We start from the raw sequence: 288,358 nt of genomic DNA, 5'->3' as shown, positions 1-288,358 counted from the left end.
TCTATCTACTTCAAGACGATTGATCAAGAGTTGATTGAATCCCGGTGGGTAGATTTCAGCTTTCAAGTGTTCTGCAGCTGCTAGCACTGTTGCGGAAGAAGATCCTTCAGGACTTCGCATGTACTTCTCGTAGAGGCCATTCATGTGCGTGGCTGCGAAGTCAAAAATCAGATTCATAACTTTCATCCATCATAAAAAGTATTAATCTAGCATTAATCATTTATTATGGTGTCAAGGTCTAGGTCCGATTCTCCGAGGTTTTATCCTCTTTTGGGGCTCCTCACGGAGATATCTCCAGAATCCATTCGATGGATATTCGGAGATTAATTGGAATAGAGTTCTTAAGTTTCAGATCTGATAGTTAATCATGCATAAAAGTTTTAGCATAATTGTTTAAACGATTCCGGCATAATCCTATGTGTTCTTAATGTGCTGATTTCTAGGTTTGATCTTGTAAGCATGCATGAATTAAATTGTTTGATTCATATTTCCGCTGTATTTTTGAAACTTTAAAAGAACTACGTGTGGCTTGATTTTCCTTGTGAAGGGGTACGTAGGCAACCCGATCAGGTTCAGCCATGGTTTTCAAAAAAAAAAAAAATTCAGCATGCTAAACACCGAAGAACCTAGGAATAACTTTCAGTCTCGATGCTGCACAGTAATCCTGAATAATCTGACAAATGACCCGGGCCGCCTGCTGCAACGACCTGGCCAGGAGCAAACAGTCATCAGCAAAAAGCAAGTGGGAGATCGGAGGGGCCCTCACCGCCAATCTATAAACCTCCAACTCCTGAGTGGCTACAGCCCGCCATAGGGATCTAGACAATGCATCTGCACACATGATGAATAATAGGGGAGAAAGGGGGCATCCCTTGCGCGTTCCCTCTGACGACATAAAGAAGTAAGACGGCATACCGTTCACCAAGATAGTAAAGGAGGGAGCACGAATACAACCCATCACCCATCTGATCCAAGTCTCATGAAATCCGAACCCCTACAAGGACTGCTGCAAGAAATCCTATCTCACCCTATTATAGGCCCTCTCCATGTCAAGCTTGATTCCCATCAAGCTCCTCCTCACCGAAGCCCTACCGAGATCTAACATGAACTCCTGGTCAATAAGCACATTGTCAAATATACTCCGCCCCTCCAAAAAAGCCCCCTGCTCCGGCCTCATAAGCCTAGGAAGAACATGATGAGTTACGCCCTGTTTGATGCGACGTTCGCAGTGGAATTCGAATGGGACGTCGTTCATCATATGAACGCGCCTCGGATCGTAGAATTCAAATATTTTTCTGGATCCAAATCCAGAAGATCTTTGAACTCATTAGGAAGGGAAGATTAGGATATGAGGAGGGTTGATTAAGATTTATAAAACTGAAACAAAAATCAGAAGTTATAAATTTGAAGATCTCATCTTCAAAAATTCTGCAGGTGTAGAACACCGCAGTCCGATGATCTTTTTAGGTTCCTGGTTAAGCCGCACATGTGTCCGGCCTCTACAGGTATCCACATGAGGATCTAATCATCTGAGATAGAGTCTTACCGGAGTGCTATCTCCTTGCAAAGACCTCTCATGACTATCAAATAGATTGGAAGAAATCTGCAACATACCTCCTTGAAGAAGAACCCTTTCTTCTTTGATCTTACTTGCAACGGAGGAAGAGGAAGCAGGAACCTTTGCACGTGGATCTTTCTTGCCTTGATGCTGTGGAAGAAGAGAATGCAGAGGACCCCCTTGCTACCTTGGAGAAGGAGGAAGAATGGGCTTGGGCGTGGAGGAAAGAACTCCTTCTTTCCTTGGGCGAATTGATCTCTTCCTAGGTTCATCTTCTTTCTTTCTTTCCAACACTTGGAAGAAGATGAACTTGACCTCCTTTGCTACCGTGGGAAGAAGAGAGGAAGCCTCTTGCTACCGTGGGAAGAAGAGGGGAAGCCTCTTGCTGCCGTGGGAAGGGAGAAGAAAAGAGAAAGGGAGGCATGGAGAGGAAGAGGAGAGAATTAATTCATAATGTCTCCCTTGCTACCCTTTTATAGATTGGGTTTAGGGCTTCTCCTAATCTTATTAGGAGTATGGGACTATAACCCACCCTTGGATTAATGCCAAGTGTCCAATCCTTGTGCTCATAGATGCATGACATGTGTCCACTTAATCAATTTATTAATTTTCTAATCATATTGGGATTCCTACTCTCATTAGGAGAATTAATTGATTTGGGAGCATGCATCCTACGACGCCATGTGGACTTTAAAGTTCGCATAGTGTGAACACGACTTAAGTCATATTCATCCTACGACGACATGTGGTCTTTAAAATCCGCACAATTCTTGGTTTAATCAAATTGACCCAATCATGAACCCAAATCAATTTGGATCGAACCCAATTTGATTTGGCTCATTAAATCAGCCCAATTGTAATCCAATTGCAATTAATTCCACTTAATTTTTCTTCCATTAACTCACTAATACTTAGTGGGTTAATTTAATCACCAATCATATTGATGATTGATTTCTATTGTGATTTCAAATCATAATTATGATAGTCTGACTAATTAAATTCTCTATGTGTGTGACCCCGTAGGTTCTATTCTGACTGGTAGTGAGACATATTGAGATCTCCATCTCAATATCACTGAAACTCCTTTCAGTGGACTGAAATGATTTCAGTTCTACTCTCAGGGTTCACTGATTACCAAGTGAACGCCTTGGAGTCTCACAATCCACTAATGACACCTAGTAGTATATGGTGGCAACCCAGCAGAATGGAATGTCTGAACCTTTAGGTGCAGTTAGCGTATGATACAGTTCCTCCATCATGGATCCCGACATGACGGAGGTTATGGATATCTCGTCAAATTCCATCATCCGTCATATGTCAAATTTATACGACTTCCAGTTCGAGATATGGAAAACTATTTTTCCAAAATATCTTGATGACCCAAAGATTGATTTAAAAATTGATTTTGATGATCACAAAACTTTGAAGTATAATTACTAATATTTGTGTTGCAAGAAGAAAGATAATTTGTTTTGTAAGGAACATAGCAAGTTGGAAAAATACAAGAAGGCCTCAAAAGCTCTCAAAAAGTTGAAAGAAAGTTATACTTCATTGGCCCAAGTTTCAAGTTTAAAGGATTCAAGTTGGAGGAGCAAATTCAAAGAAAGATTCAAAAGAATAGTCCTCGAGTCGACTCCTGAAAATTTTTATATAGCAATAACTTGAATGTAAACTAAATACAATCCTTATGCGTCAGTCAATCTCCGAATGCCCGTTGAATAAGCTCTGGAGATTACTCTGTGAGGAGCTCCAATAGAGGTATGATAACCTTGGAGGATTGCACCCTATCAATTACTAGCAAAAATAATAAATTTTTTTTAAATTTTTTTGATTTAATTAATTAATTTTTTAAACTTTTTTTAAATTTAAATTTCAAATTTTGAATCTCAGAATTCAACTTTTGAATTTAAATTTTTGAATTTTTGAATTTTGGAAATTTTTTCAATTTTTTTTTAATTTTTTTTTGAATTTTATTTTTTTTATTTTTTAAAAAAAAACTTTAAATTTTGAATTTCAAATTTTAGAATTTAATAACTACGAAATTATTAACAAAAAATAATCAAAATAAGAAAAAATAAAAACTTACTACCGGAGTGCATTCACTCCGGGTATCCAAAATTCGATTTGATCTTCGTGATCATTCTTGCTTCTCGATTTGCCTCCCCGGCAATGGCGCCAAAATTCTATTGTCCAATTTCTGTTTGCTTAAAAATACGCTAAACAGATCGTTGTTAGAACCGACAAACAAAGTTTAATTAAATTTTACTCTTACCTTTTCTACTCGAAGAATAGTGGTCGTAAAAGGTCGATCCACAGGGAGGCGATTGGAGTTGCTTAAAAATTAAAACGTTCACTCGTATTAAAAATCGATTTTTGAATGATAGAAGAAAAATATTATTTTGAGGATGTTGAATATTTTCTAATTGAAACTAACTAAAAGACAGGTACTTAGATTCGAAAAGTATTTATTTAATTAATCAAAGAAGAGCTTTGGCATAAATTAAAATAGGCGACACTAAGAAGATTGAAGCCTGGAACATAAATTTCATAAAAGAAAATTAAATATATTGCATCAAAGTAAAATTAAAAGATTGCATAATTTGAAGAATGAAAATTAATTACAATAGGAATTACAACTTTAGCATAAATAAAACTCTCTATTAAAATAAAACTAAAAACCCCAAAATATATGCTCTCAAAATAAAACTCTTAATAAAACAAAACAAAAAAAAATAAAAAAAACAAACAAACAACGTGCTCTGTTTGAAAACAGAGCACGAACTCCTCTTCCTTTTCCCCAAAACAGAGCTCCACCTCCCTTCTTTTCCCAAAAATCGAGCCGAGAACCCCCCTCTTCTCCCCTGTTCTCTAGCCTCCACCCCCAACCGAGGACTCCCTTCTCTGGTTTCTTTGAATCAGCCGAGGCTCTCCCTTTCCTTTTATAGATCAACCCCCTGGGGAGGGAGAGGATGCTTGTGCAGCCGAGGCCCTCCCTTTCCTTTGAATCAGCCGAGGCCCTCCCTTTACACTGGCTCCTAAATTTAATAGAGCTCTCTGGATGATCGTCTCTCCTATTTTTATTTCAATGGTTGGGCAACCAGGATCTTTGAATTTTGGGGCAATCTGTTGTTGAATGAGAGATGAGGCTTGTGCAGCCATAACAGCTTGCCTAGGAATGCTGGTTTTTCTTTTGACTGTGGTGAGGTCTTTCAAGAATTTTGTATAGGAGGAAATTTATCGTATGGCATCGAGGAAAGGTATATTTATTTGAACAGTTTTAAAGACTTCCATTATTTCATCAAAGTTAGATTGTTTCTTGGAGTCCCGAAGTCTACTGGAAAAGGAAACCTTAGGTTTGTATGTTTCTATGGGTTCTTTCTTTTTTTCTAATTTATCCTGTTCTTGACCTCTCTTCTGAATAGGGTTCTTATCGGATTCATTTTTATTTTCTTTTTCATGTTCAGAAAGTTGGACTTTATTGTCCATTTGCTTGCCAGACCTTAAAGTGGTAATTGCCTGGACTTCATAGGTCGGATTTCCATTAGAATTGATTTGATATTGACCTCTCTGACCTTGATTTTGTTGTCTACTAGGGTTAAGCACAGGTTGACTAGGTAGTTCACCTTTCTTTCTATACCCTAGAGAGTTTGCTATTTGGCTTAGACTAACCTCAAGTTTTGCAATCGCTTGCGCATGGAATTGGTTAGTCTGGGCTTGGGCTGTATTGGTCTGTTGTTGTTGCTTGATAAAATCTTGTTGTTGTTTCATCATATTAGCCACATGGTTTCTAATTGTGAAGGTTGCTGTGGGATAGGGGCATTATAAGGAGGTACAGATGGAACCAATGGTTGGTTCATTTGTGATGGACATATCTTGGGAAAGTTGTTCTGAAAACCTGGTGGACCACCTTGATGCTGAATAGTTCATTTTGCTTGAATCAGAAGTTCGGGTGAAACCTATTATCGGGGTGATAAACTGGGTTGAATGAATTGGGAGTGGGTTTCTTAAAGGCATTATATGAATTTAGGGCATTTGCCTGCTCAGCCTTAATGTTGGGTAAACTAGGACAACACTCCACTAGATGCTCAGAACTGTTACACAAGATGCATAAGCCTTGTGGCTCATGTTCCACTTTCATGATGGAATTTGACTCTTTTTGTGAGTTTGAGTTAGTGGAAACTGTAAAAGCATCCAACTTTTGACTTAGATTATTCACCCCATTCACCAGATTGGACATGACATTTTTGAGTTCTGGGTCTGTTTTTATTCCGTATGTACTTGGTTCTCTAGACCCATAATCATCTCTATCTACCTGCTGACTGTAGCTACTCCAATTTTGAGCATTTTCAGCTAAGTCCACAAGAAACTCATAGGCTTGATCAGGGGTTTGGTTCTTGAACCTACCCTTATGCATGGATTCAATCATGTTCCTATGTGCTGGAGGTAATCCTTTGTAAAAGAAATGTACTAGATCAGCCTTATCAAGCCCATGGTGCGGGCACTTGACCAAAAGATCATGAAATCTTTTCCAGAGTTGGAAAAATTCCTCCTCAGATTTTTCTCTAAAAGTTCTGATGGCATCCTTAATTTTTTCAGTTTTTACCATGGGATAGAACTTAGCCATGAACTTCCTAGATAGTTGTTCCCATGATGTGATGGAATTTGAAGCAAGGGAATACAGCCATGCAGCAGCACGATCCTCTAAAGTCATGGGAAACAACCTTAATTTAATACCCTCTCATCTAAGTTTTGATTTCTAAACGTTTGACAGATTGTCAAAAATTTGTTTAGATGAATGTAGGTTGTTCACTTTCGAACCCATGAAACTTGGGTAACATGTTTATTGTTGCAGCCCGAATCTCGAATTGGGCTGCATTATTAATTGGTAATACTATGCAAGTAGGAGGACTAGCGGATGCGGGTGTGAATAACTTATTCAAAGTTCTAATATGTTCACCCATTGTAGAGATTGACGGTTGGTTTATGGTTCGCAGGTTGTGATGAAAAGTTCTGTCAATTTTAGGATCAAATGGGGTTAACTATCCCTTAATGACCTTCTACCATGCATACATTATCAACAATTCATTAGATTTGACTCCTAAAATAAACGAAATCCTAAGAGAAGAGAAGGGCTAGACATAGATGACCACAACCAAAACCACATAACAATTTGACCCTATTAGTCTTAGAATTAAGTGAGGTTTAGTAGCTTCTTAAATCTAGTTGCACAGAGATTTATCGGTTAAAAAGTTCCTGAAATTCTCTCTAGATTAGACAGTTCCTAATCTCCCTTTCAGATTAAGCTTGAGCTTACCAGTTAAGCGATCCAGTAACCAGTGACCAGGAAAGTTCCGGGGTGTGTGGTGGTGCCAGAAGGAATACACCGATACCACAATATCCGTAACAGTTCTCACTGTTGTAAAACTTTCCTAGACATCACCAATTACTAAATCTTCACTCGAGTGGCTTTCAGCTGCTTCTTTCCAAGAGCCTAATTGAGCTCGAAAACCCTAAGGCCAACGTCTAATTTGATTTTAATTTAATTTGGCTTAAGATATGTATGCAAGGTGGTAATTTTTGGGCTAAGGACAGGTAATGACTTCCCGACCTTATCTTTTTAATGGGTTTTGTCCTTAAATTATTTTATGCAAATGCTTAATACTAAATGCAGCGAATAATTAATGATTTTTTTAAAGTTTATGCAATGTCATTAGGTTGTACTGATTAAATGAGCAAGCAATTTTTTTTATTTTACTATTTTTTTATTTATTTTTTTTATTTTTTTTAAAGATTTTTATATAGCAATAACTTGAATGTAAACTAAACACAATCCTTATGCGTCAGTCAATCTCCGAATGCCCGTTGAATAAGCTCTGAAGATTACTCCGTGAGGAGCTCCAATAGAGGTATGATAACCTTGGGGGATTGCACCCTATCAATTACTAGCAAAAATAATAATTTTTTTTAATTTTTTTTGATTTAATTAATTATTTTTTTAAACTTTTTTTAAATTTAAATTTCAAATTTCAAATCTCAGAATTCAACTTTTGAATTTAAATTTTTAAATTTTTGAATTTTGGAAATTTTTTCAATTTTTTTAATTTTTTTTTGAATTTTAATTTTTTACTTTTTTTAAAAAAAAATTAAATTTCGAATTTCAAATTTTAAAATTTAATAACTACGAAATTATTAACTAAAAATAATCAAAATAAGAAAAAATAAAAACTTACTACCGGAGTGCGTTCACTTTGGGCATCCAAAATCCGATTTGATCTTCGTGATCGTTCTTGCTTCTCGATTTGCCTCCCCGGCAACGGCGCCAAAATTCTATTGTCCAATTTCTGTTTGCTTAAAAATATGCTAAACAGATCGTTGTTAGAATCAACAAACAAAGTTTAATTAAATTTTACTCTTACCTTTTCTACTCGAAGAATAGTGGTCGTAAGAGGTCGATCCACAGGGAGGCGATTGGAGTTGCTTAAAAATTAAAACGTTTACTCGAATTAAAAACCGATTTTTGAATGATAGAAGAAAAATATTATTTTGAGAATGTTGAATGTTTTCTAATTGAAACTAACTAAAAGACATGTACTTAGATTCGAAAAGCATTTATTTAATTAATCAAAGAAGAGCTTTGGCATAAATTAAAATAGATGACACTAAGAAGATTGAAGCCTGGAACATAAATTTCATAAAAGAAAATTAAATATATTGCATCAAAGAAAAATTAAAAGATTGCTCAATTTGAAGAACAGAAATTAATTACAACAGAAATTACAACTTTAGCATAAATAAACTCTCTATTAAAATAAAACTAAAAACCCCAAAACACATGCTCTCAAATAAAACTCTTAATAAAACAAAACAAAACAAAATAAAAAAAACAAACAAACAACGTGCTCTGTTTGAAAACAGAGCACGAACTCCTCTTCCTTTTTCCCAAAACAGAGCTCCACCTCCCTTCTTCTTTTCCCAAAAATCGAGTCGAGAACCCCCCTCTTCTCCCCTGTTCTCTAGCCTCCACCCCCAACTGAGGACTCCCTTCTCTGGTTCCTTTGAATCAGCCGAGGCCCTCCCTTTCCTTTTATAGATCAACCCCCTGGGGAGGGAGAGGATGCTTGCGAGAATGGTTGGATGCGGGATCACCGGGATCATGGGCTGGAGCGGCTGGAATGGGGTGCTAATCTGGAAGCTTTGGAAGAGGAGGAGAACGTTGAATCCGGGCGCTGGGAGGAGGACGAACGGCTGGACGTGATGCTTGGATCATGCTTGCAGTCGGACGGGCGTGGGAGGAGCCGATCATGGCCACGGTTGAGGCTGGAGTTCCGGGATGGTAGGCGCTCGAGGATGTGGCATGGATGCAGGCTCGTTGATCATGGAAGGCTGGGAAGAGGGGCTGGGTCGGAGGTGGATCACGGGATGGTGGCGTGATTCGTGGGAACTCCAACGGTTGGCTGCTGGAAGCGATGCTGGGATTCGGATCGCGGAAGGAAGGAGATGCAGTGGATTTGGAGACGGCGTTGCTGGCACGGGATCTAGCATGCGGTGGGGACGCGGGCGTTGCGGTGCGGGATCGCCGGGAGGAATGCGGACGGGCGCTTGGATCTCGCTTGACTGAATATGGGTCATGTGCCAGTTTCTGCAATGGAATTGGATTTTGGAAGAAGGTCTGGGACTTTCTTTGCCCTCCTGAGAGGGGAGCTGGGAGACACCAAGTTCCGTCCAATTAGTCATATAGATAAAAAATAGTGTGATATGAATTTTGGCTTGTAGACGGACGGACTTAGTTCGTCTAGGGTCATCTATTCTGACTGGAGGTCAATTGCAAGTCTTTCAAGTCATGGGTCACCCAGCACCTCATAGTTATGATATGGTCAAATTAGATTTCCCCAAAATTCTTTCCAAAAAGCACAAAGAAATTGGACCCGATTCGGACCCGACCCCGACTCAGACCCGACTCGGACCCGACTCGATCTTCAACCGGGTCGGATCTGGGAAGGGATTCTTCTGGAGTCAAATTTGTACTCAATGTACATTTTATCTCTCATTTATGATAATCGGTGTCAAACCTAAATATAATATTAATCTAGTGAATTTATTATTATCGGTTAGCAATAACACTAATTTTAGTGACATGTAGGTCACACTTTTGTGCTCTCATCATACCCCCCAACTAGCTTATTGCTAATCTCTAGCAATTAACAAGCAAACGATAAAATGAGGGCACAAAAGATGTAGTCTAACTTATGATTTTTTTTCTCTCTCTTTTTTTTTTAAATTGAAGCTAAATACACAAACTAAGATATGTACCCATTTTTGTAGGGAGTCACGATTGCACTTAGCACGTGCAACAAGCCTTTAAACCCCTAGGTTACCCTAGTGGACGAGTATTGTCTCGTGAGGGTTTGCAGTGAAGTTACCCACAAACTTCATCAGTCAGGGATTTCCAATTTTTAACTCAAAATTTGGACAAGTATTACTGTATGAACTTAGAATTGCAAGGACAATAAAGACTTATTGCTATCATATTTAAGCAGACTCTAACTCAAGTTCCATTACTCCCCATCTATCAGCTAACAAGTCAAGAATGTAGTGAGGTGCAAGATAGTATCATATAAGAATGTAGTGGCTTTCACTTACTTCCAACATGATCACTCTAATTTTCAAGACTTTCTAGAGTTAAATGGTAATGAGCACCCCATATTTATTTATTTATTTATTTATTTATTTTATCTTATTTTATTTTTTGAATGCTAAGAAGAATGACTTGTGCAATATCTAGCCTTATTAAGCTTTCTAGCTAACCTATGTAGCGAGTGTTAGGCCAATGTGATAGAGATCAAGGGGCTGGCCGAATGGTTCAAGCTAATTCCAAAGATCCATTACAAGGAATTGGAGGTCCAATGACTAGAGCAAGGGCAAAACAAATGAAAGAAGCTTTATATGGACTAGTCATGGAAATTCAAGAGAAGGAGGCTGCTCTAGAAGACTCTAAGGCTTCACCCAGATTGATCACTTATCTTTACATAGTAAATGCTGAAGAACAAAGCTTGGAGCCATTAAACAAGGCTGATCCACGTGGAGATGCTATTTAGGCCCATTTTTCGTGGGTACTTTTGGGCTTGAGTCTTGTTGTGTTCCTAATTACTTGTACATGATGTTTTGACTTGTCAACTCGTTTTTATTAAGTTATTCATGTACTTCGTAGTTAGGAACCTTGAAAGTTGTGTCATTTATTATTTTGAAGTTGTAACTTGGAAGTTGTGACTTGGAAAACATTTTTTACTTATTGCCTTGGAAAGGGGATGGTGTCCTTTCCAATAGCTTAGTTTGAAGCCTATATAAAGGCTGCCATATGTAACCAAGGGATTATGATGAATGAATTAAAGTGTTGGCAAGCTTTGCTATGCTCTTTTGTGTTCTTGGATTAGAATACAAAATTCTGACTTATCAAAGGGAGTGATCAACCTTTGTGGCGTCTTCAAGGATTAGGGTTTTAAGGACTTAGTTTCCTTAGAGTTCTAATCTGATCTCCTACAACTTGTTTTTCTAGCGATCTCGGGGCAAGTATAGCAAATTGATTCAAGGGTTCCTAGGGCAGGTCTCCTGGTGGGTTCTTGTCATTTGGTATCAGAGCCAGGTTCTTGAAATCAGGTTACTTATCCTTTATCATCTTTGTTCCTTTGTTCTTATTTTATTTCTTTAAGTTTCTTTGTTCGTTCTCTTATTTCTGTTTTTTTTCAGTTCCTTGTGTTTCTTGTTTCCTCTAATCTGTTTTGTTCTTTAATCTTCTGTTACTTAGTTTGATTCAAAAAAAAAAAAAAAAAGACGAAAAAAAAAACGAAAAAAAAACGAAAAAAAAAAGAAAAGAAAAGAAAGAAAGAAAGAAAGAAAGAAGGTTATTGATTAAGGGGCATTAATTACAAGGCTGTTTCACTTGTTGCAAAGCTGAAGACCCCTTGTTGCAAGGTTGTTTCACTTGTTACAAGACCGTTTTACGTATTACAAGGCTGCTTAGCTTGTTCTTATTTCTCCTTGCTTTCTAGTTGTTTCTATTACATATCCTTTACTTCCTTTTGAAGTCTTCTTATGTTCTTGACGCTTTAAGACAATTTTTCTTGTGAGTACCATTTGCCTCATCGAAGTCCTTAAAATTCTGATTTTCTTGGAGATTTGCCACCATCCATCTGATCGCTCTTTGTGATTTGTTGATTTTGATTCTTTCAAGAACATAAAGAGGGCTGGCTTGAGTGGTAAAAGGCAAGAGTGTGAGTTCATCATCAAGAAAAAGCCATAAAAGAGTGTCCACCCGAGAGAGGAGTGTGTGAGGACCTATTCTGTTTATACTAATCTTTTGATTGCAGCATACAAAGATGAGTAGTGGAGGTAGTGAACAACCAGATGTTGATATGAAGTTATGGATGAAAGCCATTGCTGATCAACTTACTAAGCTTGGTGCATGAATGGATGATTTGGAATCACCAAGCAGAATCAAACCTTTGAGGGGGCAGATGTTTGAAGATGATGAAGAAGATTTAGATTATGAATCTTACTCTAGAAGGGGAAAGAAGGCCGATGATTCAAAAGATAATAATCTGGGCAGCATCAAGATGAAGATTCCTATCTTTCAAGGAAAGAATGATCCCGAACTTTACTTGGAATGGGAGAGAAAAGTTGAACATGTGTTTGATTGTCACAACTATTCAAATGAGAAAAAGGTGAAATTGGCAGCCGTTGAGTTCACGGATTATGCAAGCATATGGTGGGATCAATTGATGATTAGTCGGCGAAGGATTGGAGAAAGGCCAATTCGGTCATGGGAAGATATGAAATTGGTAATGCGCAAGAGATTTGTACCTAGCCATTACTATAGAGATTTACATAGAAAGTTACAAGGGCTGGTTCAAGGCTCCATGAGTGTGGAAGACTATTATAAAGAAATGGAGATGGCAATGATTAAAGCTAATATAGAGGAAGATCGAGAGGCTACCATGGCAAGATTTATTGGAGGCTTAAACAAAGAGGTTGCTGATGTGGTTGAATTGCAACACTATGTGGAGATGGAGGAGCTGTTGCACAAGGCCATCAAAATAGAAAAGCAAATCAAGTCCAAAGGATCCAAATCGGGTTTGGCTTCTAGTTCCACATGGAAGTCTAATTGGAAGGATAACAAATCTACCTCAAAAACAAAAGAAGATGCAAAGCCAAAAGATTCGGTTGCTATTTCAAAAGGTAAAACCGAAACTAACACTTCTTCTAAATCACGTAATGTTAAGTGTTTTAGGTGCCAAGGATTTGGGCATATTGCTTCCCAATGCCCAAACAAGAGGATTATGATTATGTTGGAGAATGGTGACATTGAAAGTGCTAGTTCAAGTGAGGATGAGATGCCACCCTTAGAAAATTGCAGTGATATTGACATTGAAGAACCTGTACATGGAGATATGTTGGTGACAAGAAGAGCACTAAGCATCCAGCCTAAGGATGATGGTGATAAGGAGCAACGTGAACATATTTTCCATACTAGATGTCATGTGAAGGGAAAGGTATGTACCATGATTATTGATAGCGGAAGCTGCACTAATGTTGCTAGTACTTTGTTAGTAGATAAGCTGGAGTTACCCACCATGAAGCATCCTAATCCATACAAGTTGCAATGGTTAAATGAATGTGGAGAAGTGAGGGTAAACAAGCAAGTGCTCGTTTCATTTTCAATTGGCAAATACACAGATGAGATTCTTTGTGATGTGGCACCAATGCATGCTAGTCATATTTTGCTTGGACGACCATGGCAGTTTGATAGGAAGGTTACACACAATGGATACAAAAACCATTATTCTTTTATGATGAACAACCGCACTGTAGTCCTAACCCCTCTCAAACCTTTGCAAGCTTATGAAGATCAGATTCGGATAGCGAGAGAGTGTAAAAAGAGAGAAGGTGAGTCCGAGAGGAAAAATGCAAATGAAAGGAGTGAGATTGAGAGCAGAGAGAAAAGTATTCAAAAAAAAGAGAAAAGTAAAAAAATGAGTGTGTTTGCTGAAAAAAATGAGGTTAAGAGTGTTATGTTCACAAGACAGCAACTACTTGTACTTATGTACAAGGATGTTTATCTTTCTACTAACGATCTTAACCCCTCCTTGCCTAGTGTTGTTGTGACTTTATTGCAGGAATTTGAGGACATATTTCCAAAAGAGATTCCTAATGGACTACCACCCTTAAGAGGCATTGAGCATCAAATAGACTTCATGCCCGGTTCTACCATTCCAAACAGACTTGCATATAGAGCTAATCCCGAAGAAACAAAGGAAATCCAAAGGCAAGTGGATGAGCTGGTGAAAAAGGGAATTGTCAGAGAAAGTCTTAGCCCATGTTCGGTTCCTGTCATCCTAGTCCCAAAGAAAGATGGAACATGGCGCATGTGTGTGGATTGCCGAGCCATCAACAAAATAACAGTTAAGTATAGACATCCTATCCCAAGATTAGATGATATGCTTGATGAATTACATGGCTCTTGTTTGTTTTCTAAAATTGATTTGAGAAATGGCTACTATCAAATTCGTATGAAAGAGGGAGATGAATGGAAGACATCATTCAAAACTAAATATGGATTGTATGAGTGGTTAGTGATGCCTTTTGGTTTAACTAATGCACCTAGTACTTTCATGAGATTGATGAATCATGTTTTGCGTGCTTTCATAAGTCAATTTGTGGTAGTTTACTTTGATGATATTTTAGTCTATAGTAAGAACTTGGATGAACATGAACAACATTTGCATGCTGTTTTTAGCAAATTGAGAGAACACCAATTATATGCTAATCTTAAGAAGTGTACATTTTGCATGGAATCTGTTGTATTTCTTGGTTTTGTTGTTAGTTCTCAAGGTATTAGCATGGATGAGGAGAAGGTGAAGGCAATCAGGGACTGGCCTACACCTAAGAATGCGAACGAGGTAAGAAGTTTTCATGGTTTAGCAAGTTTTTATCGAAGGTTTGTTAAAAATTTCAGTTCTATTGCTGCACCTTTAAATGAACTTGTTAAAAAGAATGTTGTTTTTAAGTGGAATGATCAGCATGAACAAGCTTTCACTGATTTAAAAGATAAGCTAACTAATGCACCTTTGTTAAGTTTGCCTAACTTTGATAAAGCTTTTGAAGTTGAATGTGATGCATCCGGAATTGGAATAGGAGCTGTTTTGATGCAAGATTCCAAACCAATTGCTTATTTTAGTGAAAAGCTAAGTGGGGCAGCCTTGAATTATCCAACATATGACAAAGAACTTTATGCATTAGTGAGAACTCTTCAAACATGGCAGCATTACTTGTGGCCGAGGAAATTCATCATTCATTCTGATCATGAGAGCTTGAAGTTCTTGAAATCCCAGGGTAAGCTTAATAAGAGGCATGCTAAGTGGCTGGAGTTCATAGAAACATTTCCTTATTTCATCAAGTACAAACATGGAAAAGAAAATATCGTTGCTGACGCGTTGTCTCGAAGGTATGCTTTACTTACTACCTTGCAAACTAAGTTACTTGGTTTTGAATTGATTAAGGACTTGTATGCCAATGATTCTGATTTCTGCCAAACATGGAATACATGCAAAAAGAGTGCATCTGGTGAGTATTATAGGCATGACGGATTTTTATTTAAGAAAAATCAGTTGTGTGTGCCTATTTGTTCTATCCGTGAATTGCTTGTCAGAGAAACTCATGGGGGTGGTCTGATGGGACATTTTGGTGTGCAAAAGACTTTAGATATCTTGCATGAACATTTTTATTGGCCTAACATGAAGCATGATGTGCAAGCTGTTTATGATAAATGCATTACATGTAGACAAGCGAAATCTAAAGTTTTACCACATGGCTTGTATACACCTTTACCCGTGCCTAACCAACCTTGGATTGATATTTCTATGGATTTTGTTTTAGGATTACCAAGGTCTCAAAGTGGAAAGGACAGCATATTTGTTGTTGTTGATAGATTTAGCAAAATGGCTCATTTCATTGCATATTCTAAAACCAATGATGCAATACATATTGCTGACTTGTTCTTTAAAGACATAGTTCGTTTGCATGGTTTGCCTAAGACAATTGTTAGTGATAGAGATGTGAAGTTCCTAAGTCATTTTTGGCGCACCTTGTGGAATAAATTAGGAACTAAACTCTTATTTTCTACTGTTGCACATCCTCAAACGGATGGACAAACTGAAGTAGTTAATAGGACACTCACTACTTTGTTACGTACCATCATTCAAAAGAACTTAAGGCAATGGGAAAAATGTTTACCGCACATTGAGTTTGCATACAACAGAACTGTTCATTCTTCTACTTCATTTTCACCTTTTGAAGTTGTCTATGGCTTTAATCCTTTAACTCCCTTGGATATTCTATCTTTGCCTACTAAAGAACGTGCTAATCTTGATGGAAAGCAAAAGGCAGAATTTGTGAAGGATTTACATGCCAAGGTTCGGGCTAACATTGAAAAGAAGAATGAGCAATATGCTAAGCAAGCCAACAAAGGACGTGTAAAGATTGTTTTTGAACCTGGTGATTGGGTCTGGGTGCATATGAGGAAAGAACGGTTTCTAACACAACGAAAATCCAAACTACAGCCTAGAGGAGATGGACCTTTTCAAGTCTTAGAGAGGATCAATGACAACGCCTACAAGCTGGATTTGCCAAGCAACTATAGTAATATTAGTGCTACTTTTAATGTTGCTGATTTATCCTTATTTGATGTAGGTGATTCGAGGACGAATCCTTTCGAGGAGGGAGGGAATGATAGAGATCAAGGGGCTGGCCGAATGGTTCAAGCTAATTCCAAAGATCCATTACAAGGAATTGGAGGTCCAATGACTAGAGCAAGGGCAAAACAAATGAAAGAAGCTTTATATGGACTAGTCATGGAAATTCAAGAGAAGGAGGCTGCTCTAGAAGACTCTAAGGCTTCACCCAGATTGATCACTTATCTTTACATAGTAAATGCTGAAGAACAAAGCTTGGAGCCATTAAACAAGGCTGATCCACGTGGAGATGCTATTTAGGCCCATTTTTCGTGGGTACTTTTGGGCTTGAGTCTTGTTGTGTTCCTAATTACTTGTACATGAAGTTTTGACTTGTCAACTCGTTTTTCCTAAGTTATTCATGTACTTCGTAGTTAGGAACCTTGAAAGTTGTGTCATTTATTATTTTGAAGTTGTAACTTGGAAGTTGTGACTTGGAAAACGTTTTTTACTTATTGCCTTGGAAAGGGGATGGTGTCCTTTCCAATAGCTTAGTTTGAAGCCTATATAAAGGCTGCCATATGTAACCAAGGGATTATGATGAATGAATTAAAGTGTTAGCAAGCTTTGCTATGCTCTTTTGTGTTCTTGGATTAGAATACAAAATTCTGACTTATCAAAGGGAGTGATCAACCTTTGTGGCGTCTTCAAGGATTAGGGTTTTAAGGACTTAGTTTCCTTAGAGTTCTAATCTGATCTCCTACAACTTGTTTTTCTAGCGATCTCGGGGCAAGTATAGCAAATTGATTCAAGGGTTCCTAGGGCAGGTCTCCTGGTGGGTTCTTGTCACAATGACTCCCGATCCAGATGGCTCAGGGTACTAGGTGTAAAGACACCCTAACAGGCTTAATAACTCAAGTTAACGAGGCTTCAGAGTTTAATCTCAATCATCCTCACCTTTTTACGCCAACACTCGCTGCTTGCCAGGCAAGAGGCCCGGTTACTCTGTGAGAAGACTTAAAATAAACTCATTATTTTTATTTTATTTTATCTTTTTTTTTGATTAGGGTGTTCATCACACATATAACTTTAAATTATCCCGAAGATTAAAAGTATTCATATTAGTTGCAAGTATACATACCCCACTATTCATGTGCTTACGTGTTGGTGCTAAATCATCTTGTATCATGTTAGCAGAAGATAGGTGGGACGAAAACTCAAGCTAGAACTGCTATCATATTCCTTAACTCAAAGCTATTGTCAAAGCAATTCCTAATTTGTACAACCAAAAAGATTAGATCTTGAGTTAAAAACTTGAAATCCCTTCTCTTTTCTTTTTTTTAAAATCTTTTTTTTTGAAAAATCAAAAATATTATCGATTTTAAAATCTTTTTTTAGGTAGAAAAATAAAAAATATTCTCACCCCCATACCTAAATCTAACATCGTCCTCAATGTTAAAGAAAATTTAAAACAGTAATAGGACAGAGGAGAAGTTACCTGATATGGATGGGTAAAGTGACAATTGGGGTAAAAAACCCCAAACCTGCATGTTAGTAAATTTTTTTTTTATAATATTTACATGTTGTGTTGCCTCCCAAGAGCGCTAAGTTTTATGTCTTCAGCCGGACAAAATGTAAATCCTCCTTTTTTTTTAACCATTATCTAAGAATTGTTTTGGAAGAGTCCGATGAAGAACAATCGGCTGATGACGATCTATGCTCATAAGGTGAACAGAACTAAGGGGAGCATGCTTGACCCCTTCCTCGGAATGGGTAAGGTAAGCTTCTAAAGGGTCCTTATTATAAGTTTGTAAGAAAGTCTCCTGAACCAGACTTTCAATCATGTCAACTTCATTGATTTCTTTGTCGTTTGGTGATTGTTTACTTATGTTGAAGACATTAAGCTCGACTTTCATGTTGCCAAAAGATAACTTCAGCATCCCATTTCGATAGTTGATCACAGCATTTGCTGTGGCTAAGAACGGTCTACCTAAAATTATAGGTGTGTGACTGTCTAGATGTATTGCAGGTTCAGTCTCAAGGATAACGAAGTCCACAGGATAGTAAAACTCGTTTACTTTCACTATTACATCCTCTACAATCCCCTTGGGGTACTTCACTGTCCTATCTGCTAAGAAAAGGGTAATATTTGTAGGTTTTAATTCCCCCAAACCTAATTTTTGGTACACATAGTAGGGAAGTAGGTTTACACTAACTCCTAAATCTAATAGAGCTCTCTGAATGATCGTCTCTCCTATTTTTATTTCAATGGTTGGGCAACCAGGGTCTTTGAATTTCGGGGCAATCTGTTGTTGAATGAGAGATGAGGCTTGTGCAGCCATAACAGCTTGCCTAGGAATGCTGGTTTTTCTTTTGACTGTGGTGAGGTCTTTCAAGAATTTTGTATAGGAGAAAATTTATTATATGGCATCGAGGAAAGGTATATTTATTTGAACAGTTTTAAAGACTTCCATTATTTCATCAAAGTTAGATTGTTTCTTGGAGTCCCGAAGTCTACTGGGAAAGGGAACCTTAGATTTGTATGTTTCTATGGGTTCTTCCTTTTTTTCTGATTTATCCTGTTCTTGACCTCTCTTCTGAATAGGGTTCTTATCGGATTCATTTTTATTTTCTTTTTCATGTTCAGGAAGTTGGACTTTATTGTCCACTTGCTTGCCAGACCTTAAAGTGGTAATTGCCTGGACTTCATAGGTCGGATTTCCATTAGAATTGATTTGATATTGACCTCTCTGACCTTGATTTTGTTGTCTACTAGGGTTAAGCACAGGTTGACTAGGCAGTTCACCTTTCTTTCTATCCCCTAGAGAGTTTGCTATTTGGCTTAGACTAACCTCAAGTTTTGCAATCGCTTGCGCATGGAATTGGTTAGTCTGGGCTTGGGCTGTATTGGTCTGTTGTTGTTGCTTGATAAAATCTTGTTGTTGTTTCATCATATTAGCCATCATGGTTTCTAATTGTGAAGGTTGCTGTAGGATAGAGGCATTATAAGGAGGTACAGATGGAACCAATAGTTGGTTCATTTGTGATGGACCTATCCTGAGAAAGTTATTCTGAAAATCTGGTGGACTACCTTGATGCTGAATAGATTCATTTTGCTTGTATGAGAAGTTCGGGTGAAACCTATTATCAGGGTGATAAACTGGGCTAAATGAATTGGGAGTGGATTTCTTAAAGGCATTATATAAATTTAGGGCATTTGCCTGCTCAGCCTTAATGTTGGATAAACTAGGACAACACTCCACTAGATGCTCAGAACTGTTACACAAGATGCATAAGCCTTGTGGCTCATGTTCCACTTTCATGATGGAATTTGACTCTTTTTGTGAGTTCGAGTTAGTGGAAACTGTAAAAGCATCCAACTTTTTACTTAGATTATTCACCCCATTCACCAGATTGGACATGACATTTTTGAGTTCTGGGTCTGTTTTTATTCCGTATGTACTTGGTTCTCTAGACCCATAATCATCTCTATCTACCTCCTGACTGTAGCTACTCCAATTTTGAGCATTTTCAGCTAAGTCCACAAGGAACTCATAGGCTTGATCGGGGTTTGGTTCATGAACCTACCCTTATGCATGGATTCAATCATGTTCCTATGTGCTGGAGGTAATTCTTTGTAAAAGAAATGTACTAGATCAGTCTTATCAAGCCCATGGTGCGGGCACTTGACCAAAAGATCATGGAATCTTTCCCAGAGTTGGAAAAATTCCTCCTCAGATTTTTCTCTAAAAGTTCTGCTAGCATCCTTAATTTTTTCAGTTTTTACCATGGGATAGAACTTAGCCATAAACTTCCTAGATAGTTGTTCCCATGATGTGATGGAATTTGAAGCAAGGGAATACAGCCATGCAGCAGCACGATCCTCTAAAGTCATGGGAAACAACCTTAATTTAATACCCTCTTCATCTAAGTTTTGATTTCTAAACGTTTGACAGATTGTCAAAAATTTGTTTAGATGAATGTAAGGTTGTTCACTTTCGAACCCATAAAACTTGGGTAACATGTTTATTATTGCAGCCCGAATCTCGAATTGGGCTGCATTATTAATTGGTAATACTATGCAAGTAGGGGGACTAGTGGATGCGGGTGCGAATAACTCATTCAAAGTTCTAATATGTTCACCCATTGTAGAGATTGACGGTTGGTTTATGGTTCGCAGGTTGTGATGAAAAGTTCTGTCAATCTCATGATCAAATGGGGTTAACTTATCCCTTAATGACCTTCTACCATGCATACATTATCAACAATTCATTAGATTTGACTTCTAAAATAAACGAAATCCTAAGAGAAGAGAAGGGCTAGACATAGATGACCACAACCAACACCACACAACAATTTGACCCTATATTAGTCTTAGAATTAGCTTCTCGATTTCTGAGTCTTCTCTTGAATGTGCCGAATGATGGAGGCCGAATGATGGAGGACAGTAGTAGAGCCTTGAATGCGAAGGAAGCACTTTCAGATTTAAGTTGAATGTACTTCTTTCTTCTTTTTCTTGGATTTACTCAACGGAAGCTCTTGGTGGTTGAAATGCTTTAATGCTTAGATAGAATAGCTCTCTCTCTTTCTACTACTGTTCACTCTAGCTATTTAAGTGGTTCCATTCGAAAACTAGCCGTTAGAGAGTGATTTGGAGCCGTTCTGTCCAGTCTGCACATCCTGACAATGTATCCGTTGGGATCGAAGTCGACTCATGCGATTTGGAGTCGACTAGGCTGTTGTTGGAGTCGACTCATACTTTACTGGAGACGACTCTTCTACTATTCAGGATTTGAATTAAAGTGCTTGTCCCGTCCTGGAGTCGACTTGGACCAAACCTGAAGTCGACTCGGACCAAACCTAGAGTCGACTCGCCAAACATCGGAGTCGACTCGGTAACAGAGTCTAAAATCCATTATTCTGTCTTTCTGTCTGTTACCCTTTGGAGTCGACTCGGAACTGTCGGGAGTCGACTCGGCAAGCATCGGAGTCGACTCGAAGCCTTTTGGAGTCGACTCGCTGACAGGGTCTGAAACCTATCTTTCTGTCTTTCTTTCTGTTCTCAGTCAGAGTCGACTCGTAGAGTATCAAAGTCGACTCGAGCTCGTGCGAGAAACTCTAAACCACTCAAAGTCGACTCGTAATCTTATGGAGTCGACTCGAAATTCAGACTTTGGTTCATATTGAGTCCAATACTTATCCAAATTACTTTGAACCAAAGCTCACTTAATTAGAAATACACAAATATTTGCCTGAAACACTAGATTGAATTCATTAGTATAACATAAAATATACTCAAATGCTTTGAGCTCATCAAAATCAAATAGGGATTTACTCAATCACTCCACAATCTCTCCCTTTTTGATGATGACAAAATATTGAGTATTTATAAAGTGAATTGCTCAATCAAGAAGTGAATTGTAATAAAGTTTCGAAATGAATTTAAATGTCTAATCATTTAGTGTATCCAAAATTGAAAGGTATGAGTCAGTATACTTTGAAATTAAAGCTCCCCCTTTTATTTGGAATTATATAAACCTTCAAATCATGCAATCAATTGTTTGGCTTATATGTTTTTAATGAATTTGCTTTCTTACAATTTCAGATTCGCCCCCTCAGCATGTGCATTCAATTTTGTTTGAATTTTGCTCGAGTTTTCTAAATTTTTATTTAATGTTTTAAACCTGAAATTCTTAATTATAGTAGAAAAAATCTGACGATTTGTTCTTGAATATGATTCAACTAATCTCCAAATATTCCTTGAATAGATTCTGAAGATTACTCCTTAAGGAGCCCCAATAGAGAGATAATGAGCCTCGAGGTATCGAATCCACAAAGACAAATCATATAATGCTTTAAAAAAATTCTTGTTTAGAGATTCCTTTTACATTCAATGTATCATATTTTCTGGAGATTACTCCTTGAGGAGCCCCAACAGAGAGATTGACAAGAACCCACCAGGAGACCTGCCCTAGGAACCCTTGAATCAATTTGCTATACTTGCCCCGAGATCGCTAGAAAAACAAGTTGTAGGAGATCAGATTAGAACTCTAAGGAAACTAAGTCCTTAAAACCCTAATCCTTGAAGACGCCACAAAGGTTGATCACTCCCTTTGATAAGTCAGAATTTTGTATTCTAATCCAAGAACACAAAAGAGCATAGCAAAGCTTGCCAACACTTTAATTCATTCATAATAATCCCTTGGTTACATATGGCAGCCTTTATATAGGCTTCAAACTAAGCTATTGGAAAGGACACCATCCCCTTTCCAAGGCAATAAGTAAAAAAACGTTTTCCAAGTCACAACTTCCAAGTTACAACTTCAAAATAATAAATGACACAACTTTCAAGGTTCCTAACTACGAAGTACATGAATAACTTAGGAAAAACGAGTTGACAAGTCAAAACTTCATGTACAAGTAATTAGGAACACAACAAGACTCAAGCCCAAAAGTACCCACGAAAAATGGGCCTAAATAGCATCTCCACGTGGATCAGCCTTGTTTAATGGCTTCAAGCTTTGTTCTTCAGCATTTACTATGTAAAGATAAGTGATCAATCTTGGTGAAGCCTTAGAGTCTTCTAGAGCAGCCTCCTTCTCTTGAATTTCCATGACTAGTCCATATAAAGCTTCTTTCATTTGTTTTGCCCTTGCTCTAGTCATTGGACCTCCAATTCCTTGTAATGGATCTTTGGAATTAGCTTGAACCATTCGGCCAGCCCCTTGATCTCTATCATTCCCTCCCTCCTCGAAAGGATTCGTCCTCGAATCACCTACATCAAATAAGGATAAATCAGCAACATTAAAAGTAGCACTAATATTACTATAGTTGCTTGGCAAATCCAGCTTGTAGGCGTTGTCATTGATCCTCTCTAAGACTTGAAAAGGTCCATCTCCTCTAGGCTGTAGTTTGGATTTTCGTTGTGTTAGAAACCGTTCTTTCCTCATATGCACCCAGACCCAATCACCAGGTTCAAAAACAATCTTTACACGTCCTTTGTTGGCTTGCTTAGCATATTGCTCATTCTTCCTTTCAATGTTAGCCCGAACCTTGGCATGTAAATCCTTCACAAATTCTGCCTTTTGCTTTCCATCAAGATTAGCACGTTCTTTAGTAGGCAAAGATAGAATATCCAAGGGAGTTAAAGGATTAAAGCCATAGACAACTTCAAAAGGTGAAAATGAAGTAGAAGAATGAACAGTTCTGTTGTATGCAAACTCAATGTGCGGTAAACATTTTTCCCATTGCCTTAAGTTCTTTTGAATGATGGTACGTAACAAAGTAGTGAGTGTCCTATTAACTACTTCAGTTTGTCCATCCGTTTGAGGATGTGCAACAGTAGAAAATAAGAGTTTAGTTCCTAATTTATTCCACAAGGTGCGCCAAAAATGACTTAGGAACTTCACATCTCTATCACTAACAATTGTCTTCGGCAAACCATGCAAACGAACTATGTCTTTAAAGAACAAGTCAGCAATATGTATTGCATCATTGGTTTTAGAACATGCAATGAAATGAGCCATTTTGCTAAATCTATCAACAACAACAAATATGCTGTCCTTTCCACTTTGAGACCTTGGTAATCCTAAAACAAAATCCATAGAAATATCAATCCAAGGTTGGTTAGGCACGGGTAAAGGTGTATACAAGCCATGTGGTAAAACTTTAGATTTCGCTTGTCTACATGTAATGCATTTATCATAAACAGCTTGCACATCATGCTTCATGTTAGGCCAATAAAAATGTTCATGCAAGATATCTAAAGTCTTTTGCACACCAAAATGTCCCATCAGACCACCCCCATGAGTTTCTCTGACTAGCAATTCACGGATAGAACAAATAGGCACACACAACGGATTTTTCTTAAATAGAAATCCGTCATGCCTATAATACTCACCAGATGCACTCTTTTTGCATGTATTCCATATTTGGCAGAAATCAGAATCATTGGCATACAAGTCCTTAATCAATTCAAAACCAAGTAACTTAGTTTGCAAGGTAGTAAGTAAAGCATACCTTCGAGACAACGCGTCAGCAACGATATTTTCTTTTCCATGTTTGTACTTGATGAAATAAGGAAATGTTTCTATGAACTCCAGCCACTTAGCATGCCTCTTATTAAGCTTACCCTGGGATTTCAAGAACTTCAAGCTCTCATGATCAGAATGAATGATGAATTCCCTCGGCCACAAGTAATGCTGCCATGTTTGAAGAGTTCTCACTAATGCATAAAGTTCTTTGTCATATGTTGGATAATTCAAGGCTGCCCCACTTAGCTTTTCACTAAAATAAGCAATTGGTTTTGAATCTTGCATCAAAACAGCTCCTATTCCAATTCCGGATGCATCACATTCAACTTCAAAAGCTTTATCAAAGTTAGGCAAACTTAACAAAGGTGCATTAGTTAGCTTATCTTTCAAATCAGTGAAAGCTTGTTCATGCTGATCATTCCACTTAAAAACAACATTCTTTTTAACAAGTTCATTTAAAGGTGCAGCAATAGAACTGAAATTTTTAACAAACCTTCGATAAAAACTTGCTAAACCATGAAAACTTCTTACCTCGTTCGCATTCTTAGGTGTAGGCCAGTCCCTGATTGCCTTCACCTTCTCCTCATCCATGCTAATACCTTGAGAACTAACAACAAAACCAAGAAATACAACAGATTCCATGCAAAATGTACACTTCTTAAGATTAGCATATAATTGGTGTTCTCTCAATTTGCTAAAAACAGCATGCAAATGTTGTTCATGTTCATCCAAATTCTTACTATAGACTAAAATATCATCAAAGTAAACTACCACAAATTGACCTATGAAAGCACGCAAAACATGATTCATCAATCTCATGAAAGTACTAGGTGCATTAGTTAAACCAAAAGGCATCACTAACCACTCATACAATCCATATTTAGTTTTGAATGATGTCTTCCATTCATCTCCCTCTTTCATACGAATTTGATAGTAGCCATTTCTCAAATCAATTTTAGAAAACAAACAAGAGCCATGTAATTCATCAAGCATATCATCTAATCTTGGGATAGGATGACTATACTTAACTGTTATTTTGTTGATGGCTCGGCAATCCACACACATGCGCCATGTTCCATCTTTCTTTGGGACTAGGATGACAGGAACCGAACATGGGCTAAGACTTTCTCTGACAATTCCCTTTTTCACCAGCTCATCCACTTGCCTTTGGATTTCCTTTGTTTCTTCGGAATTAGCTCTATATGCAGGTCTGTTTGGAATGGTAGAACCGGGCATGAAGTCTATTTGATGCTCAATGCCTCTTAAGGGTGGTAGTCCATTAGGAATCTCTTTTGGAAATATGTCCTCAAATTCCTGCAATAAAGTCACAACAACACTAGGCAAGGAGGGGTTAAGATCGTTAGTAGAAAGATAAACATCCTTGTACATAAGTACAAGTAGTTGCTGTCTTGAGAACATAACACTCTTAACCTCATTTTTTTCAGCAAACACACTCATTTTTTTACTTTTCTCTTTTTTTTGAATACTATTCTCTCTGCTCTCAATCTCACTCCTTTCATTTGCATTTTTCCTCTCGGACTCACCTTCTCTCTTTTTACACTCTCTCGCTATCCGAATCTGATCTTCATAAGCTTGCAAAGGTTTGAGAGGGGTTAGGACTACAGTGCGGTTGTTCATCATAAAAGAATAATGATTTTTGTATCCATTGTGTGTAACCTTCCTATCAAACTGCCATGGTCGTCCAAGCAAAATATGACTAGCATGCATTGGTGCCACATCACAAAGAATCTCATCTGTGTATTTGCCAATTGAAAATGAAACGAGCACTTGCTTGTTTACCCTCACTTCTCCACATTCATTTAACCATTGCAACTTGTATGGATTAGGATGCTTCATGGTGGGTAACTCCAGCTTATCTACTAACAAAGTACTAGCAACATTAGTGCAGCTTCCGCTATCAATAATCATGGTACATACTGTTACGGGGGAACTAAGCCGCCATGCCCCACGTGACCGGCACGCGCGCCCAGGAAGACTACGGCTGCCCTTTGATCCAGCAATCCGACCCCGAGTCGGACATCCTCGGCTCCGCAGCCCGACCCCGAGTCGGCTGCCCCTTGATCCAGCGCTCCGACCCCGAGTCGGACATCCTCGGCTCCGCAGCTCGACCCCGAGTCGGCTGCCCTTTGATCCAGCGCTCCGACCCCGAGTCGGACGTCCTCGGCTCCGCAGCCCGACCCCGAGTCGGCTGCCCTTTGATCCAGCAATCCGACCCCGAGTCGGATATCCTCGGCTCCGCAGCCCGACCCCGAGTCGGCTGCCCCTTGATCCAGCGCTCCGACCCCGAGTCGGAGATCTCTTGATAACGACAGGCTATTCCCCAGAGGCACGCCGCGGCCTCCTGCTCCACTACTCTCTGCAACGGCTGTATCCGATGCTGCTCCACGATCTCCTGCATCAGCCGTACAAAGCAGAGCCCCACTATGCCCTGACGTGGCCGTACCCGGTGCTGCTCCACGATGCCCTGTAACGGCCATGTCAGTGGCCACACCATCGTGCCCCACGATAACGAACCCCCCTGAGAGACCCCCCAGCCAGGTACATATGCGGCTGGGGGGAGAAAGGGGGGGTGAGCAATATCTCCCAGAGCACTCTCTTACTTGCGATTATCACCTCTCCTCCTCCTCCAATCTCCTCTGACTTGACCGTCGGAGGGCCATCACCACCCTGGTGGTGGTGCAAGGCTTGTTTGCAGGTTTCTTGGCGGAAGATGGAGCGCAACCAACACCAACGAAGACAACTCAGACGGAACCCCGTTCACACCGCAGTGCCAATCGTTCTCGGTTTGGACCACCAGCAACAGTTGGCGCTAGAGGAAGGGACGAATCTTAGAACGATCGTAATGGCACGGCGAGGTGGTCGTGGAGCTTCCAATGCTTCCGGTCGCGGAGCCTCTCGCGCCTCCGGCCGGGAGGCTGCTGCGTCCCCAACGCACTCTCAGCAGCACTCCACCGCCCCTTCTCCCATTCAGACGGTCGAAGCTGCTCAGTTCGACCAGCTAGCCCAGCAGGTTCGCACCCTCGCGGAGGCAGTGCAGAATCTGCAGGGTGTGATCTCTCGGGTGCCGCAACGGGCTCAGGAGCCGCTGCCCCCCGAGCACTCGCCTCTTCCTCACAACCCGCGCTCCTTCCTCTCCCATGGAGAGGAGCGCCGGCGCGAGGAGGATTCTCGAGTGCGGTCCATTCTGCCAGGACCTTCTCATCGGAGCTGTGCGGGGTACGAGAGGCGGACCCGGGCGCGTTCTCAGACACCCCAGTCCTCGAGGGGCCCGCACTCCAGTCGGTCCCCCTCGCGCCGCTCCTTGTCCCCCACCCACCGGTCGCGCTCCCTGGACCGGCGGGTGGACGATCTCCACAGACAACTCCAGGTCCTGAAGGGCCACTCCAAAGATCCCTTCGCTGACTTGGAGATCTCCTCCCAGCCGGCGCTTGCCTCGAGGATCCTGCGGACCCCGAACCCGCCGGGGTTCAAAATGCCGGCGATCGAACCCTACGACGGGGCGGCGGACCCGCGGGACCACGTAGAGAGTTTCAGGACTCTTATGCTCCTCCATGGAGCATCGGATCCGCTCCTCTGCATGGCCTTCCCGGCGACCCTCCGTGGCCCGGCAAGGGCATGGTTCGCCGGCCTGGAGGCTAACTCCATCCAGTCCTTCGACCAGTTCACCCGCTTCTTCATCAGCCATTTCGCCGTCAGTAGCAGGCGGCGACTCGTCTCCGACTCCCTCTTTGATGTCCGGCAAAACGAGGGAGAAAGCCTGCGGGATTATCTCACCCGCTTCAACAAGGCTACACTGGAGGTCCGGAACCTGAGCCAGGAAGTGGCTCTCTCAGCCCTGAAGCGTGGCTTCCGGAAGGGCTGACTCACCTTCTCCCTGGACAAACGCCTGCCGCGGAGCTTCCCGGAGCTGTTATCTCGGGCAAACCAGTATGCAGACGCCGAGGAGGCAGCCTCCCACCGGAACAAGGAGGCCGCCGAAGCCCCTCTAAAGCCCGGGAAGAAAAGGCGAAAAGAGGCACCCCAGAGGAGGAGCCCGACGCCTCAACGCCGGCGCAGAAGCCCGTCACCAGCAAGGAACCACGGCGCCACACGCCCTCGTTCTCCGCACCGACGCTTCAACCGGTACACCCCACTCCTGGCCCCCCGGGCCCAGATCCTCATGGAGGTCAAGGGGCGGGAGGACCTCCCGGTCCCGAGGCAGATGAAGAAGATCCCTGGGAGGAGGCCTTCTCGGGCGTACTGTGAGTACCACCGAGACCACGGCCACGATACCGAAGACTGCTTCCAGCTTCGGGACGAGATCGAGGCTCTCATTCGCCGAGGGCGTCTCGGTCGATATGTAAACGACCGACGTCCCCCGGCAGACCCGCGTCCGGCCGACCCGGCCCCTCAGGAGCCTCGGGAGCAGAATCGACCCGTTGCGGGAGTGATCCACACCATCACTGGGGGCTGCTCTCGGCCCGTGAGGAACGCGGGGGGCTCGGCGGGAGCATCAGGAGTGGCCGTCGCGAAGAGGCAGCGGGTCGGAAATGTAATCACTTTTTGTGATGAAGATGTAAAGGGGGTTCAGACTCCCCACGATGACGCCATGGTGATCTCTCTCACTATGGCGAACTATGATGTAAGGCGTGTTCTTGTGGATAGTGGAAGCTCAGCTGATATTTTGTATTACGAGGCCTTCCAAAAGATGAGCTTGTCCCGACAATTGTTGCACAAAACATCCACCCCCCTCATAGGATTCACTGGAGACGCTATCTCGGCCGAAGGTGTCATTGAGCTGCCTGTGACTGCGGGCGTTGCACCCGCAGAAGCCACGGTGCGACTCGGGTTCTTGGTCGTCCGTGTCCCCTCGGCCTACAACGCTATCCTCGGACGACCCGGATTGAACGCCCTTCGCACGGTGGTTTCTACCTACCATTTGCTCATGCGGTTCCCCACGGCGGCCGGGATTGGAGAGGTCCGAGGTGACCAACCAACCGCACGGCAGTGTTTCCTAGCAACTCTCAAAGGGAAGAAGCCCATGGAGGCCCTAAGCGTCGAGTCCCTTGACGCCAGAGACGAAGTGGCCTTGCGGCACGGGGAGCCGGCCGAGGGCGTAATCGAAGTTCCCCTCGAAGAAGGCCGCCCGGACCGCACGGTCCGGGTCGGTGCCAACCTCGACTTGGAAGCTCGGCTCCGGTTAGTGGAATTCCTCCGAGTCAATGCTGATGTGTTTGCCTGGTCGGCGGCCGATGTACCTGGGATCGACCCGGAGGTCATTTCTCACGCCCTCAACGTCGACCCGACCCACCGACCAGTAAAGCAAAAGAAGAGACACTGTGCCCCGGATCGAATCCGGGTGGTCGACCAGGAGGTAGACAAACTCTTGGAGGCAGGTTTCATAAGGGAAGTGAACTACCCCGAGTGGCTGGCAAACGTCGTACTTGTTCGGAAGGCGAGCGGGAAGTGGAGGATGTGCGTCGACTACACCGACCTGAACAAGGCGTGCCCCAAGGTGTTCCGGATAGACCAACTGGAGGCTTTCCGCTTCCGCGAATAGACCAACTGGTCGACGCGACTTCCGGATATCAGCTGCTGTCTTTCATGGACGCCTTCTCCGGCTACAACCAAATAATGATGGCTCCACAGGACGAGGAGAAAACGGCCTTCATAACAGACAGGGGGCTGTACTGTTACAAGATAATGCCCTTCGGTCTGAAGAACGCTGGCGCTACTTACCAGCGCCTCGTCAATAAAATCTTCAAGGAGCAGATCGGCCGGAACATGGAGGTGTACGTGGACGATATGCTGGTAAAGAGCCGCCATGCGGATCAGCACATTGCGGATCTGGAGGAGACCTTCGCCACCTTGCGGAAGTTTCGTATGAAGCTAAACCCAGCGAAGTGCGCCTTTGGTGCTTCGGCCGGGAGGTTCCTCGGCTTCATTGTCAACCAGCGGGGGATCGAGGCCAACCCGGACAAAATCAAGGCCATCCAAGATATGTCCCCTCCGACCAAAGTGAAGGAGGTTCAGGAGCTCGCTGGAAGGGTCGCCGCGCTCGGACGATTTGTGGCAAAATCGGCCGAACGCTGCCAACCGTTCTTCAAGGTGTTGAAGCGCCCGAAAGACTTCCTCTGGACGGCTGAATGTCAAGTGGCGTTCGACCAGCTCAAGGAGTACATGGCGTCTCCTCCCCTGCTGTCCAAGCCGCAAGAGGGGGAGATGCTCTACCTTTACCTGGCGGTCTCCCCAATCGCAGTCAGCGCAGTACTGGTTCGGGAAGAGGCAAAACTTCAGAAGCCCGTGTACTACACCAGCCGAGTCCTCCGGGATGCCGAGACGCGGTACACGAAGGCTGAAAAGATCGCCTTCGCGCTGCTGACTGCGACCAGGAGGCTTCGCCCCTATTTCCAGGCTCATTCTGTCACCCTTTTGACCGATCAACCACTGCGGCAGATCCTCAGCAATCCTGAGAATGCGGGACGGCTGGTGAAGTGGGCAGTAGAACTTGGTGAGTTCGACATCCGCTACCAGCCCCGGCCCGCCATCAAGGCCCAGGTGCTCGCGGACTTTCTCGCTGAGTGCACTGTGCAGGAGGCGGAACCTAGGCCGCCGGAAACACCCAGCCTCGATCTCCCGATCTGGACGCTCCACATTGACGGGTCGTCGAACCCTGAAGGTGGAGGGGCTGGGCTGGTCCTTACCAATCCCGATGGAGTGATAGCCGAGTATGCCTTGAGGTTCGGATTTCCAGTGACCAACAATGAGGCGGAGTACGAGGCCCTAGTCACGGGACTCAAACTCGCCAAGGAGCTCGGCATCCGGCATCTGAAGGTCTTCACCGACTCCCAGCTGGTGGTCGGGCAGGTTCGAGGGGAGTTCGAGGCACGGAGCCCGACCATGCAGAGCTACGTCCGGAAGGTGCAAGCACTCATTCCCGACCTCGGCAGTATTGACATTCAGCAGGTCTCAAGGAGCGAAAATGCTAGGGCCGACAGGTTGTCCCGCTTGGTGGGCGCTGAGGCACACAACTTGTCAAGGGCGATATACCTGGAGACCCTAGATGCCCCGATCATCGGCGAGGCTGAAGCGGTAATGGCAATTGATCTGGAACCATCTTGGATGGACCCGCTTGTAGCTTACCTCGCCGAAGGGATCCTCCCCGAAGATGAAGATCAAGCTCGGCGACTTGTTATGAAGTCCGCCCACTACGTACTCTACGAAGGGAGGCTGTATCGGACCTCGTTCACCGCCCCCCTCTTAAGGTGCCTCCGCCCTTCGGAAGCGGCTTACGCCCTCAGCGAAGTCCACGAAGGCATCTGCGGATCGCACCTGGGGGCTAGGTCCCTGGCACATAAGATCATGAGGCAAGGCTACTATTGGCCGACCTTATTGGAAGACTCAAAGGATCACGTACGGAAATGCGACGCCTGCCAGCGCCACGCCAACATCCAGAGAGTCCCCTCTGTTCCCTTGGCGCCAATCACCGCCCCCTGGCCCTTTGCACAGTGGGGAATGGATATCCTCGGACCATTCCCCATCGCTTCGGCCCAGCGGAAATTTTTGATTGTCGCCATCGACTACTTCACCAAGTGGGTGGAGGCAGAGCCACTGGCCACCATCACGGAGGCGCAAGTCCGGAAGTTCGTAAAGAAGAACATCATTGTCCGATTTGGGGTACCTCGGGTCCTCATCTCGGATAACGGTCGACAGTTTGATAACAAGCATTTCCGAGACTTCTGCGAGGAGTTCGGGATCGAACATCGGTTCACGTCCGTGTCGCATCCCCAAACCAACGGCGAGGCCGAGGTCACAAATCGGACAATCCTCCAAAGTATCAAAGCGCGGATCGGACGGACGGGGCAAGCTTGGGTCGAGGAACTCGAGAATGTCCTTTGGGCGTATCGGACCACGCATCGGACTCCTACCGGGGAGACGCCTTTCAGCCTAACCTATGGCACGGAAGCCGTTGTCCCCGTAGAGCTCGGACTTCCCTCACCTCGGGTAGCCGCACACCGACCCGAGGCCAACTCGGAGCAACTCCGAGGGAACCTGGATCTCTTGGAAGAAGCAAGGGAAATGGCGCAGGTTCGGATGGCAATGTATCAGCGGAGGGTGGCCCGATATTACAACTCCAAAGTCCGACCGAAGCTTTTCAGAATTGGAGATCTGGTGCTGAGGCGAGCTAAGGCATCTCAACCTACGGAAGGTGGGAAGCTAGCGCCGAATTGGGAAGGCCCGTATAAAGTTCGTTGGGTAAACCGACCTGGCTCCTACCAGTTGGAAGCCCTAGATGGCCGAGAAATTCCAAGGGGCTGGAATTCCGCTAACCTGCGGATGTATTACCAGTAGAACAACAAGGCCAGAAAGACAATTTGAAAAGGTGCAACACTTTTCATTTCAATAATTTCTGGTTACAATGGCGTGCTCGTGTGATTACAAGGAATTCCCAGAGGGGAATTAGGGAGTAAAGAAAGCAAAGAAGAGGTGGAGAATCCGTGGAGCTGAGGACCGAGGATCCCAAACCCTCAACCCAAAGCAGCTGCAATCCCACCGGAAGTGGGTGCTTCTAACCGGAGGCGCCATCCAGCACTCACCAAAAAGACGAGGAGCCGCCGCAGAAGAAGCTCCCGCTGCCCCCAGGGGAACGCCGCCTCCAAAGGATATTCCCATCCTCCCCAGTGGTAGGAAAGAGAAGGAATTCGAGGGGGAAGAGCATATGGAGGCGCGGTCCCGGACTGAGCGTCTGGTGCAGAGCTCAATCGGGAGGCTGAACTTCAAGGAGGGGAGATGTGATCCCGGATGAAACGCCTAGAGCGGAGTTCCGCCGGGAAGACCCTCTTTGTTGATCCCAGATGAAACGGCTAGTTGGCTGAAGTCGCAAGGGGAGCGCCTCCCCTTTCCTTCAACAGGAGTCTCTCAGTCATATGCCAAGGAGGAGGTCCGCGATCCATGGCAACCTGAACAGCTCCGGCTTGGCAAACTCCATCGTACCTGCACCTGTATTTATAGCCAAACTGCGGCCCCCTGGTCGTTCCAATGCGGGTGGCTCCAATAAATGCAGGCGCATTGAAACCGGAGCCGTTCTGGCTCCCGAGGCGTATCTCCCAGCGATTTCCTAAGCGTCATTCTCCTTAAACCGCATTCTTTGTGCAGGACAATCCGGGTGTCATGTACCCCTAGGTCCACATATCTCCGCTCGCGCCCAGGCCGTATCCTCCTCGAAGAACCCGCGTATCGCGGCCGCTCAACTAACACTCCTCGCAAGCAGCAGCTGGCGATCCGATTTCCCAGGTAACGCATTAATTAGCGTTTAATGCCCTTCTCGTGTTCCCCCAGGCAACGCTTAGAGAAAAGGAGAAACATGATCGCGGCTGGCCACGGAGAAACCCCGTCGGGCAGCGAGCGACAAGCGCACGACCAGCGAGCGGAATTTCCCGAGGCTCGGCCCTCAGATGCCTGGCTAGCCCGATGATCATCCCGGGAGCAGACTAGCCGGAAGCCCCGACCGGTCGCCTCGGCTTGCGCCAGCCTTGGCCGACCAACGAGCGGAATGTCCCGAGGCTCGGCCTTCGGATGCCAGGCTAACCCGATGATCATCCCGGGAGCAGACTAGCCTGAAGCCCCGACCGGTCGCCTCGGCTTGCGCCAGCCTTGGCCGACCAACGAGCGGAATTTCCTGAGGCTTGACGGCCCTCGGATGCCTGGCTAGCCCGATGATCATCCCGGGAGCAGACTAGCCGGAAGCCCCGACCGGTTGCCTCGGCTTGCGCCAGCCTTGGCCGACCAACGAGTGGAATGTCCCGAGGCTCGACCCTCGGATGCCAGGCTAACCCGACGATCATCCCGGGAGCAGACTAGCCTGAAGCCCCGACCGGTCGCCTCGGCTTGCGCCAGCCTTGGCCGACCAACGAGCGGAATGTCCCGAGGCTCGGCCCTCGGATGCCAGGCTAACCCGACGATCATCCCGGGAGCAGACTAGCCTGAAGCCCCGACCGATCGCCTCGGCTCGCGCCAGCCTTGGCCGACCAACGAGTGGAATTTCCTGAGGCTTGACAACCCTCGGATGCCAGGCTAACCCGACGATCATCCCGGGAGCAGACTAGCCTGAAGCCCCGACCGGTCGCCTCGGCTTGCGCCAGCCTTGGCCGACCAACGAGCGGAATGTCCCGAGGCTCGGCCCTCGGATGCCAGGCTAACCCGATGATCATCCCGGGAGCAGACTAGCCTGAAGCCCCGACCGGTCGCCTCGGCTCGCGCCAGCCTTGGCCGACCAACGAGTGGAATTTCCTGAGGCTTGACAACCCTCGGATGCCAGGCTAACCCGACGATCATCCCGGGAGCAGACTAGCCTGAAGCCCCGACCGGTCGCCTCGGCTTGCGCCAGCCTTGGCCGACCAACGAGCGGAATTTCCTGAGGCTTGACGGCCCTCGGATGCCTGGCTAGCCCGATGATCATCCCGGGAGCAGACTAGCCGGAAGCCCCGACCGGTCGCCTCGGCTTGCGCCAGCCTTGGCCGACCAACGAGTAGAAGGTCCCGAGGCTCGGCCCTCGGATGCCAGGCTAACCCGATGACCATCCCGGGAGCAGACTAGCCTGAAGCCCCGACCAGTTGCCTCGGCATGCGCCAGCCTTGGTCGACCAACGAGTGGAATTTCCTGAGGCCTAACCCTCGGATGCCTGGCTTAGCGCCGGAAGAGTTTCCTGAGGCCTAACCCTCGGATGCCTGGCTTAGCGCCGGAAGAGTTTCCTGAGGCCTAACCCTCGGATGCCTGGCTTAGCGCCGGAAGAATTTCCTGAGGCCTAACCCTCGGATGCCTGGCTTAGCGCCGGAAGAATTTCCTGAGGCCTAACCTCGGACGCCTGGCTTAGCGCCGGAAGAATTTCCTGAGGCCTAACCCTCGGATGCCTGGCTTAGCGCCGGAAGAATTTCTTGAGGCCTAACCCTCGGATGCCTGGCTTAGCGCCGGAAGAATTTCCTGAGGCCTAACCCTCGGACGCCTGGCTTAGCGCCGGAAGAATTTCCTGAGGCCTAACCCTCGGATGCCTGGCTTAGCGCCGGAAGAGTTTCCTGAGGCCTAACCCTCGGATGCCTGGCTTAGCGCCGGAAGAATTTCCGGAGGCCTAACCCTCGGATGCCTGGCTTAGCGCCGGAAGAATTTTCCGAGGCCTAACCCTCGGATGCCTGGCTTAGCGCCGGAAGAATTTTCTGAGGCCCAACCCTCGGATGCCTGGCTTAGCGCCGGAAGAGTTTCCTGAGGCCTAACCCTCGGATGCCTGGCCTAGCGCCGGAAGAATTTCGGGAGCCAGGAGTCAGCAAGACGCTACCGAGAGTTAAAAGAAAAAGAAGGACGAAGGCGAGATGAAGAAACATTCAACTTGCATTAATTTTCATTGTTTCAGGGCCGAGGCCCATACAATTTGGCAAAACGCCAGCATACAAAAAAAAAAGAAGACAACGAAAGGTACAAGAGGTCAGCCTGGAGAATGCCCTCATTGATGGCGATCTTCCCTGGAGGAGGATGGGACATCCTCTCCTCAGGCCCCGGGAGCGTGGCGTTGCAGGCCTCGGGAAGGTGGTACCGAGCCACGAGTCTGTCTAAGTCTGTGGCGACCAGCTCCGACTTAATTTGGTCTGCTCTCACTTCGCCCATTCCTAATGGCCAATAAACCTACGGTCAGGACGGGGACAGGAAGGGGGGAAAGACCGGAGCGACTGGAGTACACTAGTATAAGAGGGGAAAGTATGGAGAGCCCTAAGTAGAAGAATGGGGAAAACTCACCGGAAAAGAGGTAAGAACGGCTCCGAGAGCGCCAAAGGAGAAACAAGTGAACAGTCCGACGGCAGCAACAGCAGCGCAAAGGGGAAACTTGAAAATATCTGTAAAGAAGAAGACGGACGGGGAAAGGCCCCCGATTAAATAGGCGGAAAGGCAAGTGACGCCTCGATGACGCCAGAGGACGCCTGGCTGCCGAAGGGTCGCTCGCGCCCCAAAGGCGAATCGACACCATTAAGGAAGGATGTCCGCCGAAATCCTCAGACTGCCAGGTCAGCAATAACCGCCATACGCCATAAAAAGGGCGGGGAGCTCGAAGCGCGCGCGCCTCTCCGAGGAACGGCGGCAATCCCGAAACATCACTCCCTTCACCTGTTCCCCTTCTGGTTCCAGGCTCGGAAGTGGGGGGCTACTGTTACGGGGGAACTAAGCCGCCATGCCCCACGTGACCGGCACGCGCGCCCAGGAAGACTACGGCTGCCCTTTGATCCAGCAATCCGACCCCGAGTCGGACATCCTCGGCTCCGCAGCCCGACCCCGAGTCGGCTGCCCCTTGATCCAGCGCTCCGACCCCGAGTCGGACATCCTCGGCTCCGCAGCCCGACCCCGAGTCGGCTGCCCTTTGATCCAGCGCTCCGACCCCGAGTCGGACGTCCTCGGCTCCGCAGCCCGACCCCAAGTCGGCTGCCCTTTGATCCAGCAATCCGACCCCGAGTCGGATATCCTCGGCTCCGCAGCCCGACCCCGAGTCGGCTGCCCCTTGATCCAGCGCTCCGACCCCGAGTCGGAGATCTCTTGATAACGACAGGCTATTCCCCAGAGGCACGCCGCGGCCTCCTGCTCCACTACTCTCTGCAACGGCTGTATCCGATGCTGCTCCACGATCTCCTGCATCAGCCGTACAAAGCGGAGCCCCACTATGCCCTGACGTGGCCGTACCCGGTGCTGCTCCACGACGCCCTGTAACGGCCATGTCAGTGGCCACACCATCGTGCCCCACGATAACGAACCCCCCTGAGAGACCCCCCAGCCAGGTACATATGCGGCTGGGGGGAGAAAGGGGGGGGGTGAGCAATATCTCCCAGAGCACTCTCTTACTTGCGATTATCACCTCTCCTCCTCCTCCAATCTCCTCTGACTTGACCGTCGGAGGGCCATCACCACCCTGGTGGTGGTGCAAGGCTTGTTTGCAGGTTTCTTGGCGGAAGGTGGAGCGCAACCAACACCAACCAAGACAACTCAGACGGAACTCCGTTCACACCGCAGTGCCAATCGTTCTCGGTTTGGACCACCAGCAACACATACCTTTCCCTTCACATGACATCTAGTATGGAAAATATGTTCACGTTGCTCCTTATCACCATCATCCTTAGGCTGGATGCTTAGTGCTCTTCTTGTCACCAACATATCTCCATGTACAGGTTCTTCAATGTCAATATCACTGCAATTTTCTAAGGGTGGCATCTCATCCTCACTTGAACTAGCACTTTCAATGTCACCATTCTCCAACATAATCATAATCCTCTTGTTTGGGCATTGGGAAGCAATATGCCCAAATCCTTGGCACCTAAAACACTTAACATTACGTGATTTAGAAGAAGTGTTAGTTTCGGTTTTACCTTTTGAAATAGCAACCGAATCTTTTGGCTTTGCATCTTCTTTTGTTTTTGAGGCAGATTTGTTATCCTTCCAATTAGACTTCCATGTGGAACTAGAAGCCAAACCCGATTTGGATCCTTTGGACTTGATTTGCTTTTCTATTTTGATGGCCTTGTGCAACAACTCCTCCATCTCCACATAGTGTTGCAATTCAACCACATCAGCAACCTCTTTGTTTAAGCCTCCAATAAATCTTGCCATGGTAGCCTCTCGATCTTCCTCTATATTAGCTTTAATCATTGCCATCTCCATTTCTTTATAATAGTCTTCCACACTCATGGAGCCTTGAACCAGCCCTTGTAACTTTCTATGTAAATCTCTATAGTAATGGCTAGGTACAAATCTCTTGCGCATTACCAATTTCATATCTTCCCATGACCGAATTGGCCTTTCTCCAATCCTTCGCCGACTAATCATCAATTGATCCCACCATATGCTTGCATAATCCGTGAACTCAACGGCCGCCAATTTCACCTTTTTCTCATTTGAATAGTTGTGACAATCAAACACATGTTCAACTTTTCTCTCCCATTCCAAGTAAAGTTCGGGATCATTCTTTCCTTGAAAGATAGGAATCTTCATCTTGATGCTGCCCAGATTATTATCTTTTGAATCATTGGCCTTCTTTCCCCTTCTAGAGTAAGATTCATAATCTAAATCTTCTTCATCATCTTCAAACATCTGCCCCCTCAAAGGTTTGATTCTGCTTGGTGATTCTAAATCATCCATTCGTGCACCAAGCTTAGTAAGTTGATCAACAATGGCTTTCATCCATAACTTCATATCAACATCTGGTTGTTCACTACCTCCACTACTCATCTTTGTATGCTGCAATCAAAAGATTAGTATAAACAGAATAGGTCCTCACACACTCCTCTCTCGGGTGGACACTCTTTTATGGCTTTTTCTTGATGATGAACTCACACTCTTGCCTTTTACCACTCAAGCCAGCCCTCTTTATGTTCTTGAAAGAATCAAAATCAACAAATCACAAAGAGCGATCAGATGGATGGTGGCAAATCTCCAAGAAAATCAGAATTTTAAGGACTTCGATGAGGCAAATGGTACTCACAAGAAAAATTGTCTTAAAGCATCAAGAACATAAGAAGACTTCAAAAGGAAGTAAAGGATATGTAATAGAAACAACTAGAAAGCAAGGAGAAATAAGAACAAGCTAAGCAGCCTTGTAATACGTAAAACGGTCTTGTAACAAGTGAAACAACCTTGCAACAAGGGGTCTTCAGCTTTGGAACAAGTGAAACAGCCTTGTAATTAATGCCCCTTAATCAATAACCTTCTTTCTTTCTTTCTTTCTTTCTTTCTTTCTTTCTTTTCTTTTCTTTTTTTTTTTCGTTTTTTTTTTCGTTTTTTTTTCCGTCTTTTTTTTTTTTTTTTGAATCAAACTAAGTAACAGAAGATTAAAGAACAAAACAGATTAGAGGAAACAAGAAACACAAGGAACTGAAAAAAAAACAGAAATAAGAGAACGAACAAAGAAACTTAAAGAAATAAAATAAGAACAAAGGAACAAAGATGATAAAGGATAAGTAACCTGATTTCAAGAACCAAAGCTCTGATACCAAATGACAAGAACCCACCAGGAGACCTGCCCTAGGAACCCTTGAATCAATTTGCTATACTTGCCCCGAGATCGCTAGAAAAACAAGTTGTAGGAGATCAGATTAGAACTCTAAGGAAACTAAGTCCTTAAAACCCTAATCCTTGAAGACGCCACAAAGGTTGATCACTCCTTTTGATAAGTCAGAATTTTGTATTCTAATCCAAGAACACAAAAGAGCATAGCAAAGCTTGCCAACACTTTAATTCATTCATAATAATCCCTTGGTTACATATGGCAGCCTTTATATAGACTTCAAACTAAGCTATTGGAAAGGACACCATCCCCTTTCCAAGGCAATAAGTAAAAAAATGTTTTCCAAGTCACAACTTCCAAGTTACAACTTCAAAATAATAAATGACACAACTTTCAAGGTTCCTAACTACGAAGTACATGAATAACTTAGGAAAAACGAGTTGACAAGTCAAAACTTCATGTACAAGTAATTAGGAACACAACAAGACTCAAGCCCAAAAGTACCCACGAAAAATGGGCCTAAATAGCATCTCCACGTGGATCAGCCTTGTTTAATGGCTTCAAGCTTTGTTCTTCAGCATTTACTATGTAAAGATAAGTGATCAATCTTGGTGAAGCCTTAGAGTCTTCTAGAGCAGCCTCCTTCTCTTGAATTTCCATGACTAGTCCATATAAAGCTTCTTTCATTTGTTTTGCCCTTGCTCTAGTCATTGGACCTCCAATTCCTTGTAATGGATCTTTGGAATTAGCTTGAACCATTCGGCCAGCCCCTTGATCTCTATCAGAGATAATGAGCCTCGAGGTATCGAATCCACAAAGACAAATCATATAATGCTTTAAAAAAATTCTTATTTAGAGATTCCTTTTATATTCAATGTATCATATTTTCTCCCCCTTTTTGTCATCATAGCAAAAAGGTGAAGTATCAAAGAATCAATGTAGAAGCACATAACACACAAAGTTATAACACAAAAGATACAATGCTCAATTTTTCAGAAAATGACTTCGGTTCATTGATTACAAAATTTGAGTACATGATGGAAAGTCCAAAAGGACTTTAAATGATTACATAAAAGTACAATTCTAAGGACGTCTAGCAAAAGAGGATGATGCGCCCATGCTTCGCCGATGAGCCTGCATAACCAAGCTTATTCCTTTAGACACATTCCCTAGTTGTGCAATAATCTCTGAGGTCGCTGTAGCGTATATCTAGGTCAGTTGGGTCACACTTTCATTGATTGTGTCAAGTTTGTCTATCAATACATTTGCAAGCCTTTCTGCACCTTGACTTTGCCTTAGCAGCTCGGATCTAATATTGTTTCGCATTTGCCTCGTGTCTTCCTTAATAGCTGTAAGGCTCAAGTACTGACCCTGAACTAGACTCCTCAGACTTGACAGCTCCTCCTTTACTTGAGCTACCATCCTGGAAACTGCTACTGTGGAGGGAGTGAGGTCAGTGGAGGGTGCACTGGATGTACCTCTCAACTCCCTCACTATATCATCTCTCAACTCCCGGAGCTGCTCAGGGCTAATCCTGATCTCTAGGGGTTGCTGAGGTGGTGGCACTGTAGAGGGTCCAGCTGAAGTAGATGGCTCAGCAAGGAATGAAGGACCAGATGTGGATGGGAAGGTGGAAGGATCTGTGGAGTGGTCCTGGTCATGGTCAGAGATAGGTGAGTGATGGGTAGTGGGGTCAGAAGGTGTAGATGTGGATGTCCTCCTAACCCAAACACCCTCCACCTTGTGGAAACCCATTCAGTGGAGAGTCTCCTCACCCATATGGTCTGTGTGTCTGAGGGAGCGAGAGGGACCCTAAACCCTAAACCCTAAACCCTAAACCCTCAGGGATAGGGACTTCTAACTTCCTAAAAATGAGTGTGAAAAGCATACCATAGAGGAGACTTAACCTAGGTTTGTATAGGGGTTCACAGATATAGCTATAGATATGTTTGAGGAAGTTTAGGGGAATGTCATGTAAGATATTGAACATCAGGGCTAGGTCTTTTTCTGAAATAAAGTCAAACCTACCAGTCTTAGGAAAAAGAGTCCTAGATATGATGCTCAGGAGGAGTCGCATTTCAGCTGAAAGCTGATTTGCAAACACCTCCTCTATAGGGGATTGGGGTGGTCTCCCTAGAATGGCCGTAAGGGCCTCTGTCCTATCAGCTAGATGAGTGGGAGCAATCCCCTCTCGGGAGAGGTGGAGGACTCGAGCAATGAGATCCTCCGAGACAAAAATAGGGACATTTGCTACTGTCCCTTGAATACCACCGCCACCCCATGTGACGGTCTCATAGAATTTCCTAACTAGCCTTGGCTAGGTAGGGAGGTCAAGAGAACAAAAATACTCTAGACTTTGGGCCCTAAGATGATGCCCTAAGATGAACCCTTCCCAGGAGAGAAAGTCAAAGTTGACTTTTCTCCCGGTAGAGACAACCCTCCCGGCGCACAGACGTGAGAGAACCGACCTAGGCGAAGAAGGAACCGGAGGTGGTGGCTTCACGGGTTCGTTCCGTGCCTTGGACCGTCTCTCGGCGCCACTCGCGGTGAGAGGTCTCTTCCGGCTCGGGACAACGGCTTTCCTAGGCATTTTTGACCTAAATCCGAAGGAAAGACAAGAAGAAAGGGAGAAAATACGGGAAAAACGACGAGAAAATGGGTCGGAGATGAGGTAGGAGACGACTCTAGGGCTTTTATGAACAGTGGCGGCCGAAATAGAAGTGGAAAAAAATATTTTGATTAGGGTTAAAAGATGGATTTCCGACCTCGAGTCGACTCCAGTAAGGTGCGATGCGCGTGTCGACTCGCCCTCGAGTCGACTCCAGAATATGCGCGAGTCGACTCGCCTACGAGTTGACTCTTACATTCATTCGAGTCGACTCTAACTCTAACATATAACCAAAATCTCAGTTATTACCGTGCCAAAAGAGGGATATGGTAATCTTTAAATCTCAAAGAATGATTTGATGATCATAGACGTGGAATGCTATATCAACCGTAAATTAATGATCAAAATAAATGAATGAAGGGATATAATCAAATGAATGGGTCAATCACTCCTAACCCTCTTCTAAGAGTAGAAAATCGATCTTCACTTAATGGTTTTGTGAAGATGTCAGCAAGTTGATTATCAGTACAAACAAATTCAAGCATCACATCACCATTTAATACATGATCTCTTATGAAGTGATGTCTTATCTCAATATGTTTAGTTCTTGAGTGCTGAATTGGATTTTTAGTTAGATTTATGGCATTTGTATTATCACAATTTATGGAAATCTTATCTTGTTTAATGCCATATCTTCAAGTTGTTGCTTGATCCACAAAATTTGAGCACAACAACTCCCGGCAGCAACATATTCGGCTTCCGCCATAGATAATGCAACCGAGTTTTGTTTCTCACTAAACCATGAAATTAAGTTTTCTCCTAAGAATTGACATGACCCGCTGATACTTTTTCTATCAAGTTTACAACCAGCGAAGTCAAAATCAGTGTAACCTACTAAGTTTATGCTTGATTCTTTAGAGTACCATAAGTCTATATTTTTTGTTCCTATTAGATATTTAAAAATTCTTTTAACTGCAATTAGGTATGATTCCTTAGGATTAGATTGATATCTAGCACACATGCAAACACTAAATATGATATCAGGTCTACTTGCTGTAAGATATAATAGTGATCCAATCATACCTCTATACAGCTTTTGATCTACTGACTTGCCTGATTTATCTTTGTCTAGTTTGCATGATGAGCTCATGGGTGTGCTGATTGACTTGTTTCCATCCATATCAAACTTTTTGAGCATCTCCTTAATATACTTAGCTTGATTGATGAAGATCCCTTTCTTAGATTGTTTGATTTGAAGTCCGAGAAAGTAGTTCAATTATTCCATCATGCTCATCTCAAATTCACTCTACATTAATTCAGCAAACTCTTCGCAAAGATGATTGTTAGTGGCACCGAAAATTATATCATCTACATAAATCTGCACTACTAACATATCTTTGTTTTTCTTCTTCAAAAATAGAGTTGTGTCTACATTCCCTCTAGAAAATTCATGATCTAATAGAAATTTGCTAAGTCTTTCATACCATGCTCTAAGGGCGTGTTTTAAACCATAAAGTGCTTTATTTAATTTGTATACATGGTTGGGGTATTGATGATTTTCAAAACCAGGAGGTTGTTCTACATAAACCTCCTTATTAATATACCCATTCAAGAAAGCACTTTTTACATCCATTTGAAATAATTTAAAATCTTTATAACATGCAAATGCTAGTAACAATCTAATTACCTCAAGTCTAGCCACAGGAGCAAAAGTCTCATCAAAGTCTATACCTTCTTCTTGATTATAGCCCTTTGCTACTAGTCTAGCCTTGTTCCTAACCACAACTCCATTTTCATCAAGTTTATTTTTGTATATCCATTTAGTTCCAATTATTGAGTATTTAGAGGGTCTTTCAACTAAGTTCCATACTTTGTTTCTTGTAAATTGGTTAAGTTCCTCTTGCATAGCATTTATCCAATTTACATCACTTTCAGCTTCTTCAATATTTTTAGGTTCTAAATGTGAAACAAATGTAAGATGATTATTTAAGTTTCTAAGAGAGGCTCTAGTTCTAACAGGTTGAGATGGATCATCTAAGATTAACTCTTTAGGGTGACTGTGAGCATACCTCCAAGCCTTTGTAAGCTCATGTTCGGCAATTACCTCTTAGCTTGTTGAAGTTTCTTCAACTTGCTTGGGTTCATCTTCTTGTAGAGTCATGTGATCCATCTTTTCCTCAAGTATTTCTGCATCATCATCAAAAGCTACTCTCTTGCTAGAGGAAGAATCATTAGTCTCATCAAAAACAACATGAATAGATTCTTCAATAACAAGGGTTCTTTTGTTGAGCACTCTATATGTTAGAAGTATGCCCTAGAAGCCAACGTGGCTGATGCATATTTGTGATCTGGGGCATAAATTTGTAATTTGACACTTATTAATAAATAAGATTGGGCAATTTATTTTTCATTCATGTTTGTATGGGTCCATGAATCGTCCAAAAAATTAATAGATGATGACACATATTTTCAAGGAGTTGAGAATTTGAGGCATGTGTCATTAGGGATTAATTTCTAAATGCTCCTGATCGATGGATCCATCACGAGGGACGGTGATCGATCCGCTGAGATTAGTGCATAGATCACTTAGTCAGTTGGACGAGTCTCGAGTCCACGGTGTAGAGACACTGGAGTGATTATGCGAGTACTTGATAGAGAACAAGGTACTGAGCGTGACCAAAGATAGTAGTCACATGGATGTCTATCCACTCGTCAGTAACTATTTATGCTGTAGTCGTATGACTGGTCCTATGACCTGCGATGCCTCAGCTATTCACTATAAGGTTGCTGTAGTTTGACGAGCATGTGAACTTGGGCCCTAGTCATTCGGGTCCTTGTAGTGCGAATTGGTTGTAGTAGGTTCATTTTGGAATAGGGTTGCATCTAAATGGGATCTATCGACCTTGATAGATTAGGAGTGATCCTATGTAATTTATGAGACTGAGTTCGATAAATTCCTGGCCAGGTATTTTGGAAAAAGAGTTTTTCATATGTCGAACTAGAAGTCGTATAAATTTGACACATGGCTGACAATGGGGTTTGACGAGATATCCATAACCTCCGTCATGTCGGGATCCATGATAGAGGGATTGTATCATACGCTAACTGCATCAAGAAGTTCAGATATTCCATTCTGCTGGGTTGCCACCACATACTGCTAGGTGTCACTAGTAGATTGTGAGACTCGAAGGCATTCACTTGGTGATCAGTGAATCCTAAGAGTAGAACTGAAATCGTTTCAGTCCACTGAAAGGAGTTTCAGTGATATTGAGATGGAGATCTCAATATTTCTCACTACCAGTCAAAATAGAACCTACGGGGTCACACACATAGAAGATTTAATTAGTCAGACTATCATAATTGTGATTTGGAATCATAATAGAAATCAATTATCAATATGATTGGTGATTGAATTAACCCACTAAGTGTTAGTGAGTTAATGGAAGAAGAATTAAGTGGAATTGATTGCAATTGGATTGCAATTGGGCTGATTTAATGAGCCAAATCAAATTGGATTTGACCCAAATTGATTTGGGTTCATGATTGGATCAATTTGATTAAACCAAAGTTTGTGCGGATTTTAAAGATCACATGTCGTCGTAGGATGAATATGACTTAAGTCATGTTCACACTATGCGGACTTTAAAGTCCACATGGCGTTGTAGGATGCATGCTCCCAAATCAATTATTTCTCCTAATGAGATTAGGAATCCTAATGTGATTAGAAAATTAATTAATTGATTAAATAGACACATGTCATGCATCTATGAGCACAAGGATTGGACACTTGGCATTAATCCAAGGGTGGGTTATAGTCCCATACTTCTAATAAGATTAGGAGGAGCCCTAAACCCAATCTATAAAAGGGTAGCAAGGAAGAAGTTATGAATTAATTCTCTCCTCTTCCTCTCCACGCCTCCTCTTCTTTCTTCCTCCTTCTCTATGGCAGCAAGGGGTCTTCATCCTCCTCTTCTTCCACGGTAGCAAGGCAAGGAAGATCCACGTGCAAGGTTCTCCTTCCTCTTCCTCCATCGCGAGCAAGGTTGAAGAAGAAAGGGTTCTTCTTTAAGGAGGTATGTTGCAGATTTTTATCTTCTAATCTATATGATAGTCATGAGAGGTCTTTGCAAGAAGCTAGCACTCCGGTAAGACCCTATCTCAGATGAGTAGATCTTCATGTGGATACCTGTAGAGGCCGGACAATTGTGTGGCTCAAACAGGAACCTAGATAGATCATCAGGCTGCGGTGTTCTTCACCTGCAGAATTTTTGAAGATGAGATCTTCAAATTAATTTCTTCTGATTTTAGTTTTAGTTTTATGAATCTTAATCAACCTTTTTCAGATCCTAATCTTTTCTTCCTAATGAATTCAAAGATCTTCTGGATTTGGATCCAGAAAAATTTTTGAATTCTACGATCCGAGGCGCATTCATACGATGAACGACATCCCGTTCGAATTCCGCTGCGAACGTCGCATCGAACGGGGTGTAGATCGAAAGTGGTATCAGAGCCATGGTTCTAGGAAGTATGATTAGGACCTAAGGATTGATTACCACATTTTTAATCTAATTTTTAAAGGAATTATGCTTGCTGGATTTTCTGCGTGCTGAAATTTCAGGTTGCTGAAATTTTCAGCATGCAGATTTTTATTTGCTATGATCTTGCAAATTATTTTTGAATTGCAATTAGATTACAATGTTTTAAATCAAGTAATGCATGATCTGAAATCCAGAGAATAGCATAATAGGTTTAAAGTTACAGATATGAAAAAGTATACATGAGATGCATGTGGTAATCATAATGTTCATACTTGTTTAAGGTTTTGTTTAAAACAATGTATGCATGAGATGTATGTATTAGTTAAACAAAATTTATTTGCATGGTAAATAAAACCCTTAAACAATAGGACATTTATATAAGATGTAAACTGAAACAATTATATCATTTACATAAGATGTAATGACATAATATATGAAAGAGTTTCATAATTACATAGGATGTAAACCTGAACTAATGTGACATTTACATAAGATGTAAATCGAATGATATATGGTATGGGGTAGATGGTTACATTAGATGTAAATCCCAAGAGACCTAAAATCTTCCTAAATCAATCGAGAGTGAACGATACATTGAGCTAGCCATATTTGATTAATTGATCTAATTGGTGTCTAGGCAAGCTCAAAGGTGGTTACTTAATTAGGACCTTACTCTCTGAGTAAGGGGAGCCTCCCACCTGCTTACCCGGCCAATTGATCGATTACCTCCTATGGAAAGCACAAAGTTGGAATTACTAAGATCTGATTACCCAATATTAAGTCGATTGGTCTTCCACCGTAGTAGTGTTGCTAAGATCTTTCCGACGTTGATTAGTCTCGGCAGGATACAGTGGGCTAGTTGCATTGGGGGATTGGACCTCTCTATTAACATGAGATGTTGTGGATTTAAGGTGGGGTTGGGCTCCAATAACTGTTAGGTGAGGACCCAATCATAGCTTTATTTTCGTGGGATATACGGTGGGTCTGACTTAACTAAGGAACGGGTCCAATAACTGTTAGGTGAGGTCCTTATGACTTGGAGACCAGGTTAGCTCAATATGCTTACGAAGCATTGTACAAGAGTTGTACACTTATCGTCTATGTGTTTCCAATAACTGTTAGGTGAGGTGACATGTAGATTGGTGGAACCGCAGCACCCCACTCGAAACCCTAAGTCGCAGGTTTCCGTATCTTTACCAGGGGAGTGTGAGAGATCCGAGAAATAGTGGGAGGATTTGATCCAATTTTGTTTTAAAAGTTCCTAAAATAAATTAATGCCAAATACAAATTTCTAATTAGAATCTTTACTCTCTACATATGTCAATGGCTTCCAACCCGATAGTTTGAATTCTAGATAACAATAGGTTGACCAGACCAAACTATAAAGATTGGCTCTGCAACTTGAAGATTGTCTTGAGTTGCGAAAAGATAGCTTATGTTCTTGACCATGAACTCCCGGTGTTACCAACCCGTGCAACCAATGAGCAGCGTGAGACGCATGCAAAATGGTTGGATGATGACAATAAGGTTAGGTGCTACATTTTGGCATCCATGTCCAACGAATTGCAATGCTAGCATGAGAGCATGAAGACTGCTAAGGACATACTTGATCACCTACAAGAGTTGTATGGTGAACAGATTCGTGCAGCAAGGTTTGAAGTGTCCAAGCGGCTCTTCAAAGCCAAGATGCGTGATGGGCAGTCCGTCCATGAACATGGTTTGACCATGATCAAGGATCTTGAGGAGCTTGAGAAGCTTGGCATGACCATGCACAAGGATTTGCAAACAGATTTGATCCTACAATCATTGCCATCTTCATATGGGCAGTTTATTGTAAACTACCATATGAATAAAATTGAATGCACCAAACTTGAATTGTTGAATATGTTGGTGACAACTGAGGGAGCCTTGAAAGGTTCAAGGGGCACAGTTCTCGCTGCTGAGTAGCTTCTACTTCCAAGAGAAAGTCTATTGGGAAGGAGAAGAAGCCTGCGAAGAAGCAGAAGACCAAAAAAAAAGCCGAAGAAGGAAGTTCCTAAGAAGAAGGCCGAACCCAAAGGAAAATGTTTCCATTGCAATGAAGACGGCCATTGGAAGAAGAACTGTCCTATCTACATGGGAAACATAAAGAGCAAGAAGAGTGACACGCCTTCTGAAGGTATGTCTAATATGCTCATTATTGAAACTAATCTAACGGTTTCTTCTATTTCCAGTTGGGTTATAGACTCTGGTTCTAGTGTTCACTTGTGCACTACCATGCAGGGTCTAAAGAAAAGTAGAAGGCTTACGGAAGGTGCGGTAACCCTAAGGGTTGGCAATGGAGCAAGAGTTGCTGCTGTTGCTGTGGATACATTTTCTTTACATTTACCGTCAGGATTTAGTTTGATACTTAGAGATTGTTATTTTGTACCTAGTACTAGCAGAAATCTGATTTCTGTATCTTGTCTAGCATAGGAACATTATGAATTCAATTTTAATAAAGACTACGTTTCTATATATTTGCGAAATAAACTGTTTGGACGTAGTTTTATGATTGACGATCTCTATCACTTACATATGGATATATCTGTGAACGTATCTGAGCATACAGTGAGTACCATAGGATCAAAAAAATCTAGAGATGAGATAAATCAAAAGTATTTATGGCACCTCAGACTTGGTCATATAGGAGAAGACATAATTAACAAATTGGAGAAACATGGGGTTTTGAGTTCATTGACTTTTGAGTCATATTCGATTTGTGAATCTTGCCTTCAAGGAAAAATGGCCAAATTACCCTTTGTAGGACACGGGGAGAGGTCCACTGAAATACTTGCCCTAGTACACACTGATGTGTGTGGCTCTTTCGATGTGCAGGCTAGGGGTCAATTTTTCTATTTTATTACTTTTACCGATGATTTCTCACGGTATAGTTATGTCTATCTTATGAGACATAAATCTGAAGCATTTGAAAGGTTCAAAGAATTCAGATTTGAAGTAGAAAAACAGACAGAAAAACTCATTAAGGTTCTTCGATCAGATCGAGGAGAAGAATACCTTAGTGGAGAGTTTCGCAATTATCTCAAACAAAATGGTATAGTTTCACAATGGACACCTCCTGGAACACCTCAACTCAACGGAGTGTTAGAAAGGAGGAATCGGACCCTACTGGATATGGTCAGGTCCATGATGAGCTTCACTGACTAACCCTTATTCTTGTGGGGAGATGCCCTACTTACAGCTATCTATATATTGAATAGAGTTCCCTCTAAGTCCTTTCCTACCACACCGTATGAGATATCGCATGGTAAGAAACCAAGTCTTGGTTATTTCAAGATTTGGGGATGTCCAGCTCAAGTCAAGCGACAACAGGCGGACAAGTTAGAGTTTAGGACAATTGGTGCTCGTTTTATTGAATATCCTAAAGAGTCGTTAGGATACAATTTTTACATCCTAGAAGATCACAAAGTGTTTGTGAGCCGACATGCCATCTTTTTGGAAAAACAGTTTATCCTGATAGAGGCAGTGGGAGAAAAATTAAGCTCGAAGAGAAAGTCTCTGAAGAGCAACGAGCAATTGGGCCTAGTGAACCTATTCACATTGAGCCAATATATGAAGAACCTCGTCCACTTCATAGATCCAGTAGGATCTCCCATCCTCCTGAAAGATACTTAGGTATGCTTACAGAGAAAATAGAGGAAGAGTTCCTCATGGAAGAAAGAGATCATAGTAATGATCCCAAGACCTATAACGAAGCGATGTTAGACATCGACTCCGAAAAATGGATTGATGCGATGAAGTCAGAAATAGACTCCATGCATTCCAACCAAGTATGGACCTTAGTAGATCCGCCTGAAGGTATAGTACCTATTGGGTGTAAATGGATCTACAAAAGGAAAATGGGTTCGAATGGCAAGGTAGAGACCTATAAGGCAAGGTTGGTGGCAAAAGGTTATAGTCAGCGCGAAGGCATTGACTATCAAGATACCTTTTCACCGGTAGCCATGCTGAAGTCCATTCAAACGTTGCTTGCCATTGCAGCTTATCATGATTATGAGTTATGGCAGATGGATGTGAAAACTGCTTTTCTTAATGGATATCTTGAGGAAGATATCTATATGGAACAGCCTCAGGGTTTCACTTCCAGTGATGGTGATCACAAGGTCTGCAAGCTGCAAAGATCCATTTATGGACTAAAGCAAGCATCTCGGAGTTGGAACACTCGTTTCGATGATGTGATCAAATCGTTTAATTTCATCAAGAATGAAGATGAACCATGTGTGTACAAAAAGGTCAGTGGAAGGGCTACAGTATTCCTCGTATTTTACGTGGATGATATACTCCTAATTGGGAATGATATTTCCATGCTCACATCGGTCAAGTTATGGCTGTCTAAGAAGTTCTCCATGAAAGATCTAGGTGAAGCATCTTATATTTTGGGGATTAAGGTCTATAGAGATAGATTTAAGAGGATGCTTGGCCTATCACAGAAAATGTACATAAAGGAAGTGCTGAAAAGGTTCAGCATGGAAAACTCTAAGAGGGGATTGTTACCCCTAAGGCATGGGATAAATTTCTCCAAAAAGATGTACCCCAAAACATCTGAAGAGATTCAGCGCATGAGTAGGATCCCTTATGCATTGGCAATAGGGAGCCTCATGTATGCCATGCTATATACTCGACCTGATATAGCACATGCTGTGAGTGTCACGAGCAGATATCAGTCAAATCCAGATGAGGAGCACTCGATAGTTGTGAAAAATATTCTTAAGTACTTGAGAAGGATTAAGGATCTGTTTTTGGTCTTTGGGGGAGGCACAGAGTTAAAGGTAGAAGGATATACTGATTCAGACTTCATGACTGACCCTGATGATAGAAAGTTTACATCAGGATATGTATTCTTATGCAATGGAGGATCGGTAAATTGGAAGAGTTCCAAGCAACCGATTATTGCAGATTCTACCATGAAAACAGAGTACATTGCTGCATCGGATGCTGCGAAGGAAGCGTTCTGGTACAAAAAGTTTGTCGAAGAGCTAGGAGTCATGTCATCAGATGCCATAACCCTTTTCTGCAACAATAACGACGCCATAGCACTGGCTAAGGAGCCGAGGTCTCACCAGAAGTCCAAGCATATAGAGCGGCGATTTCATCTAATTCGCGACTACCTCGAAAAAAAATATGTAGAGGTATAGAGAGTAGATTCCACTGATAACATAGTGGACCCATTCACTAAGTAGCTGAGTCAGAAGAAATTAGAAGTCCATCTTGAAAAAATGGAACTTAAATATATGTCTGATTGGCTTTAGTGCAAGTGGAAGATTGTTAGAAGTATGCCCTATAAGCCAACATGGCTGACGTATATTTGTGATCTGGGGCATAAATTTGTAATTTGACACTTATTAATAAATAAGATTGGGCAATTTATTTTTCATTCATGTTTGTATGTGTCCATGAATCGTCCAAAAAATTAATAGATGATGACACATATTTTCAAGGAGTTGAGAATTTGAGGCATGTCATTAGGGATTAATTTCTAAATGCTCCTGATCGATGGATCCATCACTTAGTTAGCTGGACGAGTCTCGAGTGATTATGCGAGTACTTGTTAGAGAACAAGGTATTGAGCGTGACCAAAGATAGTAGTCCCATGGATGTCTATCCACTCGTCAGTGACTATTTATGCTGCAGTTGTATTACTGGTCCTTTGACCTGCGATGCCTCAGCTATTCACTATGAAGTTGCTGTAGTTTGACGAGCATGTGAACTTGGGTCCTAGTCATTCGGGTCCTTGTAGTGCGAATTGGCTGCAATAGGTTCATTTTGAAATAGGGTTGCATCTAAATGGGATCTATCGATCTTGATAGATTAGGAGTGATCCTATGCGATTTATGAGACTGAGTTCGATAAATTCCTGGTCAGATATTTTGGAAAAAGAGTTTTTCATATGTCAAACTGGAAGTCGTATAAACCAAGGTTTGTGCGGATTTTAAAGACCACATGTCGTCGTAGGATGAATATGACTTAAGTCATATCACACTATGCGGACTTTAAAGTCCACATGGCGTCGTATGATGCATGCTCCCAAATCAATTAATTCTCCTAATGAGATTAAGAATCCTAATGTGATTAGAAAATTAATCAATTGATTAAATAGACACATGTCATGCATCTATGAGCACAAGGATTGGACACTTGGCATTAATCCAAGAGTGGGTTATAGTTCCGTACTCCTAATAAGATTAGGAGGAGCCCTAAACCCAATCTATAAAAGGGTAGCAAGGGAGAAGTTATGAATTAATTCTCTCCTCTTCCTCTCCACGCCTCCTCTTCTTTCTTCCTCCTTCTCCACGGTAGCAAGGGGTCTTCATCCTCCTCTTCTTCCACGGTAGCAAGACAAGGAAGATCCACGTGCAAGGTTCCTCCTTCCTCTTCCTCCATCGCGAGCAAGGTTGAAGAAGAAAGGGTTCTTCTTTAAGGAGGTATGTTGCAGATTTTTATCTTCTAATCTATATGATAGTCATGAGAGGTCTTTGCAAGGAGCTAGCACTCCGGTAAGACCCTATCTCAGATGATTAGATCCTCGTGTGGATACCTGTAGAGGCCAGACAATTGTGTGGCTCAAACAGGAACCTAGATAGATCATCAGGCTGCGGTGTTCTTCACCTGCAGAATTTTTGAAGATGAGATCTTCAAATTAATTTCTTCTGATTTTAGTTTCAGTTTTATGAATCTTAATCAACCTTTCTCAGATCCTAATCTTCTCTCCCTAATGAATTCAAAGATCTTTTAGATTTGGATCCAGAAAAATTTTTGAATTCTACGATCCGAGGCGTGTTTATGCGATGAACGACGTTCCGTTCGAATTCCGCTGCGAACGTCGCATCGAACGGGGCGTAGCTCAAAACTATATGCCCTACTTGATGTAGAATATTCCAAAAAGATGCCTTCATCAGATTTGGAATCAAATTTTTCTAAATTATCTTTGCCATTATTATGAATAAAACACCTACAACCAAAGACATGAAAGTAATTTACTTTGGGCTTTCTATCTCTCCAAGGTTCATAAGGTGTTTTCTTTATAATTGGTCTCAATAAAACTCTATTTAGTATATAACATGATGTGTTAATAGCCTCACTCCAAAAGTACTTTGGGAGATCACTTTCACATAACATGGTCCTAGCCATTTTCTTTAGGGTTCTATTCTTTCTTTCAACCACCCCATTTTGTTGTGGAGTCCTAGGAGCAGAAAAATTATGAGTTATCCCCTTTTTACTATAAATTTTTTTCAAATAGATGATTTTCAAATTCCATTCCATGATCACTTCTAATAGCTATAACTGAAGCATTTCTTGCATTAGTCACTTTCTTATGGAATTTCTTAAATACTGAAAATACTTCATCTTTATGAGCTAAAAATATGACCCATGTTTATCTAGAAAAATCATCTATAATGACAAGACCATACTTGTTTTCACCAAGGCTTGTGGTCCTAGTTGGTCCAAAAAGATCCATATGAAGTTGCTCAAGGGGTTTAGTAGTACACAATTTATATATTTAAAAGAACTTCTAGATTGTTTGCCAAATTGACATGCTCTACAAATTTTATTTTTTTCAAATTTTAGCTTTGGCAAACCAATCACAGAATCCCTTTTAACTAATTTAGATAGTGTATCCATACTTGCATGACCTAATTTACGGTGCCATAACCAACTTGCATCATTGACCTTAATATCACTAGCTACTAAGCAGCGACTATTTTTGGCAAGATTTTCAAGATCTACTACATAAACATTGCCACGTCTTAGTCCTTTGAACATTAAGCTATTGTCAATTGAGTTGGTTATGATGCATAAAGATGACTTAAACAGAACATCAAAATTTCTATCACATAATTGATTAACGCTAAGTAAGTTATGCTTAAGACCATCTACAAATCGAACATTATCAACAAAGGTTGAAGGTGTGATTTGTATTTTACCAATACTAATGATGTGACCTTGGTTATTGTCTCCAAAAGTCACCGCACCTTCTTTTTTAGACTCTAGGATGAAGAATTGCTCATTGTCACCCGTCATGTGTCTTGAGTAGCCACTATCCAAGTACCAACAGTGTTTATTGAGCTTGGCTGCAAGACACTCCTACACAAAAAAAATCATACAATCTTAGGTACCCAAGTTTTCTTGGGTCCTTCAAGGTTAGTTATGTTGGTTCCTTTTGGAACCCAAATCTTTTTAATCATTCTTTTAGCTTCTGTTTTTCTATGGTTACATATATTAGCTTTATGTCCTACTCTACCACAACAAAAACAAGTTATATTTTTAGTTTTACTTTCACCGGCTTTTACAAAGAAGTTTTTGAGAAATTTTTGTTTGTTCTTAGGCTTATACCCTAATCCGGCTCTATTAAATACAGCTCTTTGACTATTAAGGATCATATCAAGTTTTTTAGAGCTATAGGTAAACTTCTCAACAATAGGTTTATATTTTTTAAGTTCTTTTGTTACAGTTTTTCTGTTTTTAGTAAGTTTAAATCTTTTGTAAAGTTATCTTTTAGAGTTTGATTGCTGTTTTTAAGTTCTGAAATTTCCTTAGTTAGTCTTTCTTTATCTTTAATTAAGGTACCAGTTTTTTGAATTAGCAATTGGTTGCTTGTTTTAAGTTCTAAGTTTTCTTTTACGATAGAGTCTTTATTCATAATTAATTTATCAGTTTTATGAATGTAGGATTGATTAGTTAGCTTCAATTCTTTGTTTTTAAGGTTTATTGATCTATATTCGTCCATTAGTTCATTAAAGGCATCACAGTTCTTCAAAGGTAAAATCTAAATGTGTTTCAGATGTTACCTCATTTCCATTTGCCATAAAGCAGAAATTGACCTTTTCCTCTTGTTCTTCTTTCGATGATGATGATGATTTATCGGAGTCAGTCCAGGTGGTGATAAGAGCTTTCTTCTTCTTGTACTTGTTGCCCTTCTTCAACAAGGGGCAGTCGGCTCTGAAATGACCGGACTTCTTGCATTCATAGTATCCGGTTCCCTCACTTTTCATTTTCTTACCTTTATCCTTGTAGAAGGAACTCGAGAGAACTCTCTTCTTATGGCAAGGTTTCTTTCTATTGATGAATCTTTTAAATTTTCGCACAAGAAGGGCTTCTTCATCATCTTCCTCATTGTCTTCTTCTTCACTGCTGCTAGTGCAAGAAAGATCTTTGTTAGAAGAAGTGGACTTGAGGGCAATTACCTTTTTCTTATAGGAGGATTCTTCTTCGCTGTGTCTTTTCATTGTGAGCTCATGTGTCATTAGTGATCCAAGAAGCTCCTCGAGTGGCAGCTTGTTCAAGTCTTTTGCTTCTTGGATTGCTGTGACCTTGGCTTTTCATGACCTTGGTAAAGAGTGAAGAATTTTTCTGACAAGATCACTGTTAGTATAACTTTTGCCAAGACTTTTTAAGCCGTTGACAATATCAGTAAATCTTGTGGACGTGCAAGAAATGGTTTCATTAGACTCCATTTAAAATAGTTCATATTTGTGCACTAGCATGTTAATTTTAGATTCTTTGACTTGATTTATGCCCTCGTGGGTCACTTCAAGTGTATCCCATATTTCTTTTGCAGAATTACAAGGCACAATAAAGAACATTCATTGCTTTGGCATTTAGTTATGCCTTCCTTCTATCATTATCATCCCAATCTTTTTCAAGCTTGGGTATAGCAATGTTATCAACATAGATAGAAGGAATATATGGTCCATTAATTATGATGCTCCAAACATCATAATCTTGAGCTTGGATAAATATCCTCATTCTAGCCTTTCAATAGGTATAGTTAGCTTCATTAAACAATGGAGGCCTATTGGTGGATTGCCCCTCACTAAGAAAAGATCCAAAAGGGGTTGTCATCTTGATCTTTAATTTTTTTAAAGGATTAGAACACCAATCGATGTAAGAGCACCTGTTCTGATACCACTTGTTGCCCAAAAAGACAACCAAGAGGGGGGGGGGGGTGATTGGGTTTTAATTAAATATTGACCAATTAAAAATATAATGAGTAATTAACTAAATCTATTGCAAGCAAATTAGTTAGTTTACTAGATGCAGTGAGTGAAGAGAGAGAAAGAGATAACAATCAATACAAACACAGAAAAGTTTATAGTGGTTCGGAGCCAACTCTTGCTCCTACGTCTACTCCCCAAGCCGCACTTGGGAGTTCACTATAATCTCTGGGATTACAGCTGGTTGTTTTACAAACTCACAACCCAACTTGTTGTTTTCACGAGATTACAACGAACTCGGTCAGTTTTCACAGGCTCACCGACTGAAACCATCCGATTATTTTTCCGGGTTCACAATCAAACCCAGTTGGTTTTTTCAGTTCACCAACTACAACCTTACACCGTTGTTTTTATCTTTGGCTCACCAACAAACCTTACAACCCTTGATTCAATCCTCTGATTGAATCAAGTAAGAAAAACAAAGGTTGGGAGTTCGCAAAGAAAGCTTCTAAAAAAGCAAGTGTGAGAACAATATAAACAAAGTAGAGTTAGAAGCCCTCAAATAGATTTTAGATGAGGAAGTGGGGGCTTCTCGATTTCTGAGTCTCCTCTTGAATGTGCCGAATGATGGAGGACAGTGGTAGAGCCTTGAATGCGAAGGAAGCACTTTTAGATTTAAGTTGAATGCACTTCTTCCTTCTTTTTTTTGGATGTACTCAATGGAAGCTCTTGGTGGTTGAAATGCTTGAATGCTTAGATAGAATAGCTCTCTCTCTTTCTACTACTGTTCACTCTGGCTATTTAAGTGGTTCCATTTGAAAACTAGCCGTTAGAGAGTGATTTGAAGCCGTTCTATCCAGTCTGCACATCCTGATAATGTATCCGTTGGGATCGGAGTCGACTCGTGCAATCTGGAGTCGACTCGGCTGTTGCTGGAGTCGACTCATGCTTTACTGGAGACGACTCGCCCACTGTTCAGGATCTGAATTAAAGTGCTTGTCTCGTCCTGGAGTCGACTCGCCAACATCTGGAGATGACTCGGCACTTAGGAGATGGCTCGTTCTCAGGGTTCCAAAAATCCATCTATCTGTTTTTCTTTCTTGAGTCGACTCAGGTTCTCTTGGAGTCGACTCGGCTGTCTTGGGAGGCGACTCGAGATCTTCGGGAGACGACTCGCACTTAGAGTCCGAAAAGCCGATTCTCTATCTATTGAACTGATCTGCCTCGGAGTCGACTCGCACTCTGTTGGAGTTGACTCGGCTGACTTGGGGGTCGACTCTGAAATTCTTGGAGTCGACTCGTTCACAGGGTTTCTGAGATTGGTTCTCTGCCTTTCAGTCTGCTTTCCTCTAGGAGTAGACTTAAGCATAATTAGGAGTCGACTCGCCAAACATCAAAGTCGACTCGCATCCTTCTGGAGTCGACTCGGTAACAGGGTCTAAAATCCATCGTTCTGTCTTTCTGTCTGTTACCCTTTGGAGTTCACTTGGAACTGTCGGAAGTCGACTCGGCAAGCATCGGAGTCAACTCGAAGCCTTTTGGAGTTGACTCGCTGACAGGGTCTGAAACCCATCTTTCTGTCTTTCTTTCTGTTCTCAGTCGGAGTCGACTCGTAGAGTATCGGAGTCGACTCGAGCTCATGCCAGAAACTCTAAACTACTCGGAGTCGACTCGTAATCTTACGGAGTCAACTCAGGATTCAGACTTTGGTTCATATTGAGTTCAATACTTATCCAAATTACTTTGAACCAAAGCTCACTTAATTAGAAATACACAAATATTTGCCTGAAACACTAGATTGAATTCATTAGTATAACATAAAATATACTCAAGTACTTTGAGCTCATTCAAATAGGAGTTTACTCAATCACTCCACAAAGACAATTTGAGTTCTTTTCATTAAAAGTTCTTTTAGTGAGTTGTAAGATAATTTTTACTTTGGAATTTCACAACATACATGGCCTGCACTTCTAAGGGTTAGGTTCAACATTATATTGTTAAGTTTGGTAGCAACCTTGAGTCCTGATGAATCATACCTATCTAATTCACTATTTTCACATATTTATTTTAAAAAAATAATAAAAAAAGAGTGAATTTAGTCAGGTACATCGAAAAGGGCTACCTATTGTCAAAGGTCAGCGGGTTTGTATAAGAAATCTGAGCATAGGTCCGTAGGGGAGTCTTGATGCCCAACACCTTATGCCATCTGGTGTAGGAGTGGTGATTGAATGCTCGCTACACGGAGGAATCATTACAAGAGTAAAAGTGTGTAGTTTATTTATAAATTTTTTTAAAAAAAAGAGAAAATAATATTGACCTTGAAAAAAGACGATAGTGTGAAAGCCGTCGTTGTAAAAATTCGAGTAAACTGGAATATTACAGATAAAGCCCATGAGGTATTAAAGTAAACATCCACAACTCTCAAAATCCTGCAAGATAGGATGATTTTGAATCAGTGAATAGGTCTTATCTGACCAATTCTTGGAAACTACCAGCTTTAGCAGTATTTTAGGAATTTAAAGCCTTAGCTTGTGTATGGTCCAGATATCACCGAGCACCCAAGTATAAATGAGCCTTATAACTCCCTAACGGAAACTTAATAACTTCAACTTAAATTGCATACTGACCTAGGACTTGGGCTGACTTAGTAATTAAAACTTTGTGTGCTTTTGAAATCTTTAACACTTATGTATTTGAAATTAGATTTTATAAAGCAATAAAACAAATTCTTTAGGTAAAGACAGCAGTTTGTGGGTATCTGGGCCGGAAACTCTCATGAGACAAAACTCGTCCACTAGGGCCACCTAGGGGTTTAAAGCCTAATTGCATACGGTAAATGCAATCGTGATTCCTGCAAAAGTGAGTTTTTATTTTGCCCGAGGACTAGCAAAATGTAGGTTGGGGGATGTTATAAGTGCTAAATAATGCATAAATTAATATCTTATTCATAGCACTTATCATTATTTTAATTCACATATTTTGTAAATTCAACTAAAAAAATTGTGTTACCTTCATCATTGCATTTTAATAAATTATTATTGGTACTTCAAGTTTTATTTATTTAATTACTGATTAAGCTTAATGTATGCAGGTCTAGTCAAGCTAATTAGGTAAAGCCTAAACTGACACTACATCATTTCACAATTTTACATCCTTCAGAGTCGACTCCAAGAACTCTTCTCCAAAACCCAGTGCTTCCCATTAATTCCTGACTCTTCACAAGTTCACCTAAATTTCTTCCCACTCGTTCCAACTCTTTTTCCACATAATCCAATTCTCCTATTTTAATTTAAAAAATAATAAAATCCCTTTAATTATTTGTCTCTCAGATCTCAAAGCATACCATCTTCTCCGTGATCCTCTTCCTCCGAGATCCTTTCAAACGCCCACGTTGATTAACCCCAGCTTCATTCCTTCCGCATTCAAAGCTCATCTCCTCTTCATTTCGTTCAGCATCCACTTCATCCGAACCAGCCCAGCATTCAGGATTGATCCCAGCCAACCGAAAATCAAATTCAAAGTCATTCGTATCCCCTGCTTCTGAACAGAGTCATGGATAAATTCAAAGATTACCATCCCAGCATTCAACCATGTCTGAGATTCTCTTCTCTCGGATTCTTCCTGTCGGCTTCCTCCGTGCATATCTGCATTTGTTCTTCATCCTTATCCCACGGCCAACCAGGATTCACCGTCATCCTCCCGAGCTTCACGGATCAGAGCCTCCATCTTCCACGGATGGGTTCCAGTTCATTCCCAGCCGTCCGCATTCCCCTCGGCGTTGAAGAAGTGATCAACTCTCAGCTCACCGGCCTCCCAACATCCGGAAAAAATCTTCTCAAGTGTATCTCCCAGCATCTTCATCTTCCCTGCATTCGGATAAGCTCCAATCCAGCTGCAGTTGCGTCCATTCCGGGATATGATCGAGCTCAATCCTCCGCACGCGTCCAAGATCCTCTCCGCAGTGAAGAAGCGCCGATTCCTTCCATCACCCAAGGATAAGTGCAGCTCAAATCAACCTCCGGATCCCTGAGAACAAAGTTTATCCTCTCCGGAAAGCAAGCATGTGAGCTTCCTCCACATCTTCCTCTGCTTTGGCACAGAGCCCCAATCTCCTCACATCCCATCATCCGTGGAAGAGATAAAGGCTCCACGAGTTTATCCTCCCATTCGGATCAGCACAGAGGAAGAAAGAGAGGGTGTTGGTAGCCTATAAGAACCTAGACGTGAAACGGAGGAGGCAACTTCGGTTCGGTTCCATATCTTCTCAGAGGTGGAATCCCACATAGTTCACCGGGAGAAGAAGAAGCTTGGGTTCACAGGCCGAATCCCATAGAGCCAGGAGAGAGAAACCTTTTGGGTATTTTGGGAATAACTTCTCATAAGAGCTAAGAAGGAGCCGTTTTCAAGGAAATCGCAAGAGGAAGAGAAGAAAGAGATGGGAGCCCGCTGCTATGCTGCTGCTGCCGTCCACCACTGCATGGAAGCCTAAGCTCTTCACTAGGGCTGGATGCAATCCTAACAAAGGGCCATGGGTTTTATATTTTTAATTTTATATTCTTGGAGTTGTATGAACTTATTATTTTTAATGAATATCTTCTTTTATTTCATGTTTAATTTTTGTGATTTTAAATATGAAGTTTATACAACTACTCTTCATGATCATTGAAGTAAAAATAAGATAGTTCATGCTTAAGAAAGATGCGATGTGCTGCCACCTTAGATTAGGATAGACATTTTATGCTAATTAAAGATGGATTATGCCTAAATTACTTTTATAAAATTTTATTCGAATGCTTATTAGGCTTGTAGCTAATTTGCATAATAATCTAAGAATGAAATAAATTACAAATAACCCTTGTTCCGATGTTAGTGGTGAATTTCTTGCCCTAGGTTCTCCCAAACTAATATTTTTTTTAATTGCATTTTTCTTAAATTATTTAGTTCAATAGTCTTCCCAAACTTTCTTTTTAAATTTTTTTTAAAAAAAATAACTGTACCCCAATCCCTGTGGATCGATACCCGTAATCACTATCCTACCAGATATGTGCTATTGCATGGTCTTTAAAGTTGACTATCATCTATTTAAACCTCCACATCAAGAAGCTAACTCCATAAAGGCCATAAAAATATTTCTTGGAAGCTCATAGACAAGAACTGAAAATTTCATCCTCAGCTACCTCAAGAGTCGACCCCAAACTTGCAACAAGTTGACCCCGGCACACTCTTGCGGAATGATGCACCATCATGAGCCGACTCCAACAAATTACAAGTCAACCCTAAAATAGTGTTAAGGAACATACAAAAAACCCAAAAAATTATCACATTAATGAGTTGACCCATGAAGTACTCGAGCTAACTCCAGTATAGCACGAGTCGACCCTAGACAAAAGCAAGTCGACCTTAGAATGGCCATAGAGAAAAGAGAGAGCAGAGAAAATTATTGCGCTAGCAAGTCGACCAATGAAATTCACGAGTCAACTCTAGTCAAGGAAGAGTCAACCCTAGAAAAAGATGAGTTGACCCCATAACGGCCATAGCAGAAAGATAAAAAGTAGCAAAAGATAGTTTGTTAAAGAGTCGACCCCCAAAAGCAACGAGTCAACTTCTAAAAATCTCAAGTCAAGTCCTGAACTGAGAGAGCCAACTTGATACATGCCATAGACGTAAGATAGAGCACAACAGAAGTAAAAGCAAACTCGAGCCGAATCTTGAATATAATGAATCGACTCCTAAAAATCTTGTGTCGACTTCAAAAAGTGAAGAGCCAACCCTAGAAAGTGGCAAGTCGACCCCTCAGCACCTGACAACAGTAATATGTAGTTTTTTTGCGAGTCCAAATAGTTGTTTTTATTTCACAATGGCACTATTAACTATCTTATGGCTAGAAAAGTGTTCCAACCTTCTCCAAAAAGTATAAATGTTTTGAAACACTAAAGAAAAGTAATAAGTGATTGTTGATCCTCTATTTGATTTTGATGAGCCCAAAATACTTGAGTATATTGAAAGGAACCCTTTGCGGGGTAGCATATACGATTTTAAAAATTTTCTAGAAATCAGCGGAAGCAATTAAAAATTAAACTATTTAATTTTTATGCTTGTTTGAGATCTAATTTCTACCATAAAAATAAATACCAGGATTTAAATGTTTATGTAAAGCATGAAACTATGATTGCATGTCTAACATACAATCCTGAAATTTCAGCAACCTTGAAATTTCAGCAACCATGTTAAGATCTAATCTTAATTTCTAATGAGATCAAATCACATACCTGATTCGCTGGAGGTCTTTGATGGCTCCTTGATCACGCTTTGTAGTCGTATACACGTTCAGCCTCTATGGATCGTCCACGCGAAGCTCCAGAAAGATCGACGACTGTGGAAGTGCTAGCTTGCACAGAGGTACTGCAATGGCTGAACTTTTCTTCCTCGTGGCAATCAACCCTTTGATTGCTTGCTGAAGAAGAAGATGATGGAGGAGGAGAAGAAGGAGAATAGATGGTGGCTAGTTTCAGAATTTTCCAGAACACCTGAAGCCCTAGGCGTGGAGGTCCTTTTATAGGCCAAGGAGTCCAACTCCTTGCCTAGTTTGACCCTCATGCCACACCCCTCTATTTTCCAACTTATTTGGCTGATTAAATCCCCAAAAATTCTGGTGAATATGGCAGCTAAGAGGAGATTTATCCCTCTTAATTGTTGTTGCCTAGAGGTGCAGCCCAACAGGGAGGGTGAATTGGGTCTCTTTAAAAATAATCAAAGTTAAAACGTATGGAGAGTATGAGTTACTATTATCTTATAGATTCAGCAGCGGAAATAAGATTGCACAAATACGACAATAAATAAAGTTAGAAAAGTCGTCAGAAAAATGCAGAGGAAAAGAAGAGAAGAACCACAATCACAAACACCAAGATTTATAGTGGTTCGGTGCACTTCCAGCACCTACAATGCTGGTGAGGAAGATGAACTGTTAAGCTTTTTTTCTCTTTTTCTCAGTAGAAATCTTTTGTTTTCAATAGAATCTTTTTCTTTTCCTTGTTATTTTCATTCTGAGGTTTCCTCGTATTTATAGACAAATTCTTTGATGGGATTTGAATTCCTTTCTTTCCGTTCTGATGAGAATCCTTTTCTGTTACAGAAAAAGACAAAAGTCATTCACAGCTTCCCGTTGTGGTCTGTTCGTCCGATTCCTGTTTACTTAATACGCTAAACAGATCGTTATTAGAACCGACAAATAAAGTTTAATTTAATTCTACTCTTACCTTTTCTACTCGAAGAATAGTGGTTGTAAGAGGTCGATCCACAGGGAGGCGATTTGAGTTGCTTAAAAATAAAAATGTTCACTCGGATTAAAAATCGATTTTTGATTAATAAAAGAAAAACATTACATCGGAGATGTTGAATATTTTCTAATTGAAAATAAACAAAAGGAAGAAAGAAAACTTTTCAATTGAAATTGGATGTAGAGTAGGGGTCGATTTCTAAAGACGGAATATAAATTAAAATCACCAGTCGAATAGCAACTAAGGATTTCAGAATAAATTGTAGAGATTAAACTAAATCTAGATCACGGATTGCATAAAAGAAAATTAATATATTGTATATAAAGCAAACATTAAAAAGATTGCATAAAAAAAAAAAGAAAATTAAACTGAACCTAGAACACGGATTTCATAAAAAAAAATTGATGGATTTCATAAAAAGAAAATTGATTAGAAGAACATAAAACAAATGAAATAAAAGGAACAAGTAATTTTTCCCGGTGGAGCACTAAAAAAAACAATAAAATATATGCTTTTTTTTTCTTTCTTTCTTCTCCAAAAGAAACAGAGCTCCCTTGTTCTTTCTTTCTCTCTTCTCTCCCAAACCGACGGCCTCTTCCCCTCTGTTCTTTGGAGCCAGCCAACCACCCCACCAAGCGCGCCTTCCTCCCCTGTTTCTTTGCCTCCACCGAGCCCACCTGCCTGCCTTCTTCCCCCCTTCTTATAGCACTTGGAGACGCGGTGAATATGGAAGATTTTCACCGCATGAAGAATGAGGTTGCTGGGACGAGGAGGAGAATGCGGAGGACGCCATTCACGGACGCGGTGCTGGCACGGAAGCGGAAGGTGGGGACGCGCAAGAGGCGGACGAGCGCGGGATCCTCTCTTCTCCCCTGTTCTTCGCATAGGATGAGCTGGGATGGAAAGAAATCTGGGAGAAACGCGGACGGCTGGAGTGGAAATGGTGCTGGGATTTCGGGATCACCGGATTGGAAGGAGCTGGGGATGCGGTGGATGCTGGGAATGAGAAATGGCTTGAGACGCGGAGGAGGGGCTGAAGCCGAAGGAGCCGATCACGGCTTGATGGGCGCCTGGGATCTCGGACGGATGCCACGGCTGGAATCCGAAAGAGGGGAGGATGCTGGAACTTGCGGCATCACCGGAAGATGCTTGATGGGCGTTGGTAGATCGCTGGAAATCATGCTTGCTGGGATGCAATTGGGATGCTGGCAGCGCGTGAAGGACGCGGGCTTTGCTGGCACGGTTGCTGGCATGGTTGAAGAAGCTGGGAGGAAGATGTGGAGGAAGGGATCGGTGGATATGGAAAAAGCTGGGGATGTGGCCTTCCTTCTTTGGCTGTGGGATGGTTCGGAATGGAGCTTGCCGCGATGTGTGATACACTGGGATGGGGAGCTGTTTCTGCATCACGGGCGAAAGAAATGGGAGCAGGGGATCAAGGAATGGGCTGTTGATGATTGGCTGGATGGCTGAGATTTTATGCTTGCATGGCAGCTAGAGAATTTGTTGAGCTCGGGCTGCCGGGCATTAGGCTTAAACCCAATGTTATTGGGTCTCTTGGATTCTTTGCACTCAAACACAAATACAACGTTAATTAATTAATTTTATCATTAAAGATTAACTATAATACTAATTAAAATGGTACGACGATTGCACTTTTGTCCTCTCATCACACCCTCCAACTAGCTTATTGTTAGTCTCTAGCAATTTAGTGCGAAAATGATAAAAAAGAGTGCAAAAGTGTTATTTATTATATAAATATATTAAGATAAATACTCACTTTCGTAGAGCATTACGATTGCACTTAGCACGTGCAACAAGCCGTTAAACCCTTAGGTTACCCTAGTGGACGAGTGTTGCATGTCTCGTGAGGGTTTGCTGAGATTAGTGCACAGATTGCTTTCTTTGATGGACGAGTCTTGAGTCTACAGTGTAGGGACACTGGAGCAATTGTGCAAGTGCTTGTTAGAGAACAAGGGTACTGAGCATAACCAAAGCAAGTAATCACTTGGATGTTTATCCACTTGTCAGAGACTTACTTGATGCTGTAGTTGTCTGACTGGTCATTTGACCTACGATGCCTCAGCTATTCACGGTGAGGTTGCTGCAGTTTGACGAGCACATAAACATGGACCTTAGCCATTTGGGTTCTTGTAGTGCAGATTGGCTGCAGTAGGTTCATTGTAGGAGTAGGGGTGCATCTAGATGGAATCTATCGACCTTAATAGATTAGGAGATATCCTATGTGATTCATGAGACTGAGTTTGTAAATCCTCGGCCGGGGTAGCATGTACAGTGGAAAAGAAGTTTTCCACTCTCGAACTTAAGTCGAATAAATCTTGACATATGACAGATGATGGGGTTCGACGAGTTATCCATGACCTCCGTCCTGTAGGGATCCACGATAGAAGGACTGTATCATATGATAACTGCACCTAGAGGTTTATCATTCCATTCTGCTGGGTTGCCACTACATGCTGCTAGGTGTCACTGGTAGATGGTGAGACTCATAGGGACTATCTTGATGATCGATGATCCCTGGTGAGTTGAGTTGGAATTGTTCCAATCCATTGAAAGAAGTTTTCAATGATATTGTAATAGAGATTGCAGTATATCTCACTACCAGACAGAATAGAACCTATGGGGTCATGCACATTAGAGGTATTTACCGATCCGATGGTTGAATTATGATTAGGAATTACAAATAATCAATTTGATTGATAATTAGTTAACCCGCTAAGAGTTAGTGAGTTGAAGAAGAATAATTGCAATCGGATTGCAATTTAATTTAATTAATTGGATTTAATTAATTGGACTTGATCATGAGTCCTACTTGGAGTAGGATTCTTGGTGTCCTGATGGGATTAGGATTTCAAATTAAATTAGAGTCCTACTTGAAGTAGGATTTCTAAAGTCCTAATTGGATTAGGACTAAAATTGAATAAATCCTAATTGGATTAGGAGTTCTTAAGTCCTAATTAATTTTAATCTAATAAATTAAGATGGCCCCTAATTAGATTAGGATTGAAGAGTTCAATTAAGTCATGGTTCAATTGAATCCTAATTAGATTAAGATTTGAATGAAAGAAGGAATTGGGTTCACCTAATCCTCTTTAGAAGAGGATTAGACCCTATCTATGTGGCTACACCACCCCACTTAATATGATTAAGTGGGGTGTGGTTAAAGAGGGACTAAGAGGGAGGGGCCCACACCCCTCCCATGCCTTTTACGTGAAGAAAAAGGAGGAGGGGCGTACGCCCCTCCTCTTGGCCAAGAGATGAGGTTGGAGCTCCTAAATTTTAGGAGCTCCAACCCTTATCTTAAAAAAAATTAAAAAGTGGGGGCTGCCGTGAGGGATTTTTTCCCCTTCTCTTGGAACGGTGAACAGCACCCATCCCTCTTGGTTTCAGCCGTGAGAGAGTTTTAAAAAGGTCCCATGCGGGCCCGCTTAAAAAAATCCCCTCCTTTGGAAATACGTGGGATCTTTCCATCTCCCTTTGAGCCGTGAACCATCTCCACTCTCCTTGGGTTTTGAACCGCAAGCAACAAGGGAAAATAAAGGAGCCGTGAACAGCAACCTTCTTTTGGTTTTCAGCCGTGAAACAAAGAAAAACTAGGGAGGCGTGCATCCCTTCTTTCTTCCATTTTCTTTGGTTCCAAGAAAAAGAAAAAGAAAAGGCTGCAAGGGCTTTGTTATTTTTCTTCGATCCATCCTTCTTCTTCCTTCTCTCAAGGCAATCAAGAGTTGATTCAAAAGAGAGGATTTCAACCATCAAAAGCCATCTCTGCAAGGGAGCTAGCACCCCGGGGAGATTCAAACACTTAGATCGGTCCTCTGCCTCGTGTGGATACTCGTAGAGGCCGGACGCGTGTGCGGCTTCAAGCGAACCTTCCAACAAATCTACAATCATCAGATTTGCGGTGATCATCTACCCGCACAATGTGAAGATCTGATCTTACTAATCATGTAAAAATATTTAATCCTAATCTATCTGCGAATGACGGTTTTTAAAATACGTTAATTCGATGAACGGAATCTCGCGCATGCCTTTCCGCTACGTTCTAATCATTCTAATTTTTCTACAGTGTGTCGGATAACCAACAGTGGTATCAAAGCCAGGTTGCGTAGATTAAGATTAGGATTAAATGATTAAGGCATAATAGATCTGAAAATTTAAAGATTATGCTTGCTGAATTTTTCTGCATGCAGAATTTTCAGCTTGCTGATTTTTCTGCATGCTGATTTTCTAGCGATTTGATTAATGATTCTATTGATTTGTTAATGAGATTACAAATATTTAGAATCATATCTTGCATGATCAACAACTCATAAGATGACATAATCAGTTAAATATTCAGATCTGTAAGTTATAATTAATGCATGAGATGTATTTGGTGATGATCATGGATGGACCCTTTAATTGTGCTGAAATGTTCTGCAATGTTTGAGATGTTCTGTGTTGTGATGTGATGACATGTAAATCAGATTTTCATATGCCTGCGTGCATCTTATATTGATGTATTAGAGACCTGCGTGTCTCATGAAAATGGGTTGTAACTATTATTTAATTTTATTTATTTTTAAAGTTATCTGAGATGTAATCTGTGATGTGTTTGCACGTCAATGGTTGATCGGTGCATGCCTCTACAAGCACGATTTGCGCGGATCGAGATCAAGGGTTGATTAGAGATGGATCAAGGAGTTGATCGCAATTGGACCAAGGGTGCTCATGATCGAGTCAAGAGTTGAAGACGATCTAACCAATTGACATGCATATGCTTGAACTATGACCCCATCCTGAATCCATGATCATCACCAGTTATTTTGTGATTATGCCTTATTGTTTATGTTTATGTCTATGCATAGCGGGTAGATAATTATTTGCATGAGATGTAGATAATTAAATGAAAGAGATCTAAATTAAATCTCCTCGAAAATATTAAGTCTAGCGGTCTTCCATCGTAGTAGAGCTGCTAAGATCTTTCCGGCGTTGATTTGTCTCGGCTGGATACAGTGGGCAAGTTGCATCGGGGACTGGACCTCTCTATTAGGCATGAGATGTTGTAGGGGTAAAGATGGGGTTGGGCCCAATAACTGTTAGGTGAGAGACCCAATGATGGCTTTGCTTCTGCGGTTATACGGTGGGTCTGACTTAACTAAGGAATGGGGCCAATAACTGTTAGGTGAGGTTTTTATTACTTAGAGACTAGATAGCGCTACAACTTGCTTGAGAAGCATTGTACAAGAGTTATACACTCATCGTTTATGTGTCACCAATAACTGTTAGGTGAGATGGCATGTAAATTGGTGGGACTGTAGCACCCCACTTGAAACCTAGAGTCGCAAGGTTTTCGTTTCTCTACCATAGGAGTGTGAGATATTCGAGGAAATAGTGGGAGGTATATTTATTTTAAAAGGCCCTAAAACAAATAGAGTTCAAGTACAAAATTCTTACTAGAATATTTACTCTCTAAGGATTATAAATTCAGCTTCTAAACTCTTAACCCATGCCCTAGAGAACAACCATTTGACCGAACCCAATTATAAAGACTGGCTCTGCAATTTCAAAAGGAGCTTTGAATTGTGAGAAATTAGGGTATGTGCTAGACCATGAAGTCCCCATGTTACCAGTCCATCCGATCACTGATCAGCGTAAGACGTATGACAAGTGGACGAATGATGACAATGAGGTTAGGTGCTACATATAGGCATCCATGTCCAATGAACTATAATGCCAGCATGAGAACATGAAGACTGCCGGGACATATTGAATCACCTGCAAGAGTTGTATGGTGATCATAGTCGCGCAGCATGGTTTGAAGTGTCCAAGAGGCTCTTCAAGGCCAAAATTTGTGATGGACGGTCTGTCCATGATCATGGTTTGACCATGATAAAAGACTTAGAGGAGATTGAGAAGCTCGACATGACCATGCACAAGAAATTGCAAACGGATTTGATCCCGTAATCCCTTCCAGCTTCATATGAACAGTTTATAGTAAACTACCATATGAACAAGATTGTATGCACCAAAATAGAATTGTTAAATAAATTGGTAACTACCTTAGGGACCTTGAAGAGTTCAAGGGGCATCGTTCTCGCTGTCGAGTTGGTTTCTACTTCCAAGAGCTCTACCTGGAAGAAAAAGAAGCCTGCAAAGAAGCAGAAGCCGAGAAAAGGCCAAGTAAGGAAGTTCCAAGAAAAATACCGATTGCAAGGGAAAGTGTTTCCATTGCATCATAAGACGGCCATTGAAAGAGGAATTGTACTACATACATGGAAAGCATAAAGAGTAAGAAGGGTGACAGACCTTCAGAAGGTATGTCAGATATGCTCATTATTAAAAGGATACTTAGGGACTGTTACCTATTGCAAGCAGAAATTTGATTTCTGTATCTTGTTTAGCATAGAAAGATTTTTATAAGACTATTGTTCAATTTGTTTGAGAAATAAATTGGATATATATGGTTTTATGATTGACCGTCTCTATCACTTACATTTTGATGTACCTGTGAATGTATCTGAGCGAACAGTGAGTACCATAGGATCCAAAAGGATCTAGAGATGAGATAAATCTAAAGTATTTGTGGCACCTTAGGCTTGGTCATATAAGAGAAGACAGAATAAACAAATTGAAGAAATATGGGCTTCTGAGCTCATTGACTTTCGAGTCATATCCGATTTGTGAATCCTGCCTTCAAGAAAAGATGACCAAATTATCCTTTGTAGGACATGGGAGAGGTCCACTGTGATACTTACCCTAGTACACACTTATGTGTGTGGCGCATTCGATGTGCAGGCTAGGGGTTGTAATTTTTTACTTCATTTACCGATGATTACTCACTGTATGGATATGTGTATGAGACACAAATCTGAAATTTTTGAAAGGTCAAAGAGTTCAGTATGAAGTAGAAAAACAAACAGAAAAACTCATTAAGGTTCTTCGATCAGATCGAGGATGTGAATACCTTAGTGGAGAGTTCCGTAATTATCTCAAGGAGAATGGTATAGTTTCATAATGGATCCCTCCTGGTACACCTCAGCTCAACGGAGTGTCGGAGAGGAGGAATCAAATCCTATTGGATATTGTCAGGTCCATGATGAGCTTCACTGATCAACCCTTGTTTCTTTAGAGAGATGCCCTACTTTCAGCAATTTACTTATTGAATAGTGTTTCCTCTAAGTCTGTTCCTACCACATTGTATGAGATATAGCATGGTAAGAAGCCGAGTCTTGGTCATCTCAAAATTTGGGGATGTCCGGCCCACGTCAAGCGACAACAGGTTGACAAGTTAGAGGATAGGATAATTAATGCTCGTTTTATTGGATATCCTTAAAGAGTCAGTAGGATATGATTTTCGTCCCAAAGGATCACAAAGTGTTTGTGAGCCTACATGCTATCTCATAGAAAATAGTTTATCCTTGATAGAGACAGTGGGGGAAAAAATGAGCTCTAAGAGAAAGTCTCTGAAGAGCAACGAGCCATTGTGCCTATAGAACCTATTCATATTAAGCCGGTGCATGTAGTACCTCCTCCACCTCGTAAATCTAGTAGGATCTCCCGTCTGCATGAAAGGTACCTAAGTATGCTTACAGAGGATGTAGAGGAAGTGTTCCTCATGGGAGATAGGGATCAAGGTAAGGATCCTAATACCTACACGAGATGATGTTAGACATTGATTCCGAGAGATGGCTGGAAGCGATGAAGTCAGAGATGGACTCCATGCATTTCAACCAAGAATGGACCTTAGTAGATCCACCAGAAGGTATAGTACCTATTGGGTGTAAATGGATCTATAAGAGAAAATTAATTTCGGATGGCTAGGTAGAGACCTATAAGGCAAGGCTAATGGCGAAAGGTTATAGTCAGTGCGAAGGCACTGATTATCAAGATACTTTTTCACCTGTAACCATGCTGAAGTCCATTCGAATATTACTTGCTATTGCAGCATAATATGATTATGAGATATTGTGATGGTGATCACAAGGTCTGCAAACTGCAAAGGTCCTTTTATGGACTAAAGCAAACAACTCGGAGTTGGAATACTTGTTTCAATGATGTAATCAAATTGTTTGATTTTATCAAGAACGAAGACGAACCATGTGTTTATAAGAAGGATTAGTGGGAGGGCTATTGCATTCCTTGTATTGTACGTGGATGATATCCTTCAAATTGGAAATGATATTCCCATACTAACTTAGGTCAAGGTTTGGTTGTCTAAGGAATTCTCCATGATAGACTTTGAGAAAGCATCCTATATTTCGGAAATTAAGGTCTATAGAGATAGATCTAAGAGGATGCTTGTCCTGTCACAAAATATTACATAGAGGGAGTGCTGAAGAGGTTCGGCGTGGAAACCTCTAAAAGGGGATTAGGCATGGGGTAAATCTCTCCAAGAAGATGTGCCCCAACACATCTGAAGAGATTCAGCGGATGAGCAAGATCCCTTATGCTTCAGCTATAGGGAGTCTCATGTATACCATGCTATGTACGTGACTTGATATAGTACATGCTGTGAGTGTCACGAGCATATATCATTCAAATCCAGGCAAGAAGCACTGGATAGCTGTGAAGAATAGTCTTAAGTACTTGAGAAGAACTAACGACATGTTCTTGGTCTTTGGGAGAAGATCAGAGTTGAAGGTAGAAGGATGCACACATATTGATAATAGAAAGTCTACATCAGAATATGTGCAATGGTGGTTCAGTAAATTGGAAGAGTTCCAAACAACCGATTATTGTAGATTCTACCTTAGAAGCTGAAAGTTAAGCCGTCTCTAAGGGTGCAGTGGAAACCTTCTGGTTCAAGATGTTTATTACTAAGTTAGGTGTAATGTCATCATATGCCATAACACTCTACTGTGATAACAATGGCACCATAGTACTAGCTAAGGAGACAAGGTCTCACCAGAAGTCTAAGCACATAGAGCGGCGGTTTAACCTATTACGCGACTATCTCGAAAAGAAATAAGTAGAGGTACAGAGAGTAGACTCCACAGGCAACGTGGTAGACCCATTCACTAAGTAGCAAAGTCAGTAGAAAACTAAAGCGCATCTTGAGAAGATGGGACTTAGGTTTATAGTTGATTGGCTTTAGTGCAAGTGGGAGATTATTAGAAAAGTATGCCCTAGAAGCTAATTTGGCTGACGCATTATTATATTCTGGGACATAAATTTGTACTTGACCTAAATATGAATTTATTAAGTTGGGCATTCTTATCATTTATGTTCTTATGTATCTATGAATCGCTTAAGGAATTAATAAGATGATGACGCATATTCTCAAGAGTTGAGAATTTGAGACATGTGTCATTGGTGATTAATTTCTGAATTACTCCTGATCAATGGATCATCACGAGGACGGTGATCGATCCGCTGATATTAGTGCATAGATTGCTTTCTTTGATGGACGAGTCTTGAGTCCACAGTGTGGGGACACTTGAGCAATTGTGCAAGTGCTTGTTAGAGAATAAAGGTACAGAGCGTGACCAAAGCAAGTAGTCACTTAGATGTCTATCCACTCGTCAGTGACTTACTTGATGCTGCAGTTGTATAACTGGTCCTTTGACCTGCGATGCCTCAGCTATTCATGGTGAGGTTGCTACAGTTTGACGAGCACATAAATATGGACCCTAGCCATTTGGGTTCTTGTAGTGCAGATTGGCTGCAGTAGGTTCATTGTAGGAGTAGGGGTGCATCTAGATGGAATCTATTGACCTTGATAGATTAGGAGATATCCTATGTGATTTATGAGACTGAGTTTGTAAATCCTCGGCCGGGGTAGCATGTACAGTGGAAAAGAAGTTTTCCACTCTCGAACTTAAGTCGAATAAATCTTGACATATGACAGACGATGGGGTTTGACGAGTTATCCATGACCTCCGTCCTATAGGGATCCACGATAGAAGGACTGTATCATACGATAACTGCACCTAGAGGTTCATCATTCCATTCTGCTGGGTTGCCACTACATGCTGCTAGGTGTCACTGGTGGATGGTGAGACTCACAGGGACTATCTTGATGATCGATGATCCCTGGTGAGTTGAGTTGGAATTGTTCCAACCCATTGAAAGGAGTTTTCAATGATATTGTAATAGAGATTGCAGTATATCTCACTACCAGACAGAATAGAACCTATGGGGTCACACACATTAGAGGTATTGACCGATCCGATGGTTGAATTGTGATTAGGAATTACAAATAACCAATTTGATTGATAATTGGTTAACTCTCTAAGAGTTAGTGAGTTGAAGAAGAATAATTGCAATCAGATTGCAATTTAATTTAACTAATTGGATTTAATTAATTGGACTTGATCATGAGTCCTACTTGGAGTAGGATTCTTGGTGTCTTAATGGGATTAGGATTTCAAATTAAATTAGAGTCCTACTTGAAGTAGGATTTCTAAAGTCCTAATTGGATTAGGAGTTCTAAAAGTCCTAATTAATTTTAATCTAATAAATTAAGATGGCTCCAACCCTTATCTGAAAAAAATTTAAAAAGTGGGGGCAGCCGTGAGGGATTTTTTCCCCTTCTCTTGGAACGGTGAACAGCACCCATCCCTCTTGGTTTCAGCCGTGAGAGAGTTTTAAAAAGGTCCCATGCGGGCCCGCTTAAAAAAATCCCCTCCTTTGGAAATACGTGGGATCTTTCCATCTCCCTTTGAGCCGTGAACCATCTCCACTCTCCTTGGGTTTTGAACCGCAAGCAACAAGGGAAAATAAAGGAGCCATGTACAGCAACCTTCTTTTTGTTTTCAGCCATGAAATAAAGAAAACTAGGGAGGCGTGCGTCCCTTCTTTCTTCCATTTTCTTTGGTTCCAAGAAAAAGAAAAAGAAAAGGCTGCAAGGGCTTTGTTATTTTTCTTTGATCCATCCTTCTTCTTCATCCTCTCAAGGCAATCAAGAGTTGATTCAAAGGAGAGGATTTCAGCCATTAAAAGCCATCTCTGCAAGGGAACCAGCACTCCGGGGAGATTCAAAGACTTAGATCGGTCCTCTACCTCGTATGGATACCCGTAGAGGCCGGATGCGTGTGCGGCTTCAAGCGAACCTTCCAACAAATCCACGATCAACAGATTTGCGGTGATCATCTACCCGCACAAGGTGAAGATCTGATCTTACTAATCATGTAAAAATATTTAATCCTAATCTATCTACGAATGACGGTTTTTAAAATACGTTCATTCGATGAACGGAATCTCGCGCATGCCTTTCTGCTGCATTCTAATCGCTCTAATTTTTCTACGGCGTGCGAGGGATAACCAACACTTTATCCCCAAAATATAGGATGCTTCTCCAAGGTCTTTCATGGAGAACTCTTTTGATAACCAGACCTTGACCGAGGTTAGCATGGGAATATCATTCCCTATCAAGAGAATGTCATCCACGTACAATACGAAAAACACAACAGCACTCCCGCTAACCTTCTTGTAAACACACGGTTCCTCTTCGTTTTTGATGAAATCAAATGTTTTGATTGCATCATTGAAACGAGTGTTCCAACTTCGAGATGCTTACTTTAGTCCATAAATGGACCTTTGCAGCTTGCAGACCTTGTGATCTCCATCACTAGAAGTGAAATCCAAAGGCTGCTCCATATAGATATCTTCATCAAGATATCCATTTAGGAAAGCAGTTTTCACATCCATCTGCCAAATTTCATAATCATGAAATGCTGCAATGGCAAGCAATGTTCGGATGGATTTCAGCAAGGCTACAGGTGAAAAGGTCTCCTGATAGTCAATGCCTTCATGTTGACTATACTCTTTCGCTACTAGTCCTGCCTTATAGGTCTCTACCTTTCCATCCCAACCTATCTTTCTTTTGTAGATCCATTTACATCCAATAGGTACAATACCTTCTGGTGGATCCACTAAAATCCAGACTTGGTTGGAATGCATGGAGTCTAACTCTGACTTTATAGCTTCCAATCATTTCTCGGAATCATATCGCCTCGTTGTAGGTTTTGGAATCTTGTATGTGTTCCCTATCTTTGATGAGGAACATTTCCTTAGTATCCTCTTCAAGCATACCTAAGTATCTATCAGGAGGATGCGAGACCCTACTAGATCTGCGAGGTAGAGGAACAATGTGTACTGGCTCTGTATGAATGGGTTCTATAGGATCCATGACTCATTGCTTTTCAGAGACTTTTTTCAAGCTCAATTTTCCTTCCATTGCCTCTATCAAGGATAAACTATTTTTCCAAGAAGATGGCATGTCGGCTCACAAGCACATTATGATCCTCTGAGACGTAAAAATTATATCCTAATGATTCTTTAGGATATCCTATAAAACAAGCACTTATGGTCCTAGCCTCTAGCTTATCCGCCTGTAGTCGCTTGACGTGGGCCGGACATCCCCAAATCTTGAGATGACCAAGACTTGGTTTCTTACCAAGCCATATCTCATACGGTGTGGTAGGAACGGATTTAGAGGGAACTCTATTCAGTAGATAAATTGTTGTAAGGCATCTCCCCAAAGAAACATAGGTAAATCAGTGAAGCTCATCATGGACCGGACCATATCCAATAGAGTCCGATTTCTCCTCTCTGGCACCCTGTTGAGTTGAGGTGTACCCGGAGAAGTCCATTATGAGACTATGCCATTCTTCTTGAGACAGTTTCGAAATTCCCCACTAAGGTATTCTCCTCCTCGATTTGATCGAAGAGCCTTAAGGAATTTTTCAGTTTGTTTTTCTACTTCATTTTTGAACTCCTTGAACTTTAAAAAGATTCAGATTTGTATCTCATTAGATACATACCTATACCGTGAATAATCATCGATAAAGGTAATGAAGTATGAATAACGATCCCTGGCTAGCACATCGAATGGGCCCCACACATCTGTGTGTATTGTTAGAACCCACCCATGCCGCAGAAAATTTAAGAAAAATTCAGATGCAGCGGAAGAGGCATGCGCGGGATCAACCGTTCATCGCATGAACATTGTTCAAAAACCGTTCGTAGTTAGATAAGGATTAAAAACTTTTAAAACAATTATGAAGATCAGATCTTCACCTTGTGCGGGTAGATAATCACCGCAAACTGAAGTTCGTGGTTTAGGATGAAGGTTCGCTTGAAGCCATTCACATGTCCGGCCTCTACAGGTATCCACACGAAGTAGAAATCCGATCAAAACTTTCTTGTCTCCCCGGGGTGCTAGCTCCCTTGCAGAGACTTCTTTTGATGGCTATTTTCTTCCCTTTTAATCAACTCTTGATTGTGCTTGGGAGGAGGAAGAAGAGGGATGAAGATGGATGAAGATCCAATGCTTGCTTGCAGCCCTTTCCCTTGCTTGCGTTGGAAACCAAGAGAGGGAGAAGAGGGATGCCGCCAACACCTTTCTTTTCTTTTCCCTTGCTTGCGGCTGAACCAAGGAAGAGGAGAGGGAGGCCACGGCTTGGAGGGGAGAGGGCTTCTATCAATGTCCTAGGTGCCTCCCATAGCCCTTTATAAGCAAGTGGAGCTCCTAACTTTTAGGATCTCCTTGATAACCTTCCAAGAGGGGCGCCGGCCCCTCTTGTTTGCCACACCAAGCAAGGAAAAGGAGGAGGGGTGTGTGCCCCTCCTTCATGGTTAACCTAATCCTCATTAAGTAAGGATTGGGATGCCCTAATGGGGCTAAGCCCTAATCTAATTAGGCTTAGTCCAAGGGTGAACCAATTTTGGGTTTGATCCATGCAATGTCCTAATCCAATTAGAACTCAATGAATAATGACTCAATTGAACCCTTCAATCCTAATCTAATTAGGAGTCATTAGAATAATAATTAATTGGGACTTAAGAAATCCTAATCCAGTTAGAACTTATTTAATTTTAATCCTAATCCAAATAGTTGTTTTTATTTCACAATGGCACTATTAACTATCTTATGGCTAGAAAAGTGTTCCAACCTTCTCCAAAAAGTATAAATGTTTTGAAACACTAAAGAAAAGTAATAAGTGATTGTTGATCCTCTATTTGATTTTGATGAGCCCAAAATACTTGAGTATATTGAAAGGAACCCTTTGCGGGGTAGCATATACGATTTTAAAAATTTTCTAGAAATCAGCGGAAGCAATTAAAAATTAAACTATTTAATTTTTATGCTTGTTTGAGATCTAATTTCTACCATAAAAATAAATACCAGGATTTAAATGTTTATGTAAAGCATGAAACTATGATTGCATGTCTAACATACAATCCTGAAATTTCAGCAACCTTGAAATTTCAGCAACCATGTTAAGATCTAATCTTAATTTCTAATGAGATCAAATCACATACCTGATTCGCTGGAGGTCTTTGATGGCTCCTTGATCACGCTTTGTAGTCGTATACACGTTCAGCCTCTATGGATCGTCCACGCGAAGCTCCAGAAAGATCGACGACTGTGGAAGTGCTAGCTTGCACAGAGGTACTGCAATGGCTGAACTTTTCTTCCTCGTGGCAATCAACCCTTTGATTGCTTGCTGAAGAAGAAGATGATGGAGGAGGAGAAGAAGGAGAATAGATGGTGGCTAGTTTCAGAATTTTCCAGAACACCTGAAGCCCTAGGCGTGGAGGTCCTTTTATAGGCCAAGGAGTCCAACTCCTTGCCTAGTTTGACCCTCATGCCACACCCCTCTATTTTCCAACTTATTTGGCTGATTAAATCCCCAAAAATTCTGGTGAATATGGCAGCTAAGAGGAGATTTATCCCTCTTAATTGTTGTTGCCTAGAGGTGCAGCCCAACAGGGAGGGTGAATTGGGTCTCTTTAAAAATAATCAAAGTTAAAACGTATGGAGAGTATGAGTTACTATTATCTTATAGATTCAGCAGCGGAAATAAGATTGCACAAATACGACAATAAATAAAGTTAGAAAAGTAGTCAGAAAAATGCAGAGGAAAAGAAGAGAAGAACCACAATCACAAACACCAAGATTTATAGTGGTTCGGTGCACTTCCAGCACCTACAATGCTGGTGAGGAAGATGAACTGTTAAGCTTTTTTTCTCTTTTTCTCAGTAGAAATCTTTTGTTTTCAATAGAATCTTTTTCTTTTCCTTGTTATTTTCATTCTGAGGTTTCCTCGTATTTATAGACAAATTCTTTGATGGGATTTGAATTCCTTTCTTTCCGTTCTGATGAGAATCCTTTTCTGTTACAGAAAAAGACAAAAGTCATTCACAGCTTCCCGTTGTGGTCTGTTCGTCCGATTCCTGTTTACTTAATACGCTAAACAGATCGTTATTAGAACCGACAAACAAAGTTTAATTTAATTCTACTCTTACCTTTTCTACTCGAAGAATAGTGGTTGTAAGAGGTCGATCCACAGGGAGGCGATTTGAGTTGCTTAAAAATAAAAATGTTCACTCGGATTAAAAATCGATTTTTGATTAATAAAAGAAAAACATTACATCGGAGATGTTGAATATTTTCTAATTGAAAATAAACAAAAGGAAGAAAGAAAACTTTTCAATTGAAATTGGATGTAGAGTAGGGGTCGATTTCTAAAGACGGAATATAAATTAAAATCACCAGTCGAATAGCAACTAAGGATTTCAGAATAAATTGTAGAGATTAAACTAAATCTAGATCACGGATTGCATAAAAGAAAATTAATATATTGTATATAAAGCAAACATTAAAAAGATTGCATAAAAAAAAAAGAAAATTAAACTGAACCTAGAACACGGATTTCATAAAAAAAAATTGATGGATTTCATAAAAAGAAAATTGATTAGAAGAACATAAAACAAATGAAATAAAAGGAACAAGTAATTTTTCCCGGTGGAGCACTAAAAAAAACAATAAAATATATGCTTTTTTTTTCTTTCTTTCTTCTCCAAAAGAAACAGAGCTCCCTTGTTCTTTCTTTCTCTCTTCTCTCCCAAACCGACGGCCTCTTCCCCTCTGTTCTTTGGAGCCAGCCAACCACCCCACCAAGCGCGCCTTCCTCCCCTGTTTCTTTGCCTCCACCGAGCCCACCTGCCTGCCTTCTTCCCCCCTTCTTATAGCACTTGGAGACGCGGTGAATATGGAAGATTTTCACCGCATGAAGAATGAGGTTGCTGGGACGAGGAGGAGAATGCGGAGGACGCCATTCACGGACGCGGTGCTGGCACGGAAGCGGAAGGTGGGGACGCGCAAGAGGCGGACGAGCGCGGGATCCTCTCTTCTCCCCTGTTCTTCGCATAGGATGAGCTGGGATGGAAAGAAATCTGGGAGAAACGCGGACGGCTGGAGTGGAAATGGTGCTGGGATTTCGGGATCACCGGATTGGAAGGAGCTGGGGATGCGGTGGATGCTGGGAATGAGAAATGGCTTGAGATGCGGAGGAGGGGCTGAAGCCGAAGGAGCCGATCACGGCTTGATGGGCGCCTGGGATCTCGGACGGATGCCACGGCTGGAATCCGAAAGAGGGGAGGATGCTGGAACTTGCGGCATCACCGGAAGATGCTTGATGGGCGTTGGTAGATCGCTGGAAATCATGCTTGCTGGGATGCAGTTGGGATGCTGGCAGCGCGTGAAGGACGCGGGCTTTGCTGGCACGGTTGCTGGCATGGTTGAAGAAGCTGGGAGGAAGATGTGGAGGAAGGGATCGGTGGAAATGGAAAAAGCTGGGGATGTGGCCTTCCTTCTTTGGCTGTGGGATGGTTCGGAATGGAGCTTGCCGCGATGTGTGATACACTGGGATGGGGAGCTGTTTCTGCATCACGGGCGAAAGAAATGGGAGCAGGGGATCAAGGAATGGGCTGTTGATGATTGGCTGGATGGCTGAGATTTTATGCTTGCATGGCAGCTAGAGAATTTGTTGAGCTCGGGCTGCCGGGCATTAGGCTTAAACCCAATGTTATTGGGTCTCTTGGATTCTTTGCACTCAAACACAAATACAACGTTAATTAATTAATTTTATCATTAAAGATTAACTATAATACTAATTAAAATGGTACGACGATTGCACTTTTGTCCTCTCATCACACCCCCCAACTAGCTTATTATTAGTCTCTAGCAATTTAGTGCGAAAATGATAAAAAAGAGTGCAAAAGTGTTATTTATTATATAAATATATTAAGATAAATACTCACTTTCGTAGAGCATTACGATTGCACTTAGCACGTGCAACAAGCCGTTAAACCCTTAGGTTACCCTAGTGGACGAGTGTTGCATGTCTCGTGAGGGTTTGCTGAGATTAGTGCACAGATTGCTTTCTTTGATGGACGAGTCTTGAGTCTACAGTGTAGGGACACTGGAGCAATTGTGCAAGTGCTTGTTAGAGAACAAGGGTACTGAGCATAACCAAAGCAAGTAATCACTTGGATGTTTATCCACTTGTCAGAGACTTACTTGATGCTGTAGTTGTCTGACTGGTCATTTGACCTACGATGCCTCAGCTATTCACGGTGAGGTTGCTGCAGTTTGACGAGCACATAAACATGGACCTTAGCCATTTGGGTTCTTGTAGTGCAGATTGGCTGCAGTAGGTTCATTGTAGGAGTAGGGGTGCATCTAGATGGAATCTATCGACCTTAATAGATTAGGAGATATCCTATGTGATTCATGAGACTGAGTTTGTAAATCCTCGGCCGGGGTAGCATGTACAGTGGAAAAGAAGTTTTCCACTCTCGAACTTAAGTCGAATAAATCTTGACATATGACAGATGATGGGGTTCGACGAGTTATCCATGACCTCCGTCCTGTAGGGATCCACGATAGAAGGACTGTATCATATGATAACTGCACCTAGAGGTTTATCATTCCATTTTGCTGGGTTGCCACTACATGCTGCTAGGTGTCACTGGTAGATGGTGAGACTCATAGGGACTATCTTGATGATCGATGATCCCTGGTGAGTTGAGTTGGAATTGTTCCAATCCATTGAAAGAAGTTTTCAATGATATTGTAATAGAGATTGCAGTATATCTCACTACCAGACAGAATAGAACCTATGGGGTCATACACATTAGAGGTATTTACCGATCCGATGGTTGAATTATGATTAGGAATTACAAATAATCAATTTGATTGATAATTAGTTAACCCGCTAAGAGTTAGTGAGTTGAAGAAGAATAATTGCAATCGGATTGCAATTTAATTTAATTAATTGGATTTAATTAATTGGACTTGATCATGAGTCCTACTTGGAGTAGGATTCTTGGTGTCCTGATGGGATTAGGATTTCAAATTAAATTAGAGTCCTACTTGAAGTAGGATTTCTAAAGTCCTAATTGGATTAGGACTAAAATTGAATAAATCCTAATTGGATTAGGAGTTCTTAAGTCCTAATTAATTTTAATCTAATAAATTAAGATGGCTCCTAATTGGATTAGGATTGAAGAGTTCAATTAAGTCATGGTTCAATTGAATCCTAATTAGATTAAGATTTGAATGAAAGAAGGAATTGGGTTCACCTAATCCTCTTTAGAAGAGGATTAGACCCTATCTATGTGGCTACACCACCCCACTTAATATGATTAAGTGGGGTGTGGTTAAAGAGGGACTAAGAGGGAGGGGCCCACACCCCTCCCATGCCTTTTACGTGAAGAAAAAGGAGGAGGGGCGTACGCCCCTCCTCTTGGCCAAGAGATGAGGTTGGAGCTCCTAAATTTTAGGAGCTCCAACCCTTATCTTAAAAAAAATTAAAAAGTGGGGGCTGCCGTGAGGGATTTTTTCCCCCTTCTCTTGGAACGGTGAACAGCACCCATCCCTCTTGGTTTCAGCCGTGAGAGAGTTTTAAAAAGGTCCCATGCGGGCCCGCTTAAAAAAATCCCCTCCTTTGGAAATACGTGGGATCTTTCCATCTCCCTTTGAGCCGTGAACCATCTCCACTCTCCTTGGGTTTTGAACCGCAAGCAACAAGGGAAAATAAAGGAGCCGTGAACAGCAACCTTCTTTTGGTTTTCAGCCGTGAAACAAAGAAAAACTAGGGAGGCGTGCATCCCTTCTTTCTTCCATTTTCTTTGGTTCCAAGAAAAAGAAAAAGAAAAGGCTGCAAGGGCTTTGTTATTTTTCTTTGATCCATCCTTCTTCTTCCTTCTCTCAAGGCAATCAAGAGTTGATTCAAAAGAGAGGATTTCAGCCATCAAAAGCCATCTCTGCAAGGGAGCTAGCACCCCGGGGAGATTCAAACACTTAGATCGGTCCTCTGCCTCGTGTGGATACTCGTAGAGGCCGGACGCGTGTGCGGCTTCAAGCGAACCTTCCAACAAATCTACAATCATCAGATTTGCGGTGATCATCTACCCGCACAATGTGAAGATCTGATCTTACTAATCATGTAAAAATATTTAATCCTAATCTATCTGCGAATGATGGTTTTTAAAATACGTTAATTCGATGAACGGAATCTCGCGCATGCCTTTCCGCTGCGTTCTAATCATTCTAATTTTTCTACAGTGTGTCGGATAACCAACAGTGGTATCAAAGCCAGGTTGCGTAGATTAAGATTAGGATTAAATGATTAAGGCATAATAGATCTGAAAATTTAAAGATTATGCTTGCTGAATTTTTCTGCATGCAGAATTTTCAGCTTGCTGATTTTTCTGCATGCTGATTTTCTAGCGATTTGATTAATGATTCTATTGATTTGTTAATGAGATTACAAATATTTAGAATCATATCTTGCATGATCAACAACTCATAAGATGACATAATCAGTTAAATATTCAGATCTGTAAGTTATAATTAATGCATGAGATGTATTTGGTGATGATCATGGATGGACCCTTTAATTGTGCTGAAATGTTCTGCAATGTTTGAGATGTTCTGTGTTGTGATGTGATGACATGTAAATCAGATTTTCATATGCCTGCGTGCATCTTATATTGATGTATTAGAGACCTGCGTGTCTCATGAAAAAGGGTTGTAACTATTATTTAATTTTATTTATTTTTAAAGTTATCTGAGATGTAATCTGTGATGTGTTTGCACGTCAATGGTTGATCGGTGCATGCCTCTACAAGCACGATTTGCGCGGATCGAGATCAAGGGTTGATTAGAGATGGATCAAGGAGTTGATCGCAATTGGACCAAGGGTGCTCATGATCGAGTCAAGAGTTGAAGACGATCTAACCAATTGACATGCATATGCTTGAACTATGACCCCATCCTGAATCCATGATCATCACCAGTTATTTTGTGATTATGCCTTATTGTTTATGTTTATGTCTATGCATAGCGGGTAGATAATTATTTGCATGAGATGTAGATAATTAAATGAAAGAGATCTAAATTAAATCTCCTCGAAAATATTAAGTCTAGCAGTCTTCCATCGTAGTAGAGCTGCTAAGATCTTTCCGGCGTTGATTTGTCTCGGCTGGATACAGTGGGCAAGTTGCATCGGGGACTGGACCTCTCTATTAGGCATGAGATGTTGTAGGGGTAAAGATGGGGTTGGGCCCAATAACTGTTAGGTGAGAGACCCAATGATGGCTTTGCTTCTGCGGTTATACGGTGGGTCTGACTTAACTAAGGAATGGGGCCAATAACTGTTAGGTGAGGTTTTTATTACTTAGAGACTAGATAGCGCTACAACTTGCTTGAGAAGCATTGTACAAGAGTTATACACTCATCGTTTATGTGTCACCAATAACTGTTAGGTGAGATGGCATGTAAATTGGTGGGACTGTAGCACCCCACTTGAAACCTAGAGTCGCAAGGTTTTCGTTTCTCTACCATAGGAGTGTGAGATATTCGAGGAAATAGTGGGAGGTATATTTATTTTAAAAGGCCCTAAAACAAATAGAGTTCAAGTACAAAATTCTTACTAGAATATTTACTCTCTAAGGATTATAAATTCAGCTTCTAAACTCTTAACCCATGCCCTAGAGAACAACCATTTGACCGAACCCAATTATAAAGACTGGCTTTGCAATTTCAAAAGGAGTTTTGAATTGTGAGAAATTAGGGTATGTGCTAGACCATGAAGTCCCCATGTTACCAGTCCATCCGATCACTGATCAGCGTAAGACGTATGACAAGTGGACGAATGATGACAATGAAGTTAGGTGCTACATATAGGCATCCATGTCCAATGAACTATAATGCCAGCATGAGAACATTGTTGACCCCCTAATGGATTTTGATGAATACAAAACACTAGAGTAAAATTCCATTATATCTTAACAATTCGATTGAGGAATTCATGTGTTTTACTTAGAAAATTGTTAAGAAATGTCTAGGCAAGTTCCCACAATTTTTATGAATTTATTGAAGAATATTTTGAGCTAAAGAAAAAGTTCAGGGACAGCCGAGACGTCTCCTGATAGTTTCAGAGACGTCTCTGGCACAAACAGGAAGAACTGGCACACTTGGAGTCGTCCCCGGCACCTGCCGAGTCGTCCCCGCGTTAGCGGAGTCGACTCTCTCAGAAGCGGAGTCGACTCTCTCAGTGGCGGCAGAAAGACGTTTCTCAAGGGATATGCGCGAGACGTCCCCGCTGTACGCGGAGTCGTTCCCGCAAGCAAAAAGGAGACTCCCCGAGACGTCCCCAAGATGGCGGAGACGGCTCTCTCAGGGTTTTCCAGAGAATAGTTTTTGCGGTGATAAGGAAGCGGAGTCGACTCTGAGATAGCGGAGTCGTCCCCACGCATAAAGTGGACACAAGCGGAGACGTCCCCTGAAAGAGCGGAGACGACTCTCTCAGGGAATTCTAGAGGGCAAGTTTTTCGGAGACAAAGAAGCGGAGTCGTCCCCAAAGAAGTGGAGTCGTCCCCACTCAAAAAGCACAGACAAGGCGAGACGTCCCCGTAAAGTGCCGAGTCGACCCCAGATAAAGTAAAAAGTAAAATCCTGTAGGTGAGACGTCTCTCGCTGTAGCGGAGACGTCCCCGGAGCGCCTGGGACGCGACTGACAGCTTTTCAGGTTTGATTTTGAATTTCAAATCCTTCTCTTTTTGTCTCTAACGGCTATATTTGCTTTTTGGGCTATAAAAGGGACCTCTTAAGTGGTTCTCAACAACTCTTCACCAACCAAAAGCAAAATCATTCAAGAGGGAAGTTAGAAAGAAAAGCTCAAGGGAGTGAGTGCATTCAAGAAAGGAAATCAAGTGCTTTCAAGTCTCCCAAGCGATTTCAAGCTCAACCACTCTCGTGTGCTCGGGATTCAAAGCTCACACCCAACCCTACGCGTCCCACATCGGAAGAATCAACATCTCCCACGCTTCCAACGGCAAAAAGGGTTCTTCCGATTTTATTGTTTCTCATTGTTATATTTGCTTCTTAAATCTTTTGTAAAACGTTTGAATATTGAGCTTGTTTCAGTCAAGGGACTTGGAACAAGGGATAGGGGTTCCAAGCCTAAGTTAAAATTGGAGGATTGTAGGGTTCGTTGTTAGCCCGGGGTAAAACAACGAGTTGGGTAGTTCACTCGAAAAACTACCGGATTGTAGGGTTCGTTGTTAGCCCGGTGTAAAACAACAAGTTGGGTTGTGAGCTTGTAAAACAACCGACTGTAATCTTGAGGATTATAGTGAAATTCCCAAGAGGTCTTGGGGAGTGGATGTAGGTGCTGGGGTGCACCGAACCACTATATGTTTGTTGTGTTTGTGATGCTTTTTGTCATTGTCTAACTTGCTCACCTACTTACTTAGATAAATTGCTTGCTTAACTCTTATCCGTGCATCCTTTAGTTGCAAGCATATTTAGTTTACTTAATCAAGTCTCATTCAATAAATCAAACTGTTGCTAAGTTTAAATTCTACTGTGCATCTATACAACTTAGCATAATTAATTGAAAAGTTTTAGAAGTAGTACAAAAGTTTTAAAAGACCCAATTCACCCCCCCCTCTTGGGTTGTATCTACTGGGCAACAAGTGGTATCAGAGCAGGTGCTCTAAGACTAATTATTGATCTCACGATCAAGAGCCAAAGATCATGACAACTCAAATAGATAGTTTTCTAGGAGAAGGACAATTAATTGATACACCTCCACTATTTAATGGCATAAACTATACACATTGGAAAGCACGCATGCGCATTTTCATACAATCACTTGATTATAATTTATGGAGAGTTATAGTCAATGGAACACACACAAACACTAGTCATAATGAGAAAATGGCTCAACAAAATTCAAAAGCCATGAACCTATTATATTGTGCATTAGATAGGAATGAGTTTAATTGCATATCTTCTTGCATAACTGCTAAAGACATGTGGAATATGCTAGAGGCTAAATATGAAAGCACTAACATTTTTAGTGAATCTGAAATTAGCTCTAAAGAAAAAGAGAGACAAGGTGATATTGAAAACCTATGCCTTGTGGCACACAAGGACGAGGTATGTATTGAAATGCAAAGTGTCTCCTCTTCTGAATATGAAGTATATGATAAACTTGAAAATGATTTTACACTTGATGAGTTACATGATGCATTTCTTGATTTAATGAAAGAACATAAGAAACTCATTTGTAAAAACAAGAACCTGAAGAATGAAAAGAAAATCCTAGTAAATGAAACTGAAATCTTAATTAAGGAAAATAAAGAACTAAATCAGAAAAACCAACTTCTCACTGAAAGCCATGATAAACTTAAGAAAAATAATGAATTGCTTTCAGAAGATAACAAAAGATTAACTAAAGAAGTTGACAAATTAAAACCTGTTGTTGAAAGATTTACTTTGAGCTCTGAAAAGTTGAATCTAATGATAAATAATCAAAGAGCTGAATTTGATAATATTGAATTGGGATGTCAACCTTGGTACACCCGAAAATCTTTCAATAATATGTTTGTTAAAATAGTTTCTAATCATTTTAAAATAGATTCTTATATTGCTGATAAACAGGAACAAAGATTATGCAAAATCTCTTCTGTTCCTAAATCTGTACATTGCAAATTTGATAGACCTAAAAGGCAAAAACAGAAAACTGAAGGGTTATCTACCACTCATGTTAAATCCATGTTTGTTAAATTTAATAAGAAGATGCAGAAATACACTTCTTGTAGTCCTAAAATCTGCAAGCCTATGGACAAAATAGCTATTAAGAAAATATGGGTTCCAAAAGGAACAATAATAGCTAACCTGCAAGGACCCAAAAGAGCTTGGGTTCCTAAGTTGAAAATCTAAATATTTTCTGCAGGTGTGTCTAGCACTCAAGGCTCCAACAAAAGATGTTAAATTGGACATTGGGTGCTCTAGACATATATTAAAGAGTGAAACTTAAAATACACTTAAGAAAAGTGACTAAAATGGAAAAAATAATGAAATTAGTAATTCTTGCATCCTCTCATACTGAAATTGTTTTATTAGTTGATTAAAACATAACTTGCAAGTATTAATCATTCTTTTCTTGTGATATAAGTGATATTTCTGATATGAAAAGAAAATATATCCAAATCACTCCATCTTTCTAGATTATGCTTTACTTATAGATGGATAATTTGGTAAATCAATTCTCCTAAGAATAACTCTATGAATTCTCTATATGCTTGATTGAGAGTTTTTATCCATGGCATTATTGTTTATTGATCATAGATATGATAATGTGTACTTGGTATGCTTTTGAATATATGCACTATGAATACCAAGATTAAAGAAACCATCTTTGGCATATAAAATCAACTCATGCTAGTATGTACTTAATCTCAAAAGACCTTGCCATTGCCTTACTTAGATTATCTTCTGAAAGGTCAAAGTTTGCTATGCATGTTAACTAAGGAAACAAACAAGAATCAATTTCTAAATCTAAAGATGTTGTTTCCATCACTAAGTTTTCAAAAGCTTACATTGGATTTGTTCTTGGCAAATAAAATTGAAATATTTTTTGTATTTGCTAAATCTTGTAAAAGTGTTTCAAATGATAAAGGTTTCCAAACTGTGAAGGTATCATGGCACAGTGTTGAAAACCAAAATCCTGATAAAGTTTATACAGAAATTAATTATTTCAGCACCAAGGACACCTTAAGTAAAATAGGGTTAATAGAATTCTTGAAGAAATAAAAAAGACAATTGTGTATGATAGTCATCTACTTAAATAATTTTTAAAAGCTATCATCACTGCTTGTCATACATATGATTTCTATTAGATCTATTTTTTTATGAAAACTCCTTTTGATCTTCTGAAAAATGGAAAATGAACCATTGCATATCTTTCATATTTTTCAGTCATACACGTTATGCTTGATATGTTCTTTTGAAAATAATGCCAAATCTGATAAAGATATTTCTATCTTTGGATATCATTCATCAAGCAATGCATATAGAACATTCAATGAAAAGATTCGAATTGTAGAAATATCAACTCATTTTATTCTTTATGAGACTAATGATTTATTATCAAGATACTAAAATTAAATTATATATGTATATGGTTAATCTTTTACATATAACAATCTGAAAACTTGTTAATAATTAGAACCAAATTGAGTTTTTCAGAAATACACTTAATGAAGTAAAATTGATGATTACTAAAAGACTAAATTAAGAAAAGATGAAATAGATCTTGATGAAATTCTTGCATGATTAGAAGTAAAGATCACCATTATCATTTGCTTGCTTTATGAGCTTTATATTCTATCAAATGAATGTGTAGAATGCACTCCTAGGTGCTTATTTTATTAAAGAAGATATATGTTAAATAATCACCATATTTGAAAACACTCATTACAAATATAATAAAGCAATATATGATTTGGAACAAGCATCAAAAGCATGATATAAAAGTTTGAGTAACTTTTTGATAGAAAGTAATAGTGATAAATCTATGCATCAAAAAGAAGAATTTGTGATATCTTATTTGCTCAAAGTATACATTGATGATATCACTTTTTGGTTCTACAAACGAGGATTTATATGAAGATTTTACTAAGCTCATGCAAGGTGAGTTTGAAAAATGTATGATGAATGAATTAACATCTTCTCTCAAACTCCAAATTAAGAGAAACAAGAAAAAGGATCTTCATTGACCAAAGTTAGTCCACATGAAAACTCTTATAGAAGATTGGCATGAAGAAGGTATTCTATGACCTCATCTTGTAGAATTTGAAAAGGATGAGCAAGGTAGATCTATTGTTTTTAAAGCTGTATTGAAGCATGATAGAATACTTATTTTATCATACAGCTAGTAGACCAGATTGTATGCTCATTATGAGCAAGATTTCAATCTAACTCTAATGAATCATAATTTATTGATAACAAATAAATCATAATCTGAATTTTGATAGAAACAACTGTTTAAGATAAGTTGATTAAAACTTAGCTAGCGTGTCTTATTGATAATTATCTTAAGCAAATAAAATCTAAACTAAATTGATTTTGAAAATAAGAAATTGGTTTGACCTTGATAAATCTTCATATTGCCTCACATGCTTGTCCTTGAACCATCTTGGTTAATGAAACTATCTCTTTAGTTCAAGTGATATGTGCTTGCTTATACTTAGGCAATCTCTTGAGTAAAGTGACTCAACATTCAACTAGTGTCATATCTTGTATTGAGTCATCTAGTTAAAAATATGGTAGATGAATGTTTTGTATCTTGAAGAAACTAATGACTTTCTTTCAAGAAAGAAAAGGAGTTTGCAGGATCCTTGAGCAAGAAAATGGGAGATTTCAACTTGAAGGACACCTCCATAAAAGGTACAATAAACATTCACATGCAAACAAGAGAGAGAACTTTCTTTAGCCAAAAGGTTACACATAAGAAATCTAGTAGGTATTTGACTTGAAGAATGCAGAATGATTCGGTAATTTTAGATACCTCTCTCATAAATTAGCTGAGCAAAGTCATTAACTTAAATCTTACTATGGCATGATTAAAGTCTTTAATTATTAATTTCTTGATATCATGTCTATATATGTATTGATTGACTTGTGCTTTTAGAAATTGTTTCATGGTTTGCCCAAACTAAAATATATCTTTACCTATGTCATAACCATGAACTACACAAGTTTATACTTAGAATTTTGATTTAAAATGACTTGTGAGAAGCTACGAATTCTTGGGCATAATGAAAATAGTGTTTGCATGATATACCTCTATACGATACATTTCATTATTTCTTTATTCTGCTCTTTCATGTAGATTACTTGAGAATAACAAAAAGAGAGAGAGATAAAGAAAAGAAAATGGACATTGTTCAACAGATGAAAAATCTGAGCAAAGGCAAGTACTTCAATCTTAAGGAAAAGCAAAACAAGCATAATATATTCGGCACATTTGGAAGGGATAAAATCTATAATTAATTACACTCAAACAGGAAGAGTTTGAAGTAAACATTTTAACCTTTCTATATTGCTCATCATAGGGATGGTGCCAATGGGGAGGCTAGTGGTAGTACCCGGCACTATTTGACCCAACTATTTGGTGTAGGGCATATTAGGGACGGCACAAGAGGGAGGCTAGTGGTAGTACCTCGTGCCCCTTCCCAACTCCACCGGATAGGGAGCAAATAGAGTATAGAGCTTAAGAAAGTTAAAAGAAAGACAAAGTAAATGAAAGTATACAAGAAAGAATCAATTCAAATTTTTAGTCACATGGAAACACACTTTAAGGATGAAATCAGTGCAAAATTATATTTAAATAGGGAGAGTTTATTTGAAAAGAATTGATTTTGATACTTGACATACTTGTTCTTAATATTTTAATGTATGACTTAACACACACTATATTTTGCATGTGGCATGATATTTTAAATTATGGGTTCTCAATATCTTTTGTAGTACCCCATACTTGGACAATTTGATTGAATGTTTGAAATGCTACATAACATCTTTTGTTTGGTTTTATTGAAAAGAAAATTCAGATTTGTTATTCACAATCATCGTTAAAATCTGAAAGATAAATAAATTTGTAAAAAAAAAAGGGAGAAGAGAAGGATATCTCTATTTAGGCAAAATGAATTGAGTTTGTCTTATCCATCAACTTGCTTAACTTTGATACATAATACCCTAATACTTGTTAAAAAATCCTCCATTTAGTACCAAAACTCAACATTTAATACAAAGATTCTGAATATGCTCTTATATGTTTGAAATATGTATTTTCAATCGTAATCATTTAAGATGAGCTATAATGTGATTTTGAAAGCCTTTATTGAAAATCCTATGTAATTCAGAATCTGATTTTGTATAAAAGCTTAAACTAAATGTGATTTTTTAAATAAAGTCTTACTTTAGGAAAAACAGAATTAATTTTGATGCCTTAGATGATTGCTCCGATACGCATCCGAAACTTATCATTTCTTATCTTCAAAGTATACTAATATTGGTTCAAATGATGTGTCTTTCGATGATCTTGATTGCAAACAAAAATTTCTAAATATATGATTTTATTCTAATATTAAAAGGATTTATTGTGTTTCATGTATACATTGCTGAAAAACTATGATTAAGAAATTGAGTTCTATAAATATATATACCTCAATGATCATCTATATGTTTTTCTCCCCTACATTATTAAAGACTTCCATCAATAGAGTGAATGATCTTAAAACTAGAAATATTTCAGTTCACTCAAATGACTCTAAAAGAAAGAAAATGTAAATGCTTTTGAAAAAAATTGAGCTTGTATGATCCTAGCAAATGAAGTGAACTTGTATTGCTTTACTTTGCTACTCGAACTAGTAACCCACCTCAAGGCAAACATATGTGAAAACATGAATTCATCTAAACTAAATGACGAACTGTTTGACTTTCCGGAGGATGGTTACCCTCCCTTGGACTCTTCATAGAGATATTTTCAGAGCCTATAACATGGGTATTCGAAATTTGGTCAAACATTCCTCATTTCAATCTTAATAATCTAAAAGTCATTATCAAATCATTATAGGATGTATTATTAAGGGGGAGGATCACAAACAAATTCACTCTGTGTCTATCAAAAGAAATCACGATTGATTAGGGTGATTAAACAAAAATCTGGAACTGCAGTCTGAAATTTTTTGTGCCGGAGACGTCTCTGGCAAGTCGCAGAGACGTCCCCCCAGGGGGAGACGTCTCGCCTTAGTGGCGGAGACGTCTCGGGGACCGAATGAGGGCTTTTTAAATAGGTCGAAATCGCTCGAGCCGACTCGAGCTTTCTCCCTCATTCCCGACCAAAACGGAAAGCCCTAGCCTCCACTTGCTCTCCACTTCAAAACCTAGCTTCCATTTGCCCTAAATCGCAAACCCTAGCATCCATGGCACCAAAGAAAGCTAGGACAACCCGTGGGAGGCGACCTAGAGTAGCGGGCGACGGCGAGGAACGGCGGGAAGAACCCTCCGCGCCTTCTCCTCCGGTTGCTCCGCCGACCACGACGATTTCCTGTGCAAATCGCACAGTCACGACTGGCAGGCACATCGATTTTTTCTTTCTAGATCATGAGGGGTTCTCTATTGAAGAGAGACTCCGAGCCCAAGGGTGGGAGCACCTTTGCACCCTCAAAATCTCGACCTACCCCGGCCTTGTTAGAGAAATGTTTAGTGATATGGCCTTAGGGGACTTAGGGTACACTGCATATGTCCGAGGGACATTGGTAGAAATTAATGAGGATGTCCTATCCACTGTCCTACAAATTCCTAAGGACGGTGAGGCACCGACCTCACATCCCCAAAGGGAAATAGCCCTAAACTTGATTCTAGGAAGAGAGGACTGCGGCCCTCTTGATGTTGTCTACTCCCAGGACCTAAATGCAGAAATGAGACTTCTTTTAAGCATTGTCAATCGGGTCCTATTCCCCAAAACCGGTCGCTTCGATTTTGTTTCGGAGCGTGATTTAGTCATAATGCACCATATCCTACTAGGGATCCCCCTAAACCTCCCTAGACTCATGCTAAATTACATTGCCCAATGTCATAGGTATTCTAGGTTTAGTATACCCTATGGCATGATCTTTACCTTAATATTTAAACACTTCAAGGTTCCCATTCCACCAAATGAACCTGCAAAGGCCCTAAGAAACACCGATTATTACAATGAGGGCTCAATGAGAAGAATGGAATTTCACAAGATAGATGGGTCGTGGGTCAAGGTTCCAAAAAGAAAAGCACAAACCATAGAGCCTGAAATCCCACATCATGAGCCTGACCATCACTCTCCTCCACCTAGCCACATGGACATCCCTGATATTCCCTCCAGCTCAGCTGGACCTTCCACATCCATGCCACAACCTCCTCCAGTCAGTGGGACCTCCTTCCTATCAGAGGAGCAGATGCACACTTTAGCATCTGTTATTTGTCAGCAGATGAGGGAGGAGATGAGATCCATGATGACTGCAGAGCTGGCCCCCATCAGACAAGAGCTGAAGGAAATTAGAGCTCAAATTGAAGCCACAGAGCAGCAAATAGTTGGGGTAGGTGCCACCCAAACATTCAGATCGATAGAGCTCAAAGACAGCTTGAAGGCCATTTCCGAGAGTCTCAAAGAGTTGACAAAGCCAGATGGCAATGTGGGCACCCTAGTTGCCCAACTTAGAGGCAGAATTGAGATGGCAACCTTAGAGTTTGAAGCACTTGTGGCAGGTTTCCACAAGTCACAGGGAGATCACTTTAAGACTCTCATGGATTCTATCAATGGCTTCATAGATGCAGCCTGTAAGGCTTATGCACAAAGTACAATGCCCCATGAGCAACGACGCCGATGATGGATATCCTATAGGATCTTCTTTTTGTAAATCCTAGGCCATTGTGAAACACTTTTGTACTAGAAATCAATACTTGTTATGACTCTTCCTTTTGTACTTGAAATCAATACTCTTATGTACTAACTTCAAAGACTTACAATGACATATGAATGAATACAATTTCTTTTTAAAATCTTGTGTACATTGCCAATTCTGTGTATGTGTTTGATTGTGTGATACAAAGAAACAGGGGGAGCACATCTTGTGATAACTATGTTAAACTAAACGATGAGTATGAAATGAATTCCACAAACAAAGGGGGAGTAATATGAATGTCACACCTTGAGTATCATTTGTCCCCTTCATTGTTGATGACAAAAAGGGGGAGTAGAATATTGTAAGGGGGAATAGAATATTGAAATATGAATATTGAAAAATATGGATATTGAAAGGGGGGTATAGAATGAATATTGAATATGGTTATTGAAGAATATTAATTTTAAGATAATTGCCCTTCTGGAAAAGAAAGGGGGAGTCAAAAAGAATCTAGTTTTTAAATTATCTTCAGCATCAATATATCATTCTAACTTGATTCAAATTCAGTTCATATGATAAAATCATTTAAGAACTATAAAGATCAATCCTATGCACAAGGAAATTTAAGTGATGCACATCGTATCTAGTTCAAATCAAAACATTATACTTGTATATCTGATCAATACTGTGTATATGTTTAAATTTCAAATTTTGCATATACTCAGTGTTTTGTCATCATCAAAAAGGGGGAGATTGTTGACCCCCTAATGGATTTTGATGAATACAAAACACTAGAGTAAAATTCCATTATATCTTAACAATTCGATTGAGGAATTCATGTGTTTTACTTAGAAAATTGTTAAGAAATGTCTAGGCAAGTTCCCACAATTTTTATGAATTTATTGAAGAATATTTTGAGCTAAAGAAAAAGTTCAGGGACAGCCGAGACGTGTCCTGATAGTTTCAGAGACGTCTCTGGCACAAACAGGAAGAACTGGCACACTTGGAGTCGTCCCCGGCACCTGCCGAGTCGTCCCCGCGTTAGCGGAGTCGACTCTCTCAGAAGCGGAGTCGACTCTCTCAGTGGCGGCAGAAAGACGTTTCTCAAGGGATATGTGCGAGACGTCCCCGCTGTACGCGGAGTCGTCCCCGCAAGCAAAAAGGAGACTCCCCGAGACGTCCCCAAGATGGCGGAGACGGCTCTCTCAGGGTTTTCCAGAGAATGGTTTTTGCGGTGATAAGGAAGCGGAGTCGACTCTGAGATAGCGGAGTCGTCCCCACGCATAAAGTGGACACAAGCGGAGACGTCCCCTGAAAGAGCGGAGACGACTCTCTCAGGGAATTCCAGAGGGCAAGTTTTTCGGAGACAAAGAAGCGGAGTCGTCCCCAAAGAAGCGGAGTCGTCCCCACTCAAAAAGCACAGACAAGGCGAGACGTCCCCGTAAAGTGCCGAGTCGACCCCAGATAAAGTAAAAAGTAAAATCCTGTAGGTGAGACGTCTCTCGCTGTAGCGGAGACGTCCCCGGAGCGCCTGGGACGCGACTGACAGCTTTTCAGGTTTGATTTTGAATTTCAAATCCTTCTCTTTTTGTCTCTAACGGCTATATTTGCTTTTTGGGCTATAAAAGGGACCTCTTAAGTGGTTCTCAACAACTCTTCACCAACCAAAAGCAAAATCATTCAAGAGGGAAGTTAGAAAGAAAAGCTCAAGGGAGTGAGTGCATTCAAGAAAGGAAATCAAGTGCTTTCAAGTCTCCCAAGCGATTTCAAGCTCAACCACTCTCGTGTGCTCGGGATTCAAAGCTCACACCCAACCCTACGCGTCCCACATCGGAAGAATCAACATCTCCCACGCTTCCAACGGCAAAAAGGGTTCTTCCGATTTTATTGTTTCTCATTGTTATATTTGCTTCTTAAATCTTTTGTAAAACGTTTGAATATTGAGCTTGTTTCAGTCAAGGGACTTGGAACAAGGGATAGGGGTCCCAAGCCTAAGTTAAAATTGGGGGATTGTAGGGTTCGTTGTTAGCCCGGGGTAAAACAACGAGTTGGGTAGTTCACTCGAAAAACTACCGGATTGTAGGGTTCGTTGTTAGCCCGGTGTAAAACAACAAGTTGGGTTGTGAGCTTGTAAAACAACCGACTGTAATCTTGAGGATTATAGTGAAATTCCCAAGAGGTCTTGGGGAGTGGATGTAGGTGCTGGGGTGCACCGAACCACTATATGTTTGTTGTGTTTGTGATGCTTTTTGTCATTGTCTAACTTGCTCACCTACTTACTTAGATAAATTGCTTGCTTAACTCTTATCCGTGCATCCTTTAGTTGCAAGCATATTTAGTTTACTTAATCAAGTCTCATTCAATAAATCAAACTGTTGCTAAGTTTAAATTCCACTGTGCATCTATACAACTTAGCATAATTAATTGAAAAGTTTTAGAAGTAGTACAAAAGTTTTAAAAGACCCAATTCACCCCCCCCCCCTCTTGGGTTGTATCTACTGGGCAACAAACATGAAGACTGCCGGGACATATTGAATCACCTGCAAGAGTTGTATGGTGATCATAGTCGCGCAGCATGGTTTGAAGTGTCCAAGAGGCTCTTCAAGGCCAAAATTTGTGATGGACGGTCTGTCCATGATCATGGTTTGACCATGATAAAAGACTTAGAGGAGATTGAGAAGCTCGACATGACCATGCACAAGAAATTGCAAACGGATTTGATCCCGTAATCCCTTCCAGCTTCATATGAACAGTTTATAGTAAACTACCATATGAACAAGATTGTATGCACCAAAATAGAATTGTTAAATAAATTGGTAACTACCTTAGGGACCTTGAAGAGTTCAAGGGGCATCGTTCTCGCTGTCGAGTTGGTTTCTGCTTCCAAGAGCTCTACCTGGAAGAAAAAGAAGCCTGCAAAGAAGCAGAAGCCGAGAAAAGGCCAAGTAAGGAAGTTCCAAGAAAAATACCGATTGCAAGGAAAAGTGTTTCCATTGCATCATAAGACGGCCATTGAAAGAGGAATTGTACTACATACATGGAAAGCATAAAGAGTAAGAAGGGTGACAGACCTTCAGAAGGTATGTCAGATATGCTCATTATTAAAAGGATACTTAGGGACTGTTACCTATTGCAAGCAGAAATTTGATTTCTGTATCTTGTTTAGCATAGAAAGATTTTTATAAGACTATTGTTCAATTTGTTTGAGAAATAAATTGGATGTATATGGTTTTATGATTGACCGTCTCTATCACTTACATTTTGATGTACCTGTGAATGTATCTGAGCGAACAGTGAGTACCATAGGATCCAAAAGGATCTAGAGATGAGATAAATCTAAAGTATTTGTGGCACCTTAGGCTTGGTCATATAAGAGAAGACAGAATAAACAAATTGAAGAAATATGGGCTTCTGAGCTCATTGACTTTCGAGTCATATCCGATTTGTGAATCCTGCCTTCAAGAAAAGATGACCAAATTATCCTTTGTAGGACATGGGAGAGGTCCACTGCGATACTTACCCTAGTACACACTTATGTGTGTGGCGCATTCGATGTGCAGGCTAGGGGTTGTAATTTTTTACTTCATTTACCGATGATTACTCACTGTATGGATATGTGTATGAGACACAAATCTGAAATTTTTGAAAGGTCAAAGAGTTCAGTATGAAGTAGAAAAACAAACAGAAAAACTCATTAAGGTTCTTCGATCAGATCGAGGATGTGAATACCTTAGTGGAGAGTTCCGTGATTATCTCAAGGAGAATGGTATAGTTTCATAATGGATCCCTCCTGGTACACCTCAGCTCAACGGAGTGTCGGAGAGGAGGAATCAAATCCTATTGGATATTGTCAGGTCCATGATGAGCTTCACTGATCAACCCTTGTTTCTTTAGAGAGATGCCCTACTTTCAGCAATTTACTTATTGAATAGTGTTTCCTCTAAGTCTGTTCCTACCACATTGTATGAGATATAGCATGGTAAGAAGCCGAGTCTTGGTCATCTCAAAATTTGGGGATGTCCGGCCCACGTCAAGCGACAACAGGTTGACAAGTTAGAGGATAGGATAATTAATGCTCGTTTTATTGGATATCCTTAAAGAGTCAGTAGGATATGATTTTCGTCCCAAAGGATCACAAAGTGTTTGTGAGCCTACATGCTATCTCATAGAAAATAGTTTATCCTTGATAGAGACAGTGGGGGAAAAAATGAGCTCTAAGAGAAAGTCTCTGAAGAGCAACGAGCCATTGTGCCTATAGAACCTATTCATATTAAGCCGGTGCATGTAGTACCTCCTCCACCTCGTAAATCTAGTAGGATCTCCCGTCTGCATGAAAGGTACCTAAGTATGCTTACAGAGGATGTAGAGGAAGTGTTCCTCATGGGAGATAGGGATCAAGGTAAGGATCCTAATACCTACACGAGATGATGTTAGACATTGATTCCGAGAGATGGCTGGAAGCGATGAAGTCAGAGATGGACTCCATGCATTTCAACCAAGAATGGACCTTAGTAGATCCACCAGAAGGTATAGTACCTATTGGGTGTAAATGGATCTATAAGAGAAAATTAATTTCGGATGGCTAGGTAGAGACCTATAAGGCAAGGCTAATGGCGAAAGGTTATAGTCAGTGCGAAGGCACTGATTATCAAGATACTTTTTCACCTGTAACCATGCTGAAGTCCATTCGAATATTACTTGCTATTGCAGCATAATATGATTATGAGATATTGTGATGGTGATCACAAGGTCTGCAAACTGCAAAGGTCCTTTTATGGACTAAAGCAAACAACTCGGAGTTGGAATACTCGTTTCAATGATGTAATCAAATTGTTTGATTTTATCAAGAACGAAGACGAACCATGTGTTTATAAGAAGGATTAGTGGGAGGGCTATTGCATTCCTTGTATTGTACGTGGATGATATCCTTCAAATTGGAAATGATATTCCCATACTAACTTAGGTCAAGGTTTGGTTGTCTAAGGAATTCTCCATGATAGACTTTGAGAAAGCATCCTATATTTCGGAAATTAAGGTCTATAGAGATAGATCTAAGAGGATGCTTGTCCTGTCACAAAATATTACATAGAGGGAGTGCTGAAGAGGTTCGGCGTGGAAACCTCTAAAAGGGGATTAGGCATGGGGTAAATCTCTCCAAGAAGATGTGCCCCAACACATCTGAAGAGATTCAGCGGATGAGCAAGATCCCTTATGCTTCAGCTATAGGGAGTCTCATGTATACCATGCTATGTACGTGACTTGATATAGTACATGCTGTGAGTGTCACGAGCATATATCATTCAAATCCAGGCAAGAAGCACTGGATAGCTGTGAAGAATAGTCTTAAGTACTTGAGAAGAACTAACGACATGTTCTTGGTCTTTGGGAGAAGATCAGAGTTGAAGGTAGAAGGATGCACACATATTGATAATAGAAAGTCTACATCAGAATATGTGCAATGGTGGTTCAGTAAATTGGAAGAGTTCCAAACAACCGATTATTGTAGATTCTACCTTAGAAGCTGAAAGTTAAGCCGTCTCTAAGGGTGCAGTGGAAACCTTCTGGTTCAAGATGTTTATTACTAAGTTAGGTGTAATGTCATCATATGCCATAACACTCTACTGTGATAACAATGGCACCATAGTACTAGCTAAGGAGACAAGGTCTCACCAGAAGTCTAAGCACATAGAGCGGCGGTTTAACCTATTACGCGACTATCTCGAAAAGAAATAAGTAGAGGTACAGAGAGTAGACTCCACAGGCAACGTGGTAGACCCATTCACTAAGTAGCAAAGTCAGTAGAAAACTAAAGCGCATCTTGAGAAGATGGGACTTAGGTTTATAGTTGATTGGCTTTAGTGCAAGTGGGAGATTATTAGAAAAGTATGCCCTAGAAGCTAATTTGGCTGACGCATTATTATATTCTGGGACATAAATTTGTACTTGACCTAAATATGAATTTATTAAGTTGGGCATTCTTATCATTTATGTTCTTATGTATCTATGAATCGCTTAAGGAATTAATAAGATGATGACGCATATTCTCAAGAGTTGAGAATTTGAGACATGTGTCATTGGTGATTAATTTCTGAATTACTCCTGATCAATGGATCATCACGAGGACGGTGATCGATCCGCTGATATTAGTGCATAGATTGCTTTCTTTGATGGACGAGTCTTGAGTCCACAGTGTGGGGACACTTGAGCAATTGTGCAAGTGCTTGTTAGAGAATAAAGGTACAGAGCGTGACCAAAGCAAGTAGTCACTTAGATGTCTATCCACTCGTCAGTGACTTACTTGATGCTGCAGTTGTATAACTGGTCCTTTGACCTGCGATGCCTCAGCTATTCATGGTGAGGTTGCTACAGTTTGACGAGCACATAAACATGGACCCTAGCCATTTGGATTCTTGTAGTGCAGATTGGCTGCAGTAGGTTCATTGTAGGAGTAGGGGTGCATCTAGATGGAATCTATTGACCTTGATAGATTAGGAGATATCCTATGTGATTTATGAGACTGAGTTTGTAAATCCTCGGCCGGGGTAGCATGTACAGTGGAAAAGAAGTTTTCCACTCTCGAACTTAAGTCGAATAAATCTTGACATATGACAGACGATGGGGTTTGACGAGTTATCCATGACCTCCGTCCTATAGGGATCCACGATAGAAGGACTGTATCATACGATAACTGCACCTAGAGGTTCATCATTCCATTCTGCTGGGTTGCCACTACATGCTGCTAGGTGTCACTGGTGGATGGTGAGACTCACAGGGACTATCTTGATGATCGATGATCCCTGGTGAGTTGAGTTGGAATTGTTCCAACCCATTGAAAGGAGTTTTCAATGATATTGTAATAGAGATTGCAGTATATCTCACTACCAGACAGAATAGAACCTATGGGGTCACACACATTAGAGGTATTGACCGATCCGATGGTTGAATTGTGATTAGGAATTACAAATAACCAATTTGATTGATAATTGGTTAACTCTCTAAGAGTTAGTGAGTTGAAGAAGAATAATTGCAATCAGATTGCAATTTAATTTAACTAATTGGATTTAATTAATTGGACTTGATCATGAGTCCTACTTGGAGTAGGATTCTTGGTGTCTTAATGGGATTAGGATTTCAAATTAAATTAGAGTCCTACTTGAAGTAGGATTTCTAAAGTCCTAATTGAATTAGGAGTTCTAAAGTCCTAATTAATTTTAATCTAATAAATTAAGATGGCTCCAACCCTTATCTGAAAAAAATTTAAAAAGTGGGGGCAGCCGTGAGGGATTTTTTCCCCTTCTCTTGGAATGGTGAACAGCACCCATCCCTCTTGGTTTCAGCCGTGAGAGAGTTTTAAAAAGGTCCCATGCGGGCCCGCTTAAAAAAATCCCCTCCTTTGGAAATACGTGGGATCTTTCCATCTCCCTTTGAGCCGTGAACCATCTCCACTCTCCTTGGGTTTTGAACCGCAAGCAACAAGGGAAAATAAAGGAGCCATGTACAGCAACCTTCTTTTTGTTTTCAGCCATGAAATAAAGAAAACTAGGGAGGCGTGCGTCCCTTCTTTCTTCCATTTTCTTTGGTTCCAAGAAAAAGAAAAAGAAAAGGCTGCAAGGGCTTTGTTATTTTTCTTTGATCCATCCTTCTTCTTCATCCTCTCAAGGCAATCAAGAGTTGATTCAAAGGAGAGGATTTCAGCCATTAAAAGCCATCTCTGCAAGGGAACCAGCACTCCGGGGAGATTCAAAGACTTAGATCGGTCCTCTACCTCGTATGGATACCCGTAGAGGCCGGATGCGTGTGCGGCTTCAAGCGAACCTTCCAACAAATCCACGATCAACAGATTTGCGGTGATCATCTACCCGCACAAGGTGAAGATCTGATCTTACTAATCATGTAAAAATATTTAATCCTAATCTATCTACGAATGACGGTTTTTAAAATACGTTCATTCGATGAACGGAATCTCGCGCATGCCTTTCTGCTGCATTCTAATCGCTCTAATTTTTCTACGGCGTGCGAGGGATAACCAACACTTTATCCCCAAAATATAGAATGCTTCTCCAAGGTCTTTCATGGAGAACTCTTTTGATAACCAGACCTTGACCGAGGTTAGCATGGGAATATCATTCCCTATCAAGAGAATGTCATCCACGTACAATACGAAAAACACAACAGCACTCCCGCTAACCTTCTTGTAAACACACGGTTCCTCTTCGTTTTTGATGAAATCAAATGTTTTGATTGCATCATTGAAACGAGTGTTCCAACTTCGAGATGCTTACTTTAGTCCATAAATGGACCTTTGCAGCTTGCAGACCTTGTGATCTCCATCACTAGAAGTGAAATCCAAAGGCTGCTCCATATAGATATCTTCATCAAGATATCCATTTAGGAAAGCAGTTTTCACATCCATCTGCCAAATTTCATAATCATGAAATGCTGCAATGGCAAGCAATGTTCGGATGGATTTCAGCATGGCTACAGGTGAAAAGGTCTCCTGATAGTCAATGCCTTCATGTTGACTATACTCTTTCGCTACTAGTCCTGCCTTATAGGTCTCTACCTTTCCATCCCAACCTATCTTTCTTTTGTAGATCCATTTACATCCAATAGGTACAATACCTTCTGGTGGATCCACTAAAATCCAGACTTGGTTGGAATGCATGGAGTCTAACTCTGACTTTCTAGCTTCCAATCATTTCTCGGAATCATATCGCCTCGTTGTAGGTTTTGGAATCTTGTATGTGTTCCCTATCTTTGATGAGGAACATTTCCTTAGTATCCTCTTCAAGCATACCTAAGTATCTATCAGGAGGATGCGAGACCCTACTAGATCTGCGAGGTAGAGGAACAATGTGTACTGGCTCTGTATGAATGGGTTCTATAGGATCCATGACTCATTGCTTTTCAGAGACTTTTTTCAAGCTCAATTTTCCTTCCACTGCCTCTATCAAGGATAAACTATTTTTCCAAGAAGATGGCATGTCGGCTCACAAGCACATTATGATCCTCTGAGACGTAAAAATTATATCCTAATGATTCTTTAGGATATCCTATAAAACAAGCACTTATGGTCCTAGCCTCTAGCTTATCCGCCTGTAGTCGCTTGACGTGGGCCGGACATCCCCAAATCTTGAGATGACCAAGACTTGGTTTCTTACCATGCCATATCTCATACGGTGTGGTAGGAACGGATTTAGAGGGAACTCTATTCAGTAGATAAATTGTTGTAAGGCATCTCCCCAAAGAAACATAGGTAAATCAGTGAAGCTCATCATGGACCGGACCATATCCAATAGAGTCCGATTTCTCCTCTCTGGCACCCTGTTGAGTTGAGGTGTACCCGGAGAAGTCCATTATGAGACTATGCCATTCTTCTTGAGACAGTTTCGAAATTCCCCACTAAGGTATTCTCCTCCTCGATTTGATCGAAGAGCCTTAAGGAATTTTTCAGTTTGTTTTTCTACTTCATTTTTGAACTCCTTGAACTTTAAAAAGATTCAGATTTGTATCTCATTAGATACATACCTATACCGTGAATAATCATCGATAAAGGTAATGAAGTATGAATAACGATCCCTGGCTAGCACATCGAATGGGCCCCACACATCTGTGTGTATTGTTAGAACCCACCCATGCCGCAGAAAATTTAAGAAAAATTCAGATGCAGCGGAAGAGGCATGCGCGGGATCAACCGTTCATCGCATGAACATTGTTCAAAAACCGTTCGTAGTTAGATAAGGATTAAAAACTTTTAAAACAATTATGAAGATCAGATCTTCACCTTGTGCGGGTAGATGATCACCGCAAACTGAAGTTCGTGGTTTAGGATGAAGGTTCGCTTGAAGCCATTCACATGTCCGGCCTCTACAGGTATCCACACGAAGTAGAAATCCGATCAAAACTTTCTTGTCTCCCCGGGGTGCTAGCTCCCTTGCAGAGACTTCTTTTGATGGCTATTTTCTTCCCTTTTAATCAACTCTTGATTGTGCTTGGGAGGAGGAAGAAGAGGGATGAAGATGGATGAAGATCCAATGCTTGCTTGCAGCCCTTTCCCTTGCTTGCGTTGGAAACCAAGAGAGGGAGAAGAGGGATGCCGCCAACACCTTTCTTTTCTTTTCCCTTGCTTGCGGCTGAACCAAGGAAGAGGAGAGGGAGGCCACGGCTTGGAGGGGAGAGGGCTTCTATCAATGTCCTAGGTGCCTCCCATAGCCCTTTATAAGCAAGTGGAGCTCCTAACTTTTAGGATCTCCTTGATAACCTTCCAAGAGGGGCGCCGGCCCCTCTTGTTTGCCACACCAAGCAAGGAAAAGGAGGAGGGGTGTGTGCCCCTCCTTCATGGTTAACCTAATCCTCATTAAGTAAGGATTGGGATGCCCTAATGGGGCTAAGCCCTAATCTAATTAGGCTTAGTCCAAGGGTGAACCAATTTTGGGTTTGATCCATGCAATGTCCTAATCCAATTAGAACTCAATGAATAATGACTCAATTGAACCCTTCAATCCTAATCTAATTAGGAGTCATTAGAATAATAATTAATTGGGACTTAAGAAATCCTAATCCAGTTAGAACTTATTTAATTTTAATTGCCTCCTCAGCTCCTGGAGTTCAGGTGGGGCCATCCTATATGGTGCTTGAGCTGGTGGATGTGCTCCATGCACCAAATCAATCCGATGATCGATTTCTCTTTTTGGCGGCAATTGCTTGGGTAACTCGGGGGGCATCACATCCCCGAATTCATTGAGAACACCCTCGATGGGCGCTGGAATCTCCTCTCCTTCCAGTAGTTCTTCCTTCTGAAGAGACGCAATATATGTTGGAAGTCCCCTTCTCAGCCCCTTAGCAAGTTGCATCGCCGATAGGACTCGCTGCGGAGTCCCTTTAACTCGCTTTCCTGGAACTACGCAAGCTCCACTCGGATTCAAGACCACCACCACATCTGAACCCGGCTTTATCATGGCTTGTAGCTGGGTAAGCAAAGACATGCCGATGACCACCTCGTAGTCGTCGATCGGGGCGACCACCGCTGTCACCCGTCCGGTCCATGCGCCGAATTGGATCTCAACATCCTTCGACGTTCCGCTGGTAGCCACTTCTGCGGAATTGACCGCCTTGAACATGTGTTCATCATGTTCAATCTTCAGATTTAACCTCTTTGCCGTAGCTAGGTCCACGAAAAAGTCAATGGCACCCGTATCAATAAGTGCCTGGAAGGTGTGACCACCGATGCAGATAGGTGCATAGAGCAGACCTCGTGGCCCCTTGGCCTTCAGGGCATTGAGACTGAGTGAGCCCATCCTTTGGTCGGTCTCTTGCTTCTCCTCCACCGCCATAGATGCTATCTTGCCCCTCAATGGACAGTCCTTCACCTTGTGCGGTCCATTGCAAATATAGCATGAGATGGTGCTGGTACCTTGCACCACCCCTTTGCCCTTCGCTTGGGAAGCCCCTCCACTCGAGGAGCTCGGATTCGAGCCTTTTGTACCTCCTTTGTGACTTGATTTCGCTCCCCCACCTTTGCCCTGTTTCGATGCTTGGGCTTTGGGAGCTGTGGGTTGAGTCTTGAACTCGATGAGAGCCTCCGCTTGAGCTATCGCCTCGTTCAAACTCTAGACTCCTCTTCGCTGCAATTCTATCTTTGCCCATGGTTTGAGCCCGTCAAGGAAAGTGAAGAGAGAGTCCTCGTTGCTGAGGTCTGGTGACAAGAACCCACCAGGAGACCTGCCCTAGGAACCCTTGAATCAATTTGCTATACTTGCCTCGAGATCGCTAGAAAAACAAGTTGTAGGAGATCAGATTAGAACTCTAAGGAAACTAAGTCCTTAAAACCCTAATCCTTGAAGACGCCACAAAGGTTGATCACTCCCTTTGATAAGTCAGAATTTTGTATTCTAATCCAAGAACACAAAAGAGCATAGCAAAGCTTGCCAACACTTTAATTCATTCATAATAATCCCTTGGTTACATATGGCAGCCTTTATATAGGCTTCAAACTAAGCTATTGGAAAGGACACCATCCCCTTTCCAAGGCAATAAGTAAAAAACGTTTTCCAAGTCACAACTTCCAAGTTACAACTTCAAAATAATAAATGACACAACTTTCAAGGTTCCTAACTACGAAGTACATGAATAACTTAGGAAAAACGAGTTGACAAGTCAAAACTTCATGTACAAGTAATTAGGAACACAACAAGACTCAAGCCCAAAAGTACCCACGAAAAATGGGCCTAAATAGCATCTCCACGTGGATCAGCCTTGTTTAATGGCTCCAAGCTTTGTTCTTCAGCATTTACTATGTAAAGATAAGTGATCAATCTTGGTGAAGCCTTAGAGTCTTCTAGAGCAGCCTCCTTCTCTTGAATTTCCATGACTAGTCCATATAAAGCTTCTTTCATTTGTTTTGCCCTTGCTCTAGTCATTGGACCTCCAATTCCTTGTAATGGATCTTTGGAATTAGCTTGAACCATTCGGCCAGCCCCTTGATCTCTATCATCTGGTACCTCCAACAACAATTCGCTGAACTCTCGCACATACTCACGCACATCGCCCTTTTGTGTGAGTCGCCATAGTCATGCTCGAGCATCATCCTTAGCGAACGCAGGGAAGAATTGCTTTCGAAGTTCAGTTTGGAACTGTACCCAAGTGGTGATTGGAACAGCCCCTCGCTTCACATCGTCGGCCCGACGTCGCCACCAAAGCATCGCCACGTCCCTCAAGAACATGGCCGCCGTGCTCACCTTCATGGCTTCCTCCCTCACGCCGGTAACCTGCAAGTATTGCTCCACGGCGAAAAGAAAGTTATCCACCTCCTTCGCGGACCGTCGTCCGCAGAACTCTTGTGGCTTGGGAACATCAAGCTTGTGTAGGGGGCGCGTAGCCTCTCTTGCGACCTCCATTGTCAATGGAGAAGAGGATACGCCTGTGGTGGTCCTCTCCTTTAAAAGGTCAACCACCTGATTTTGGAGAGCCCTCACCATGATCTCCAACTCCTCGTTACGCCGCAGCACTTCCTTATAGCGCCGCTCCATATCGAAGGAAATCTGGTTCAGCTGAGCGGCGATTTCACCTCGGAGGATTGCGTCCCTACCCTCAAGATCCTCCATCCGTCCTTCAACCTCAGCTATTTGGGCCTCGCACCTCCGTAATCGATTGTCGGCAGAGATAACCGGAGATGCAATATGTAACCCATACAGAGAATCATCAACTGGATGCGCTCCACCCATCGTCGTGCCTCCTCCTGAGGATGGATTGGGATCCATGGTCGAGGATGATGCGTCCGCCATTCCCACCATGGAAGTTACCGTAGAGGTCGTCTCCTTTATTTCTGGTATGGCTCTGATACCAAGTGACACGAACGAAGAGATTACAAAGCGAATCCCAACAACGTGCGGCTCGGTCTATCGAAGATAACCGATCATCCTTCCTGGCATGGGTACCTAGTCTCTATGACTTAGGTCACGCCTAACAACAATAATGCTGTGAAACACAACACCAGAAAATACCACGAAGGAGAAGAAGAAATGTAGGGGAAGAGAACTTTATTGAATAACCACTCAACTGATTACAATAAGCTCTCTTGGCCTCTCCAGCTATACCGGATCCCAATCCCTCCCCTTTGAGGGTCCTCTTATAGAGGAGCAACCTCCAGTTACAAGTCCCTCACGAACTCAACTTCCCATGCACAAGATAAGGATGAATTCTAGATAAGATAGGAAAACCCCGATTCCTGCAGGATTCTGCGCAATCAGATAAAACAGCCAAGTTCATGCCTCAAACGAACTCGGATTACCATGAAACTAGATTCGTTGGATTTGGGACGAAAAACACTTCTAGATGGAACCTTTTCCACTTTAAACGGACTTCTATAGAGTTCCCAAAATGCCCCTCAAAGTGAAAGCGCGTGGTAACAGCGTTACAGCCACGTCTTCTAACCATACACGTTTTCAGTTATAAAAATGTGTTAAAACGTGTCCCTTGCCTTTTGGAGACTTATGCCACGTTCCTCCATCAGTGGCACACATTTTCATGCATCCCAATTTCCCGGATTCAGTCCATGCTTCGAGATAAGCCCACAACGCTGAATCAGTCTCGTTGCAGCAGCTTTCCTTCTAATGATGAACCAACATGTATTCTCAACAATACACGCCTTGGAGCACGTGCCCACAGCCTCATGCTCTTGGGTAGTCCACCTACATCTTGCACACGTTTCCTTAGGTGATCCTAGGGCCTAGATTTGGTCTCCCAGTTGCCCAAATTTCTAGAGAGCACCGTCAAACCTCGAACCCGTCCAGCGACCTGATCTAGTTTATACCTTGATCCGCATCCGGTCCAGCCCCGATTCGAGGAGCCGTGACATATAAATCACATAGGATCTCTCCTTATCTATCAAGGTCGATAGATTCCTTATAGGTGCATACCCTACTCCTACAGTGAGCCTACTGCAGCCAATCTACACTGCATGGACCCATATGGCTAGAGACCATGTATGTGTGCAGTCAAACTATAATAAACTCACTGTGAGTAGCCGAAGTATCGCAGGTCAAAGGACCAGTCACACTACTACAACATCAAGCAAGTCACTGACGAGTGGATAGTCATCCAAGTGACTTCTTGTCTTGGTCACGCTCAGTACCCTTATTCTCTAACAAGCACCTGCACTACACTTCAGTGTCCCTACACTATAGACTCGAGTCTCGTCCATCCGTAATGAAAGTGATGTGTGCACTGATCTCATTGGATCGATCACCGTCCTCGTAATGATCCATCGATCAGGAGCATTTAGAAATTAATTACCAATGATACATAGCTCAAATTCTCAACTCTTGAGAATATGCATCATCATCTTATTAATTCCTTGGACGATTCATAGACACATAAACAATATGAATGAAAAAGATGCCTTTTATTTATTCAATAATAAATAGTCAAGTATAAAACTATGTCCCAGAATTAATAATGTGTCAGCCTTATTGGCTTTTAGGGCATATATCTAACAATCTCCCACTTGCACTAAAGCCGATTAGTCATATATCTAAGCCCCATCTTCTCAAGGTGGGCTTCAGTCTTCTGCCGACTCAGCTGCTTAGTGAACGGATCCACCACGTTATCCGCGGAGTCTACTCTCTGCACCTCGACATACTTCTCCTCAACATAGTCGCGTATGAAGTGGAAGCGCCGCTCTATGTGCTTGGACTTCTGATGAGACCTTCGCTCCTTAGCAAGAGCTATGGCGCCATTATTATCGCAGTAGAGTGTTATGTCATCTGATGTCATCACGTCCAACTCTGCAATGAATTTCTTGAACCAGAAGCCTTCTTTAGCAGCTTCAGAGACGGCGACGTATTCCGCTTCCATAGTAGAATCTGCAATGATCGGTTGTTTAGAACTTTTCCAATTCACCGTACCACCATTATACAAGAATACATATCCAGATGTTGACTTCCGATCATCGATATCAGTCATGAAGTCTGAATCTGTGTACCTTTCTACCTTTAACTCTGATGATCCTCCAAAGATCAAGAATAAATCTTTAGTTCTTCTCAAGTACTTTAGAATATTCTTCACAGCTGTCCAGTGTTCTTCACCTGGATTCGACTGATATCTGCTTGTGACACTCACAGCTAAGGCTATATCAGGTCGTGTACATAGCATGGCATACATTAGGCTCCCTATTGCCGATGTATAAGGGATCTTGCTCATGCGTTGAATCTTTTCAGATGTGTTGGGGCACATCTTCTTGGAGAGATGAATTCCATGCCTTAGGGGTAAGAGACCCCTTTTAGAGTTTTCCATGCAGAACCTTTTCAGCACTTCCTCTATGTACATCTTCTGTGATAGGCCAAGCATCCTTTTAGATCTATCTCTATAGACCTTTATCCCCAAAATATAGGATACTTCCTCAAGATCTTTCATGGAAAACTCTTTTGACAACCAGACCTTGACCGGAGTTAGCATGGGAATATCATTCCCTATCATTAAATATGATTTAAAAGAAGATATCCATTGAAAACAATAAGTTCATACAACTCCAAGAATATAAAATAAAATATAAAATCCGTGTCCCTTTGTTAGGGCTGCATCCAGTCCTAGAGAGGAGATCAGCCTTCCATGGAGTAGTGGACGGCAGCAACAGCACAGCAGCAGGCTCCCATCTGTATCACGATCGGCTTCCTTTCTTCCTCCCTCAGCACTTCATTCTTATTTTTTTATATATATGGGAAGTTATTCCCAAAATATCCAAACCTCTCTCCCTCCTCTATTTTTTATTTCTATGGGACTCGGCCTATGAAGAGAGTTGGGAGAAGCCCCTCCGCCCCCCCCCCCCCCCCCACGTGGGGAAGAAGAATTGATTCCCGAAGAAGGAAAGCCTTCTCCTTTTATAGGCCGCAAGCTCCCCCTCCATCCTCCTCTATTTCTTCACATGGGTAGAAGGATACGCTTGGATGCAGGATAAGGATGGAGTTGCGATTTGTTGGCCGCGGGAGATCTGGACATGATCCGGAAGAGGCCGATGCTTCTTCATCACGGAGGAGACGCGGAGGAGCTTGGATATGGCTCGGTTCGTGGATCCTGGGAGATTACTTGCAGTTGGCTTGCGTGGACAATGCGGAAGAAGTTGTGAACGCATTGAGCAGTTGCGGAAGCAGGGAAGCTTATCGCGAGCATTGGGAATTCCATTTTGCATGGTAATTTGTTTGGATAAGGATGGAACGATGTGGAAGAGACTTGGACATGGATCAGTGATGAAGATACGATGGGAAGATGAACACGAACTCGAGGAGGAGCTGGACTCTATTTAAGGTCGTGGATGAGTAGGAAGAGAAGCTTAAGATGCTTGATTTCCGAAGAGGATAAACTCTGTTCGGGGATGCAGGGGAGGCTTGATTTGAATGGGATTGGCTGCGGATGTTTGGGAGCTCTCTAGAACGAATCCGGGAGAAGATTATGGCTCTATCGTGGGAGGATAAACTTGGGAAGAAACGGGAAGAAGATGAGGATGCTGGAATTAATCCAGGAGTTTTCCTGGCTGGCACCAAGATATGGATGAAACGAATCTGAAGGAGGTTGGCTTGATTCGGCTAGGAAGATATGCGGAGGGAACTGGAACGTTGAGAGGATTGGGATGAGGATGCAGGGGATTCGGAGGTGCTGCCGTTGACTGAGATGAAGACGGGCGTAAGGAAGAATCAGGAATGATGTTGCTAGGTTCATGCGGACGGGAGGGAGGACACGCGGATGGAATGCGGAAGAAGGTATGCATCGCGGATGGCTGGGAGATGTAGATGGGCTGTGTTTGGTAGAGAGACGTGGGAAGGATTTGGTTAATGAATGGGAGGAATTGGATGAGAACCTGAGGTTTGTATGCGGACGGCTGGAAATAAGTTCTGTTTTGAAGCTAGGGTGAATCACATAAAAGGTGGGATGACATGGAAAGGGGAAATGATTTTGGGTGAATGTCGTGATCCGGAGGGAGGCTGAGTTGTTGAGCTCAATGTTGGGAAAGAAATAAGAGAATTGGACTGAATCGAGATATGAGAGGATTTGATTCATGGGGTGCCTGCGATTTGGGTTCAGGAATCATCCCAAATGAGTTCGACTCGACCTGCATAGATTAAATTTAACCAATAAAATCAAGCAAAATCGAATTATTTTTAATAATGCAATGATGAAGGGGAACACATTTTCTTATGTTAAATTTAAAATATGTGCAAAGAAAATAATGATAAGTGCTGTGTAGAATAGTTAAATATATACATTATTTAGCACTTATCACACCCTCCAACTTATATTTTGCTAGTCCTCAAGCAAAAAATAAAAAAAAATAGAAAAAGAAATTAACTCACTTTTGCAGGAATCGCGATTGCATTTACCATATGCAATAAGGCTTTAAACCCCTAGGTGGCCCTAGTGGACGAGTTTTGTCTCGTGAGGGTTTCCGGCTCAGATACCCACAAACTGCTGTCTCTACCTAAAGAATTTATTTTATCATTTTACAAAATTTAATTTCAAATACATAAGTCCCAAGAATTTCAAAAGCACATAAAGTTTTAATTACTAAGTCAGCCCAAATCCTAGGTCAGTATGCAACTTAAGTTGAAGTCATTAAATTTCTGTTAGAGAGTTGTAAGGCTTATATGAAATCCTAGGTCAGTATGCAACTTACTAGGTCAGTATACTTGGGTGCTCGGTGATATCTGGACCATACACAAGTTAAGGATTTAGATTCCCCAAAATACTGCTAAAGCTAGTAGTTTCCAAGAATTGGTCAGATAAGACCTATTCATTAATTCAAAATCATCCTATCTTGCAGGATTCCGAAAGTTGTGGATATTTACTTTAATACCTCATGGGCTTTATCTGTAATATTCCAGTTTACTAGAATTTTTACAACGACGGCTTTCACACTATCGTCTTTTTCAAGGTCAATATTTTTTCTCTCTCTTTTATTTTTAATTTGTTTTGTATTTATAAATAAATTATGCACTTTTACTCTTGTAATGATTCCTCCGTGTAGCGAGCATTCAGTCAACACTCCCACACCAGATGGCATAAGGTGTTGGGCATCAAGACTCCCCTACGGACCTATGCTCGGGTTCCTCATACAAGCCCGCTGACCTTTGACAATAGGTAGCCCTTTTCGATGTACCTGACTGAATTCACTTCTCTCTTTTTTCTTTTTTTTTTTTCTTCTTTTTTTTATAGGATAATAGTGAATAAGATAGGAATGATTCATCAAGACTCAAGGTTGCTACCAGACTTAACAACATAATGTTGAACCTAACCCTTAGAAGTGCAGGCCATACGTGTTGTGAAATTCCAAAGTAAAAATTATCTTACAACCGCTAAAAGAACTTTTAATGAAAAGAACTCAAATTGACTTACTCCTGACTAGTTATTGGGCTTTTTTAGATTTTATATACTTTGTATGTTTATCATTTCAACACTAAAGCATAGAAATTAGTTTTTTTTGTATTTTTTTTGAGATAAACTTATTTAAAAATACGAAAATGTGAAAAATATCTTCAAAAATTTGAATGCTATACCCCCCAACCTAGAATAGACATTGTCCTCAATGTTTATATATATATGTTAATATTATATTATTATTTTTTTACGTTATTTTATTTTGGACGAAAATATGATGCATATGGAGGATAGAAGCATTTTACCTTAGTTGCATTAGTAATATGAGGACTCCTAAAAAAAATGCGACAAGAAAATGTGCAAAAACCAACTACGAAAATTGGGTTGCCTTCCAACAAGCGCTAAGTTTAACGTCTTCAGCCAGACGTAGTGCATCCCCAGACGCAGTGCATCCTTAATTATATCATACCAGTCTTATGCCGAGTTTTCCAAAGAAGAAAATTTGTGAAAAACTGATTGTCGGGCACAGAGTTGACTGTTGCTATGGCTTGTTCTATATCAAAGTCAAAATGTACTAATTCAGGAGATCTGGAACGACACCCTAGCATACACTAAAACTTGATCAGTCAAGCATGCAATAAAAGAAAAACATACCAAATCCTTATGTTTGCCCTAAAATTACTAGAAAGCTCCTAACTGGTTTGCAGAGGGCACCTAAGCCTCCAATCCGGTCTAATGAAATGAGTTGACCAGGTAAGCTCCCAGGTAAGTGGGGGGGTCACGATGCGTTGCAAAGGTCCCACTTAAAAACCACTTGCCTCGAACAGATGAACTGTCTTCCTTGGGACAAAGCTTGCCTAGATATCAACTGAGCCACAGAGCGAAATTGGTGCAACTTTCGGTGATCTTCATCCTATTGAGCTCGAATGTCCCTAGGGAACAACGTCTAATCCAATCCTAGGAACTTCATTCAAGCTAACCCATATGCCCAAAGAATTATGCAATGTCAATTAATTGAGTTACAATTCTATTTCATAACACTTAATTCTCAATTAAGTTTAAGACTTATGAAAGTTTTGATCATTGCATATTTCTTTTTAATTACATATTAATTACAATCTTTCAGTTCTTAAAATACATTTTAAGATGTGAGTTTTTGTAATTAATCACATGTAATCAGATTTAATTCATATTTAAGTCATTATGTTTTATGTTCATGCATCACAAATACAAAACAACATGAATTAATTCAAACAACATGCATCTTATGTATTTGTTTTTTTTTACTTTTATTTTCAGATCTGATTTATTCATTAAAATCAGAGATCATATGAATCATAAACTTTATTTAGATCTAATCTAAACAACATTATGATTTCAGATTTATTCATGTTACTAATCCTAACACAAACATGCATCATATGCATCCAAAATTTCAGATCTAGTTACTCATGCATAATCATCAATTAAATCAATCATAAAAAATACTTTAGATCTAATCTAAACATGTTTATGATTTCAGATTTAATTACAAAAATTAAAACATAAAAGTTTAAACACAAACCTGGCCTGATACCACTGAAAGTGAATCCTATGTTATTTGAAAACCATGGCTGAACCTGATCGGGTTGCCTACGTACCCCTTCATAAGGAGGATCAAGCCATATGTAGTTCTTTTTAAGTTTCAAAAATGCAGTGAAAAAATAGAATCAAATAATTTAATTCATGCATGCTTGCAAGATCAAATCTAGAAATCAGCACCTTAAGAACACATAGGATTATGCCGGAATCGTTTAAACAATTATGCTAAAACTTTCATGCATGATTAACTATCAGATCTGAAAGGTAAACACTCTATTCTGATTAATCTCCAAATATCCATCGAATGGATTCTGGAGATAACTCCATGAGGAGCCTCAAAGGAGGGTAAAACCTCGGAAAATCGGACCTAGATCCTGACTCCAAAATAAAATATTGATGTGGGATTAATATCTTTTATGATAGAAAAAACTTATGGATCTTATTCTTGACTTCACAGCCACGCACACGAATGGCATCTATGAGAAGTACACGCGAAGCCCTAGATAGATCGTCTTCCGCGGGAGCGCTAGCTCGCGCAGGAACGTTGCAATGGCTGAAGCTGTCTCCTTCTAAATACTCAACCTTTGATTGTTCTTCAAGGATATGGAGGATGGACGTGAGGAAGAAGGATAAGAAGGGATGGAGGCCCTTAAGAATTTTTTTCAAAATTTTTTGAAACCTCTAAATATTGTATATTTTGAACCCAAGGCATGGGGGTCTTTTATAGCCAAAAGACCACCCCACGCCTCACACCTAATTTAGCCAACTAATTTAGCTGATAAAATTCCCAAAAAATTCTGGTGGTTTGGCAGCTAAGAGAAGATAAACATATCCAAATTTCGTGCATTTTAGATCTCTAAAAGATAGGAATTCATACGTCCAAATTTCAGCAGTAGACCACCCTATTTCATGCACCATGCAATCCCTACAAATTAGGAAATTCATCTAAATCATTCTAGAAAGATTTAAGGTGTCATTTTTATAAAAAATATAGCCCCACGCCTCCTCTCTTCTCACGCCAATTTTTGGCCAAAAATAAGGAGGATAGGTCTGAAAAATATTGGGGATAAATCAAGGTGTTATTCTTCTCCAAGAAGATAAGGATGGGTTCCTAAAATCTAGAGATTCTTCTTCTTATCCAATTCTGATTATTTGGACTCATAATCCTCATCAAATAAGGTCTTCTAATTGATTTGGATCAAGCCTAATCTAATTGGGTCAAGTTCCATCAATTTGGTCAAGCTCAATCTACTTAGGTTGAACCCAATCCAATTAGGTTAAACCCTGATGCAGCCCAAATTGAATCCTATTCAATTTGGTTCAAACCTAAGCCCAATTACTCAATCAAATTGAGTTCATTAGCAATCTAATTGATAATTAATCCTTCAATAATTCAATAATTATTTTAATGCAACTTTTGCTTAGGATAATTTGTCAATCGAATTGACCAAATTATTCCTAAATGATTCTTAATTATCAATCAGCCATTTGATCAACCTAGAAACTTCTATGCGTGTGACCTCATAGGTGTCAGATGTATACCCTAGAAGCCAATCTGACGGACACATTATTAATTCTGGGACATAAATTTATACTTGACTTTATTATTATTGAATAATAAATGGGCATCTTTTCATTCATATTGTTTATGTGTCTATGAATCGTCCAAGAAATTAATAAGATGATGATACATATTCTCAAGAGTTGAGAATTTGAGCCATGTATCATTGGTGATTAATTTCTAAATGCTCCTAATCAATGGATCATCACGAGGACGGTGATCGATCCGATCAGTGCACAGATCGCTTTCCTTATGGATGGACGAAACTCGAGTCCACAGTGTAGGGACACTGAAGTGATAGTATAGGTGCTTGTTAGAGAACAAGGGTACAGAGCGTGACCAAGACAAAAAGTCACTTGGATGTCTATCCACTCGTCAGTGACTTGCTTGATGTTGCAGTAGTGTGACTGGTCCTTTGACCTGCGGTGCTTCGGCTATTCACAGTGAGGTTATTGTAATTTGACTGCACATATACATGGTCTCTAGTTATATAAGTCCTTGTTGTGTAGATTGGCTGCAGTAGGTTCACTGTAGGAGTAGGGTATGCACTTACATGGAATCTATAAACCTTGATAGATGAGGAGAGATCCTATGTGATTTATAAGACTGAGTTCTAAGACCTTGGCCAGGACAGAATATATGGTGGAAAAGAGTTTTCTACTCTCGAACTCAAGTCAAATAAATCTATAAGGGGCCCATGCCTCTCGCTTGGCTGGTGGCGTGAAGGAAAAAGGAGGGGCCATGCCCCTCCTATTTTGAATTCACAAAGGGATAAAGATGAGCTCCTATTTTGAATTTAGGAGCTCATCTCTAACCACACATCATAAAAGAGGGGTTCAAAGGGGCTACGAATTTTTCATGATTTTTTCTTAGGATTTTTGGCAGCAAGGAACCTCCTCTCATTCCTCTCTTCAGCCACAAGAACAAGGGAAAAAACCAAGGGCGACGTGATCTCCTTCCTCCTCTTCTTTTGGTTCTAGCACAAGGAAAAGTAAAAGGCTGCGAAGAGCCTTCGTTTCTTCTTCCTTGGCACTTCCTTCTTCTTCTTCCTCTCAAGCCAATCAAAGGTTGATTCAAAGGAGAGGACTTCAGCCATCCATAGCCTTCTTTGCAAGGGAGCTAGCACCCCGGAAAGATCCAAAGGCTTCGATCGACTCACTACTTTGTGTGGAAACCTGTAGAGGCCGAACGCGTGTGCGGCTTCCACTAAGCCTTGATCAAATACCACATAAATCAGATTTGCGGAGACCATCTACCCGCACAAGGTGAAGATCTGATCTTCTTAATAATTTGAAAATGGTTTAAAATAATTTAATTCTAATCTATCTACAAATGAAAGGTTTTAAAATACGTTCATGCGATGAACGGATCCCGCATATGTTTTTTCCGCTGCAATCTGAAAATTATTTTGAAATTTTCATGGCATATGAGGGATCCTAACAGTGGTATCAGAGCCAGGTTATGTAGATTAAGATTAGAATTAAATTTTTCAAGGCATTTTAGATCTGAAATTTAAGGGATTATGCTAGCTGAAATTTATTGTATGCAGAATTTTCAGCTTGCTGATTTTTCTGCATACTAATTTTTAGATGCTTAGATTAATGATTCTAATGCTTTGATAATGTGATTACAAATATTTAGAGTCAAATCTAGCATGATCAGCAAGTCATGAGAAGGAATAATCAATTAAATTACAGATCTGAAAATAATTTTTATGCATATGATGCGTATGGTGATGATCATGGATGGACTTTTGAATGTGCTGAAATGTTCTGCGATGTTCTGTGATGCATGTAATTTTAATTTTTCAGATGCCTGCGTGCATCTTAAATTTATATATTAGAGACCTGCATGTCTCATAAAAAAGGGTTTTAATTTTATTTTTATTTTTATTTAATTTTTAAAGCAATCTGGGATGTATTCTGTGATGTGTGTTGCACGTCGATGGTTGATCGATATGTACATCAATAAGCTCAAGATGCGCGGATCGAGATAAAGGGTTGATTGAAGATGGATCAAGGAGTTGATCACAATTGGACCTAAGGGATCAAGATCAAGTCAAGACTTGAAGACGATCAAACCAATTGACGTGCATGTGCTTGTAAAATGACCCCATCCTGGATCCATGATCATCACCATTTATATTTATTTTTGATAAATGCCTGGATGTTTAATGCTTATGTTTATGCGGGTAGATTTATATTTGCATGAGATGTGAATACTGTTGGGGTATGTGGAGACCATTGGTGATGAAGAGAATTGAAGGGGAATCAATTCTGCATAATTCTGTCTGGCGGACTGTCGGAGTCAACTCGAGCTACAGTCGGAGTCGACTCGAGCTACAGTCGAGTCGACTCGGGAACAGTCGAGTCGACTCGGGAACAGTCGAGTCGACCCGGGAGGAGAAAGACCAGAAGACCGAGAAAACCATGTTTCTGTCTGGACTGTCAGAGTCGACTCGAGCTACAGTCGAGTCGACTCGAAGCATCGTCGAGTCGACTCGAGCTACAGTCGAGTCGACCCTAGATCGCGCCAGTTTTGTCCAGACGTGCCAGAGTCGACTCGAACCACAGCCGAGTCGACTCGGGCTCGCGGAAAATCGTACGGACAATTTTCTTTTGGTGTTTTTTGGTAGCGTTTCGACGGCTATGATCATCTGAAGGTCTTGAGACTATATATAGGACTCATGAGAGCCCTAGGAGGAGAGATATTCAAGGATATTTTGAGAGAGACTCTTGTTTTGTGCGGCTAGGGTTCTAGAGAAGAAGAGGATTGGGATCCTACTTCTTGTGCAAGGGGAATTCTGTGTGAATCTCTTGTAGAGCGATCGCGTGTGATCGTTCGGGTGTGTGCTATCTCTGTAATCTGTTCATCCTAATTGAGATTTGGAGCGGTAGAGGACGTAGGCTACTTGTAGCCGAACCTCGTTACATCTTTGTGTTTGCTTTGCTATTTTCTTCCTATTTCTTCTTCCTTTTTTGGTTTAATAATCCGCTGCGGTGCTCAAGTGTTTTACCCTATTGAAACCACGGGGTAATCTTTTGCCCTTCGTAGCGGAAGCGAATCGGTGATCCTTGAGTCCGGTGTCGAGGGAGCGAGAGAGTGCTTATCCGTTTGCTTCTCTCTTTGCTTGTCCGACGTTGGTGGTTGTACCGGTGTGAGTGGGTTCCGGTGCAGGGCATCGCCAACAAGTGGTATCAGAGCTATTGGTATTCTGCAATGGCGGATGAAGGGAAGTTGCGAATTGAGAAGTTCAATGGCACGAACTTCGGATTTTGGACAAATAGAGGATTATCTTTACCAGAAGGATCTCTATTTACCTCTTGGAGGTAGAGCGAAGAAACCAGAGAAGATGTCCGATGAAGACTGGGAGGTCCTCGATCGGAAGACGCTCGGCACCATAAGATTGTCACTTGCATCCCAAGTGGCATTCAACATCAAAAACGAGAAGACGACGATGGAGTTGATGGCAACATTGTCGCGGATGTACGAGAAACCCTCAGCATCAAACAAGGTATTTCTCATGAAGAGGTTGTTTAATCTTCGTATGAAAAATGGCGGCAGCGTAGCAGAATACCTCAACGAGTTCAATGGACTCACGGCCCAGTTGGAGTCAGTGGAGATTTGTTTTGACGATGAGATTCGGGCATTGCTAATCCTCTCCGGATTGCCTGATAGCTGAGAGGGCCTGGTGATGGCGGTGAGCAACTCTTCGGCGACGGGGAAGTTGATCTTTGATGACGTTGTGGGAGTGCTTCTGAGTGAAGAAGCAAGAAGAAAATCTTCTGGAGCTACGGAGTCGTCTGGAAGTGCACTAAACATCTCTAACTGGGGAAGACAAAAGAAGGACGGTCGATTTCGAAGCGACTCGAAGTCGAGATCCAGCAGGTCTCGAGCACCTCAGAACAAGGGAGCGAAGTGCTGGAACTGCAGGAAGATGGGGCACTTTAGGAGGGACTGCAAATCTCCTAAAGGGAAGCAAGGCGACCACACCGAAGGAGTCAGCAAGGATCTGGCAAATCTTGCTGAAAACGGTGACATGGATGCCATCGTTCTATCTTTATCTACCGGTGACGAGTCTTGGGTAATAGACTCGGGCGCGTCTTTCCATGCTACATCCCAACGGAAGCTTCTTGGAGGATATGAGAAGGGAGACTTCGGCAAAGTCTACTTAGGGAATGGAGAGCCTTGCACCATACAAGGAAGAGGAAGCGCGGAAGTGAAGTTGATTTCTGGATCTTCACTTGAGCTTGAGGACGTACGGCACGTGCCTTAACTGCAGAGGAATCTGATTTCTGTTGGACAGTTGGCGAGCCAGGGGTACAAGACTATTTTCACAGCTGATCAGTGGAAGATATCTAGGGGTTCGTTGATGGTGGCTAGTGGCAAGAAGGTTGGGACACTTTATATCGCCAACGGCACGGAGAACTCTATTGGAGTTGCTGCAGCAGATGTGGACGCCAAGTTATGGCATTGCAGACTTGGGCACATGAGTTATCAGGGACTGGAGGTGATGCACCAGTTGGAAAAGCTGCAGGGTCTCAGGAGTGTTGAGATGGACTTCTGTGAGGATTGTATTCTCAGAAAGCAAAAGCGTGTTTCATTCAACAAAGAAGGTAAACCTCGGAAGCAAGAAAAGCTAGATCTCGTGCACACGGACGTGTGGGGGCCTGCACCGGTTTCTTCCATTGGTGGATCTCAGTACTATGTTACTTTTATTGATGATGCTACCAGGAAGCTTTGGGTGTTTTTCTTGAAGCACAAGTCAGAGGTATTTGAGGTCTTCAGGAGATGGCAGGCAATGGTAGAACTCTTGACAGGAAGGAGGTTAAAATGCCTGAGATTAGACAACGGTGGTGAGTATTGTAGCAGGGAGTTTGAGGACTACTGTGCAGAGGCTGGGATCGTTAGGCAGAGGACAATTCCAGGGACACCACAACAAAATGGAGTTGCTGAAAGGATGAACAGAACAATTAATGAGCGTGCCAGGAGTATGAGGATACATGCTGGATTGCCACAGCAGTTTTGGGCGGAAGCAGTTAACACTGCTGTCTACTTGATCAACAGAGGGCCATCAAAGAAACTTGAATTTGGGATTCCTGAGGAAGCATGGACAGCGAAGAAGATTGATTTGGCGCACTTACGAGTATTCGGTTGTACCAGTTATGTCCATGTTGATTCCAGTCAAAGAAGCAAACTAGACGCCAAATCAAAGAAGTGCATTTTCGTTGGATACGGAGGTCAACAGTTTGGGTATCGGTTTTGGGATCCCGAACACAGGAAGATCATTCGTAGTAATGATGTGGTATTTAATGAGAAAATGCAGCAGAGCACTGAATCAGAAACAAAACCTGTTGAGCCGTGTTTTGTGGATCCTGAAGAGGAGTCTACAAATTCTGGTCAGAAGACTCAGTCAGAGCAAGAACCTGAAGTATTGGCACCCTTTCCACAACTAAGAAGGTCCACTCGTAGTACTCATGGGAAGCCTCCTCAAAGATATGATGGGACTCTTAGTTATTTGCTGCTCACAGATAATGGCGAACCTGAATGCTTCACGGAGGCATTGGAGGTTGATACTAGGAAGGAGTGGGAGTTGGCCATGGATGATGAGATGGAGTCATTGGAGCAGAATCAAACGTGGGATTTGGTGGATCTGCCCAAGGGGAAGAAAGCACTGTCAAACAAATGGGTTTATAGGCTGAAGGAAGAGCAGAATGGGAAGAAACGGTACAAGGCCAGGCTGGTTGTAAAAGGATTTCAGCAGAGAGCAGGTATCGACTTCACGGAGATCTTTTCTCCTGTAGTCAACATGAGTTCTATTCGGGCGGTGCTGAGCATGGTGGCAGTAGAGAATCTTCACTTAGAGCAGCTTGATGTGAAGACAGCTTTTCTTCACGGAGATCTCGATGAGGAGATATATATGCAGCAGCCGGAGGGATACGTTGCAGCTGGCCCGGGTGACTTGGTTTGCAAATTGAAGAAAAGCCTCTATGGTTTGAAACAGGCGCCCAGGCAATGGTATCTCAAGTTCGATAGTTACATGCTTGAGATAGGATACAGGAGATGTCAGGAGGATCACTGTTGCTACTTCCGGAACTTCGGTACATCTTACATTATCTTGCTATTATATGTTGATGACATGTTAGTTGCAGGAGCTAGCATGCATGAGATTGCAAAATTGAAGCTGAAGCTGTCAAGAAAATTTGCAATGAAGGATCTAGGAGCAGCGAAACAGATCCTTGGGATGCGGATCAGCAGAGATAGATCTAAACATATCCTCAGACTATCTCAGGCGGAGTACATCAGCCGAGTACTCAAGAGATTCTGCATGGAGGGTGCCAAACCTGTTGGCACACCACTAGGTGCCCACTTAAAGCTTTCAAAAGGACAAAGTCCGAAGACGCGGGTGGAGGAGCTCAATATGTCAAAAATCCCGTATGCATCGGCGGTGGGGAGCTTGATGTACGCTATGGTCTGTACGAGACCTGACATTGCTCAAGCAGTGGAAGTTGTGAGTCGCTTTATGAGCTGCCCAGGCTTGAAGCATTGGCGTGCGGTCAAATGGATACTGAGGTATCTGAGAGGCACGGAGCACATGTCATTGTGCTATGGAGGTTCTGAGATCCGGTTACAGGGCTTTGTGGACTCAGACATGGCAAGGGACTTGGACGGCAGGAGGAGCACGACAGGGTACTTGTTCACCTTGGACAGTGGAGCCGTCAGTTGGATTTCCAGGTTGCAACCAGTTGTTGCATTGTCGACTACGGAGGCGGAGTATGTGGCAGCCACAGAGGCGTGCAAGGAACTAATATGGCTTCAGGGCTTGATGAAGGAGCTTGGGAAGGAGCAGAAGGATTGCATGTTATATTCAGATAGTCAAAGTGCAATTCATCTGGCAAAGAATTCAGCTTTCCATTCAAGGACGAAGCATATTGACATACGGTACCACTTCGTGAGGTCATTGCTCGAGCAGGGACTCGTCAAGTTGGAGAAGATTCATACAAGTCAGAATCCTGCAGATATGTTGATAAAGGTCGTCACGGTGGAGAAGCTGAGGAGTTGTTCAGCTTCTGCTGGTCTTCATGCTTGAAGACGTTGAGGAGGCATCGTACCTATCTCACTAGGATGATTCAATTTCAGTGGGAGCACAGAGGAGAGCCAAGTAACAAGAGAATATACCCAAGGTCTCCAAGTGGGAGATTGTTGGGGTATGTGGAGACCATTGGTGATGAAGAGAATTGAAGGAGAATCAATTCTGCATAATTCTGTCTGGCGGACTGTCGGAGTCGACTCGAGCTACAGTCGAGTCGACTCGGGAACAGTCGAGTCGACTTGGAAACAGTCGAGTCGACCCGGGAGGAGAAAGACCAGAAGACCGAGAAAACCATGTTTCTGTCTGGACTGTCAGAGTCGACTCGAGCTACAGTCGAGTCGACTCGACGCTTCGAGTACAGTCGAGTCGACTCGAAGCATCGTCGAGTCGACTCGAGCTACAGTCGAGTCGACCCTAGATCGTGCCAGTTTTGTCCAGACGTGCCAGAGTCGACTCGAACCACAGCCGAGTCGACTCGAGCTCGCGGAAAATCGTACGGACGATTTTCTTTTGGTGTTTTTTGGTAGCATTTCGACGGCTATGATCATCTGAAGGTCTTGAGACTATATATAGGACTCATGAGAGCCCTAGGAGGAGAGATATTCAAGGATATTTTGAGAGAGACTCTTGTTTTGTGCGGCTAGGGTTCTAGAGAAGAAGAGGATTGGGATCCTACTTCTTGTGCAAGGGGAATTCTGTGTGAATCTCTTGTAGAGCGATCGCGTGTGATCGTTTGGGTGTGTGCTATCTCTGTAATCTGTTCATCCTAATTGAGATTTGGAGCGGTAGAGGACGTAGTCTACTTGTAGCCGAACCTCGTTACATCTTTGTGTTTGCTTTGCTATTTTCTTCCTATTTCTTCTTCCTTTTTCGGTTTGATAATCCGCTGCGGTGCTCAAGTGTTTTACCCTATTGAAACCACGGGGTAATCTTTTGCCCTTCGTAGCGGAAGCGAAGCGGTGATCCTTGAGTCCGGTGTCGAGGGAGCGAGAGAGTGCTTATCCGTTTGCTTCTCTCTTTGCTTGTCCTACGTTGGTGGTTGTATCGGTGTGAGTGGGTTCCGGTGCAGGGCGTCGCCAACAAATACGCGATCGAGTGAGATCTAAATCGAAACCTCCCTAATCAGTCAAGGGTGAACCAACATGAGTTAGTCATATTAGATTAATTGATCTAATTGGTGTCTAGGCAAGCCTAAAAGGTGGTTACTTAATTAGGACCTTACTCTCTGAGTAAGGAGAGCCTTCCACCTGCTTACCTGGCCAATTGTTCGATTACCTCTTATGAAAAACTCAAGTTGCAAACATTAAGACTTGATTATGCAATATTAAGTCCATAGGTCTTCCACCGTAGTAGAGCTGCTAAGGTCTTTTCGATGTTGATTTGTCTCGACTGGACACAGTGGGCAAGTTGCATCGAGGGACTGGACCTCTCTGTTAGACATGAGATGTTGTGGGGTAAAGGTGGGGTTGGGCACCAATAACTATTAGGTGAGGACCCAATGACGACTTTATTTCTGCGGTTATACGGTGGGTCTGACTTAACTAAGTAATGGGGCCAATAACTGTTAGGTGAGGTCTTCATCATTTAGAGACCAAGTACCACTGCAATTTACTTAAGAAGCATTGTACAAGAGTTGTACACTCATCCATTTATATGTCACCAATAACTGTTAGGTGAGGCGGCATGTAAATCGGTGAGACCGCAGTATCCACTAGAAATCCTAGTCGCGTAGGGTTTTCGTTTCTTCATCAGAGAAGTATGAGGGATTCGAGAAAATAGTGGGAGCATATTTGTTTTAAAAGACCCTAAAACAAATAGAGTTCAAGTACAAAGTCTAACTAGAATCTTTACTCTCTACAAATTACAATGTCAGCTTCGAATCCTTTGACCCGTATCCTTGAGACCAACCAACTGACCGGAACCAATTACAAAGACTGGCTTAGAAACCTAAAAATTGTTTTGAATTGTGAGAAATTAGGGTATGTACTCAAGAGTGATATCCCCAGGTTACCAGCACGTCCTACTGATGATCAGCGTGAGACGCATTAAAAGTGGACGGATGACAACATTAGGGTCAAGTGCTACATCATGGCATCCATGATTAATAAACTTCAATGCTAGCATGAGAATATGAAGACTGCTAGAGAAATACTGGCACACGTGTAAGAGTTGTATGGTGAGCAGAGTCGCACAGCTCGCTTTGAAGTGTCCAAGAGGCTCTTCAAGGCAAAGATGCGCGAGGGGCAGTCTGTCCATGATCACTGTCTGACTATGATCAAGGATCTAGAGGAGCTTGAGAAGCTCGCTATGACCATGCATAAGAAACTGCAGATAGATTTGATCCTGCAATCCCTTCCTGATTCATTTGGGCAGTTTATAGTAAACTACCACATGAATAAGATTGATTACACTAAGACCGAATTGTTGAACATGTTGGTAACTGCTGAAGGGGCCTTGAAAGGTTCAAGGGGCTCTGTTCTGGCTGCTGAGCTGACTTCTAGTTCCAAAAAAAAGTCTACTTGAAAGAAAAAGAAACCTGCTAAGAAGAAGAAGAAAGACAAGAAGCCTAAGAAGGAAGTTCATAAGAAAAAGGCTGATGACAAAGAAAAATGTTTCCACTGCAACGTCAACGACCACTGGAAAAGGAACTGCCCTTCATACCTCGAGAGCCTGAAGAACAAAAAGGACACACCTTTAGAAGGTATGTTAGACTTGCTCGTAATTGAAACTAACCTTATGGTTTCTTCTACTTCTAGTTGGGTTATAGATTCTGGTTCTAGTGCTCATTTGTGCACTACTATGCAGGGTCTAAAGGAAAGTAGGAGGCTGGCAGAAGGTGCAGTAACCCTTCGAGTTGGCAACGGAGCAAGAGTTGCTGCTGTAGCTGTGGGCACCTATCCTCTGCGACTACCATCTGGTTTTAGTTTATTGCTTAGAGATTGTTATTATGTCCCTGCTGCTAGTAGGAATTTGATTTCTGTTTAATATTTAGCACAGGATGGTCATGTTATGACATTTGACAATGACTGCTGTTCTATTTATTTCAGAAATAAATTAGTTGCACGTGGTTTCATAATTGACAGTCTCTATCACTTGCATATTGATGTGTCTGTGAATGTGTTTGAGCAAGTTGTGAGTGCCATGGGATCTAAAAGATCAAGAGATGAGATAAATCAGAAGTATTTGTGGCATCTCAGGCTTGGCCATATTGGAGAGGACAGAATGAACAAAATGGAGAAAGATGGGCTTCTCGGCCCATTGACTTCCGAGTCATATCCAGTTTGTGAGTCTTGTCTTCAAGGAAAAATGGCTAGATTGCCCTTTGTAGGACATGGGGAGAGGACCACTGAAATACTTATTCTGGTACACACTGATGTGTGTGGCCCATTTGATGTGTCAACTAGGGGTTGTTATTCGTACTTCATTACCTTTACCGATGACTATTCATGATATGGGTATGTGTATCTTATGAGATACAAATCTGAATCTTTTGAAAAGTTCAAAGAATTCAGAAATGAAGTAGAAAAACAGACTGGAAAAATCCTTAAGGTTCTTCGATCAGATCGAGGAGGAGAACCTTAGTGGAAAATTTCGTGATTATCTCAAGGATAATGGCATAGTCTCACAATGGACGCCTCCAAGTACACCTCAACTCAACGGGATGTCAGAAAGGAGGAATCGGACTCTATTGGATATGGTCTGATCCATGATGAGCTTCACAGATCTGCCTATGTTTCTTTGGGGAGATGCCTTATTATCTGCGATTTATTTACTGAATAGAGTTCCCTCTAAATCCGTTCCTACCACACCGTATGAGATATGGCATGGTAAGAAGCCGAGTCTTGGTCATCTCAAGATTTGGGGATGTCCTGCCCACGTCAAGCGACAACAGGCGGACAAGTTAGAGCCTGGGACCATAAGTGCTCGTTTCATAGGATATCCTAAAGAGTCATTAGGATACAATTTTTACGTCTCATAGGATCACAATATGTTTGTGAGCCGACATGCCATCTTCTTGGAAAAACAGTTTATCCTTGATAGAGGCAGTGGAAGAAAAATTGAGCTTGAAGAGAGAGTCTCTGAAAAGCAACGAGTTATGGATCCTATAGAACCTATTCACATAGAGCCAGTACACATAGTACCTCCTCCACCTCGTAGATGTAGTAGGGTCTCCCATCCTTCCGATAGATACTTAGGTATACTAGTAGAGGACACCAAGAAAATATTCCTCATGGGAGATAGGGAACATGTATAGGATCCCAATACCTACAACGAGGCAATATCTGATATCGATTCCGAGAAATGGCTGGAAGCCATGAAGTCAGAGATAGACTCCATGTATTCCAACCAAGTCTGGACCTTAGTAGATCCACCAGAAGGTATAGTACCTATTGGAAGCAAATGGATCTATAAAAGGAAGATAGGTTTGGATGGAAAGGTAGAGACCTATAAGGCAAGGCTAGTGGCAAAAGGGTATAGTCAGCACGAAGGCATTGACTATCAAGAGACTTTTTCACCTGTAACCATGCTGAAATCCATTCGAACATTGCTTGTCATTGCAGCATTTCATGATTATGAAATATGGCAGATAGATGTGAAAACTGCTTTTCTGAATGGATATCTGATAGAGATCAAGGGGCTGGCCGAATGGTTCAAGCTAATTCCAAAGATCCATTACAAGGAATTGGAGGTCCAATGACTAGAGCAAGGGCAAAACAAATGAAAGAAGCTTTATATGGACTAGTCATGGAAATTCAAGAGAAGGAGGCTGCTCTAGAAGACTCTAAGGCTTCACCAAGATTGATCACTTATCTTTACATAGTAAATGCTGAAGAACAAAGCTTGGAGCCATTAAACAAGGCTGATCCACGTGGAGATGCTATTTAGGCCCATTTTTCGTGGGTACTTTTGGGCTTGAGTCTTGTTGTGTTCCTAATTACTTGTACATGAAGTTTTGACTTGTCAACTCGTTTTTCCTAAGTTATTCATGTACTTCGTAGTTAGGAACCTTGAAAGTTGTGTCATTTATTATTTTGAAGTTGTAACTTGGAAGTTGTGACTTGGAAAACGTTTTTTACTTATTGCCTTGGAAAGGGGATGGTGTCCTTTCCAATAGCTTAGTTTGAAGCCTATATAAAGGCTGCCATATGTAACCAAGGGATTATTATGAATGAATTAAAGTGTTGGCAAGCTTTGCTATGCTCTTTTGTGTTCTTGGATTAGAATACAAAATTCTGACTTATCAAAGGGAGTGATCAACCTTTGTGGCGTCTTCAAGGATTAGGGTTTTAAGGACTTAGTTTCCTTAGAGTTCTAATCTGATCTCCTACAACTTGTTTTTCTAGCGATCTCGGGGCAAGTATAGCAAATTGATTCAAGGGTTCCTAGGGCAGGTCTCCTGGTGGGTTCTTGTCATTTGGTATCAGAGCTTTGGTTCTTGAAATCAGGTTACTTATCCTTTATCATCTTTGTTCCTTTGTTCTTATTTTATTTCTTTAAGTTTCTTTGTTCGTTCTCTTATTTCTGTTTTTTTTCAGTTCCTTGTGTTTCTTGTTTCCTCTAATCTGTTTTGTTCTTTAATCTTCTGTTACTTAGTTTGATTCCAAAAAAAAAAAAAAAAGACGAAAAAAAAAACGAAAAAAAAAAACGAAAAAAAAAAGAAAAGAAAAGAAAGAAAGAAAGAAAGAAAGAAAGAAGGTTATTGATTAAGGAGCATTAATTACAAGGCTGTTTCACTTGTTGCAAAGCTGAAGACCCCTTGTTGCAAGGTTGTTTCACTTGTTACAAGACCGTTTTACGTATTACAAGGCTGCTTAGCTTGTTCTTATTTCTCCTTGCTTTCTAGTTGTTTCTATTACATATCCTTTACTTCCTTTTGAAGTCTTCTTATGTTCTTGATGCTTTAAGATAATTTTTCTTGTGAGTACCATTTGCCTCATCGAAGTCCTTAAAATTCTGATTTTCTTGGAGATTTGCCACCATCCATCTGATCGCTCTTTGTGATTTGTTGATTTTGATTCTTTCAAGAACATAAAGAGGGCTGGCTTGAGTGGTAAAAGGCAAGAGTGTGAGTTCATCATCAAGAAAAAGCCATAAAAGAGTGTCCACCCGAGAGAGGAGTGTGTGAGGACCTATTCTGTTTATACTAATCTTTTGATTCCCGAAGAAGGAAAGCCTTCTCCTTTTATAGGCCGCAAGCTCCCCCTCCATCCTCCTCTGTTTCTTCACATGGGTAGAAGGATACGCTTGGATGCAGGATAAGGATGGAGTTGCGATTTGTTGGCCGCGGGAGATCTGGACATGATCCGGAAGAGGCCGATGCTTCTTCATCACGGAGGAGACGCAGAGGAGCTTGGATATGGCTCGGTTCGTGGATCCTGGGAGATTACTTGCAGTTGGCTTGCGTGGACAGTGCGGAAGAAGTTGTGAACGCATTGAGCAGTTGCGGAAGCAGGGAAGCTTATCGCGAGCATTGGGAATTCCATTTTGCATGGTAATTTGTTTGGATAAGGATGGAACGATGTGGAAGAGACTTGGACATGGATCAGTGATGAAGATACGATGGGAAGATGAACACGAACTCGAGGAGGAGCTGGACTCTATTTAAGGTCGTGGATGAGTAGGAAGAGAAGCTTAAGATGCTTGATTTCCGAAGAGGATAAACTCTGTTCGGGGATGCAGGGGAGGCTTGATTTGAATGGGATTGGCTGCGGATGTTTGGGAGCTCTCTAGAACGAATCCGGGAGAAGATTATGGCTCTATCGCGGGAGGATAAACTTGGGAAGAAACGGGAAGAAGATGAGGATGCTGGAATTAATCCAGGAGTTTTCCTGGCTGGCACCAAGATATGGATGAAACGAATCCGAAGGAGGTTGGCTTGATTCGGCTAGGAAGATATGCGGAGGGAACTGGAACGTTGAGAGGATTGGGATGAGGATGCAGGGGATTCGGAGGTGCTGCCGTTGACTGAGATGAAGACGGGCGTAAGGAAGAATCAGGAATGATGTTGCTAGGTTCATGCGGACGGGAGGGAGGACACGCGGATGGAATGCGGAAGAAGGTATGCATCGCGGATGGCTGGGAGATGTAGATGGGCTGTGTTTGGTAGAGAGACGTGGGAAGGATTTGGTTAATGAATGGGAGGAATTGGATGAGAACCTGAGGTTTGTATGCGGACGGCTGGAAATAAGTTCTGTTTTGAAGCTAGGGTGAATCACATAAAAGGTGGGATGACATGGAAAGGGGAAATGATTTTGGGTGAATGTCGTGATCCGGAGGGAGGCTGAGTTGTTGAGCTCAATGTTGGGAAAGAAATAAGAGAATTGGACTGATTCGAGATATGAGAGGATTTGATTCATGGGGTGCCTGCGATTTGGGTTCAGGAATCATCCCAAATGAGTTCGACTCGACCTGCATAGATTAAATTTAACCAATAAAATCAAGCAAAATCGAATTATTTTTAATAATGCAATGATGAAGGGGAACACATTTTCTTATGTTAAATTTAAAATATGTGCAAAGAAAATAATGATAAGTGCTGTGTAGAATAGTTAAATATATACATTATTTAGCACTTATCACACCCCCCAACTTATATTTTGCTAGTCCTCAAGCAAAAAATAAAAAAAAATAGAAAAAGAAATTAACTCACTTTTGCAGGAATCGCGATTGCATTTACCATATGCAATAAGGCTTTAAACCCCTAGGTGGCCCTAGTGGACGAGTTTTGTCTCGTGAGGGTTTCCGGCTCAGATACCCACAAACTGCTGTCTCTACCTAAAGAATTTATTTTATCATTTTACAAAATTTAATTTCAAATGCATAAGTCCCAAGAATTTCAAAAGCACATAAAGTTTTAATTACTAAGTCAGCCCAAATCCTAGGTCAGTATGCAACTTAAGTTGAAGTCATTAAATTTCTGTTAGAGAGTTGTAAGGCTTATTTGAAATCCTAGGTCAGTATGCAACTTACTAGGTCAGTATACTTGGGTGCTCGGTGATATCTGGACCATACACAAGTTAAGGATTTAGATTCCCCAAAATACTGCTAAAGCTAGTAGTTTCCAAGAATTGGTCAGATAAGACCTATTCATTAATTCAAAATCATCCTATCTTGCAGGATTCCGAAAGTTGTGGATATTTACTTTAATACCTCATGGGCTTTATCTGTAATATTCCAGTTTACTCGAATTTTTACAACGACGGCTTTCACACTATCGTCTTTTTCAAGGTCAATATTTTTTCTCTCTCTTTTATTTTTAATTTGTTTTGTATTTATAAATAAATTATGCACTTTTACTCTTGTAATGATTCCTCCGTGTAGCGAGCATTCAGTCAACACTCCCACACCAGATGGCATAAGGTGTTGGGCATCAAGACTCCCCTACGGACCTATGCTCGGGTTCCTCATACAAGCCCGCTGACCTTTGACAATAGGTAGCCCTTTTCGATGTACCTGACTGAATTCACTTCTCTCTTTTTTCTTTTTTCTTTTTCTTCTTTTTTTTATAGGATAATAGTGAATAAGATAGGAATGATTCATCAAGACTCAAGGTTGCTACCAGACTTAACAACATAATGTTGAACCTAACCCTTAGAAGTGCAGGCCATACGTGTTGTGAAATTCCAAAGTAAAAATTATCTTACAACCGCTAAAAGAACTTTTAATGAAAAGAACTCAAATTGACTTACTCCTGACTAGTTATTGGGCTTTTTTAGATTTTATATACTTTGTATGTTTATCATTTCAACACTAAAGCATAGAAATTAGTTTTTTTTGTATTTTTTTTGAGATAAACTTATTTAAAAATACGAAAATGTGAAAAATATCTTCAAAAATTTGAATGCTATACCCCCCAACCTAGATCAGACATTGTCCTCAATGTTTATATATATATGTTAATATTATATTATTATTTTTTTACGTTATTTTATTTTGGACGAAAATATGATGCATATGGAGGATAGAAGCATTTTACCTTAGTTGCATTAGTAATATGAGGACTCCTAAAAAAAATGCGACAAGAAAATGTGCAAAAACGAACTACGAAAATTGGGTTGCCTTCCAACAAGCGCTAAGTTTAACGTCTTCAGCCAGACGTAGTGCATCCCCAGACGCAGTGCATCCTTAATTATATCATACCAGTCTTATGCCGAGTTTTCCAAAGAAGAAAATTTGTGGGAAACTGATTGTCGGGCACAGAGTTGACTGTTGCTATGGCTTGTTCTATATCAAAGTCAAAATGTACTAATTCAGGAGATCTGGAACGACACCCTAGCATACACTAAATCTTGATCAGTCAAGCATGCAATAAAAGAAAAACATACCAAATCCTTATGTTTGCCCTAAAATTACTAGAAAGCTCCTAACTGGTTTGCAGAGGGCACCTAAGCCTCCAATCCGGTCTAATGAAATGAGTTGACCAGGTAAGCTCCCAGGTAAGTGGGGGGGTCACGATGCGTTGCAAAGGTCCCACTTAAAAACCACTTGCCTCGAACAGATGAACTGTCTTCCTTGGGACAAAGCTTGCCTAGATATCAACTGAGCCACAGAGCGAAATTGGTGCAACTTTCGGTGATCTTCATCCTATTGAGCTCGAATGTCCCTAGGGAACAACGTCTAATCCAATCCTAGGAACTTCATTCAAGCTAACCCATATGCCCAAAGAATTATGCAATGTCAATTAATTGAGTTACAATTCTATTTCATAACACTTAATTCTCAATTAAGTTTAAGACTTATGAAAGTTTTGATCATTGCATATTTCTTTTTAATTACATATTAATTACAATCTTTCAGCTCTTAAAATACATTTTAAGATGTGAGTTTTTGTAATTAATCACATGTAATCAGATTTAATTCATATTTAAGTCATTATGTTTTATGTTCATGCATCACAAATACAAAACAACATGAATTAATTCAAACAACATGCATCTTATGTATTTGTTTTTTTTTACTTTTATTTTCAGATCTGATTTATTCATTAAAATCAGAGATCATATGAATCATAAACTTTATTTAGATCTAATCTAAACAACATTATGATTTCAGATTTATTCATGTTACTAATCCTAACACAAACATGCATCATATGCATCCAAAATTTCAGATCTAGTTACTCATGCATAATCATCAATTAAATCAATCATAAAAAATACTTTAGATCTAATCTAAACATGTTTATGATTTCAGATTTAATTACAAAAATTAAAACATAAAAGTTTAAACACAAACCTGGCCTGATACCACTGAAAGTGAATCCTATGTTATTTGAAAACCATGGCTGAACCTGATCGGGTTGCCTACGTACCCCTTCATAAGGAGGATCAAGCCATATGTAGTTCTTTTTAAGTTTCAAAAATGCAGTGAAAAAATAGAATCAAATAATTTAATTCATGCATGCTTGCAAGATCAAATCTAGAAATCAGCACCTTAAGAACACATAGGATTATGCCGGAATCGTTTAAACAATTATGCTAAAATTTTCATGCATGATTAACTATCAGATCTGAAAGGTAAACACTCTATTCTGATTAATCTCCAAATATCCATCGAATGGATTCTGGAGATAACTCCATGAGGAGCCTCAAAGGAGGGTAAAACCTCGGAAAATCGGACCTAGATCCTGACTCCAAAATAAAATATTGATGTGGGATTAATATCTTTTATGATAGAAAAAACTTATGGATCTTATTCTTGACTTCACAGCCACGCACACGAATGGCATCTATGAGAAGTACACGTGAAGCCCTAGATAGATCGTCTTCCGCGGGAGCGCTAGCTCGCGCAGGAACGTTGCAATGGCTGAAGCTGTCTCCTTCTAAATACTCAACCTTTGATTGTTCTTCAAGGATATGGAGGATGGACGTGAGGAAGAAGGATAAGAAGGGATGGAGGCCCTTAAGAATTTTTTTCAAAATTTTTTGAAACCTCTAAATATTGTATATTTTGAACCCAAGGCATGGGGGTCTTTTATAGCCAAAAGACCACCCCACGCCTCACACCTAATTTAGCCAACTAATTTAGCTGATAAAATTCCCAAAAAATTCTGGTGGTTTGGCAGCTAAGAGAAGATAAACATATCCAAATTTCGTGCATTTTAGATCTCTAAAAGATAGGAATTCATACGTCCAAATTTCAGCAGTAGACCACCCTATTTCATGCACCATGCAATCCCTACAAATTAGGAAATTCATCTAAATCATTCTAGAAAGATTTAAGGTGTCATTTTTATAAAAAATATAGCCCCACGCCTCCTCTCTTCTCACGCCAATTTTTGGCCAAAAATAAGGAGGATAGGTCTGAAAAATATTGGGGATAAATCAAGGTGTTATTCTTCTCCAAGAAGATAAGGATGGGTTCCTAAAATCTAGAGATTCTTCTTCTTATCCAATTCTGATTATTTGGACTCATAATCCTCATCAAATAAGGTCTTCTAATTGATTTGGATCAAGCCTAATCTAATTGGGTCAAGTTCCATCAATTTGGTCAAGCTCAATCTACTTAGGTTGAACCCAATCCAATTAGGTTAAACCCTGATGCAGCCCAAATTGAATCCTATTCAATTTGGTTCAAACCTAAGCCCAATTACTCAATCAAATTGAGTTCATTAGCAATCTAATTGATAATTAATCCTTCAATAATTCAATAATTATTTTAATGCAACTTTTGCTTAGGATAATTTGTCAATCGAATTGACCAAATTATTCCTAAATGATTCTTAATTATCAATCAGCCATTTGATCAACCTAGAAACTTCTATGCGTGTGACCTCATAGGTGTCAGATGTATACCCTAGAAGCCAATCTGACGGACACATTATTAATTCTGGGACATAAATTTATACTTGACTTTATTATTATTGAATAATAAATGGGCATCTTTTCATTCATATTGTTTATGTGTCTATGAATCGTCCAAGAAATTAATAAGATGATGATACATATTCTCAAGAGTTGAGAATTTGAGCCATGTATCATTGGTGATTAATTTCTAAATGCTCCTAATCAATGGATCATCACGAGGACGGTGATCGATCCGATCAGTGCACAGATCGCTTTCCTTATGGATGGACGAAACTCGAGTCCACAGTGTAGGGACACTGAAGTGATAGTATAGGTGCTTGTTAGAGAACAAGGGTACAGAGCGTGACCAAGACAAAAAGTCACTTGGATGTCTATCCACTCGTCAGTGACTTGCTTGATGTTGCAGTAGTGTGACTGGTCCTTTGACCTGCGGTGCTTCGGCTATTCACAGTGAGGTTATTGTAATTTGACTGCACATATACATGGTCTCTAGTTATATAAGTCCTTGTTGTGTAGATTGGCTGCAGTAGGTTCACTGTAGGAGTAGGGTATGCACTTACATGGAATCTATAAACCTTGATAGATGAGGAGAGATCCTATGTGATTTATAAGACTGAGTTCTAAGACCTTGGCCAGGACAGAATATATGGTGGAAAAGAGTTTTCTACTCTCGAACTCAAGTCAAATAAATCTATAAGGGGCCCATGCCTCTCGCTTGGCTGGTGGCGTGAAGGAAAAAGGAGGGGCCATGCCCCTCCTATTTTGAATTCACAAAGGGATAAAGATGAGCTCCTATTTTGAATTTAGGAGCTCATCTCTAACCACACATCATAAAAGAGGGGTTCAAAGGGGCTACGAATTTTTCATGATTTTTCCTTAGGATTTTTGGCAGCAAGGAACCTCCTCTCATTCCTCTCTTCAGCCACAAGAACAAGGGAAAAAACCAAGGGCGACGTGATCTCCTTCCTCCTCTTCTTTTGGTTCTAGCACAAGGAAAAGTAAAAGGCTGCGAAGAGCCTTCGTTTCTTCTTCCTTGGCACTTCCTTCTTCTTCTTCCTCTCAAGCCAATCAAAGGTTGATTCAAAGGAGAGGACTTCAGCCATCCATAGCCTTCTTTGCAAGGGAGCTAGCACCCCGGAAAGATCCAAAGGCTTCGATCGACTCACTACTTTATGTGGAAACCTGTAGAGGCCGAACGCGTGTGCGGCTTCCACTAAGCCTTGATCAAATACCACATAAATCAGATTTGCGAAGACCATCTACCCGCACAAGGTGAAGATTTGATCTTCTTAATAATTTGAAAATGGTTTAAAATAATTTAATTCTAATCTATCTACAAATGAAAGGTTTTAAAATACGTTCATGCGATGAACGGATCCCGCATATGTTTTTTCCGCTGCAATCTGAAAATTATTTCGAAATTTTCATGGCATATGAGGGATCCTAACAGTGGTATCAGAGCCAGGTTATGTAGATTAAGATTAGAATTAAATTTTTCAAGGCATTTTAGATCTGAAATTTAAGGGATTATGCTAGCTGAAATTTATTGTATGCAGAATTTTCAGCTTGCTGATTTTTCTGCATACTAATTTTTAGATGCTTAGATTAATGATTCTAATGCTTTGATAATGTGATTACAAATATTTAGAGTCAAATCTAGCATGATCAGCAAGTCATGAGAAGGAATAATCAATTAAATTACAGATCTGAAAATAATTTTTATGCATATGATGCGTATGGTGATGATCATGGATGGACTTTTGAATGTGCTAAAATGTTCTGCGATGTTCTGTGATGCATGTAATTTTAATTTTTCAGATGCCTGCGTGCATCTTAAATTTATATATTAGAGACCTGCATGTCTCATGAAAAAGGGTTTTAATTTTATTTTTATTTTTATTTAATTTTTAAAGCAATCTGGGATGTATTCTGTGATGTGTGTTGCACGTCGATGGTTGATCGATATGTACATCAATAAGCTCAAGATGCGCGGATCGAGATAAAGGGTTGATTGAAGATGGATCAAGGAGTTGATCACAATTGGACCTAAGGGATCAAGATCAAGTCAAGACTTGAAGACGATCAAACCAATTGACGTGCATGTGCTTGTAAAATGACCCCATCCTGGATCCATGATCATCACCATTTATATTTATTTTTGATAAATGCCTGGATGTTTAATGCTTATGTTTATGCGGGTAGATTTATATTTGCATGAGATGTGAATACTGTTGGGGTATGTGGAGACCATTGGTGATGAAGAGAATTGAAGGGGAATCAATTCTGCATAATTCTGTCTGGCGGACTGTCGGAGTCGACTCGAGCTACAGTCGGAGTCGACTCGAGCTACAGTCGAGTCGACTCGGGAACAGTCGAGTCGACCCGGGAGGAGAAAGACCAGAAGACCGAGAAAACCATGTTTCTGTCTGGACTGTCAGAGTCGACTCGAGCTACAGTCGAGTCGACTCGAAGCATCGTCGAGTCGACTCGAGCTACAGTCGAGTCGACCCTAGATCGCGCCAGTTTTGTCCAGACGTGCCAGAGTCGACTCGAACCACAGCCGAGTCGACTCGGGCTCGCGGAAAATCGTACGGACAATTTTCTTTTGGTGTTTTTTGGTAGCGTTTCGACGGCTATGATCATCTGAAGGTCTTGAGACTATATATAGGACTCATGAGAGCCCTAGGAGGAGAGATATTCAAGGATATTTTGAGAGAGACTCTTGTTTTGTGCGGCTAGGGTTCTAGAGAAGAAAAGGATTGGGATCCTACTTCTTGTGCAAGGGGAATTCTGTGTGAATCTCTTGTAGAGCGATCGCGTGTGATCGTTCGGGTGTGTGCTATCTCTGTAATCTGTTCATCCTAATTGAGATTTGGAGCGGTAGAGGACGTAGGCTACTTGTAGCCGAACCTCGTTACATCTTTGTGTTTGCTTTGCTATTTTCTTCCTATTTCTTCTTCCTTTTTTGGTTTAATAATCCGCTGCGGTGCTCAAGTGTTTTACCCTATTGAAACCACGGGGTAATCTTTTGCCCTTCGTAGCGGAAGCGAATCGGTGATCCTTGAGTCCGGTGTCGAGGGAGCGAGAGAGTGCTTATCCGTTTGCTTCTCTCTTTGCTTGTCCGACGTTGGTGGTTGTACCGGTGTGAGTGGGTTCCGGTGCAGGGCATCGCCAACAAGTGGTATCAGAGCTATTGGTATTCTGCAATGGCGGATGAAGGGAAGTTGCGAATTGAGAAGTTCAATGGCACGAACTTCGGATTTTGGACAAATAGAGGATTATCTTTACCAGAAGGATCTCTATTTACCTCTTGGAGGTAGAGCGAAGAAACCAGAGAAGATGTCCGATGAAGATTGGGAGGTCCTCGATCGGAAGACGCTCGGCACCATAAGATTGTCACTTGCATCCCAAGTGGCATTCAACATCAAAAACGAGAAGACGACGATGGAGTTGATGGCAACATTGTCGCGGATGTACGAGAAACCCTCAGCATCAAACAAGGTATTTCTCATGAAGAGGTTGTTTAATCTTCGTATGAAAAATGGCGGCAGCGTAGCAGAATACCTCAACGAGTTCAATGGACTCACGGCCCAGTTGGAGTCAGTGGAGATTAGTTTTGACGATGAGATTCGGGCATTGCTAATCCTCTCCGGATTGCCTGATAGCTGAGAGGGCCTGGTGATGGCGGTGAGCAACTCTTCGGCGACGGGGAAGTTGATCTTTGATGACGTTGTGGGAGTGCTTCTGAGTGAAGAAGCAAGAAGAAAATCTTCTGGAGCTACGGAGTCGTCTGGAAGTGCACTAAACATCTCTAACTGGGGAAGACAAAAGAAGGACGGTCGATTTCGAAGCGACTCGAAGTCGAGATCCAGCAGGTCTCGAGCACCTCAGAACAAGGGAGCGAAGTGCTGGAACTGCAGGAAGATGGGGCACTTTAGGAGGGACTGCAAATCTCCTAAAGGGAAGCAAGGCGACCACACCGAAGGAGTCAGCAAGGATCTGGCAAATCTTGCTAAAAACGGTGACATGGATGCCATCGTTCTATCTTTATCTACCGGTGACGAGTCTTGGGTGATAGACTCGGGCGCGTCTTTCCATGCTACATCCCAACGGAAGCTTCTTGGAGGATATGAGAAGGGAGACTTCGGCAAAGTCTACTTAGGGGATGGAGAGCCTTGCACCATACAAGGAAGAGGAAGCGCGGAAGTGAAGTTGATTTCTGGATCTTCACTTGAGCTTGAGGACGTACGGCACGTGCCTTAACTGCAGAGGAATCTGATTTCTGTTGGACAGTTGGCGAGCCAGGGGTACAAGACTATTTTCACAGCTGATCAGTGGAAGATATCTAGGGGTTCGTTGATGGTGGCTAGTGGCAAGAAGGTTGGGACACTTTATATCGCCTACGGCACGGAGAACTCTATTGGAGTTGCTGCAGCAGATGTGGACGCCAAGTTATGGCATTGCAGACTTGGGCACATGAGTTATCAGGGACTGGAGGTGATGCACCAGTTGGAAAAGCTGCAGGGTCTCAGGAGTGTTGAGATGGACTTCTGTGAGGATTGTATTCTCAGAAAGCAGAAGCGTGTTTCATTCAACAAAGAAGGTAAACCTCGGAAGCAAGAAAAGCTAGATCTCGTGCACACGGATGTGTGGGGGCCTGCACCGGTTTCTTCTATTGGTGGATCTCAGTACTATGTTACTTTTATTGATGATGCTACCAGGAAGCTTTGGGTGTTCTTCTTGAAGCACAAGTCAGAGGTATTTGAGGTCTTCAGGAGATGGCAGGCAATGGTAGAACTCTTGACAGGAAGGAGGTTAAAATGCCTGAGATTAGACAACGGTGGTGAGTATTGTAGCAGGGAGTTTGAGGACTACTGTGCAGAGGCTGGGATCGTCAGGCAGAGGACAATTCCAGGGACACCACAACAAAATGGAGTTGCTGAAAGGATGAACAGAACAATTAATGAGCGTGCCAGGAGTATGAGGATACATGCTGGATTGCCACAGCAGTTTTGGGCGGAAGTAGTTAACACTGCTGCCTACTTGATCAACAGAGGGCCATCAAAGAAACTTGAATTTGGGATTCCTGAGGAAGCATGGACAGCGAAGAAGATTGATTTGGCGCACTTACGAGTATTCGGTTGTACCAGTTATGTCCATGTTGATTCCAGTCAAAGAAGCAAACTAGACGCCAAATCAAAGAAGTGCATTTTCGTTGGATACGGAGGTCAACAGTTTGGGTATCGGTTTTGGGATCCCGAACACAGGAAGATCATTCGTAGTAATGATGTGGTATTTAATGAGAAAATGCAGCAGAGCACTGAATCAGAAACAAAACCTGTTGAGCCGTGTTTTGTGGATCCTGAAGAGGAGTCTACAAATTCTGGTCAGAAGACTCAGTCAGAGCAAGAACCTGAAGTATTGGCAACCTTTCCACAACTAAGAAGGTCCACTCGTAGTACTCATGGGAAGCCTCCTCAAAGATATGATGGGACTCTTAGTTATTTGCTGCTCACAGATAATGGCGAACCTGAATGCTTCACGGAGGCATTGGAGGTTGATACTAGGAAGGAGTGGGAGTTGGCCATGGATGATGAGATGGAGTCATTGGAGCAGAATCAAACGTGGGATTTGGTGGATCTGCCCAAGGGGAAGAAAGCACTGTCAAACAAATGGGTTTATAGGCTGAAGGAAGAGCAGAATGGGAAGAAACGGTACAAGGCCAGGCTGGTTGTAAAAGGATTTCAGCAGAGAGCAGGTATCGACTTCACGGAGATCTTTTCTCCTGTAGTCAACATGAGTTCTATTCGGGCGGTGCTGAGCATGGTGGCAGTAGAGAATCTTCACTTAGAGCAGCTTGATATGAAGACAGCTTTTCTTCACGGAGATCTCGATGAGGAGATATATATGCAGCAGCCGGAGGGATATGTTGCAGCTGGCACGGGTGACTTGGTTTGCAAATTGAAGAAAAGCCTCTATGGTTTGAAACAGGCGCCCAGGCAATGGTATCTCAAGTTCGATAGTTACATGCTTGAGATAGGATACAGGAAATGTCAGGAGGATCACTGTTGCTACTTCCGGAACTTCGGTACATCTTACATTATCTTGCTATTATATGTTGATGACATGTTAGTTGCAGGAGCTAGCATGCATGAGATTGCAAAATTGAAGCTGAAGCTGTCAAGAAAATTTGCAATGAAGGATCTAGGAGCAGCGAAACAGATCCTTGGGATGCGGATCAGCAGAGATAGATCTAAACATATCCTCAGACTATCTCAGGCGGAGTACATCAGCCGAGTACTCAAGAGATTCTGCATGGAGGGTGCCAAACCTGTTGGCACACCACTAGGTGCCCACTTAAAGCTTTCAAAAGGACAAAGTCCGAAGACGCGGGTGGAGGAGCTCAATATGTCAAAAATCCCGTATGCATCGGCGGTGGGGAGCTTGATGTACGCTATGGTCTGTACGAGACCTGACATTGCTCAAGCAGTGGAAGTTGTGAGTCGCTTTATGAGCTGCCCAGGCTTGAAGCATTGGCGTGCGGTCAAATGGATACTGAGGTATCTGAGAGGCACGGAGCACATGTCATTGTGCTATGGAGGTTCTGAGATCCGGTTACAGGGCTTTGTGGACTCAGACATGGCAGGGGACTTGGACGGCAGGAGGAGCACGACAGGGTACTTGTTCACCTTGGACAGTGGAGCTGTCAGTTGGATTTCCAGGTTGCAACCAGTTGTTGCATTGTCGACTACGGAGGCGGAGTATGTGGCAGCCACAGAGGCATGCAAGGAACTAATATGGCTTCAGGGCTTGATGAAGGAGCTTGGGAAGGAGCAGAAGGATTGCATGTTATATTCAGATAGTCAAAGTGCAATTCATCTGGCAAAGAATTCAGCTTTCCATTCAAGGACGAAGCATATTGACATACGGTACCACTTCGTGAGGTCATTGCTCGAGCAGGGACTCGTCAAGTTGGAGAAGATTCATACAAGTCAGAATCCTGCAGATATGTTGATAAAGGTCGTCACGGTGGAGAAGCTGAGGAGTTGTTCAGCTTCTGTTGGTCTTCATGCTTGAAGACGTTGAGGAGGCATCGTACCTATCTCACTAGGATGATTCAATTTCAGTGGGAGCACAGAGGAGAGCCAAGTAACAAGAGAATATACCCAAGGTCTCCAAGTGGGAGATTGTTGGGGTATGTGGAGACCATTGGTGATGAAGAGAATTGAAGGAGAATCAATTCTGCATAATTCTGTCTGGCGGACTGTCGGAGTCGACTCGAGCTACAGTCGAGTCGACTCGGGAACAGTCGAGTCGACTTGGGAACAGTCGAGTCGACCCGGGAGGAGAAAGACCAGAAGACCGAGAAAACCATGATTCTGTCTGGACTGTCAGAGTCGACTCGAGCTACAGTCGAGTCGACTCGACGCTTCGAGTACAGTCAAGTCGACTCGAAGCATCGTCGAGTCGACTCGAGCTACAGTCGAGTCGACCCTAGATCGTGCCAGTTTTGTCCAGACGTGCCAGAGTCGACTCGAACCACAGCCGAGTCGACTCGAGCTCGCGGAAAATCGTACGGACGATTTTCTTTTGGTGTTTTTTGGTAGCGTTTCGACGGCTATGATCATCTGAAGGTCTTGAGACTATATATAGGACTCATGAGAGCCCTAGGAGGAGAGATATTCAAGGATATTTTGAGAGAGACTCTTGTTTTGTGCGGCTAGGGTTCTAGAGAAGAAGAGGATTGGGATCCTACTTCTTGTGCAAGGGGAATTCTGTGTGAATCTCTTGTAGAGCGATCGCGTGTGATCGTTTGGGTGTGTGCTATCTCTGTAATCTGTTCATCCTAATTGAGATTTGGAGCGGTAGAGGACGTAGGCTACTTGTAGCCGAACCTCGTTACATCTTTGTGTTTGCTTTGCTATTTTCTTCCTATTTCTTCTTCCTTTTTCGGTTTGATAATCCGCTGCGGTGCTCAAGTGTTTTACCCTATTGAAACCACGGGGTAATCTTTTGCCCTTCGTAGCGGAAGCGAAGCGGTGATCCTTGAGTCCGGTGTCGAGGGAGCGAGAGAGTGCTTATCTGTTTGCTTCTCTCTTTGCTTGTCCGACGTTGGTGGTTGTATCGGTGTGAGTGGGTTCCGGTGCAGGGCGTCGCCAACAAATACGCGATCGAGTGAGACCTAAATCGAAACCTCCCTAATCAGTCAAGGGTGAACCAACATGAGTTAGTCATATTAGATTAATTGATCTAATTGGTGTCTAGGCAAGCCTAAAAGGTGGTTACTTAATTAGGACCTTACTCTCTGAGTAAGGGGAGCCTTCCACCTGCTTACCTGGCCAATTGTTCGATTACCTCTTATGAAGAACTCAAGTTGCAAACATTAAGACTTGATTATGCGATATTAAGTCCACAGGTCTTCCACCGTAGTAGAGCTGCTAAGGTCTTTTCGATGTTGATTTGTCTCGACTGGACACAGTGGGCAAGTTGCATCGGGGGACTGGACCTCTCTGTTAGACATGAGATGTTGTGGGGTAAAGGTGGGGTTGGGCACCAATAACTATTAGGTGAGGACCCAATGACGACTTTATTTCTGCGGTTATACGGTGGGTCTGACTTAATTAAGTAATGGGGCCAATAACTGTTAGGTGAGGTCTTCATCATTTAGAGACCAAGTACCACTGCAATTTACTTAAGAAGCATTGTACAAGAGTTGTACACTCATCCATTTATATGTCACCAATAACTGTTAGGTGAGGCGGCATGTAAATCGGTGAGACCGCAGTACCCACTAGAAATCCTAGTCGCGTAGGGTTTTCGTTTCTTCATCAGAGAAGTATGAGGGATTCGAGAAAATAGTGGGAGCATATTTGTTTTAAAAGACCCTAAAACAAATAGAGTTCAAGTACAAAGTCTAACTAGAATCTTTACTCTCTACAAATTACAATGTCAGCTTCGAATCCTTTGACCCGTATCCTTGAGACCAACCAACTGACCGGAACCAATTACAAAGACTGGCTTAGAAACCTAAAAATTATTTTGAATTGTGAGAAATTAGGGTATGTACTCGAGAGTGATATCCCCAGGTTACCAGCACGTCCTACTGATGATCAGCGTGAGACGCATTAAAAGTGGACGGATGACAACATTAGGGTCAAGTGCTACATCATGGCATCCATGATTAATAAACTTCAATGCTAGCATGAGAATATGAAGACTGCTAGAGAAATACTGGCACACGTGTAAGAGTTGTATGGTGAGCAGAGTCGCACAGCTCGCTTTGAAGTGTCCAAGAGGCTCTTCAAGGCAAAGATGCGCGAGGGGCAGTCTGTCCATGATCACTGTCTGACTATGATCAAGGATCTAGAGGAGCTTGAGAAGCTCGCTATGACCATGCATAAGAAACTGCAGATAGATTTGATCCTGCAATCCCTTCCTGATTCATTTGGGCAGTTTATAGTAAACTACCACATGAATAAGATTGGTTACACTAAGACCGAATTGTTGAACATGTTGGTAACTGCTGAAGGGGCCTTGAAAGGTTCAAGGGGCTCTGTTCTGGCTGCTGAGCTGACTTCTAGTTCCAAGAAAAAGTCTACTTGAAAGAAAAAGAAACCTGCTAAGAAGAAGAAGAAAGACAAGAAGCCTAAGAAGGAAGTTCATAAGAAAAAGGCTGATGACAAAGAAAAATGTTTCCACTGCAACGTCAACGACCACTGGAAAAGGAACTGCCCTTCATACCTCGAGAGCCTGAAGAACAAAAAGGACACACCTTTAGAAGGTATGTTAGACTTGCTCGTAATTGAAACTAACCTTATGGTTTCTTCTACTTCTAGTTGGGTTATAGATTCTGGTTCTAGTGCTCATTTGTGCACTACTATGCAGGGTCTAAAGGAAAGTAGGAGGCTGGCAGAAGGTGCAGTAATCCTTCGAGTTGGCAACGGAGCAAGAGTTGCTGCTGTAGCTGTGGGCACCTATCCTCTGCGACTACCATCTGGTTTTAGTTTATTGCTTAGAGATTGTTATTATGTCCCTGCTGCTAGTAGGAATTTGATTTTTGTTTAATGTTTAGCACAGGATGGTCATGTTATGACATTTGACAATGACTGCTGTTCTATTTATTTCAGAAATAAATTAGTTGCACGTGGTTTCATAATTGACAGTCTCTATCACTTGCATATTGATGTGTCTGTGAATGTGTTTGAGCAAGTTGTGAGTGCCATGGGATCTAAAAGATCAAGAGATGAGATAAATCAGAAGTATTTGTGGCATCTCAGGCTTGGCCATATTGGAGAGGACAGAATGAACAAAATGGAGAAAGATGGGCTTCTCGGCCCATTGACTTCCGAGTCATATCCAGTTTGTGAGTCTTGTCTTCAAGGAAAAATGGCTAGATTGCCCTTTGTAGGACATGGGGAGAGGACCACTGAAATACTTATTCTGGTACACACTGATGTGTGTGGCCCATTTGATGTGTCAACTAGGGGTTGTTATTCGTACTTCATTACCTTTACCGATGACTATTCATGATATGGGTATGTGTATCTTATGAGATACAAATCTGAATCTTTTGAAAAGTTCAAAGAATTCAGAAATGAAGTAGAAAAACAGACTGGAAAAATCCTTAAGGTTCTTCGATCAGATCGAGGAGGAGAACCTTAGTGGAAAATTTCGTGATTATCTCAAGGATAATGGCATAGTCTCACAATGGACGCCTCCGAGTACACCTCAACTCAACGGGATGTCAGAAAGGAGGAATCGGACTCTATTGGATATGGTCTGATCCATGATGAGCTTCACAGATCTGCCTATGTTTCTTTGGGGAGATGCCTTATTATCTGCGATTTATTTACTGAATAGAGTTCCCTCTAAATCCGTTCCTACCACACCGTATGAGATATGGCATGGTAAGAAGCCGAGTCTTGGTCATCTCAAGATTTGGGGATGTCCTGCCCACGTCAAGCGACAACAGGCGGACAAGTTAGAGCCTGGGACCATAAGTGCTCGTTTCATAGGATATCCTAAAGAGTCATTAGGATACAATTTTTACGTCTCATAGGATCACAATATGTTTGTGAGCCGACATGCCATCTTCTTGGAAAAACAGTTTATCCTTGATAGAGGCAGTGGAAGAAAAATTGAGCTTGTAGAGAGAGTCTCTGAAAAGCAACGAGTTATGGATCCTATAGAACCTATTCACATAGAGCCAGTACACATAGTACCTCCTCCACCTCGTAGATGTAGTAGGGTCTCCCATCCTTCCGATAGATACTTAGGTATACTAGTAGAGGACACCAAGAAAATATTCCTCATGGGAGATAGGGAACATGTATAGGATCCCAATACCTACAACGAGGCAATATCTGATATCGATTCCGAGAAATGGCTGGAAGCCATGAAGTCAGAGATAGACTCCATGTATTCCAACCAAGTCTGGACCTTAGTAGATCCACCAGAAGGTATAGTACCTATTGGAAGCAAATGGATCTATAAAAGGAAGATAGGTTCGGATGGAAAGGTAGAGACCTATAAGGCAAGGCTAGTGGCAAAAGGGTATAGTCAGCACGAAGGCATTGACTATCAAGAGACTTTTTCACCTGTAACCATGCTGAAATCCATTCGAACATTGCTTGTCATTGCAGCATTTCATGATTATGAAATATGGCAGATAGATGTGAAAACTGCTTTTCTGAATGGATATCTGATAGAGATCAAGGGGCTGGCCGAATGGTTCAAGCTAATTCCAAAGATCCATTACAAGGAATTGGAGGTCCAATGACTAGAGCAAGGGCAAAACAAATGAAAGAAGCTTTATATGGACTAGTCATGGAAATTCAAGAGAAGGAGGCTGCTCTAGAAGACTCTAAGGCTTCACCAAGATTGATCACTTATCTTTACATAGTAAATGCTGAAGAACAAAGCTTGGAGCCATTAAACAAGGCTGATCCACGTGGAGATGCTATTTAGGCCCATTTTTCGTGGGTACTTTTGGGCTTGAGTCTTGTTGTGTTCCTAATTACTTGTACATGAAGTTTTGACTTGTCAACTCGTTTTTCCTAAGTTATTCATGTACTTCGTAGTTAGGAACCTTGAAAGTTGTGTCATTTATTATTTTGAAGTTGTAACTTGGAAGTTGTGACTTGGAAAACGTTTTTTACTTATTGCCTTGGAAAGGGGATGGTGTCCTTTCCAATAGCTTAGTTTGAAGCCTATATAAAGGCTGCCATATGTAACCAAGGGATTATTATGAATGAATTAAAGTGTTGGCAAGCTTTGCTATGCTCTTTTGTGTTCTTGGATTAGAATACAAAATTCTGACTTATCAAAGGGAGTGATCAACCTTTGTGGCGTCTTCAAGGATTAGGGTTTTAAGGACTTAGTTTCCTTAGAGTTCTAATCTGATCTCCTACAACTTGTTTTTCTAGCGATCTCGGGGCAAGTATAGCAAATTGATTCAAGGGTTCCTAGGGCAGGTCTCCTGGTGGGTTCTTGTCATTTGGTATCAGAGCTTTGGTTCTTGAAATCAGGTTACTTATCCTTTATCATCTTTGTTCCTTTGTTCTTATTTTATTTCTTTAAGTTTCTTTGTTCGTTCTCTTATTTCTGTTTTTTTTCAGTTCCTTGTGTTTCTTGTTTCCTCTAATCTGTTTTGTTCTTTAATCTTCTGTTACTTAGTTTGATTCCAAAAAAAAAAAAAAGACGAAAAAAAAACCGAAAAAAAAAAACGAAAAAAAAAAGAAAAGAAAAGAAAGAAAGAAAGAAAGAAAGAAAGAAGGTTATTGATTAAGGAGCATTAATTAGAAGGCTGTTTCACTTGTTGCAAAGCTGAAGACCCCTTGTTGCAAGGTTGTTTTACTTGTTACAAGACCGTTTTACGTATTACAAGGCTGCTTAGTTTGTTCTTATTTCTCCTTGCTTTCTAGTTGTTTCTATTACATATCCTTTACTTCCTTTTGAAGTCTTCTTATGTTCTTGATGCTTTAAGACAATTTTTCTTGTGAGTACCATTTGCCTCATCGAAGTCCTTAAAATTCTGATTTTCTTGGAGATTTGCCACCATCCATCTGATCGCTCTTTGTGATTTGTTGATTTTGATTCTTTCAAGTACATAAAGAGGGCTGGCTTGAGTGGTAAAAGGCAAGAGTGTGAGTTCATCATCAAGAAAAAGCCATAAAAGAGTGTCCACCCGAGAGAGGAGTGTGTGAGGACCTATTCTGTTTATACTAATCTTTTGATTGCAGCATACAAAGATGAGTAGTGGAGGTAGTGAACAACCAGATGTTGATATGAAGTTATGGATGAAAGCCATTGCTGATCAACTTACTAAGCTTGGTGCACGAATGGATGATTTGGAATCACCAAGCAGAATCAAACCTTTGAGGGGGCAGATGTTTGAAGATGATGAAGAAGATTTAGATTATGAATCTTACTCTAGAAGGGGAAAGAAGGCCGATGATTCAAAAGATAATAATCTGGGCAGCATCAAGATGAAGATTCCTATCTTTCAAGGAAAGAATGATCCCGAACTTTACATGGAATGGGAGAGAAAAGTTGAACATGTGTTTGATTGTCACAACTATTCAAATGAGAAAAAGGTGAAATTGGCAGCCGTTGAGTTCACAGATTATGCAAGCATATGGTGGGATCAATTGATGATTAGTCGGCGAAGGATTGGAGAAAGGCCAATTCGGTCATGGGAAGATATGAAATTGGTAATGCGCAAGAGATTTGTACCTAGCCATTACTATAGAGATTTACATAGAAAGTTACAAGGGCTGGTTCAAGGCTCCATGAGTGTGGAAGACTATTATAAAGAAATGGAGATGGCAATGATTAAAGCTAATATAGAGGAAGATCGAGAGGCTACCATGGCAAGATTTATTGGAGGCTTAAACAAAGAGGTTGCTGATGTGGTTGAATTGCAACACTATGTGGAGATGGAGGAGCTGTTGCACAAGGCCATCAAAATAGAAAAGCAAATCAAGTCCAAAGGATCCAAATCGGGTTTGGCTTCTAGTTCCACATGGAAGTCTAATTGGAAGGATAACAAATCTGCCTCAAAAACAAAAGAAGATGCAAAGCCAAAAGATTCGGTTGCTATTTCAAAAGGTAAAACCGAAACTAACACTTCTAAATCACGTAATGTTAAGTGTTTTAGGTGCCAAGGATTTGGGCATATTGCTTCCCAATGCCCAAACAAGAGGATTATGATTATGTTGGAGAATGGTGACATTGAAAGTGCTAGTTCAAGTGAGGATGAGATGCCACCCTTAGAAAATTGCAGTGATATTGACATTGAAGAACCTGTACATGGAGATATGTTGGTGACAAGAAGAGCACTAAGCATCCAGCCTAAGGATGATGGTGATAAGGAGCAACGTGAACATATTTTCCATACTAGATGTCATGTGAAGGGAAAGGTATGTACCATGATTATTGATAGCGGAAGCTGCACTAATGTTGCTAGTACTTTGTTAGTAGATAAGCTGGAGTTACCCACCATGAAGCATCCTAATCCATACAAGTTGCAATGGTTAAATGAATGTGGAGAAGTGAGGGTAAACAAGTAAGTGCTCGTTTCATTTTCAATTGGCAAATACACAGATGAGATTCTTTGTGATGTGGCACCAATGCATGCAAGTCATATTTTGCTTGGACGACCATGGCAGTTTGATAGGAAGGTTACACACAATGGATACAAAAACCATTATTCTTTTATGATGAACAACCGCACTGTAGTCCTAACCCCTCTCAAACCTTTGCAAGCTTATGAAGATCAGATTCGGATAGCGAGAGAGTGTAAAAAGAGAGAAGGTGAGTCCGAGAGGAAAAATGCAAATGAAAGGAGTGAGATTGAGAGCAGAGAGAAAAGTATTCAAAAAAAAGAGAAAAGTAAAAAAATGAGTGTGTTTGCTGAAAAAAATGAGGTTAAGAGTGTTATGTTCTCAAGACAGCAACTACTTGTACTTATGTACAAGGATGTTTATCTTTCTACTAACGATCTTAACCCCTCCTTGCCTAGTGTTGTTGTGACTTTATTGCAGGAATTTGAGGACATATTTCCAAAAGAGATTCCTAATGGACTACCACCCTTAAGAGGCATTGAGCATCAAATAGACTTCATGCCCGGTTCTACCATTCCAAACAGACCTGCATATAGAGCTAATCCCGAAGAAACAAAGGAAATCCAAAGACAAGTGGATGAGCTGGTGAAAAAGGGAATTGTCAGAGAAAGTCTTAGCCCATGTTCGGTTCCTGTCATTCTAGTCCCAAAGAAAGATGGAACATGGCGCATGTGTGTGGATTGCCGAGCCATCAACAAAATAACAGTTAAGTATAGACATCCTATCCCAAGATTAGATGATATGCTTGATGAATTACATGGCTCTTGTTTGTTTTCTAAAATTGATTTGAGAAATGGCTACTATCAAATTCGTATGAAAGAGGGAGATGAATGGAAGACATCATTCAAAACTAAATATGGATTGTATGAGTGGTTAGTGATGCCTTTTGGTTTAACTAATGCACCTAGTACTTTCATGAGATTGATGAATCATGTTTTGCGTGCTTTCATAGGTCAATTTGTGGTAGTTTACTTTGATGATATTTTAGTCTATAGTAAGAACTTGGATGAACATGAACAACATTTGCATGCTGTTTTTAGCAAATTGAGAGAACACCAATTATATGCTAATCTTAAGAAGTGTACATTTTGCATGGAATCTGTTGTATTTCTTGGTTTTGTTGTTAGTTCTCAAGGTATTAGCATGGATGAGGAGAAGGTGAAGGCAATCAGGGACTGGCCTACACCTAAGAATGCGAACGAGGTAAGAAGTTTTCATGGTTTAACAAGTTTTTATTGAAGGTTTGTTAAAAATTTCAGTTCTATTGCTGCACCTTTAAATGAACTTGTTAAAAAGAATGTTGTTTTTAAGTGGAATGATCAGCATGAACAAGCTTTCACTAATTTGAAAGATAAGCTAACTAATGCACCTTTGTTAAGTTTGCCTAACTTTGATAAAGCTTTTGAAGTTGAATGTGATGCATCCGGAATTGGAATAGGAGCTGTTTTGATGCAAGATTCCAAACCAATTGCTTATTTTAGTGAAAAGCTAAGTGGGGCAGCCTTGAATTATCCAACATATGACAAAGAACTTTATGCATTAGTGAGAACTCTTCAAACATGGCAGCATTACTTGTGGCCGAGGGAATTCATCATTCATTCTGATCATGAGAGCTTGAAGTTCTTGAAATCCCAGGGTAAGCTTAATAAGAGGCATGCTAAGTGGCTGGAGTTCATAGAAACATTTCCTTATTTCATCAAGTACAAACATGGAAAAGAAAATATCGTTGCTGACGCGTTGTCTCGAAGGTATGCTTTACTTACTACCTTGCAAACTAAGTTACTTGGTTTTGAATTGATTAAGGACTTGTATGCCAATGATTCTGATTTCTGCCAAACATGGAATACATGCAAAAAGAGTGCATCTGGTGAGTATTATAGGCATGACGGATTTCTATTTAAGAAAAATCAGTTGTGTGTGCCTATTTGTTCTATCCGTGAATTGCTTGTCAGAGAAACTCATGGGGGTGGTCTGATGGGACATTTTGGTGTGCAAAAGACTTTAGATATCTTGCATGAACATTTTTATTGGCCTAACATGAAGCATGATGTGCAAGCTGTTTATGATAAATGCATTACATGTAGACAAGCGAAATCTAAAGTTTTACCACATGGCTTGTATACACCTTTACCCGTGCCTAACCAACCTTGGATTGATATTTCTATGGATTTTGTTTTAGGATTACCAAGGTCTCAAAGTGGAAAGGACAGCATATTTGTTGTTGTTGATAGATTTAGCAAAATGGCTCATTTCATTGCATGTTCTAAAACCAATGATGCAATACATATTGCTGACTTGTTCTTTGAAGACATAGTTCGTTTGCATGGTTTGCCTAAGACAATTGTTAGTGATAGAGATGTGAAGTTCCTAAGTCATTTTTGGCGCACCTTGTGGAATAAATTAGGAACTAAACTCTTATTTTCTACTGTTGCACATCCTCAAACGGATGGACAAACTGAAGTAGTTAATAGGACACTCACTACTTTGTTACGTACCATCATTCAAAAGAACTTAAGGCAATGGGAAAAATGTTTACCACACATTGAGTTTGCATACAACAGAACTGTTCATTCTTCTACTTCATTTTCACCTTTTGAAGTTGTCTATGGCTTTAATCCTTTAACTCCCTTGGATATTCTATCTTTGCCTACTAAAGAACGTGCTAATCTTGATGGAAAGCAAAAGGCAGAATTTGTGAAGGATTTACATGCAAGGTTCGGGCTAACATTGAAAAGAAGAATGAGCAATATGCTAAGCAAGCCAACAAAGGACGTGTAAAGATTGTTTTTGAACCTGGTGATTGGGTCTGGGTGCATATGAGGAAAGAACGGTTTCTAACACAACGAAAATCCAAACTACAGCCTAGAGGAGATGGACCTTTTCAAGTCTTAGAGAGGATCAATGACAACGCCTACAAGCTGGATTTGCCAAGCAACTATAGTAATATTAGTGCTACTTTTAATGTTGCTGATTTATCCTTATTTGATGTAGGTGATTCGAGGACGAATCCTTTCGAGGAGGGAGGGAATGATAGAGATCAAGGGGCTGGCCGAATGGTTCAAGCTAATTCCAAAGATCCATTACAAGGAATTGGAGGTCCAATGACTAGAGCAAGGGCAAAACAAATGAAAGAAGCTTTATATGGACTAGTCATGAAAATTCAAGAGAAGGAGGCTGCTCTAGAAGACTCTAAGGCTTCACCAAGATTGATCACTTATCTTTACATAGTAAATGCTGAAGAACAAAGCTTGGAGCCATTAAACAAGGCTGATCCACGTGGAGATGCTATTTAGGCCCATTTTTCGTGGGTACTTTTGGGCTTGAGTCTTGTTGTGTTCCTAATTACTTGTACATGAAGTTTTGACTTGTCAACTCGTTTTTCCTAAGTTATTCATGTACTTCGTAGTTAGGAACCTTGAAAGTTGTGTCATTTATTATTTTGAAGTTGTAACTTGGAAGTTGTGACTTGGAAAACGTTTTTTACTTATTGCCTTGGAAAGGGGATGGTGTCCTTTCCAATAGCTTAGTTTGAAGCCTATATAAAGGCTGCCATATGTAACCAAGGGATTATTATGAATGAATTAAAGTGTTGGCAAGCTTTGCTATGCTCTTTTGTGTTCTTGGATTAGAATACAAAATTCTGACTTATCAAAGGGAGTGATCAACCTTTGTGGCGTCTTCAAGGATTAGGGTTTTAAGGACTTAGTTTCCTTAGAGTTCTAATCTGATCTCCTACAACTTGTTTTTCTAGCGATCTCGGGGCAAGTATAGCAAATTGATTCAAGGGTTCCTAGGGCAGGTCTCCTGGTGGGTTCTTGTCAATATCTTGATGAAGATATCTATATGGAGCAGCCTCTAGGTTTTACTTCCAGCGATGAAGATCACAAGGTCTGCAAGTTGCAAAGGTCCATCTATGGACTAAAGCAAGCATCTCGGAGTTGGAACACTCGTTTCAATGATGCGATCAAATCATTTGATTTCACCAAAAATGAAGAGGAACCATGTGTTTACAAGAAGGTTAGTGGAAGTGCTGTCGTGTTCCTCGTACTGTACATGGATGACATCCTCCTAATAGGGAATGATATTCCTATGCTAACCTCGGTCAAAGTCTGGTTATCAAAAGAGTTCTCCATGAAAGACCTTGGGGAAGCATCCTACATTTTGGGAATTAAGGTCTATAGAGATAGATCTAAAAGGATGCTTAGCCTATCACAGAAGATGTACATAGAGGAGGTACTGAAGAGGTTCAGTATAGAAAACTCCAAAAGGGGTCTATTACCCCTTAGGCATGGAATTCATCTCTCCAAGAAGATGTGCCCCAACACATCTGAAGAGATACAACGTATGAGCAAGATCCCTTATGCTTCGGCAATAGAGAGACTCATGTATGTCATGCTGTGTACACGACCTGATATAGCCCTTGCTGTGAGTGTCACTAGCAGATATCAGTCGAATCTAGGCGAAGAGCACTGGACAGTTGTGAAGAACATTCTTAAGTACTTGAGAAGAACTAAAGATTTGTTCTTGATTTTTGAAAGATCATCAGAGTTAAAGGTAGAAGGATACACACATTCAGATTTTATGACTGATATTGATGATAGAAAGTCTACATCTGGATATGTGTTCTTGTGCAATGGTGGTATGGTAAATTGGAAGAGTTCCAAACAACCGATCATTGTTGATTCTACCATGGAAGCTGAGTATATCGCTGCCTCCGAAGCTGCAAAGGAAGCCTTCTGGTTCAAGAAATTTATTGCAGAGCTAGATGTAATGCCATCAGATGCCATCACACTCTACTGTGATAATAATGGCGCCATAGCTCTTGCTAAGGAGCCTACGTCTCATCAGAAGTTCAAGTACATAGAGCGGCGCTTTCACCTCATACGCGACTACCTCGAAAAGAAATATATCGAGGTGCAGAGAGTAGACTCCACAGACAACGTGGCGGACCCGCTCACTAAGCAGTTAAATCAGCAGAAGACTGAAGCCCACCTTGAGAAGATGGGACTTAGATATATATCTGATTGGCTTTAGTGCAAGTGAGAGATTATTAGATGTATGCCCTAAAAGCCAATTTGGCGGACACATTATTAATTCTGGAACATAAATTTGTACTTGACTTTATTATTATTGAATAATAAATGGGCATCTTTTCATTCATATTGTTTATGTATCTATGACTCGTACAAGAAATTAATAAGATGATTATACATATTCTCAAGAGTTGAGAATTTGAGCCATGTATCATTGGTGATTAATTTCTAAATGCTCCTGATCAATCGATCATCACGAGGACGGTGATCGATCCGATCAGTGCACAGATCGCTTTTCTTATGGATGGACGACAGTGTAGGGACACTGAAGTGATAGTGTAGGTGCTTGTTAGAGAACAAGGGTACTGAGCGTGATCAAGACAAGAAGTCACTTAGATGTCTATCCACTCATTAGTGACTTGCTTGATGTTGCAGTAGTGTGACTGGTCCTTTGACCTACGGTGCTTCGGCTATTCACAGTGAGGTTATTGTAGTTTGACTGCACATGTATATGGTCTCTAGTCATATGAGTCTTTGTTGTGTAGATTAGCAGCAGTAGGTTCACTATAGGAGTAGCGTATGCACTTACATAGAATCTATCGATCTTGATAGATGAGGAGAGATCCTATGTAATTTATAAGACTGAGTTCTAAGACCTTGGCCATGGCAGAATATATAGTGGAAAAGAGTTTTCTACTCTCGAACTCAAGTCAAATAAATCTAGACATATGACAGACGATGGGGTTTGACGAGTTATCCATGACTTCCGGTCTGTAGGGATCCACGATAGAAGGACTGTATCATACGATAACTGCACCTAGAGGTTCATCATTCTATTCTGCTGGGTAGCCATTACATACTGCTAGGTGTCACTGGTGGATGGTGAGACTCACAGGGATCATCTTGATGGTCGATGATCCCTGGCAAGTTGAGTTGGAATTGTTTCAACCCATTAAAAGAAGTTTTCAATGATATTGTGATAGAGATCATAATATATCTCACTACCAGTCAGAATAGAACCTATGGGGTCACACACATTAGAAGTATTGACCGATCCGATGGTTGAATTGTGATTAAGAATCACATATGATCAATTAGATTGATAAATTGAAAACCCGCTAAGAGTTAGTAGTTAGAAGAAGAAATAATTACAATCGGATTGCAATTTAATTTAATTAATTGGATTTAATTAATTAGACTTAATCATGAGTCCTACTTGGAGTGGGATTCATGAAGTTCTAATTGGATTAGGATTTCAAATTAAATTAGAGTCCTGCTTGGAATAGGATTTCTAAAGTTCTAATTATCTTAGGGCTGAAATTTGAACAAGTCCTGATTAGATTAGGATTTACTCAAGTTCTAATTAATTTTAATTTTAATCTAATTAATTAAATGACTCCTAATTGGATTAGAATTGAAGAGTTCAATTGAGTCATGGTTCAATTAAATTCTAATTGGATTAGAATTTGAAAAAATTAAAATGGGTGTACATAATCCTATTTTGAATAGGATTGGACCCATCCTTTGGACCCAACCCTCCTTACTTGATTTGATCAACTAGGGGCTGACCATATGGGAGAAGAGGGAGGGGCCCATGCCTCTCCCTTGGCTGGTGGCGTGAAGGAAAAAGGAGGGGCCATGCCCCTCCTATTTTGAATTCACAAAGGGATAAAGATGAGCTCCTAAAATTTAGGAGCTCATCTCTATCCACACACCATAAAAGAGGGGTTCAAAGGGGCTACGAATTTTTCATGGTTTTTTCTTGGGATTTTTGGCAGCAAGGAACCTCCTCTCATTCCTCTCTTCAGCCACGAGAACAAGGGAAGAAACCAAGGGCGACGTGATCTCCTTCCTCCTCTTCTTTTGGTTCTAGCGCAAGGAAAAGTAAAAGGCTGCAAAGAGCCTTCGTTTCTTCTTCCTTGGCACTTCCTTCTTCTTCTTCCTCTCAAGCCAATCAAAGGTTGATTCAAAGGAGAGGACTTCAGCCATCCATAGCCTTCTCTGCAAGGGAGCTAGCACTCCGGAGAGATCCAAAAGCTTCGATCGACTCACTACTTCGTGTGGATACCTGTAGAGGCCGGACGCGTGTGCGGCTTCCACTGAACCTTGATCAAATACCACGTAAATCAGATTTGCGGAGACCATCTACCCGCACAAGGTGAAGATCTGATTTTTTTAATAATTTGAAAATGGTTTAAAATAATTTAATTCTCTACAAAGAAAGGTTTTAAAACACGTTCATGCGATGAACGGATCCCGCATATGTTTTTTCCGCTGCAATCTGAAAATTATTTCGAAATTTTTATGGCATATGAGGGATGCTAACAATATGTTCGAACCTAAGCCGGTAGTATAGGAATATCTTCCTATACTAATTGATGTGACCATCTAGCAATGGTATCCGACGTCCGGATAGGCCGAATATATGCGAAGCAAATATTCTGGAACCCTGGACTATGGTTATTGTATAATTCAATCCCTTTGGCTCCTAATGTTAGGATGACTTAGAGCTCACTGTCAACCCTATAATTAGTACATCCATTATGTGATTAACTTTAGATATCCTATGACTTCTCAAAGGAATTACCCTGGCCAAGATTTTGCTAAATTAATCACAAGACATTATCTCCTATTTTCAGGAGGGATCAATTCCATCTTGACTCACAACTGACCACGCAAGTACTTGACTGCACCCAGTAACCTTCCGTCACTCAATTAGAAATTCAGGTAGTCCGGTACCAAAGTACAGTGAGTTGCTTGCTAGTCATAGGTTGCGGTCTCAGGATAGAGGGCCAAACTTATACCCATATCTACTCGGAACATCTCTCGACAATAGAGCATTCCGGAATTGGTTACGTTCGGTGAAATGTACTCCTACACTTCACCTGTGTGGCATACCAGTGTCTCCACACTCCTTGGTTAAGAGGACAACCAACGTATATGTCACACAACAACCTAATCTCGATAATATTGTCGTCCTAGTAACAACATATCACTTGGTCGCGAACAAGTTTAAGGACTCAAAGATAAATCCTCCTTTATCATAACATAAGTCCTAAGGACTTCATCATATAAGAGTTCATTTGAAGATGAAATGATGAATAATGCCAAATAACACTTTATTAATTTGTCAATTCATTTATAAAATTCAATCATCAATATGCTGACGATTGATATTTAGGATACAATTCCCAACAGCAGCGTGTTCAAGTCTTTTGCTTCTTCGATTGCCGTGACCTTGGCTTTACATGACCTTGGTAGACAGCGAAGAATCTTTCTGACAAGATCACTGTTAGTATAACTTTTGCCAAGACTTTTTAGACCGTTGACGATATCAGTAAATCTGGTGAACATGCAAGTAATAGTTTCATTAGATTCTATTTTAAAATAGCTCATATTTATGAACTAGCATATTGATTTTGGATTCTTTGACTTGATTTGTGCCCTCATGGGTCACTTCAAGTCTATCCCATATCTCTTTTGTAGAAATACAAATAGAGATTCTATTGAATTCATTTAATTCTAAGGCACAAAATAGTACGTTCATTGCCTTAGCATTAAGTTGTACTTTTTTCTATCAAATTCATCCCATCTTTTTCAAGCTTGGGAATGGACACATTATCTATCGTGTGTGTTGGAATGTGTGGTCCATTTACTATGATGCTCCATACATCATAGTCTTGGGCTTGGATGAAGATTCTCATCCTAGCCTTCCAATATGTATAATTTGTACCATTGAAAAATGGTGGCCTATTGGTGGATTGTCCTTCACTAAGGAACGATCCAAATGGGGTTATCATCTTAATCTTTTACTCTTTTTAAAGATTGGAACACCAATCAATATGAGAGCACCTGCTCTGATACCACTTGTTGCCCAAGGAGACAACCCAAGAGGGGGGGTGAATTGGGTTTTAATTAATTATTGACCAATTAAAAATAAGGTGAGTGATTAACTAAATCTATTGCAAGTAAATTAGTTAGATCACTAAATGTAATGAGTGAAGAGAGAGAAAGAGACAAGGTCCAATACAAACACAGAAAGATTTATAGTGGTTCGGAGCCAACTCTTGCTCCGACGTCTACTCCCCAAGCCGCACTTGGGTGTTCACTATAATCTCTAGGATTACAGCCGGTTGTTTTATAAGCTCACAACCTAACTTGTTTTCACGAGGTCACAACGAACTCGGTCGGTTTTGACAGGCTCACTGACTAGAACCACTCAATTATTTTTCGGATTCACAATCAAACCCAGTTGGTTTTTTCCGGTTCACCAACCACAACCTTACACTGTTGGTTTAAAGTTCACAAGGAAAGCTTCTAAAAAGCAAATATGAAATAATATAAACGAGATTGAGTTAGAAGCCCTCAAACAGATTGGAGATGAGAAAGTGGAGGCTTCTCAATTTCTGAGTCTCCTCTTGAATGAGCCGAAGGATGTAAAACAGTAGGTAGAGCTTTGAATGTGAAGGAATCCCTTTTGGTTTGAGTTGAATGCGCACTTTTCCCTTCTTTTGCTTGGATTCACTCTCCAGAAGCTCTTGGTGGTTGAAAACCTTTAATGCTCAAATGGAATAACTCTCTTATTGTCTACTACTGTTCACTCTAGCTATTTAAGTGATTTTCTTTGAAAAATAGCCATTAGAGAGTGATTTGGAGCCGCTCTGACCCGTCTGCACAATCTGATAATGTATCCGTTGGGATCGGAGTCGACTCACGCGATCTGGAGTCGACTCGTCTGTTACTGGAGTCGACTCGCGCTTTACTGGAGACGACTCTTCCACTATTTCAGATTTGAATTAAAGTGCATGCCTCGTCCTGAGGTCGACTCGGACCTGCTGACCTAAAGATTGATTTTGCTAATCACAAAACCTTGAAGCATAATTACTAATGTTTGTGTTGTAAGAAGAAAGATAATTTGTTTTGTAAGGAACATAGCAAGTTGGAAAAATACAAGAAGGCCTCAAAAGCTCTCAAGAAAAGTTGGAAGAAAGCCATACTTCATTGGTCCAAGTTTCAAGATCAAAGGATTCAAGTTGGAGTAGCAAATTCAAAGAAAAATTCAAAAGAACAGTCCTCAAGTCGACTCCTAAAAGTTCACAGTCGACTCTGGCACTCTGGAGTTTCAAGGAATAGTGCTCGAGTCGACTCCTACTGTTCACGAGCCGACTTCCGCAGAAAAAGACAGAGAGTTGATTTTCAGCGCTATAGTGCTCGAGTCAACTCCAGCTACAGTCGAGTCGACTCCCAGCTACAGTGCCAGGCAGACTCCTATTCACGAGTCGACTCCTACTTCAGCCGAGTCGACTTGAGCACGCTGGAAGGCATAATGGCTAGTTTTTTCTCAACTCCAACGGCTCTATTTTTGTCTCTAACGGCTAGATCTTTGTTCTCATGCCATCCAAAGCTATAAAATCAAGGGAAGAGCTAGGGGAGAAGTTAAGGAAGTGGAAGAGAACACATAGGAAAGAGATTTCAAAGAGATTTCAAATGAAACCTTCCAAAAGCACAAAAGGGCCATTCAAAGCAAAAGAGAGAGAAGAAGAGCATCCGAGTGAATCCTAAATCTTTCTCTCCAACTGTGTGCTGCCTCAGTGATCCTCTACCTCGTGCGAAATCAGAAGAGGGTCAAGTAAAGAAGAAGCCGAGTTCCTTCATCTACAAAACTTGTTTGAGGGCTTGTTCTCTTTACTCTATTTGTTTATATTTGTTATATCTGCTTGTTTGAGAAGCTTGTATTTGTTTTAAACTCCTATTCTGACATCTTATAACTTGATTCAATCCCTTGATTAAATCAAGGGGTTAAGGGTTGTTGGTGAGCTAGTGAAAACCAACGTTGTAGGTTGTAGTTGGTAATCCGAGAAAAACCAACTGGGTTGGATTGTGAGCCCGTGAAAATAATCGGATTGGTTCTAGTCGGTGAGCCTGTGAAAACCAACCGAGTTTGTTGTGATCTCGTGAAAACAACAAGTTAGGTTGTGAGCTTGTAAAACAACCGGCTGTAATCTGAGGGATTATAGTGAAATTTCCAAGAGGTTTTGGGAAGTGGATGTAGATGCTGGGGTACACCGAACCACTATACATCTTTGTATTTGTGATGCCTTATCTTTTGTGTTTCATGCCTTACATTCATACTTGATTGTGTAATATCTCTAGCTTTGTTTCCTATTGATTTATAAGTGATTGTTTAGAACTTGCTTAGCTTTTACTCCATTCTTACCATTCACATAGATTAAAATTGATCATACAACTATAAGTTAATTTTAGATCAATTGCACCCTAAAGCCATAGTATAATTGCTCTAGCTTAATTTTCCACTGCTTTACTTGTAATTGCCTAGAGCTTAAGCAAATAACATCTTATCATTCCGCTACATTCAACTCAAAATTAATTAGGGAACGTAATTTTTAGAAAACCCAATTCACCCCCCCTCTTGGGTTGTCGCCTTGGGCAATAGGACCAAACTGGAGTCGACTCGCCAACAGCTGGAGATGACTCGGGCACTTAGGGGTCGGCTCGTTCTTAGGGTTCAAGAAACCCAACTTTCTGTTTTTCTTCCTCGAGTTGATTTGGGTTTACTTGGAGTTGACTCGGCTGACTTGAGAGGTGACTCGAGATCTTCGGGAGACGTCTCATTCTTAGAGACCGAAAAATTGATTCTCCGTCTTTTGAACTGTTCTGTCTCGGAGTCGACTCGGACCTTGTTGGAGTCGACTCGGCTAACTTGGGGGTCGACTCTGAAATACTTGGAGTCGACTCGTTCGCAGGGTCTCCGAAATTGAATCTCTGCCTTTTCAGACTGCTTTCCTCTATGAGTTGACTCAGACAAACTGGGAGTCGACTCGGCTGATGTGGGAGACGACTCGAAATCTTCGCGAGTCGGCTCACTGACCGGATCTCAAAAACTAACATTCTGTCTTTTTGTCAGCTTTGCCATGGAGTCGACTCGGGACCATCTGGAGTCGACTCACCAAGCATCGGAGTCGACTCGCAACCTTTTGGAGTCGACTCGTTAACAGGGTCCAAAATTCATCGTTCTGTCTTTCTGTCTGTTCTCAGTCGGAGTCGACTCGAAGAGTTCTAGAGTCGACTCGAGGTTGTGCTAGAAACTCAAAGTGTGCAGGAGTCAACTCGCAAGGTTCAGGAGTCGACCCGTGATGCAGACTTGGGTTCAAATAGAGTTCAATACTTAACCAAAATACTCTGAACCAAAGCTCAAGGCACTTAGACAGAATTTAATAAAGATTTTTCTGAAACACTAGATTGAATTCATTAGAACAACATAAGATATACTCAAATGCTTTGAGCTCATCAAAATTAATTAGGAATTTACTCAATCACTCCATAGGGGTCGGCTCAAGAAAACTTAGGGTCGGCCCTCTCAGTAAATTCCAGAGTTGTTTTCTTGATGCTTGAAACTAGGGTCGGCTCAAGGTTCTTTGGGCCCGGCTCCTCTCCTGGGGTCGACTCAAAGATACATGGGGTCGACTCCACTTACTGTTCATCTTTGCCATTTTTGCAGAGGTGTGCGAGATGGTTCAAGGTGTGCCAGGGTCGACTCCACTTAAGTTGGGGTCGACTCAATCCACACTTTTCTGCATCTTAAGGTTAGACTAATTCATACAATCAATGAAATATATTCAAGTAATTTTGAGTGTATGCTACGATTGAGCTACATACCCTTAATAATGAAAATTACTATTTTATTAATTTGATATTCCCTCAATAGTTGTTGTTGCTGGTGGTCCAAACCGAGAACGATTGGCACTGCGGTGTGAACGGAGTTCCGTCTGAGTTGTCTTGGTTGGTGTTGGTTGCGCTCCACCTTCCGCCAAGAAACCTGCAAACAAGCCTTGCACCACCACCAGGGTGGTGATGGCCCTCCGACGGTCAAGTTAGAGGAGATTGGAGGAGGAGGAGAGGTGATAATCGCAAGTAAGAGAGTGCTCTGGGAGATATTGCTCACCCCCCCCTTTCTCCCCCCAGCCGCATATATACCTGGCTGGGGGGTCTCTCAGGGGGGTTCGTTATCGTGGTGCACGATGGTGTGGCCACTGATATGGCCGTTACAGGGCGTCGTGGAGCAGCACCGGGTACGGCCACGTCAGGGCATAGTGGGGCTCCGCTTTGTACGGCTGATGCAGGAGATCGTGGAGCAGCATCGGATACAGCCGTTGCAGGGAGTAGTGGAGCAGGAGGCCGCGGCGTGCCTCTGGGGAATAGCCTGTCGTTATCAAGAGATCTCCGACTCGGGGTCGGAGCGCTGGATCAAGGGGCAGCCGACTCGGGGTCGGGCTGCGGAGCCGAGGATATCCGACTCGGGGTCGGATTGCTGGATCAAAGGGCAGCCGACTCGGGGTCGGGCTGCGGAGCCGAGGACGTCCGACTCGGGGTCGGAGCGCTGGATCAAAGGGCAGCCGACTCGGGGTCGGGCTGCGGAGCCGAGGACGTCCGACTCGGGGTCGGAGCGCTGGATCAAAGGGCAGCCGACTCGGGGTCGGGCTGCGGAGCCGAGGATGTCCGACTCGGGGTCGGATTGCTGGATCAAAGGGCAGCCGTAGTCTTCCTGGGCGCGCGTGCCGGTCACGTGGGGCATGGCGGCTTATTTCCCCCGTAACAGTAGCCCCCCACTTCCGAGCCTGGAACCAGAAGGGGAACAGGTGAAGGGAGTGATGTTTCGGGATTGCCGCCGTTCCTCGGAGAGGCGCGCGCGCTTCGAGCTCCCCGCCCTTTTTATGGCGTATGGCGGTTATTGCTGACCTGGCAGTCTGAGGATTTCGGCGGACATCCTTCCTCAATGGTGTCGATTCGCTTTTGGGGCGCGAGCGACCCTTCGGCAGCCAGGCGTCCTCTGGCGTCATCGAGGCGTCACTTGCCTTTCCGCCTATTTAATCGGGGGCCTTTTTCCGTCCGTCTTCTTCTTTACAGATATTTTCAAGTTTCCCCTTTGCACAGCTGTTCCTGCCGTCGGACTGTTCACTTGTTTCTCCTTTGGCGCTCTCGGAGCCGTTCTTACCTCTTTTCCGGTGAGTTTTCCCCATTCTTCTACTTAGGGCTCTCCATACTTTCCCCTCTTATACTAGTGTACTCCAGTCGCTCCGGTCTTTCCCCCCTTTCTGTCCCCGTCCTGACCGTAGGTTTATTGGCCATTAGGAATGGGCGAAGTGAGAGCAGACCAAATTAAGTCGGAGCTGGTCGCCACAGACTTAGACAGACTCGTGGCTCGGTACCACCTTCCCGAGGCCTGCAACGCCACGCTCCCGGGGCCTGAGGAGAGGATGTCCCATCCTCCTCCAGGGAAGATCACCATCAATGAGGGCATTCTCCAGGCCGGGTTCCGCTTTCCCCCTTCGGACTTGGTCATGCAGGTGCTACGGGGTTTAAGAGTGGCACCGACGCAACTGGTGCCGAACTCGTGGCGGGCCCTGACGGTCTTCCAGGTTCTCTGCCGTATGCACGAGATCCCCGCCACCCTGAATGTTTTTTGGGAGTTCTACAGCCTGAGCGGCCACCCCCAGGACAAAGGGTGGTGGTGCTTCGCAGCGCGGCGAGGATGCGGCCTTGTCAAGGAGGCTCCTACCTCCATTCACAAATGGAAGGAGCCTTCTTTTTTGTTGATGCAGATCCCTCTTGGGAAATCAGGGCGACCTGGGAGACCCCGATGAAGTCTCCGATCGGCCTATCGAGACTGTCAAGGGAGGAGTCCGATGGCTTGGCCGCCTTGAAGGGGTTGGTTGCCGAGGGCCAGCTCCCCCCGGTGGCCCGCCTTATTTCCGAGGATACTTTGGTGAATGTCGGTCTGAGCTCGGTTCCCACCGACCGTGAGTCCGCCACCGATTCTTTCTTGACTTTTTCCCTTCTTTCGTCCCGTTCTTTCCTTTGGTTTCTCCGTCTCCGACTATCCCGTCCTTTTTGCAGAGATCGACGACGTCATGCGGTCGGTGAAGACAAAGGCTGTTGGTAGGGCGTCCCTGCTGGAAGCAGCCCAGAGGAGGAAACGAGCTCTTCCGAGCGGGGCCCCACCGGCGAAGAAGTCCCGTAAGGAGGTGCCTCCGACGCCGACCGACGAGTCTGGGCCCACCGATCAGGGAGACGTCGTGGGCACGGACCGGCAGCTGACGCTGTATCAGCCCTCCGGTGGTAAGATTGCCGCTACTCCGGAGGTATCATCCGAGCCTGCCCGAGACGGACGGGTCGGACGTGATCGGTCCCCGACCTGGCCTTCGACTCGGTCGGCTCCTGATGACTCGAGGAGGGACGCGCCGAGGCCCCGACCGAGCGGGACCCTATCAATTCCTGGGGTGACCCCCGCCCCGAGCGCGATCGGCCGGACTCTTCCCCAGGCGATGGATAGGGGTAAGGCTGCAGAACCACCGTCCGGCTTTGGGGAGAAATCGGGGTCTGCCTTCACTACCGATGGCGCCCGAAATCTCATCGAAACAGTGCTGCTGGAGAAGGACCGTCGGCGGGTCCGGGAGTTGGAGGTCTCTGACGTTGGGGCTGCCAGCTGTGTCTGTCTCATGTCGGTGAGTGTTCTTCTGGCCGCTTTTCACCATTTATTGGCTCTGTTGTTCTTCGCCTGACTCCCTTATTTTTCCTATTTCATAGCTCGCCCAGTACATGATCCGTCTGGAGGAGTGCTACAAGGAACAGGCGGGGCTTCTGGCGAAGGCCGAGGACCGGCTGAAAGCAGTGGAAAAGGGAGGCCAGGCTGTGGCAGGCAGGACGACCGGAGACTTCGAGGCGAGGCTCCGGGAGGCCGAAGAGCGGGCACTCGGCTTTGCTGCCCTCGAGAAGCAACTGTTGGAGGCTCAGGAGCAGCTCAAGGTTGCCTCGGGTCTCGAGGGCGAGGTCAAGAAGGCGGATGAGCGGGCCGAGAAGCAGTCCCGGAAGGCTGCCGACTACCGGGAGAGGTGGGAGAAGGCCCAGCGGTCAGCCGACAACGCCCGCAACCGAAACCGGTCTCTTGAAGCTAAGCTGGGCGAATTGGAGTCGGCCTTGGAGAAGTCCCGTGCGAGCGATCAGGAGCTTCATTCGCGCCTGACGGAGGCTGAGGCTGCTCGCATTGCTGCCGAAGCGAAGCACAAGGAGGCTCGGGCTGAGCTGCTGAGGGTCTCCACCGAGGCGGAAGGCCGGATTGTGGCGAAGGTCTTGGAGGCGAAAGCCCAGATTATGGAGCGGACAGAGGCGGCGCTGGCCGAGAGGACTGCGGAAATCGGGCGTCAGGCGGTAGAGGCTTATCGCCAGTCCGCCGAGTTCGCTCATGATATGTCGGAGGCAGTACAGACCTATCGTCAGTCCGACGAGTTTGTCCGTGACGCGTCGGACGCGGGGGCCGAAGCCTTTGTCTTAGGCTTCGAGGAGGGCCTGGCAAGGGTGTCGGCTAAGTACCCCGAAGTTGACCTGAGCGAGATCTCCCTTCTCGACTCCTCTCCGGCGCCATTGCCTGTTGGTTCTCCTGCTGCTTCCCTACCTCCTGCGGACGAGCCCGACGTTCCCGACCCGGAAGTTCCTCCAAGCTGACCTCTTGTACCTTTCGTTGTCTTCTTTTTTTTTGTATACCGGCGTTTTGCCAAATTGTATGGGCCTCGGCCCTGAAACAATGAAAATTAATGCAAGTTGAATGTTTCTTCATCTCGCCTTCGTCCTTCTTTTTCTTTTAACTCTCGGTAGCGTCTTGCTGACTCCTGGCTCCCGAAATTCTTCCGGCGCTAGGCCAGGCATCCGAGGGTTAGGCCTCAGGAAACTCTTCCGGCGCTAAGCCAGGCATCCGAGGGTTGGGCCTCAGGAAATTCTTCCGGCGCTAAGCCAGGCATCCGAGGGTTAGGCCTCGGGAAATTCTTCCGGCGCTAAGCCAGGCATCCGAGGGTTAGGCCTCAGGAAATTCTTCCGGCGCTAAGCCAGGCATCCGAGGGTTAGGCCTCAGGAAATTCTCCCGGCGCTAAGCCAGGCATCCGAGGGTTAGGCCCCAGGAAATTCTTCCGGCGCTAAGCCAGGCATCCGAGGGTTAGGCCTCAGGAAATTCTTCCGGCGCTAAGCCAGGCATCCGAGGGTTAGGCCTCAGAAAACTCTTCCGGCGCTAAGCCAGGCATCCGAGGGTTAGGCCTCAGGAAACTCTTCCGGCGCTAAGCCAGGCATCCGAGGGTTAGGCCTCAGGAAATTCTTCCGGCGCTAAGCCAGGCATCCGAGGGTTAGGCCTCAGGAAACTCTTCCGGCGCTAAGCCAGGCATCCGAGGGTTAGGCCTCAGGAAATTCTTCCGGCGCTAAGCCAGGCATCCGAGGGTTAGGCCTCAGGAAATTCTTCCGGCGCTAAGCCAGGCATCCGAGGGTTAGGCCTCAGGAAACTCTTCCGGCGCTAAGCCAGGCATCCGAGGGTTAGGCCTCAGAAAATTCTTCCGGCGCTAAGCCAGGCATCCGAGGGTTAGGCCTCAGGAAATTCTTCCGGCGCTAAGCCAGGCATCCGAGGGTTAGGCCTCAGGAAATTCTTCCGGCGCTAAGCCAGGCATCCGAGGGTTACGCCTCAGGAAATTCTTCCGGCGCTAAGCCGGGCATCCGAGGGTTAGGCCTCAGGAAATTCCACTCGTTGGTCGACCAAGGCTGGCGCATGCCGAGGCAACTGGTCGGGGCTTCAGGCTAGTCTGCTCCCGGGATGGTCATCGGGTTAGCCTGGCATCCGAGGGCCGAGCCTCGGGACCTTCCACTCGTTGGTCGGCCAAGGCTGGCGCAAGCCGAGGCGACCGGTCGGGGCTTCCGGCTAGTCTGCTCCCGGGATGATCATCGGGCTAGCCAGGCATCCGAGGGCCGTCAAGCCTCAGGAAATTCCGCTCGTTGGTCGGCCAAGGCTGGCGCAAGCCGAGGCGACCGGTCGGGGCTTCAGGCTAGTCTGCTCCCGGGATGATCGTCGGGTTAGCCTGGCATCCGAGGGTTGTCAAGCCTCAGGAAATTCCACTCGTTGGTCGGCCAAGGCTGGCGCGAGCCGAGGCGACCGGTCGGGGCTTCAGGCTAGTCTGCTCCCGGGATGATCGTCGGGTTAGCCTGGCATCCGAGGGCCGTCAAGCCTCAGGAAATTCCGCTCGTTGGTCGGCCAAGGCTGGCGCAAGCCGAGGCGACCGGTCGGAGCTTCAGGCTAGTCTGCTCCCGGGATGATCGTCGGGTTAGCCTGGCATCCGAGGGTTGTCAAGCCTCAGAAAATTCCACTCGTTGGTCGGCCAAGGCTGGCGCGAGCCGAGGCGACCGGTCGGGGCTTCAGGCTAGTCTGCTCCCGGGATGATCGTCGGGTTAGCCTGGCATCCGAGGGCCGAGCCTCGGGACATTCCGCTCGTTGGTCGGCCAAGGCTGGCGCAAGCCGAGGCGACCGGTCGGGGCTTCAGGCTAGTCTGCTCCCTGGATGATCATCGGGTTAGCCTGGCATCCGAGGGCCGAGCCTCGGGACATTCCGCTCGTTGGTCGGCCAAGGCTGGCGCAAGCCGAGGCGACCGGTCGGGGCTTCAGGCTAGTCTGCTCCCGGGATGATCATCGGGTTAGCCTGGCATCCGAGGGCCGAGCCTCGGGACATTCCACTCGTTGGTCGGCCAAGGCTGGCGCAAGCCGAGGCGACCGGTCGGGGCTTCCGGCTAGTCTGCTCCCGGGATGATCATCGGGCTAGCCAGGCATCCGAGGGCCGAGCCTCGGGACATTCCACTCGTTGGTCGGCCAAGGCTGGCGCAAGCCGAGGCGACCGGTCGGGGCTTCCGGCTAGTCTGCTCCCGGGACGATCATCGGGCTAGCCAGGCATCCGAGGGCCGATCCTCGGGAAATTCCGCTCGCTGGTCGTGCGCTTGTCGCTCGCTGCCCGACGGGGTTTCTCCGTGGCCAGCCGCGATCATGTTTCTCCTTTTCTCTAAGCGTTGCCTGGGGGAACACGAGAAGGGCATTAAACGCTAATTAATGCGTTACCTGGGAAATCGGATTGCCAGCTGCTGCTTGCGAGGAGTGTTAGTTGAGCGGCCGCGATACGCGGGTTCTTCGAGGAGGATACGGCCTGGGCGCGAGCGGAGATATGTGGACCTAGGGGTACATGACACCCGGATTGTCCTGCACAAAGAATGCGGTTTAAGGAGAATGACGCTTAGGAAATCGCGGGGAGATACGCCTCGGGAGCCGGAACGGCTCCGGTTTCAATGCGCCTGCATTTATTGGAGCCACCTGCATCGGAACGACCAGGGGGCCGCAGTTTGGCTATAAATACAGGTGCAGGTATGATGGAGTTTGCCAAGCCGGAGCTGTTCAGGTTGCCATGGATCGCGGACCTCCTCCTTGGCATATGACTGAGAGACTCCGGTTGAAGGAAAGGGGAGGCGCTCCCCTTGCGACTTCAGCCAACTAGCCGTTTCATCTGGGATCAACAAGGAGGGTCTTCCCGGCGGAACTCCGCTCTAGGCGTTTCATCCGGGATCACATCTCCCCTCCTTGAAGTTCAGCCTCCCGATTGAGCTCTGCACCAGACGCTCAGTCCGGGACCGCGCCTCCATATGTTCTTCCCCCTCGAATTCCTTCTCTTTCCTACCACTGGGGAGGATGGGAATATCCTTTGGAGGCGGCGTTCCCCTGGGGGCAGCGGGAGCTTCTTCTGCGGCGGCTCCTCGTCTTTTTGGTGAGGTGCTGGATGGCGCCTCCGGTTAGAAGCACCCACTTCCGGTGGGATTGCAGCTGCTTTGGGTTGAGGGTTTGGGATCCTCGGTCTTCAGCTCCACGGATTCTCCACCTCTTCTTTGCTTTCTTTACTCCCTAATTCCCCTCTGGGAATTCCTTGTAATCACACGAGCACGCCATTGTAACCAGAAATTATTGAAATGAAAAGTGTTGCACCTTTTCAAATTGTCTTTCTGGCCTTGTTGTTCTACTGGTAATACATCCGCAGGTTAGCGGAATTCCAGCCCCTTGGAATTTCTCGGCCATCTAGGGCTTCCAACTGGTAGGAGCCAGGTCGGTTTACCCAACGAACTTTATACGGGCCTTCCCAATTCGGCGCTAGCTTCCCACCTTCCGTAGGTTGAGATGCCTTAGCTCGCCTCAGCACCAGATCTCCAATTCTGAAAAGCTTCGGTCGGACTTTGGAGTTGTAATATCGGGCCACCCTCCGCTGATACATTGCCATCCGAACCTGCGCCATTTCTCTTGCTTCTTCCAAGAGATCCAGGTTCCCTCGGAGTTGCTCCGAGTTGGCCTCGGGTCGGTGTGCGGCTACCCGAGGTGAGGGAAGTCCGAGCTCTACGGGGACAACGGCTTCCGTGCCATAGGTTAGGCTGAAAGGCGTCTCCCCGGTAGGAGTCCGATGCGTGGTCCGATACGCCCAAAGGACATTCTCGAGTTCCTCGACCCAAGCTTGCCCCGTCCGTCCGATCCGCGCTTTGATACCTTGGAGGATTGTCCGATTTGTGACCTCGGCCTCGCCGTTGGTTTGGGGATGCGACACGGACGTGAACCGATGTTCGATCTCGAACTCCTCGCAGAAGTCTCGGAAATGCTTGTTATCAAACTGTCGACCGTTATCCGAGATGAGGACCCGAGGTACCCCAAATCGGACAATGATGTTCTTCTTTACGAACTTCCGGACTTGCGCCTCCGTGATGGTGGCCAGTGGCTCTGCCTTCACCCACTTGGTGAAGTAGTCGATGGCGACAATCAAAAATTTCCGCTGGGCCGAAGCGATGGGGAATGGTCCGAGGATATCCATTCCCCACTGTGCAAAGGGCCAGGGGGCGGTGATTGGCGCCAAGGGAACAGAGGGGACTCTCTGGATGTTGGCGTGGCGCTGGCAGGCGTCGCATTTCCGTACGTGATCCTTTGAGTCTTCCAATAAGGTCGGCCAATAGTAGCCTTGCCTCATGATCTTATGTGCCAGGGACCTAGCCCCCAGGTGCGATCCGCAGATGCCTTCGTGGACTTCGCTGAGGGCGTAAGCCGCTTCCGAAGGGCGGAGGCACCTTAAGAGGGGGGCGGTGAACGAGGTCCGATACAGCCTCCCTTCGTAGAGTACGTAGTGGGCGGACTTCATAACAAGTCGCCGAGCTTGATCTTCATCTTCGGGGAGGATCCCTTCGGCGAGGTAAGCTACCAGCGGGTCCATCCAAGATGGTTCCGGATCAATTGCCATTACCGCTTCAGCCTCGCCGATGCTCGGGGCATCTAGGGTCTCCAGGTATATCGCCCTTGACAAGTTGTGTGCCTCAGCGCCCACCAAGCGGGACAACCTGTCGGCCCTAGCATTTTCGCTCCTTGGGACCTGCTGAATGTCAATACTGCCGAGGTCGGGAATGAGTGCTTGCACCTTCCGGACGTAGCTCTGCATGGTCGGGCTCCGTGCCTCGAACTCCCCTCGAACCTGCCCGACCACCAGCTGGGAGTCGGTGAAGACCTTCAGACGTCGGATGCCGAGCTCCTTGGCGAGCTTGAGTCCCGTGACTAGGGCCTCGTACTCCGCCTCATTGTTGGTCACTGGAAATCCGAACCTCAAGGCATACTCGGCTATCACTCCATCGGGATTGGTAAGGACCAGCCCAGCCCCTCCACCTTCAGGGTTCGACGACCCGTCAATGTGGAGCGTCCAGATCGGGAGATCGAGGCTGGGTGTTTCCGGCGGCCTAGGTTCCGCCTCCTGCACAGTGCACTCAGCGAGAAAGTCCGCGAGCACCTGGGCCTTGATGGCGGGCCGGGGCTGGTAGCGGATGTCGAACTCACCAAGTTCTACTGCCCACTTCACCAGCCGTCCCGCATTCTCAGGATTGCTGAGGATCTGCCGCAGTGGTTGATCGGTCAAAAGGGTGACAGAATGAGCCTGAAAATAGGGGCGAAGCCTCCTGGTCGCAGTCAGCAGCGCGAAGGCGATCTTTTCAGCCTTCGTGTACCGCGTCTCGGCATCCCGGAGGACTCGGCTGGTGTAGTACACGGGCTTCTGAAGTTTTGCCTCTTCCCGAACCAGTACTGCGCTGACTGCGGTTGGGGAGACCGCCAGGTAAAGGTAGAGCATCTCCCCCTCTTGCGGCTTGGACAGCAGGGGAGGAGACGCCATGTACTCCTTGAGCTGGTCGAACGCCACTTGACATTCAGCCGTCCAGAGGAAGTCTTTCGGGCGCTTCAACACCTTGAAGAACGGTTGGCAGCGTTCGGCCGATTTTGCCACAAATCGTCCGAGCGCGGCGACCCTCCCAGCGAGCTCCTGAACCTCCTTCACTTTGGTCGGAGGGGACATATCTTGGATGGCCTTGATTTTGTCCGGGTTGGCCTCGATCCCCCGCTGGTTGACAATGAAGCCGAGGAACCTCCCGGCCGAAGCACCAAAGGCGCACTTCGCTGGGTTTAGCTTCATACGAAACTTCCGCAAGGTGGCGAAGGTCTCCTCCAGATCCGCAATGTGCTGATCCGCATGGCGGCTCTTTACCAGCATATCGTCCACGTACACCTCCATGTTCCGGCCGATCTGCTCCTTGAAGATTTTATTGACGAGGCGCTGGTAAGTAGCGCCAGCGTTCTTCAGACCGAAGGGCATTACCTTGTAACAGTACAGCCCCCTGTCTGTTATGAAGGCCGTTTTCTCCTCGTCCTGTGGAGCCATCATTATTTGGTTGTAGCCGGAGAAGGCGTCCATGAAAGACAGCAGCTGATATCCGGAAGTCGCGTCGACCAGTTGGTCTATTCGCGGAAGCGGAAAGCTATCCTTGGGGCACGCCTTGTTCAGGTCGGTGTAGTCGACGCACATCCTCCACTTCCCGCTCGCCTTCCGGACAAGTACGACGTTTGCCAGCCACTCGGGGTAGCTCACTTCCCTTATGAAACCTGCCTCCAAGAGTTTGTCTACCTCCTGGTCGACCACCCGGATCCGATCCGGGGCACAGTGTCTCTTCTTTTACTTTACTGGTCGGTGGGTCGGGTCGACGTTGAGGGCGTGAGAAATGACCTCCGGGTCGATCCCAGGTACATCGGCCGCCGACCAGGCAAACACATCAGCATTGGCTCGGAGGAATTCCACTAACCGGAGCCGAGCTTCCAAGTCGAGGTTGGCACCGACCCGGACCGTGCGGTCCGGGCGGCCTTCTTCGAGGGGAACTTCGATTACGCCCTCGGCCGGCTCCCCGTGCCGCAAGGCCACTTCGTCTCTGGCGTCAAGGGACTCGACGCTTAGGGCCTCCATGGGCTTCTTCCCTTTGAGAGTTGCTAGGAAACACTGCCGTGCGGTTGGTTGGTCACCTCGGACCTCTCCAATCTCGGCCGCCGTGGGGAACCGCATGAGCAAATGGTAGGTAGAAACCACCGCACGAAGGGCGTTCAGTCCGGGTCGTCCGAGGATAGCGTTGTAGGCCGAGGGGACACGGACGACCAAGAACCCGAGTCGCACCGTGGCTTCTGCGGGTGCAACGCCCGCAGTCACAGGCAGCTCAATGACACCTTCGGCCGAGATAGCGTCTCCAGTGAATCCTATGAGGGGGGTGGATGTTTTGTGCAACAATTGTCGGGACAAGCTCATCTTTTGGAAGGCCTCGTAATACAAAATATCAGCTGAGCTTCCACTATCCACAAGAACACGCCTTACATCATAGTTCGCCATAGTGAGAGAGATCACCATGGCGTCATCGTGGGGAGTCTGAACCCCCTTTACATCTTCATCACAAAAAGCGATTACATTTCCGACCCGCTGCCTCTTCGCGACGGCCACTCCTGATGCTTCCGCCGAGCCCCCTGCGTTCCTCACGGGCCGAGAGCAGCCCCCAGTGATGGTGTGGATCACTCCCGCAACGGGTCGATTCTGCTCCCGAGGCTCCTGAGGGGCCGGGTCGGCCGGACGCGGGTCTGCCGGGGGACGTCGGTCGTTTACATATCGACCGAGACGCCCTCGGCGAATGAGAGCCTCGATCTCGTCCCGAAGCTGGAAGCAGTCTTCGGTATCGTGGCCGTGGTCTCGGTGGTACTCACAGTACGCCCGAGAAGGCCTCCTCCCAGGGATCTTCTTCATCTGCCTCGGGACCGGGAGGTCCTCCCGCCCCTTGACCTCCATGAGGATCTGGGCCCGGGGGGCCAGGAGTGGGGTGTACCGGTTGAAGCGTCGGTGCGGAGAACGAGGGCGTGTGGCGCCGTGGTTCCTTGCTGGTGACGGGCTTCTGCGCCGGCGTTGAGGCGTCGGGCTCCTCCTCTGGGGTGCCTCTTTTCGCCTTTTCTTCCCGGGCTTTAGAGGGGCCTCGGCGGCCTCCTTGTTCCGGTGGGAGGCTGCCTCCTCGGCGTCTGCATACTGGTTTGCCCGAGATAACAGCTCCGGGAAGCTCCGCGGCAGGCGTTTGTCCAGGGAGAAGGTGAGTCTGCCCTTCCGGAAGCCACGCTTCAGGGCTGAGAGAGCCACTTCCTGGCTCAGGTTCCGGACCTCCAGTGTAGCCTTGTTGAAGCGGGTGAGATAATCCCGCAGGCTTTCTCCCTCGTTTTGCCGGACATCAAAGAGGGAGTCGGAGACCAGTCGCCGCCTGCTACTGACGGCGAAATGGCTGATGAAGAAGCGGGTGAACTGGTCGAAGGACTGGATGGAGTTAGCCTCCAGGCCGGCGAACCATGCCCTTGCCGGGCCACGGAGGGTCGCCGGGAAGGCCTTGCAGAGGAGCGGATCCGATGCTCCATGGAGGAGCATAAGAGTCCTGAAACTCTCCACGTGGTCCCGCGGGTCCGCCGCCCCGTCGTAGGGTTCGATCGTCGGCATTTTGAACCCCGGCGGGTTCGGGGTCCGCAGGATCCTCGAGGCAAGCGCCGGCTGGGAGGAGATCTCCAAGTCAGCGAAGGGATCTTTGGAGTGGCCCTTCAGGACCTGGAGTTGTCTGTGGAGATCGTCCACCCGCCGGTCCAGGGAGCGCGACCGGTGGGTGGGGGACAAGGAGCGGCGCGAGGGGGACCGACTGGAGTGCGGGCCCCTCGAGGACTGGGGTGTCTGAGAACGCGCCCGGGTCCGCCTCTCGTACCCCGCACAGCTTCGATGAGAAGGTCCTGGCAGAATGGACCGCACTCGAGAATCCTCCTCGCGCCGGCGCTCCTCTCCATGGGAGAGGAAGGAGCGCGGGTTGTGAGGAAGAGGCGAGTGCTCGGGGGGCAGCGGCTCCTGAGCCCGTTGCGGCACCCGAGAGATCACACCCTGCAGATTCTGCACTGCCTCCGCGAGGGTGCGAACCTGCTGGGCTAGCTGGTCGAACTGAGCAGCTTCGACCGTCTGAATGGGAGAAGGGGCGGTGGAGTGCTGCTGAGAGTGCGTTGGGGACGCAGCAGCCTCTCGGCCGGAGGCGCGAGAGGCTCCGCGACCGGAAGCATTGGAAGCTCCACGACCACCTCGCCGTGCCATTACGATCGTTCTAAGATTCGGCCCTTCCTCTAGCGCCAACTGTTGCTGGTGGTCCAAACCGAGAACGATTGGCACTGCGGTGTGAACGGGGTTCCGTCTGAGTTGTCTTGGTTGGTGTTGGTTGCGCTCCACCTTCCGCCAAGAAACCTGCAAACAAGCCTTGCACCACCACCAGGGTGGTGATGGCCCTCCGACGGTCAAGTCAGAGGAGATTGGAGGAGGAGGAGAGGTGATAATCGCAAGTAAGAGAGTGCTCTGGGAGATATTGCTCACCCCCCCTTTCTCCCTCCAGCCGCATATATACCTGGCTGGGGGGTCTCTCAGGGGGGTTCGTTATCGTGGGGCACGATGGTGTGGCCACTGATATGGCCGTTACAGGGCGTCGTGGAGCAGCACCGGGTACGGCCACGTCAGGGCATAGTGGGGCTCCGCTTTGTACGGCTGATGCAGGAGATCGTGGAGCAGCATCGGATACAGCCGTTGCAGGGAGTAGTGGAGCAGGAGGCCGCGGCGTGCCTCTGGGGAATAGCCTGTCGTTATCAAGAGATCTCCGACTCGGGGTCGGAGCGCTGGATCAAGGGGCAGCCGACTCGGGGTCGGGCTGCGGAGCCGAGGATATCCGACTCGGGGTCGGATTGCTGGATCAAAGGGCAGCCGACTCGGGGTCGGGCTGCGGAGCCGAGGACGTCCGACTCGGGGTCGGAGCGCTGGATCAAAGGGCAGCCGACTCGGGGTCGGGCTGCGGAGCCGAGGACGTCCGACTCGGGGTCGGAGCGCTGGATCAAAGGGCAGCCGACTCGGGGTCGGGCTGCGGAGCCGAGGATGTCCGACTCGGGGTCGGATTGCTGGATCAAAGGGCAGCCGTAGTCTTCCTGGGCGCGCGTGCCGGTCACGTGGGGCATGGCGGCTTATTTCCTCCGTAACAGTTGTGTTAATCATCGAAATAACATTATCATCCTCAGACGTCGGGTACCATTGCTAGATGGTCACATCGATCAGTATAAGAAGTTGTTTCTATACTACCGACTTAGGTTTGAACTTATAGGATCACACGCATAGAAGTTTCTGGGTTGATCATTTTGGCTGATGGATGATTAAGAATCATTCAGGTATAATTTGGTCAATTCGATTGACAAATTATCTTAAATAAATATTTGTTGCCCAAGGTGACAACCCAAGAGGGGGGTGAATTGGGTTTTCTAAAAAATTATGTTCCCTAATTTACTTTGAATTGAATGCAGCGGAATGATAAGATATTATTTACTTTAGCTCTAGGCAATTACAAGTAAAGCAGTGAAAAATTAAGCTAGAGCAATTATAATCTATGTGAATGGTAAGAATGGAGTGGAAGCTAAGCAAGTTTTAAACAATCACTTATAAATCAATAGAAAACAAAGCTAGAGATATTATACAATTAAGTATGAATATAGGGCATGAAACATAAGAGATAAGGCATCACAAACACCAAGATGTATAGTGGTTCGGTGCACCCCAGCACCTACATCCACTCTCTAAGATCTCTTGAAAATTTCACTATAATCCATCAGATTACAGCCGGTTGTTTTACAAGCTCACAACCTAACTTGTTGTTTTCACGAGATCACAACGAATTCGGTCGGTTTTCACAGGCTCACCGATTAGAACCATCCGATTGTTTTCCGGGTTCACAATCAAACCCAGTTAGTTTTTTCCGGTTCACCAACCACAACCTTACACCGTTGGTTTTTCCTTTGGCTCACCAACAAACCTTAATCCCTTAATTCAATCCCTTGATTGAATCAAGTTACAAGATATTAGAACAAGAGTTTAAAGCAAATACAAGCTTCTTAAACAAGCAGATATAGCAAATATAAACAAGTAGAGTAAAGAGAAGAAGCCCTCAAACAAAATTTATAGATGAAGGAACTTGGCTTCTTCTTTACTTGACCCTCTTCTGATTTCGCACGAGGTAGAGGATCACTGAGGCAGCACACAGTTCGAGAGGAAGCTTTGGGATTCACTCAGATCCTCTTCTTCTCTCTCTTTTGCTTTGAATGGCCCTTTTGTGCTTTTGGGAGGTTTCTCTTGAAATCTATTTGAAATCTCTTCCCTATGTATTCTCTTCCACTTTCTTAACTTTTCCCCTAGCTCTCCCCTTGATTTTATAGCTTTGGATGGCGTGGGCACAAAGATCTAGCCGTTAGAGACAAAAATAGAGTCGTTAGAGTTGAGAAAAAATTAGCCGTTATGTCTCCCAGCGTGCTCGAGTCGACTCGGCTGAAGTAGGAGTCGACTCGTGAATAAGAGTCTACCGGCACTGTAGTTGGGAGTCGACTCGAGCACTGTAGCGCTGAAGTAGGAGTCGACTCGAGCACTGTAGCGCTGAAAATCAACTCTCTATCTTTTTGTCCGTTCTCAGTTGGAGTCGACTCGCAGAGTCTCGGAGTCAACTCGAGCACTGTTCCTTGAAACTCCAGAGTGCCAGAGTCGACTTTGAACTTCTAGGAGTCGACTCGAGGACTATTCTTTTGAATCTTTCTTTGAATTTGCTCTCCAACTTGAATCCTTTGAACTTGAAACTGTTGGGAATTGTATCCCAAAGCCAATTTTTATTGTAAGAATAATGTATATGTTTTATTTAATGAATAATAAAATCTATTCTGGCATTCTTTTCATCACAAGTGTTGCATCTTCAAATAGGAACTCCTGTGTATTGTGATGAAGTCCTTAGGACTAATTTAGTGGATAAAGGAGGTTTTATCATTTAGTCCTTAAATTGGTTCGCGACCGATTGACAAGCTATTAATTGGACAATAGCTATGTCAAGTATAGGTCGTTGTATGCCATTTAGTTGGTTGTCCTCTTAACCAAGGAGTATGGAGACACTGGTATGGCATATAGGTGAGATGTAAGAGTACATCGTCGCTGAACAGTGACTCACCTGTTGAGCACTCCACTGTCAGGAGTTAGCTCACAAAGCATATAGGCATAAGTATCCCTTAGACCTGAGACTATCACGGTGACTTGCAAGCAACTCACTGTACTTTGGCACTGAACGATCTGAATTTCTAATTCAGATATTGAAAAGTTGCTGGGTGCAGTCAAGTACTCGCGAAGTCTGTGTATGAGTCAAGAAGGGATTGACCGCTCCAGATTATAGGAGTTGATGTTTCGCTGTGTTTCAATTTAGTAAAACCTTGGCCAGGGTAAACCAAGTGATTGGTCACTAGAATTTAATTAATTGAAATACAATATGGATGACCGGACCAAAGTGTGACAGTTCACTTTAGGTCATCTTAAGCATCGTTGGTCAAAAGGATGAATTATGCGGTAACCATATGAATGGGTTTTTGATGTTGCTTTGCATATTCGACCTATCCGGACATCGGGTATCATTGCTAGATGGTCACCTCGATTAGTGCATAGAGTGGTTCATGTACTACCGGCTTAGTATTCGAACCTATCGGAGTCACGCACATAAGTCAAGTTAAGTAGGAAGGACTTGATCCAATTTAATTGAGAATTAAATTGTGGGTCATTTGAGATTTGGTTTTGTCTATGTTCAGCTAACATTGAACATGAGGTACATACTGAATTTCATGGATGTGTATTTAATTATGTCTGTATTCTGGCTTAATCAAGTTTCAATTAATGTAATTGAAATTGATTTGGACTCATTTGTTGAGTTTGTTTTTGAATTGGATTCAAATGAATGTAATTGGGCTTAATGATGATTTTATTAGAATTTATTCCATATTTATTCTAGTCCAAGTGTGACTCGGATTGATATGAAAATTGAACTAATTGGAGTTCACATGAATCAGATTCATGTGGAATTTTTTCGGATCCAAAATCTTTCAAATTGGTATTCAATTTGGTTTAGAACCAATAATGGACCCAAGCCCATTTGATTCAGCCCATTTGAATTAACCCATTTAAGAAAAGTCAAATTTGATTTGGAAATTTACTTGTTTGCCCCTCTATTTGAATGACACGTTTTTGGTTCTGGTTTCTTCCTCGGTCCAGTGGACCAATTTTTTTTCTGCAAACCTTCTCCCGTGGACCGCGTTCTTCTTCTTCTTCCGAACACATCGAAGGCCGCTTGATCTTCCCTCTTTCGGCTACCATTTGAAGATCCGAAGAGACGTGTCTCTTCGGTTTTGAAACCTCTTTAATATAGGACTGATTTAATTGAAATCAAACGGTTCAAAAAAATTCAATAAAATCATGAAACGTTTGGCGTTCACTCTTCCCTTTTGGCGTTTTCTCTTCCCTGGTTCAGCCTTGTCTTTGCCTATAAATAGACTAGCTTTCTCTTCATTCTGAGCTAGAGATTTTATCTGGGGAGAGGGGAGATTCATGATCTTTTAAGTAGCCTGTAAAAGAGAGAAAAAGGAAACGGGAAGAAAGAGGAAAAGAAAGAAAAAGAAAAAGGGAAGAAAGAATTTTTGAAATTCTTTTCTTCCAGGGGTTTATTTGCAAAAGGATTTTTGCACTATACAGACATCATCCTATCTTCCTGCATTTCTTGGCATGCGTGTGAAGTAGAGGGTCCGTACATCCGGGCCTCGCATAGCACCAGATCCATCAGTACCAGATCCGGCACCAGATCCAGTTCCAGATCCAGTTCCCGATCCAGTACCAGATCTAGCATCCGATCTAGTATCTGATCCAGCACTTGGCCCTGTACCAGATTCTGTTCCTGAGTACCTTGACCATCTTCCGCTGCGGGATCGAGGTATGATAAACATAATATAGTTATGTTATTTATTTATACCTGTTATAAATAAATAGGTAAAATTTTAAAACTGATTTTCTGACCTGGCATCCGATTTTATCGGATTTTGCGAGATATTTTTTCTTCAGAAACTTGGACCAATGAAGTATAACTTTCTTTCAACTTTTTGAGAGCTTTTGATGCCTTCTTGTATTTTTCCAACTTGCTATGTTCCTTGCAAAATAAATTATCTTTCTTCTTGCAACACAAACATTAGTAATTATACTTCAAAATTTTATGATCATCAAAATCAATCTTTAAATCAATCTTTAAATCAATCTTTGGGTCATCAATCTCTCCCTTTTTGATGATGACAAAACTTGGAGTATGTGCAATATAAAATATATTGTGTTCTAGAACTAATGCATAGCTAAGTTGCATGAAGTAGAAAACATATATCTTTAAAATATACTTCATGATAATGCTTTAGATTTAATCAACTTAACATAATCAACACATAAAGCATTATGAGCATATACTCAGATATTTCTCCCCCTTTTTGACAACATCAAAAAGGTTGCAAGATAATGAAACATTAAGCACAAAGTAGTAAATGATACTCAAATATTTTTTTTTCCTTATTGTACTCTAATTTTCAGTCAATGCATGCCGAATTATTGCACAAATATGAATCATATAACTCAAGGCAATAATGTCAGAATAAGATTAATGAGCATAGATCAGAGCCAATTAAGATGATTTCAGAGCAAATTATAATGAGAGCACATCGAACATGATTCCAAAGATAGTTTTCAAATCAAGTGTAGGTAGAACCTTTTTCAAGTTAATTCAAGGAGTATCAAGACTGATATTCAAAGAAGGCACGAATGAAAATCTAACCTCCTTTTTTTTTGAAAGATCTTTAATAACAATTATGAAAGCTTGTTCATTTAAGATCTTCTGCCCAATATATTAAATATATAGCAACATGAGAGCAATCTAATCAATTTTTTTAGAGTATAATATCAAAACTTATATACTCGAAAAATATAACATCATGTTGGATCATTAATTCTTAATGACTTCAAAGTTCTTTTATGATATAAAAATATTGGGGCACAAAATACCGAAACATGAATTCATGCAATTTATGATATATCTTAGAGCATACATAAAATTTAAAGCTTTGAAGGTTCTTTTAGAGCTCTTTTAAAGACTTTCTTTTACTCCATTAAAGAGAAACACATTTTGATACATATAAAAATGAATTGGCACAAAATTGAAGCTCTAAAGAGCAAGCCAATAAGAACTCTTTAGTGAATTTCAAAATAGATTTTCTAATAGATACAGATGAAATTTGTTTTCAAATAATTTTCAAGACAGCTGATTTTTTGATTAGGTGCATTTTAAAATCTATAAATCTATCATATATAGCAGCTACTTTTAAATTTGTGTTCACAAGAGATACTCAAGAAAATTCAACACATTATTCTCTCCCTTTTTCATTAAATTAGAGGTTTTTAAGATCAACTGTTTGAATTGCAATTTGGTTCATGAATGATGCATAAAATATATTAACCAAATAGTAAGCCTCAAGGTATATTACAAATATTTTCATATTTAAATTTTAGATATTTATATAATGGAGAGTATTAGGATTACTTCTCATTTAGTATTCTTTCTCTCTCTCCTTTAGTTATGGATTTTTGCGATTAAGTTCCATATGATCTCTCCTTCTATAAATTTTCTTTCTCCCCCTTAATTAAACATTCCATTTAAGAGTTTAGAATTTGAAGATAATTTTCAATAAAACATTCAAATTATCAATCTTGAAAATATATGTTCTATAAGTTTCAGCACAACTTATACTAATGAGAGCATATTTTCATAAAGCTCAAAGTTTGAGATAAGACATCCTTTATAAAACCCAACTCAAGGTATAGGCTTTATATAGTTAAGACAAGTAATGACAACACAAAGAGGTTCATCAAAATCAATTCATAAAATATTCAAGGTATGCATCATATGATGGTGACTTTTGAATAAGATGAAGAAGGATTGATATGTCTAAATGACACGAACGAAGGGATTACAAAGCGAATCCCAACAACGTGCGGCTCGGTCTATCGAAGATAACCGATCAGCCTTCCTGGCGTGGGTACCTAGTCTCTATGACTTAGGTCACGCCTAACAACAATAATGCAGCGAAACACAACACCAGAAAATACCACGAAGGAGAAGAAGAAATGTAGGGGAAGGGAACTTTATTGAATAACCACTTAACTGATTACAATAAGCTCTCTTGGCCTCTCCAGCTCTACCGGATCCCAATTCCTCCCCTTTGAGGGTCCTCTTATAGAGGAGCAACCTCCAGTTACAAGTCCCTCACGAACTCAACTTCCCATGCACAAGATAAGGATGAATTCTAGATAAGATAGGAAAACCCCCATTCCCGCAGGATTCTGCGCAATCAGATAAAACCGCCAGGTTCATACCTCAAACGAACTCGTATTACCATGAAACTAGATTCGTTGGATTCAGGACGAAAAATACTTCCAGATGGCACCTTTTCCACTTTGAACGGACTTCTGTAGAGTTCCCGAAATGCCCCTCAAAGTGAAAACGCGTGGAAACAGCGTTACAGCCACGTCCTCTAACCATACACGTTTTCAGTTATAAAAACGTGTTAAAACGTGTCCCTTGCCTTCTGGAGACTTATGCCACGTTCCTCCATCAGTGGCACACATTTCCATGCATCCCAATTTTCCGGATTCAGTCCATGCTTCGAGATAAGCCCACAACGCTGAATCAGTCTCGTTGCAGCAGCTTTTCTCCTAATGATGAACCAACATGTATTCTCAACAATACACGCCTTGGAGCACGTCCCACGGCCCCATGCTCTTGGGTATTCCACCTACATCTTGCACACATTTCCCTAGGTGATCCTAGGGCCCAGATTTGGTCTCCAAGTTGCCCAAATCTCTAGAGAGCACCGTCAGACCTCGAACCCGTCCAGCGACCTGATCTGGTTTATACCTTGATCCGTGTCCGGTCCAGCCCCGATTCGAGGAGCCGTGACACCCTCCCCCACCTAAGCCGAAGTCGCCCCTGACGAGGCTAGGCGGTACTCATTGATGATGTCTTCGAACTGCCATAGTTCGTCACCATATTCCCAGCTTGCTTCTGAATCTGATAGTCCTTTCCATCGGACTAAGTATTGCACACGGTTACCCTTTTTCCTGTCCGCCTTGATTTCAGAAACCTTCTTGGTGTAATGAACTCGTACGGCCACTGGAGCTCGCCCGCTTCGAGCCCGAGAAGGGTCAGTTGTGTCCTCTTTGAATGGTTTCAACAAGGACACGTGGAACACCGGGCGCACTTTCAGCTTGGAAGGCAGCGACAATCGGTATGCTGTCTCTCCAATTCGATGTGTGATGATGAAGGGACCTTCATACCTCCTCACAAGTGCTTTGTGGTAGCCCGACTTCAATTTCATGTGATGATAAAGCTTCACCAATACCCGATCACCAACCTGAAATTCAGCTGCCCGCCGCTTTATGTCAGCCCACTTTTTCATCCGTTTGGTCGCCTTCCACAAGGAGACCTGAACCAAATCTGTATCCTCCTTCAGATCCCTCACGAACCTGTAGGCGGTCGGACTACGTCCCATGTAGTCCGCTGCGATACTTCCCGGAGTGTCTGGTTGCAGCCCTGTAATCACCTCGAATGGTGATTTACCTGTCGACTCCGATCGCTGTAAGTTGTAGCTGAATTGGGCTTGGTCCAAGAGTCGCACCCAATCCCGCTGGTTGGCACTCACATAGTGCCTCAAATACATCTCCAATAATGCATTGGTTCGCTCTGTTTGGCCATCGGTCTGAGGGTGGAAGGCCGTGGACATCTTCAGCTCCGTTCCGAGTATCCGAAATAACTCCGTCCAGAACCTTCCCGTGAAGCGAGCATCACGATCAGAAACGATACTCCGCGGTATCCCCCAATATTTCACCACATATGTAAAGAACAACCGCGCCACGTCCTCCGCATGGCAAGTAATAGGTGCTGCAATGAAGACTCCGTACTTCGAGAAGCGATCCACCACTACCATAATAGAGCTGTTCCCATCCGCCAGAGGTAGCCCGATGATAAAGTCCATGGAGACACTCTCCCACGGACGCTCTGGTATAGGTAATGGCTCCAACAACCCCGCAGGCCGTCGATGTTCAATCTTGTCTTGTTGGCATAGTAGACAAGTGCGAACATACTCCTCGATGTCATCCCGCATCTTCGGCCAATAGTAGTTATGTTCTATGAGAGCTTGGGTCCGATGCACCCCCTGGTGTCCCGCCCACATAGAATCATGGTGTTCTCGCAACACCTCGCGCCTCAGCCCTCCACCTGAAGGCACATAGACACGTCGCCCTCGTGTCAAAATCAGCCCTCCTTCGGTCCAGAAACGGCGCGCCTTACCGTCTTTGATGAGTTCACCCATGGAAGTGGCCCATTGATCCTTCTCCATCTCGGTCTTGACCCTCTCCATTAGGTTACTTGCTGGTCCGGAAAAGGAAGAGACTGCAGCCAGCTGTGCCTTTCTACTCAAAGCATCAGGGACTGAATTAGTTCGGCCCGGCTTGTACTCGATGTCGAAATCGAATTCAGCCAGAAACTGCTGCCATCTCGCCTGCTTGGGGGTGAGTTTTGGTTGGGTCTGAAAGTAGCTTGTGGCCACGTTATCCGTGCGCACCACAAACTTAGATCCGAGAAGGTAATGACGCCAGGTTCGAAGACAGTGCACAATTGCAGTCATCTCCTTTTCATGAACTGTATACCTGCGCTCGGTGTCGTTCAACTTCCGACTCTCGTAGGCCACTGGGTGCCCTTCCTGCATGAGCACCCCTCCAATGGCAAAATCTGATGCGTCGGTGTGGACTTCAAAAGAAATAGAAAAGTCCGGTAGCACGAGGACCGGCTCCGCCGTGACCGCCTGCTTGAGACGATCAAACGCCTCCTGACATTGGTTTGACCACCGCCATGGTCGATCCTTCTTTAACAAATCCGTCAGTGGGGCGCATAACTTCGAATATCCGGTGATGAACCTCCTATAGTAATTTGCCAAGCCAAGAAAAGAGCGTAAGTGTGTAACACGTGTAGGTACCTCCCACTCGGCTATGGCTGAAATTTTTGAGGGATCCATCATGAGCCTTCCATCCCCAATGATGTGCCCGAGGAACGGCACCCTCTGCTGCGCAAACACACACTTCTCCTTCTTCACAAAGAGTTGGTGCTGCCGTAGGGTAGAGAAGACTTGCCTCAGGTGTGCCACATGCTCATCCAATGCCCGGCTGTATACAACAATGTCATCCAAGTATACTACCACGAATTTATCGATGAAGTCGTGGAGTACACGCTGCATCAAAGCACAGAAAGTTGCTGGTGCGTTGGTGAGGCCGAAAGGCATGACAAGGTACTCGAAGCTCCCGTACCTTGTCACACATGCAGTCTTCTCAATGTCCTTCTCCGCCACGCGAACCTGATAGTACCCGCTGCGAAGATCCAACTTGGAAATCCATCGTGCCTTGCCAAGTTGATCGAACAAATCATCAATCCGAGGAATGGGGTACTTGTTCTTCACCGTGAGCTTGTTGAGGGCCCTGTAGTCGATGCAGAGTCTCAACGAACCATCGTGCTTCTTCTGAAAAAGTACCGGTGCTCCATACGGACTCTTCGAAGGTCGAATGAACCCGCTGTCCACCAACTCCGTTAGCTGCCTCCTCAGCTCCTGGAGTTCAGGTGGGGCCATCCTATATGGTGCTTGAGCTGGTGGACGTGCTCCATGCACCAAATCAATCCGATGATCGATTTCTCTTTCTGGCGGCAATTGCTTGGGTAACTCGGGGGGCATCACATCCCCGAATTTAGTGAGAACACCCTCGATGGGCGCTGGAATCTCCTCTCCTTCCAGTAGTTCTTCCTCCTGAAGGGACGCAATATATGTTGGAAGTCCCCTTCTCAGCCCCTTAGCAAGTTGCATCGCCGATAGGACTCGCTGCGGAGTCCCTTTAACTCGCTTCCCTGGAACTACGCAAGCTCCACTCGGATTCAGGACCACCACCACATCTGAATCCGGCTTTATCATGGCTTGTAGCTGGGTAAGCAAAGACATGCCGATGACCACCTCGTAGTCGTCGATCGGGGCGACCACCGCTGTCACCCGTCCGGTCCATGCGCCGAATTGGATCTCAACATCCTTCGACGTTCCACTGGTAGCCACTTCTGTGGAGTTGACCGCCTTGAACGTGTGTTCATCATGTTCAATCTTCAAATTTAACCTCTTTGCCGTAGCTAGGTCCACGAAGAAGTCAGTGGCACCCGTATCAATGAGTGCCTGGAAGATGTGACCACCAATGCAGATAGGTGCATAGAGCAGACCTCGTGGCCCCTTGGCCTTCAGGGCATTGAGACTGAGTGAGCCCATCCTTTGGTCGGTCTCTTGCTTCTCCTCCACCGCCATAGATGCTATCTTGCCCCTCAATGGACAGTCCTTCACCTTGTGCGGTCCATTGCAAATATAGCATGAGATGGTGCTGGTACCTTGCGCCACCCCTTTGCCCTTCGCTTGGGAAGCCCCTCCACTCGAGGAGCTCGGATTCGAGCCCTTTGTACCTCCTTTGTGACCTGATTTCGCTCCCCCACCTTTGCCCTGTTTCGATGCTTGGGCTTTGGGAGCTGTGGGTTGAGTCTTGAACTCGATGAGAGCCTCCGCTTGAGCTATCGCCTCGTTCAAACTCTGGACTCCTCTTCGCTGCAATTCCATCTTTGCCCACGGTTTGAGCCCGTCAAGGAAAGTGAAGAGAGAGTCCTCGTTGCTGAGGTCTGGTACCTCCAACAACAATTCGCTGAACTCTCGCACATACTCACGCACATCGCCCTTTTGCGTGAGTCGCCGTAGTCGTGCTCGAGCATCATCCTTAGCGAACGCGGGGAAGAATTGTTTTCGAAGTTCAGTTTGGAACTGTACCCAAGTGGTGATTGGAACAGCCCCTCGCTTCACATCGTCGGCCCGACGTCGCCACCAAAGCATCGCCACATCCCTCAAGAACATGGCCGCCGTGCTCACCTTCATGGCTTCTTCCCTCACGCCGGTAACCTGCAAGTATTGCTCCACGGCGAAAAGAAAGTTATCCACCTCCTTCGCGGACCGTCGTCCGCAGAACTCTTGTGGCTTGGGAACATCAAGCTTATGCAGGGGGCGCGTAGCCTCTCTTGCGACCTCCATTGTCAATGGAGAAGAGGATACGCCTGTGGTGGTACTCTCCTTTAAAAGGTCAACCACCTGATTTTGGAGAGCCTTCACCATGATCTCCAACTCTTCGTTACGCCGCAGCACTTCCTTATAGCGCCGCTCCATATCGAAGGAAATCTGGTTCAGCTGAGCGGCGATCTCACCTCGGAGGGTTGCGTCCCTACCCTCAAGGTCCTCCATCCGTCCTTCAACCTCAGCTATTTGGGCCTCGCACCTCCGTAATCGATTGTCGGCGGAGATAACCGGAGATGCAATACGTAACCCATACAGAGATTCATCAACTGGATGCGCTCCACCCATCGCCGTGCCTCCTCCTGAGGCTGGATTGGGATCCATGGTCGAGGATGATGCGTCCGCCATTCCCACCATGGAAGTTACCGTAGAGGTCGTCTCCTTCATTTCTGGTATGGCTCTGATACCAAGTGACACGAACGAAGGGATTACAAAGCGTGGGTACCTAGTCTCTATGACTTAGGTCACGCCTAACAACAACAATGCAGCGAAACACAACACCAGAAAATACCACGAAGGAGAAGAAGAAATGTAGGGGAAGAGAACTTTATTGAATAACCACTCAACTGATTACAATAAGCTCTCTTGGCCTCTCCAGCTCTACCGGATCCCAATTCCTCCCCTTTGAGGGTCCTCTTATAGAGGAGCAACCTCCAGTTACAAGTCCCTCACGAACTCAACTTCCCATGCACAAGATAAGGATGAATTCTAGATAAGATAGGAAAACCCCCATTCCCGCAGGATTCTGCGCAATCAGATAAAACCGCCAAGTTCATGCCTCAAACGAACTCGGATTACCATGAAACTAGATTCGTTGGATTCAAGACGAAAAATGCTTCCAGATGGCACCTTTTCCACTTTAAACGGACTTCTGTAGAGTTCCCGAAATGCCCCTCAAAGTGAAAACGCGTGGAAACAGCGTTACGGCCACGTCCTCTAACCATACACGTTTTCAGTTATAAAAACGTGTTAAAACGTGTCCCTTGCCTTCTGGAGACTTATGCCACGTTCCTCCATCAGTGGCACACATTTCCATGCATCCCAATTTCCCGGATTCAGTCCATGCTTCGAGATAAGCCCACAACGCTGAATCAGTCTCGTTGCAGCAGCTTTTCTCCTAATGATGAACCAACATGTATTCTCAACAATACACGCCTTGGAGCACGTCCCACGGCCCCATGCTCTTGGGTATTCCACCTACATCTTGCACACATTTCCCTAGGTGATCCTAGGGCCCAGATTTGGTCTCCAAGTTGCCCAAATCTCTAGAGAGCACCGTCAGACCTCGAACCCGTCCAGCGACCTGATCTGGTTTATACCTTGATCCGCGTCCGGTCCAGCCCCGATTCGAGGAGCCGTGACATAAAGCTCCCCATCAAAAGATGTATTCTTCTTTAATCATTCTTTTCTTTTTGTTGAATTTCAGATTTTAATGATAAGCGTGAATAAAACTAAATTTCTATGATATCAAGAATGTAGAGTGATATAGAATTATTCAAAATTTGTAGCAATCACTCTTTTTAATCTTTCAAGAACAAGTTATGCTTTCTTTTAATTTTTGAGAAAATATTCTGAAATATTAATCAGAAAATAATTCATTTGAAACTCAATTTTTTTCAAAAGCAATTACATTTTTTTTCTTTTAAGAATCATTTGAGTGAGCTAAAATGTTTCTAGCTTTAAGATCATTCACTCTTTTAAAAATAGCTTTTTCTTTTAGTGATGGAAGCAACAATCATGCAGAAAGGGATATAGAAGATCATTCAAGTGAATGTTTATAGAATTTAATTTCTTACTCATAGATTCACAGCAATGTATACATGAAATACAATGAATCTTTTAAATATCAAAATAAAGTCATATATTTAGAAATATTTGTTCGCAATCAAGATCATTGAAAAATACATCATTTAAACCAATTTTAGTACACTTTAAAGATAAGAAATGATATATTTCAGATGTGTATCGGAGCAATCAACCAAGGCATCAAAATTAATTCTATTTTTCTTAAGTTAAGATTTTTATTTAGGAATCATATTGAGTTATTCTCCTGAATGATGCGATCATTGAAGCATATAACTAAGGTTACAATGATGTAACGATATAAATATTTTTAAATTAAGTTTAAGCTTTTATACAAAATCGGATCCTAAACTTCATAAAGATTTTCAAGAAGGCTTTCAAAGTTATAATTTGAGATATGTATCTTCCACATTGTAGTTTATCTTAAATCATTACGATTGAAAACACATATTTCAAACATATTAGAGCATATTCAGAATTTTTGTATTTAATATTGAGTTTTAGTACGAATTAGAACATTATGTACCAAAGTTAAGCAAGTTGAAAGATAAAACAAAATCAATTCATTTTGCCTAAATAGAGATATCTTTCTCTTCTCCTTTTTATAAATTTATTCAACTTTCAGATTTCAAAGATGATCGTGAACGATAAATCTGAAATTTCTTTTTAATAATACCAAAAAAAATTTATGTAGTATTTCAAACATTCAATCAAATTATCCAAGCATGGAACATCACAAAATATTGAGAACCCATAATTCAAAACATCATGCCACATGCAAAATATATTATGTGTTAAGTCATGAATTAAAATATTAAGAACAAGCATGTCAAGGATCAAAATCAATTCTTTTCAAATAAACTCCCCCAATTTAAATATAATCTTGCACTGATTTCATCCTTAAGATGTGTTTTCAAGTGATTAAAACTTGACTTGATTCTTCTTATATACTTTCATTTACTTTGTCTTTCATTTCCTCACATTTTTTTTAATTTCTTTCCTTAACCAATTAATGAATATTTTGATTTTTATTTTCATTTTTACTTTCTTATGCTCTATACTCTATTTGCTTCCTATCCGGTGGAGTTGGAAGGTGCACGAGTTACTACCACTAGCCTCTCTCTTGTGCCGTTCCTAATATACCCTACACCGAATAGTTGGGTCAAATAGTGCCGGTACTACCACTAGCCTCCCCATTGGCACCATCTCTATTATAAGCAATATAGAAAGATTAAAATGTTCACTTCAAACTCCCCCTATTTAAGTATAATTAATTACGGATTTTATCCCTTCCAAAAGAATGCTCACACAAGTCTCACAAATGTGCCGAATATATTATGCTTGTTTTGCCTTTACTTAAATTTTACTTTTCTTGAATAATGTTTATTTTCTTTTCTTTATCTCTCTTTCTTTTTGTTATTCTCAAGTAATTTATATGAAAGAGAAGAATAAAAAAATAATCTTATGTATCATATAGATGTATATCATGCAAACAACATTTTCATTATGCTCAAGGATTCATAGCTTCCTCATGTCATGTTCATCCCAATCCTTTTCTAGTTTGGGTACCGTGACACCCTCTACATATATGGATGGGATGTATGGCCCATTTACTACAACGGTCCACATCTCATAGTCTTGGGCTTGGATGAATATTCTCATCCTAGCCTTCCAATATGAGTAGTCGGATCCATTAAAGAATGGGAGTCTTTGGGTGGACTGACCCTCAATGTGGGAAGATCCAAATGGGGTTGTCATTTTGATCTTTTACTCTTGGGTGGAAGAGTTTAGGCTCTGATACCACTTGTTGCCCAGATAGACAACCCAAGAGGGGGGGTGAACTGGGTTTTAAAATAATTTTAACTATTAAAGCGTTTGTGGGTGACTAATTAATGCTTTTTACAAGATGAACTGGCCCCTGCCGACTTCAGTCCCGTTCTCTTTTTGGAAGGCCGGAACAGAGGATCGCGATTTGCGATCCTCTCCGGCACTTCCGGGGATGAACGGGGCGGGGATGTCGCTAGTCCCGCGGCACCCCCCCCTCCAGCTTATCCGCGGCCGAACCGCGGCCGCGGATCTCGCTCGGCCGCCGCGATCTTCGCGGCGGAGAGCCATCACGAGGGGGGTGATAAAAACCCCCCAAATCCTCCTCCCTAGGGCAAACCGAGCCCTCTTCCTCCTTCTCTTTCCTCCTTCCCTCCTCCTCCTCTCCGATCGGTGTGTCTTCCCGACCGAGCGCCGCCCGGATCCCCTCCGCGAGCTTCCCCTACTCCGAGATCCAACCCCTCGGCTTCAAACATCGCCGCCGTCGCTTGACGCCGGACCGAGCCTCCCTCGGCCGGGATTTGCCACCTCCGTCGACCGCCGGTAAGCCCTCCTCCGTCGAGATCCTCCTCTCCTCTGTTTCAGCCCAAGCAGCCGAGATCATCATCTCGGTTGCTTCTCCTCCCCGTCGGTCCCTGCAACGCCGCCGGCCGCCATGGCGGCTGGCTGGCAGTCGATCGAGGGGTGGCCCCTGGCCACCCAAGCCGGCCACCCCCGCCGGCCACCTCCCTCTCTCCTCCGTCTCTTCTTCTCCCCCTGTTCGTGGGGGGGAGTTTGGGGAAGGAGGAGGCCCATCACGGGCCAAACTGGGCCGTTGGGCCCAGTCCATTGCAGGCCCAACTTGGGCCCAGTCCAGTCCGGTTGGGCCCAGTTGGGCAATACCCCCATGGGCCCAACTTGGATCCAGATCAAACTCGAGAATCCGAACCCGAACCCGAACCCAAACCCGAACCCAAACCTGAACCTGAACTGGAACCCGAACCCGAAACCCGGGATCCGAAACCCAAACCCATTTAACCAATAAACAGATTTTTTGCAGTTGCTGTGATGTGTATGAAATGAGAGTAATGGTAAGAGACAAGCAATCACAAACACAAAGCTTTTATAGTGGTTCGAAGCTAACCCTTGCTCCTACGTCCACTCCCCAAGTCTCTCTTGGGAATTCACTATAACCCCTTGGATTACAGCCGGTTGTTTTCCAAGCTCACAACCAAACTTGTTGTTTTACGAGCTCACAACGAACTCGGTCGATTTTCCCAGGCTCACCGACTAGAACCAACCCCGATTGTTTTCCCGGGATCACAATCGAACCCTTACACGTTGGTTTTACACTCGGCTCACCAACCAACCTCAATACTCTTGATTCAATGCCCCGATTGAACCAAGCAAAGACAAAGGTGTAGATAAAAGAGACAAACAGAAAAATACAGCTTCTCAAAAGCAGATAAATGGCAATATGAACAATAACGAAGTTAAGAGCCCTCAAACGCTTTTAAGTTGGAGAAGAGGAAGGGCTTTTTGAACTTCGGGTCTCCTCTTGAATGTGTAGTCGACTTGAATGCAGGAGAAGGCTCTTTCAATGTTGGGAAGAAGTAGGTGGATGCAGTTAATGCTGCTCTTCCCTCTTTTTCGTTGAAGAACAAGTTGCAGAGATTGAAAGCTTGATTACTTGGAGTGGAATGGTTGTTCTCTACCTTGCTACAGTCCTCTGTGGCTATTTAAACCAACCCCCACGGAAAAACTAGCCGTTAGAGAGCTTTTTCTGCCCGTTCTGCACACTCTGTGCAGCCTGACAATGTGTCCGTTGGTGGGTTAGAGTCGACTCGCGCGATCAGGAGTCGACTCGGCTGTAGCGGGAGTCGACTCATACTTTTCCGAAGTCGACTCGGCAACTGTTCCAGATTTGAATTAAAGTTGCCTTCGAGACTGGGAGTCGACTCGTCTTGACCTAGAGTCGACTCGCCAACTTCTGGAGCTGACTTGGCTTTCTCGGAGTCGGCTCATCCCATGAAGTCCGTGGACGTATTTTTGAATTTGGTCCACTCGAGTTGACTCGACTGTCCTGGGAGTCGACTCGGCGCTCAGAGCCCGAACTCCCCATCTTCTGTCTTTTGGCTCGTCCAGTCTTGGAGTCGACTCGAGCTTCCTCGGAGTCGACTCGGCTCTCAGTTTCCGAAACTTGGTCTTCTGCCCTTTTGATGTGAAGCTGCCTTGGAGTCGACTCTAGCTGTCTGGGAGTCGACTCGAATCTCAGAGGCAGTAACTTGGTCTTCTGTCTTCTTTGTGGTCGCGGAGTCTCGGAGTCGACTCGCGTAATGCGGGAGTCGACTCGAATCTCAGAGTCCAGAATCTGCCCTCTGACTTTTTCTTTGTGTACTGCTGAGAGTCGACTCTTGCTGTCTTTGGAGTCGACCTGCCAACCATCGGAGTCGACTTGCGTTACACTGGAGTCGACTCGAATCTCAGACCCGAAAACTGCTCTCTGACTTTTTCTTTGTATTCCTCTTGGAGTCGACTCTTACTACCCTGGAGTCGACTCGGTGAACATCGGAGTCGACTCGCACACTTCGGAAGTCGACTCGTTGACAGGTTTTGAGTTGAAGCTTTCTGTTCGTCTGTCTGTTCTCAGTCGGAGTTGACTCGTACTGATCCGGAGTCGACTCGAGCTCGTGCCAGTGAACTTGATACGCTTGGAGTCGACTCGTGATACTCTGGAGTCGACTCGAGTCTCAGACTTTGGTTCAAGCTGACTTCTTAACTTATCCAAAAATTATGAACCAAGTCTTGAGACACTTAGACAAGATTTTCACTGAAACACTTAATTGAATTCATTAGTAAACAAGAAATATACTCAAATGCTTTGAGCTCATCAAAATCAAATAGGGTTTTAATCAATCACTCCACATATGTATCTTAAATTAGATTTTAATTAAAAAAAAGTTTTTTTTTTTCTAGCTAGTATGCACTTGGAATTTGAAGTTTCATCAATCGAATTAAAAAAAAAAAACAACAACAACAACAAATTAATCATAACAATAAATGATATTGAAGTTTGTGGGTATCTTCACTGAAAACCCTCACGAGACTATAACTCGTCCACTAGGGTAACCTAGGGGTTTAAAGCCTTATTACATATAGTAAATGTAACCGCGATGCCTGCGAAAGTGAGTTAGAATTCTTCTTTTCTAGTTTTATTTTGCTCGAGGACTAGCAAAACATAGGTTTGGGGGTGTGATAAGTGCTTGATAATCTATAATTTAGTTATCTTTCCATAGCACTTATCAATATTCTTAAACTGATAAATACGTATTTTACCATGAAATTGAATGATCAATATGCTGACGATTGACATTTAGGATACAATTTCCAACAACTCCCACTTAGCCTAAAGCCAATCGGCACAGTATCTAATACCCATCTTCGACTTGTGTTCGTTGAACTCTTTGATGCCGAGGACTTTGGTAAATGGGTCAGCCAGATTTTCTTTTGTATCAATCTTCTGAAGATCAATATCACCTCGTTCTATAATCTTTCGAACCAGATGATAGCATCGCAGAATATGCTTGGTCCGCTGATGTGCTTTAGGTTCCTTTGCCTGAGCTATGGCTCCAGTGTTATCACAAAATATAGGAACTGGACCATCAATGGAAGGTGCCACTCCCAGCTCGGTGATGAACTTGCGCAACCATATGGCTTCTTTGGTTGCATCAGATGCTGCGATGTATTCTGCTTCACATGTAAAATCTGCCACTGTATGCTGCTTGGAACACTTCCAGCAGATGGCCCCACCCTTAGGAGTAAAGACATATCCCGACACGCTCTTGCTATCATCTTGATCTGACTAAAAATCTGAATCGGTATATCCTTCAAGTTTTAAGTTAGAATCACCATAGATAAGCCACTGATTTTTAGTATTTTTCAAATACTTAAGAATGGTTTCCACAACCTTTCAGTGGTTGCTACCTGGATCAGACTGGTATCTGCTCACTACTCCTAGTGCGTATGCCACGTCTGGTCTAGTACATGTCATGGCATACATTATAGATTTCACTGTCGAAGAATATGGAATTCTATCCATACTCTCTCTTTCTTGAGGGGTTGTCGGACAATCCCTTTTAGAGAGGTTAATTCCATGGCCCATCGGAAGATAGCCTTTCTTGGAATTAATCATACTGAACCTCTTCAGTATAGTATCAATATATGTGGATTGGGATAATCTAAGTAATCTTTTAGATCTATCTCTATAGATCTTCATCCCTAGGATATAAGATGCTTCTCCCAAATCCTTCATGGCAAATTGAGATGATAGCCAACCTTTATTCCTTGTAATACAGGAATGTCATTCCCGATTAAAAGAATGTCATCCACATACAAAACTAGAAATATGATTACTTAACCATTGACCCATTTATAAATGCAGGGTTCTTCTTCATTTTTAATGAATCCATACGTTTTGATTACCTTATCAAAGCATTTGTTCCAACTCCGAGAAGCTTGCTTTAATCCATAAATGGACCTTTGAAGCTTGCACACTTTAAACTCATCTGCAGATGTAAAATCTTTAGGTTGTATCATATACACTTTCTCTTCTAAATCTCTATTTAGAAATGCGGTCTTTACATCCATTTGTCAGATTTCATAGTCTAAATGTGCTACTATCGCAAGCATAATCCGAATGGACTTGAGCATTGTCATAGGAAAAAATGTCTCGTCATAGTCAATACCATAACATTGATGATATCCTTTGGCAACCAAATGGGCTTTATAGGTCTCTACCTTTCCGTCTGCGCTCCATTTTCTTTTGAATATCCACTTACATCCTATGGGTTTAATCCTTTCGGATGGGTCAACTAATGTCCATACATCATTGACCTTCATGGATTCATGGCTCCAAGCCATTTATCAGAGTCATACCTCTGCATTGCATCCATATATGTGATCGGATACTCATCGTTTTCATCAAGTTTGATAGGATCCCCGTCCCGAACCAAGAAACCGTAGTATTTATCCAGCTGACGTGGTACTCTACCTGATCGCCTTAATGGTGCATCTAAAATAGATTCTGGATTTGATCTAATCAATTCAGACTCAACTGGTTCTGTGGATGGTGTCGAGTCTTCTACATGTTGAACTTCTCTAAGCTCAACATTAGAGCTTCTACTTCCTTCTCCAAGGAATTTCTTCTCTAAGAATATAGCTCTATTGCTTACGAACAACTTTTGTTCTTCAGCAAGGTAGAAATAATATCCTTTAGTTTCTTTAGGATAACCAACAAAGAAACATTTGTCAGACTTGGGTTCAAGTTTGTCTGTCTTCAAACGTTTGACGACGCCGGACACCCCCAAACCCTAAGGTGAGAGAGCATCGGCTTACGTCCAGTCCACATCTCATGTGGTGTTTTATTTACAGACTTACTTGGAACCTTATTTATAATATAGCAGACTGACTCAAGAGCATATCCCCAAAAGAATATGGGCAGATCAGCAAACTCTATCATGGATCGAACCATGTCTAACAGAGTTCAATTTTTCTTTTCTGACACACCATTATATTGTGGTGTACCAGGAGGAGTCCATTGGGAGATAATCCCATTTTCTCCTAGATATGTCAAAAACTCACTGGAAAGGTATTCACCTCCTTGATCTGATAGAAGAGTTTTAATACTCTTTCTAGTTTGTTTTTCTACTTCATTACGATATAATTTGAACATTTCAAATGCTTCAGATTTATGTCTCATTAAATAGACATAACCATACCTCGAAAGGTCGTCTGTAAACGTAATGAAATATGAATACCCCTTTAGCATCTATGCTCATTGGCCCACATACATCAGAATGTACAAGGGTCAATAAGTCACTGGCTCGTTCACCTTTTTCAGTAAAAGGTGATTTAGTCATTTTACCAAGAAGGTATAATTCACAGGTTGTTAATGATTCACAATCATTAACATTGAGAATTCCCTCTTTACTTAACCTGTTCATCCTGTTCTTGTTAATATGACCTAGCCTATGATGCCAAAGGTAGATATCCATGATATTATCTATTCTAGGGCGCTAACTTGACTTGTACATTACATAACAGGCTGTGACAATATGTATATGCCATTACTCAATTGTCCACGTATTACAGTAACACCATTCATAATGATATCACAAGAATATTTTTTTATTTAGATTTCATAACCGTTTATGGCCGAAAGACCTACGGAAATTACATTCAATAAGAACGTAGGACAATAGTGACAATCACTCAAGACAACTATATGAGAATTGAAAATAAGTTTGAGATTTTATAAAGAAAGAACTAGAATAGATCTTCCATCCCCAACATTCAGAAATCTCTCACTGTTTCCAAATCTCTCATTGACCTAAAGACCTTGCAACGAATTGCATATATTAAACGGACTTCCAGTATCTAATACCCAAGTCGAATTATCACATATAGAGAAATTACAAGGTGTTATCATATAAATACCTTAATCAGCAACTGATTGCTTTTTTCTCTTGCTTGGCCTGTTCGGATCAAGTGAGGCAAGGTACTGAAGATAATTCCTCTTCTAATGCCCCTGCTTCTTACAATAGAAGCATTCTACCAGATTGTGGTCAGCCTTAATCTTTTTGGTCTGACTTGGCTTAGCACATTGCACATTTTTCTTTTGATTCTTATTTTTCTTCTTCCCTTTCTTAAAGGTACCACGACCCCTGGACGAACCTCCCACTAAATTCACCGATCCTTTTAGGAGTTGGTGATCCTTCTCAAAAGTTTGTAGTAAACCCAACAATTGGTGATAATTTACTACCAGTTTCGTCATACAAAAGTTGGTGAGAAATGGGCGATACGAACCAGGAAGAGAATTCAGTATAGCATCCTTCCCCAATTGATCATATAGGAAAAATCCGAAAGTGCCTAGGCGCTCGATTAACTCAATCATGTACAATACATGATCGGTCACTAAAGCCCCATCCTTCATACGTATGCTGAAAATAGCACAACTAGTCTTGTGCCTTTCAACGTTATCAGGAATACCGAATGATTCATTCAACACTTGAATGATATCTTCCGGCTGCGCATTCTCAAAAATGCCTACTAAACTCATCATTCATTGTAGCGAGCATAATGCAACGGACAGTGATATGATCACTGAGCCACTTCTGATAAGTATCTTTCACCATACCCCGTGCATTAGCAGCAGGCTGCTCAGGTGCCAGATCCGTTATCACATAAAAGATCCATTCATGCTCTAGCACAATTTTCAGTTTTCTATACCAATTATTAAAGTTGGGACAAGTCAACTTGTTATTATCCAATAATGAGCGAAGTGACAAACTTGTGGCCATTTCTACATAAAAGAAAATTTGGCTATTAGTATATGACTTGACTAAATACATTAGACTTGGATTTTTGTCTAAAGGTACTCCCACTATTTTATACAAATTGGTAGCCTCTACCTCCAATTCGAAAAATTTCTCCTAATTCTTTAGTGGGCACTAGAACCCAATAGATCGCATGTAGGCCCGAGTGTGGCTCGGCTAACCCATATGCACCTATTGGTAGGTTCTAAACCAGTTGCTTCACCAAGCAATTTCTAGTGATAATTTTGCCCTAGGTTCTTCGGCAGGCGTATGGCGCCTCCATCGAATACCCTAGTTAGGTCCAACCATTAAATGATAGGGTTCAGTCTAATCAACTAATAGACGACCAAGCCCGAGTGTGGCTCGGCTCACCTGACCGCCTATTGAAGGTACACTTAACTCATCATATATTGAATGATAATTCCAATGCTTGATAAGTACCAGGCGTGTCGCGCCTCCAATAATTATCAAAACATTGGACCTATTATCACCCAACTTAATGGGAGGCTATGACCTAGTTATCCCCAAAACCATTTCATTTTAAGGACCTAAAAATTTTAGAGAATTTCATAATTAGGATAGATGAGAAGATCCGGTTAGTCTAATTTCTCCCACTGACTTCACCAAATCAGATTAAACTGAAACCGGTTAAGGAGGCACCTAAATCAGTCAAACTGATTTTCCTTATAGGCATGGGCTAACTCGAATCATTATGTGATCAAATCAAAATGTGATTGACCATGTCGGCCAAGTAAGTAAGATCGGTGGAAGGGATATGCCATTAACTCGACAAAGATGAATCAGTGCGAGTAGCTCCCAATTAAAAACCACCGGCCAAAATTGCCAAACTTACCTTAGACACCGACTGGTTAATCAATTTCGATTTGATTACTCAAATGACTCGGGCTACACCTTTGAGCCTAAATCAAGTTCCATCTTGGTCTATGATAGTCAACTTTAAAGACCACGCAATAGCACGTATCTGGTAGGATAGTGATTACGGGTATCGATCCACAAGGATTGGGGTACAGTTGTTTTTCTTAAAAAATCAAAATATTTAAAAGGAAGAGTTTGTGAAGATAATTAAACTAAGGAATTTAAAAAAATGCAATTAAAATGTTATCAGTTTGGAAGAACCTAGGGCAAGGAATTCACCACTAACATCGGAACAAGGGTTATTTGTATTTTAATTTATTCTTGGATAAACATGCAAATTGGCTACAAGCCTAATAAGCATTTAAATAGAAATTCACAAAAGTAATTTGAGAATAATCTATCTTCAGTTGGCATGAAATGTCTACCCTAAACTAATGTGGCAGGACACTGCATCTTCCCTAAGCATGGACTATCTTATATTTACTTAGTGATCATGAAGAACAGTTGTACGAACATCATACTTAAAATCATAGAAATTAAATATGATTTAAAAGAAGATATCCATTGAAAACAATAAGTTCATACAACCCCAAGAATATAAAATAAAATATAAAATCCGTGTCCCTTTGTTAGGGCTGCATCCAATCTAGAGAGGAGATCAGCCTTCCATGGAGTAGTGGACGGCAGCAGCAGCACAACAGCAGGCTCCCATCTGTATCACGATCGGCTTCCTTTCTTCCTCCCTCAGCACTTCATTCTTATTTTTTTATATATATGGGAAGTTATTCCCAAAATATCCAAACCTCTCTCCCTCCTCTATTTTTTATTTCTATGGGACTCGGCCTATGAAGAGAGTTGGGAGAAGCCCCTCCGCCCCCCCCCCCCCCCCCCCACGTGGGGAAGAAGAATTGATTCCCGAAGAAGGAAAGCCTTCTCCTTTTATAGGCCGCAAGCTCCCCCTCCATCCTCCTCTGTTTCTTCACATGGGTAGAAGGATACGCTTGGATGCAGGATAAGGATGGAGTTGCGATTTGTTGGCCGCGGGAGATCTGGACATGATCCGGAAGAGGCCGATGCTTCTTCATCACGGAGGAGACGCGGAGGAGCTTGGATATGGCTCGGTTCGTGGATCCTGGGAGATTACTTGCAGTTGGCTTGCGTGGACAATGCGGAAGAAGTTGTGAACGCATTGAGCAGTTGCGGAAGCAGGGAAGCTTATCGCGAGCATTGGGAATTCCATTTTGCATGGTAATTTGTTTGGATAAGGATGGAACGATGTGGAAGAGACTTGGACATGGATCAGTGATGAAGATACGATGGGAAGATGAACACGAACTCGAGGAGGAGCTGGACTCTATTTAAGGTCGTGGATGAGTAGGAAGAGAAGCTTAAGATGCTTGATTTCCGAAGAGGATAAACTCTGTTCGGGGATGCAGGGGAGGCTTGATTTGAATGGGATTGGCTGCGGATGTTTGGGAGCTCTCTAGAACGAATCCGGGAGAAGATTATGGCTCTATCGCGGGAGGATAAACTTGGGAAGAAACGGGAAGAAGATGAGGATGCTGGAATTAATCCAGGAGTTTTCCTGGCTGGCACCAAGATATGGATGAAACGAATCCGAAGGAGGTTGGCTTGATTCGGCTAGGAAGATATGCGGAGGGAACTGGAACGTTGAGAGGATTGGGATGAGGATGCAGGGGATTCGGAGGTGCTGCCGTTGACTGAGATGAAGACGGGCGTAAGGAAGAATCAGGAATGATGTTGCTAGGTTCATGCGGACGGGAGGGAGGACACGCGGATGGAATGCGGAAGAAGGTATGCATCGCGGATGGCTGGGAGATGTAGATGGGCTGTGTTGGTAGAGAGACGTGGGAAGGATTTGGTTAATGAATGGGAGGAATTGGATGAGAACCTGAGGTTTGTATGCGGACGGCTGGAAATAAGTTCTGTTTTGAAGCTAGGGTGAATCACATAAAAGGTGGGATGACATGGAAAGGGGAAATGATTTTGGGTGAATGTCGTGATCCGGAGGGAGGCTGAGTTGTTGAGCTCAATGTTGGGAAAGAAATAAGAGAATTGGACTGAATCGAGATATGAGAGGATTTGATTCATGGGGTGCCTGCGATTTGGGTTCAGGAATCATCCCAAATGAGTTCGACTCGACCTGCATAGATTAAATTTAACCAATAAAATCAAGCAAAATCGAATTATTTTTAATAATGCAATGATGAAGGGGAACACATTTTCTTATGTTAAATTTAAAATATGTGCAAAGAAAATAATGATAAGTGCTGTGTAGAATAGTTAAATATATACATTATTTAGCACTTATCACACCCCCCAACTTATATTTTGCTAGTCCTCAAGCAAAAAATAAAAAAAAATAGAAAAAGAAATTAACTCACTTTTGCAGGAATCGCGATTGCATTTACCATATGCAATAAGGCTTTAAACCCCTAGGTGGCCCTAGTGGACGAGTTTTGTCTCGTGAGGGTTTCCGGCTCAGATACCCACAAACTGCTGTCTCTACCTAAAGAATTTATTTTATCATTTTACAAAATTTAATTTCAAATGCATAAGTCCCAAGAATTTCAAAAGCACATAAAGTTTTAATTACTAAGTCAGCCCAAATCCTAGGTCAGTATGCAACTTAAGTTGAAGTCATTAAATTTCTGTTAGAGAGTTGTAAGGCTTATTTGAAATCCTAGGTCAGTATGCAACTTACTAGGTCAGTATACTTGGGTGCTCGGTGATATCTGGACCATACACAAGTTAAGGATTTAGATTCCCCAAAATACTGCTAAAGCTAGTAGTTTCCAAGAATTGGTCAGATAAGACCTATTCATTAATTCAAAATCATCCTATCTTGCAGGATTCCGAAAGTTGTGGATATTTACTTTAATACCTCATGGGCTTTATCTGTAATATTCCAGTTTACTCGAATTTTTACAACGACGGCTTTCACACTATCGTCTTTTTCAAGGTCAATATTTTTTTTCTCTCTTTTATTTTTAATTTGTTTTGTATTTATAAATAAATTATGCACTTTTACTCTTGTAATGATTCCTCCGTGTAGCGAGCATTCAGTCAACACTCCCACACCAGATGGCATAAGGTGTTGGGCATCAAGACTCCCCTACGGACCTATGCTCGGGTTCCTCATACAAGCCCGCTGACCTTTGACAATAGGTAGCCCTTTTCAATGTACCTGACTGAATTCACTTCTCTCTTTTTTCTTTTTTCTTTTTCTTCTTTTTTTTATAGGATAATAGTGAATAAGATAGGAATGATTCATCAAGACTCAAGGTTGCTACCAGACTTAACAACATAATGTTGAACCTAACCCTTAGAAGTGCAGGCCATACGTGTTGTGAAATTCCAAAGTAAAAATTATCTTACAACCGCTAAAAGAACTTTTAATGAAAAGAACTCAAATTGACTTACTCCTGACTAGTTATTGGGCTTTTTTAGATTTTATATACTTTATTATCATTTCAACACTAAAGCATAGAAATTAGTTTTTTTTGTATTTTTTTTGAGATAAACTTATTTAAAAATACGAAAATGTGAAAAATATCTTCAAAAATTTGAATGCTATACCCCCCAACCTAGATCAGACATTGTCCTCAATGTTTATATATATATATGTTAATATTATATTATTATTTTTTTACGTTATTTTATTTTGGACGAAAATATGATGCATATGGAGGATAGAAGCATTTTACCTTAGTTGCATTAGTAATATGAGGACTCCTAAAAAAATGCGACAAGAAAATGTGCAAAAACGAACTACGAAAATTGGGTTGCCTTCCAACAAGCGCTAAGTTTAACGTCTTCAGCCAGACGTAGTGCATCCCCAGACGCAGTGCATCCTTAATTATATCATACCAGTCTTATGCCGAGTTTTCCAAAGAAGAAAATTTGTGGGAAACTGATTGTCGGGCACAGAGTTGACTGTTGCTATGGCTTGTTCTATATCAAAGTCAAAATGTACTAATTCAGGAGATCTGGAACGACACCCTAGCATACACTAAAACTTGATCAGTCAAGCATGCAATAAAAGAAAAACATACCAAATCCTTATGTTTGCCCTAAAATTACTAGAAAGCTCCTAACTGGTTTGCAGAGGGCACCTAAGCCTCCAATCCGGTCTAATGAAATGAGTTGACCAGGTAAGCTCCCAGGTAAGTGGGGGGGTCACGATGCGTTGCAAAGGTCCCACTTAAAAACTACTTGCCTCGAACAGATGAACTGTCTTCCTTGGGACAAAGCTTGCCTAGATATCAACTGAGCCACAGAGCGAAATTGGTGCAACTTTCGGTGATCTTCATCCTATTGAGCTCGAATGTCCCTAGGGAACAACGTCTAATCCAATCCTAGGAACTTCATTCAAGCTAACCCATATGCCCAAAGAATTATGCAATGTCAATTAATTGAGTTACAATTCTATTTCATAACACTTAATTCTCAATTAAGTTTAAGACTTATGAAAGTTTTGATCATTGCATATTTCTTTTTAATTACATATTAATTACAATCTTTCAGTTCTTAAAATACATTTTAAGATGTGAGTTTTTGTAATTAATCACATGTAATCAGATTTAATTCATATTTAAGTCATTATGTTTTATGTTCATGCATCATAAATACAAAACAACATGAATTAATTCAAACAACATGCATCTTATGTATTTGTTTTTTTTTACTTTTATTTTCAGATCTGATTTATTCATTAAAATCAGAGATCATATGAATCATAAACTTTATTTAGATCTAATCTAAACAACATTATGATTTCAGATTTATTCATGTTACTAATCCTAACACAAACATGCATCATATGCATCCAAAATTTCAGATCTAGTTACTCATGCATAATCATCAATTAAATCAATCATAAAAAATACTTTAGATCTAATCTAAACATGTTCATGATTTCAGATTTAATTACAAAAATTAAAACATAAAAGTTTAAATACAAACCTGGCCTGATACCACTGAAAGTGAATCCTATGTTATTTGAAAACCATGGCTGAACCTGATCGGGTTGCCTACGTACCCCTTCATAAGGAGGATCAAGCCATATGTAGTTCTTTTTAAGTTTCAAAAATGCAGTGAAAAAATAGAATCAAATAATTTAATTCATGCATGCTTGCAAGATCAAATCTAGAAATCAGCACCTTAAGAACACATAGGATTATGCCGGAATCGTTTAAACAATTATGCTAAAACTTTCATGCATGATTAACTATCAGATCTGAAAGGTAAACACTCTATTCTGATTAATCTCCAAATATCCATCGAATGGATTCTGGAGATAACTCCATGAGGAGCCTCAAAGGAGGGTAAAACCTCGGAAAATCGGACCTAGATCCTGACTCCAAAATAAAATATTGATGTGGGATTAATATCTTTTATGATAGAAAAAACTTATGGATCTTATTCTTGACTTCACAGCCACGCACACGAATGGCATCTATGAGAAGTACACGCGAAGCCCTAGATAGATCGTCTTCCGCGGGAGCGCTAGCTCGCGCAGGAACGTTGCAATGGCTGAAGCTGTCTCCTTCTAAATACTCAACCTTTGATTGTTCTTCAAGGATATGGAGGATGGACGTGAGGAAGAAGGATAAGAAGGGATGGAGGCCCTTAAGAATTTTTTTCAAAATTTTTTGAAACCTCTAAATATTGTATATTTTGAACCCAAGGCATGGGGGTCTTTTATAGCCAAAAGACCACCCCACGCCTCACACCTAATTTAGCCAACTAATTTAGCTGATAAAATTCCCAAAAAATTCTGGTGGTTTGGCAGCTAAGAGAAGATAAACATATCCAAATTTCGTGCATTTTAGATCTCTAAAAGATAGGAATTCATACGTCCAAATTTCAGCAGTAGACCACCCTATTTCATGCACCATGCAATCCCTACAAATTAGGAAATTCATCTAAATCATTCTAGAAAGATTTAAGGTGTCATTTTTATAGAAAATATAGCCCCACGCCTCCTCTCTTCTCACGCCAATTTTTGGCCAAAAATAAGAAGGATAGGTCTGAAAAATATTGGGGATAAATCAAGGTGTTATTCTTCTCCAAGAAGATAAGGATGGGTTCCTAAAATTTAGAGATTCTTCTTCTCATCCAATTCTGATTATTTGGACTCATAATCCTCATCAAATAAGGTCTTCTAATTGATTTGGATCAAGCCTAATCTAATTGGGTCAAGTTCCATCAATTTGGTCAAGCTCAATCTACTTAGGTTGAACCCAATCCAATTAGGTTAAACCCTGATGCAGCCCAAATTGAATCTGAATCCTATTCAATTTGGTTCAAACCTAAGCCCAATTACTCAATCAAATTGAGTTCATTAGCAATCTAATTGATAATTAATCCTTCAATAATTCAATAATTATTTTAATGCAACTTTTGCTTAGGATAATTTGTCAATCGAATTGACCAAATTATTCCTAAATGATTCTTAATTATCAATCAGCCATTTGATCAACCTAGAAACTTCTATGCGTGTGACCTCATAGGTGTCAGATGTATACCCTAGAAGCCAATCTGACGGACACATTATTAATTCTGGGACATAAATTTATACTTGACTTTATTATTATTGAATAATAAATGGGCATCTTTTCATTCATATTGTTTATGTGTCTATGAATCGTCCAAGAAATTAATAAGATGATGATACATATTCTCAAGAGTTGAGAATTTGAGCCATGTATCATTGGTGATTAATTTCTAAATGCTCCTAATCAATGGATCATCACGAGGACGGTGATTGATCCGATCAGTGCACAGATCGCTTTCCTTATGGATGGACGAAACTCGAGTCCACAGTGTAGGGACACTGAAGTGATAGTGCAGGTGCTTGTTAGAGAACAAGGGTACAGAGCGTGACCAAGACAAAAAGTCACTTGGATGTCTATCCACTCGTCAGTGACTTGCTTGATGTTGCAGTAGTGTGACTGGTCCTTTGACCTGCGGTGCTTCGGCTATTCACAGTGAGGTTATTGTAATTTGACTGCACATATACATGGTCTCTAGTTATATAAGTCCTTGTTGTGTAGATTGGCTGCAGTAGGTTCACTGTAGGAGTAGGATATGCACTTACATGGAATCTATAAACCTTGATAGATGAGGAGAGATCCTATGTGATTTATAAGACTGAGTTCTAAGACCTTGGCCAGGACAGAATATATGGTGGAAAAGAGTTTTCTACTCTCGAACTCAAGTCAAATAAATCTATAAGGGGCCCATGCCTCTCGCTTGGCTGGTGGCGTGAAGGAAAAAGGAGGGGCCATGCCCCTCCTATTTTGAATTCACAAAGGGATAAAGATGAGCTCCTATTTTGAATTTAGGAGCTCATCTCTAACCACACATCATAAAAGAGGGGTTCAAAGGGGCTACGAATTTTTCATGATTTTTCCTTAGGATTTTTGGCAGCAAGGAACCTCCTCTCATTCCTCTCTTCAGCCACAAGAACAAGGGAAAAAACCAAGGGCGACGTGATCTCCTTCCTCCTCTTCTTTTGGTTCTAGCACAAGGAAAAGTAAAAGGCTGCGAAGAGCCTTCGTTTCTTCTTCCTTGGCACTTCCTTCTTCTTCTTCCTCTCAAGCCAATCAAAGGTTGATTCAAAGGAGAGGACTTCAGCCATCCATAGCCTTCTTTGCAAGGGAGCTAGCACCCCGGAAAGATCCAAAGGCTTCGATCGACTCACTACTTTGTGTGGAAACCTGTAGAGGCCGAACGCGTGTGCGGCTTCCACTAAGCCTTGATCAAATACCACATAAATCAAATTTGCGGAGACCATCTACCCGCACAAGGTGAAGATCTGATCTTCTTAATAATTTGAAAATGGTTTAAAATAATTTAATTCTAATCTATCTACAAATGAAAGGTTTTAAAATACGTTCATGCGATGAACGGATCCCGCATATGTTTTTTCCGCTGCAATCTGAAAATTATTTTGAAATTTTCATGGCATATGAGGGATCCTAACAGTGGTATCAGAGCCAGGTTATGTAGATTAAGATTAGAATTAAATTTTTCAAGGCATTTTAGATCTGAAATTTAAGGGATTATGCTAGCTGAAATTTATTGTATGCAGAATTTTCAGCTTGCTGATTTTTCTGCATACTAATTTTTAGATGCTTAGATTAATGATTCTAATGCTTTGATAATGTGATTACAAATATTTAGAGTCAAATCTAGCATGATCAGCAAGTCATGAGAAGGAATAATCAATTAAATTACAGATCTAAAAATAATTTTTATGCATATGATGCGTATGGTGATGATCATGGATGGACTTTTGAATGTGCTGAAATGTTCTGCAATGTTCTATGATGCATGTAATTTTAATTTTTCAGATGCCTGCGTGCATCTTAAATTTATATATTAGAGACCTGCATGTCTCATGAAAAAGGGTTTTAATTTTATTTTTATTTTTATTTAATTTTTAAAGCAATCTGGGATGTATTCTGTGATGTGTGTTGCACGTCGATGGTTGATCGATATGTACATCAATAAGCTCAAGATGCGCGGATCGAGATAAAGGGTTGATTGAAGATGGATCAAGGAGTTGATCACAATTGGACCTAAGGGATCAAGATCAAGTCAAGACTTGAAGACGATCAAACCAATTGACGTGCATGTGCTTGTAAAATGACCCCATCCTGGATCCATGATCATCACCATTTATATTTATTTTTGATAAATGCCTGGATGTTTAATGCTTATGTTTATGCGGGTAGATTTATATTTGCATGAGATGTGAATACTGTTGGGGTATGTGGAGACCATTGGTGATGAAGAGAATTGAAGGGGAATCAATTCTGCATAATTCTGTCTGGCGGACTGTCGGAGTCGACTCGAGCTACAGTCGGAGTCGACTCGAGCTACAGTCGAGTCGACTCGGGAACAGTCGAGTCGACTCGGGAACAGTCGAGTCGACCCGGAAGGAGAAAGACCAGAAGACCGAGAAAACCATGTTTCTGTCTGGACTGTCAGAGTCGACTCGAGCTACAGTCGAGTCGACTCGAAGCATCGTCGAGTCGACTCGAGCTACAGTCGAGTCGACCCTAGATCGCGCCAGTTTTGTCCAGACGTGCCAGAGTCGACTCGAACCACAGCCGAGTCGACTCGGGCTCGCGGAAAATCGTACGGACAATTTTCTTTTGGTGTTTTTTGGTAGCGTTTCGACGGCTATGATCATCTGAAGGTCTTGAGACTATATATAGGACTCATGAGAGCCCTAGGAGGAGAGATATTCAAGGATATTTTGAGAGAGACTCTTGTTTTGTGCGGCTAGGGTTCTAGAGAAGAAGAGGATTGGGATCCTACTTCTTGTGCAAGGGGAATTCTGTGTGAATCGCTTGTAGAGCGATCGCGTGTGATCGTTCGGGTGTGTGCTACCTCTGTAATCTGTTCATCCTAATTGAGATTTGGAGCGGTAGAGGACGTAGGCTACTTGTAGCCGAACCTCGTTACATCTTTGTGTTTGCTTTGCTATTTTCTTCCTATTTCTTCTTCCTTTTCTGGTTTAATAATCCGCTGCGGTGCTCAAGTGTTTTACCCTATTGAAACCACGGGGTAATCTTTTGCCCTTCGTAGCGGAAGCGAATCGGTGATCCTTGAGTCCGGTGTCGAGGGAGCGAGAGAGTGCTTATCCGTTTGCTTCTCTCTTTGCTTGTCCGACGTTGGTGGTTGTACCGGTGTGAGTGGGTTCCGGTGCAGGGCATCGCCAACAAGTGGTATCAAAGCTATTGGTATTCTGCAATGGCGGATGAAGGGAAGTTGCGAATTGAGAAGTTCAATGGCACGAACTTCGGATTTTGGAAGATGCAAATAGAGGATTATCTTTACCAGAAGGATCTCTATTTACCTCTTGGAGGTAGAGCGAAGAAACCAAAGAAGATGTCCGATGAAGACTGGGAGGTCCTCGATCGGAAGACGCTCGGCACCATAAGATTGTCACTTGCATCCCAAGTGGCATTCAACATCAAAAACGAGAAGACGACGATGGAGTTGATGGCAATATTGTCGCGGATGTACGAGAAACCCTCAGCATCAAACAAGGTATTTCTCATGAAGAGGTTGTTTAATCTTCGTATGAAAAATGGCGGCAGCGTAGCAGAATACCTCAACGAGTTCAATGGACTCACGGCCCAGTTGGAGTCAGTGGAGATTAGTTTTGACGATGAGATTCGGGCATTGCTAATCCTCTCCGGATTGCCTGATAGCTGAGAGGGCCTGGTGATGGCGGTGAGCAACTCTTCGGCGACGGGGAAGTTGATCTTTGATGACGTTGTGGGAGTGCTTCTGAGTGAAGAAGCAAGAAGAAAATCTTCTGGAGCTACGGAGTCGTCTGGAAGTGCACTAAACATCTCTAACTGGGGAAGACAAAAGAAGGACGGTCGATTTCGAAGCGACTCGAAGTCGAGATCTAGCAGGTCTCGAGCACCTCAGAACAAGGGAGCGAAGTGCTGGAACTGCAGGAAGATGGGGCACTTTGGGAGAGACTGCAAATCTCCTAAAGGGAAGCAAGGCGACCACACCGAAGGAGTCAGCAAGGATCTGGCAAATCTTGCTGAAAACGGTGACATGGATGCCATCGTTCTATCTTTATCTACCGGTGACGAGTCTTGGGTGATAGACTCGGGCGCGTCTTTCCATGCTACATCCCAACGGAAGCTTCTTGGAGGATATGAGAAGGGAGACTTCGGCAAAGTCTACTTAGGGGATGGAGAGCCTTGCACCATACAAGGAAGGGGAAGCGCGGAAGTGAAGTTGATTTCTGGATCTTCACTTGAGCTTGAGGACGTACGGCACGTGCCTTAACTGCAGAGGAATCTGATTTCTGTTGGACAGTTGGCGAGCCAGGGGTACAAGACTATTTTCACAGCTGATCAGTGGAAGATATCCAGGGGTTCGTTGATGGTGGCTAGTGGCAAGAAGGTTGGGACACTTTATATCGCCAACGGCACGGAGAACTCTATTGGAGTTGCTGCAGCAGATGTGGACGCCAAGTTATGGCATTGCAGACTTGGGCACATGAGTTATCAGGGACTGGAGGTGATGCACCAGTTGGAAAAGCTGCAGGGTCTCAGGAGTGTTGAGATGGACTTCTGTGAGGATTGTATTCTCAGAAAGCAGAAGCGTGTTTCATTCAACAAAGAAGGTAAACCTCGGAAGCAAGAAAAGCTAGATCTCGTGCACACGGACGTGTGGGGGCCTGCACCGGTTTCTTCCATTGGTGGATCTCAGTACTATGTTACTTTTATTGATGATGCTACCAGGAAGCTTTGGGTGTTCTTCTTGAAGCACAAGTCAGAGGTATTTGAGGTCTTCAGGAGATGGCAGGCAATGGTAGAACTCTTGACAGGAAGGAGGTTAAAATGCCTGAGATTAGACAACGGTGGTGAGTATTGTAGCAGGGAGTTTGAGGACTACTGTGCAGAGGCTGGAATCGTCAGGCAGAGGACAATTCCAGGGACACCACAACAAAATGGAGTTGCTGAAAGGATGAACAGAATAATTAATGAGCGTGCCAGGAGTATGAGGATACATGCTGGATTGCCACAGCAGTTTTGGACGGAAGCAGTTAACACTGCTGCCTACTTGATCAACAGAGGGCCATCAAAGAAACTTGAATTTGGGATTCCTGAGGAAGCATGGACAGCGAAGAAGATTGATTTGGCGCACTTACGAGTATTCGGTTGTACCAGTTATGTCCATGTTGATTCCAGTCAAAGAAGCAAACTAGACGCCAAATCAAAGAAGTGCATTTTCGTTGGATACGGAGGTCAACAGTTTGGGTATCGGTTTTGGGATCCCGAACACAGGAAGATCATTCGTAGTAATGATGTGGTATTTAATGAGAAAATGCAGCAGAGCACTGAATCAGAAACAAAACCTGTTGAGCCGTGTTTTGTGGATCCTGAAGAGGAGTCTACAAATTCTGGTCAGAAGACTCAGTCAGAGCAAGAACCTGAAGTATTGGCACCCTTTCCACAACTAAGAAGGTCCACTCGTAGTACTCATGGGAAGCCTCCTCAAAGATATGATGGGACTCTTAGTTATTTGCTGCTCACAGATAATGGCGAACCTGAATGCTTCACGGAGGCATTGGAGGTTGATACTAGGAAGGAGTGGGAGTTGGCCATGGATGATGAGATGGAGTCATTGGAGCAGAATCAAACGTGGGATTTGGTGGATCTGCCCAAGGGGAAGAAAGCACTGTCAAACAAATGGGTTTATAGGCTGAAGGAAGAGCAGAATGGGAAGAAACGGTACAAGGCCAGGCTGGTTGTAAAAGGATTTCAGCAGAGAGCAGGTATCGACTTCACGGAGATCTTTTCTCCTGTAGTCAAGATGAGTTCTATTCGGGCGGTGCTGAGCATGGTGGCAGTAGAGAATCTTCACTTAGAGCAGCTTGATGTGAAGACAGCTTTTCTTCACGGAGATCTCGATGAGGAGATATATATGCAACAGCCGGAGGGATACGTTGCAGCTGGCACGGGTGACTTGGTTTGCAAATTGAAGAAAAGCCTCTATGGTTTGAAACAGGCGCCCAGGCAATGGTATCTCAAGTTCGATAGTTACATGCTTGAGATAGGATACAGGAGATGTCGGGAGGATCACTGTGGCTACTTCCGGAACTTCGGTACATCTTACATTATCTTGCTATTATATGTTGATGACATGTTAGTTGCAGGAGCTAGCATGCATGAGATTGCAAAATTGAAGGTGAAGCTGTCAAGAAAATTTGCAATGAAGGATCTAGGAGCAGCGAAACAGATCCTTGGGATGCGGATCAGCAGAGATAGATCTAAACATATCCTCAGACTATCTCAGGCGGAGTACATCAGCCGAGTACTCAAGAGATTCTGCATGGAGGGTGCCAAACCTGTTGGCACACCACTAGGTGCCCACTTAAAGCTTTCAAAAGGACAAAGTCCGAAGACGCGGGTGGAGGAGCTCAATATGTCAAAAATTCCGTATGCATCGGCGGTGGGGAGCTTGATGTACGCTATGGTCTGTACGAGACCTGACATTGCTCAAGCAGTGGAAGTTGTGAGTCGCTTTATGACCTGCCCAGGCTTGAAGCATTGGCGTGCGGTCAAATGGATACTGAGGTATCTGAGAGGCACGGAGCACATGTCATTGTGCTATGGAGGTTCTGAGATCTGGTTACAGGGCTTTGTGGACTCAGACATGGCAGGGGACTTGGACGGCAGGAGGAGCACGACAGGGTACTTGTTCACCTTGGACAGTGGAGCCGTCAGTTGGATTTCCAGGTTGCAACCAGTTGTTGCATTGTCGACTACGGAGGCGGAGTATGTGGCAGCCACAGAGGCGTGCAAGGAACTAATATGGCTTCAGGGCTTGATGAAGGAGCTTGGGAAGGAGCAGAAGGATTGCATGTTATATTCAGATAGTCAAAGTGCAATTCATCTGGCAAAGAATTCAGCTTTCCATTCAAGGACGAAGCATATTGACATACGGTACCACTTCGTGAGGTCATTGCTCGAGCAGGGACTCGTCAAGTTGGAGAAGATTCATACAAGTCAGAATCCTGCAGATATGTTGATAAAGGTCGTCACGGTGGAGAAGCTGAGGAGTTGTTCAGCTTCTGCTGGTCTTCATGCTTGAAGACGTTGAGGAGGCATCGTACCTATCTCACTAGGATGATTCAGTTTCAGTGGGAGCACAGAGGAGAGCCAAGTAACAAGAGAATATACCCAAGGTCTCCAAGTGGGAGATTGTTGGGGTATGTGGAGACCATTGGTGATGAAGAGAATTGAAAGAGAATCAATTCTGCATAATTCTGTCTGGCGGACTGTCGGAGTCGACTCGAGCTACAGTCGAGTCGACTCGGGAACAGTCGAGTCGACTTGGGAACAGTCGAGTCGACCCGGGAGGAGAAAGACCAGAAGACCGAGAAAACCATGTTTCTGTCTGGACAGTCAGAGTCGACTCGAGCTACAGTCGAGTCGACTCGACGCTTCGAGTCGACTCGAGCTACAGTCGAGTCGACTTGAAGCATCGTCGAGTCGACTCGAGCTACAGTCGAGTTGACCCTAGATCGTGCCAGTTTTGTCCAGACGTGCCAGAGTCGACTCGAACCACAGCCGAGTCGACTCGAGCTCGCGGAAAATCGTACGGACGATTTTCTTTTGGTGTTTTTTGGTAGCGTTTCGACGGCTATGATCATCTGAAGGTCTTGAGACTATATATAGGACTCATGAGAGCCCTAGGAGGAGAGATATTCAAGGATATTTTGAGAGAGACTCTTGTTTTGTGCGGCTAGGGTTCTAGAGAAGAAGAGGATTGGGATCCTACTTCTTGTGCAAGGAGAATTCTGTGTGAATCTCTTGTAGAGCGATCGCGTGTGATCGTTTGGGTGTGTGCTATCTCTGTAATCTGTTCATCCTAATTGAGATTTGGAGCGGTAGAGGACGTAGGCTACTTGTAGCCGAACCTCGTTACATCTTTGTGTTTGCTTTGCTATTTTCTTCCTATTTCTTCTTCCTTTTTCGGTTTGATAATCCGCTGCGGTGCTCAAGTGTTTTACCCTATTGAAACCACGCGGTAATCTTTTGCCCTTCGTAGCGGAAGCGAAGCGGTGATCCTTGAGTCCGGTGTCGAGGGAGCGAGAGAGTGCTTATCCGTTTGCTTCTCTCTTTGCTTGTCCGACGTTGGTGGTTGTATCGGTGTGAGTGGGTTCCGGTGCAGGGCGTCGCCAACAAATACGCGATCGAGTGAGACCTAAATCGAAACCTCCCTAATCAGTCAAGGGTGAACCAACATGAGTTAGTCATATTAGATTAATTGATCTAATTGGTGTCTAGGCAAGCCTAAAAGGTGGTTACTTAATTAGGACCTTACTCTCTGAGTAAGGGGAGCCTTCCACCTGCTTACCTGGCCAATTGTTCGATTACCTCTTATGAAGAACTCAAGTTGCAAACATTAAGACTTGATTATGCTATATTAAGTCCATAGGTCTTCCACCGTAGTAGAGCTGCTAAGGTCTTTTCGATGTTGATTTGTCTCGACTGGACACAGTGGGCAAGTTGCATCGGGGGACTGGACCTCTCTGTTAGACATGAGATGTTGTGGGGTAAAGGTGGGGTTGGGCACCAATAACTATTAGGTGAGGACCCAATGACGACTTTATTTCTGCGGTTATACGGTGGGTCTGACTTAACTAAGTAATGGGGCCAATAACTGTTAGGTGAGGTCTTCATCATTTAGAGACCAAGTACCACTGCAATTTACTTAAGAAGCATTGTACAAGAGTTGTACACTCATCCATTTATATGTCACCAATAACTGTTAGGTGAGGCGGCATGTAAATCGGTGAGACCGCAGTACCCACTAGAAATCCTAGTCGCGTAGGGTTTTCGTTTCTTCATCAGAGAAGTATGAGGGATTCGAGAAAATAGTGGGAGCATATTTGTTTTAAAAGACCCTAAAACAAATAGAGTTCAAGTACAAAGTCTAACTAGAATCTTTACTCTCTACAAATTACAATGTCAGCTTCGAATCCTTTGACCCGTATCCTTGAGACCAACCAACTGACCGGAACTAATTACAAAGACTGGCTTAGAAACCTAAAAATTGTTTTGAATTGTGAGAAATTAGGGTATGTACTCGAGAGTGATATCCCCAGGTTACCAGCACGTCCTACTGATGATCAGCGTGAGACGCATTAAAAGTGGACGGATGACAACATTAGGGTCAAGTGCTACATCATGGCATCCATGATTAATAAACTTCAATGCTAGCATGAGAATATGAAGACTGCTAGAGAAATACTGGCACACGTGTAAGAGTTGTATGGTGAGCAGAGTCGCACAGCTCGCTTTGAAGTGTCAAGAGGCTCTTCAAGGCAAAGATGCGCGAGGGGCAGTCTGTCCATGATCACTGTCTGACTATGATCAAGGATCTAGAGGAGCTTGAGAAGCTCGCTATGACCATGCATAAGAAACTGCAGATAGATTTGATCCTGCAATCCCTTCCTGATTCATTTGGGCAGTTTATAGTAAACTACTACATGAATAAGATTGATTACACTAAGACCGAATTGTTGAACATGTTGGTAACTGCTGAAGGGGCCTTGAAAGGTTCAAGGGGCTCTGTTCTGGCTGCTGAGCTGACTTCTAGTTCCAAGAAAAAGTCTACTTGAAAGAAAAAGAAACCTGCTAAGAAGAAGAAGAAAGATAAGAAGCCTAAGAAGGAAGTTCATAAGAAAAAGGCTGATGACAAAGAAAAATGTTTCCACTGCAACGTCAACGACCACTGGAAAAGGAACTGCCCTTCATACCTCGAGAGCCTGAAGAACAGAAAGGACACACCTTTAGAAGGTATGTTAGACTTGCTCGTAATTGAAACTAACCTTATGGTTTCTTCTACTTCTAGTTGGGTTATAGATTCTGGTTCTAGTGCTCATTTGTGCACTACTATGCAGGGTCTAAAGGAAAGTAGGAGGCTGGCAGAAGGTGCAGTAACCCTTCGAGTTGGCAACGGAGCAAGAGTTGCTGCTGTAGCTGTGGGCACCTATCCTCTGCGACTACCATCTGGTTTTAGTTTATTGCTTAGAGATTGTTATTATGTCCCTGCTGCTAGTAGGAATTTGATTTCTGTTTAATGTTTAGCACAGGATGGTCATGTTATGACATTTGACAATGACTGCTGTTCTATTTATTTCAGAAATAAATTAGTTGCACGTGGTTTCATAATTGACAGTCTCTATCACTTGCATATTGATGTGTCTGTGAATGTGTTTGAGCAAGTTGTGAGTGCCATGGGATCTAAAAGATCAAGAGATGAGATAAATCAGAAGTATTTGTGGCATCTCAGGCTTGGCCATATTGGAGAGGACAGAATGAACAAAATGGAGAAAGATGGGCTTCTCGGCCCATTGACTTCCGAGTCATATCCAGTTTGTGAGTCTTGTCTTCAAGGAAAAATGGCTAGATTGCCCTTTGTAGGACATGGGGAGAGGACCACTGAAATACTTATTCTGGTACACACTGATGTGTGTGGCCCATTTGATGTGTCAACTAGGGATTGTTATTCGTACTTCATTACCTTTACCGATGACTATTCATGATATGGGTATGTGTATCTTATGAGATACAAATCTGAATCTTTTGAAAAGTTCAAAGAATTCAGAAATGAAGTAGAAAAACAGACTGGAAAAATCCTTAAGGTTCTTCGATCAGATCGAGGAGGAGAACCTTAGTGGAAAATTTCGTGATTACTCAAGGATAATGGCATAGTCTCACAATGGACGCCTCCGAGTACACCTCAACTCAACGGGATGTCAGAAAGGAGGAATCGGACTCTATTGGATATGGTCTGATCCATGATGAGCTTCACAGATCTGCCTATGTTTCTTTGGGGAGATGCCTTATTATCTGCGATTTATTTACTGAATAGAGTTCCCTCTAAATCCGTTCCTACCACACCGTATGAGATATGGCATGGTAAGAAGCCGAGTCTTGGTCATCTCAAGATTTGGGGATGTCCTGCCCACGTCAAGCGACAACAGGCGGACAAGTTAGAGCCTAGGACCATAAGTGCTCGTTTCATAGGATATCCTAAAGAGTCATTAGGATACAATTTTTACGTCTCATAGGATCACAATATGTTTGTGAGCCGACATGCCATCTTCTTGGAAAAACAGTTTATCCTTGATAGAGGCAGTGGAAGAAAAATTGAGCTTGAAGAGAGAGTCTCTGAAAAGCAACGAGTTATGGATCCTATAGAACCTATTCACATAGAGCCAGTACACATAGTACCTCCTCCACCTCGTAGATGTAGTAGGGTCTCCCATCCTTCCGATAGATACTTAGGTATACTAGTAGAGGACACCAAGAAAATATTTCTCATGGGAGATAGGGAACATGTATAGGATCCCAATACCTACAACGAGGCAATATCTGATATCGATTCCGAGAAATGGCTGGAAGCCATGAAGTCAGAGATAGACTCCATGTATTCCAACCAAGTCTGGACCTTAGTAGATCCACCAGAAGGTATAGTACCTATTGGAAGCAAATGGATCTATAAAAGGAAGATAGGTTCGGATGGAAAGGTAGAGACCTATAAGGCAAGGCTAGTGGCAAAAGGGTATAGTCAGCACGAAGGCATTGACTATCAAGAGACTTTTTCACCTGTAACCATGCTGAAATCCATTCGAACATTGCTTGTCATTGCAGCATTTCATGATTATGAAATATGGCAGATAGATGTGAAAACTGCTTTTCTGAATGAATATCTGATAGAGATCAAGGGGCTGGCCGAATGGTTCAAGCTAATTCCAAAGATCCATTACAAGGAATTGGAGGTCCAATAACTAGAGCAAGGGCAAAACAAATGAAAGAAGCTTTATATGGACTAGTCATGGAAATTCAAGAGAAGGAGGCTGCTCTAGAAGACTCTAAGGCTTCACCAAGATTGATCACTTATCTTTACATAGTAAATGCTGAAGAACAAAGCTTGGAGCCATTAAACAAGGCTGATCCACGTGGAGATGCTATTTAGGCCCATTTTTCGTGGGTACTTTTGGGCTTGAGTCTTGTTGTGTTCCTAATTACTTGTACATGAAGTTTTGACTTGTCAACTCGTTTTTCCTAAGTTATTCATGTACTTCGTAGTTAGGAACCTTGAAAGTTGTGTCATTTATTATTTTGAAGTTGTAACTTGGAAGTTGTGACTTGGAAAACGTTTTTTACTTATTGCCTTGGAAAGGGGATGGTGTCCTTTCCAATAGCTTAGTTTGAAGCCTATATAAAGGCTGCCATATGTAACCAAGGGATTATTATGAATGAATTAAAGTGTTGGCAAGCTTTGCTATGCTCTTTTGTGTTCTTGGATTAGAATACAAAATTCTGACTTATCAAAGGGAGTGATCAACCTTTGTGGCGTCTTCAAGGATTAGGGTTTTAAGGACTTAGTTTCCTTAGAGTTCTAATCTGATCTCCTACAACTTGTTTTTCTAGCGATCTCGGGGCAAGTATAGCAAATTGATTCAAGGGTTCCTAGGGCAGGTCTCCTGGTGGGTTCTTGTCATTTGGTATCAGAGCTTTGGTTCTTGAAATCAGGTTACTTATCCTTTATCATCTTTGTTCCTTTGTTCTTATTTTATTTCTTTAAGTTTCTTTGTTCGTTCTCTTATTTCTGTTTTTTTTCAGTTCCTTGTGTTTCTTGTTTCCTCTAATCTATTTTGTTCTTTAATCTTCTGTTACTTAGTTTGATTCAAAAAAAAAAAAAAAAAGACGAAAAAAAAAACGAAAAAAAAACGAAAAAAAAAAGAAAAGAAAAGAAAGAAAGAAAGAAAGAAAGAAAGAAGGTTATTGATTAAGGAGCATTAATTACAAGGCTGTTTCACTTGTTGCAAAGCTGAAGACCCCTTGTTGCAAGGTTGTTTCACTTGTTACAAGACCGTTTTACGTATTACAAGGCTGCTTAGCTTGTTCTTATTTCTCCTTGCTTTCTAGTTGTTTCTATTACATATCCTTTACTTCCTTTTGAAGTCTTCTTATGTTCTTGATGCTTTAAGACAATTTTTCTTGTGAGTACCATTTGCCTCATCGAAGTCCTTAAAATTCTGATTTTCTTGGAGATTTGCCACCATCCATCTGATCGCTCTTTGTGATTTGTTGATTTTGATTCTTTCAAGAACATAAAGAGGGCTGGCTTGAGTGGTAAAAGGCAAGAGTGTGAGTTCATCATCAAGAAAAAGCCATAAAAGAGTGTCCACCCGAGAGAGGAGTGTGTGAGGACCTATTCTGTTTATACTAATCTTTTGATTGCAGCATACAAAGATGAGTAGTGGAGGTAGTGAACAACCAGATGTTGATATGAAGTTATGGATGAAAGCCATTGCTGATCAACTTACTAAGCTTGGTGCACGAATGGATGATTTGGAATCACCAAGCAGAATCAAACCTTTGAGGGGGCAGATGTTTGAAGATGATGAAGAAGATTTAGATTATGAATCTTACTCTAGAAGGGGAAAGAAGGCCGATGATTCAAAAGATAATAATCTGGGCAGCATCAAGATGAAGATTCCTATCTTTCAAGGAAAGAATGATCCCGAAGTTTACTTGGAATGGGAGAGAAAAGTTGAACATGTGTTTGATTGTCACAACTATTCAAATGAGAAAAAGGTGAAATTGGCAGCCGTTGAGTTCACAGATTATGCAAGCATATGGTGGGATCAATTGATGATTAGTCGGCGAAGGATTGGAGAAAGGCCAATTCGGTCATGGTGACACGAACGAAGGGATTACAAAGCGAATCCCAACAACGTGCGGCTCGGTCTATCGAAGATAACCGATCAGCCTTCCTGGCGTGGGTACCTAGTCTCTATGACTTAGGTCACGCCTAACAACAATAATGCAGCGAAACACAACACCAGAAAATACCACGAAGGAGAAGAAGAAATGTAGGGGAAGAGAACTTTATTGAATAACCACTCAACTGATTACAATAAGCTCTCTTGGCCTCTCCAGCTCTACCGGATACCAATCCCTCCCCTTTGAGGGTCCTCTTATAGAGGAACAACCTCTAGTTACAAGTCCCTCACGAACTCAACTTCCCATGCACAAGATAAGGATGAATTCTAGATAAGATAGGAAAACCCCGATTCCCGCAGGATTCTGCGCAATCAGATAAAACAGCCAAGTTCGTGCCTCAAACGAACTCCGATTACCATGAAACTAGATTCGTTGGATTCAGGATGAAGAATCCTTCCATATGGCACCTTTTCCACTTTGAACGGACTTCTGTAGAGTTCCCAAAATGCCCCTTAAAGTGAAAGCGCGTGGAAACAGCGTTTCAGCCACGTCTTCTAACCATACACGTTTTCAGTTATAAAAACGTGTTAAAACGTGTCCCTTGCCTTCTGGAGACTTATGCCACGTTCCTCCATCAGTGGCACACATTTCCATGCATCCCAATTTCCCGGATTCAGTCCATGCTTCGAGATAAGCCCACAACGCTGAATCAGTCTCGTTGCAGCAGCTTTCCTCCTAATGATGAACCAGCATGTATTCTCAACAATACACGCCTTGGAGCACGTGCCCACGGCCCCATGCTCTTGGGTATTCCACCTACATCTTGCACACGTTTCCCTAGGTGATCCTAGGGTCCAGATTTGGTCTCCAAGTTGCCCAAATCTCTAGAGAGCACCGTCAGACCTCGAACCCGTCCAGCGACCTGATCTGGTTTATACCTTGATCCGCGTCCGGTCCAGCCCCGATTCGAGGAGCCGTGACACCCTCCCCCACCTAAGCCGAAGTCGCCCTGACGAGGCTAGGCGGTACTCGTTGATTATGTCTTCGAACTGCCATAGTTCGTCACCATATTCCCAGCTTGCTTCTGAATCTGATAGTCCTTTCCATCGGACTAAGTATTGCACACGGTTACCCTTTTTCCTGTCCGCCTTGATTTCAGAAACCTTCTTGGTGTAATGAACTCGTACGGCCACTGGAGCTCGCCCGCTTCGAGCCCGAGAAGGGTCAGTTGTGTCCTCTTTGGATGGTTTCAACAAGGACACGTGGAACACCGGGTGCACTTTCAGCTTGGAAGGCAGCGACAATCGGTATGCTGTCTCTCCAATTCGATGTGTGATGATGAAGGGACCTTCATACCTCCTCACAAGTGCTTTGTGGTAGCCCGACTTCAATTTCATGTGATGATAAAGCTTCACCAATACCCGATCACCAACCTGAAATTCAGCTGCCCGCCGCTTTATGTCAGCCCACTTCTTCATCCGTTTGGTCGCCTTCCACAAGGAGACCTGAACCAAATCTGTATCCTCCTTCAGATCCCTCACGAACCTGTCGGCGGTTGGACTACGTCCCATGTAGTCCGCTGCGATACTTCCCGGAGTGTCTGGTTGCAGCCCTGTAATCACCTCGAATGGTGATTTACCTGTCGACTCCGATCGCTGTAAGTTGTAGCTGAATTGGGCTTGGTCCAAGAGTCGCACCCAATCCCGCTGGTTGGCACTCACATAGTGCCTCAAATACATCTCCAATAATGCATTGGTTCGCTCTGTTTGGCCATCGGTCTGAGGGTGGAAGGCCGTGGACATCTTCAACTCCGTTCCGAGCATCCGAAATAACTCCGTCCAGAACCTCCCCGTGAAGCGAGCATCGCGATCAGAAACGATACTCCGCGGTATTCCCCAATATTTCACCACATATGTAAAGAACAACTGCGCCACGTCCTCTGCATGGCAAGTAGTAGGTGCTGCAATGAAGACTCCGTACTTCGAGAAGCGATCCACCACTACCATGATAGAGCTGTTCCCATCCGCCAGAGGTAGTCCTATGATGAAGTCCATGGAGACACTCTCCCACGGACGCTCTGGTATAGGTAATGGCTCCAACAACCCCGCAGGCCGTCGATGTTCAACCTTGTCTTGTTGGCATAGTAGACAAGTGCGAACATACTTCTCGATGTCATCCCGCATCTTCGGCCAATAGTAGTTATGTTCTATGAGAGCTTGGGTCCGATGCACCCCCTGGTGTCCCGCCCACATAGAATCATGGTGTTCTCGCAACACCTTGCGCCTCAGCCCTCCACCTGAAGGCACATAGACACGTCGCCCTCGTGTCAAAATCAGCCCTCCTTCGGTCCAGAAACGGCGCGCCTTGCCGTCTTTGATGAGTTCACCCATGGAAGTGGCCCATTGATCCTTCTCCATCTCGGTCTTGACCCTCTCCATTAGGTTACTTGCTGGTCCGGAAAAGGAAGAGACTGCAGCCAGCTGTGCCTTTCTACTCAAAGCATCAGGGACTGAATTTGTTCGGCCCGGCTTGTACTCGATGTCGAAATCAAATTCAGCCAGAAACTGCTGCCATCTCGCCTGCTTGGGGGTGAGTTTTGGTTGGGTCTGAAAGTAGCTTGTGGCCACGTTATCCGTGCGCACCACAAACTTAGATCCGAGGAGGTAATGACGCCAGGTTCGAAGACAGTGCACAATTGCAGTCATTTCCTTTTCATGAACCGTATACCTGCGCTCGGTGTCGTTCAACTTCCGACTCTCGTAGGCCACTGGGTGCCCCTCCTGCATGAGCACCCCTCCAATGGCAAAATCTGATGCGTCGGTGTGGACTTCAAAAGAAATAGAAAAGTCCGGTAGCACGAGGACCGGCTCTGCCATGACCGCCTGCTTGAGACGATCAAACGCCTCCTGACATTGGTTTGACCACCGCCATGGTCGATCCTTCTTTAACAAATCCGTCAGTGGGGCGCATAACTTCGAATATCCGGTGATGAACCTCCTATAGTAATTTGCCAAGCCAAGAAAAGAGCGTAAGTGTGTAACACGTGTAGGTACCTCCCACTCGGCTATGGCTGAAATTTTTGAGGGATCCATCATGAGCCTTCCATCCCCAATGATGTGCCCGAGGAACGGCACCCTCTGCTGCGCAAACACACACTTCTCCTTCTTCACAAAGAGTTGGTGCTGCCGTAGGGTAGAGAAGACTTGCCTCAGGTGTGCCACATGCTCATCCAATGCCCGGCTGTATACAACAATGTCATCCAAGTATACTACCACGAATTTATCGATGAAGTCGTGGAGTACACGCTGCATCAAAGCACAGAAAGTTGCTGGTGCGTTGGTGAGGCCAAAAGGCATGACAAGGTACTCGAAGCTCCCGTACCTTGTCACACATGCAGTCTTCAAAATGTCCTTCTCCGCCACGCAAACCTGATAGTACCCGCTGCGAAGATCCAACTTGGAAATCCATCGTGCCTTGCCAAGTTGATCGAACAAATCATCAATCCGAGGAATGGGGTACTTGTTCTTCACCGTGAGCTTGTTGAGGGCCCTGTAGTCGATGCAGAGTCTCAACGAACCATCGTGCTTCTTCTGAAAAAGTACCGGTGCTCCATACGGACTCTTCGAAGGTCGAATGAACCCGCTGTCCACCAACTCCGTTAGCTGCCTCCTCAGCTCCTGGAGTTCAGGTGGGGCCATCCTATATGGTGCTTGAGCTGGTGGACGTGCTCCATGCACCAAATCAATCCGATGATCGATTTCTCTTTCTGGCGGCAATTGCTTGGGTAACTCGGGGGGCATCACATCCCCGAATTCAGTGAGAACACCCTCGATGGGCGCTGGAATCTCCTCTCCTTCCAGTAGTTCTTCCTCCTGAAGGGACGCAATATATGTTGAAAGTCCCCTTCTCAGCCCCTTAGCAAGTTGCATCGCCGATAGGACTCGCTGCGGAGTCCCTTTAACTCGCTTCCCTGGAACTACGCAAGCTCCACTCGGATTCAGGACCACCACCACATCTGAATCCGGCTTTATCATGGCTTGTAGCTGGGTAAGCAAAGACATGCCGATGACCACCTCGTAGTCGTCGATCGGGGCGACCACCGCTGTCACCCGTCCGGTCCATGCGCCGAATTGGATCTCAACATCCTTCGACGTTCCGCTGGTAGCCACTTCTGCGGAATTGACCGCCTTGAACGTGTGTTCATCATGTTCAATCTTCAGATTTAACCTCTTTGCCGTAGCTAGGTCCACGAGAAGTCAGTGGCACCCGTATCAATGAGTGCCTGGAAGATGTGACCACCAATGCAGATAGGTGCATAGAGCAGACCTCGTGGCCCCTTGGCCTTCAGGGCATTGAGACTGAGTGAGCCCATCCTTTGGTCGGTCTCTTGCTTCTCCTCCACCGCCATAGATGCTATCTTGCCCCTCAATGGACAGTCCTTCACCTTGTGCGGTCCATTGCAAATATAGCATGAGATGGTGCTGGTACCTTGCGCCACCCCTTTGCCCTTCGCTTGGGAAGCCCCTCCACTCGAGGAGCTCGGATTCGAGCCCTTTGTACCTCCTTTGTGACCTGATTTCGCTCCCCCACCTTTGCCCTGTTTCGATGCTTGGGCTTTGGGAGCTGTGGGTTGAGTCTTGAACTCGATGAGAGCCTCCGCTTGAGCTATCGCCTCGTTCAAACTCTGGACTCCTCTTCGCTGCAACTCCATCTTTGCCCACGGTTTGAGCCCGTCAAGAAAAGTGAAGAGAGAGTCCTCGTTGCTGAGGTCTGGTACCTCTAACAACAATTCGCTGAACTCTCGCACATACTCACGCACATCGCCCTTTTGCGTGAGCCGCTGTAGTCGTGCTCGAGCATCATCCTTAGCGAACGCGAGGAAGAATTGCTTTCGAAGTTCAGTTTGGAACTGTACCCAAGTGGTGATTGGAACAGCCCCTCGCTTCGCATCGTCGGCCCGACGTCGCCACCAAAGCATCGCCACATCCCTCAAGAACATGGCCGCCGTGCTCACCTTCATGGCTTCCTCCCTCACGCCGGTAACCTGCAAGTATTGCTCCACGGCGAAAAGAAAGTTATCCACCTCCTTCGCAGACCGTCGTCCGCAGAACTCTTGTGGCTTGGGAACATCAAGCTTGTGCAGGGGGCGCGTAGCCTCTCTTGCGACCTCCATTGTCAATGGAGAAGAGGATACGCCTGTGGTGGTACTCTCCTTTAAAAGGCCAACCACCTGATTTTGGAGAGCCTTCACCATGATCTCCAACTCCTCGTTACGCCGCAGCACTTCCTTATAGCGCCGCTCCATATCGAAGGAAATCTGGTTCAGCTGAGCGGCGATCTCACCTCGGAGGGTTGCGTCCCTACCCTCAAGGTCCTCCATCCGTCCTTCAACCTCAGCTATTTGGGCCTCGCACCTCCGTAATCGATTGTCGGCGGAGATAACCGGAGATGCAATACGTAACCCATACAGAGATTCATCAACTGGATGCGCTCCACCCATCGCCGTGCCTCCTCCTGAGGCTGGATTGGGATCCATGGTCGAGGATGATGCGTCCGCCATTCTCACCATGGAAGTTACCGTAGAGGTCGTCTCCTTCATTTCTGGTATGGCTCTGATACCAAGTGACACGAACGAAGGGATTACAAAGCGAATCCCAACAACGTGCGGCTCGGTCTATTGAAGATAACCGATCAGCCTTCCTGGCGTGGGTACCTAGTCTCTATGACTTAGGTCACGCCTAACAACAATAATGCAGCGAAACACAACACCAGAAAATACCACGAAGGAGAAGAAGAATGTAGGGGAAGAGAACTTTATTGAATAACCACTCAACTGATTACAATAAGCTCTCTTGGCCTCTCCAGCTCTACCGGATACCAATCCCTCCCCTTTGAGGGTCCTCTTATAGAGGAACAACCTCTAGTTACAAGTCCCTCACGAACTCAACTTCCCATGCACAAGATAAGGATGAATTCTAGATAAGATAGGAAAACCCCGATTCCCGCAGGATTCTGCGCAATCAGATAAAACAGCCAAGTTCGTGCCTCAAACGAACTCCGATTACCATGAAACTAGATTCGTTGGATTCAGGATGAAGAATCCTTCCATATGGCACCTTTTCCACTTTGAACGGACTTCTGTAGAGTTCCCAAAATGCCCCTTAAAGTGAAAGCGCGTGGAAACAGCGTTTCAGCCACGTCTTCTAACCATACACGTTTTCAGTTATAAAAACGTGTTAAAACGTGTCCCTTGCCTTCTGGAGACTTATGCCACGTTCCTCCATCAGGGGCACACATTTCCATGCATCCCAATTTCCCGGATTCAGTCCATGCTTCGAGATAAGCCCACAACGCTGAATCAGTCTCGTTGCAGCAGCTTTCCTCCTAATGATGAACCAGCATGTATTCTCAACAATACACGCCTTGGAGCACGTACCCACGGCCCCATGCTCTTGGGTATTCCACCTACATCTTGCACACGTTTCCCTAGGTGATCCTAGGGTCCAGATTTGGTCTCCAAGTTGCCCAAATCTCTAGAGAGAGCACCGTCAGACCTCGAACCCGTCCAGCGACCTGATCTGGTTTATACCTTGATCCGCGTCCGGTCTAGCCCCGATTCGAGGAGCCGTGACAATGGGAAGATATGAAATTGGTAATGCGCAAGAGATTTGTACCTAGCCATTACTATAGAGATTTACATAGAAAGTTACAAGGGCTGGTTCAAGGCTCCATGAGTGTGGAAGACTATTATAAAGAAATGGAGATGGCAATGATTAAAGCTAATATAGAGGAAGATCGAGAGGCTACCATGGCAAGATTTATTGGAGGCTTAAACAAAGAGGTTGCTGATGTGGTTGAATTGCAACACTATGTGGAGATGGAGGAGCTGTTGCACAAGGCCATCAAAATAGAAAAGCAAATCAAGTCCAAAGGATCCAAATCGGGTTTGGCTTCTAGTTCCACATGGAAGTCTAATTGGAAGGATAACAAATCTGCCTCAAAAACAAAAGAAGATGCAAAGCCAAAAGATTCGGTTGCTATTTCAAAAGGTAAAACCGAAACTAACACTTCTTCTAAATCACGTAATGTTAAGTGTTTTAGGTGCCAAGGATTTGGGCATATTGCTTCTCAATGCCCAAACAAGAGGATTATGATTATGTTGGAGAATGGTGACATTGAAAGTGCTAGTTCAAGTGAGGATGAGATGCCACCCTTAGAAAATTGCAGTGATATTGACATTGAAGAACCTGTACATGGAGATATGTTGGTGACAAGAAGAGCACTAAGCATCCAGCCTAAGGATGATGGTGATAAGGAGCAACGTGAACATATTTTCCATACTAGATGTCATGTGAAGGGAAAGGTATGTACCATGATTATTGATAGCGGAAGCTGCACTAATGTTGCTAGTACTTTGTTAGTAGATAAGCTGGAGTTACCCACCATGAAGCATCCTAATCCATACAAGTTGCAATGGTTAAATGAATGTGGAGAAGTGAGGGTAAACAAGCAAGTGCTCGTTTCATTTTCAATTGGCAAATACACAGATGAGATTCTTTGTGATGTGGCACCAATGCATGCTAGTCATATTTTGCTTGGACGACCATGGCAGTTTGATAGGAAGGTTACACACAATGGATACAAAAACCATTATTCTTTTATGATGAACAACCACACTGTAGTCCTAACCCCTCTCAAACCTTTGCAAGCTTATGAAGATCAGATTCGGATAGCGAGAGAGTGTAAAAAGAGAGAAGGTGAGTCCGAGAGGAAAAATGCAAATGAAAGGAGTGAGATTGAGAGCAGAGAGAAAAGTATTCAAAAAAAAGAGAAAAGTAAAAAAATGAGTGTGTTTGCTGAAAAAAATGAGGTTAAGAGTGTTATGTTCTCAAGACAGCAACTACTTGTACTTATGTACAAGGATGTTTATCTTTCTACTAACGATCTTAACCCCTCCTTGCCTAGTGTTGTTGTGACTTTATTGCAGGAATTTGAGGACATATTTCCAAAAGAGATTCCTAATGGACTACCACCCTTAAGAGGCATTGAGCATCAAATAGACTTCATGCCCGGTTCTACCATTCCAAACAGACCTGCATATAGAGCTAATCCCGAAGAAACAAAGGAAATCCAAAGACAAGTGGATGAGCTGGTGAAAAAGGGAATTGTCAGAGAAAGTCTTAGCCCATGTTCGGTTCCTGTCATCCTAGTCCCAAAGAAAGATGGAACATGGCGCATGTGTGTGGATTGCCGAGCCATCAACAAAATAACAGTTAAGTATAGACATCCTATCCCAAGATTAGATGATATGCTTGATGAATTACATGGCTCTTGTTTGTTTTCTAAAATTGATTTGAGAAATGGCTACTATCAAATTCGTATGAAAGAGGGAGATGAATGGAAGACATCATTCAAAACTAAATATGGATTGTATGAGTGGTTAGTGATGCCTTTTGGTTTAACTAATGCACCTAGTACTTTCATGAGATTGATGAATCATGTTTTGCGTGCTTTCATAGGTCAATTTGTGGTAGTTTACTTTGATGATATTTTAGTCTATAGTAAGAACTTGGATGAACATGAACAACATTTGCATGCTGTTTTTAGCAAATTGAGAGAACACCAATTATATGCTAATCTTAAGAAGTGTACATTTTGCATGGAATCTGTTGTATTTCTTGGTTTTGTTGTTAGTTCTCAAGGTATTAGCATGGATGAGGAGAAGGTGAAGGCAATCAGGGACTGGCCTACACCTAAGAATGCGAACGAGGTAAGAAGTTTTCATGGTTTAACAAGTTTTTATCGAAGGTTTGTTAAAAATTTCAGTTCTATTGCTGCACCTTTAAATGAACTTGTTAAAAAGAATGTTGTTTTTAAGTGGAATGATCAGCATGAACAAGCTTTCACTAATTTGAAAGATAAGCTAACTAATGCACCTTTGTTAAGTTTGCCTAACTTTGATAAAGCTTTTGAAGTTGAATGTGATGCATCCGGAATTGGAATAGGAGCTGTTTTGATGCAAGATTCCAAACCAATTGCTTATTTTAGTGAAAAGCTAAGTGGGGCAGCCTTGAATTATCCAACATATGACAAAGAACTTTATGCATTAGTGAGAACTCTTCAAACATGGCAGCATTACTTGTGGCCGAGGGAATTCATCATTCATTCTGATCATGAGAGCTTGAAGTTCTTGAAATCCCAGGGTAAGCTTAATAAGAGGCATGCTAAGTGGCTGGAGTTCATAGAAACATTTCCTTATTTCATCAAGTACAAACATGGAAAAGAAAATATCGTTGCTGACGCGTTGTCTCGAAGGTATGCTTTACTTACTACCTTGCAAACTAAGTTACTTGGTTTTGAATTGATTAAGGACTTGTATGCCAATGATTCTGATTTCTGCCAAACATGGAATACATGCAAAAAGAGTGCATCTGGTGAGTATTATAGGCATGACGGATTTCTATTTAAGAAAAATCAGTTGTGTGTGCCTATTTGTTCTATCCGTGAATTGCTTGTCAGAGAAACTCATGGGGGTGGTCTGATGGGACATTTTGGTGTGCAAAAGACTTTAGATATCTTGCATGAACATTTTTATTGGCCTAACATGAAGCATGATGTGCAAGCTGTTTATGATAAATGCATTACATGTAGACAAGCGAAATCTAAAGTTTTACCACATGGCTTGTATACACCTTTACCCGTGCCTAACCAACCTTGGATTGATATTTCTATGGATTTTGTTTTAGGATTACCAAGGTCTCAAAGTGGAAAGGACAGCATATTTGTTGTTGTTGATAGATTTAGCAAAATGGCTCATTTCATTGCATGTTCTAAAACCAATGATGCAATACATATTGCTGACTTGTTCTTTGAAGACATAGTTCGTTTGCATGGTTTGCCTAAGACAATTGTTAGTGATAGAGATGTGAAGTTCCTAAGTCATTTTTGGCGCACCTTGTGGAATAAATTAGGAACTAAACTCTTATTTTCTACTGTTGCACATCCTCAAACGGATGGACAAACTGAAGTAGTTAATAGGACACTCACTACTTTGTTACGTACCATCATTCAAAAGAACTTAAGGCAATGGGAAAAATGTTTACCACACATTGAGTTTGCATACAACAGAACTGTTCATTCTTCTACTTCATTTTCACCTTTTGAAGTTGTCTATGGCTTTAATCCTTTAACTCCCTTGGATATTCTATCTTTGCCTACTAAAGAACGTGCTAATCTTGATGGAAAGCAAAAGGCAGAATTTGTGAAGGATTTACATGCCAAGGTTCGGGCTAACATTGAAAAGAAGAATGAGCAATATGCTAAGCAAGCCAACAAAGGACGTGTAAAGATTGTTTTTGAACCTGGTGATTGGGTCTGGGTGCATATGAGGAAAGAACGGTTTCTAACACAACGAAAATCCAAACTACAGCCTAGAGGAGATGGACCTTTTCAAGTCTTAGAGAGGATCAATGACAACGCCTACAAGCTGGATTTGCCAAGCAACTATAGTAATATTAGTGCTACTTTTAATGTTGCTGATTTATCCTTATTTGATGTAGGTGATTCGAGGACGAATCCTTTCGAGGAGGGAGGGAATGATAGAGATCAAGGGGCTGGCCGAATGGTTCAAGCTAATTCCAAAGATCCATTACAAGGAATTGGAGGTCCAATGACTAGAGCAAGGGCAAAACAAATGAAAGAAGCTTTATATGGACTAGTCATGGAAATTCAAGAGAAGGAGGCTGCTCTAGAAGACTCTAAGGCTTCACCAAGATTGATCACTTATCTTTACATAGTAAATGCTGAAGAACAAAGCTTGGAGCCATTAAACAAGGCTGATCCACGTGGAGATGCTATTTAGGCCCATTTTTCGTAGGTACTTTTGGGCTTGAGTCTTGTTGTGTTCCTAATTACTTGTACATGAAGTTTTGACTTGTCAACTCGTTTTTCCTAAGTTATTCATGTACTTCGTAGTTAGGAACCTTGAAAGTTGTGTCATTTATTATTTTGAAGTTGTAACTTGGAAGTTGTGACTTGGAAAACATTTTTTACTTATTGCCTTGGAAAGGGGATGGTGTCCTTTCCAATAGCTTAGTTTGAAGCCTATATAAAGGCTGCCATATGTAACCAAGGGATTATTATGAATGAATTAAAGTGTTGGCAAGCTTTGCTATGCTCTTTTGTGTTCTTGGATTAGAATACAAAATTCTGACTTATCAAAGGGAGTGATCAACCTTTGTGGCGTCTTCAAGGATTAGGGTTTTAAGGACTTAGTTTCCTTAGAGTTCTAATCTGATCTCCTACAACTTGTTTTTCTAGCGATCTCGGGGCAAGTATAGCAAATTGATTCAAGGGTTCTCAGGGCAGGTCTCCTGGTGGGTTCTTGTCAATATCTTGATGAAGATATCTATATGGAGCAGCCTCTAGGTTTTACTTCCAGCGATGAAGATCACAAGGTCTGCAAGTTGCAAAGGTCCATCTATGGACTAAAGCAAGCATCTCGGAGTTGGAACACTCGTTTCAATGATGCGATCAAATCATTTGATTTCACCAAAAATGAAGAGGAACCATGTGTTTACAAGAAGGTTAGTGGAAGTGCTGTCGTGTTCCTCGTACTGTACATGGATGACATCCTCCTAATAGGGAATGATATTCCTATGCTAACCTCGGTCAAAGTCTGGTTATCAAAAGAGTTCTCCATGAAAGACCTTGGGGAAGCATCCTACATTTTGGGAATTAAGGTCTATAGAGATAGATCTAAAAGGATGCTACACGACCTGCTGCTACACTCGTTTCAATGATGCGATCAAATCATTTTGGGAATTAAGGTCTATAGAGATAGATCTAAAAATGAAGAGGGTTCCTAGGGCAGGTCGTGTTCCTAATAGGGAATGATATTCCTATGCTAACCTCGGTCAAAGTCTGGTTATCAAAAGAGTTCTCCATGAAAGACCTTGGGGAAGCATCCTACATTTTGGGAATTAAGGTATAGAGATAGATCTCCATGAAAGTCTGGTTATCACAGAAGATGTACATAGAGGAGGTACTGAAGAGGTTCAGTATAGAAAACTCCAAAAGGGGTCTATTACCCCTTAGGCATGGGATTCATCTCTCCAAGAAGATGTGCCCCAACACATCTGAAGAGATACAACGTATGAGCAAGATCCCTTATGCTTCGGCAATAGAGAGACTCATGTATGTCATGCTGTGTACACGACCTGATATAGCCCTTGCTGTGAGTGTCACTAGCAGATATCAGTCGAATCTAGGCGAAGAGCACTGGACAGTTGTGAAGAACATTCTTAAGTACTTGAGAAGAACTAAAGATTTGTTCTTGATTTTTGAAGGATCATCAGAGTTAAAGGTAGAAGGATACACACATTCAGATTTTATGACTGATATTGATGATAGAAAGTCTACATCTGGATATGTGTTCTTGTGCGATGGTGGTACGGTAAATTGGAAGAGTTCCAAACAACCGATCATTGTTGATTCTACCATGGAAGCTGAGTATATCGCTGCCTCCGAAGCTGCAAAAGAAGCCTTCTGGTTCAAGAAATTTATTGCAGAGCTAGATGTAATGCCATCAGATGCCATCACACTCTACTGTGATAATAATGGCGCCATAGCTCTTGCTAAGGAGCCTACGTCTCATCAGAAGTTCAAGTACATAGAGCGGCGCTTTCACCTCATACGCGACTACCTCGAAAAGAAATATATCGAGGTGCAGAGAGTAGACTCCACAGACAACGTGGCGGACCCGCTCACTAAGCAGTTAAATCAGCAGAAGACTGAAGCCCACCTTGAGAAGATGGGACTTAGATATATATCTGATTGGCTTTAGTGCAAGTGAGAGATTATTAGATGTATGCCCTAAAAGCCAATTTGGCGGACACATTATTAATTCTGGAACATAAATTTGTACTTGACTTTATTATTATTGAATAATAAATGGGCATCTTTTCATTCATATTGTTTATGTATCTATGACTCGTCCAAGAAATTAATAAGATGATTATACATATTCTCAAGAGTTGAGAATTTGAGCCATGTATCATTGGTGATTAATTTCTAAATGCTCCTGATCAATCGATCATCACAAGGACGGTGATCGATCCGATCAGTGCACAGATCGCTTTTCTTATGGATGGACGACAGTGTAGGGACACTGAAGTGATAGTGTAGGTGCTTGTTAGAGAACAAGGGTACTGAGCGTGATCAAGACAAGAAGTCACTTAGATGTCTATCCACTCATTAGTGACTTGCTTGATGTTGCAGTAGTGTGACTGGTCCTTTGACCTACGGTGCTTCGGCTATTCACAGTGAGGTTATTGTAGTTTGACTGCACATGTATATGGTCTCTAGTCATATGAGTCTTTGTTGTGTAGATTAGCAGCAGTAGGTTCACTATAGGAGTAGCGTATGCACTTACATAGAATCTATCGATCTTGATAGATGAGGAGAGATCCTATGTAATTTATAAGACTGAGTTCTAAGACCTTGGCCATGGCAGAATATATAGTGGAAAAGAGTTTTCTACTCTCGAACTCAAGTCAAATAAATCTAGACATATGACAGACGATGGGGTTTGACGAGTTATCCATGACTTCCGGTCTGTAGGGATCCACGATAGAAGGACTGTATCATACGATAACTGCACCTAGAGGTTCATCATTCTATTCTGCTGGGTAGCCACTACATATTGCTAGGTGTCACTGGTGGATGGTGAGACTCACAGGGATCATCTTGATGGTCGATGATCCCTGGCAAGTTGAGTTGGAATTGTTTCAACCCATTAAAAGAAGTTTTCAATGATATTGTGATAGAGATCGTAATATATCTCACTACCAGTCAGAATAGAACCTATGGGGTCACACACATTAGAAGTATTGACCGATCCGATGGTTGAATTGTGATTAAGAATCACATATGATCAATTAGATTGATAAATTGAAAACCCGCTAAGAGTTAGTGGTTAGAAGAAGGAATAATTACAATCGGATTGCAATTTAATTTAATTAATTGGATTTAATTAATTAGACTTAATCATGAGTCCTACTTGGAGTGGGATTCATGAAGTTCTAATTGGATTAGGATTTCAAATTAAATTAGAGTCCTGCTTGGAATAGGATTTCTAAAGTTCTAATTATCTTAGGGCTGAAATTTGAACAAGTCCTGATTAGATTAGGATTTACTCAAGTTCTAATTAATTTTAATTTTAATCTAATTAATTAAATGACTCCTAATTGGATTAGAATTGAAGAGTTCAATTGAGTCATGGTTCAATTAAATTCTAATTGGATTAGAATTTGAAAAAATTAAAATGGGTGTACATAATCCTATTTTGAATAGGATTGGACCCATCCTTTGGACCCAACCCTCCCTACTTGATTTGATCAACTAGGGGCTGACCATATGGGAGAAGAGGGAGGGGCCCATGCCTCTCCCTTGGCTGGTGGCGTGAAGGAAAAAGGAGGGGCCATGCCCCTCCTATTTTGAATTCACAAAGGGATAAAGATGAGCTCCTAAAATTTAGGAGCTCATCTCTATCCACACACCATAAAAGAGGGGTTCAAAGGGGCTACGAATTTTTCATGGTTTTTTCTTGGGATTTTTGGCAGCAAGGAACCTCCTCTCATTCCTCTCTTCAGCCACGAGAACAAGGGAAGAAACCAAGGGCGACGTGATCTCCTTCCTCCTCTTCTTTTGGTTCTAGCGCAAGGAAAAGTAAAAGGCTGCAAAGAGCCTTCGTTTCTTCTTCCTTGGCACTTCCTTCTTCTTCTTCCTCTCAAGCCAATCAAAGGTTGATTCAAAGGAGAGGACTTCAGCCATCCATAGCCTTCTCTGCAAGGGAGCTAGCACTCCGGAGAGATCCAAAAGCTTCGATCGACTCACTACTTCGTGTGGATACCTGTAGAGGCCGGACGCGTGTGCGGCTTCCACTGAACCTTGATCAAATACCACGTAAATCAGATTTGCGGAGACCATCTACCCGCACAAGGTGAAGATCTGATTTTTTTAATGATTTGAAAATGGTTTAAAATAATTTAATTCTCTATAAACGAAAGGTTTTAAAACACGTTCATGCGATGAACGGATCCCGCATATGTTTTTTCCGCTGCAATCTGAAAATTATTTCGAAATTTTTATGGCATATGAGGGATGCTAACAATATGTTCGAACCTAAGCCGGTAGTATAGGAATATCTTCCTATACTAATTGATGTGACCATCTAGCAATGGTATCCGACGTCCGGATAGGCCGAATATATGCGAAGCAAATATTCTGGTACCCTGGACTATGGTTATTGTATAATTCAATCCCTTTGGCTCCTAATGTTAGGATGACTTAGAGCTCACTGTCAACCCTATAATTAGTACATCCATTATGTGATTAACTTTAGATATCCTATGACTTCTCAAAGGAATTACCCTGGCCAAGATTTTGCTAAATTAATCACAAGACATTATCTCCTATTTTCAGGAGGGATCAATTCCATCTTGACTCACAACTGACCACGCAAGTACTTGACTGCACCCAGTGACCTTCCGTCACTCAATTAGAAATTCAGGTAGTCCGGTACCAAAGTACAGTGAGTTGCTTGCTAGTCATAGGTTGCGGTCTCAGGATAGAGGGCCAAACTTATACCCATATCTACTCGGAACATCTCTCGACAATAGAGCATTCCGGAATTGGTTACGTTCGGTGAAATGTACTCCTACACTTCACCTGTGTGGCATACCAGTGTCTCCACACTCTTTGGTTAAGAGGACAACCAACGTATATGTCACACAACAACCTAATCTCGATAATATTGTCGTCCTAGTAACAACATATCACTTGGTCGCGAACAAGTTTAAGGACTCAAAGATAAATCCTCCTTTATCATAACATAAGTCCTAAGGACTTCATCATATAAGAGTTCATTTGAAGATGAAATGATGAATAATGCCAAATAACACTTTATTAATTTGTCGATTCATTTATAAAATTCAATCATCAATATGCTGACGATTGATATTTAGGATACAATTCCCAACAGCAGCGTGTTCAAGTCTTTTGCTTCTTCGATTGTCGTGACCTTGGCTTTACATGACCTTGGTAGACAGCGAAGAATCTTTCTGACAAGATCACTGTTAGTATAACTTTTGCCAAGACTTTTTAGACCGTTGACGATATCAGTAAATCTGGTGAACATGCAAGTAATAGTTTCATTAGATTCTATTTTAAAATAGCTCATATTTATGAACTAGCATATTGATTTTGGATTCTTTGACTTGATTTGTGCCCTCATGGGTCACTTCAAGTCTATCCCATATCTCTTTTGTAGAAATACAAATAGAGATTCTATTGAATTCATTTAATTCTAAGGCACAAAATAGTACGTTCATTGCCTTAGCATTAAGTTGTACTTTTTTCTATCAAATTCATCCCATCTTTTTCAAGCTTGGGAATGGACACATTATCTATCGTGTGTGTTGGAATGTGTGGTCCATTTACTATGATGCTCCATACATCATAGTCTTGGGCTTGGATGAAGATTCTCATCCTAGCCTTCCAATATGTATAATTTGTACCATTGAAAAATGGTGGCCTATTGGTGGATTGTCCTTCACTAAGGAACGATCCAAATGGGGTTATCATCTTAATCTTTTACTCTTTTTAAAGATTGGAACACCAATCAATATGAGAGCACCTGCTCTGATACCACTTGTTGCCCAAGGAGACAACCCAAGAGGGGGGGTGAATTGGGTTTTAATTAATTATTGACCAATTAAAAATAAGGTGAGTGATTAACTAAATCTATTGCAAGTAAATTAGTTAGATCACTAAATGTAATGAGTGAAGAGAGAGAAAGAGACAAGGTCCAATACAAACACAGAAAGGTTTATAGTGGTTCGGAGCCAACTCTTGCTCCGACGTCCACTCCCCAAGCCGCACTTGGGTGTTCACTATAATCTCTAGGATTACAGCCGGTTGTTTTATAAGCTCACAACCTAACTTGTTTTTACGAGGTCACAACGAACTCGGTCGGTTTTGACAGGCTCACTGACTAGAACCACTCAATTATTTTTCGGATTCACAATCAAACCCAGTTGGTTTTTTCCGGTTCACCAACCACGACCTTACACTGTTGGTTTTATCTTTGGCTCACGATTGAATCAAGTACAAAAGCAAGAGTTTAAAGTTCACAAGGAAAGCTTCTAAAAAGCAAATATGAAATAATATAAACGAGATTGAGTTAGAAGCCCTCAAACAGATTGGAGATGAGAAAGTGGAGGCTTCTCAATTTCTGAGTCTCCTCTTGAATGAGCCGAAGGATGTAAAACAGTAGGTAGAGCTTTGAATGTGAAGGAATCCCTTTTGGTTTGAGTTGAATGCACTTTTCCCTTCTTTTGCTTGGATTCACTCTCCAGAAGCTCTTGGTGGTTGAAAACCTTTAATGCTCAAATGGAATAACTCTCTTATTGTCTACTACTGTTCACTCTAGCTATTTAAGTGATTTTCTTTGAAAAATAGCCATTAGAGAGTGATTTGGAGCCGCTCTGACCCGTCTGCACAATCTGATAATGTATCCGTTGGGATCGGAGTCGACTCACGCGATCTGGAGTCGACTCGTCTGTTACTGGAGTCGACTCGCGCTTTACTGGAGACGACTCTTCCACTATTTCAGATTTGAATTAAAGTGCATGCCTCGTCCTGAGGTCGACTCGGACCTGCTGACCTAAAGATTGATTTTGCTAATCACAAAACCTTGAAGCATAATTACTAATGTTTGTGTTGTAAGAAGAAAGATAATTTGTTTTGTAAGGAACATAGCAAGTTGGAAAAATACAAGAAGGCCTCAAAAGCTCTCAAGAAAAGTTGGAAGAAAGCCATACTTCATTGGTCCAAGTTTCAAGATCAAAGGATTCAAGTTGGAGTAGCAAATTCAAAGAAAAATTCAAAAGAACAGTCCTCAAGTCGACTCCTGAAAGTTCACAGTCGACTCTGGCACTCTGGAGTTTCAAGGAATAGTGCTCGAGTCGACTCCTACTGTTCACGAGCCGACTTCCGCAGAAAAAGACAGAGAGTTGATTTTCAGCGCTATAGTGCTCGAGTCAACTCCAGCTACAGTCGAGTCGACACCCAGCTACAGTGCCAGGCAGACTCCTATTCACGAGTCGACTCCTACTTCAGCCGAGTCGACTTGAGCACGCTGGAAGGCATAATGGCTAGTTTTTTCTCAACTCCAACGGCTCTATTTTTGTCTCTAACGGCTAGATCTTTGTTCTCATGCCATCCAAAGCTATAAAATCAAGGGAAGAGCTAGGGGAGAAGTTAAGGAAGTGGAAGAGAATACATAGGAAAGAGATTTCAAAGAGATTTCAAATGAAACCTTCCAAAAGCACAAAAGGGCCATTCAAAGCAAAAGAGAGAGAAGAAGAGCATCCGAGTGAATCCTAAATCTTCCTCTCCAACTGTGTGCTGCCTCAGTGATCCTCTACCTCGTGCGAAATCAGAAGAGGGTCAAGTAAAGAAGAAGCCGAGTTCCTTCATCTACAAAACTTGTTTGAGGGCTTGTTCTCTTTACTCTATTTGTTTATATTTGTTATATCTGCTTGTTTGAGAAGCTTGTATTTGTTTTAAACTCCTATTCTGATATCTTATAACTTGATTCAATCCCTTGATTAAATCAAGGGGTTAAGGGTTGTTGGTGAGCTAGTGAAAACCAACGTTGTAGGTTGTAGTTGGTAATCCGAGAAAAACCAACTGGGTTGGATTGTGAGCCCGTGAAAATAATCGGATTGGTTCTAGTCGGTGAGCCTGTGAAAACCAACCGAGTTTGTTGTGATCTCGTGAAAATAACAAGTTAGGTTGTGAGCTTGTAAAACAACCGGCTGTAATCTGAGGGATTATAGTGAAATTCCCAAGAGGTTTTGGGAAGTGGATGTAGATGCTGGGGTACACTGAACCACTATACATCTTTGATTGTGTAATATCTCTAGCTTTGTTTCCTATTGATTTATAAGTGATTGTTTAGAACTTGCTTAGCTTTTACTCCATTCTTACCATTCACATAGATTAAAATTGATCATACAACTATAAGTTAATTTTAGATCAATTGCACCCTAAAGCCATAGTATAATTGCTCTAGCTTAATTTTTCACTGCTTTACTTGTAATTGCCTAGAGCTTAAGCAAATAACATCTTATCATTCCGCTACATTCAACTCAAAATTAATTAGGGAACGTAATTTTTAGAAAACCCAATTCACCCCCCCTCTTGGGTTGTCGCCTTGGGCAATAGGACCAAACTGGAGTCGACTCGCCAACAGCTGGAGATGACTCGGGCACTTAGGGGTCGGCTCGTTCTTAGGGTTCAAGAAACCCAACTTTCTGTTTTTCTTCCTCGAGTTGATTTGGGTTTACTTGGAGTTGACTCGGCTGACTTGAGAGGTGACTCGAGATCTTCGGGAGACGTCTCATTCTTAGAGACCGAAAAATTGATTCTCCGTCTTTTGAACTGTTCTGTCTCGGAGTCGACTCGGACCTTGTTGGAGTCGACTCGGCTAACTTGGGGGTCGACTCTGAAATACTTGGAGTCGACTCGTTCGCAGGGTCTCCGAAATTGAATCTCTGCCTTTTCAGACTGCTTTCCTCTATGAGTTGACTCGGACAAATTGGGAGTCGACTCGGCTGATGTGGGAGACGACTCGAAATCTTCGCGAGTCGGCTCACTGACCGGATCTCAAAAACTAACGTTCTGTCTTTTTGTCAGCTTTGCCATGGAGTCGACTCGGGACCATCTGGAGTCGACTCACCAAGCATCGGAGTCGACTCGCAACCTTTTGGAGTCGACTCGTTAACAGGGTCCAAAATTCATCGTTCTGTCTTTCTGTCTGTTCTCAGTCGGAGTCGACTCGAAGAGTTCTGGAGTCGACTCGAGGTTGTGCTAGAAACTCAAAGTGTGCAGGAGTCAACTCGCAAGGTTCAGGAGTCGACCCGTGATGCAGACTTGGGTTCAAATAGAGTTCAATACTTAACCAAAATACTCTGAACCAAAGCTCAAGGCACTTAGACAGAATTTAATAAAGATTTTTCTGAAACACTAGATTGAATTCATTAGAACAACATAAGATATACTCAAATGCTTTGAGCTCATCAAAATTAATTAGGAATTTACTCAATCACTCCATAGGGGTCGGCTCAAGAAAACTTAGGGTCGGCCCTCTCAGTAAATTCCAGAGTTGTTTTCTTGATGCTTGAAACTAGGGTCGGCTCAAGGTTCTTTGGGCCCGGCTCCTCTCCTGGGGTCGACTCAAAGATACATGGGGTCGACTCCACTTACTGTTCATCTGTGCCATTTTTGCAGAGGTGTGCGAGATGGTTCCAAGGTGTGCAGGGTCGACTCCACTTAAGTTGGGGTCGACTCAATCCACACTTTTCTGCATCTTAAGGTTAGACTAATTCATACAATCAATGAAATATATTCAAGTAATTTTGAGTGTATGCTACGATTGAGCTACATACCCTTAATAATGAAAATTACTATTTTATTAATTTGATATTCCCTCAATAGTTGTGTTAATCATCGAAATAACATTATCATCCTCAGACGTCGGGTACCATTGCTAGATGGTCACATCGATTAGTATAAGAAGTTGTTTCTATACTACCGACTTAGGTTTGAACTTATAGGATCACACGCATAGAAGTTTCTGGGTTGATCGTTTTGGCTGATGGATGATTAAGAATCATTCAGGTATAATTTGGTCAATTCGATTGACAAATTATCTTAAATAAATATTTGTTGCCCAAGGTGACAACCCAAGAGGGGGGTGAATTGGGTTTTCTAAAAAATTATGTTCCCTAATTTACTTTGAATTGAATGCAGCGGAATGATAAGATATTATTTACTTTAGCTCTAGGCAATTACAAGTAAAGCAGTGAAAAATTAAGCTAGAGCAATTATAATCTATGTGAATGGTAAGAATGGAGTGGAAGCTAAGCAAGTTTTAAACAATCACTTATAAATCAATAGAAAACAAAGCTAGAGATATTATACAATTAAGTATGAATATAGGGCATGAAACACAAGAGATAAGGCATCACAAACACCAAGATGTATAGTGGTTCGGTGCACCCCAGCACCTACATCCACTCTCTAAGACCTCTTGAAAATTTCACTATAATCCCTCAGATTACAGCCGGTTGTTTTACAAGCTCACAACCTAACTTGTTGTTTTCACGAGATCACAACGAATTCGGTCGGTTTTCACAGGCTCACCGATTAGAACCATCCGATTGTTTTCCGGGTTCACAATCAAACCCAGTTAGTTTTTTCCGGTTCACCAACCACAACCTTACACCGTTGGTTTTTCCTTTGGCTCACCAACAAACCTTAATCCCTTAATTCAATCCCTTGATTGAATCAAGTTACAAGATATTAGAACAAGAGTTTAAAGCAAATACAAGCTTCTTAAACAAGCAGATATAGCAAATATAAACAAGTAGAGTAAAGAGAAGAAGCCCTCAAACAAAATTTATAGATGAAGGAACTTGGCTTCTTCTTTACTTGACCCTCTTCTGATTTCGCACGAGGTAGAGGATCACTGAGGCAGCACACAGTTGGAGAGGAAGCTTTGGGATTCACTCAGATCCTCTTCTTCTCTCTCTTTTGCTTTGAATGGCCCTTTTGTGCTTTTGGGAGGTTTCTCTTGAAATCTATTTGAAATCTCTTCCCTATGTATTCTCTTCCACTTTCTTAACTTTTCCCCTAGCTCTCCCCTTGATTTTATAGCTTTGGATGGCGTGGGCACAAAGATCTAGCCGTTAGAGACAAAAATAGAGTCGTTAGAGTTGAGAAAAAATTAGCCGTTATGTCTCCCAGCGTGCTCGAGTCGACTCGGCTGAAGTAGGAGTCGACTCGTGAATAAGAGTCTACCGGCACTGTAGTTGGGAGTCGACTCGAGCACTGTAGCGCTGAAGTAGGAGTCGACTCGAGCACTGTAGCGCTGAAAATCAACTCTCTATCTTTTTGTCCGTTCTCAGTTGGAGTCGACTCGCAGAGTCTCGGAGTCAACTCGAGCACTGTTCCTTGAAACTCCAGAGTGCCAGAGTCGACTTTGAACTTCTAGGAGTCGACTCGAGGACTATTCTTTTGAATCTTTCTTTGAATTTGCTCCTCCAACTTGAATCCTTTGAACTTGAAACTGTTGGGAATTGTATCCCAAAGCCAATTTTTATTGTAAGAATAATGTATATGTTTTATTTAATGAATAATAAAATCTATTCTGGCATTCTTTTCATCACAAGTGTTGCATCTTCAAATAGGAACTCCTGTGTATTGTGATGAAGTCCTTAGGACTAATTTAGTGGATAAAGGAGGTTTTATCATTTAGTCCTTAAATTGGTTCGCGACCGATTGACAAGCTATTAATTGGACAATAGCTATGTCAAGTATAGGTCGTTGTATGCCATTTAGTTGGTTGTCCTCTTAACCAAGGAGTGTGGAGACACTGGTATGGCATATAGGTGAGATGTAGGAGTACATCGTCGCTGAACAGTGACTCACCTGTTGAGCACTCCACTGTCAGGAGTTAGCTCACAAAGCATATAGGCATAAGTATCCCTTAGACCTGAGACTATCACGGTGACTTGCAAGCAACTCACTGTACTTTGGCACTGAACGATCTGAATTTCTAATTCAGATATTGAAAAGTTGCTGGGTGCAGTCAAGTACTCGCGAAGTCTGTGTATGAGTCAAGAAGGGATTGACCGCTCCAGATTATAGGAGTTGATGTTTCGCTGTGTTTCAATTTAGTAAAACCTTGGCCAGGGTAAACCAAGTGATTGGTCACTCGAATTTAATTAATTGAAATACAATATGGATGACCGGACCAAAGTGTGACAGTTCACTTTAGGTCATCTTAAGCATCGTTGGTCAAAAGGATGAATTATGCGGTAACCATATGAATGGGTTTTTGATGTTGCTTTGCATATTCGACCTATCCGGACATCGGGTATCATTGCTAGATGGTCACCTCGATTAGTGCATAGAGTGGTTCATGTACTACCGGCTTAGTATTCGAACCTATCGGAGTCACGCACATAAGTCAAGTTAAGTAGGAAGGACTTGATCCAATTTAATTGAGAATTAAATTGTGGGTCATTTGAGATTTGGTTTTGTCTATGTTCAGCTAACACTGAACATGAGGTACATACTGAATTTCATGGATGTGTATTTAATTATGTCTGTATTCTGGCTTAATCAAGTTTCAATTAATGTAATTGAAATTGATTTGGACTCATTTGTTGAGTTTGTTTTTGAATTGGATTCAAATGAATGTAATTGGGCTTAATGATGATTTTATTAGAATTTATTCCATATTTATTCTAGTCCAAGTGTGACTCGGATTGATATGAAAATTGAACTAATTGGAGTTCACATGAATCAGATTCATGTGGAATTTTTTCGGATCCAAAATCTTTCAAATTGGTGTTCAATTTGGTTTAGAACCAATAATGGACCCAAGCCCATTTGATTCAGCCCATTTGAATTAACCCATTTAAGAAAAGTCAAATTTGATTTGGAAATTTACTTGTTTGCCCCTCTATTTGAATGACACGTTTTTGGTTCTGGTTTCTTCCTCGGTCCAGTGGACCAATTTTTTTTCTGCAAACCTTCTCCCGTGGACCGCGTTCTTCTTCTTCTTCCGAACACATCGAAGGCCGCTTGATCTTCCCTCTTTCGGCTACCATTTGAAGATCCGAAGAGACGTGTCTCTTCGATTTTGAAACCTCTTTAATATAGGACTGATTTAATTGAAATCAAACGGTTCAAAAAAATTCAATAAAATCATGAAACGTTTGGCGTTCACTCTTCCCTTTTGGCGTTTTCTCTTCCCTGGTTCAGCCTTGTCTTTGCCTATAAATAGGCTAGCTTTCTCTTCATTCTGAGCTAGAGATTTTATCTGGGGAGAGGGGAGATTCATGATCTTTTAAGTAGCCTGTAAAAGAGAGAAAAAGGAAACGGGAAGAAAGAGGAAAAGAAAGAAAAAGAAAAAGGTCAAAAATTCTTTTCTTCCAGGGGTTTATTTGCAAAAGGATTTTTGCACTATACAGACATCATCCTACCTTCCTGCATTTCTTGGCATGCGTGTGAAGTAGAGGGTCCGTACATCCGGGCCTCGCATAGCACCAGATCCATCAGTACCAGATCCGGCACCAGATCCAGTTCCAGATCCAGTTCCCGATCCAGTACCAGATCTAGCATCCGATCTAGTATCTGATCCAGCACTTGGCCCTGTACCAGATTCTGTTCCTGAGTACCTTGACCATCTTCCGCTGCGGGATCAAGGTATGATAAACATAATATAGTTATGTTATTTATTTATACCTGTTATAAATAAATAGGTAAAATTTTAAAACTGATTTTCTGACCTGGCATCCGATTTTATCGGATTTTGCGAGATATTTTTTCTTCAGAAACTTGGACCAATGAAGTATAACTTTCTTTCAACTTTTTGAGAGCTTTTGATGCCTTCTTGTATTTTTCCAACTTGCTATGTTCCTTGCAAAATAAATTATCTTTCTTCTTGCAACACAAACATTAGTAATTATACTTCAAAATTTTATGATCATCAAAATCAATCTTTAAATCAATCTTTAAATCAATCTTTGGGTCATCAATCTCTCCCTTTTTGATGATGACAAAACTTGGAGTATGTGCAATATAAAATATATTGTGTTCTAGAACTAATGCATAGCTAAGTTGCATGAAGTAGAAAACATATATCTTTAAAATATACTTCATGATAATGCTTTAGATTTAATCAACTTAACATAATCAACACATAAAGCATTATGAGCATATACTCAGATATTTCTCCCCCTTTTTGACAACATCAAAAAGGTTGCAAGATAATGAAACATTAAGCACAAAGCAGTAAATGATACTCAAATATTTTTTTTCCTTATTGTACTCTGATTTTCAGTCAATGCATGCCGAATTATTGCACAAATATGAATCATATAACTCAAGGCAATAATGTCAGAATAAGATTAATGAGCATAGATCAGAGCCAATTAAGATGATTTCAGAGCAAATTATAATGAGAGCACATCGAACATGATTCCAAAGATAGTTTTCAAATCAAGTGTAGGTGGAACTTTTTTCAAGTTAATTCAAGGAGTATCAAGACTGATATTCAAAGAAGGCACGAATGAAAATCTAACCTCCTTTTTTTTTGAAAGATCTTTAATAACAATTATGAAAGCTTGTTCATTTAAGATCTTCTTCCCAATATATTAAATATATAGCAACATGAGAGCAATCTAATCAATTTTTTTAGAGTATAATATCAAAACTTATATACTCGAAAAATATAACATCATGTTGGATCATTAATTCTTAATGACTTCAAAGTTCTTTTATGATATAAAAATATTGGGGCACAAAATACCGAAACATGAATTCATGCAATTTATAATATATCTTAGAGCATACATAAAATTTAAAGCTTTGAAGGTTCTTTTAGAGCTCTTTTAAAGACTTTCTTTTACTCCATTAAAGAGAAACACATTTTGATACATATAAAAATGAATTGGCACAAAATTGAAGCTCTAAAGAGCAAGCCAATAAGAACTCTTTAGTGAATTTCAAAATAGATTTTCTAATAGATACAGATGAAATTCGTTTTCAAATAATTTTCAAGACAGCTGATTTTTTGATTAGGTGCATTTTAAAATCTATAAATCTATCATATATAGCAGCTACTTTTAAATTTGTGTTCACAAGAGATACTCAAGAAAATTCAACACATTATTCTCTCCCTTTTTCATTAAATTAGAGGTTTTTAAGATCAACTGTTTGAATTGCAATTTGGTTCATGAATGATGCATAAAATATATTAACCAAATAGTAAGCCTCAAGGTATATTACAAATATTTTCATATTTAAATTTTAGATATTTATATAATGGAGAGTATTAGGATTACTTCTCATTTAGTATTCTTTCTCTCTCTCCTTTAGTTATGGATTTTTGTGATTAAGTTCCATATGATCTCTCCTTCTATAAATTTTCTTTCTCCCCCTTAATTGAACATTCCATTTAAGAGTTTAGAATTTGAAGATAATTTTCAATAAAACATTCAAATTATCAATCTTGAAAATATATGTTCTATAAGTTTCAGCACAACTTATACTAATGAGAGCATATTTTCATAAAGCTCAAAGTTTGAGATAAGACATCCTTTATAAAACCCAACTCAAGGTATAGGCTTTATATAGTTAAGACAAGTAATGACAACACAAAGAGGTTCATCAAAATCAATTCATAAAATATTCAAGGTATGCATCATATGATGGTGACTTTTGAATAAGATGAAGAAGGATTGATATGTCTAAAGCTCCCCATCAAAAGATGTATTCTTCTTTAATCATTCTTTTCTTTTTGTTGAATTTCAGATTTTAATGATAAGCGTGAATAAAACTAAATTTCTATGATATCAAGAATGTAGAGTGATATAGAATTATTCAAAATTTGTAGCAATCACTCTTTTTAATCTTTCAAGAACAAGTTATGCTTTCTTTTAATTTTTGAGAAAATATTCTGAAATATTAATCAGAAAATAATTCATTTGAAACTCAATTTTTTTCAAAAGCAATTACATTTTTTTTCTTTTAAGAATCATTTGAGTGAGCTAAAATGTTTCTAGCTTTAAGATCATTCACTCTTTTAAAAATAGCTTTTTCTTTTAGTGATGGAAGCAACAATCATGCAGAAAGGGATATAGAAGATCATTCAAGTGAATGTTTATAGAATTTAATTTCTTACTCATAGATTCACAGCAATGTATACATGAAATACAATGAATCTTTTAAATATCAAAATAAAGTCATATATTTAGAAATATTTGTTCGCAATCAAGATCATTGAAAAATACATCATTTAAACCAATTTTAGTACACTTTAAAGATAAGAAATGATATATTTCAGATGTGTATCGGAGCAATCAACCAAGGCATCAAAATTAATTCTATTTTTCTTAAGTTAAGATTTTTATTTAGGAATCATATTGAGTTATTCTCCTGAATGATGCGATCATTGAAGCATATAACTAAGGTTACAATGATGTAACGATATAAATATTTTTAAATTAAGTTTAAGCTTTTATACAAAATCGGATTCTAAACTTCATAAAGATTTTCAAGAAGGCTTTCAAAGTTATAATTTGAGATATGTATCTTTCACATTGTAGTTTATCTTAAATCATTACGATTGAAAACACATATTTCAAACATATTAGAGCATATTCAGAATTTTTGTATTTAATATTGAGTTTTAGTACGAATTAGAACATTATGTACCAAAGTTAAGCAAGTTGAAAGATAAAACAAAATCAATTCATTTTGCCTAAATAGAGATATCCTTCTCTTCTCCTTCTTATAAATTTATTCAACTTTCAGATTTCAAAGATGATCGTGAACGATAAATCTGAAATTTCTTTTTAATAATACCAAAAAAAATTTATGTAGTATTTCAAACATTCAATCAAATTATCCAAGCATGGAACATCACAAAATATTGAGAACCCATAATTCAAAACATCATGCCACATGCAAAATATATTATGTGTTAAGTCATGAATTAAAATATTAAGAACAAGCATGTCAAGGATCAAAATCAATTCTTTTCAAATAAACTCCCCCAATTTAAATATAATCTTGCACTGATTTCATCCTTAAGGTGTGTTTTCAAGTGATTAAAACTTGACTTGATTCTTCTTATATACTTTCATTTACTTTGTCTTTCATTTCCTCACATTTTTTTTAATTTCTTTCCTTAACCAATTAATGAATATTTTGATTTTTATTTTCATTTTTACTTTCTTATGCTCTATACTCTATTTGCTTCCTATCCGGTGGAGTTGGAAGGTGCACGAGTTACTACCACTAGCCTCCCTCTTGTGCCGTTCCTAATATACCCTACACCGAATAGTTGGGTCAAATAGTGCCGGTACTACCACTAGTCTCCCCATTGGCACCATCTCTATGATAAGCAATATAGAAAGATTAAAATGTTCACTTCAAACTCCCCCTATTTAAGTATAATTAATTACGGATTTTATTCCTTCCAAAAGAATGCTCACACAAGTCTCACAAATGTGCCGAATATATTATGCTTGTTTTGCCTTTACTTAAATTTTACTTTTCTTGAATAATGTTTATTTTCTTTTCTTTATCTCTCTTTCTTTTTGTTATTCTCAAGTAATTTATATGAAAGAGAAGAATAAAAAAATAATCTTATGTATCATATAGATGTATATCATGCAAACAACATTTTCATTATGCTCAAGGATTCATAGCTTCTCCAAGTTATTTTAAATCAAAATTTTAAGCACAAACTTGTGTATTTCATGGTTATGTCATAAGCAAAGATATATTTTAGTTTGGGCAAACCATGAAACAATTTCTAAAAGCATAAGTCAATCAATACATATATAGACATGATATCAAGAAATTAATAATTAAAGACTTTAATCATGCCACAATAAGATTTAAGTTATTGACTTTGCTCAGCTAATTTATGAGAGAGGTATCTAAAATTACCGATTCGTTCTGCATTCTTCAAGTCAAATACCTACTAGATTTCTTATGTGTAAACTTTTGGCTGAAGAAGGTCCCTTTTCTTGTTTGCATGTAAATATTTATTGTATCTTATGTGGAGGTATCCTTCAAGTTGAAATCTCTCATTTTCCTGCTTAAGGATCCTGCATTATTAACAAAATCTTTTTCTATCTTGAAGAAAAGTCATTAGTTTCTTCAAGATACAAAACATTCATACAATATCTTTCTTAACTAGATGACTCAATATAAGATATGACAATAATTGAATATTGAGTCACTTTACTCAAGAGATTGCCTAAATATAAGCAAGTACATGTCACTTGAACTAAAGAGATAGTTTCATTAACCAAGATGGTTCAAGGACAAGCATGTGAGATAGTAGGAAGATTCATCAAGGTCAAATCAATTTCTTATTTTTAGAATCAATTTAGCTTAGATTCTATTTGCTTAAGATAATTATCAATAAGATATGCTAGCTAAGTTTTAATCAAATTATCTTAAACAGTTGTTTCTATCAAAATTCAGATTATGATTCATTTGTTATCAATAAAATATGATTCATTAGAGTTAGATTGAAGTCTTGCACAAGGGCACATAATGAGCATACAATCTGGTCTACTAGCTGTATGATAAAATAATTATTCTATCATGCTTCAATACAGCTTTAAAATAATAGATCTATCTTGCTCATCCTTTTCAAATTCTACAAGATGAGGTCATAGACATACCTTCTTCATGCCAATCTTCTATAAGAGTTTTCTTGTGGACTAACTTTGGTCAATGAAGATCCCCTTTCTTGTTTGTCTTAATTTTGAGTTCGAGAGAAAATATTAATTCATTCATCATATATATTTCAAACTCACCTTCCATAAGCTTAGTAAAATATTTATATAAATCTTTATTAATAGAACCAAAAATGATGTCATCAATGTATACTTTGAGCAAATAAGATATCACAAAAATTCTTCTTTTTGATGCATAGTTTTATCACTATTACTTTCTATCAAAAAGTTACTCAAGCTTTTATATCATGCTTTTGGTGCTTGTTCTAAATCACATATTGCTTTATCATATTTGTAATGAGTGTTTTCAAATAAGGTGGTTATTTTACATAGATCTTCTTTAATGAAATAACCACATAGGAGTGCATTCTACTCATTCATTTGACAAAATATAAAGCTCATAAAGGAAGCAAATGATAATGGTGATCTTTACTACTAATCATGCAAGAATTTTATCAAGATCTATTTCACCTTTTCTTGATTGAATCTTTTAGTAGTTACCAATTTTTCTTCATTAAGTGCATTTCTGAAAAACTCAATTTGGTTCTAATTATTAACAAGTTTTCATATTTTATTGGCAAGATTTCAAATTTTATCTCTTTCAAAAATGATTTAGTTTAACTTGACCAATTATAATCTTGTTCATTCTTCTTAAAGTATTTTAGTTTCAGATTGTTATATGTAAGCAAAAAGATTAACCATATACATATAATTTGATTTTAGTGTCTTGATGAAAGATCATTAGTCTCATAAAGAATAAAATGAATTGATATTTCTACAACTAGGATCTTTTCATTAAATATTCTATATACATTGCTTGATGAATGATATCCAAAGATAGGAATATCTTTATCAGATTTGGCATTATTTTTATAAGAACATATCAAGCATAACATGTACGACTGAAAAATATGAAAGATATGCAATAGTTCATTTTCTATTTTTCGAAAGATCAAAAGAAGTTTTCATTAAAAATAGATCTAATAGAAACCATATGTATGACAAGCAGTGATGATAGCTTTTAACAAAGATCATTTAAGTAGACGACTATCATACAACACTGTCTTTTTCATTTCTTCAAGGATTCTATTAACCCTATTTTACTTATGGTGTTCTTGATGCAGAAACAATTGTATTCAATATTATTTTCTGTGCAAAACTTAACAAGAAATTAGTTTTCAAAACTGTGCCATGATACTTCTTTATTTTCACAATTTGCAAACCTTTTTCATTTGAACCCTTTTGTGAGTTTGTGCCAATGCAGAAAATATTTCAATTTAAGTGCCAAGAACAAAACCAACGTTAGCTTTGACAAATCATCCACAATTACAAAATCAAGAAACTTATCTCCTAGTTTCACAATTATAGAGATCCAAATAAGTTCTTGTGGAAAATTTCAAGGACTATGAGGTGAAAACGATGTTTTCAAATTTAGAAATGATTCTAGTTTGTTTCCCTAGATGACATGCTTAGAAAACTTTGACCTTGCAAAAATTAATCTAAGTAAACCAATGACAAGGTCTTTTGAGATTAAGTCCATACTAATATGAGTTGATTTTATATGCCAAAACTAGTTTTTTTAATCTTGTTATTCATAATGCATATATCTAAAAATATACCAAGTACACATTCTTATGCCTAAGATCAATAAAAGATAATGCCATGGTTATAAAAACTTTCAATCAAGCATATAGAGAATTCATAGAGTTATTCTTAATAAATTAATTAATCATTTAGCAACTTATCCAACAGTAAGTAAAGCATACTATAAAATAAAGTGATTTGATTATATTTTTTAAAAAATATTACCTATATCACAAAATTGATTAATACCTGCAATTCATATTTTAATTAGATACTAAGGCAAAGAGAATGATGAGATGCAAGGATTACTAATTTCATTATTCTTTTCATTTCAATTACTTTTCTTAAGTATATTTTAAGTTTCATTCTTTAATATATGTCTAGAGCACCCAATGTCCAAATTAACATCTTTTGTTGGAAACTTGAGTGCTAGACACACCTGCCGAAAAATAATTAGATTTTCAACTTAGGAACCCAAGCTCTTTTGGATTTTTGTAGGTTAGCTATAATTGTTCCTTTTGGAATCCATATTTGTTTAATAGTAATAGCTTTACCATTTAATTTATGTGTGTTGGAACTATAGGTAAAGTTATTATGCCCATTCTTTTCATATTTGAAATAAGTTATCTTATTTGATGGTTTGCTTGGTGAATTGATAATCTTTTTCTCTAGGAAATTATTGTTAAGCAAGGAAGCCAAGCCAAATTTGGATTTATCAAAAACAGCATGTTGGTTTTCAAACATCATTTTTAATCTTTCTAAACTTACAGTGAATTTGTTAATAAGAGATTTCAGTTGGTCAAGTTCTTCACTTAAGTTTTGGTTTTCTTTAATTAAGCTATGATTTTTCTGAATCAATTCTTCTGAATTTAACCTTAAGCTTTCATTTTCAGAATTTAGTTTGTCTTGTATTTCAGCAATAGAATTTCTTTCTTTTGAAATTTTCAAATTTAGCTTTTTAAGATTTTTATTTTTCATAGCTAATTTTCTACATTCACCATACAAATCATGAAGAGCATTTAATAGTTCATCATAAGAATATTCTTCATGAAATTCATTTGGTGTAAGATTAGATTCAGATACTACTTTATCTTCTTGTGCCACAAAACACAAGTTAGTTACCTCTTGTAGTATCTGAAGAGCATTTAATAGTTCATCATAAGAATATTCTTCATGAAATTCATTTAGTGTAAGATTAGATTCAGATACTACTTTATCTTCTTGTGCCAAATGAATTTTCTACATTCACCATACAAATCATGAAGAGCATTTAATAGTTCATCATAAGAATATTTTTCATGAAATTCATTTGGTGTAAGATTAGATTCAGATACTACTTTATCTTCTTGTGCCATAAAACACAAGTTAGTTACCTATTGTAGTTCATTGTTGTTCCTAGCTTTCAATTTCTTGCTTGACTATCTCTAGGTCAAGGCTTTTTTGCTTTTAATTTCTTTCTTGCTTTCTTCGTGCTTCCTCTTCTTCTTTGTCTTTAGAAAGCTTTTGAATTTCTTAGGGATTGATGATAGGTCTTTGTCTTCATCCCCAATATTTTCTTTTTCTGAACTTTCTTCCTGATTTAGAGTGTTTCCTGCATGCTCAATGTTTGTGGGATCCCTTCCCATAGTAGGTTAGTCGGGTACAGTACCGAGCAGAGTTTCTATTAGCAACTTGTGCCGCGGTTCACAAGTTACTATTAAAAACTTGTCAATTACTATATCCAACCAACCAACCAATAAAAATTAACACATCCTAAACCTGTCAGTTTAATTAATTTAACTCACTTTAATCATAACTAAAAGCAACCCAAGCTTTCATTTATAACTTAAAGTCTACTATACATAGCTCAAAATATAACAAACTTTACATCTGTCTCAAGTTACTTTACATTCACACCCCACCTATATGCATAATACAAAGGTTTTTCCTTTCACTCAGAGGGGCATGGCCAACCTTCTATGACAAACTTCTAGGATGATGCTGATGCGGTACCTTTATAATGTTATGACTGCCGATCTGCAAAAATTTACAGAAAAAGAGAGGAATGAGACCTATGTCCCAGTGAGTGGATAATCTGTTAACGATGAGGAAAAAGAGGTTTCAGCTGTGATACTTATTTACATACATTAAATATAACGTGTTTATGCCACATATGAAACATTTGCATTTGATTTTAAAGTACTTAGATTTCAACCCCATAAGAAATCTGCTATTTGCTAATAGTACTACAACTAGCAGGAAATAAAGTTGTTGCTTTAAAATAAAGCATTTATAAAATTGCCTTGCTCAAGTCTTTTTTTTTTCTGGAGGGTAGAGTCCATTTTTCTTTCCTGAGGAATTTGATACATAGAACATTCACACAGGTTCTGAAATCATTATGCTTAAAAGTAATACATTTGTTGCTCAGTCATATGTATACATAGCTTAAATATCGAAAATCATGGCTCCCGCGAGCCCTACTGCTGGCCACTCGCATGAGGCACTATTCTCATGAGTAGCCCGACAGTCCTATGCATGGTATGGTGCTACTACTACGCCCTCCCGGCATCCCAACTCTGCCCCACTGGCACATATCTTTACTACGCCCTCCCGGCGTCCCATTTCTGCCCTACTGGGCACATATCATAGCTACGCCCTTCCGGCGTCCCATCTCTACCCTACTAGGTACATATCATAAACTCTGATATGATGTATCCAAGGTAAAAGTGCAAATATTAGTTACTGTAACAAGGTTGGAGTCGACTCTAGAGTACAGGGGTCGACTCCAGAATAGCTTGGAGTCAAACTAAAATGACTCTCTTGGCCATGATAAGGGGTTTTAAGTGGTCACTTTGGGATAATCCATTCCCAAACAAGTTCATAAACTTACGAATCAACAAACATGAATTTAAAGTATTTTCAAGCATAGCATATATTTTCCAAATCAGATCATTTATCTACTGATAGAAAGCAATTTAATCATGAGAATTAATACTTCTTATTTTCATTCTGTAGCATATTCATTCTGAATTTGGAGACATCATTCATTTCTCTAGAATTACAAAATAAACTACCATAGTTAAGAAGAAAACCACTCACCTTGTGATGACTAATGCACCACCCTAGTGCTTGATACTCCCGGCACACTTTCGGGACTCTCTTCTCCTCCTAAACAATTAAAAGAGTCGATCAAAATTATAACCTATATTATGCAACATGATTATGCATGTTCCAAAAAGAAATCCAACACCCTCATCTCAACTTTCTGATTTTTACCTTGCTTGTCTTGTTTTAGGATAAATAAAACCTCTCAATTCTCAAAGGTTTCCAAGCTTTTATCTCCCTCTTTGATACCCTGGGTTAGGACTAGAAAACCTTCTATATCATCTATAAATTTTCAGCTGCCAAACAGCTACTTAACATCAAAAATAAATCAGAATTCAATTTCCCTGTTTTCAGCTTGTTTGTTCTATTTTCGAGCCAATTAAACCTCTTAACTCCCGGAGGTTCTTAAACAATCAATTCCACCTATTAGACTCTGTGTTAGGACTAGGAAATCCCTAACACAACCTACAAACTTTCAGCTTTAAATAACAATTTAATCACCTAAAACACAAAGAAATCCCATCGCTTCATTCTGCAGAATTTCAGACTGCTTTCAACGACTTCGGAAGCATAGTTCAAATCTTTTTCATACCTAAAAAATCATCTAAAATAACTAAAATCTTCCTTTATCACCCTCCTATGTGGAACTCAATTAGAATCACTAAAAAGTTTGGAAAACTCACCTGAAATTCGCTGGGAAGCCTGGGTGCACCAGAATTTCTGTATTTCTATTCTGCAGCCCAACATCAAGTTGCTCTTCCTCTTTACTTTAAACCTTCTTCCACAAATTATTTGGATTCCCCAAGTAGCTCTCTCTCTTCTCTAGCTTCCTCTCTCCCTCCCTGGAGCTTTTTCTGGCCTAATTTGGGCTGGCACCTACAACCAACAACTAAACTTCTCCTAACGGTTGAACAGCAGCAGCACAAGTTGTTGCCTACTGAAAACATGCTAGACACCCCCCCCCCAGATACCTAACGTGTCAAAAGAGTGGTTCCTAGGGGTTTTAAAAACTAGGTTTCAGGCCACATCATGCTTCCTACTTTTTACTGAAATTTTGGACAAATCTAGGTCTGCAGTTTTCTGTAATGACAGGCTTCCGAGGGACTCACCTATCTTGTTTTGTTCCAGGCTGTAGGCTAATCCGTTTGAACTGAAATTTCAACAGTAAATCCCTCACTTAATGTAGATTATGTGTTTAAAAGTTTACTTAGATTCATGGACTATATCTTGGGTTATTGCACTCTCAATTCGTGGAACCGTAAAATTTTCTGTAACAGCTGAAATTTCGACCTTTTTGAATTGATTTTGAATCAAACTTCTTGGGAAATTCCAATCCAATTTGCATCACAAAATTTTTGATATTCCCTCACCTTTCATGTGCATTCGGATTCTCATAATAAACTAGGTTAAAATCATGAAAATGCTTAATAACTAGTAAAAAATTACTTAAGCTATCCGAACCCTGTTTCAGGGTGTTATACAATGTTAGTCTTGCAATTATCCTCAAGTAATCTAACATGGGGTTCCTCGGAAATATCATAAGTTGCTTCAAGAGAATCCCATATTTGTTTGGCAGATGAACATATACAAATTTGGTTGAAAATATTTTCATTAAATGCACAGTAGAGAAGGTTCATGGCCTTAGCATTTAGTTCAGCCAAATTTTTATCGAACATACTTTCAATCAATTTCGTGGGTGTGTGTAGGCCATTTGTTATGACATTCCATAACTCATAGTTTTGTGATTGAGTAAAGATTTTCATTCTAGCTTTCCATTGAATATAGTTAGATCCATCAAACAGTGGAGGTCTGTTTGTGGAAAGTCCCTCAGCAAATAATATGTTATGTGGGGTTGTCATAATCTTTGGCTCTAGTCGGTTAAGACTACAAATAATATGAGAGCACCTGCTCTGATACCACTTGTTACCCAAGGTGACAACCCAAGAGGGAGGGTGAATTGGGTTTTCTAAAAAATTATGTTCCCTAATTTACTTTGAATTGAATGCAGCGAAATGATAAGATGTTATTTACTTTAGCTCTAGGCAATTACAAGTAAAGCAGTAGAAAATTAAACTAGAGCAATTATAATCTATGTGAATGGTAAGAATGGAGTGGAAGCTAAGCAAGTTCTAAACAATCACTTATAAATCAATAGAAAACAAAGCTAGAGATATTACACAATCAAGTATGAATGTAAGGTATGAAACACAAGAGATAAGGCATCACAAACACCAAGATGTATAGTGGTTCGATGCACCCCAGCACCTACATCCACTCCCCAAGACCTCTTGAGAATTTCACTATAATCCCTCAGATTACAGCTGGTTGTTTTACAAGCTCACAACCTAACTTGTTGTTTTCACGAGATCACAACGAACTCGGTCGGTTTTCACAGGCTCACCAACTAGAACCACCCGATTGTTTTTCGGGTTCACAATCAAACCCAGTTGATTTTCTCCGGTTCACCAACCACAACCTTACACCGTTGGTTTTTCCTTTGGCTCACCAACAAATCTTAATCCCTTGATTCAATGCCTTGATTGAATCAAGTTATAAGATATTAGAACAAGAATTTAAAGCAAATACAAGCTTCTTAAACAAGCAGATATAGCAAATATAAACAAGTAGAGTAAAGAGAAGAAGCCCTCAAACAAATTTTATAGATGAAGGAACTTGGCTTCTTCTTTACTTGATCCTCTTTTGATTTCGCATGAGGTAGAGGATCATTGAGGCAGCACACAGTTGGAGAGGAAGCTTTAGGATTCACTCAGATGCTCTTCTTCTCTCTCGTTTGCTTTGAATGGCCCTTTTGTGCTTTTGGAAGGTTTCTCTTGAAATCTCTTTCCTATGTGTTCTCTCCCACTTCCTTAACTTTTCTCCTAGCTCTCCCCTTGATTTTATAGCTTTGGATGGCATGGGCACAAAGATCTAGCCGTTAGAGTTAAAAATAGAGCCGTTGGAGTTGAGAAAGAACTAGCCGTTATGCCTCCCAGCGTGCTCAAGTCGACTCGGTTGAAGTAGGAGTAGACTCGTGAATAAGAGTCTGCCGGCACTGTAGCTGGGAGTCGACTCGAGCACTGTAGCGCTAAAGTAGGAGTCGACTCGAGCACTGTAGCGCTGAAAATCAACTCTCTATCTTTTTGTCTGTTCTCAGTCGGAGTCAACTCGTAGAGTTTCGGAGTCGACTCGAGCACTGTTCCTTGAAACTTCAGAGTGCCAGAGTCGACTCTGAACTTCCAGGACTCGACTCGAGGACTATTCTTTTAAATCTTTCTTTAAATTTGCTCCTTCAACTTGAATCCTTTGAACTTGAAACTTGGGCCAATAAAGTATAACTTTCTTTCAACTTTTTGAGAGCTTTTGAGGCCTTCTTGTATTTTTCCAACTTGCTATGTTCCTTGCAAAATAAATTATCTTTCTTCTTGCAACACAAACATTAGTAATTATACTTCAAGATTTTGTGATCATCAAAATCAATCTTTGGGTCATCAATATTGCTAAAAAATAATTAATGAATTATTGAAGGATTTATTTGCAATTAGATTGATAATTAAGAATGAGACAAAATTGAATTGGATTCAATTTGGGCTTTATTGGGGTTTGACCTAATTGGATTAGGTTCGACCTAAGAGGATTGTTCTTTAATCAGGGTTTGACCTAATCGGATTAGGTTCAACCCAAGGAGATTATGCTTCCCTAATTGATAGGACTTGATCCAATTGGATTGGGTTTGATTCGAATCCTGCGGATCTTAAAGTCTACATGAACATGTGATGGAGCATGGGATACTTGTCCTTCATCCAATGCTTGGCGCCATCCTAATTTGACTAGGATTATTAATACTTGATTAATGGCACCATGGGACAAGTGGCAACCATCTAAAAAGGGGAATCATCAGATTTGATCTTATGATTTGTTTTAATGGGTCAACTCATTCTTTCCCTTTATTGCATGACACTTTCCATGAAGGCGCCATGACACAAGTCCTTTTTTATCCCTCACGCCCATTTCTTTTTTTGTTTGAATTTTGAATTCAAATTTTTGTATTGGATCTGATGGTGAATGGGACCTCTTATGATGCCATGACATGAAGTGATGAATGGCTTTGATGAGATCAAGCCATCACACTTCATGGTGTCATGACATATAAAGAAAGTCCCACTTGCCCACAACATTGATGTTTGAATTCTGAATTCAAAAATTTTTTTGGTTATTTTTTGAATTCAAAATTTCTAACTAAATGATCAGATCCTCTCATTGATTGGGACGTGAGATTTGGAGGAAAATCAGCAAGGGCCAACCATTCTAAATCTCTACTTAAGGGAGTCTTCATTTTCGAAATAGAGCATGAGATAGTGCAGAATTGTTTTCATGGTTCACATGCCTTGAGTTCCTTTAGAGAAGAAGTTTTATGTGGTGTATCCTTGCCGATCCATCGTGGTGAAGTCTTCTTCCTCTCCTTCAGATCCTCCCTCTTCTTCTTTCCTTGATCACCAAGTGTTGGTGACTTCAAGAACGAGGAAGAAAAATTCAGCCAACAAGTTCTGTACTTGCTAGCACTCTTGCAGAACTTTGATCCATCCGGAGCTTCGCGTGGATCACCTGTAGAGACCATACACTTGTGTGGTTGCGAGGTCAAGCATCTGATCCACAAGCTTCGATCATCATAAAGGTATAATTTTTGTCTTGAGTTAAAACCTTTATACTAGTGTTACAGTCTAGGTCCAGTTCCTCGAGGTTTCATCCTCCATTGGGGCTCCTCACGGAGTTATCTCCAGAGTCCATTCGATGGATATTCGGAGATTAATTGGATTAAAGTTTTTCATTTCAGATCTGATATTAATCATGCAATAGTTTTTTAGCATAATTGTTTAAACGATTCTGGCATGATCCTATGAGTTCTTACAGTGCTGATTTCTAGATTTGATCTTATTAGCATGCATGAATTAAATTATTTAATTCATATTTTTTGCTATGATTTTAAAACACTTAAAGAACTACGTTTGGCTTGATCCCCCTTTCGAAGGGGTACGTAGGCAACCTGATCAGGTTCAGCCATGTTTTTAAAAAATTCTAAAATTCAGCATGTTAATCACTGCTAGAACCCTAGGACACACTTTCATAGATAAGTCTCTAGATTCATACCTTTATGAAAATAGAAACAAATGGATATGATCCCTGAGCTTCGCAGCCACATAGTTGTCTAGCCTCTACGGGTGATCCACGCGAAGCTCCCGAAGAGATCTTCTTCTGCGGGAATGCTAGCAAGCGCAGAATAGTGAAGGTTGTAGGATCTTCTTCTTCTTCTTCTTCTTTTTCTTTTCCCTTTGAAGTACATCAAGGGTACTTCAAATCAGAAGGGATGAAGAGGAATGAGTGGAGGACTCAAGAGATGATGAGGATCTAAGATGGCGTGCTAGAGGAAGAGGGGAGATCGCATGAAGCTTTCTTTCATGCGTTTGATCATTATCTTCATGGCGACAACCCTAGATGAACCTTTTTTAAAGATGTCGCCCACCCCCTCATTTTCCTCCTCTTCACATGCCAAATCCCCTTAATTTAGGCTGATTATGGGTGGTGGGTTTAAACACTAGAGTTTGAATTCAAAATTCAAACTCAAAAGGAAAGTGGGTGAGTGGGAAATTAAACACATGTTTTAAACATGTGTGTTGACTCCTTTAAACTTGATGAAGATAATCTTCATCAAGTTGCCATGCATCAGCAAGAGGACAAGTGTCTTCTTGCGCCACTATGATGAGAGATCAACCACTTGATCTCATCAAATTCAAATGTTTAAATTTCATCATGGCGCATGCATGGGAAAAGGACATGTGTCCTTTGGCGCATGGATTAGATGATCACATCATCCTATCATTTAAATCAAATTTAATTCCTTCTTAAATGAGGAGCCATGCATATCAAAAGGACAAGTGTACTTTAGAGTTCACACAAATTGGATCAAACCCAATCCTATTGGGTCAAGTCCTAATTGCCTTAGGTTGAACCTAATCAGATTAGGTCCAAACCTAATGGAACACAGATTGAATCTAATTCAATTTGGCTTGGCCTAAACTCATTCACTCAATCAAATTGAGTTAATTAGCAATCTAATTGTTAATAAATCCTTCAATAATTACCTTAATTATTTTATAGCAATAATTGCTTAGGATAATTTGCCAATTGAATTGACTAAATTACCCCTGAATGATACTTAATCATCCATCAGCCAACTTGATCAATCAGGAAACTTTCTTGCATGTGATGAAAGGAACCCTTGCGGGCTGCATGCATTTATTTTCAAAAATTACTGCGGAAGCATTTAAAAATTAAATGATTTAATTTTCATGCATGCTAGAGATCAGATCTCTACAACAAAACTAAGAACCATGATTTAAAGGTTTATGTAAAGCTTAAAACAATGATTGTATGTCTAACATGCAATTCTGAAATTTCAGCAACCCTAAAATTTCAGCAACCATGTTCAAGATCTAATCTTAACTTTAACGAGATCAAATCTCATAGCTGATTTCTTGGAGGTCTTGGATGAATCCTTGATCATGTTTTGCAGCCGCACATGTGTCCGGCCTCTATAGATTGTCCACGCGAAGCCCTAGGTAGATCGTCTTCCATGGGAGTGCTAGCTCGCGCAGGAACGCTATAATGGCTGAAGCTTTCTCTTTCTAAATACTCAACCTTTAATTGTTCTTCAATGAGATGGAGGATGGATGTGAGGAAAAAGGAGAAGAAGGGATGGAGGCCCTTAGAGAATTTTTTCAGAATTTTTTGAAACCTCTAAATATTGTATATTCTGAACCCTAGGCGTGGGGGTCTTTTATAGCTAAAAGACCCTCCCACACCTCACACCTAATTTAGCCAACTAATTTGGCTGATAAAATACCCAAAAAATTTTGATGATTTGCAGCTAAGAGGAGATAAACATATCCAAATTTCATATATTTTGGATCTCTAAAAGATAGGAATTCATGCATCCAAAGTTCAACCGCAGACCACCCTATTTCATGCGCCATGCAATCTCTACAAATTAGAAAATTCATATAAATCTTTTTAGGAAGATTTCAGCGGCCATTTTTATAGAAAATATATCCCCACGCCTCCTCTCTTTCATGCCAAAAATAAAGAGGATGGGCAAAGGAAATCTTAAGGATAAATCAAGGTATCATTCTTCTCCAAGAAGATAAGGATGGGTTCCTAAAATTTAGGGATTCTTCTTCTTATCTGAGAATGATAGTGTTATTTTGATGATTAACAAGCATTTAACAAGAGTATGTTATAAGTTAAAACGATACTTCATTTATAAGTCTGTTACTCTCAGTATATTTGTATAAATTGATATAGATACATTTCATTGTTTATATGAATGAATCTAACCTTGAGATGCAGCAAAGTGTGGATTGAGTCGACCCAAAGGATGATTAGGTCGACCCCGACACATCAAGAAATCATTTGGCACACTTCTGCAAAAATGGCACAGATGAACAGTGAGTTGGGTCGACCCAAGGAAAGCATGAGTCGACCCAAACTTCAAGATCCTCAAACAACTCAGAAAATGGTTCTCTGGATTTACTGAGAGGGTCGACCCAAGATGAAGTTGAGTCGACCCAAGCTTGAGTCGACCCAAAGAAAGGTTGAGTCGACCCAAGTGAAGAAAGGCTGAAATTCAAGGTTCTGAATTTTTTGAGAGGGCCGACCCAAGAAAAAGTTTGAGCTGACCCAAGGTTTGGGTCGACCCAAGAAAAGTTTGGGTCGACCCAAGCACGGGCAGAAGCATAACGGCTAGTTGTGCAGAAGTGCTTATTGGACTCCCAACGGCTATAAACGGCTAGTTTCTTCAATCCAACGGTCAGAAAGGACTATTTGGAGGTTGGAGAAGTATTTAAGAGGGAGTATTCATCAGAGGAAGCAAGCTTTGGAAAATACATCAAGTGCATTCAAGAGAGAACCCTAGCAAGGCAAGCTTCATCCAAGTGCTTCATTCAAGAATCAAAAGAAAGTGGTTGAGCAGATTCAAAGAGTCATCAAGAGCTCCATCCACCTTTGAAGAGTGAAGCATCCTTGACAAAGAAGAGAGAAGTCACATCAAGCGATAAATATTCTCTAAACTCTTCTTTGTAGATTATATTGTTATATTTGCTAATCTAGGAGTTTAAATCTTCTTCCTTTGTTTATTAAACTACTTGTAAAGGTTGGTTGGTTAGCCCGCAAAACCAACGGAATAGGTTGATTGGTGAACCCGAAAAACCAATTGTAAAGGTTCGTTGATGAGCCCGTAGAACCAACATAGGTTGTTGGTAAGTCCGTAAAACCAACGTAGGTTGTTGGTGAACCCGTAAAACCAATTGTATAGGTTCGTTGGTGAGCCCGTAAAACCAACATAGGTTTTTGGTGAACCCGGAAAACCAAAGTGTAAAGGTTTTTGGATTGTGAGCCCGGAAAATAATCCAACTGTAATCCGCGGGATTATAGTGAATTCCCAAGGAGTCGCTTGGGGAGTGGACGTAGGTGCTAAGGAGAGTACCGAACCACTATACTTCTTGTTGTTTGTATTGTGATTTGTTTAAGTTCACTAACTCGTCATTTAACACAAGTAAGATAGTTAAAATTAAAAGAAACCAATTCACCCCCCCTCTTGGCTTGTCACCTTGGGCAACAAGTGGTATCAGAGCAAGGTGCTCCAATAGTAATTATTGATCTCACAATCAAGAGTTAAAGATCATGACAACCCAAGTGGGATGTTCTATGAGTGAGAGAATTAATTGATAGACCTCCACTATTTAATAGCATAAACTACACACATTGGAAAGCACGCATGCGCATTTTCATTCAAGCACATAACTATGATCTATGGAGTATTATAGTCAATGGGCTACACACAAGCACTAATCATGATAAGAAAATGGCTCAACAAAATTCAAAAGCCATGAAGCTGTTATATTGTGCATTAGATGAGAATGAGTTTAATTGCATATCTTCTTGCATAACTGCTAAAGACATATGGAATATGCTAGAGGCTAAATATGAAAGTACTAACATTTTTAGTGAATCTGAAATTAGCTCTGAAGAAGATGAGAGGCAAGCTGATATTGAGAACCTAAGCCTTGTGGCACACAAGGACGAGGTATGTATTGAAACACAAAGTGTCTCCTCTTCTGAATATGAAGTATATGATAAAATTGAAAATGATTTTACACTTGATAAGTTACATGATGCATTTCTTGATCTAATGAAAGAACATAAGAAACTCATTTGTAAAAATAAGAACCTGACGAATGAAAAGAAAACCCTAGTAAATGAAAAATTGAAATTGGCTAATTATTATGAAACATTAATTAAGAAACATACTAATGAAACTAAAATCTTAATTGAGAAAAATAAAGAACTAAATCAGAAAAACCAACTTCTCACTGAAAACTATGATAAACTTAAGAAAAATAATGAATTGCTTTCAGAAGATAATAGAAGATTAACTAAAGAAGTTGACAAATTGAAATCTGTTGTTGAAAGATTTACTTTCAGCTCTGAAAAATTAAACCTAATGATAAATAATCAAATAGCTGAATTTGATAAAGTTGGATTGGGATATCAACCTTGGTACACCCAAAAATCTTTCAAGAATATATTTGTTAAAACAGTTTCTAATTATTTTAAAATAGATTCTTATAATGTTGATAAACAGGAACAAAAGCTAAGCAAAATCTCTTCTGTTGTTTCTAAATCTATATATTACAAATTTGATGAACCTAAAAGGCAAAAACAGAAAATTGTAAGTTTATCTACTACTCATGTTAAATCTATGTTTGTTAAATTTAATAAGAGTATGCAGAAATACATTTCTTGTAATCCTAAAACCTGCAAACTAATAAACAAAATAGCTATTAAGATAATATGGGTTCCAAAAGAAACAATTATAGCTAACCTACAAGGACCCAAAAGAGCTTGGGTTCCTAAGTTGAAAATCTGAATATTTTCTGCAGGTGTGTCTAGCACTCAAGGCTCCAACAAAAAAATGTTAATTTAGACATTGGGTGTTCTAGACATATATTAAAGAATGAGACTTAAAATATAATTAAGAAGAGTGACTAAAATGGAAGAAATAATGAAATTAGTAATCCTTGCATCCTCTCATATTGAAATTGTAGCTAGTATTAATCATTTCTGTGATATAAGTGATACTTTTGGTATGAAAAGAAAATATATCCAAATCACTCCATCTTTCTATATTATGCTTCAGTTATTGATGGATAATTTGCTTAATCAATACTCTTAGAATAACTCTTTGAATTCTCTATATACTTGATTGAGAGTTCTTATCCATGGCATTATCTTCTATTGATTATAAACATAAGAATGTCTACTTGGTATATTTTTTTTTAAATATATGCATTAAGAATACCAAGATTAAAGAGTCTAGTTTTGGCATATAAAATCAACTCATACTAGTATGGACTTAATCTCAAAAGACCTTGTCATTGGTTCACTTAGATTAATTTTTGCAAGGTCAAAGTTTGCTATGTATGTCATCTAGAAAAATAAACTAGAATCATTTCTAAATCTGAAAATATTGTTTTCACCTTTAGCCTTTGAAAATTCTCCATAAGAACTTATTTGGATCTCTAGGATTGTGAACCTAGGAGATAAACTTTCTGATTTTGTAATTGTGAAAAATTTCTCAAAGCTAATATTGGTTTTGTTCTTGGCACTTAAATTAAAATATTTTCTGCATTGGCACAAACTCACAAAGAGGGTTCAAATGAAAAAGGTTTGCAAACTATGAAAATAAAATTGTACCATGGCATAGTTTTGAAAACCAATTTCTTATTGAGTTGTGCACAGAAAATAATATTGAATACAATTGTTTCTACACCAAGAACACCATAAATAAAATAGAGTTGATAGAATCCTTGAAGAAATGAAAAAGACAATGTTGTATGATAGTCATCTACTTAAATGATTTCTGTTAAAAGCTATCACATTGCTTGTCATACATATGGTTTCTATTAGAAAACTCCTTTTGATCTTCTGAAAAATAGAAAATGATATATTGTATATTTTTTATATTTTTCAGTCATACATGTCATGCTTGATATGTTCTTATGAAAATAATGTCAAATCTGATAAAACAAATAGTTCTTTGGATATTATTCTTCAAGCAATGTATATAGAATATTCAATGAAAAGATACTAGTTGTAGAGATATCAATTCATACTATTCTTATTAAAACTAGATCCTTTATTGAGAATATAGTTTATCATTTTGATTCTACGTAACAATCTGAATTTTGATAGAAACAACTGTTTAAGATAATTTGATTAAAACTTAGCTAGCACGTCTTATTGATAGTTATCTTAAGCAAATAGAATCTAAGCTAAATTGATTCTGAAAACAAGAAATTGATTTGACCTTGATGAATCTTCCTATTGCCTCACATGCTTGTTCTTGAACCATCTTGGTTAATGAAACTATCTCTTTAGTTCAAGTGACATGTGCTTGCTTATATTTAGGCAATCTCTTGAGTAAAGTGACTCAACATTCAATTATTGTCATATCTTATGTTGGGTCATCTAGTTAAGAAATATGTTGTATGAATGTTTTGTATCTTGAAGCAACTAATGACTTTCTTTCAAGAAAGAAAAGAAGTTTGTTAATAATGCAGGATCCTTGAGCAAGAAAATGAGAGATTTCAACTTGAAGGACACCTCCACATAAGATACAATAAACATTCACATGCAAACAAGAGAGAGGACCTTCTTCAGCCAAACGTTCACACATAAGAAATCTAGTTTGACTTGAAGAATATAGAATGAATCGGTAATTTTAGATACCTCTCTCATAAATTAGCTGAGCAAAGTCTATAACTTAAATCTTATTGTGGCATGGTTAAAATCTTTAATTATTAATTTCTTGATATCATGTCTGTATATGTATTAATTGACTTATGCTTTTAGAAATTGATTCATGGTTTGCTCAAACTAAAATGTTCCTTTGCCTATATCATAACCATCAAATACACAAGTATATGCTTAAAATGCTGATTTGAATTGACTTGTGAGAAGCTATGAATTCTTGAGCATAATGAAAATGTTGTTTGCATGATATACATCTATATGATACATAAGATTATTTCTTTATTCTGCTCTTTCATGTAAATTACTTGAGAATAACAAAAAGTGAGAGAGATAAAGAAAAGAAAATGGATCTTATTCAAGAGAAGTAAAATCTAAGTAAAGGCAAATACTTCAATCTTAAGAAAAAGAAAAACAAGCATAATACATTCGGCACATTTGTGAGACTTGTGAAAGGGATAAAATCCGTAATTAATTACACTTAAACAGGGAGAGTTTGAAGTGAACATTTTAACATTTCTATTTTGCTCATCATAGGGATGGTGCCAATGGGGAGGCTAGTGGTAGTACCCGGCACTATTTGACCAAACTATTCGGTGTAGGGTATATTAGGGACGGCACAAGAGGAAGGCTAGTGGTAGTACCTCGTGCCCCTTCCAACTCCACCGGATAGGGAGCAAATAGAGTATAGAGCATAAGAAGGTAAAAATAAAAGACAAAGTAAATGAAAGTATATAAGAAGAATCAAGTCAAATTTTTTAGTCACTTGAAAACACACTTTAAGGATGAAATCAGTACAAGATTATATTTAAATAGGGAGAGTTTATTTGAAAAGAATTGATTTTGATCCTTGACATGCTTGTTCTTAATATTTTAATGCATAATATATTTTGCATGTCATATGATGTTTTGAATTATATGTTTTCAATATTCAAATAACAAAGATCTTTCCTAAATATAACTTGTAATGCTTCATGCCTATAAAATTTGATTGAAACATGTTATTACCAACAACAACATCATTTTGTTTTAATGAATATATTTTGAAAAATAAAAGAAAAGAATAATTTGAATTTGCAAATTAGGCAAAATGAATTGATTCCGATTTATCTTTTATCTTGCCTAACATTAGTACATAATGTCCTCCAATTTGTACCAAAATTCAATATGAATTACAAAGATTCTGGATGTGCTCTAATGTTCTTGAAATATGTGTTTTCAATCTTAATAATTTAGGATAAGTTACAATGTAGAAGATGCATATCTCAAATTATAATCCTGAAAGCCTCCTTGAAAATTTTTACGAAATTCAGAATCTGATTTTGTATAAAAGCTTAAACTTAATTTAAAAATGCTTCTATCATTGCATTTTTGTAACTTTCATTATATGCTTCAATGATTGCATCATTTTGGAGAATAACTCAATATGATTTCTAGATGAAAACTACGGTTTAAGAAAAATAGAATTACTTTGGATACCTTGGTTGTTTGCTCCGATACGCATCTGAAACATATCATTTTTTTATCTTATAAATGTACTGAAATTGGTCTAAATGATGTGTTTTTCAATGATCTTGATTGCAAATAAATGGTTCTAAACATATGATATTATTTTGATATTAAAAAGATTTATGGTGCTTCATATATACATTGCTGAAAAACTATGACTAAGAAATTAATATTTTGAATATACACTCCTACATAATTAAATGCTTCTATCATTAAAAAGAAAAGCTATTTTTAAGAAGAGAGTTAATGATCCTAAAGCTTAGAATATTTCAACTCACTTCAATAATTCTTATAGGAAAGAAAATGTAATTACTTTTGAAAGAAATTTGAGCTTCAAAAGAATTATTTTCTGATTAATATCTCCATACATATTCAAAAAAAATAAGAGGAAATATAATTTATTCTTGAAAGATTAAAAAGAGTGATTGCTATAAATTTTGAAAAATTCTAGATCACTCTACATTCTTGATATTATAGAAGAACAAAAAAAAAAGGTTTGAAAGAAAATGCATCTTTTGAGGGGGAGCTTTAAATACTCAGTCTCTTTATTGAAAATTATCTTCAAACTCTAAACTCTCAAATGGAATGATTAATTAAGGGGGAGAAAGAAAATTTCAGAGTGAGAGATCATATAGAACTTAATCGTATAAATTCGCATCTAAAGATGAGACAAAGAATACTAAATGTAAAGTGGTATTAAACTTTGTGCTTCATTGAATATCTTTTGAAAGTTGGATTTCCATCTGTATTCATCGGTAAATCATTTATTTCTGAAAATTTAATTGAAAAGGATTCCATCTGTCTTAGTTTCGAAAATTTATCTTGGAATCTACTAATGAGCTCTTATTGGCTTGCACTTTAGTGTTTCAATCCTGAGCCAATTCATTTTAATTGATTTTGATGCTAGAATCTTTAAAGGAGTAAAAGAAAGTCTTTAAGAGAACTTTAAAAGAACTTCCAAAGCCCTGAATTTTATGTATCCTACATTGCATAAATTCATATTTTGGTATCTATGCTCCAATACTTTTATATCATGAAAGAACTTTGAAGTCATTAAGAATTAAGGATTCAACATAATCTTATGTTTTTCGAGTATATAAATTTTGATCTTTATCTGCTCTTATACTATACTCTAAAAATTAATTAGATTGCTCTCATGTTGCTATATACTTAATATATTAAAAAAAAAGGGTATTGGATTTTCATTCGTGCTTTCTTTGAATATTATTCTTGATACTCCTTAAAATAACTTGAAAAGGATTCCATCTACACTTGATTTCAAAACTATCTTTGGAATCTACATTTAGAGATCACTTCTGGCTTACATCCTAAATATCTCATTCCTAAAGCCAAACACATAGAAATAAGATATCATTTTATTAGGGATCATGTGCAAAATGGAAACATATGTATTGAGCATATATGCACTGAAAAATAATTAGCCGACATATTCACAAAACCCTTGAGTGAAGATAGATTCTGCACGCTAAGGAGGGAATTAGGCATATGTGATCCTTTTTATTGAAGAGATATAAAAGGGAGCAAGCAGTCTCAAGATACATTCCTCCCATTTCTAAAAACCCATGAAACATGAGTCAAACTTGTAATCTATAGATTCCTTACTCATGTATCATTGTCCGAGAAAGAATTTGTAAGGATTGGAAGCAAGGAAAATTTTTTTTTAGAAGCGAAAAGAAAGAGAAAGGAAAAATTTCTGAACTTGAGTCGACCCAACCCAGAATAGGGTCGACCCAACGTTGAGTCGACCCAAGAAAATTTTTGAGTCGACCCAACGTCGGGACCCCACTGTTAAAAGGGGGACCCGTGAGCTATCTAGGGCACTGTTTACCCTTTGTCCTCTTCCGAAAACCCTATTCCCCACTCTCAAATCTTCTCCAATCATCTCCAAACAGTAGATTACTTCAAGATCTTGGAGAAATGGAACCCAAGAGAGCCGTAGCCAAGCGATCCGGGAGAGTCTCACGATCTTGTTTAGAGCCTAGGATATGTATCTAGTTCTCATATGTATTTTGTGTTGATCATGTATTTTGAACCTTGATTGAGGAACATTGTATTTGCTTTTGTTTTTGGCATGATTGTACTAAAATGTTCCTATTTTGATCAATGAAGTTTGAATGTTTGTTATTTATTGTGTCTTTTCCCATGTACCTATTTGATGATAACAAAAAGGGGGAGAAGTAAAGAAAGAGTAATAGGGGAGAAGTAAAGATAGAGTAAATAGAGTAACAAAAAGGGGGAGAAGTAAAGAAAGAGTAATAGGGGAGAAGTAAAGATAGAGTAATAAGAGGAGAAGTAAAGAAAGAAGGAGAAATAACGAAATAACTTGTAAAACAACTTGAAAATCATATAGGAAAGCATATGCATCCAAGGGGGAGCAATTTGCAACAATGAAAATGATCAAGTCAAAAATTTCTATCAAATTTCAGAATTTGGCACATAGAATTTCAGAATTTGGCATGCACCTTTCACACCTCGATACATAACCTGAAACTCATGTTTTATCTCAAATTTTTGGAGTTTCATCTTTAATGAATTATAAATGAAAGGGGGAGCAATTCAAAAAGTCAAATTGGCAACATTTGAATGATATAGGGGGAGACTTCACTCTTATATATGAAAAGCTGAAATTCAGCAAGTTAAGCCCTTTCAAAAACTGATTTTAAAATAAGTATCAATAGGCTCATACTCTTTATTTTGTAATCATCAAAAAGGGGAAGATTGAGAATGATAGTGTTATTTTGATGATTAACAAGCATTTAACAAGAGTATGTTATAAGTTAAAACGATACTTCATTTATAAGTCTGTTACTCTCAGTATATTTGTATAAATTGATATAAATACATTTCATTGTTTATATGAATGAATCTAACCTTGAGATGCAGCAAAGTGTGGATTGAGTCGACCCAAAGGATGATTAGGTCGACCCCGGCACATCAAGAAATCATTTGGCACACTTCTGCAAAAATGGCACAGATGAACAGTGAGTTGGGTCGACCCAAGGAAAGCATTAGTCGACCCAACTCAAACTTCAAGATCCTCAAACAACTCAGAAAATGGTTCTCTGGATTGACTGAGAGGGTCGACCCAAGCTTGAGTCGACCCAAAGAAAGGTTGAGTCGACCCAAGTGAAGAAAGGCTGAAATTCAAGGTTCTGAATTTTCTGAGAGGGCCGACCCAAGAAAAAGTTTGAGCTGACCCAAGGTTTGGGTCGACCCAAGAAAAGTTTGGGTCGACCCAAGCACAGGCAGAAGCATAACGGCTAGTTGTGCAGAAGTGCTTATTGGACTCCCAACGGCTATAAACGGCTAGTTTCTTCAATCCAACGGTCAGGAAGGACTATTTGGAGGTTGGAGAAGTATTTAAGAGGGAGTATTCATCAGAGGAAGCAAGCTTTGGAAAATACATCAAGTGCATTCAAGAGAGAACCCTAGCAAGGCAAGCTTCATCCAAGTGCTTCATTCAAGAATCAAAAGAAAGTGGTTGAGCAGATTCAAAGAGTCATCAAGAGCTCCATCCACCCTTGAAGAGTGAAGCATCCTTGACAAAGAAGAGAGAAGTCATATCAAGCGATAAATATTCTCTAAACTCTTCTTTGTAGATTATATTGTTATATTTGCTCATCTAGGAGTTTAAATCTTCTTTCTTTGTTTATTAAACTACTTGTAAAGGTTGGTTGGTTAGCCCGCAAAACCAACGGAATAGGTTGATTGGTGAACCCGGAAAACCAATTGTAAAGGTTCGTTGATGAGCCCGTAAAACCAACATAGGTTGTTGGTAAGCTCGTAAAACCAACGTAGGTTGTTGGTGAACCCGTAAAACCAATTGTATAGGTTCGTTGGTGAGCCCGTAAAACCAACATAGGTTTTTGGTGAACCCGGAAAACCAAAGTGTAAAGATTTTTGGATTGTGAGCCCGGAAAACAATCCAACTGTAATCCGCGGGATTATAGTGAATTCCCAAGGAGTCGCTTGGGGAGTGGACGTAGGTGCTAAGGAGAGTACCGAACCACTATACTTCTTGTTGTTTGTATTGTGATTTGTTTAAGTTCACTAACTCGTCATTTAACACAAGTAAGATAGTTAAAATTAAAAGAAACCAATTCACCCCCCCCCCCCTCTTGGCTTGTCACCTTGGGCAACATTATCCAATTCTGATTATTTGGACTCATAATCCTCGTCAAATAAGGTCTTCCAATTGATTTGTATCAAGCCCAATCCAATTGGATCAAGTTCCATCAATTGGGTCAAGCTCAATCTACTTGGGTTGATCCCAATCCAATTAGGTCAAACCCTGATACAGCCCAAATTGAATCTTATTCAATTTGGCTCAACCTAAGCCCATTTACTCAATCAAATTGAGTTCATTAGCAATCTAATTGCTAATTAATCCTTCAATAATTTAATAATTATTTTAATGCAACTTTTGCTTAGGATAATTTGTCAATCGAATTGACCAAATTATCCTTGAATGTTTCTTAATCATCAATCAGCCATTTGATCAACCTAGAAACTTCTATGCGTGTGACCCCATAGGTTCGAACCTGAACCGGTAGCACAAGAACAACTTCTTGTACTAATCAAAATGACCATCTAGCAATGGTACCCGATGTCCGGATAGGCCGAATGGTTGCAAAGCAATATTCAAGAACCCTTAGACTATGGTTACCATATAAGTCATCTCTATGACTCCAAATATTCAGGACGACTTCAGAGCTCACTGTCAACTCTATAATAAGTACATCCTTTATGTGATCAACTTTAGAAATCCTATGACTCCTCACAAGGATCACTCTGGCCAAGGTTTTACCAAATTGAATATAAAGCATTATCTCCTATTTTCAGGAGGGGTCAATTCTATCTTGACTCACGCACTGATTTTGCAAGTACTTAATTGCACGCCGTAACCTTCCATCCCAGAATTAGAAATTCTGCTAGTCCGGTAGCAAAGTACAATGAGTTGCTTGCTAATCACTATGGTGATCTCAGGTCTGAGGGATACTTATACCCATATCCACTCGAAACATCTCTTGACAGTAGTGTTAGGATCTGATGCATGCTGCAGAAAAATTTCAAAAATTTTCAGATCTGCAGCGGAAGGCATGTAAGATCCCGTTCATCGCATGAACGTATTTTAAAACCGTCGTTTGTAGACAGATTAGGATTAAATTCTTATAAACTATTTTAAAATCATTAAGAAGATCAGATTTTCACCTTATGCGGGTAGATGATCTCCGCAAATCTGATTTACGAGGTATTTGATGAAGGTTCAATGGAAGCTGCACATGCGTCCGGTCTCTATGAGTATCCACACGAGGTAATGAACTGATCGAAGCTTTTGGATCTTCTCGGGGTGCTAGCTCCCTTACAGAGATGGCTTTTGATGGCTGATATCCTCCCTATCAATCAACTCTTGAATGCCTAAGGGAGTAGAAAGAAGAAGGTTGGTTCAATGGAAGGAGAACAATCATACATCATGCATAATCACCTGATTGAACCAATTAAGGATGGCTCTGATACCACTGAAGGGTTCTAGCACGCTATAATGAGCAGCGGAAGCTAGAAATTTTAAAAATTTCTTGATAAAGTTTCTTAACATAAAACCCTTATAAGCCAAGATCACCTTAATGGAAGCAATCAAATAATATAATATAAATGCAGAAATAGAAGAATATCTCTAACGCTAATCCAATGTGCAGAATTTCCACTATGTGTCCAAGTGTTCACCCTCCAACGTTGATCCACACGAAAACTTGATTTAAGTCTTAAGCTCCAAAGACTTTGATCCTTAATGCAGAATTCTTCTAAAGAACTCTAATGGCTTGCTTTCCTTTCTTTCTATTTTTCTTTAACCTTCTAAAATCATTTCTAATCCTTTTGTCCTAAAGAAGACCACCTTGTCTTGGCTTAGGACACACTAGAAGCAATGCTAGAAAGAAAGAAACTAATGTAAGAAAGAAAGAAGAGAGGAGTGGGGTGGAGTTGGAATGATGAAACCCATGGAGTGCTAGCCTATTTATAATAGGTGTAGGGATGCATCCCATCCACACATCCTCTCATGAAAGGGCATTATCTAAAGGGCCATATCAAATAAGAGGAGGTGCAGATCAAGTGAGGAGGTGTATCAAATGATATGTCCTTTCATGTGGTGTCATATTTTGACCAAGTCAACATCACATGCTAATCACATGTCCATCACGCCTCACCTCTTGATCTTTCATGATGATGATCCAAGGGCTCTAATGCAAGGCGCCATTCACTTGACCCATTATGTCTTCATCCAATGGTGGGATTAAGATCTAATGGTCAATTATGGTAGCCATCCTCTAACCCAATCCAATTGGGTTAAACCAACTCTCCATTATGTCTTCATCCAACGGTAGATCAAGATCTAACGGTCTAGATTGAATGATTTATTAAATCTAATCCAATTAGACTCAAACCAAGCTAATTAGGTGCCAACTCTTGGCTAACCCATATTAGAACATGATCTAATCAAATTAGATCAATTAAGAATCGGATTCGAATCCAATTCGAATCAAGAGCTAAGGGTTTGCAACACCTGCTAGGATGTCTATCTTGCAAACATGATCTAATCCAATTAGACCCTTAATAAGTTTTCTTGTGTATGACCCATTGGGTTCCATACTTAGCCAGCAATAGGTGTGAGTGCGAGTTGACCCAACTTGATTAGAACTCTTCTAATCAATTTAAGTCCAAACTGCGCGAACCCGAACTTAACAATTAGAATCCTTTCTAATTAGTGATCGAATTAAACTCTTTAATTCGATTGAACCTATAAGACAAGATTGACGTCTAGCAACGTGTCATGTCTATCTGAAAAATATGAAATTTAGTAAAAATACCAAAAATACCCTTCAGTGGCAAGTTACCGTGCAATTCAATCCTTTAAACAAACTGCATCCCGAATATGTATATGAGTATGAATATATGTCAAACTCAATTTCATGTTCATATATTTCTCAATCTTCTAATGATAATTCGAATAATGAAATATTAGAAACTCTTTCTAATTTTTATTGTACTTTGATCAAAGGCTTCCTGAATTATCATATGATTAGAATAAATAGGATGCGATCTTCTCTTACTAGAAGTGATTAATTCTTTGTTGACCTACTCATAACCTTCGTACACATTCCACCATATCCAGAAGACCTCGTACATAACTTATTGTCATGAATGAGTGGAAACCAAAATATGGATTTATGTGCACAAGATACTATGGTGATCTCAGGTCAAAGGATCAGTTGCACAACTCCCACTAAGAGAATCATCTTTTGACATGTAAGTAAGACTTCATAAGATTTCTCTTTGTAGGTCAATTCAGTGAACTCATTTCTCTAGTGAGCACCCACATCTTTGTATTAGTGTCTCCACACAAGTGATTGTGAGATCAATCACCCTCTACATCGAGCATACATAAGATGTGCCAGTCTTTTCGGTAAACATTGATCCCTGACTCAATGTACCAATGACTGGGAATATTTAAGATTAGGGTTTTAGGATTTTAGGTCTCACTAGTATGATCTCATCATAGCCTCAAAATCATTGCCTTAATCTAAGGGGTTCATCACAAATATAATCAACAGCATATGATGAAACACAATGCCTTTATTTATATTAAATGTCATGTACATGATTTGGAAAATCAAAAGAAAATCCTTCACAATACATATTGCGATTGGCTTGTAGGGCATCTACTCTTTCATGTGGCCCCTTCTTTTTCCCTCACGCCATCAGCCAAGGGAGGGGTGTAGGCCCCTCCCTCTTCTCCCATTTGGTTAGCCCCCACTCAATCTAATTAAGTGGGGTGGGTTGAGTCCAAGTGCTAGAATTCAATCCTATTCAAAATAGGATTTGCACCCATTTCAATTTCCTCCAAATCCTAATCTCATTAGGATTTAATTGAACCATGACTTAATTGAACTCTTCAATCCTAATCCAATTAGGAGTCTTTTAATTAGATTAAAATTAATTAAGACTTAAGAAAATTCTAATCTAATTAGGACTTATTAAATTTCAGCCCTAAGGCAATTAGGACTTTAGAAATCCTACTCCAAGTAGGACTCTAATTTAATTTAAAATTCTAATCCAATTAGGACTCTAAGGATCCTACTCCAAGTAAGACTCATGATCAAGTTTAATTAATTAAATCCAATTAATTAAATTAAATTGCAATCCGGTTGCAATTATTCCTTCTTTAACTCACTAACTCTTAGCGAGTTAACCAATAATCAATCAAATTGATTATTTGTGATTCCTAATCACAATTCAACCATCGGATCGGTCAATACCTCTAATGTGTGTAACCCCATAGGTTCTATTCTGACTGGTAGTGAGATATATTGCGATCTCTATCACAATATCATTGAAAACTCCTTTCAATGGGTTGAAACAATTCCAACTCAACTCACTAGGAATCATCGACCATCAAGATGGTCCCCGTGAGTCTCACCATCCACCAGTGACATCTAGCAGTATGTAGTGGCTACCCAGCAGAATAGAATAATGAACCTCTAAGTGCAGTTATCGTATGATACAGTCCTTCTATCGTGGATCCCTACAGAACGGAGGCCATGGATAACTCGTCAAATCCCATCGTCTGTCATATGTCTAGATTTATTCGACTTGAGTTCGAGAGTAGAAAACTCTTTCTCCACTGTATATACTGTCCTGGCCAAGGTCTTAGAACTCAGTCTTATAAATCACATAGGATCGTTCCTCATCTATCAAGGTTGATAGATTCCATGTAGGTGCATACTCTACTCCTACAGTGAACCTATTGCAGCCAATTTACACTACAAGGACCCATATGACTAGAGATCATGTATATGTGTAGTCAAACTACAATAACCTCACTGTGAGTAGCCGAAGCACTGCAGGTCAAAGGACTAGTCATACTACTGCAACATCAAGTAAGTCACGACGAGTGGATAGACATCCAAGTGACTTCTTATCTTGGTCACGCTCAGTACCCTTATTCTCTAACAAGCACCTGCATTCTCACTTCAGTGTCCCTACACTATGGACTCGAGTCTCGTCCATCCATAAAAAAAGTGATCTGTGCACTGATCTCATCGGATTAATCACCGTCTTCGTGATGATCCATTGATCAGAAGCATTTAGAAATTAATCACCAATGATACATGGCTCAAATTCTCAACTCTTGAAAATATGTATCATCATCTTATTAATTTCTTGGACGATTCATAGACACATAAACGATATGAATGAAAAAGATGCCCATTTATTATTCAATAATAATAAAGTCAAGTACAAAATTATGTTCCAGAATTAATAATGTGTTAGTCAGATTGGCTTCTAGGGCATACATCTAACAAGTAGTGCATTCCGGAATTGGTCATGTTCAGTGAAATGTACTCCTACACTTCACTTGTGTGACATATCAGTGTCTCCACACTTCTTGGTTAAGAGGACAACCAACGTATATGTCACACAACGACCTAATCTCGATTATGTTGTTGTCCTATGTAACAGTATATCATTTGGTCGCGAACAGGTTTAAGGACTCGAAGATAAATCCTCCTTTATCATAAAATAAGTTCTAAGAACTTCATTATATAATAGTTCATTTGAAGATGTTCAATAAAATGATGAATAATGCCAAATAACACTTTATTAATTTGTTAATTCATTTACAAAATTCAATCATCAATATGCTGACGATGGACTTTTAGGATACAATTCCCAACAACTCCCACTTAGCCTAAAGCCAATCGGCACAGTATCTAATATCCATCTTCGACTTATATTTGTTGAACTCTTTGATGCCGAGGACTTTGGTAAATGGGTCAGCCAGATTTTTCTTCAAGATACTCTGCCTCGCACACTGAGTCAGCCACAGTATACTGCTTGGAACTTTTTCAGTAGACAGCACCACCTTTCAGAGTATATAACCCGACACGCTCTTGCTATCATCTCGATCTGACTGAAAACTGAAATCAATGTATCCTACTAGTTTCAAGTCAGTATCACCATAGACAAGCCACTGGTCCTTAGTATTTCTCAAATACTTAAGGATAGTTTTTACAACCTTCCAGTGGTTGCTACCTGGATCAGACTAGTATCTACTCACTACCCCTAGTGAATATGCCACGTTTGGTCTAGTGCATATCATGTCGTACATTATAGATCCTACTGCCGAAGCATATGAAAATTCTATCCATACTCCCTCTTTCTTGAGGAGTTGTCGGACAATCCTTCTTAGAGAGGTTAATTTCATGGCCCATCAAAAGATAGCCTTTCTTAGAATTAATCATGTTGAACCTTTTCAGCACAGTATCAATGTATGTAGATTGGGATAATCCAAGCAATTTTTTAGATCTATCTCTATAGATCTTCATCCCAAGGATGTAAGATACTTCACCCAAATCTTTCATGGTAAATTGAGATGATAACCAGACTTTTATTTCTTGTAATGCAGGGACTGAAGGTCACAAGCTCTCTTTGATCTCCTTCATCTCCTCCTCCGTCGCCTTCAAAGGAACGATCAAGGTGGATTGTTTCAAGATTACATCACATCCTCACGAGCTAGCAATTCCGGGGACGTCGATCATCCAAGAGCTTCGTGTGGATCACCCATGGAGACCAGACGGTTGTGTGGCTATGAAGCTCGAGCATCATATTCATTTGTCTCTATGATTCATAAAGGTATAAATTTAGAGATATGATTTTGTGCTAAGTTTTAATCGGATTCAATCCTTCGAGGGTTCATACCTCTTTTGGGGCTCATCACAGAGTGATCTCCAGATCTCATTCAATGAGCATTCGAAGATAGATTGGATCCAAAATTAGTCGAGTTTAGAACTTTACTTATGCTCTTATTTTCAGATCTAATGATAATTATGTATAGTTGGTTTTATGCATAATCGTTTAAACGATCTTGGTATTTATTTATGATCTATTCTGCATGCTAGAATTAAATTGTTTAATTCTACTTTTTTGCTGTGATTTAAACATTAAGAACTATGTGTGGCTTGATCTCTCTTTTGAAGGGGTACGTAGGCAACCCGATCAAGTGCAGCCACGGTTTTTAAGAAAAAATTTTAATTTTCAGCAAACAGCCCGTTGTAAATAAACCATCAGTGGTATCAGAGCCAGGTTGGATGTTTAAATTTTTATGTTATAAAACTTATTTATTCTTTTATAAAGTAATATGATAAATCAATCACCAGGCTGTTCGGTCATAGGAGAAAGAAGGGATCATCTCCCTTGTTTTCCATTCGATGGGATCTCCTATGGCGTGTAGGGGTGCGTGCGATCTTTGAAGATGAACCTCAAAAGACTAATTAAAATTATTTTAATCATTGCAATTAAATTTGAAATCATGAATGTATTTAGATTAGATCTAAAATAAATTTATGATTAATTTAATTGTTGTTTATGCATGATTAACTAGATCTGAAATTTGGATGCATGTGATGCATGTTTTCTGATTAATATATGTGATATATTGAACATGTAAAATTTAAAATCATAAACTTATTTAGATTAGATCTAAATGCAATTTATGATCCTTTTAATCTCTGATTTTGTAAGACATATCAGATCTGAAAATAAATGCTTATGATGCATGTTATTTAAGTTAATTCATGTTAGTTGATATATGTGATATATGAATATAAATCATTAATAATTTAAACATGAATTAAATCTGAAATCAGAATGTTTAATTCACAAATTTAGATTTGATTTTAAGAACTAAAAGTTTGTAATTAACATCTGATTTAAGACTTATACAATGATCTAAATTTTTTTTTCATAAAAATACACTTAATTGAGAATTAAGTGACCTAGAATTGTGAATTAAATTTCAATGACATTGCATAATTCATGAGGCATTTGGGTTAGCTCAAGTCAAGTTCTCTAATTGGGTTAGACCTAAGGTTAGAATCAAATCATTGGAATGATTGAGTTAATTGATTGAATCTAACTAAGTAGTAATTAGATCAAATCAAGATAACTCAATTCAATTTACAATAGTTATAGATTAATCGGTTCCATGTCTTTGATCAGACCAAGATGGAACTTGATTTAGGCTTTGTGGTTGAGCCCGAGTCATTAGGATGGTCAAAATTAAAATTGATTAACCTGTCGGTGTCTAAGGTAAGTCCGACAGACTCGATCGGTGATTTTTAATTGGAAGCTACTCGCACTGATGCGTCTTTGTCGAGTTCTGAAAAAAAGGAGAGAACACGTGAAGGTCACAAGCTCTCTTTGATCTCCTTCATCTCCTCCTCCGTCGCCTTCAAAGGAACGATCAAGGGTTGATTGTTTCAAGATTACAGCACATCCTCACGAGCTAGCAATCCCGAGGACGTCGATCATCCAAGAGCTTCGCGTGGATCACCCATGGAAGCCAGACGGTTGTGTGGCTACGAAGCGCGAGCATCATATTCATTTGTCTCTATGATTCATAAAGGTATAAATTTAGAGATATGATTTTGTGCTAAGTTTTAATCGGGTTCAATCCCTCGAGGGTTCATACCTCTTTTGGGGCTCATCACAGAGTGATCTCCAGATCTCATTCAATGAGCATTCGGAGATAGATTGGATCCAAAATTAGTCGAGTTTAGAACTTTACTTATGCTCTTATTTTCAGATCTAATGATAATCATGCATAGTTGGTTTTATGCATAATCGTTTAAACGGTCTTGGTATTTATTTATGATCTATTCTGCATGCTAGAATTAAACTATTTAATTCTATTTTTTCGCTGCGATTTAAACATTAAGAACTACGTGTGGCTTGATCCTCCTTTCGAAAGGGTACATAGGCAACCCGATCAGGTGCAGCCACGATTTTTAAGAAAAAATTTTAATTTTCAGCATGTAGCCCTTTGTAAATAAACCATCAGGGACATCATTTTCAATTAATAGAATATCATCTACATACAAGCCTAGAAATATAATTATTGAACCATTGACCCATTTATAAATGTAGGATTCTTCTTCATTCCTAATGAAGTCATATGTTTTGATTACCTTATCAAAACATATATTCCAACTCCGTGAAGCTTGCTTTAATCCATAAATGGATTTTTGAAGCTTGCACACTTTAAACTCATCTGCAGACGTAAAACCTTCAGGTTGTATCATATACACTTCTTCTTCTAAATCTCCATTTAGAAAGGCAGTTTTAACATCTATCTGCCAGATCTCATAATCTAAATGTGTTGCTATCGCAAGCATAATCCGAATGGACTTAAGCATTGCCACAGGAGAAAACATCTCGTCATAGTCAATACCATAATGCTGACGATATCCCTTGGCAACCAGACGGGCTTTATAGGTTTCCACTTTTTTGTCTGCGCCCCGTTTCCTTTTGAAAATTCACTTACACCCTATGAGTTTAATCCCTTCGGATGGGTCAACTAATGTCCATACATCATTGACTTTTATGGATTTCATTTTGGATTGCATGGCTCCAAGACATTTATCAGAGTCATACCTCTGCATTGCATCCATATAGGTGATCGGATCCTCATCGTTTTCATCAAGTTCTAGAGGATCCCTATCTCGGACCAAAAAATCATAGTATCTGTCCGGCTAATGTGGTACTCTATCTGATCGCCTTAATGGTGTATCTAAGATGGGTTCGGGATCTGATCTAATCAAATCTGACTCAATAGGTTCAGTGGATGGTGTTGGAACTTCTACATGTTGAACTTTCCTAAGTTCTACATTAGAGATTCTACTTGCTTCTCCAAGAAATTCCTTCTCCAAGAAAACAGCTCTATTGCTTACGAACAACTTTTATTCTTCAGCAAGGTAGAAATAATATCCTTTAGTTTCTTTAGGATAACTAACAAAGAAACATTTGTCAGACCTAGCTTCAAGTTTGTCTGTTTTCAAACGTTTGACATAAGCCGAACACCCCCAAATCTTAAGGTGAGAAAGCACTGGTTTTCATCCGATCCACATCTCATGTGGTGTTTTATTCACAGACTTACTTGAAACTTTATTAAGTATATAACAGGCTGACTCAAGTGCATATCCTCAAAAGGATATGGGCAGATCAGCAAACTCCATCATGGATCGAACCATATTTAACAGAGTTCAATTTCTCCTTTCTGACACACCATTATATTGCGATGTAGCAAGAGGAGTCCACTGAGAGAGAATCCCATTTTCTTCTAGATATGTCAAAAACTCACCGGAGAGATATTCTTCTCCTTGGTCTGATCAAAGAGTTTTAATACTCTTTGCAGTTTGTTTTTCTTCTTGATTACGATATAATTTGAACATTTCAAATGATTCAGATTTATGTCTCATTAAATAGACATAACCATACCTAGAAAGGTCATCTGTAAACGTAATGAAATATGAATACCCACCTCTAGCATTTGTGCTCATTGGCCCACATACATCAGAATCTACAAGGGTCAATAAGTCACTAGCTCATTCACCTTTTCCAATAAAAGGTGATTTGGTCATCTTACCAAGAAGACATAACTCACAGGTTGTCAATGATTCACAATCATTAACATTGAGGATTTCCTCTTTACTTAACCTATTCATCCTGTTTTTGTTAATTTGACCTAGCCTATGATGCCAAAGGTAGACATCCATGATATTATCTATTCTAGGGCGCTTACTTAACTTGTAGATTACATTAACAGGCTGTGACAATATATAAATTCCATTGCTCAAATGTCCATGCATTACAGTAACACCATTCATAATGATATCACAATAATCTCTATTTATTGAAATCTCATAACCATTCATGGCCAAAAGGCCTACAGAAATTATGTTCAATAAAAAACTTGGACAAAAGTGACAGTCACTTAAGACATTTTTTGAGAATTGAATACAAGTTTCAAACTTTCTAAAGCTAGAACTGGAACTGATCTTACATCTCCAACGTTCAGGAATCTTTCACTTTCTTCAAATCTCTCACTGACTTGCAGTTCCTGCAACGAATTGTAAATATTAAAGGGACTACCGGTATCCAATACCCAAGTCAAATTATCACATATTGAGAAATTACAAGGTGTTATCATAAAAGTACCTTGATCAGCAACTGATTGCATCTTTCTCTTTTGCCTGTTTGGGTCAAGGAAGGCAATGTACTGAGGACAGTTCCTCTTCCAATATCCTTGCTTCTTGCAGAAGAAGCACTCTGCCTTACTTTGACCAGCCTTTATCTTCTTTGTCTGACTTGGCTTAGCATGTTGCACCTTTTTCTTTTGATTTTTATTTTTCTTCTTCGCTTTCTTAAAGGTACCACGACCCCTGGACGAACATCCCACTAAATTCACCGATCCTTTTAGGAGTTGGTGATCCTTCTCAAAAGTTTGTAGTAAATCCAACAATTGATGATAATTTACTACCGATTTCGTCATACGAAAGTTGGTGAAAAATGGGTGGTACGAACCAGGAAGAGAGTTCAGTAAAGCATCTTTTCCCAATTGATCATGTAGAAAAAATTCGAGAGTGCCTAGGCATTCGATTAACTCAATCATGTACAATACATGATCAATCACCGAGGCCCTGTCCTTCATCCGTGAGCTGAAAATAGCACAACTGGTTTTGTGCCTTTCAACGTCGTCAGGAATATCGAAGGATTTGTTCAACATTTGAATGATCTCTTCAGGCTGTGCATTCTCAAACCTACGGCTAAACTCGTCGTTCATTGCAGCAAGCATAATGCAACGGATAGTGATACGGTCACTCTCTTGATAAATGTCTCTGACTGTACCCCGTGCATTAGCAACGGGCTGCTCAGGTACCGGATCTGTTATCACATAAAGGATCCGTTCATACTCTAGCACTATCTTAAGTTTTCTAAGCCAGTTATTGAAATTGGGTCTAGTCAACTTGTCAATATCCAACAATGAATGAAGTGACAAACTAGTGGCCATTTCTGCATAAAAAAAAATCGGCTATCAGTATATGAATTGACAATATCCTAAAGACTTAGACTTTAGTCTAAAAGTCCTCCCACTATTTTATACAAATTTGTAGCATCTACCTCAAATTCGAAGAATTACACTTAACTCTTTAGTGGGCACTAGAACCAATAGATCGATATGGGCCCGAGTGTGGCTTGGCCAACCCATATGCACCTATTGGTAAGTTCTGAACTAATTATTTCACCAAATTATTTCTAGTGATAATTTTGCCCCAGTCTCTTCAGTAGGCGTGTGGCTTCTCCACCAAAAATTTTGGTTAGGTCCAACCATTAAATGAAAGGGTTTCATGTAATCTACTAATAAATGATCAAGCCCGAGTGTGGCTCGGCCCACCTGATTACCTATTGAAGGTATACTCGACTCATCATATATTGAATGATAGTTTCAATGGTCAAATAATCACCAGGCGTGTGGCGCCTCCAATGATTATCTAGCCATTGGACCCATTATCATCCAACTTAATGGAAAAGAAAGAGGAGGCGAGCTCCTCATCTTGGTCTTCTTCCTTTGTTCCAACGTAGGGAAGGAAAAAGGCAACAACAAGCCTTTTGGTTCTTCTCCCTAGAGCTTTCTTCTTCTTCATCCTTCCTCTGACATTCAAGAGCTGAAAGAGGAGGAGGTGATCAGCCATCAAAGTAAATCTCTGCAAGGGAGCTAGCACCCCGGGAAGATTGGAGCGTTTGGATTGGTCCTCTGCTTCGTGTGGATACCCGTAGAGGCCGGACGCGTATGCGGCTTCAAACGAGCATTCTTCCAAAATCACGAACTTCAGTTTGCGGTGATCATCTATCTGCACAAGGTGAAGATCTGATCTTCATAATTGTTTTAAAAGTTTTTAATCCTTATCTAACTACGAACGGTTTTTGAACAACATTCATGCGATGAACGGTTGATCCCGCGCATGCCTCTTCCGCTGCATCTGAATTTTTCTTAAATTTTCTGCGGCATGGGCGGGTTCTAACAGTGGTATCAGAGCCAGGTCATCGTAGATTAAGGTAAGGATTAATTATCTAAAAGCATCTTAGATCTGAAATTTAAAAGGTTATGCATGCTGAAAATTTTCTGCATGCAGATTTTTCAGGGGTGCTGATTTTTGCATGCTGATTTTTATGTGATAAAATGATGATTCTAATTGCATTGTTAATGAGATTACAAAGTTTAGAATCATGATTAGCATAATCAGCAACCTATGTCATAACATAATCAATTAAGTTTCAGATCTGAAAAGTATAATTGCTGCATGTGGTGATGATCATAGGATTCAAACCCTTTTAGTATCAATTATAAAGACCTGCGATATGATCTGCAATGTCATGTAATTTTTTAGATGCTTGCATGCATCTTATCTGATGTTTTGAGAGGCCTGCGTGCCTCCTAAAAGGGGATGTAATTTATTATTTTATATCTGATTGTATTTCTGTGATGTGATGTGCGTCAACGATCAAGTCGAAGATAGTGCATGAGATGAACGACGATCTGAGCGGTTGATAGCGATTGGATCAAGAGTTGATCAAGGATCGAATCAAGGAGGCTTGGAACCAATTCAAGAGTTGAAGACCAGTTGATCGATTGACGTGCATGTGCTTGTAATATGACCTAATTAGAATCCATGATCATCACCTATTTAAAGTTTAGCTTTATTTATTGCTGTGATTATAACTGCCTGCGATGTGCCGTTTGCATGTGATGTGAATGAGAGCGGGGTAGATAGGTTTACATGTGATGTAGCAAACCCAATGAGACCTAAACTAAAACCTCTTCAATCAAGTCAAGAGTGAACCAACATGAGCAAGTCATATTAGATTAATTGATCTAATTAATGTCTAGGAAAGCATGAAAGGTGGTTACTTAATTAGGTCCTTACTCTCTGAGTAAGGGGAGCCTCCCACCTGCTTACCTGGCCAATTGATCGATTACCTCTTATGAAGAGCTCAAGGTTGCAAACACTAAGACCTGATTAACCAATATTAAGTCCATAGGTCTTCCACCGTAGTAGAGTTGCTAAGGTCTTTCTGATGTTGATTTGTCTCGGCTGGACACAGTGGGTAAGTTGCATCGGAGGGCTGGACCTCTCTATAGACATGAGATGTTGTAGGGTAAAGGTGGGGTTGGGCACTAATAACTGTTAGATGAGGACCCAATGACGACTTTATTTCTACGGTTATACGGTGGGTCTGACTTAACTAAGGAATGGGACCAATAACTGTTAGGTGAGGTCTTCATGACTTAGAGACCAAGTAGCACTGCAACATGCTTAAGAAGCATTGTACAAGAGTTGTACACTCATCTGTTTATGTGTCACCAATAACTATTAGGTGAGGTGGCATGTAAATCGGTGGGACCGTAGTACCCACTAGAAACCCTAGTCGTGTAGGATTTTCGTTTTCCTACCAGGGGAGTGTGAGGAATTCGTAAAAATAGTGGGAGGTACATTTGTTCTAAAAGATCCTAGAACAGGTTAGGATCAAGTACAAAAGTCTAACTAGAATCTTTACTCTCTGCAGATCATAATGTCAGCCTCAAACTCTTTGACTCGTATTCTTGAGACCAACCGATTGACCGGTACCAATTACAGAGACTGGCTTAGAAATCTCAAAATTGTTCTATGTTGCGAGAAAATAGGCTATGTGCTCGACAATGACATCCCCACATTACCAACACGTCCGACTACTGATCAGCGTGCGATGCATGAAAAGTGGACAGACGATGACATTAGGGTCAAGTGCTATACTACCATCTGCTGTCGCAACGGGGCAAAAGTTGCTGCTGTGGCTGTGGGCACCTACCATCTGCGACTACCGTCTGGTTTTAGTTTATTACTTAGAGACCGCTATTATGTACCTGCTGCTAGCAGAAATTTGATTTCTATTTCATGTCTAGCATAGGAAGGTCATGTTTTTACATTTGACAAAAACTGCTGTTCTATTTATTTCAAAAATAAAATAGTCGCACGTGATTTTATGATTGACAGTCTCTATCATTTGCATATGGATGTATCTGTAAATATGTCTGAGCAAGAAGTGAGTGCCAAAGGATCCAAGAGATCCATGGATGAGATAAACTAAAAATATTTGTGGCACCTCAGTCTTGGCCATATTGGAGAAGACAGAATGAACAAAATGGATAAAGATGGGCTTCTCGGCTCATTGACTTCCGAGTTATATCCAGTTTGCGAGTCCTGTCTTCAAAGAAAAATGGCTAGATTGCCCTTTGTAGGACATGGGGAGAGGACCACTGAAATACTTACCCTGGTACACACAGATGTGTGTGGCCCATTCGATGTGCAAGCCAAGGGATGTTATTCGTACTTCATTACCTTTACCGATGATTATTCACGGTATGGGTATGTGTATCTTATGAGACACAAATCTGAATCTTTTGAAAAGTTCAAGAAGTTCAGAAATGAAGTAGAAAAACAAACTGGAAAATCCCTTAAGGCTCTTCGATCAGATTGAGGAGGAGAATACCTTAGTGGGGAATTTCGGGACTATCTCAAAAAGAATGGCATAATCTCACAATGGACTCCTCCGGGTACACCTCAACTCAACGGGGTGTCAAAGAGGAGAAATCGGACTCTATTAGATATGGTCCGATCCATGATGAGCTTCACTGATCTACCGTTGTTTCTTTGGGGAGATGCCTTACTTACCGCAATTTATCTACTGAATAGAGTTCCCTCTAAATCCGTTCCTACCACACCGTATGAGATATGGCATGGTAAGAAACCAAGTCTTGGTCATCTCAAGATTTGGGGATGTCCGGCCCATGTCAAGCGACTACAGGCGGACAAACTAGAGGCTAGGACCATAAGTGCTCGTTTTATAGGATATCCTAAAGAGTCATTAGGATACAATTTTTACGTCTTAGAGGATCACAATATATTTGTGAGCCGACATGCCATCTTCTTGGAAAACCAGTTTATCCTTGATAGAGACAGTGGAAGGAAAATTGAGCTTGAAGAGAAAGTCTTTGAAAAGCAACGAGTCATGGATCCTATAGAACCCATTCATACAGAGCCAGTACACGTTGTTCCTCCACCTCGCAGATCTAGTAGGGTCTCCTATCCTCCTGATAGATACTTAGGTATGCTAGAAGAGGATACTAAGGAAATATTCCTCATGAAAGATAGGGATCACATACAGGATCCCAAAACCTACGACGAGGCGATATCTGATATCGATTCCGAGAAATGGTTGGAAGCTATGAAGTCATAATTAGACTCCATGCATTCCAACCAAGTCTAAACCTTAGTGGATCCACTGGAAGGTATTGTACCTATTAGATGCAAATGGATCTACAAAAGAAAGATAGGTTCGGATGGAAAGGTAGAGACCTATAAAGCAAAGCTAGTGGCGAAAGGGTATAGTCAGCGCGAAGGAATTGACTATCAGGAGACCTTCTCACCTGTAGCCATCGTAAAATCCATCCGAACATTGCTTGCCATTGCAGCATTTCATGATTATGAAATCTAGTAGATGGATGTGAAAACTACTTTCCTGAATGGATATCTTGATGAAGATATCTATATGAAACAGCCTTTGGGTTTCACTTCTAGTGATGGAGATCACAAGGTCTGCAAGCTGCAAAGGTCCATTTATGGACTAAAGCAAGCATCTCAGAGTTGGAACACTCGTTTCAATGATGCAATTAAAACGTTTGATTTCATCAAGAACGAAGAGAAACCGTGTGTCTATAAGAAGGTTAGTGGGAGTGCTGTCGTGTTTCTCGTACTGTACGTGGACGACATCTGAATTTTTCTTAAATTTTCTACGGCATGGGCGGGTTCTAACAGGCAATGACCTAGTTATCTCTATAACTATTTTATTTTAGGGATCTAATAATTTTAGAGGATTTGATTTAATTAAGAATAGATGAGAAGAATCGGTTAATCTAGATCCTTCCACTGACTTCATCAAGTCAGATTAATAAGAACTAAATTCAATCCGACTAAGAAAACACCTAAATCAGTCATACTGATTTTTCTTAAAGGCACGGGTCAACTCGAATCATTAAGTGATCCAATCAAAATGTGATTGACCATGTCAACCAGGTAAGTGAGATTGGTGGAAGGGATATACCATTAACTCGATAAAGACAAATCAGTGCGAGTAGCTCCCAATTAAAAACCACCGGTCAAAACTGCCAAACTTACCTTAGACACCGACTGGTTAATCAATTTTGATTTGATTCCTCAAATGAGCTCAACCTCTGAGCCTCAATCAAGTTTCAACTTGGTCTAATCAAAGACATGGAATTTGATCAACTGCAACTATTGTATTTGATCTAGAGTTTTCTTGATCTAATCTAGTTACTACTTAATTAGATTTGATCAATTAACTCTAATTAGATCATGTTTGATTCTAACCCTAAGTTTAACCCAATCTTAAGAACGTGATTTGAGCTAACCCAAATGCCCCAAGAATTATGCAATGTCATTGAATTGAGTTCATAATTCTAGATCTAGATTTTCATATCACTTAATTCTTAATTAAGTGTAAGCTTATTAAAATTTCAGATCATTGCATATTCTTTTAATTACATATTAATTACAAAGTTTCAGTTCTTAAAACTTATTTTCAGATCTGA

General features: G+C 41.4%; 1 long non-coding RNA gene and 1 pseudogene across 1 annotated transcript; one reads left to right on the top strand and one right to left on the bottom strand.

The window, feature by feature from the left end:
• The first annotated feature begins 148,085 nt into the window (after positions 1 to 148,085).
• Positions 148,086 to 151,054, top strand: LOC149751441 (uncharacterized; annotated as a pseudogene).
• Positions 151,055 to 252,125: 101,071 nt separating this feature from the next.
• Positions 252,126 to 254,373, bottom strand: LOC120105199 (uncharacterized). The gene is made up of 3 exons (XR_005507567.3): positions 254,109 to 254,373; positions 253,420 to 253,488; positions 252,126 to 252,357 (listed from the first exon to the last, which is right to left on the bottom strand). It is a non-coding gene; the product is annotated as an uncharacterized LOC120105199 (long non-coding RNA).
• Between the last annotated feature and the right edge of the window lie 33,985 nt (positions 254,374 to 288,358).

This window comes from Phoenix dactylifera, chromosome 13, assembly GCF_051530095.1.
Source record: "Phoenix dactylifera cultivar Ajwa chromosome 13, Ajwa_hap1_PhDact_Kaust_v1.1, whole genome shotgun sequence".
Lineage (NCBI taxonomy): Eukaryota > Viridiplantae > Streptophyta > Magnoliopsida > Arecales > Arecaceae > Phoenix > Phoenix dactylifera.
Note: the sequence above shows the minus strand (reverse complement) of the source record. Positions and strands in the feature narration are given on the sequence as shown.